This window comes from Staurois parvus, unplaced genomic scaffold (assembly GCF_062004578.1).
Source record: "Staurois parvus isolate SC_StPar_1 unplaced genomic scaffold, SC_StPar_1.0 ptg000089l, whole genome shotgun sequence".
Classification (NCBI taxonomy): domain Eukaryota; kingdom Metazoa; phylum Chordata; class Amphibia; order Anura; family Ranidae; genus Staurois; species Staurois parvus.
The window spans coordinates 4,476,257-4,764,614 of record NW_028317885.1 but is presented as its reverse complement, the minus strand read 5'-3'; the positions used below and the strand labels follow the sequence as shown (position 1 = coordinate 4,764,614).

At 42.6% G+C, this 288,358-nt stretch overlaps 1 protein-coding gene, 2 long non-coding RNA genes and 1 pseudogene across 7 annotated transcripts; 2 read left to right on the top strand and 2 right to left on the bottom strand.

Annotated features, from left to right (window-relative positions):
• Positions 1–122,924: 122,924 nt before the first annotated feature.
• On the bottom strand, positions 122,925–124,948 carry LOC149468356 (uncharacterized). The gene is made up of 2 exons (XR_016311755.1): positions 124,459–124,948; positions 122,925–123,715 (listed from the first exon to the last, which is right to left on the bottom strand). It is a non-coding gene; the product is annotated as an uncharacterized LOC149468356 (long non-coding RNA).
• Positions 124,949–136,013: 11,065 nt separating this feature from the next.
• Positions 136,014–239,780, top strand: SEMA6D (semaphorin 6D). Of its 5 annotated transcripts, none has more exons than XM_089670332.1 (19): positions 136,014–136,158; positions 210,789–210,946; positions 211,367–211,478; positions 216,190–216,250; positions 216,363–216,425; positions 216,526–216,627; positions 218,700–218,790; positions 219,707–219,826; positions 220,292–220,380; positions 224,332–224,549; positions 224,670–224,801; positions 224,947–225,102; positions 227,879–228,052; positions 228,525–228,665; positions 228,758–228,835; positions 229,316–229,374; positions 229,715–229,771; positions 230,781–230,948; positions 234,016–239,780. In XM_089670332.1, exons 2-19 carry the CDS (start codon positions 210,838–210,840, stop codon positions 235,338–235,340), a joined length of 3,255 nt encoding a protein of 1,084 aa, XP_089526458.1. In that variant the 5' UTR covers positions 136,014–136,158; positions 210,789–210,837; the 3' UTR covers positions 235,341–239,780. The 5 variants fall into 5 exon arrangements, with proteins under 5 accessions (XP_089526458.1, XP_089526457.1, XP_089526459.1 ...); XM_089670331.1 differs by lacking the exon at positions 136,014–136,158 and adding an exon at positions 137,278–137,567; XM_089670333.1 differs by lacking the exons at positions 136,014–136,158; positions 229,715–229,771 and adding an exon at positions 137,278–137,567.
• On the top strand, positions 156,767–156,879 carry LOC149468355 (U2 spliceosomal RNA; annotated as a pseudogene).
• LOC149468353 (uncharacterized) lies at positions 197,120–286,109 on the bottom strand. The gene is made up of 4 exons (XR_016311753.1): positions 285,973–286,109; positions 285,556–285,657; positions 264,329–264,433; positions 197,120–197,599 (listed from the first exon to the last, which is right to left on the bottom strand). It is a non-coding gene; the product is annotated as an uncharacterized LOC149468353 (long non-coding RNA).
• Between the last annotated feature and the right edge of the window lie 2,249 nt (positions 286,110–288,358).

The window sequence follows — 288,358 nt, the reverse complement described above, 5'->3', positions numbered from 1 at the left end:
TCAAAACTAACAACACTTTCAATCGTATCCAATTAGGCAGGCTCTTGCACTACATAGTTGAAGGTAAATCTAAAGGAAATTGGGCAGAACTTTGTATAGTGTATGGCCAGCCTAAGGATCCTGAGCCGTCCTCACCCAGGACGGTTGTTTGCTGGTCTTTGGATCCCCAGCGATCAAAACTAAGTACCTGCTACCCCCCTTCCCCCCATAGGGAGAAGTTTTGCTTTAACCACTTGTCACCCCACCACAGTACATTTACTGCAGCAGTGCAGCATGTGCAGGCTCAGTCACTTATGTATATGTGACTGAGCCTGCATCTGTTTAGGTGCATGCAGCACACCCCTCCTGTGGCCGCTGTATCCACCTGACACAGTTGATCACTGTTACCGGTACCCGGGTATCATGTGATTGCTATTACTGATCATAGAGATCACATGATAACAATGTAAACAACCTGTTATAAATGGTTTTCCATTAATGAACAGCTTGCTTGCTGTTTTGACCTGTGAATGGCCCACAGCAATTTCATGGTACCTGGCTACATGTACCATGGGATAAGCTTAGCCAATCACAGATCACAATCAAAAGCCAGCTGTTCATGAATTTGCTAGTTAAAGTAGCGCAGTGCAGAATAGCAAAAAATGTCTTGGTCATGAAGGGGGTAAAACCTTCCGGAGATCAAGTGGGTAAGCAAATTTCTGCTAGTGTATGACCAGCTTTATTAACTGAGGAGGCAACCAATAACTTATACAACTAAATATTTCAACACAGGCTCTTCACCCAGTGACAGTTCTCCAAGGTTATCTGTGGTGTAATTTCTCCAAGGGTATCTGTGGTATGTTATATACAGTCGGTTTCAAAATGTAGCAATGTCATATACATACACTATATTTACAAAAGTATTGGGACATCACTCCAAATCAATGAATTCAGATTCTCCAGTCACCTCCATGGCCACAGGTGTAGAAAATCAAATACCTAGGCATGCAGACTGCTTCTACAAACATTTGTGAAAGAATGGGTCATTCTCAGGAGCTCAGTGAATTCAAGAGTGGTACTATGATAGGTTGCCACCTGTGCAAAAAGTCCATCCATGAAATTTCCTTGCTACTAAATATTCCACGGTCAACTGTTAGTGATATTGTAACAAAGTGGAAGCAACTGGAAACAACAGCAACTAGTAAAATGACAGAGCGAGGTCAGTGCATGCTGAAGCGCACAGTGCGCAAAAGTCGCCAACTGTCTGCAGCGTCAATAGCTAAAGTCTTCCAAACTTTATGTGGCCTTCAGATTAGCAAAACAACAGTGTGTAAAGAGCTTCATGGAATGGGTTTCTATGGCCGGACAGTTGCATGCAAACCTTACATCATCAAGTGCAATGCAAAGCATTAGATGCAGTGGTGTAAAGCACACCGCCACTGGACTCTAAGCAGTGGAGACATGTTCCCTAGAGTGATGAATCACACTTCTCTGTCTGACAATCCAATGGATGTATGTGAGTTTGGCAGTGGCAAGGAGAACGGTACTTGCCTGACTGTATTGTGCCAAGTGTAAAGTTTGGTGGAGGGGGGATTATGGTGTGGGGTTGTTTTTCAGGGGTTGGGCTTTGCCCCTTAGTTCCAGTGAAGGAACTCTTAAGGCATCAACATATCAAGACATTTTGGACAATTTTCTTGCTCCCAACTTTGTGGGAACAGTTTGGGGATGGTCTCTTCCTATTCCAACATGACTGCACACCAGTGCACAAAGCAAGGTCCATAAAGACATGGATGAGCGAGTTTGGGGTGCAGGAACTTGACTGGCCTGCACAGAGTCCTGACCTCAACCTGATAGAACACCTTTGGGATGAATTAGAGTGGAGACTGTGAGCCAAGCCTTCTCGTCTGACATCAGTGCCTGACCTCACAAATGTACTTCTGGAAGAATGGTCAAACATCCCCATAGACACCCTCCTAAACCTTGTGGACAGCCTTCCCAGAGGAGTTGAAGCTGTTATAGCTGCAAAGGGTGGGCCAACTCAATATTGAACCCTACGGACTAAGAATGGGATGCCATTATGTGCATGTAAAGGCAGGAGTTCCAATACTTTTGGCAATATAGTGTATTTATTGGACATTGTCAGTTGAATGTTGAATGTGTAAGGTTATGAACAAACTGCTCTGGCTTCCTGACCATGCCATAACGCCATTACTTTTCAGGACTCATTCACATGGGCCATTGTGTTTATACAACATGAGCTGCCAGGCGCTGCATGCATACAGTCCATTCAAACCAACAGGGATGCAGCTCCTGCACAGATACAGCTGCTAGTCCTAATATGGCATGTGGGTGATTGTCTCTGAATGCAGACAGTGTGCATTTAGGGACACTCACCTGCATCCGCATGTCTGCCATATTAGGATAAGTAGCTGTGTCTGTGCAGCCGCTATGTCCCCATGGGCAAATATTGGCTTCCTGCAAGAAGCACTTGGTGGCTCAAGCTGCATAAAAATATGTCCCATTCATAAATTACGGGTCTCATCACCCTTGTGAATGAGGTCTTTTGCTGCTTCTACAGAAGTTTTCTTTCCCTTAACATGGAATTCATGTAGACTTTGGACGCCAGGCTTAAGCTGGCCATGCACTGTGCAAATTTCGTATGGTTCCTCAAGAAGCCGCCAAACAGAACCATGGGTTGTCCTGTCAGCATCCTCCTGTCCAAATTCTTTGATTTCAAAATCAAAGAAGCCAGGAAGAAAATAGGTGGCTGAACAATGGATGCATGCAATCATATGCTGTCACTGTTAGGCTGTACCCATGGCTGTCAGAATACCCTATCAGTATACAAAGCTGGCAGGAGAGATTTGTCCATTCACAATATTTAGCATGGATGGGGGAATCAAATGATTTTTCTTGTTCAACCTGATGAGTTAAGTAAAATAAATTTTACAATTTATGGCCAGCTTCATATTGTTAGGCAGCAAAAATTTCACAGAGCAGTGAGAGAAGCAATAAAGATTTTGTTAGAGAGGGCTTGCTTTCAAGGAGCTTGCACAAACATACTGGCTATCTTATCTCTTGGCCAGCTGTAGGCTGAAGATGTCACTGAGTAATACCTGCCAGGGGAATTAGAGGTTGGACACCACAATCAAATCCAGCTGTACAGGTCACTAAACTAAAAAAATATGTGTGGACAGATCAGGATGTGATACCTTATCCCACATGATGGAACATCTTGGCAGGCGAGCACTTCCAACCCTACAGTCTTTGTTGGCCTTAATAAAACCTAATAGCATTTGATACTTTTTAATGAAAAGGTCATTTCCAAAATTGGCTGTAGTAAATATCACCCCTTGAGTCTGTGAACATGAGGCATATACCTTAGAATTCAGTACAATTTAGACGTTCTAAGCCGGAATTCACCAGTAAACATAGTGCTTAGTGAATGTCAAATATAATAACAGTATATCAGAATGTTTAGCATACGATGTAAATATTAATAGTCGCCACAGATGGTCATATGTCTTTTGTTGTCAGAGTGCCAGGACCAGATATAATGCACTATAAACTTTGTCAGATAGGGGGTGATTTACTAAAACTGCAGAGTGCAAAATCTGGTGCAGCTGTGCATGGTAGCCAATCAGCTTCTAAGGGCCAGTTCACACTATAGTAATATAGTCCAGATGCGTTCTGGATGCGTTTCTGCATGTGCATTTTTGGTGCGTTTTTGGCGTGTTCCAGTGCAGTTTTGATGCGATTTTGACACATTCCAGTGAATTTTTATGCATTCCAGTTCATTTTTCCCCCCTCTTTTTCAGCAATTTACATAAGGACATGTGTGTTCCAGTGCGTTTTTGGTTCACTCCAGTGCGTTTTTGGTGCGTTTTACTGCGTTCCAGTACAGTTCTGTGCAGAAAAAAATGCAGCATGTTCTACTTTTTTTTTTTCTGCAGCTGGAATGCACTGGAACTGCAAGCACTGATGTGAACTATGACATTGACAACCATATAACCTACTTTCTATGCATTTTGGATGCAGAAAAAAAGCAACTGAAACGCACGTAGTATGAACTGGCTCTGGCTTCAGCTTGTTAAATTAAGCTTTGGCCTGGAAGCTGATTGGTTTCTATGCAGAGCTGCTCCAGATTTTGCACTCTCCAGTTTTAGTAAGTCGATTACATAGTGACAATAACACACACTATACTTTGATTCTCTACTTTTCCATTAGGAAAAGGGTGAAAGATTTGACTTATTTACAAGGCGAATTTCCATACTCTCAGACAGAGATCGAGAAGTTCCTGATTATCTCAAGCTATGTTCAGATTTTGGAGAATAGCTTACAATTATTGTCCTGTTTATACCTTCTGTGAGCTCTCATATTTGATACTCACAAACTTATCGAATTATAATTCCCAAAAACCTGAAATTTTACAACTTTTGAAATGCAATGTCTCTTCTGCAATAAAATAAACCTACCGGCCTGCTTGCCGTCTTCCTTGAAATGCACACTGAGCCATGCTAAGCAGCTCATTTAAAGTGTTACTAAACCCCGGACCCGGCATTCACTATATCTGTTCTCCCACAGTACACAGAACATGGAAATACATTATTTTAGTAAATATAAACTGCTAAATACCTTTTCTCATCTTGCAGTTTTAGTAAATCTCCCCTCTTGTGCTCAGAATGCAGTAGGGCATAAGTGCACAGGATCTAGAAGCTAGTGGAGATCACTGGAGGAGCGGTGTCTACTACAGTCATTTCCAGCTTCTAGAGCAGTGTTTCTAAACCTTTTTTCAGTCTAGGCACACTTTAATCTTCTGCATAATCTCCAGGCACCTCATTCTAAAATGTAAAAAAAACTATTCTAGTAGTTTTACAAAAAGAAGCAACATCCACACACACCCAACGTTAGAGGTGATTTATTCTCCCAAAGCAAATATACCTTTGCACACTGGTATTGACTACTATTCCATTGTTTCTCCCTCAGTTTCTGTTAAAATGTCAGGCTTCTGTGATGTAAAAAAATGAGACAAAGATAAATCATTTCACAACTTTTTCCACCTTTAATGTGACCTATAAACTGTATAACGCAATTGAAAAACAAACTGAAATCTTTATGGGGGGAAGTAAACATAAATAACTAAAATAATGCGGTTGCATAGGTGTGCACACCCTCTTATAACTGGGGATGTAGCTGTGTTAAAAATTAAGCAATGACATTCAAAATCATGTTAAATAGGAGTCAGTACACACCTGCCATCATTTAAAGTGCCTCTGAATATCCCCAAATAAAGTTCAGCTGTTCTAGTAGGTCTTTCCTTACATTTTCTTAGTCGTATCCTACAGCAAAAGCCATGGTCTGCAGAGAGCTTCCAAAGCATCAGAGGGATCTCATTGTTCAAAGGTATCTGTCAGAAGAAGGGTACAAAAGAATTTTGAAGGCATTAGATATACCATGGAACACAGTGAAGAGAGTCATCATCAAGTTGAGAAAATATGGTGCAACAGTGACATTACCAAGAACTGGACGTCCCTCCAAAATTGATGAAAAGACGAGAAGAAAACTGGTCTGGGAGGCTGCCAAGAGGCCTACAGCAACATTAAAGTAGCTGCAAAAATATCTGGCAAGTACTGGCTGTGTGGTACATGTGACAACAATCTCCCATATTCTTCATATGTATGGGCTATGGGGTATTCAATGAAAGACAGAAGCCTTTGCTTACAAAGAAAAATTTTCAAGCCTGGCTAAATTTTGCAAAAACATTTCTGAAGTCTCCCAAAAGTATGTGGAGAAATGTGTTATGGTCTGAGGAAACCAAGGTTGAACTTTTTGGCCATAATTCCAAAAGATATGTTTGGCGCAAAAACAACACTGCACATCACCAAAAGAACACCATACCCACAGTGAAGCATGGTGGTGGCAGCATCATGCTTTGGGGCTGTTTTTCTTCAGCTGCAACTGGGGTCTTAGTCAAGGTAGAGGGAATTATTAGCAGTTCCAAATACCAGTCAATACTGGCACACAACCTTCAGACTTCTGATAGAAAGCTGAACATGAAGAGGAACGTCATCTTTCAGCGTGACAACGACCCAAAGCACACATCCATATCAACAAAGGAATGGCTTCACCAGGAGAAGATGAAAGTTTTGGAATGGCCCAGCCAGAGCCCAGACCTGAATCCGATGGAAAATCTGTGGGGTGATCTGAAGAGGGCTGTGCACAGGAGATGCCCGCGCAATCTGACAGATTTGGAGTGTTTTTGCAAGAAAGAGCTGGCAAATATTGCCAAGTCAAGATGTTTCATACTGATAGACTCATACCCAAAAAGACTGAGTGCTGGAATCAAATCAAAAGGTGCTTCAACAAAGTATTAGTTTAAGGGTGTGCACACTTATGCAACCATTTTATTTTATTTTTTTATTTTTACTTCCCTCCACCTAAGAGATTTCAGTTTGTTGTTCAACTGAGTTGTACAGTTTATAGGTTATATTAAAGGTTGAAAAATTTCTAAAATTATTTATCTTTATCTCATTTTTTTACATCACAGAAGCCTGACATTTTAACAGGGGTGTGTAGACTTTTTATATCCACTGTATGTTCAGTTTGTTTTGCTCCAAATCAAAATTGGGACAAATTTTTTGTTATTCACAAATGAATAACAAAACACACACACGCACAGGTTGAACTGGATGGACTGGTATCTTTCAACCTTACCATCTATGTAACTATGTAAGAAAATCGGATGTCTCTGAATTACCAAATTACAATAGTAACGAATCTGAAATAAGGAAACGAAATTCGGAGTAAATTCAAATTGAATTTGACCAGAATAGAATAGAACATAAAGGAATAAAATACAATAGAATAGAAATTAATAGAATAGACAATAAAAGAATAGAATAGAAAAACAATATAATACAATACAATATAACACAATACAATACAATACAATATAAAAGAATAAAATAGTTTAGAATAGAATAAAATAGAAAAGAATTCTGTCGAATTGAATTTGATTCAAATTTGAATCGAATTTGGGCACAAAATGAATTCTAAAAATAAATTAATCAAATTTAACTAAACAAAATTATTAAAATAACAAATTGAAACAAATATGTTCATTCTGCACATGTCTACTCTCCCTCACTCTGCTAATATGACCACAGTGCTGACAGATGGGCAGGGGAAGGGAAAACAAGGATGCTGTGCAGGTACCTGACATCCTCCTTGTTTGCTGATGATGTCATCGGTTGTTAGGATGCTGGAGGCTAGAAGGTCATAAAAGTGCATAATGAAAACCTGTGGCTTTGTGCAACTAAAAGGCAGGATTGGTCCACCTGCTGGCTTGTATACAATTTTTGGGCAATTTTTAGGCATTTTGCCAAGGCACCCCTGAAGGAGCCTGAAGGCACTCTGGTTGAAAAAGACTGTTCTTACCTGATTCCCCAGGTATTATTATATTATTATTATTATACAGTATTTATATAGCTAAAAGGTTTGCTCAGCGCTGTACATTATAGTGGAGGACAGAACATGAGACAATGCAGTAACAAAACAATACACGAGGGGTTCGAGGGCCCTGCTTCTTGGAGCTTACAATCTAGGAGGGAGGGGATAGTGGTACAGGAGGAAGTGGCTTTGGGGGATGGAGTGGTAGGAGGAGCGGAGGAGATCGGCAGTTAGGTGAGGGCGGGGTAGGCTTCCCTGAAGAGATGGGTTTTCAGGGTGCGCCTAAAGGTGAGGAGGGTAGGTGACAGTCTGATGGATTGGGGTAGTGAGTTCCAGAGGATGGGGGAAGTCCTGGAGAAGTCCAGGTATGGCATATGCATATTTACATTGGTCCGTGCTGTACAAATGTCATTACCTGGAATTCTTTAAAAAAAATGCAAGGATTGAGAAATCTCTGACAGCCATTACAAGCTCATCCAATGACAAGTTAATCCCTACATGACCTGATTATCACAAGCAATGCAACCAATGTATGGGCTGTCTGTACCAGAATGTATTTACCTTTCATTTCTGAAGAAGCAGAAAATAACTGTCACCGACTCTCTAGGAGTAGCCTGTGTGTTTCTACCCCTCAGCTTCCTTTTTCCAACTCCATGAAATATTCTCAGCACCATCTGCTGAGTTCATCCGACAATTTTAGTGTTTACTTTCAGACAATATGCCGGATTCTTTCACCTTAGTCGGGCGATAGCGGTTTATGGTTCATTTTGAAAATCCATTTGATTATGCTCTGCTATTATCCTTCTAAGAAGTGTGCTGTCTCTGCATAATTTTTTTTTTTTAATTTTTATACACTCAGAAGATAAAAGAGTCATCCATCATGACTCATGTCCTTTGTGTCCCCCCAGCTTTTCTTCATTTGCCGCTGCCTGGGTTTTATTTCATCTCTTTTCTGCCTTCTGTGTTTTCATAGATCATTTTAAAGACTCCATCTACTTGAGAGCCTTTCGGATCTGAAAGTTTGCTCCGCTCGTGGTTTATAGATGCCTAGACGCCCCTTTATATACTTATCTCTTTCTCGTGTTGTCAATTTGTTTTATCTATACTGCTATATGATGGGTGCAAAATACATAAAAGATGAGGGTGAGGACGATAAGGAGCCAAAAAGAGGTGTCAATCAAATGTTGAACGTAAGCCTGCAAATGTTGGAGTGTGCCCATTCATGGAAGGACTGCCAAGGCATCATACATGGTGGGGATGCTTTGGAGGTCAAACCATCCAAGCTAAAGGTCGGGAGGGGGAAAATTTGTCTGCACCGCGGAGTTGCTGGACAAGGAGGAACATGTGGTTGCTTCTCCAAGACGTAAAATGAAATTGTTAACCAGCGACAGAAATAATATGACAGCTCGAGGAAACACGAGGCCTGATGGGAATGCACTGACCATTCACAGCTTATCTGATGAAACAATCTCTCCAGTTCCTAACACAGGCACGCTGGGAGATCTTCTTCTGAGACAAAGATTAAAGTCCATTTAAAGACATTCCTGTCTATCAAACCAGCACATTCACAAGTGATACAATTTAACGGGTTTATTGATCACGGCGCCATTTCTTTGCAAAGTGACACTAGGAATAAAACACTGATTGATCCAATATTAGACAGCCTCTGTAAAGGCTCTGATATAGAGGCAGAAGAAAATTCACAGAACCCTGCACTTGTACCAGCAAAATAATAATGGAGGTGTGTAAAGGAGCTGTTTGATTGTTTTAAACAATAGGAGACTTTATTAGCTAGTCGTACAAATTGGTAATTCCTAGCATTTATGGTGATTCTTTATGGCATAGCTCCAGTGACAAACCACACAAGAGACAATAGAAGGTATCCCTGTGCTAAAGTATATGTAAGTCAACAATGCATTCAGTTCATTTGTGTATACATATAAAAAAATATAATAAATACCTTTTTTCCCCATTTTTTGTAAGTGATCACATTCCCTCTGTTCTCAGCTGCATAAGAACTGGGGAGGAAAAACAGCAGTACACAGATTGTCCCAGTGAATGGCTGTGCAATGGGGGAGGGTGTCAGCACCAGTCTGATCACTGGAGGAGAGCAGGCAAGTTCCCAGTACAGCTAGAGAACTGACCACTATGTGTTTTCCTGCCTAGTGTGGTCAGTTTTTAAATGGGAAAGCAAAGGAACTGGCAGGAACACCAGAGATTTCACACAAAGGAAGCAATACAAAGAGAACAGGATACTTTTTCATACAAGTACATGGTAGAGCAGGCACATATCAGGAATATGAAATGTTGGGTTTACATATTCTTTAACCTCCCTGGCGGTATGATTATTTCAGATTTTTGGTGCTGAAAGCGGTACCATTTTTTTGCATGGAAATATGTATTTTTTTTATTGTAGGCTGTAATTTTTAGGAAAAACTCACTGAAATCTGTCCGAACAAGAGTCTAGTAAACATCCTGGGTATGATAAAATTTGAAACACAAAATCATAAATTATAATTTAATAAATAATCATAAAAATAATATAAAAATAATAAAAAATTTAATTCAATAATATAATCAAACCAAAAACACTGAAATGTGAAATAGAGCGCCAAGTTCGCACATTGCTGAGCTCAGTCGCAAAATCGTTTTCAGTTTCTGATGACGAATTTCCCCCACGAATCATTATCACTCAATTCTGTAAGTGGTTCTGATTTACTATCGCTGTTCTCTAGCTGATCTAAACCGCTTTTGACCTAAAGGGACACTTTTTGGACGCCATGGACATTTCTCAGTTTCCAGGCAGAAAGAACAGACAAAATGCAGGCAGGGCGCAGGACAAATCACTAGGGACAATATGTATGTAAAATAGGTTGAAACAGCAATGTTTTACTGTGTAAAATGAAAAAAAAAAAAATGACATTTTTTAAAATTTTTAAATTTCCCGCCGCCGCCGGCGGCGGCGCCCGTACGTCCCGACGTCACAGGGACAGGACACAGAAGCCGGATGCCGGCATCGGCCGGAGGAGATGGCTGGGGACGCTGCAGGGGACACATCGTGGGAGCGCAGGGTAAGGTAAGTGAAGAACACATGCCGGAGCAGCGCCGCATGGTATTCCCGAGTGTAGCTCGGGGTTACCGCTTTTGGTACTGAAATGTTACCCCGAGCTACACTCGGGAATACCGCCAAGGAGGTTAAGCTGGCAATACACACATCGATTTCTTTTATTCATCGTGTGGATTGAGCTAAAAAAATCTAACAGATTTCTCTCTTCCTAAATAGCGCAGATTGACAAATGTTCTCTGCCAGGTTGTAGGCAGATGCAATCCGCTTCTCCCACTTCAGGTGGTGCTGGACCAGAGTGGTACTGCAGTTAAAGAGGGAGTCAGGAGAAGCCCAGGAGGCAACATCTGGTTGGCTACACTGCATCCAGCTGCCACCTTGGGTTTGGCCCACACTCTGCGAAGTGGATAGGTGAGGAAAAGAGTACACATCTGATGAAGAGGGACAGGTTAGGGACATGCCATCCTTGTGCAGAAGCTGTCCCATTGGGCCTGGATAGGCCAGGCCACATTCCTCCCTCTGAGACAGACACTGTCAGTGCATCTGAATCCACTTCCCTCCAAGGCAAACACTGTCGGTGCATCTGAATCCACTGTGTCCTCAAGTTACATGGAACTGTGAGTGTTTTCCCTGGCGTGGTGTGCTCCTGCTGTGTTGTCTGTTCAGTTGGACCTTTCCTTCAATACACGCTCTTGCTCCTGCAACCAGACTCTGTGTCATTCCTTCCCGCACCACTCTGCACCTACCCACATTCTAATGTATTCTGACAGCCACTGCCGCCTGCAGCTGTCAGAATACTTGGATAGTGACTACATCTGTTTGGCTGCAGTCACCATTCAGCCAGGTAATGTCGGCAGGGTCAACCTTGGATCAAACTTGGGCCCATTCAGCAGGAGATAGCTGAAATGTGATCTGTGTATGGCTAGCTTCACTCTATGGCAGGGGTGTCCAACCTTTTGACTTCCCTGGGTCACAATGGAAGAAGAGGAATGGTTTCGGGCCGATCATAAGTTAACAACCACTGATATAGATAATATACCTATCTATGGAACTTCATTTTTTTTGTAATATTTTTATTTAACCAATTCTTAACTGACACCCTCCAAAACCCTCAGTTGAAACAATCATTGTCTGTTTATGGTACAAGGAACTTCATGGTGGATCGCAATGGATCTTGTGCAGGGGCAATCTCTGCAATCAACATCAAATCATTTGTTAAGAGGCCATCTACACTGTATGTGTGATGGAGGATAATACACTGATGCCATTGTCTTTGGATTAATTTTCATCACAGCACGTATGAACTTACAGTAATCATTTCATAATATGGACTTTTGTTTGTTTATCTATAGTATAAATGCAAAGTTTTTATGTTACAAGATAAAAACTTGTGTTCGCTACATGTAATTGCATTTTTACAAATATTTAAAAAAAAAATCAACATTTTTAAATGAGTTTACGATTTTGTGTTGGGCCACATTCATAGCCATCTTTGGCCACAGACAGCCTGTGGGCCACAGGTTGGACTTCCCTGCTGTGAGGCTAAGTTTATACTTGCGTCTAAACCGCAGTGGCTCTAAAAAGCAATATTCGTTTGAATCACTTTTATAAGGTGTTTGACAGGTGGTAGGGGGGTGATGTGATGCCTGTTTTTTAACCCTCTGACTGCTGCACCAACACGTTGCAACTGCTTGCATTGCATGCTGTTGTGCTTCATTTGCAGCACTTCCTAATTTGCTTGAGTGGATCGCATACGACGAGCTTACTGCCAGCAGAACAACAGGAGCAACAGATTTTAAGATGCTGTGCTTGTGAATGTAGCAATCGTGCACACAGAGATGGATGCGGTCATCCATTTTGCTCCAAACCCTCCATCTTGTATCTCTCTCTCTCCCTCATCCCCCCTCCCTCTCTGTTGAATGACATGTGGTCTGGATGAGGCAGAGGTCACAGGCAGTCAGGCTCAGTGGGAGAGCTCCAGGGCTATAAAATCCCAACGGAGCTGGTGCCTAGATGTCTGTTAACTTCTCAATCTGGGATATCGTAAAGCCATAAACCAAGTCCCTCACTGAGCTTCAAGACATTCAAGATAAGCCATAAAGCAGACAGCACATTCAAAAATTCATTTTCCCCTATGATTTCATATCTTGGACTATGAAAGATGTACCTAAAAACCAGGCATATACTTACACCGGACACTTTAATACAAGTCGTCTGATATATTACATCCCCTATCTGATATCTACAGAACAGCAGAAAATGATATTGTCTTAACCATCCCCACAGGTATGTCATATTTCATATCTTGACATTCAGCAGATGATTCTGCGTATTAATCTACCCGTGAATAGAATGTTACATGTACCTAGGAAAAGTTATTGGCCACAGTATAATTTGGGAGGGATTTGGTAATAGCTTGAGCTCCCCACCTACCACATCCCTCCCCAAATGAGGCGATTGGTTCTCTGCTTTAAGTAGACACCCTGCTGAGTTCCTAGAAAAAGGCTGTTATGCTTGGAGTTAAGCTAAGCTGAGTTGAGCTAAGTTGAAGAAATCTCCCTTTTAACATCAGGAACCAACTTTGGGAGATAAGGCGCCCTTCTGCTCTGAAATTTGATCTGCTTAAACCAGGACGTTTGGCAAGTACTTTACCTCCCTAAATTTCTTTCTGTTATCTCTTTGTTGTGTTATTGCTCTCTGTATATTTATATATATATATTGGCTACATCTTTTTCTGTAAATATTTTTATTGCACCCTTTTGACCTTTTAGTAATAAATCTTACTTTCTGAAAGTGTTGAACTGTTTATAAAGCTCTTTAATGCAAACTAAGAACCCCTGTCTCTGAAGAGCGCTACTGTGTGTGTTTGAACCTCTGTATACCCTGCCTGTGGTGACAGTGGTATACAGACGATTATTCAACATCATAGTGTTATTGCTGATATTGCCGAGTTTCCTCTTTCTCTGTACAAAAAGGAGGTGGTGGCAGTGTGAAGGGTTAATTTCGTAATTAACCTGACCCAGTAACAATCACTCCCAGGCTGCAAGTACACAGATTGTGGTCCATTTGCTGGAAAATTGTTGTGCAGGGTGCAGCTGGGTGTGGCATTGTTACGCACATGACAGCGCGGTTTTAGATTGGCTAGTCCTTCGGTCATGAGTTTGGTGAGAAGGGCTGGGGGTCTGGATTTTTAGCCAGTGTGCATGGAGCCTAACAGTCAGATTTTCCATCCCAGGCATTCCAAAATGAAAATTACAGGTAATTTGATGGTATCCTGACATTTAGGTCTTCTGCACATGGATGTTTCGTAGGGCGTAAGGCTGTATAGCATAAAATATGACTGTGCTTGTGACACCCTGCTGCACCCTATATCTAATGCGTAATTGAAATGTATTATAGAATATACTGTGTGCAGATATACTTGTGTAAATGCTGGTGCATGCATTTGGACATATTTTTCCGAGCGCTATGTCCATATGGGTGAGCATGTAACCAGTGAACACAAATATCATCATTTACAGTGGAGGAAATAAGTATTTGATCCCCTGCTGATTTTGAATGTTTGCCCACTCACAAAGAAATGATCAGTCTAAAAATCGAATGGTAGGTGTATTGTAACAGCGGGACCTTGCGGGGACTGCAGGATTTCAATCTTTGTCGGCATAGTGTGTTACCAATTGTTTTCTTGGTGACTGTGGTCCCAGCTGCCTGGAGATCATTGACAAGTTCCTCATGTGTAGTTCTGGGATGATTCCTCACTGTTCTCATAATCATTGACACTCCACGAGGTGAGATCTTGCTTGGTGCACCAGACCTAGGGAGACTGACAGTTGTTTTGTGTTTCTTCTATTTGGGAATGATTGCACCAACTGTTGTCACCTTCTAATCAAGCTGCTTGGTGATAGTTTTGTAGCCTAGTCCAGCCTTGTGTAGGTGTACAATCTTGTCCCTGACATCCTTGAACAGATCTTTGGTCTTTGCTTTGGTGAAGAGTTTGGATTCTGATTGTCTGATTGCTCCTGTGGACAGTTGTCTTTTATACAGGTAACAAAATTAGATTAGCAGCACTCCCTTTAAGAGACTATGTCTAATCTCAGTTTGTTAACTGTATGAAAGATACCTTGTAGCCATAAATCCTGCTGAATGATAGGAGATCAAATACTTATTTCCCTCATGAACATTGAAATCAGTGCATAATTTGTTAGACATGCATTTATTTTTTAATTTGTTGTTGCTATTCTCTCTCTCAGTGTTACAATACACCTACCATTCAATTTTTAGACTGAACATTTCTTTGTGAGTGGGCAAATATTCAAAATCAGCAGGGGATCAAATACTTACTTCCTTCACTGTACCTGCATTTACCCACATACAGCATATTCTGTAATCCACTGAATTACATGACAGATGTGGTTTCCAGGCACCACAAATGCAGGCATATTTTATATTGTGTGGTTATATGTCCTAAAATACGGCCGTGTGCATATTAACCCTTTGTTTTTTCTATCTGTAGTCAAAACAAAAAAGTGTCTGGGGTAGACCTGTCCTGGGCTTTTTTTAGGTATCAGTTTAAACAAGTTTACAACACGTGGAAAGCTTCTAATGTTTTAAAATAATAAACAATATATATGGCATGTTAAGGAATTAAGATAATACCAGGATTGCCTGGATAATCTTAGATTAGCCAGCAGATGTAGACAGTGTCAGATATTGTGATATCTGGATATTTGAAGGATTTTTTTAAATCCGTAACACCAACAGATGGTACAAGTCTAGGACTGCTGTTGGTTGCCGTATGGATATAGAACTTTATGCAAAGTGAAGAAGGCAATATATGTATGGATGGTGACACACATGACAAACAGTATCTTATCAGTGTATATATACCCAAAAACAAACATTTTAACCACTTCCCAACCAGCATACATACAATATATTATTATTATACATGATTTATATAGCGCCAACAGTTTGCTCAGCGCTTTACAAAATAAATGGAGACAATGCAGCAACAATACAGTTCAATACAAGAGGGATAGGAGGGCCCTGCTCCTCGGAGCTTACAATCTAAGAGGAAGGGGTTGGTGGTACAAAAAGGTAATAACTGTGGGTGATGAACTGGTAGAAGGAATAGAAGATTCCATTATTAGCTGAAGGCAGGAAAGGCTTCCCTGAAGAGATAGGTTTTCAGAGATCGCCTAAAAATGGGCAGAGTAGGTGATAATCTGATAGATTGGGGTAGAGAGTTCCAGAGGATGGGGGAGGCTCTGGAGAAGTCCTGGAGATGAGCATTGGAGGAGGATACAAAGGAGCTAGAAAGCAGGAGGTGGTGGGAGGAGCGGAGAGGACGGTTTGGGTGATATTTGAAGACAAGATTGGTGATGTGATTTGAAGCAGAGTTATAAATGGTTTTATATGTGATTGTTAATGTTTTGAATTCTATTGAACAATGGGAAGCCAGTGGAGGGATTGGCAGAGAGGTATGGCAGATATGGAACGGTTAGTAAGGTGGATGCGTCTGGCAGCAGAATTCATGATAGACTGAAGAGGGGATAGCCTGTGATTAGGTAGGCCAATGAGGAGGGAGTTACAATAGCTCTTGTCGGAAATTGGTTATTCCAGGATCATGGCTACAGCTGCATGATGCATGACACATGATGAGGCTGTACATGGGTACAAGATGGTACTTGAGTAAATGTGCACATGTGACCCTTGATGCAGAATATCTGTCCAAGCACATGTTTACACAGGTACCATAGTATACCCACATACATCCGCTTCATTTAGTTGCTTTCTATTGGCAGCTGTATGCAGCAGCTGTGGATCAGAGGAAAGATCTCCTGCAGGTTCTGTACATTCTTCCACGCTGTATGGCCAACTTGCAGCCATGCATAGGAGCAAACTAGAACTGGTCATACATGTATAGATTTTTGCCTTCAGGCTGAGCAAAAGAAATGTAAAAGATTCTTCCATCCACGCTAAACAGCATCGATGGACAATTCTCCAACTGCAACTATCGTATTCTGACAGCCAATGCTGCTGGTTGTCAGAATTCCTGCACAGTGCTTGCATCTGATTGGATATAGCCGTCATATGGCTGACAATTTTCCACCCAGCTTCTTCAACAAAAGTAAATGAAAAAGTAGATTTTTCCCAACAATACCAACCACAGAGCAAGATTCAATGCATGTACAGCATGGCCACTAAAAGGCAGGTCATAGATAATGCGATTTTCTTTCCTGCAACAATTTGCGCTGGAAGCAGTCCCTGCAGGGAGAATACAGTGATTATTGTTACCAGCTATAGCCGCTGGTGATAATTGCATGTAAAATTCCGACAATCTTCATCAATGGATCAACTTGGTACAATCAGCCTGGACATAAATGGTTTGAATCCTGGACAGTCCCTGCTGAGCCAGCTGAGATTTGAACCATCTATGGTTCAACACTTAAAAAAGAAGCACAAACAGAGGGGGGCGATCTTAATTGGTGATAACATGAAAACCTGAATGGAATCTTAATCTGTTGACAATTAGGAAATTTAAGGGGGCTAAATAATCTGATAAAGTAGAAAACACTTTTATAGGGGTATGTGATTATTATAAGGCTTCATGCACACTGGGATTTTTGTAAATGTTCTTCTCTTAGCAGGAGAAAAGCAGCTTCAATAAACATGCCTAAAATCTGCCATAGATGTTTCAAATCTCGACCAATTCAGCAAGGACCAGCAGAGATTCTAACCATCTATGGGCAGGCTGATTGTACCCAATTTGATTGTTGTATGACTTGAGTACAACTAGAATGTCGGATTTTTCATGTGATTATTGCCAGCTATAGCCACCAGCAATAATCACTGTGTCCTCCCAGCAGGGATGGCTCCCTGCTGACACAATAGCTCTATGGGAGGGATTCCCCCATCAACACTGATAGTGAAAATCACATCGTCTATGGCCTGCCTAAACTACATTTTTAAAAATGCATTTAGGCACATGTTTGTTTATTTAATTGGCCAGAGTATTAATTTATTCTGGCCATGGACATAAAAAAGCACTCGAGTGATAAATGTGCCTTGCACTTACGCACATTTAGATGACTTTACATGTGTTTAGGCATGTTTTGTCATTTTGTTCTGCCAAAACGCTGCTCTCGTAAATGTGCAACTGATTTTATTCTTCCTCTAAACTCCTGTAAACATTTATGTGTGCATGAACACAAAGGCTAACATACAGGAGCAGAAAAAAACACAAATGCCTGTAAAAGAGGCATTTTTCGCTCAAATTGTTATCTCCTGTATTGTATTGCTTATAACTGCTTATGTGTAACTGTTTATGATAGAGATGATCACATTTCCACTCCATCGGGATAAATCCAGTGTCTGGGTATTGTCTATAGATATCTCAGTCCACTACCATTAATGCCCTGCCTTGTCAATGAATGGCACGTTCATTCAGCTCCAGGAAATCGTTATGTTCCAACAAAGACTTCAATCCCTGTGTCAGTTCTCCTTGTTCCTTAATAAAGAGTCTTTCCATAGGTGTACACTCTTGCCTGTGATTGTGTTAGGTGATTTCATATAAATAATGGACAGAGAGCAGCACATTAATGATTAATTCTCTGTTATGTGTTGAGGGTATGGCGGAGTAAAATATTGATGGCACCGAGGAAATGAGCGTTTTCTTAATTTAGTTTGGTTCTGGTAATGTGTAACTAATGTTGTTTCCTTCCAATGCTGTGCATTTAGTGACCCATTCAAATTTTAATATCAGGGGATAGCAAACCTAATTGTCATACAATGGAATATTGGAGGGGAATATTAAAATAACCAAAATGTTCTTCCTGTGTTTAATACTTGTCTTTATCAGCAGATGTAAATATATTTATGTACAAATTCAGAGAGAATGGATATGTTTACTGAGGTTCTATTTGTAGAAAACAATCTATCTAACAATTCATCCATATTATGGATGAGCTTCAAGTTCGGGTCAATGGCGATTTCAACCTAAACTCTAGCTGTTCAAGCTTTTTTGGACTGGCAAACTAAATGACTAGATTTGGCCAATTCACCACCCAAACTTTCAGCTGCTTTTTTACTACTAGCCCCATGATGACTTGTTTTCACCAAGTAAACAAGCCAGCAGGGATCTCGGGAACATTGTTGACCATATATAACCATGGCTATATAGTCAATGATGTCGCTTTCTGGCTGGTTTTTTGACATTCATCAGCTGGCCAGAATCATTGGTGCAGGTAATCATGATCTGGTTTGATGGGTCATTGTGATTGAGGATGATTATGATTGATAACGGATATAAATCGCTGGATAACATGATTGATGACAAATTTACACCATGAGATTTATTTTTTAGTGTTTTGTCAACAGAATCTGTGCATTTATGTACACTGCATACTTTTTAGGGTTTGAGTAACAAGGAGTACTATATCCCTCTTACTCAGTCATGTAGGGTGCTTGATATCTGGAAGTTCCTTCATGTTCAAGGGGGCTTCCTCCCCCCAGATCTCCAAATCCACTGGGCCAGGGTTATCTTATCCCCATCAGCATGGATGCAAGGTACTTTGCCTGGAAGGAAAATCTCTATGTCGAAGGAATGTACCCTGGTATGGTTCATATACTGGGTGTCAAGAGAAAACATGAACTTTAATGGCATCCCAGTCTTAGTCCATAGGGTTCAATATTGAGTTGGCCCACACTCTGTAGCTATAACAGCTTCAACTCTTCTGTCTTCACAGTGTACTGTGGCTTGAATTCAGTGTTTGGGGGTCGTCTGACAAACTGTCTCCGGCCACTAGACCCAAAAAGAACAATCTTACTTTCATCAGTCCACAAAATGTTGCGCCATTTCTCTTTAGGCCAGTCAATGTGCTCTTTGGCAAATTGTAGCCTCTTCAGCACATATCTTTTTTTCAACAGTGGGACTTTGCGGGGGCTTCTTGCAGATAGCTTGGCTTCACATAGGCGTCTTCTAATTGTAACAGTACTCACAGGTAACTTTACACCTTCTTTGATCTTCCTGGAGCTGATTGTTGGCTGAGTCCTTGCCATTTTGGCTATTCTTCTATCCATTCGAATGGTAGTTTTTCGCTTTCTTCCACGTCTTTCAGGTTTTGGTTGCCATTTTAAAGCATTTGCGATCATTTTACCTGAGCAGCCTATCATTTTCTGCACTTCTTTATATGTTTTCCCCTCTCCAATACCCTTTTTAATCAAGGTACGCTGTTCTTCTGAACAATGTCTGGAACGACCCATTTTCCTCAGAATTTCAGAGAGAAATGCACTGTAACCAACATGTACAACATTTGCTGCCTTCCTTCCTTAAATAAGGGCAATAATTGGCACCTGTTTTTCAAAGAATGAATGACCTCACTAATAGAACTCCACACTGCTATTATTTTGAACATGCCCCTTTCAATTAGTGATTCAATAACACAGAATCAGCAGCATGCATGTCATGACTAGAGATGAGCGAATCGAAGTATCCGAAGTGGAATTCGAGTCGAATATCGGAAAAATTTCGATTCGTGCCGAATCCGAAAAACAGCCTAATTCGGACGCGCGAATCGAAATTTTTCCGAAAATGGCGGCTGACATGTGCGGCGACGGAGCGGGGATGTCGGGGAAGGCGCGCAGACAAGGCGCGCTGCCCCATAATGCATTCCTCAACGACATGTGATCGCATCAGCCAATCAGCAGCCAGCCAGCCAGCACTGTGTAATGGTCGAGGTATATATAGCGGCCATTTTGGAAATCTTCATTTGCCTGCAGTCATTGAACAGAGGCAGACCGCTCTGTACTAGGGACAGGGACAGAGTTAGGGCCACAGAAACGAGAATTGGGGACAGAGAGAAGTTACTTAGGGACAGAGAACCATTACTCAGGGACACAGACTTGTTAATGAGGGCCACAGAATCGTTATTTAGGGACAAAGAAACGCTAGTTAGGGCCACAGAATTCATACTCAGGGACAGACAGAATTGTTACTCAGTGCCAGAGAATTGTTACTTAGGGCCACAGAAACGTTATTAGGGCCACAGAATTTTTACTCAGGGACAGACAGAATTGTTACTGAGTGCCAGAGAATTGTTACTCAGGGACAGACAGAATTGTTACTGAGTGCCAGAGAATTCTTACTCAGGGCCACAGAATTCATTCTCAGGGACAGACAGAATTGTTACTCAGGGACAGACAGAATTGTTACTGAGTGCCAGAGAATTGTTACTCAGGGACAGACAGAATTGTTACTGAGTGCCAGAGAATTGTTACTCAGGGACAGACAGAATTGTTACTGAGTGCCAGAGAATTGTTACTCAGGGACAGACAGAATTGTTACTGAGTGCCAGAGAATTGTTACTCAGGGACAGACAGAATTGTTACTGAGTGCCAGAGAATTGTTACTCGCACAGACACAAAATTGTTACTTGCACAGACACAGAATTGTTACTCGCACAGACACAGAATTGTTACTCAGGGCCACAGAATTCATACTCAGGGACAGACAGAATTGTTACTGAGTGCCAGAGAATTGTTACTCAGGGACAGACAGAATTGTTACTGAGTGCCAGAGAATTGTTACTCAGGGACAGACAGAATTGTTACTGAGTGCCAGAGAATTGTTACTCGCACAGACACAAAATTGTTACTTGCACAGACACAGAATTGTTACTCGCACAGACACAGAATTGTTACTCAGGGCCACAGAATTCATACTCAGGGACAGACAGAATTGTTACTGAGTGCCAGAGAATTGTTACTCAGGGACAGACAGAATTGTTACTGAGTGCCAGAGAATTGTTACTCAGGGACAGACAGAATTGTTACTGAGTGCCAGAGAATTGTTACTCAGGGACAGACAGAATTGTTACTGAGTGCCAGAGAATTGTTACTCAGGGACAGACAGAATTGTTACTGAGTGCCAGAGAATTGTTACTCGCACAGACACAAAATTGTTACTTGCACAGACACAGAATTGTTACTCGCACAGACACAGAATTGTTACTCAGGGCCACAGAATTCATACTCAGGGATAGACAGAATTGTTACTGAGTGCCAGAGAATTGTTACTCAGGGACAGACAGAATTGTTACTGAGTGCCAGAGAATTGTTACTCAGGGACAGACAGAATTGTTACTGAGTGCCAGAGAATTGTTACTCGCACAGACACAAAATTGTTACTTGCACAGACACAGAATTGTTACTCGCACAGACACAGAATTGTTACTCAGGGCCACAGAATTCATACTCAGGGACAGACAGAATTGTTACTGAGTGCCAGAGAATTGTTACTTAGGGACAGACAGAATTGTTACTGAGTGCCAGAGAATTGTTACTCAGGGACAGACAGAATTGTTACTGAGTGCCAGAGAATTGTTACTCGCACAGACACAAAATTGTTACTTGCACAGACACAGAATTGTTACTCGCACAGACACAGAATTGTTACTCAGGGCCACAGAATTCATACTCAGGGACAGACAGAATTGTTACTGAGTGCCAGAGAATTGTTACTCAGGGACAGACAGAATTGTTACTGAGTGCCAGAGAATTGTTACTCAGGGACAGACAGAATTGTTACTGAGTGCCAGAGAATTGTTACTCAGGGACAGACAGAATTGTTACTGAGTGCCAGAGAATTGTTACTCGCACAGACACAAAATTGTTACTTGCACAGACACAGAATTGTTACTCGCACAGACACAGAATTGTTACTGAGTGCCAGAGAATTGTTACTCAGGGACAGACAGAATTGTTACTGAGTGCCAGAGAATTGTTACTCAGGGACAGACAGAATTGTTACTGAGTGCCAGAGAATTGTTACTCAGGGACAGACAGAATTGTTACTGAGTGCCAGAGAATTGTTACTCAGGGACAGACAGAATTGTTACTGAGTGCCAGAGAATTGTTACTCAGGGACAGACAGAATTGTTACTGAGTGCCAGAGAATTGTTACTCGCACAGACACAAAATTGTTACTTGCACAGACACAGAATTGTTACTCGCACAGACACAGAATTGTTACTCAGGGCCACAGAATTCATACTCAGGGACAGACAGAATTGTTACTGAGTGCCAGAGAATTGTTACTCAGGGACAGACAGAATTGTTACTGAGTGCCAGAGAATTGTTACTCGCACAGACACAAAATTGTTACTTGCACAGACACAGAATTGTTACTCGCACAGACACAGAATTGTTACTCAGGGCCACAGAATTCATACTCAGGGACAGACAGAATTGTTACTGAGTGCCAGAGAATTGTTACTCAGGGACAGACAGAATTGTTACTGAGTGCCAGAGAATTGTTACTCAGGGACAGACAGAATTGTTACTGAGTGCCAGAGAATTGTTACTCGCACAGACACAAAATTGTTACTTGCACAGACACAGAATTGTTACTCGCACAGACACAGAATTGTTACTCAGGGCCACAGAATTCATACTCAGGGACAGACAGAATTGTTACTGAGTGCCAGAGAATTGTTACTCAGGGACAGACAGAATTGTTACTGAGTGCCAGAGAATTGTTACTCAGGGACAGACAGAATTGTTACTGAGTGCCAGAGAATTGTTACTCAGGGACAGACAGAATTGTTACTGAGTGCCAGAGAATTGTTACTCGCACAGACACAAAATTGTTACTTGCACAGACACAGAATTGTTACTCGCACAGACACAGAATTGTTACTGAGTGCCAGAGAATTGTTACTCAGGGACAGACAGAATTGTTACTGAGTGCCAGAGAATTGTTACTCAGGGACAGACAGAATTGTTACTGAGTGCCAGAGAATTGTTACTCAGGGACAGACAGAATTGTTACTGAGTGCCAGAGAATTGTTACTCAGGGACAGACAGAATTGTTACTGAGTGCCAGAGAATTGTTACTCAGGGACAGACAGAATTGTTACTGAGTGCCAGAGAATTGTTACTCGCACAGACACAAAATTGTTACTTGCACAGACACAGAATTGTTACTCGCACAGACACAGAATTGTTACTCAGGGCCACAGAATTCATACTCAGGGACAGACAGAATTGTTACTGAGTGCCAGAGAATTGTTACTCAGGGACAGACAGAATTGTTACTGAGTGCCAGAGAATTGTTACTCGCACAGACACAAAATTGTTACTTGCACAGACACAGAATTGTTACTCGCACAGACACAGAATTGTTACTCAGGGCCACAGAATTCATACTCAGGGACAGACAGAATTGTTACTGAGTGCCAGAGAATTGTTACTCAGGGACAGACAGAATTGTTACTGAGTGCCAGAGAATTGTTACTCAGGGACACCTAATCGTTGAATTAAATAGTATGTCAGACAACATGCAGAGGAGTGGCAGAGGAGGCAATGTTTTAGGAGCGAGCAGACGTGGCAGCAGAGGAAGGGGTCGAGGCAGCAGTATTCGCAGCCAGAGGCCAGTGCTCCCGGTGTCATCCAGCGGTCGTGTCTCCACCGACAACCCTGCCGTCATTGATTGGTTGGCTCGGTCGTCTTCCTCTTCCCAGGTCACCTCTGACACCTACAGCCAACGGTCGGTGGGTACGTCAGACACAACCGTTAGTTGGCATGGCCCGGGACCAAGCCCACTGAAATCACGTGTCCTCTACCTGCCCCTGTCCTTTGCTGTTCCCTCACCAAGCGAAGTATCGCATGCTGTGGGCTCAGCCCCACTGTACAGTGAGGAAGAGCTAACAGAGGGCGGTCAGGAACGGGGGGAGACATCGGCCTTTTCAGCAGCCAAGCGAACAAGTACTGGCGAGGAGAGTGGCTCGGTAGCCGGTCTAGAGACAGGTCTGTCTCCTGACCCAGACGCAGCCGAGGGGGCTAGTAGTGAGGCGGAGACCCTACTTGATGATGAGGAGGTTGATCGCACTTGGCAGCCTCGTCGTCATCAGGCAATTTCTTCCGCATCATCAGGAGAAGAGGGTGGCAGCTTGGCAGCGAGCAAAACAGTCGGTGGGTTGCCCAGGAGACAGCAGCAGGGTCGCATCAGTGTCAGTGGAGCCAAACGTCCACGGAGTAGAGCACCAGCTCCACTGCAGCCTACCACCACGGCCAGTAGTGGTGCCGGTGCGCACGGAGGAAGTAGCAGTCAGCCAGTGAAGAGTAGCGGGGGCAAAGTTTCCTACTCGGTGGTGTGGCAATTTTTCCTCAAGCCGCCCGAGGAAGTAAACGTAGCCGTATGTCGACTATGTGGCCAGAAATGCAAGCGTGGCCAGGGGGCCCATGTTGGGACTACAGCGTTGCGTCAGCATATGCAGCGTCACCATTCGGTGGCCTGGGAAAACCGTGATAAACATACGGCGGTTCTGCCTGCCCCAGCCCCCGCTCCATCACCCGCTCCGTTACTTGCTCCGTCACCCGACGTCGTCAATCGCCCTCTATCAGCCAGTCAAGGCTCCAACACCTCTGCTGAGGGGAGTTGTCGCTCATTGGCATCTTCCGCTCGTTCAGATGCTCCTTCTCCTGCTACTCCTCTTCTCGGATTCCGTCAACAGTCTTTCTTGGAATCCGTATCCAAGAGACAACAGTTTGCGAGCACGCACCCGACGGTGCAAAAGCTGAACGTCCTCCTGTCCAAGTTGCTGGTGCTGCAGTCCCTCCCTTTCCAACTGGTGGACTCAGCACCTTTCCGAGAAATGATGGCTTGTGCCGCGCCGCGGTGGAGAGTGCCAAGCCGTCATTTCTTTGCCCAAAAGGCAGTGCCAGCCCTGCATTCACATGTAGAAGAGATGGTGGGCCAGTCTTTGAGCATGTCGGTCTCTGCCAAAGTGCACGGCAGCGCCGACGTGTGGAGCTGTAACTACGGTCAGGGACAGTACATGTCATTTACGGCCCACTGGGTGAACGTGGTGCCGGCACAGCCGCACCAGCAACTTGGACAGGTCACGACGCTTTTGCCTCCACGTTTGCACGTCCTTGGTCCAGCAAGCATGTCCGCCTCTACCACCTCTTTTTCCGCCGTGTCCTCAGCCGCCACCCCCGTGCCAAGTCCCATTACCCGACCGGCATATCACATGTGCAGGGCGCAACGGTGTCACGCTGTGCTGCACCTGGTATGCCTTGGCGAACGTAGTCACACAGGGGAGGAACTGCTGAGTGTAATGAACAGAGAAATCGACAGATGGCTGTCTCCGCGCAAACTAAAAATCGGAACCATGTTGACTGACAACGGAAAGAACATGGTGTCTGCTCTGCGTCAAGGAAGGTTGTGCCATGCGCCATGCATGGCTCACGTGTTCAATCTGGTTGTCAAGCGGTTCCTAAAATCCACCATCCCACTGCAAGACATCCTTAAAATGTCACGTAAACTGTGCATGCATTTCAGCCATTCCTACACCGCAAAGAACACCCTCATTGAGCTGCAGCGGCAGAACGGAATTCCACAGCATCGCCTGATCTGCGACGTTGCAACAAGGTGGAATTCAACCCTACACATGTTAGACCGCCTTTACGAGCAGCGAAAGGCCATCACCGATTTCCTGATGTTACAAGCGGATAAAGGTACTCCCCTGTGTAACTTCGATGTCAGCCATTGGCAGCTCATGCGTGACACCTGCCGCTTGCTCAGGCCCTTTGAGGAGGCCACGCTATTCGTGAGTCGGCAGGACTATGGGATGAACGACGTCATTCCTCTGTTGCACGTCCTGGAACAAATGCTGTTAACAATGGCTGGTCAGGGTGCGGTAGACGTGGCGCACAGATCTCAACGCCACATGACCCCTGTGGGGGCAGGACAGGAAGAAGAGGAGGAGGTAGAGGAGGACATTTGTGCTCAGGAATTATTGAGTGAAATGGGTGGTTTTTCCACTCAGCGGAGAGGAGTGGAGGAGCAGGAGCATCTGGTAGAGGAGGAGGAGGAGGAGACAGAGGACCCAGACGCACCGTGGCAGTATGCTGTGGAGATGGAGGCAGGGAGTCCCTCGCATTCCTTGGCACAAATGGCCCATAGCATGCTCGGTTGCTTGCGTAGCGACAGCCGAATAATAACCATCAGACAGAGGGATGACTTTTGGCTGTCCACCTTGTTGGACCCTCGCTACCGGTCCAAAATGGTGGCCTTTTTCACACCTGCTGAGAGGGAGGCCAAAATTACGTACTATAAAAACCACCTATGTAGTCAGTTGGTCTCTGCCTTTGTGCGCCAACGTCCATCCTCAGACACTGTGGGCCCTGTGCGCTCGCGTTCCGCTGGCATGGCAGCAGGGGAGGGGTGGGGTGGTAGGAGCAGTGGCAGCTCCACCAGCAGTGGCTGCCTCAGTCTGCAGTCGATGATGAGTAGCTTTCTTCACCAGCGCAGTGAGGAAACTACTAACCAGCCGCAGCAGCAGCAGCAGCATCAGGTGGACCTGGAGCAGGAGCTCAAACAACAGGCTTGGGCCTACTTGGACAGCACCCTGCCAACCGAGGTAGACAATCCCCTTGACTACTGGGCAACGAAACTTGACCTTTGGCCCCAACTAGCTGAATTTGCCCTTGAAAGGCTGTCATGCCCGGCCAGTAGCGTGGCATCGGAGCGCGTGTTTAGTGCGGCAGGAGGTATTGTAACTCCGCGGAGGACACGACTGTCCACCCAAAGTGTGGAGAGACTCACGTTTGTGAAAATGAATCAGGCGTGGATTAGTCTGGATTTCAAACCACCAGTTCCTGACACAACTGACTAAATCCGCCATGAATCATGCCTCAAACATGTGCCACTTTGAGGTCTCCTCACACACTGCTGGTGTGTTGAATTTTTTGACATAGGGTGCTGGCAGATTATGGGCCTCCTATAGCTGCTGCCAGGCCCCTAATCTGCCATAGGCCCCTATATACCGCTTCCTCATGCTGCTGCCAGGTCCAGAGTCTCTCATGGGTCCCTGTACGGCCTCCCATTGCTGCTGTCTCCATCGCCACACTCTGCTGCCATGTGCCACTTTCAGGTCTCTTCACACTGCTGGTGTGTTAAATTTTTTGACATAGGGTGCAGGCAGATTACGGGCCTCACATAGCTGCTGCCAGGCCCCTAATCTGCCATGGGCCCCTATATACCGCCTCCTCATGCTGCTGCCAAGTCTAGAGTCTGTCATGGGTCCCTGTACGGCCTCCCATTGCTGCTGTCTCCATCGCCACACTCTGCCATGTGCCACTTTCAGGTCTCTTCACACTGCTGGTGTGTTTAATTTTTTGACATAGGGTGCAGGCAGATTACGGGCCTCACATAGCTGCTGCCAGGCCCCTAATCTGCCATGGGCCCCTATATACCGCCTCCTCATGCTGCTGCCAAGTCTAGAGTCTCTCATGGGTCCCTGTACGGCCTCCCATTGCTGCTGTCTCCATCGCCACACTCTGCTGCCATGTGCCACTTTCAGGTCTCTTCACACTGCTGGTGTGTTTAATTTTTTGACATAGGGTGCAGGCAGATTACGGGCCTCACATAGCTGCTGCCAGGCCCCTAATCTGCCATGGGCCCCTATATACCGCCTCCTCATGCTGCTGCCAAGTCCAGAGTCTCTCATGGGTCCCTGTACGGCCTCCCATTGCTGCTGTCTCCATCGCCACACTCTGCTGCCATGTGCCACTTTCAGGTCTCTTCACACTGCTGGTGTGTTTAATTTTTTGACATAGGGTGCAGGCAGATTACGGGCCTCACATAGCTGCTGCCAGGCCCCTAATCTGCCATGGGCCCCTATATACCGCCTCCTCATGCTGCTGCCAAGTCTAGAGTCTGTCATGGGTCCCTGTACGGCCTCCCATTGCTGCTGTCTCCATCGCCACACTCTGCCATGTGCCACTTTCAGGTCTCTTCACACTGCTGGTGTGTTTAATTTTTTGACATAGGGTGCAGGCAGATTACGGGCCTCACATAGCTGCTGCCAGGCCCCTAATCTGCCATGGGCCCCTATATACCGCCTCCTCATGCTGCTGCCAAGTCTAGAGTCTGTCATGGGTCCCTGTACGGCCTCCCATTGCTGCTGTCTCCATCGCCACACTCTGCCATGTGCCACTTTCAGGTCTCTTCACACTGCTGGTGTGTTTAATTTTTTGACATAGGGTGCAGGCAGATTACGGGCCTCACATAGCTGCTGCCAGGCCCCTAATCTGCCATGGGCCCCTATATACCGCCTCCTCATGCTGCTGCCAAGTCCAGAGTCTCTCATGGGTCCCTGTACGGCCTCCCATTGCTGCTGTCTCCATCGCCACACTCTGCTGCCATGTGCCACTTTCAGGTCTCTTCACACTGCTGGTGTGTTAAATTTTTTGACATAGGGTGCAGGCAGATTACGGGCCTCACATAGCTGCTGCCAGGCCCCTAATCTGCCATGGGCCCCTATATACCGCCTCCTCATGCTGCTGCCAAGTCTAGAGTCTCTCATGGGTCCCTGTACGGCCTCCCATTGCTGCTGTCTCCATCGCCACACTCTGCTGCCATGTGCCACTTTCAGGTCTCTTCACACTGCTGGTGTGTTTAATTTTTTGACATAGGGTGCAGGCAGATTACGGGCCTCACATAGCTGCTGCCAGGCCCCTAATCTGCCATGGGCCCCTATATACCGCCTCCTCATGCTGCTGCCAAGTCTAGAGTCTCTCATGGGTCCCTGTACGGCCTCCCATTGCTGCTGTCTCCATCGCCACACTCTGCTGCCATGTGCCACTTTCAGGTCTCTTCACACTGCTGGTGTGTTTAATTTTTTGACATAGGGTGCAGGCAGATTACGGGCCTCACATAGCTGCTGCCAGGCCCCTAATCTGCCATGGGCCCCTATATACCGCCTCCTCATGCTGCTGCCAAGTCCAGAGTCTCTCATGGGTCCCTGTACGGCCTCCCATTGCTGCTGTCTCCATCGCCACACTCTGCTGCCATGTGCCACTTTCAGGTCTCTTCACACTGCTGGTGTGTTAAATTTTTTGACATAGGGTGCAGGCAGATTACGGGCCTCACATAGCTGCTGCCAGGCCCCTAATCTGCCATGGGCCCCTATATACCGCCTCCTCATGCTGCTGCCAAGTCTAGAGTCTCTCATGGGTCCCTGTACGGCCTCCCATTGCTGCTGTCTCCATCGCCACACTCTGCTGCCATGTGCCACTTTCAGGTCTCTTCACACTGCTGGTGTGTTTAATTTTTTGACATAGGGTGCAGGCAGATTACGGGCCTCACATAGCTGCTGCCAGGCCCCTAATCTGCCATGGGCCCCTATATACCGCCTCCTCATGCTGCTGCCAAGTCCAGAGTCTCTCATGGGTCCCTGTACGGCCTCCCATTGCTGCTGTCTCCATCGCCACACTCTGCTGCCATGTGCCACTTTCAGGTCTCTTCACACTGCTGGTGTGTTAAATTTTTTGACATAGGGTGCAGGCAGATTACGGGCCTCACATAGCTGCTGCCAGGCCCCTAATCTGCCATGGGCCCCTATATACCGCCTCCTCATGCTGCTGCCAAGTCTAGAGTCTCTCATGGGTCCCTGTACGGCCTCCCATTGCTGCTGTCTCCATCGCCACACTCTGCTGCCATGTGCCACTTTCAGGTCTCTTCACACTGCTGGTGTGTTTAATTTTTTGACATAGGGTGCAGGCAGATTACGGGCCTCACATAGCTGCTGCCAGGCCCCTAATCTGCCATGGGCCCCTATATACCGCCTCCTCATGCTGCTGCCAAGTCTAGAGTCTCTCATGGGTCCCTGTACGGCCTCCCATTGCTGCTGTCTCCATCGCCACACTCTGCTGCCATGTGCCACTTTCAGGTCTCTTCACACTGCTGGTGTGTTTAATTTTTTGACATAGGGTGCAGGCAGATTACGGGCCTCACATAGCTGCTGCCAGGCCCCTAATCTGCCATGGGCCCCTATATACCGCCTCCTCATGCTGCTGCCAAGTCCAGAGTCTCTCATGGGTCCCTGTACGGCCTCCCATTGCTGCTGTCTCCATCGCCACACTCTGCTGCCATGTGCCACTTTCAGGTCTCTTCACACTGCTGGTGTGTTTAATTTTTTGACATAGGGTGCAGGCAGATTACGGGCCTCACATAGCTGCTGCCAGGCCCCTAATCTGCCATGGGCCCCTATATACCGCCTCCTCATGCTGCTGCCAAGTCCAGAGTCTGTCATGGGTCCCTGTACGGCCTCCCATTGCTGCTGTCTCCATCGCCACACTCTGCTGCCATGTGCCACTTTCAGGTCTCTTCACACTGCTGGTGTGTTTAATTTTTTGACATAGGGTGCAGGCAGATTACGGGCCTCACATAGCTGCTGCCAGGCCCCTAATCTGCCATGGGCCCCTATATACCGCCTCCTCATGCTGCTGCCAAGTCTAGAGTCTCTCATGGGTCCCTGTACGGCCTCCCATTGCTGCTGTCTCCATCGCCACACTCTGCTGCCATGTGCCACTTTCAGGTCTCTTCACACTGCTGGTGTGTTTAATTTTTTGACATAGGGTGCAGGCAGATTACGGGCCTCACATAGCTGCTGCCAGGCCCCTAATCTGCCATGGGCCCCTATATACCGCCTCCTCATGCTGCTGCCAAGTCCAGAGTCTCTCATGGGTCCCTGTACGGCCTCCCATTGCTGCTGTCTCCATCGCCACACTCTGCTGCCATGTGCCACTTTCAGGTCTCTTCACACTGCTGGTGTGTTAAATTTTTTGACATAGGGTGCAGGCAGATTACGGGCCTCACATAGCTGCTGCCAGGCCCCTAATCTGCCATGGGCCCCTATATACCGCCTCCTCATGCTGCTGCCAAGTCTAGAGTCTCTCATGGGTCCCTGTACGGCCTCCCATTGCTGCTGTCTCCATCGCAACACTCTGCTGCCATGTGCCACTTTCAGGTCTCTTCACACTGCTGGTGTGTTTAATTTTTTGACATAGGGTGCAGGCAGATTACGGGCCTCACATAGCTGCTGCCAGGCCCCTAATCTGCCATGGGCCCCTATATACCGCCTCCTCATGCTGCTGCCAAGTCTAGAGTCTCTCATGGGTCCCTGTACGGCCTCCCATTGCTGCTGTCTCCATCGCCACACTCTGCTGCCATGTGCCACTTTCAGGTCTCTTCACACTGCTGGTGTGTTTAATTTTTTGACATAGGGTGCAGGCAGATTACGGGCCTCACATAGCTGCTGCCAGGCCCCTAATCTGCCATGGGCCCCTATATACCGCCTCCTCATGCTGCTGCCAAGTCCAGAGTCTCTCATGGGTCCCTGTACGGCCTCCCATTGCTGCTGTCTCCATCGCCACACTCTGCTGCCATGTGCCACTTTCAGGTCTCTTCACACTGCTGGTGTGTTAAATTTTTTGACATAGGGTGCAGGCAGATTACGGGCCTCACATAGCTGCTGCCAGGCCCCTAATCTGCCATGGGCCCCTATATACCGCCTCCTCATGCTGCTGCCAAGTCTAGAGTCTCTCATGGGTCCCTGTACGGCCTCCCATTGCTGCTGTCTCCATCGCCACACTCTGCTGCCATGTGCCACTTTCAGGTCTCTTCACACTGCTGGTGTGTTTAATTTTTTGACATAGGGTGCAGGCAGATTACGGGCCTCACATAGCTGCTGCCAGGCCCCTAATCTGCCATGGGCCCCTATATACCGCCTCCTCATGCTGCTGCCAAGTCCAGAGTCTCTCATGGGTCCCTGTACGGCCTCCCATTGCTGCTGTCTCCATCGCCACACTCTGCTGCCATGTGCCACTTTCAGGTCTCTTCACACTGCTGGTGTGTTAAATTTTTTGACATAGGGTGCAGGCAGATTACGGGCCTCACATAGCTGCTGCCAGGCCCCTAATCTGCCATGGGCCCCTATATACCGCCTCCTCATGCTGCTGCCAAGTCTAGAGTCTGTCATGGGTCCCTGTACGGCCTCCCATTGCTGCTGTCTCCATCGCCACACTCTGCCATGTGCCACTTTCAGGTCTCTTCACACTGCTGGTGTGTTAAATTTTTTGACATAGGGTGCAGGCAGATTACGGGCCTCACATAGCTGCTGCCAGGCCCCTAATCTGCCATGGGCCCCTATATACCGCCTCCTCATGCTGCTGCCAAGTCTAGAGTCTCTCATGGGTCCCTGTACGGCCTCCCATTGCTGCTGTCTCCATCGCCACACTCTGCTGCCATGTGCCACTTTCAGGTCTCTTCACACTGCTGGTGTGTTTAATTTTTTGACATAGGGTGCAGGCAGATTACGGGCCTCACATAGCTGCTGCCAGGCCCCTAATCTGCCATGGGCCCCTATATACCGCCTCCTCATGCTGCTGCCAAGTCCAGAGTCTCTCATGGGTCCCTGTACGGCCTCCCATTGCTGCTGTCTCCATCGCCACACTCTGCTGCCATGTGCCACTTTCAGGTCTCTTCACACTGCTGGTGTGTTTAATTTTTTGACATAGGGTGCAGGCAGATTACGGGCCTCACATAGCTGCTGCCAGGCCCCTAATCTGCCATGGGCCCCTATATACCGCCTCCTCATGCTGCTGCCAAGTCCAGAGTCTCTCATGGGTCCCTGTACGGCCTCCCATTGCTGCTGTCTCCATCGCCACACTCTGCTGCCATGTGCCACTTTCAGGTCTCTTCACACTGCTGGTGTGTTAAATTTTTTGACATAGGGTGCAGGCAGATTACGGGCCTCACATAGCTGCTGCCAGGCCCCTAATCTGCCATGGGCCCCTATATACCGCCTCCTCATGCTGCTGCCAAGTCCAGAGTCTCTCATGGGTCCCTGTACGGCCTCCCATTGCTGCTGTCTCCATCGCCACACTCTGCTGCCATGTGCCACTTTCAGGTCTCTTCACACTGCTGGTGTGTTAAATTTTTTGACATAGGGTGCAGGCAGATTACGGGCCTCACATAGCTGCTGCCAGGCCCCTAATCTGCCATGGGCCCCTATATACCGCCTCCTCATGCTGCTGCCAAGTCTAGAGTCTCTCATGGGTCCCTGTACGGCCTCCCATTGCTGCTGTCTCCATCGCCACACTCTGCTGCCATGTGCCACTTTCAGGTCTCTTCACACTGCTGGTGTGTTTAATTTTTTGACATAGGGTGCAGGCAGATTACGGGCCTCACATAGCTGCTGCCAGGCCCCTAATCTGCCATGGGCCCCTATATACCGCCTCCTCATGCTGCTGCCAAGTCCAGAGTCTCTCATGGGTCCCTGTACGGCCTCCCATTGCTGCTGTCTCCATCGCCACACTCTGCTGCCATGTGCCACTTTCAGGTCTCTTCACACTGCTGGTGTGTTAAATTTTTTGACATAGGGTGCAGGCAGATTACGGGCCTCACATAGCTGCTGCCAGGCCCCTAATCTGCCATGGGCCCCTATATACCGCCTCCTCATGCTGCTGCCAAGTCTAGAGTCTCTCATGGGTCCCTGTACGGCCTCCCATTGCTGCTGTCTCCATCGCCACACTCTGCTGCCATGTGCCACTTTCAGGTCTCTTCACACTGCTGGTGTGTTTAATTTTTTGACATAGGGTGCAGGCAGATTACGGGCCTCACATAGCTGCTGCCAGGCCCCTAATCTGCCATGGGCCCCTATATACCGCCTCCTCATGCTGCTGCCAAGTCCAGAGTCTCTCATGGGTCCCTGTACGGCCTCCCATTGCTGCTGTCTCCATCGCCACACTCTGCTGCCATGTGCCACTTTCAGGTCTCTTCACACTGCTGGTGTGTTAAATTTTTTGACATAGGGTGCAGGCAGATTACGGGCCTCACATAGCTGCTGCCAGGCCCCTAATCTGCCATGGGCCCCTATATACCGCCTCCTCATGCTGCTGCCAAGTCTAGAGTCTCTCATGGGTCCCTGTACGGCCTCCCATTGCTGCTGTCTCCATCGCCACACTCTGCTGCCATGTGCCACTTTCAGGTCTCTTCACACTGCTGGTGTGTTAAATTTTTTGACATAGGGTGCAGGCAAATTACGGGCCTCACATAGCTGCTGCCAGGCCCCTAATCTGCCATGAGCCCCTATATACCGCCTCCTCATGCTGCTGCCAAGTCTAGAGTCTCTCATGGGTCCCTGTACGGCCTCCCATTGCTGCTGTCTCCATCGCCACACTCTGCTGCCATGTGCCACTTTCAGGTCTCTTCACACTGCTGGTGTGTTTAATTTTTTGACATAGGGTGCAGGCAGATTACGGGCCTCACATAGCTGCTGCCAGGCCCCTAATCTGCCATGGGCCCCTATATACCGCCTCCTCATGCTGCTGCCAAGTCTAGAGTCTCTCATGGGTCCCTGTACGGCCTCCCATTGCTGCTGTCTCCATCGCCACACTCTGCTGCCATGTGCCACTTTCAGGTCTCTTCACACTGCTGGTGTGTTTAATTTTTTGACATAGGGTGCAGGCAGATTACGGGCCTCACATAGCTGCTGCCAGGCCCCTAATCTGCCATGGGCCCCTATATACCGCCTCCTCATGCTGCTGCCAAGTCCAGAGTCTCTCATGGGTCCCTGTACGGCCTCCCATTGCTGCTGTCTCCATCGCCACACTCTGCTGCCATGTGCCACTTTCAGGTCTCTTCACACTGCTGGTGTGTTAAATTTTTTGACATAGGGTGCAGGCAGATTACGGGCCTCACATAGCTGCTGCCAGGCCCCTAATCTGCCATGGGCCCCTATATACCGCCTCCTCATGCTGCTGCCAAGTCTAGAGTCTCTCATGGGTCCCTGTACGGCCTCCCATTGCTGCTGTCTCCATCGCCACACTCTGCTGCCATGTGCCACTTTCAGGTCTCTTCACACTGCTGGTGTGTTTAATTTTTTGACATAGGGTGCAGGCAGATTACGGGCCTCACATAGCTGCTGCCAGGCCCCTAATCTGCCATGGGCCCCTATATACCGCCTCCTCATGCTGCTGCCAAGTCCAGAGTCTCTCATGGGTCCCTGTACGGCCTCCCATTGCTGCTGTCTCCATCGCCACACTCTGCTGCCATGTGCCACTTTCAGGTCTCTTCACACTGCTGGTGTGTTAAATTTTTTGACATAGGGTGCTGGCAGATTACGGGCCTCCCATTGCTGCTGCCAGACATGTAATCTGCCATGGGCCCCCGTACCGACTCCTCATGCTGTGACGTTGCAACAAGGTGTAATTCAACCCTACATATGTTAGACCGCCTTTACGAACAGCTAAAGGCCATCACAGATTTCCTGATGTTAAAAGCGGATAAAGGTACTCCCTGTGTAACTTAGATGTCAGCCATTGTCAGCTCATGTGTGACACCTGCGCTTGCTCAGGCCCTTTGAGGAGGCCACGCTATTCGTGAGTCGGCAGGACTATGGGATGAATGAGGTCAAATCGGCCATGGGCCCCCGTACCGCCTGTTCACGCTGATGCTGGTCCCACAGTGTGACCTGGGTCCCTGTACGGCCTCCCATTGCTTCCACTCTGCCATGTGCCACTTTGAAATCTCCTCACACTCCTGCGGTTGTCCATTTTGTCATAGGTTGCTGGCAGATTACAGGCCTTCCATAGGTGCCACCAAGCCCCATATCGGCCATGGGCCCCCGTACCGCCTGGTCACGCTGCTGCTGGGCCCACAGTGTGACCTGGGTCCCTGTACCGCCTCCCATTGCTCCCACTCTGCCATGTGCCACTTTCAGGTCTCCTCACGCTCCTGCTGGTTTCCATTTTGTCATAGGTTGCTGTATGGCCTCCCATTGCTGCTGCCTCCACCGCCACACTGTGGCTCCAAACACTGGTTTTGGCCCCGTGACTGGCCAAAGGAGTGAAGTGTGCAGTGATTCTAAGATCGACGGCACTCATCTGCATGTCATACTGACAGACAGTATTATTTCTCTTCCCCAGCAGACTCCAAGGGCATTTAAATTAAAGGTACAGTGTTCTGCACTAATATTAAGTCTCTCTGAAGCCTAGAAACACCCTTTTTTAAGTTAAATTCACAGCGAATTTATTCGACTCGAATCGAATATTGTCCACGAATTCGCCGAATCAGTCGAATCGAATTTTTCATTTCTTCGCTCATCTCTAGTCATGACTGTTGGGTCTGTTGGATTTCTATTACTCTACTACACTTGCTAGTAAATTATTTGCCATGTAGAAATATAATTTCAACCAAAAACAGTGATTGATCAGGTTAGTGATGTCTGACTGCTATTATTTTGAACACAACTGTATGTGTTTCATCTGTGTATTAAGATATTTTATTCTCCATTGATGTCTTTTTCATGCATCCTTATTCATTGAAAACTGCAGTTAGTGTGAAGAGGACTATTTTCTGCACGCATTGTGCATATTGTCAGCTTAATTGCCCCTTTTTTTCCTTTGCTTTATCTTGTGTATTTCTTGTGTTTTCTCTGTAAATCTCTTTGGGAAGCTACCTTTAAAGGCACTATATAAAATAAAGGTTTTGATTACTATTATTATTTTTATTATTATTAATATTATCAAGCACATCTTGCCTTTGCAAAGGTTCGCTAGCTGCAGCAGGAATATTTACTATGTATGCATGCCTCTCAACGTTCATAGATGGGAATGAGTGACACCTATTAGCAAAAGTATGTAGGTATAGGACACGCACCCTGCAACGTCCCCCTTAAAGGAGAATTGTACAAAAAAATAATGATTGGTTAAACCCACAAGTGCTTTTTTGTACCAATACTATTCCTTTATATTTGCTTTTGGAATTTACAAATGCAGCAATTTAGAAATTGGATGAAAAGATTAGCACTGTAAAACACATTTTTAATGATAAGTAATGCATTTTGTATACAACTATACAGATCAGATCAAAATGAGGGACAAATGAGGAAGAATGAGGGACAGAGGCCTTTGATCCGAATGAGGGACAGTCCCTCGAAATCCGGATCAGTTGGGAACTATGTGTATGGTATACCAGCATTTCACAAAGTGTTAGTGGTGGATTATTTTAACACTTTGCAAGTTCTTGTTGAATACCCCTAATTACTAAAATGCCAAAAGGATTGAGCAATAGACAGACATTGCAAATTAATGGTCTCAGCAATCTGATTTTTTAACAGTTGCAGCAATCTGAATTTTTATTGAACAAATACAAATGTGTACAACACGTCAATGTAAAAACTCCTGTATGTATCTCACAGATCCTCTGTGGTTCCCATTGTTCTGCATTGTAGACCATACAGCTGTCACGGGTCTTCAGCAGCTGGCATTAAGGAATTTAGAAGAGGAAGGTCAGTGTACAAGAAAGGGACATGCACAGAACACGTGAAGGCAAGGAAGGCAGTCTGGGGCATGCTGGCAAAGCATTTACACAAGACCTGCTACTCAACACATGTACACATCATTGGCAAACAGTGTGCTCATCATCTACTACTGTTTATGCGGGTAGAACAATAAGTGAGAAACAGCAAAACCTTCATCAAACAAAAGGTGTTTGTTTGTCTCACTTCCATCACCAATTTACAGCTCCCTGCCTTTTGTCTCACTTTCAGTAAATATTCAGATGGAGCTGATCTGATAAGAGATAAGGGATAAATCACTGCAATGTGTCATTCAGTTCCCTGTGTGATTTTCAGCTTAAACCACAGAGCTCAGTGAACAGCAGAATTTTTTCCTCAAAGGAGCAAGGAGAACCAGTAAACATGTGAAAATGAGTCCAGTGCTCCACCTGCTGGATGAAAAAAATACTTAGGCCTCATGCACACTGGACATTTTGCTATCTCTCCTAGATGTCTTTCCTCCTGGCAACGATGCTTTGGCAAAAAAAAAAACAACTGACACCTGCAAATACCTGTAACTCATTTAGGTGCGCCAATTGCTTGAGTTTTAATTCATTTAATCTCCTAGATTGTAAGCTCCAAGGAGCAGGGCCCTCAAACCCCTCGTGTATCGCATTGTATTGTTATTGTACTGTCTCGTGGATTGTCTCCCATTGTAATGTACAGCGCTGAGCGAACTGTTGCCGCTATATAAATACTGTATAATAATGATAATAATAATTAATTGGCCAGAATAATAATTTATTCTGGACACTGAAATGAAGCAACGCTCAAGTACGAAATGTGCCTAGTGCTTAAGCATATTTAACCCCTTGGCGCCGGTGCCTCCCGGCCCTTTAAGGGTTTCAGAAGCCAGAAGGCGGGGCGGGGTTTTAGGGTCATGTGACCGCCGTGATTCACTGTCACGGTGGTCACATGATCGGGAAAGGTCCCAATCGCAAGAGGAGATCGGGACCTTTCCGTGAGCACCGGACATGTGTGCTGGGAGCGTGCAGGGTGCGCGCTCTCGGCACATATGTTTTTCTTAATTGCACGCAAATGTGCAGCCGCTCAGCGTCAAGGCCAGGAGGCCACTCATTTGCGTGCGTCCGGCATCAAGAGGTTAAACATGTATACATGTATTTACCGGTGTCAAGCATTTTGCTGCCAGAACGCTGCTACTGCTAGACGCCCTGGAAGTGGGTTTTTTTCTGCCTCTAAATGCCCCTGCCTTTAAACTCCTCTAAACCCCATGTGTGCATAGACATATAGGCTAAAATGCAGTGACGTTTAGAGACAGGAACAATAAAAATGCCAGATGGAGCAGCAAAAAAAATATCTAGTGTGTATGAGGCCCTAAAGTGTAAGTTCACCTTCAGCAACATTTTAAAAAAAAACCCTACGCAAATCTATATCTTCTGAATAGTGTGTGCCAGCTCTCCTCATGTTTCAAATGCTGCACCTTCTCCAATTATGCATAGAACTGTGGGGAGGCCTCTGCAAAAACAACTAGACTCTTATTTTTTCAATCAGGAGGTGGAGTATTGGGCTCACTTTCATATGTTTATTGGATCTCCTAGCCCCTTTGATTAAAAAATGTCTGCTGTTTACTGAGCTCTGTAGCTCAAGTTGAAAATTACACAAAGAAATGATTTGGGGAAAATATTGCAGAGGATGAGCATACACAACAAAAATAAAAATAAATAATATAGAAACCTAACGGTAAAAATGAAAAAAGATTTACAATGTTATCCCTAATGCCCCGTACACACGACAAGAATGTCAGACGAACAATCATCCGTTTTGTTTTTTTGCATGCTAGTCTCCATATTGAAAATGAAAAGGATACTCTCCTATGAAATAAAAAAAATTACGAAAGTAAAGTAATATATTGTATTGTATTTTCATTGTATTTTTGGATGACTACTGTACTGATTAACCACTTGCCCTCCAAAGGATTTACCCCCCTTCCTGACCAGGCCATTTTTTACATTACGGCGCTGCATTACTTTAACTGACAATTGCGCAGTCATGCGATGCTCCACCAAAATTAAATGTACATCCTTTTTTCCCACAAATTTAGCTTTCTTTCTGTGGTATTTGATCGCCTGTGCAGTTTTAATTATTTCCACTATAAAAAAAAAAGACCAACAATTTTGAGAAAAAAACTATATTTTTTAAATTTTTGCTATTAAACATGTCCAGTAAAAAATGTAAAAATCAAATTTCATCATAAATGTACACCAAAATGTATTCTGCTACATGTCTTTGCTAAAAAAAAATCCCAATATGTGTAAACTAATTGGTTTACATGAAAGTTATAGCATTTACAAATGGCGGTATATACACTGGGATTTTTTTTGTGTTTTACTAGTAATGGCGGGACTGCGGCGGGCATTCTGAAACTGCAGGGAACTGACTTGGTGTCACTAACATCCCCAGTGACACCAATACAGTGATCAGTGCTAGAAAAAAGCACTGACACTAATGACACTGGGCAGGAAGGGGTTAACATGAGGGGCGATCAAAGGGTTAACTGCGTGCTGGGAGTGTTTTACTGGGGGGCTGTTTGTTGGTGCTTCACTGTAAGCACACTGCTCTGGATGGCTGTGATGTGTACAGCCATCCAGAGCAGTGCACCCGAGCCGATAGGGAGGAGGACTGTTAGTAAACAAAGCAGCCCTCCTCCCCATCGAAGATCCTCGGCAATCACCGGGCGCTGTCGGGTAATCACCCAGTGATTGACAGCCACGGCCGTGGATATATATATATATATATATATATATATACGTGCTTTTGCGCACCCCTGCAGCTTTGTAGCAGTATTTCTGCTATAGGGCGGCGGGGAAGCAGTTAAACAGAAATCGTACGATCTGGTATCATATGAGAAACATTTTTGTGCTTGTCCCTTTGGATAATGTCGCCTGAATTGTCATGATCAGCTTTCAAATGCTGTGTATTAACGATCAGATTATCGGACGATCGGTCTTCATACTAAAATTTTACACGCCATTAGTCTTGGTCATAAAAAAAGAAATAAAATGGTCTACAAAACAATTATACGAAAAAAAATAAATAGTTTTACTGACGTGTTCAGTTAATTTGGTACCAGCCTGATTTGACGTTATTTTCACCACTCTGCCCTAGCTAAAAATGGCAAACTTGAATATATTTAAACTAATAAAAAGAAACTATTATTGATTCATAGAAAATGAATAAAACATTCAAAAGAGTCATAGCTTGTTCTGGCAATCATTGTAATTATAAGATTTTGCAGTCTGAAAATATCTCCAGCATCAAATTGTGCCAACTGGGTTTCGCTATGCTGTGGAAAAAACTGAAGGTAGTAATTATTGTCAGTTTTCTTCTTCCTTTACACTGAACTCTTAAACAGACTATTGTTTGCTATAGCAAGGCAGAATAATCTAGCTTGTCTTCTGCACATCTGAATACTGATCATATTTAATGAACAGCTATAGACGGCATAGTAATCAACAGAGTTCATCCATACTAATCTTCCTATAGTAGAGGTACTGTATGTACAATTCATTTCCAAACCTTTGTCTGCAGTTAGGGCTTATTTATTTTTCTGCAGTGCGTTAATGTGCATTATGTAATGCGTTAATGTGCATCGCATTAAGCCAGTCTATTGAGTGGGCTGCCAACTGATGCTGACATGGTGAAAATGGGACATGACTCTTGTTCTCATGCAACACACTCCTTTGTATTGTGCATGTCGCAACACAGGAATATTGAGGTGGCAATAAAAAATGAATGGAACCACAAAGCAGTAACACATCAGGTAGGCTAGGTTCACACCTATGCAGTTTGTGTTTGATCCGTTTCTGCAGTGCTTTTTGCAATGCATTTTGCGTTTTTGCACATGCGTTTTTGACGAGTTTTGTGGGGGTTTTTTCAACTTGTTGCCAGGTAGAATAAAATGCAAAATGCATCAAAAAGACTTCAAAAAAGCACTACATGCTATTCTGCAGCATCTCCATTGAAGTCTATAAAACCAAAAATGCAATGTTTTGCGTTTAAAAAAAGTCCCTGACCCTTTCCAAAAAACGCACTGGGTGAAAACGCGGAGATGTGAACCTGTAACATAAGAAATCATGTTAAATATTCCCGCTGTGCGTTTCTGCAAAACACAGCGGAAAACTCATAGGTGTGAACCTAGACTTACTACTACCTGTTCCAATATCGCATTTTCAAAGAGTGATTCGCACATGAGTTTGCACGTCGCATAGGGCCAGTCCATTCACTTGAATGAGTCGCCCTATGTGTGTTTGCCACCCGAAAAGAAGCTCCTGCTGCTTTTTGGGTGACAAGCTTCCCCCCCTTTTTTTGTGTTTTTCCACAATTGCCACGCAATCCTGTCGTGCGACAATCATGGCAGAATCACATTAGGTTTGGGGTGCCATTCAAGGATGATGACACCAAGAGCATTGAGCTGTGATTGCCATGCAAGTTTTTTACTTTTTTTTTAATTTACAGGACCACGCCCCAACCGTGAGCCAAGTGCCTGGCTCGCAATTTCACCTATCAACCTCTGCAGCCTGAGTTAAAATCCTGGTCAGGCTGTAATGATAGAATTCCAATGGGTGCCCAGGGGGCAGTAAAACTACAGCTCAGCCACCAGTTGTTACCTCCCCACTCCCCCCTTCCACTGCCGCCAGTGTAAAAGAGCCCTTAGCCTTAGTTACGTCAAAGCAGCATTCATTTCTTAGCCTTGGTTGTCATCTAGGCGTGCTGCATGTAGGGCAGCCCATTCATTTCAATAGATTGCCCTACCCTTGAGAAATGCAGGGAAAGAAGTCTCTGACCCTTTTGTAAAATGGTGCCGTACCTAACCTCATGGTGCTGCTAAGAATGAATGGCACCTCCATGTGTCTACTAAAGCGCATTTCTGTATCTGTCTGGAGAAAGCGCAATTTTGAGTCCATTCCTGACATGCATAGTCTAACTTGCTGGAGCACACAATGAAAATGAAGGAAAAACGCTGGGTATATACCAGTAGGGTTTAGAAAGAAAATTCACACACAAATTTCAATACAGTCAAATGTCACTCAAAAGTAGTTCAAGATTTAATTTGCTTTCAACATTCAATTTTGTGATGAATGGACTTTACTGAACATAAATCACAAACACTGTTAGGAATTTGTTCATTCAGGAAAATTTTTCCATCCTGCTCCTTTGAATTTTCTCGTCACTGGTTGAAAAGGAATGTCGATTTGACCCTAATATCGATCAGAAAAACAAATGAACGTTCTTACAAAGTGCTTACAATGAAAAATGTTGAAGGTAATTCTACTAGTGTATACCCAGCTTAAGAAAAGAAAGGTCACAATGCACTCACATTATATTGCGCACCAACTTCTGTGCAGATGGATAATAAATTTACACATACAGGTGTGTTGCCCCCTTAAGCTCATCTGAATATTGGCATCAAATGAAATCCTAAAGTTCGAGACCTTATTTTCTACCCGACGTGATGACGTCATATACTCCACCCTGATGCGTTTCGTCACAGGTCACGTGACATCCTCAAGGAGTAGCACCTCTATGTGTAACGTTATTATCCATGCTCACAGGAGTTGGTGTACAATATAATGTGAGTGCATAGTGACTTGCTTTAATAAAGTATTGGTTTTAGGTAGTTTAGCTGTTTTATCTTTGAATAGACCTCTGTGAGAAGAAAATTAAATAACCTGTAGCAAGGTTCCTAATGAGTGGAGGAGTACTGGGAACCCATAAAAGGTAACCAGCCATTGAATTCAAACGCCAAGGAAAAGGCGTATTTTGACCTGGTGGTGGGTCTAATATAGAGGTGAACGCACAAATTAGCCAGTAGCGGGACATATGGTGTTCAAAATTGAACACAGAAGACATACTAAGAGTGTTATCACAGATTTATCCCATGTGAACCTACACAACAGTTGTTATTAACAGCACATATAAACTATTTTGATTGCCAAGTACACTTTCTGGGGGGTTTCCACCATCAATGTCATATTCAGTTTTATTGTATTGCTACTATATGTAACTGGATACTAACATTTATAGGTAAAGTTGATCCAGGGAATATCTGATTGCCTCTCGGGGGATCAGGAAGGATTTTGTTTTCCCTGCAGGAGCAAATTGGATCATGATTTGCTGGGGTTTTTTTGCCTTCCCCTGGATCAACTCTGGGTATAGGATTATAACTTGTTTTTTTTTTTTGTTTTTTTAATGGTTGAACTGGATGGACTTTTGTCTTTTTTCAGCCAGACTAACTATGTAACTATATGTGGAGGGGGGATTGCCACTATTATCTTATAAGTGCATCTTGTTCTATTAGCAGCTCATATAGACTATTCTGATTAACAAAATCAAAACAGGGCGCACTCTCTTTGTGCATTACCGTCGTAAACCAAGAATTTATTATAAAGCATAACAATACATACTCACACACCAAAGGGGGATAAAAACAGACAAGAAGAGTCCATAATAACAGTCCAAAGTGACGATAGACCCTTAGTAGGTAACTAACACATTTCGGGAGACGAACTCCCTTCATCAGAGCTTCATCAGAGCAGAATTTGTCTCCCAAAACGCGTTAGCTTACCTACTAAGGGTCTATCGTCACTTTGGACTGTTATTATGGACTCTTCTTGTCTGTTTTTATCCCCCTTTGGTGTGTGAGTATGCATTTTTATGCTTTATAATAAATTCTTGGTTTACTACGTTAATGTATGAAGACAGTGCGCCCTCTTTTGCTTTTGTTCACCAGTATCAAGATTTCCCGATCTTTAAGGGCTGCACCTCTACGAATGACAGTTTCAGTTATCTTAGTCTGCATGAAGATTTGAGCGATGGTTTTGTTTGTTCATTTGGAAGACTATTCTGATTGCCCAGCACAGCTACTGGGGGTTTTCACCCTTACTGTGATACTCCATTTTATGGCATATTTCTTTATTTGATTGCAAATACATGTAGAAGAGAGGTTTTCACCAGTGTTGTTTAAGACCCCGGTCTCACTGGGTGCGACTTGGCATGCGATTTGCATGCCATACGACTTGGCAAATTGCAAGTCGCACCCTATTGCCTGCAATTACAGCAGTCATATCGGCGCCATTCTGACTTGGTCTGAGCTGCACGGATTTCTACAACAGTACATGCACTACTTTTGGTGCGATTTGCATAGACATCTATGTCAGTTGTCTTGCAAATCACACCTCAAATCGGCGTGTCATCTGACTTTGAAATTGTGCGACTTCACTGTAAGTCATATGGGTGAGAGTAACACTGTCATTTATCTGTATGTTACGATTTGTCATTGATTTATATTTCACCATTTACGCTTTTTGGTATTTAACCTCCTTGGTACTGACATTTTACCCCGAGTGTAGCTCGGGGTAAAATGTCAGTACCAAGAGCGGTAACCCCGAGCTATACTCCGGCTTACCATGCGGCGTTGCTCCGGGAGTCCCTGCAGCACTTACCTTGTCCTTCGCTCCCGCGATGTGTCCCCTGCAGCGTCCCCGGCCATCTCCTCCGGCTGATGCCGGCATCCGGCTTCCGTGTTCCGGTCCCTGTGGCGCCGGAACCGGCGGCAAATTTGAAATTTTTAAAAAATTTCATTTTTTTTTAAATGATTATTACATAGTAAAACATTGCTATTTCAATGCATTTCACATACATTTTGTCCCTACTGCTTTGCCCTGTGCCCTGCCTGCATTTTGACTGTTCTTTCTGCCTGGAAACTTAGAAAAGTCCATGGCGTCCAAAAAGCGTCCCTTTACGTCAAAAGTGGTTTTAGACCAGCTAGAGAACAGCGATAGTAAATCAGAACCATTTGCAGAATTGAGTGATAATGATTCGTGGGGAAATTCGTCATCAGACACTGAAAACGATTTTTCGACTTTGCTCAGCGATGTGCGAATTTGCCTCTGTATTTCAAATTTCAGTGTTTTTGGTTTGATTATATTATTGAATTAAATGTATTATTATTATATTATTATTTTTTATGATTATTTATTGAATTATAATTTATGATTTCATGTTTCAAATTTAATCATATCCGGAATGTTTACTAGACTCTTGTTCGTACAGATTTCAGTGAGTTATTCCTAAAAAATACAGCCTACAATAAAAAACTACATATTTCCATGCAAAAAAATGGTACCGCTTTCAGCACAAAAAAATCGGAAATAATCAGACCGCCGAGGAGGTTAAAGCTATTATCAGGTACTTTCACTGGGTTTATTTTTAGTGTGCGAATCATGCCAGTAATATCACGGAGGGTGGCACCACTATTGTTTAAGTTATAGTTAAAGCTATTATCAGGTACTTTCACTGGGTTTATTTTTAGTGTGCGAATCATGCCAGTAATATCACGGAGGGTGGCACCACTATTGTTTAAGTTATAGTTTTTATTTAAGTGTTTAGCAGCAAGTCTCTATTGAATATTATATAGTTTCACACATAGAAGGGCAGTGAATATACATACTGTATAGTACCAATTCTCCATGCGCACTTTTGATCACAACTGTACATGAGACATATTCTCCTTTAAATATCACAGAAAACTCAAGGCACGTATTTCCATTCTTCCAGGTCCAGCTCCTCCTCTGATCTATTTTGGGGGAAAGCAGCCTGCCATACTATGTGAAGATAAGACCAGTCAGCAGAAGACAGTCATTCAAAGACTATTTTTAAAACAACTGACTAGTGACAAGAGGAGCCGCTCTGGGATGAAAAAGATATTCTGAGTCTCAGCCTGGGCTTGTGACTGCTCAGAGATCTCTTCTCCTCTTCTCATCCCTCGCTCCTCTCTCTAGCTGTGACGCTGCTTCGACTTTCCAGACAGAGATAGGGCGATTCTCGTCTTCCCAGCACAATGGCGGTCATTCATTAATGTGTATGGCATAGAGCAGATGTTAAAATGATTCACTTGGCACTTTATAATCTTTGAAGGCATTGATATGTCATATTTACATCATGGTGAAAGAACTTACAGCATTTCCTCTCCATTCTCCCAGTAATCATCCCTGAAATTAGACAATTTTATCCATTTCCACCCTATTTACAGGCCGTTGTTTATGATCTGGATCACATTAGGTAACTAATTATCACAGCCTATCAGTTTACATTTAAAGGACCAATAGGAATAAATTATTTCTTTATTTTAAGTGGCGATAAAGGATATTTTATTTATTTATTTTCTAGAAATAACCCATACACAGTGGTGTGTTTAGGTTTCTTGCTGCCCTAGGCAACACAAAAATCAGCTCCCCACCCATGGAGAGACCCTAACACCAGCCAACACCCCCCTCCCCTACAAAGAGAGCCTGACATTGAACAACAACACCCCAGCCCCCTACCCCCACCCGAGAGAGCCTTCCACTACCATCATCCCCCATACACTGGCAACCAACCACCTCACCCCAACAAGAGAGAAAACACTCACCTTCACAACTCTGGACATTTCTGGGAACAAGAGTCAGGCTCTGCATACACCATCAAGCAGCCCGCAGCCTCTCTCAGATCCCACCTGGTCCCTATGCTGCATGTGTCCCCTCTTCCATCCCTTCTTTCGGGGAAAAATGCCACTGCCCCCCTGAAAAATTCCGCCCTAGGCAAATTCCTTGTTTGCTTTTTGGTAAATACACCCCTGCCCATACGCATCCACTTCTTAATGGCCCTGTAATCTGTTTTTCATTTAATGGTTTTTTGCTGTGTTTTTCTGTCTCCTTGTAACATCCTATATGAGCTCCCAAACCTCTCCTTTTCTAACTCACTTCCATTTGTTTGGAACAAGCAGTGCGCATTAGTTGCAGTCATGACAGTGCTCTGTACACAATACAAATCCCATAGTCCATAGCCCATCCCGGGGGCATGCAAGAGAGGATGATAATGTTCTTACATACAGTGATACCGTGGAGAACAAAAGTGGCCACCCTCTAACAGGAAGTTGGATCACAGCAGCAAACTTAAAGGAATTTGGAGATTTGGAGATGAGAACAATAGAATGGACTTTTTTGAGTTAATACATATTTTTATTTTCAATATATATTTGAGATTTTTTTTTTAGACCAGAGTTTAGTGTTATAGCTTTCCTGTATAGCCAAACCTGAGAATAGTGAAAATAAATGGTTCTGTCAGATATATATATATATATATATATATATATATATATATATATTATATCATACTTTCCAACATTCTGAGATGGGAACAAGGGACACTTATTAGCAAAAGTATGTAAGGATAGGTCACTCCCCCTGCCACGCCCCCACCGTAAGGAGGATTCAACAAAAAATGGTTGGTTAAACCCACAAGTAATTTTTTCTTTCTTTTTTTACCACTATTCCTTTATATTAGCTTTTGACCTTTAGAAATTGGATGAAGGGTTTAGCACTGTAAAACACTTTTTGATAGATAAATAGTGCATTTTATTTATAGCAGTCCAAAAGGGACAAATGAGGAGGAAGCAGGGACAGAGGGACTTTGTTCCCAATAAGAGACAGTCCCTCAGGAACAGCTGGGAGCTATGAGTATATATATATTTATATGTATAACGTGAGGATACCCCATCGTTTGGTGGAAATGAATGAAAATTATCAACCTACAGAGGACTGAATTCAAAGACACCCCGAAAATCAAAGTGAAAAAATAATGCAGCAGGCTAGTCCATTTTGCTGCAATTTCATTGCAGCAACTCAAAATGGTATTCATTAGTTTGTATGGCCCCCACGTGCTTGTATGCATGCCTGACAACGTTGGGGCAAGCTCCTAATGAGATGATGGATCGTGTTCTGAGGTATTTCCTCCCAGATCTGGACCAGGGCATCACTGCTCTAGGCTCTAGACTAGCTAGCGCCTTTAACCACACGAAACATCAGACCCCAACCGCTTCAGCCCTGGCAGACTGATCACACCAAAACTCTCAAACGACGCAGTTGTGCACTGGAGCGACTATGGCGCAAAACCAGATCCCAACTAGCGTTCACCCGTTATAAATCTGCCTTCCACACCTACACCTCCTCCCTCCACGCTGCCAAACAAGCCTACTTTCGGACCCTCATCAATACCCTCTCCTCCAATCTTCGCTGGCTCTTCTCTACTTTCAACTCTCTACTCTCTCCGGCCCCACCTCCACCCAGTACCTCACTTACTGCCCTCGAGATTGCCAATCACTTCAAAAACAAGATTGACACAATTCGCAGGGACATCGCCACTGCCGAGACTTCCAGCCCACCTATCTCCTCTCACACAGAAACCCCCTCAACACCCCTCTCCCTTGGCCTCACCACTGTTCAGACCTCCACCCCACCTAACATCCCTCACACTGAAGCTCCCTCAACACTCCACTCCTTCGACCTTACTACCACTAAGGAGGTCACTAAGGTCTTCTCTGAAGCCCGCCTCACCACTTGCCCTTTCGACCCTGTCCCCTCACAACTCCTACGATCTCCCTCCTCCTCCATCCATTCTCCCTCACCCACATCTTTAATCTCTCCCTCTCTTCTGGTGCATTCCCCTCCCCTCTGAAGCACGCGCACATCACTCCCATACTTAAAAAGCCCTCCCTGGACCCCACCAACCCGAACAACCTTAGACCCATCTCCCTGCTGACATTCACATCCAAACTCCTTGAGCGCTTAGTCTATAATTGCCTAAGCTCCCACCTCAATGACAACAACCTCCTCGACCCCCTACAGTCAGGCTTCCATCCCCTACACTCCACCGAAACTTACTCAAACTCACCAACGACCTGCTAACCGCCAAAGCTAATGGCTACTATTCAGTGCTCCTACTCCTCGACCTCTCCACGGCTTTCGACACAGTCGACCACCCCCTCCTCCTCAAAAAACTATACTCCCTTGGCCTCAGAGACTCTACTCTCTCCTGGCTCTCGCCCTACCTATCACAACGCTCCTTCAGCGTTACCTTTAAAGCTACCACCTCCCCCTCACTCCCCCTCTCTGTGGGGGTCCCTCAAGGCTCTGTCCTTGGGCCCCTGCTCTTCTCCATCTACTCCTCCTCCCTTGGCCAACTGATACACTCTCATGGCTTCAACTACCATCTCTATGCCGACGACACACAAATCTATCTCTCGACCCCTCGCCTCACCCCTTCAGTCTCCGCCCGAATCACTAACCTACTGAACGACATATCAGACTGGATGTCGCTCCACTTCCTTAAAATGAACCTCTCCAAAACTGAGCTCCTAGTTTTCCCCCCAGCCCGCGCACCCCCCCCCCACACTGACTTCTCCATCACGTCCCACAATGCCACCATCAGGCCCACCCCGCAAGCCAGAGTACTTGGTGTCATTCTAGACTCCAATCTATCCTTCCAGCCCCAAGTCCAATCGCTAACAAACTCATGCCGACTCCACCTCTGCAACATCGCCAAAATACGCCCATTCCTAACCCCAGAAACCATTAAGCAACTCATCCACTCTCTCATCATATCACGACTCAATTACTGCAACTCCCTCCTCAGCTATCCCCACTTCAGTAGATCCTGAATACGGTGGTCAGACTCTTCCACCTTACCAACCGCTCTGTTTCCGCCACCCCCCTCTGCCAATCCCTCCACTGGCTTCCGATTGCCCAACGGATCAAATTCAAAATGCTAACACTGACGTTCAAAGCTGTCCATAATTCTGCCCCAAACTACATCACCGACCTAATATCCAAATATCACCCAAAACGCACTCTACGCTCCTCCCAAGACCTCCTTCTCTCTAGTTCCCTGGTCTCCTCCTCCCATGCCCGCCTCCAGGACTTCTCCAGGGCATCACCCATCCTCTGGAACTCCCTACCCCAATCCATCAGACTATCACCTACTCTCCTCTCCTTTAGGCACACCCTGAAAACCCATCTCTTCAGGGAAGCCTACCCCGCCCTCTGCTAATTGCCGATCTCCTCAACTCTTCCTACCACTCCATCCCCACAGCTTTTCCTCCCGTACCACTATCCCCTCCCTCCTAGATTGTAAGCTCCAAGGAGCAGGGCCCTCGAACCCCTCGTGTATCGCACTGTATTGTTATTGTACTGTCTCATGTATTGTCTCCCATTGTAATGTACAGCGCTGAGCGAACTGTTGGCGCTATATAAATACTGTATAGTAATAATAATCACTGAGCTCCTGGACAGTCTGAGGTGCAACCTGACGGCGTCAGATGGACCAAAACATGATATCCCAGAGGCGATCTATTGGATTTAGGTCAGACGAGCGTGGGGGCCATTCAATGGTATCAATTCCTTCATCCTCCAGGAACTGCCTGCATACTCTTGCCACATGAGACCGGGCATTGTCGTGCACCAAGAGGAACCCAGGATCCACTGCACCAACGTAGGGTCTGACAATGGGTCCAAGGATTTCCCATACCTAATGGCTGTCAGGGTGCCATTGTCTAGCCTGTAGAGGTCTGTGCGTCCCTCCAGGAATATGCCTCCCCAGACCATCACTGACCCACCACCAAAACGGTCATGCTGAACGCTATTACAGGTAGCATAATATTCTCCATGGCTTCTCCAGACCCTTTCACATCTGTCACATGTGCTCAGGGTGAACCTGCTCTCATCTGTGGAAAGCACAGGGCACCAATGGCGGACCTGCCAATTCTGGTGTTCAATGGCAAATGCCAAACGAGCTCTATGGTGCTGGGCAGTGAGCACAGGGCCCACTAGAGGACGTCGGTTCCTCAGGCCACCCTTATGAAGTCTGTTTCTGATTGTTTGGTCAGAGACATTCACACCATTGGCCTGCTGGAGGTCATTTTGTAGGGCTCTGGCAGTGCTCATCTTATTCCTCTTTGCACAAAGGAACAGATACCAGCCCTGCTGATGGGTTAAGGACCCTCTATGGCCCTGTCTAGCTCTCCTAGAGTAACTGCCTGTCTCCTGGAATCTCCTCCATGCTTTTGGGACTGTGCTGGAAGACACAGCAAACCTTCTGGCAATGGCACGTATTGATGTGCCATCCTGGAGGAGTTGGACTGCCTGTGCAACCCTTGTAGAGTCCAGGTATCACTTCATGCTACCAGCAGGGGCGGACTGACCATTTGGAAACTCGGGCACTGCCCTAGGGCCCAGGGTCAGTAGGGGGCCCCATGAGATGCCCCTGGTACCTTTTTCATAGGCTTTTTTGAGTTTGGGCAAGGACACAGGGGCCCCATGATGCCCTATTGCCCGAGGGCCCCATGAGTTGTCAGTCAGCCCCTGGCTACCAGTAGTAACACTGACCCTAGCCAAATGCAAAACTAGTGAAAAACAGTCAGCAAAGATGAGTGGCCACCGCCTGTAAAACCATTCCTGTTTTGGGGGTTGTCTCATTGTTGTCCATCTAGTGCACCTGTTGTTAATTTCATTAACACCAAAGCAGTTGAAACTGATTAACAACCCCCGCTGCTACTTAACTGACCTGATCAATGTATATGTGTGTATATATATATATACATATACAGTTGTGACCAAAATTATTCAACCCCCACTGAAATTGAGTGTTTTGGCCAGTTTGACATTGCTTTTGATCATTCAGTCATCTTGCTTACATTTACATTAAAGAGGCACTTGTAGGTCAGACAAATATAACATAACAGTTATAATGAAATAACCACAAATGTCTTTTCTGTGCTCACAGCATTATCAGTTTTATTCAACCCCCAAGTGACATTCAATCTTAGTACTTAGTACAGCATCCTTTTACAGTTATAACAGCTTTTAAACGTGAAGCATAGCTTGACACAAGTGTCTTGCAGCGATCTACGGGTATCTTCGCCCATTCTTCATGGGCAAAGGCCTCCAGTTCAGTCACATTCTTAGGCTTGCGCACTGCAACTGCTTTCTTTAAGTCCCACCAGAGGTTCTCAATCGGATTTAAGTCTGGTGACTGCGATGGCCACTCCAAAATGTTCCAGCCTTTCCTCTGCAACCATGCTCTAGTGGACTTGGAGGTATGCTTGGGATCATTGTCCTGTTGAAAGGTCCAACGTCTCCCAAGCCTCAGGTGTGTGACGGACTGCATCACGTTTCCATCCAATATCTCCTGGTACTGAAGAGAATTCATGGTACCTTGCACACGCTGAAGCTTCCCTGTACCTGCAGAAGCAAAACAGCCCCAAAGCATGATTGACCCTCCACCATGCTTCACAGTAGGCAAGGTGTTCTTTTCATCATAGGCCTTGTTCTTCCTCCTCCAAACATAGCGTTGATCCATGGGCCCAAACAGTTCTAATTTTGTTTCATCAGTCCACAGAACACTATCCCACAACTTTTGTGGTTTGTCCACATGGCTTTTGGCATACTGCAGTCGACTCTTCTTATTCTTTGGAGACAGCAAGGGGGTACGCCTGGGAGTTCTGGCACGGAGGCCTTCATTACGCAGTGTGCGTCTTATTGTCTGGGCTGAAACTTCTGTACCCACATCTGACAAATCTTTTCTCAGTTCCTCAGCAGTCACACGGGGACTTCTCTCCACTCTACGCTTCAGGTAGCGCACAGCAGTCGAAGTCAGCATCTTCTTTCTGCCACGACCAGGTAGCGTTTCAACAGTGCCCTTTGCCTTGAATTTGCGAATGATGCTTCCTAAGGTGTCTCTTGGTATGTTTAACATCTTTGCAATCTTCTTATAGCCATTGCCCTTCCTGTGAAGAGAAATCACCTCTTCTCTTGTCTTCCTGGACCATTCTCTTGCCTTCACCATGTTTGTAACCACACCAGTAAATGTCTAGAAGGAGCTGAGTATCACAGTCATTTTAAAGCTGCCTAATTGGTGCTTATTATGCTTGATTGCTGCTCGGTGACATCCACAGGTGTTTTCAATACCTGATGGAAAGCACCTGTATGAACCTCTGTTCTTCAGAGTGGTAGTCTTTAAGGGGTTGAATAATTGTGGCAATGAAGAAACCACATAAGAACCATTTACTACTGTATTACATAAACAATTGATGTAATTTTAGTTGCATTTGGGTAGTTACAACGTCCTTGTAGGATTTGATTCTGAATACAATTCCAAATGTACACTATAGTCCCTAAACCCCTTTACAGCATTGGGGGTTGAATAATTTTGGTCACAACTGTATATATATATATATATATATATATATATATATATACAGTTGTGTTCAAAATAATAGCAGTGTGTTGAAAAAAGTGAATAAAGCTCAAAATCCTTCTAATAGCTTTTATTTCCATACACACAAATGGATTGGGAACACTACACATTCTGTTTCAAATCAAAACATGAAGAAAAATATATCAAATGTGTGTTGTTCCTCTAAACAAATTGAAGAAAAGTGAATATTCCCTCCTAGATTGTAAGCTCGAAAGAGCAGGGCCCTCAATCCCCTCATGTTTTGCGTTGTATTGTTATTGTTCTGTCACATGTTCTGTCCCCCTTTGTAATGTACAGCGCTGAGCGAACTATCGGCGCTATATAAATACTGTATAATAATAATATTAGACTGTTCAAAAAAATAGCAGTGTTTGTATTCTTCTTTACAAACTCAAACATTCACTATATAAACTGAAAAATGTTTGAAGATTTTGCTTTCCTTTGGATCACTTAATTAATATTTAGTTGTATAAGCACTGTTTCTGAGAACTGCTGTACATCTGTGTTGCATGGAGTCAACCAACTTCTGACACCTGTGAACAGGTATTCCAGCCCAGGATGATTGGACTACATTCCACAGTTCTTCTCTATTTCTTGGTTTTGCCTCAGAAACTGCATTTTTGATGTCACCCCACAAGTTTTCTATTGGATTAAGATCCGGGGATTGGGCTGGCCACTCCATAACGTCAATCTTGTTGGTCTGGAACCAAGATGTTGCACGTTTGCTGGTGTGTTTGGGGTCGTTGTCTTGTTGGAACACCCATTTCAAGGGCATTTCCTCTTCAGCATAAGGCAGCATGACCTCTTCAAGTATTCTGATGTATTCAAACTGATCCATGATCCCTGGTATGCGATAAATAGGCCCAACACCGTAGTATGAGAAACATCCCCATATCATGATGCTTGCACCACCATGCTTCACTGTCTTCACAGTGTACTGTGGCTTGAATTCAGTGTTTGGGGGTCGTCTGACAAACTGTCTCCGGCCACTAGACTCAAAAAGAACAATCTTACTTTCATCAGTCCACAAAATGTTGCACCATTTCTCTTTAGGCCAGTCAATGTGCTCTTTGGCAAATTGTAACCTCTTCAGCACGTCTTTTTTTCAACAGTGGGACTTTGCGGGGACTTCTTGCAGATAGCTTGGCTTCACATAGGCGTCTTCTAATTGTAACAGTACTCACAGGTAACTTTACACCTTCTTTGATCTTCCTGGAGCTGATTGTTGGCTGAGTCCTTGCCATTTTGGCTATTCTATCCATTTGAATGGTAGTTTTTTGCTTTCTTCCACGTCTTTCAGGTTTTGGTTGCCATATTAAAGCATTTGCGATCATTTTAGCTGAGCAGCCTATCATTTTCTGCACTTCTTTATATGTTTTCCCCTCTCCAATCCACTTTTCAATCAAGGTACGCTGTTCTTCTGAACAATGTCTGGAACTACCCATTTTCCTCAGAATTTCAGAGAGAAATACACTGTAAGCAGCATGTACAACATTTGCTGCCTTCCTTCCTTAAATAAGGGCAATAATTGCCACCTGTTTTTCAAAGAATGAATGACCTCACTAATAGAACTCCACACTGCTATTATTGTGAACATGCCCCTTTCAATTAGTGACTCAATTACACAGAATCAGCAGCATGCATGTCATGACTGTTGGGTCTGTTGGATTTCTATTACTCTACTACACCTGCTAGTAAATTATTTGCCATGTAGAAATATCATTTCTACCAAAAACAGTGATTGATCAGGTTAGTGATGTCTGACTGCTATTATTTTGAACACAACTGTATATATATGCCAATAGATTGTGAAATTTTCTGGCAGAATTAAATGAAAATTTTTTGATTGCCCCATCAGTCAGTGTTGATGGTGGAATCTCTCCCACAGCGATATTGTGTTCTGCCGGTGGGAAGAAGACTGGTTGTACTGAAGGTGATCGATGGATTGCCTTTAGTACAACCAGGTTGCCCATAGATGGATCAAATCTCAGCCTGTCCCTGCTAAATCAGCCATGATTAGATCCATCAGCACTACTGCCTTGCATTACTGGGTTCTTTGAATCAAACCAGGACACTACCTGCATGGAGTTTGCATTTCCTCCCACACTCCAAAGACATGTTGGTAAATTAATTAGCTCCTATCTAAAATTGACCCTAGTATGATATTCTATTAAGCATGCCCAAGATGAGTGCCTCACCGGCTGCCCCACCTGCATATAAAGTGCTTTGAGACCACAGGGAGAAAAGTACAATACAAGAAAATAATAAAGATAACAAAAAATGTTTAGTAGAATAAACCAATACTAAAAAAAATCATTCCCAAATGTGCCAAGGTGATCGAAATCTATAAAAAAAAGAATGGAAAATTGTATCAAATACCTGGTGCCAATTCATGGCAGTATACATGTGGTAGTATGCTGTCACGTAGGAGCCAGGAAAGCTAGATTATGCAAAAACATCAATTGCTTAGTGTAGTGCTGTTTCCAAAGTCTTTTTCTCTACCAGCACAAAAATCAGCAAGTGTCCGAAATCAGTCCTTAAATGGGAATCTTCCCACATGAATAGTGCTTTTTCTCATCTGCTTCCTCCCCTTACATAAATGGAAAAAAAAATATTAATTTACACATTGAAACCTTTTTCTTAATTTTGCAGAGTTCCACTTTCTGAAATCTCGCCTAGGTGATGATGACGTACGTCTAACCACCCTCTGCCTCCTGGGATGTCTATGTTACATTCCAGGAGACAGTATTTCAGTGCTCCAGCATGATATCCTGCCCATGTGCAGACACATTATAGGTCTCTGCCAAATCCTACAGACCTGACAGGAACCCACATGGACAAGATCCCCATGCATGCACAGACTGCCACAGGTCTTGAACAAGTCTATGGGCTGGCAGAGATGTGCAGTGTCTGTATGTGCATCTACAGGACCTGGCAGAGACCCACAGCGTGTCTGATCATGTGTGATATCTTGTTTCAAGATGGTGGCTCAAAAGCAGAGCAGCAAAGGAGAACTTGGACGGCAAGGTAGACAATGGTGGAATCAATGGACTAGTAAGTATGTTTTTTTTCACACAGGGGCATGAAATTTGAGAGGGTCTAAAGTTTAATGTTAGCTAGGTAGAGTGAAGTTCCTCTTTACGCTATGCATCCATGTGCTTTTTAAAGCGGAGCTCCACCCAAATGGGGCAGTTCCGCTTTAAGGACTGCTCCCCCTGCTCCCCATTAAGGACTGGCATCTTTGGGGAGTGGGTAACCGAATTTGACAGGTACCCGCTCCCACTTCTGCTCTGATCGCCTAGGCGATAGGAAGCGGAAGGTGTCCTCCCTCCCTGTAGTCTTTTGGGACACGTGACAGATCCCAGAAGACTACAGGACCATTCAAGAAGCGCAGCGCTACTCGTGTATATGCAGTGGGTACCCGGCTGTGAAGCCGCAAGCTATCACAGCCGAGTGCCCACACTGAAGATGCCGGCCTCCTGGAATACAGGACAGCCGGTGAAACGGGCTGCGGGACACACACCGCGGGACCGAGGGACAGGTAAGTGGCTGTTTTTAAAGGTCAGCAGCTGCAGTTTTTGTAGCTGCTGACTTTTATTTTTTCATAGGTTGAGTGAAACTCCGCTTTAAGGGTCAGTTCACATTACATGCAGTCCAGTGTGTTTTTTTCCGCATAAAAAATGCATGCAAAGTAGGTTATATGCTTACCAATGGCATAGTTCATGCAAGTGCCGTCATTTCCAGTGCATTCCAGTTCTAGAAAAAAAAGAACATGCTGTATTTTTTCTGTACTAAACTGTACTAGAACACAGTAAAATGCATGAAAAACACACTGGAATGCACCAGAATGCATCAAAAACGCACCGGACCACAGTATAGTGAAAAAAAGGAAAAATGAAGGACAAATAAGCATCTGGAATGAATCAGGAAACGCATAAAAACATTCCCTAATACGCAACAAAAATGCACCGGAACGCATCACACTTTACACGTTAAAAACAAGCATGCAGAAACACATACGGAATGGATCTGGAGTTCGTTTTTTTGCTGTGAACTAGCAATAAAACCACATTCTTCATTCTTATCTTCTCCAAATGATACAGAACTCTTCTATCATCACGAGGTGCAACTCAAATAGTAGATGACAATTTGATCAATAACCTAGTCTAGGGTCGGTTCACACCACATGCAGTTCAGTGTGTTTTTTTCTGCATCAGAAACACATGGATAGTAGGTATATGGCTATATGGCATAGTTCACACCAGTACAGTCAGTTCCAGTGCGTTCCAGTTCCAGATATACGTAGAACGTGCTGCATTTTTTCTGCACTGAATCGTACTGGAACATGGTAAACCACACCAAAAAGCACTGAAATGCACATGACCTTATTTAAGGTGAAGAAAAAAAAGGAGAAAAATGTACTGGAATGCATAAAAAACACATAAAAATCTCACTGGAACACATCAAAAACACGCATGCAGAAACGTTTCCAGACTGTGTTTCTTTGATGTGAACCGGCCCAGTCTGATGCATAAATGCTTTCCCAGCACTAAAGTCTAAACCCTCATATAACTATGGGTGGAGCACACCAAGTGTCCAGAGCTTCCTCTGGTCACATACCTCCACCGTCCCTGCATGTCACTGTATGGAGACTCCTCCCAACATGTTTTGCCATCTGGACATCGTCAGGAGTCAGTGACTGTGTACTGGATTTGCATTCTGGCTCCTCCCCTAATAAAGGTAGTTAAGGGTTAAGAAGGTTCTCTAGAACTTAGTTCACTGATATACAGCCATGGAGTCCAGGGCAGAAGCAGAGGACTGTATACAACCTGAGCCCATATCTGAAATCAGCTGTGAGAAGGACTTCTTGTTACAGGAGGTCATGAGGTGCACCTGCACAAACAACAACCTGTCACATAACAGCTCCTTACCTACATAGAGTCATGGCATTTAAAGTGTACGTACTGTAAGCCTAACAATGTACTTCTCTTCTTTGTTCCTTATTAAGCCTAGTGGACATGATCAGACAATTGTACTAAAAATACCGCTTTGAATCTGATCATTAGTACACAGTCCAAAATTATTTGAAGTGACAAGTACAAAAATTTTTCTTGGACGACACCAAATCATACAATTTTTGTTTAATCAGTTTTTGTCGGAAAATACAATAAAAAAGATTAAATCACTTTCGACTTTTTATTCTGTCATATGAGAATTTTAGTAACTTTAATAACCTCTTCATTTTTGATATGAGACTATCATGCAAACAAAAAACAAAACGACGATCCTTTGTCCGATATTCCCATTGTGTGTACGGGGCATTAGTCTGTATACATGAAAAGCATTTGTTATATCTATTTGATAAGTGCAAACAAATTTCTGTTGATCCTGCTAGAATTCTAGTGAGCTGATAACGCCCTGTGCTCTCTACCTCTATTGACTATTATCAACTAGCATTAGGGAAATGTGCTACTGGCAGGGTCAACTGAAACCTATTTTAAAACAACTTCACCAAGTTATAAAGGCTGGCCACTGCTTTTTCAACAGGAATGCAGAGGAAGATGATGAGGTAGATTTACTAAAGGCAAATAGACTGTGCACTTTGCAAGTGCAATTCCTTCAGAGCTTAGTAAATGAAGGGGAGATCTTCTGACTTCTATCACCCAATCATGTGCAAGCGGAAATTGTTTTATGCTTTTTTGTGTTTTTCCTTGCAGGTGATTGGGTATTCTTTGCAAAGTCAAGCTTTACATCATTTATTATGCTTTGGAGCAACTGCAAGTTCACAGTCTATTTGCCTTTAGTAAATCAACCCTGTTGTGTGTGATTCCTCGTGTTGGTATGCGCTTGAGACAAGTGCTGGGAGTCAGAGACAGGTATTACAAAGTAAAGCAGTCTTTGCTCTGTAATGTCTATGTAGCATTACCCCCTCAGGGGCCACTGAGTAATTTTTGGGTTCCCTGTCTTGCCTGACCCTGCTCTGAAAGCCCAACCCCTGCTAACACCACCTTAAACCTCTGACCAGAGGAATCCTCTGGCTGAAACTATAAAATAGACTCACACACAGTTTAAAGTGAACTGATATTTTGATTGTATTAAGGTCAAAAGTAAGCACAGTAAGGCAAGAAAGAAATATGTTCATGAAATAAGTTATCACTCTTAATAACTTCAAACAAGGGTTACAACACAGCACAAACTCAATCAGTTCTAGATGTCCTACAATTCAAAATGTAAACAGCAGTCCCAGTCCTGAGATATTTCTTCCCCAGTGAGAAAAGAAAAACTACAAAACAGAGAGGCTAGCTCACTTTGGGCTCTCAGGGGTTGGTGACTGGATTTAATTCTGAGAAAAGAAGATCTCTTCACTTGAATAGGCCAATTTCCCTGCAACTGCAGTATCTGATCTTCTAAGTGCTTGATGGGGCCTAGTTGGTGCATGTAAATATTCAAATCTTCCTTAACCTCCCTGGCGGTATGATTATTTCAGATTTTTGGTGCTGAAAGCGGTACCATTATTTTGCATGGAAATATGTAGTTTTTTTATTGTAGGCTGTAATATTTAGGAATAACTCACTGAAATCTGTCCGAACAAGAGTCTATTAAACATCCTGGGTAGGATAAAATTTGAAACACAAAATCATAAATTATAATTTAATAAATAATCATAAAAAATAATAATATAATAATAATACATTTAATTCAGTAATGTCATCAAACCAAAAACACTGAAATTTGAAATATAGCGCCATAATAAGTTCGCACATTGCTGAGCAAAGTCGCAAAATCGTTTTCAGTGTCTGATGACGAATTTCCCCACAAATCATTATCACTCAATTCTGCAAGTGGTTCTGATTTACTATCGCTGTTCTCTAGCTGATCTAAACCACTTTTGACCTAAAGGGACACTTTTTGGATGCCATGGACGTTTCTCAGTTTCCAGGCAGAAAGAACAGACAAAATGCAGGCAGGGCACAGGACAAAGCACTAGGGACAAAATGTATGTAAAATGGGTTGAGACAGCAATGTTTTACTATGGAAAATGTAAAAAAAAAAAACGAAATTTTTTAAAATTTCCCGCCGCCGCCGGCGCCCGTACGTCCCAACGTCACAGGGACAGGACACAGAAGCCGGATGCCGGCATCAGCCGAAGGAGATGGCCGGGGATGCTGCAGGGGACACATCGTGGGAGCGCAGGGTAAGGTAAGTGAAGCACAAATGCCGGAGCAGCGCCGCATGGTATTCCCGAGTGTAGCTCGGGGTTACCGCTCTTGGTACTGAAATGTTACCCCGAGCTACACTCGGGAATACCGCCAAGGAGGTTAAAGTGGTAGTAAAGCTGGTACTTTTAAAAAGAAAAATTTTTCCTCTGCAAAGCAATGTCATAATATGCTAGTATGCAATCACATACTAGCACATTGTGTGAAACTTACCTTAAAACGAAGCCCTCCAGCCCCACGCTTTCACCGCCGACAGGGCTTCCATATTCAACTAGTCCTTCTTTCGTGTTTACGGGCTCCAGAGGCTTGAATGGCCAACCCACGATGACGTCACTCCCATGCATGCGTGCAGGAGCCACTTTTTATGGCACACAGCTCTGAATGAATGGCAAAAGTATGCTGTTCCTTCAGAGCACATGCGCCGGTGCTGCTTTACAAGTAAATATCTCCTAAACGGTGCACATTTAGGAGATATTTACAGTACCTACAGGTAAGCCTTATTATAGGCTTACCTGTTGGTGCAAGTAAAAAAAAGCAGAATTTCCTACCACTTTAAGATAAAGGTAGAGGTTCCTTCTTAGAGGGTGAAAAGGAGCTGCCCTTTTAAGTGGTATTTAAATTAGATGGTACCCCTTTAACTCCCACGAGGTGTGATGTAGGATTAGGCAAAAATTAACGAATGGGAAAGTCACTCTTCTATTGGGATTAGGTCCTCTTTAGACCACAGTTGCAAACCGCAGCAATGAAGGAGCTCCTAGGCCTGCTGAGTTGAAACCAATAACAGCTTGACCTGCAGAAAGCAAACACTGCGGTGGACTCTTGTGATTCAGTATGCTGAGAGTTTAATAACTAGTAGGTCAGGAGAACTAGGCATCAACACATGTAACTTGGAAAACAATGTCAGTAAAACTGGGTTGGAAGTAGCTGAACTGAGTACTGTTTCTTGCAACTTAAATGGATTGAAAGTGTAACTTTCTCACCAGATCCGTGGCCTTGGCGAGGTAGCGGACAGTCTCTCTGTAGATGGGGCCCCTGGTTCCTTGTGGTTCCTCCTTCTAAGATCACTTCGGATAGCAGCACTCCAGTCCGCCTGGTCACAGAGCTGTCCACCAGACTTGTCAGCGGAGTTAGCGATTTCAGCGGTCTCCTCTCTTCTCCAATCTCTGCAGTCTGCCCCAGCTTGGACCTCTGGTGTCCTGCACAGTCTTCCCTTACATCTGCTCTCCAGCTCTCTCCATCCACTTCCTGTCCTCTGGTTCCTGGGCTTCTGTATTTATTTGCCTCCACCCATCCACCAACTCCTCTGGAAAATGTAGTTTGTTAGCATGTTCTCAAATAAAGAAGTTCTGCAATCAGTCTATGAATCCCACAAAGCATTTTAACTGAGTCTGGATAACTGGGCTGCAGGACACTGCCATTTTGTGTCCATTTAACATCCTGAAAGCAGTACTACGGCAGGGTGTTATATGATAAATGGGGTGTTGGTTTGCTATGCTCTAAGTGAGGGCACCCTTTACATTGCAGCTCATGTACAAAAGATGGGACAAAGTGCCACATGTACTCTTACACATAGGGAAGTTAATAATAATGTGTTTGCATTCCTCATGCTGGTGATCATCTCAAAGAAGTGCTGGGAGCTAGAGATAGGTACTGCAATGCAGGTCATGTGACCGCCGTGATTCGCTGTCACAGCGGTCACATGATCGGGAAAGGATCCGATCGAAAGAGGAGATCAGGATCTTTCCCTGAGTACCGAACATGTGTGCTGGGAGCACGCACGGCGCGCGCTCTCAGCACATATGCTTTTCTTAATTGCAATCAAATGTACAGCTGCTTGGCATCAAGGCCCAGACCCCGGGAGGCCACACATTTGCGTGCGGCCGGCACAAAGAGGTTAATATTAATGTTGCCAGCTATAGCTGGAGACACTAATTGTTTGGGAAAAACCTGACAGGTTGGGTGCACAGAAGTTGATCGACAGATGGACTTGTGTACAACTAGGGCACCCATACATGGATGGAATTTCAGCTAGTCCCTGCTGTCATTCCCTGTATGGGTGGCTTTACAGTGGGCTTCATAGACCCTGGAGGCACAAGGGGCACAGAACGAACAGAATACAGCAGCACAGCAAGGGGGCGATTCAAAAAGAAAGCTCCAAGTAGCAAATAAAAAAAAAATTCAATTGCATGTGCTTTATGTTATTTTTATCAGATTTACATAAAAAAAGTTACTTTAATACCACTTTAATGTGGCAGTGATGTTTCCTTCAGTCTTGTTTTCAAAAAATGTTAATCGAAACCAAATTTATTTTTACATAATTACCATATTATGACAAATAAAATAACTTTAACAATCTTTAAAGACTGTAATTGCCCACAGTTAATGACTATCTTCAAACATATTATTCTACACCGTTAGCGTCAACAGGTTAATAATGCACATACCGTTCTTTGGGACATTCTTTTCACAAAAAGGGAAAAATAGATTCCACTTGGAGGATTAAATGATGGAACTGAATGCCTCGATTTAATAGTTAGCTTTGCGAAATAATAAGTTTGGTGTAATCTGTAACATCTCAATACGCCACACACAAAAGTAATCATTTTTCTAATCTTCACAAGAAGCCCAAAGAGCTTTTCTACATAAAATGTTCACATTAGAGGAGGTGGGAAAAGATGTGCATTAATTGTTGTGTATAGGTTTGTCTAGACATTTTGGCAGTCGGAATCAAACTGCAAGTCACGTTTGGTGGAGTGGCTCACATAAGTGGTCGTAACTTAGAGAACACTTATCTACAGAAGAAAAAGCATTTCTACAGTTCAAATTTATTTAGACTCAATTCATTGAAGTGTGTAAATGTTCTGTTTTCAAGAGTGTGAATAGACTTCAAAGAATGGCTTTGCCATTTGCTGTCCTCTATAGCGACTCTGAGAAGTTCCTTACCGTCTACTGCACAACATAATATTTTCCAAGGATTCTGGTAAATTAGAAATTTTAAGAAAGTTTATGTAAAACTGTATTCATAATTTATGTGCAAATTCTTTAACTGCTGCTGAGCCTACATTTATTTTAGTGTAGCATACCCCCTAAAGAGTCGCTGATGAACTTAGTCCTATTCCCCCAATTAGAGCACCCACAGACAGGCACACAGCATTTTCTTCACTCTTCCACTAGCTGAAAGGAACAGTCTTGGGGTGACTTTTTTTTTGTTTTATTGGAACTTAGAACTGGGATGGTAATGAGGGGAGCATGGAATACCCCAATAATAGAAGAATTGGATAACATGAGGACTCCTTAGCTATCTTGCTGAACTGTATAAAAGGAATTTCCCATGGAATCTCTATGCTGAATGTAACTAATATTTCATCCAGAGACCAAAAGCTACACACAGTCACTGACTTTCCAGCATTAGGGACTGGTTCATTTACTCACACAGCCACAGGATCATCAGTTGCCTCCTTTTGATATCTACCAGGCTCTTCTCAGTGACGGAGATGTAGGCTCACACCACCATAGGACAGCTGGATACTTTTCCCCCCAACTTCCTCTTGGCTCTCTCCAGTGAGCATCTCCAGACACAACCTGATTCCCAGATTTAAGCTTGCAAATAGGCCCCCAAGCTAAGCCTAGCTGGGATCTTGGTGTCTTCCTATAGTATTCCTGCCCCAGGGGCAGAGGCCCTGCACAAAGGTCTCTTCTAGAAGGAACAGACCCAAGGACTCTGCTGCTGCTGCTGTTGCCTCAGGTCTCAGACTATTTAGGGGTTCCCCAACCACCTACTGGGCACACCTCCCCTGGGATTGGCTAGAGTCCCATAAATATTCGGGCTGTTCTTCCTCCCACTTTAATTATTTATTTATTTATTACAAGCACTTATATAGTGCCGTCAATGAAGGCAGCACTTTACTTATACATATTGTAAATTCACATCAGTCTCTAGCCCTCAAGAAGCGTTCAGTAATTCTAGAATCCTCTAGAAGACAAGGGAAACAGTCAGAGCAGCTGCCTGTGAGACACTGAGCAGCCCTAAATAATCACCCCCTGCTCCTCTGATTACAGAGGCACCAACTAAATTTACCTATCAGCCAACATTACACTAGGAGGATGCTATATTAGAGTCACTAAAGCAGAGAACAAGTATGCATCGCCTTTGGCACCACAAAAGCATTAAAACAACTTCAATCTTTCCCTCTCTAGAGGTGCCTTCCCCACCCCTCTAAAGCACGGCACATCACTCCCATACTTAAAAAACACTCCCTAGACCCCACCAACCTAAATAACCTAAGACCCATCTCCCTGCTGCCATTTACCTCTAAACTCCTAGAATGCTTAGTCTACAATCGTCTAAGCTCCCACCTCACTGACATCAACCTTCTCGACCCTTTACAGTCTGGCTTTCGCCCTCTACACTCCACTGAAACTGCCCTAATAAAACTCTCTAATGACCTACTAACTGCAAAAACCAATGGCCAGTATTCAATACTCCTACTACTCAACCTTTCTGCAGCTTTTGACATGGTTGACCATTCCCTCCTCCTCAAAAAACGACACTCTCTTGGCCTCAGAGACTCCGCTCTCTCCTGGTTCTCCTATCTATCGGAGCGCTCCTTCAGTGTTACCTATAACGCTGCCTCCTCCTCTTCACTCCCTCTCTCTGTAGGGGTCCCTCAAGGTTCTGTCCTTGGACCCCTTCTCTTTTCCATCTACACCCCCTCCCTTGGTCACTTGATAAACTCCCACAGCTTCAAGTACCATCTCTATGCTGATGACATGCATATCTATCTGTCTACCCCTAACCTCACCCCTTCAGTCTCCACTCGCATCACTAGACTACTAAGTGACATATTGGCTTGGATGTCACTCCACTTCCTCAAACTCAACCTCTCCAAAACTGAGCTCTTAGTATTCCCCCCAGCCCGTGCCACCTCCACTGACCTCACCATAAATATCGGTAACACATCGGTAACACAATCATCAGTCCATCCCCTCATGCCAGGGTACTAGGTGTAATCCTAGACTCCCATCTGTCACTCCAGCCCCAGATCCAATCGCTGACAAAATCATGTAGACTTCACCTCCTCAACATCTCCAAGATACAACCGTTCCTTACCCTGAAAACCACCAAGCTACTTATTCACTCCCTTGTCATATCACGCCTCGACTATTGTAACTTCCTCCTCATTGGCCTACCTCATCGCAGGCTATCCCCACTCCAGTCTATCATGAACGCTGCTGCCAGACTCATCCACTAACCATTCTGTATCTGCCACCCCTCTCTGCCAATCCCTCCACTGGCTCCCAGTTGCCCAACGGATAAAATTCAAAACACTAACAATGACATATAAAGCCATCCACAACACTGCCCCAATTTACATATCTGATCTTATCTCTAAATATCACCCAAACCGTACACTCCGCTCCTCGCAAGACCTTCTACTCTCTAGCTCCCTTATCTCCTCCTCCCATTCTCATCTCCAAGACTTCTCCAGGGCATCACCCATCCTCTGGAACTCCCTACCCCAATCTATCAGACTATCACCCACTCTACTTACCTTTAGGCGATCATTGAAAACCTATCTCTTCAGGGAAGCCTATCCTGCCCTCAGCTAATACTGGTATCCTCTACGCTTCCAACCACTCCATCCCCATCTCCTTGATTGTAAGCTCCAAGGAGCAGGGCCCTCAACTCCCTCTTGTATTGAACTGTATTGTTACTGTATTGTCTCCCACTACAATGTAAAGCGCTGAGCAAACCGTTGGCACTATATAAATCCTGTATAATAATAATAATAACAGGGATGTAATCATCCACCACATTCCCAGGGCTCTGAGGAAGAGGACGTGTCCTTCAAAACGCATCAGTTAACATGTATCCACTGTAATTTGCTGTTAGAGAACTAGAGATGTGAGGAGGTCTTGTCCATAGGATGTGATAGGCGATTACATGCCTGCTAGTTTATCAAATTTTTGTGAGCATTGTTTTATTTATTATACTGTAGGTATTTATAAAGCATCATCAATTTACACAGTAATTTACATATATTGTACATTCACATCAGTCCCTGCCCAAGGAGTTTAAAAGGTCTCTTGATTGACTTCTGTATAACCACACTGTCATTTTTTTTTTTTTGCTCAATCAGTGCTGCTGGCTATAGCTGGCAACACTGATCATTATATTTTGATGGCGGGGAAGTTTCCCCGCTGTCAGAATACAATAGCTCAGCGGGAAGGATTCCTCCATCCACAACAAATGTGTGGATGGGGGAATGGGCTCTTTTTATCGTTCAGCCCACTGTTTGAGCAAAAAAAATGGATTCTGTATGGCTGGGTTAAGCCACGTTTCTGCAATTTTATTGGATTTTATAAATAAAATGGTGCTGAATGTGATTCATGAGGGCAGTGTACTCTTATTTTTTTGTGATTCTAGTACAGTTTGAAGATATCCATGATCTAAAGGGAATTGCAAGGCCACTAATGATTTTATGGTTTATTGTGTGAGCAGAGTTTAATTTTCCTCTCTTAAGCAATATCCTTTAACTCTCAAGCACTGAAAGTGTGCTTGTTTCATATTTCATATCAGCTATGTTTATTTTACCCTTGGTATAATTTGAAGTACAGTACATATCTCAAAATATATTAACTTACTGGGCAGATACAAGCAAGAAAATCTTCATTCATGTGAAGCCACTAGTAAAAACAAATCCTACCTAGACATCTGGATTCAAGTCCTGAAATACATGGCCAAGGCTGATTTTAAGCCTTTTCCCACTAGACCACTTTTCTATGCTTTCACTAAATCCATACTTTTTATGTTCCTCTTACCGTAGCCATCAACACAGGTGTGATGATAGCTATGGTAAAAGGGTTTTATAGTATAGCCATCCTCCCCAGCATTCGCTTCAAGTGATACACTTACCTGGCCCGAACCCATGGAGATCTTCTCTGGTGGTCTGCTCAATGAAATCACATTGCTCAAGTCCAAAACTCTACGACTTTTACTGAACAAACACACTGCAATATCCATTCATTACTACTGAAAGACGATACTCTGTCCAGAAGAAGGAGGGTTCCAAAGAAAGAAGCAGAACCTATGCAGAGCACATTGATTAATTACTTAGGTAATTCATTAGGTTAAGTATTAGGGTTAGGGCAAGGGTTAACTGGTAGGGTCAGTGATATGGCAAAGGTTAATGGGTAAAGTGTATTTCAAGCTAAAACTTTTTATTTTATTTTTAGATGAAGTGGGGGTGGATTAGAATCACTGTCAGGTTTTACTGCAACAGTATGTGGTGCTCCATTAGAGAGATTGTCCCACATTTACTGTCCCAGTGTATTTATTTTTTTGTTTCTTACCTTGTTTTTTAGGATATCATAAAACAAGCATCAGTCTGCTTCATTTTTGGCTTTTGCCTTAGACAGGATCTTGGGGTGGGTAGGGGGAATATTTCCTTCATAACTTTATGAAGTCTGTGACTGCTATGGCATTGATGGACCTGGGGAACCAGTATAAGCAGTAGATCTGAAAGTAGACCTTAGATTCTGTCTAAAACATACTTTCCCAACTTTTGTACTGCAGAGAAACCTGTAAAACAATTTTCAGGTCTCTGGGAACTTGTGCTAAAACCAATTAGCTGGGTATCTGGAATTTGGAAAAATGCCCTTTACAGTGGTCATCAGTAATAAGAAAACCTCCTTACAATGGTGATTAGAATGCCACTCTTAAAGACAACTAAAAAGATCCTTGATATCACTGCTAGCTTTGCCAAGTGGTATTGGTCTCAGATCTTTGAAAGCACCATCAAATAGGAGGTCAATTAGCCACATCTCGAGCAACCCCTAGCAACTTCTGGTGGACGTCTAAGGTTCCACAGAACCCTGCTTGAGAATGGCTGGTCTAAAAGATGTATTTGCATTTATATGCTATACAACCCATGGCTCCACAGATTTGTGGTGCTATTGGCCCACATCTGATGTGAAAACACTAAAGGTGCTTATAGTTAGGAATGTCTCTAGTATTTTCATACATATATGAGTGCTTCAGCAGAGGAGTGGGGTTTGGAGTTCCTGTAACTGACAAGATTACAGATATTATTCTTAGGCCCTTTCACACCCAAATGATCTGAAGCTTCACCAGAAGCGCTACAACACTCAACACTAGGATTTCCATTATATTCAGTGATGCCCGTTCACACCTAAGTGTAGTGTTACTTGTAGCTTTATGCTTGTTGCTTGAAAAAGTACAGAGGACAGTTGCATGTTTGGGCCCCAATAGACTTCAATAGGAGGGCCTGGGAGAGCATATTCTTGCCTAGCAAATAGCTTTCCATTAGCTAAAAAGGCTCAAACCTAAAATATGGCCAAGAATGTCTGTATAAATGCTAAAAAAAAGTCAGAAACATTTCCAAAGATATTGAGCTCAATGTGAATGGGGCCTTAAAGTATAACTAAAGGCAAAACTTGTTTTTTTTAGCTTTAGACAGAGTGGAGAGGGATTAGAACTCCTCCCAGGTTTTTATTGCTATCTGTGACCCCATTAGGAAGATTCACCCTCTTTATTTGTCCTGTTCAACATGATTACCCACGAGAGTGAAAGTGAAAGAAAATTCCAAATTTTGGGTTGCCACCAGAACAGGAGTAAAGGGGAAATCTTCCAATGGGATCACTAGTTCTGCTGACAACCAGAGGTTCCCTCATTTTGGAGTGATTTCCTCTCACTTCCTGTTCTGGCTATGAGAACGGAAGTGAAGGAAAATCTCCCCAATGGAACTCAGACTGCGAAAAAAACACCTAATTGGGGTTATAACTCTCCTATACTCTATCCAGAATGAAAAAAAAATGTTTTTCCTATAGTTCTACTTTAAAGTTGTAATATTCTATGTAACTGGTTATTGTTTAGTACAAGGCCAGCTTTGATTGTGAAACATTTCAGTCAGTACAGAACTTTTTTCATTAATAATTGCAATCCATACCAGACATCTGAAGAGCTAAAAATGTACAGGAGCAGGAAGCTGACAATAATTGTTTGTTTGCATGAACGTGTAATTGATTAGAATAGCGCTGCTGCAAACCCACCATCTCGGAAATAGAAACAATCAAGGAAATTATTAAGACAATAACAAATGCATTACCTTTCACTATGTTTTGGACACCTTTTCTTTGTTTTTTTTGTTCAGCAGACGTTTTAGTTTTCATTGATTGCATTGACTTTTCAGTCAGTTATATTCAAATATTTGGACTTTATAAAATCTTTAAATGCTGTTCCCAAACTTGGATTGCAAAGATCGTACATAGATTTTCACATTTAAAAAGTAATTTACAAGTAAGTAAAAGTAAAAACGAAAAACCGAACTGAGCAATTTATAAAAATGATACACTTCCCCTATGTCTTTACAGAATTTTGAAATCAGCTGATACTTAGAATATGTGATGTTAAAGCTTGTAACAGACCCAACTGGAACAGGAGTTTTTGGAGGGGACTATGGGCTAGCCTTCTACTCACTGATTATGGCCCATGGAGGAGACTGGGGATTTTGTTTGCTTCGCTCGATAAGAGCTTAGTGGAGAGCTGAGTCCTAAAATCACTGACTGGCCAGGAGTATCTACCTGGATTATGTGGCCAGGAAGTCCCCGGAGCATTTGTGGGTCTGTGAGAACATTGTGTCGGATAGATCGTAAAAACGCACCTTCACCAGCCAGGTATATGGAACTCTTCTTGGGCATATTTCTTATCTTGCCCAGGCTGGTCCTTGAGAGCTGCATAATACATCATTTGCCCAGTTTGCCACAGCTACCACCAACTTTGTATTATTAACTTTTATAATATTTCCACTGAAGGTGTGCCACATAGTAACCTAGATCTGAGCTGGGTCTGGGGTGGGACCAGGGGCAGACTGACCATTTGGAAACTCGGGCACTGCCCAAGGGCCCAGGGTCAGTAGGGGGCCCCATGAGATGCCCCTGGGACCGTTTTCATAGACTTTTTTGAGTTTGGGCAAGGACACAGGGCCCCCATGATCTAAATGTCCGCCACTGGGTGGGACATTTAGAAACAAGTGGTATAATGTACTATATGTATCCTGGGCCGTGGAACTGTTTCTGAGCATCCTGTTGGGCATGCCCTGGCTAATCAAGACTTATTGTGGACATGTTTTCCAGCACATAGACAAGGGAGGTGATAATTTAATCTTCTTATATTTTGCCTTCCCTGGATTCGCTATCAACATGATACTGATATTTTAAAACATTTTATTTTCAATACATACCTTATTTTAGATGCAGTGATGTTATTAGGACTTTGTGTTTCTCTATGTAACACAGGCAGATTGTGCCTGGTGGCAGGAGCTGGCAGGGTACTGTACATAATGTATCTATAAATTAGTGAAGCGCTATAAATTAAATATATATACCATAGTGCCATTAATAACTCATAGTGCTCTGTGATAACAAACTAATATATTCCAAAAAATATATATAATGGGTGACAAACAAATAAATAAGTGATGTAATATATCTTGTGTATCCAAAATAATTCATAAATCCAGCTATTAAGCTGATAACTGTGAATCACACAAATAAATCATCCGTGTAAATATAAAAAAAACAAACAAGTCCATGCAGGTGTAACTTATGAAAAAAGAGGGTGATCTTCACTTCTAGTGCACAAAATCCTCAAATGGCAGCAGTGCCTGCTCACCTCCCCACACTGACCCACTGACCCACACAGGGCCAAAGGGCTATTAATCTCCTCAATGACCGATCCTTATTGCAGATTGCTCATCCAGGGATTGCAGGATTTCCACTCCACCTCCACTCAATGGTTACATAGGACACAAAAAAGAAACTCCCATAGTGCAATATTGTTTAATAAAATCAGTTAAAAACATAATGGTTACACTCACATATTACCCTTGTCAAAACCAGCATTTCACCTCATCCCATAGGTGTATAACATGAAACAAGGGAAACCAATATGGCCGCTGCGTCCGGACATGCGTCCCCACGTGACCGGAAATGACGTGGCCCAAAACCGGATATGGCGTACCGACGCGTTGCGTCACGTGCGTCGAGACTTCATCAGGGTTAACGCCCACTGGTGCCCATAATGTCCTTAAATAGGATCCAACCTGATCATTATACTTAATGAGAGGGCGCGCTCACGGCGGCCATTTTCCCGGAGCCTGCTCCTCTCCCTTGACTTAGAACTAAGGGATTTGGTTATAATACCCCAACCGATCGTTATATCAGGGTACTGTACATAGCTTCCAGAAAAAAATCACAGCTCACTCTCAAGAGCTCTCAGCTATGATGCAACCAGTAGGATAGCTCCTGGGAGGAGTTATGAAATCAAAATGTCTTGGTGGGTGGATGTCAGGCTGGCAGAGTGGGCATTCCTAGGCATTTGCATGCAGACTACCCTAAGTATTGCTCACACGTGATGTTGAATCTCCATGATTGCAACTGAAATCCAATGAAGAAAGGGAGTGGGCCAGGGACAATAAGGCTGGAGAGGAAAGGGCTAGATAATGCTGTCTGTCCTCCAGGCAGGAATTGAGGCTAGCTCTGTCTGATGATCTGTGAGAAGCTCATGATCTGCTTGGAGATCTGAGTAAGCATTTGCCTCAACACGTTGATCTAAAATACTTTTCAAAAGCCATAAGCCAGGGTGACCGACGGGAGTTGGAGGGTTTTAAAAAAAACTGTACTCCTTAGATTTTCAACTCAAAATGTATTTATTTTTACAAAAACAGAGGTCAAGACATGCCATTTTAGTTACTTATTCAGTTATGAAAAATATTGTTATTTAGATGATGTTTATTGTCTTGAATACAGCTGAGGACCATGTTGCGACTGGGAACGGCCCCATATCGACCAACATTGAATACTCGATGAAATAGCCACTGCATTGCTGTAATAGACTCACTACTTCGAACGAAGCTGTCATAAGCAAACAATGTTGTAACATCCACTGCTTCATTGTGACTGAATTGGCATTCCAGTGCGGAGGGGGAAGACTCCTAGCTTGTCCCCCTCCTATCATCACTTACCATGTACTACCTGTTGATTGCAAGTCATAGACATTATCTCATCAGTCAGCCGACTATCCAATCTCAATCCTTGACCATGCTGTATTGCTTTGATCACAGTGGCAAAAAATTTGGTCAGGATTTGGTCATGATGGCAAGCAAGTGTATCCCATTTGGAAAACTGGATGAAGAGGATCACACTTTTGTGGGGGAGTTTAGAAAGCTACCGTTACTAGGTATCCCTTATTGAATCAAGCAAGTTGCACTCTCCCTCCAAAGTCTGCTCTACTTTCTAGGGGCAATAGAGGTTTGAAAGAGTATGATGGTCATTGGCTTTGGACATTTGCTTTAAAAGGGGCCCCAGATTGTAGGCTCTTGACATTCTCACCCATTGTTGCAAGATACACAAGTTAAGCATGGATCTCATATTCACAGTCCACTGTTCTCCAACCAAGGGAAGTGAAGCTTCATGTACCAGGCTGGTATCTCCAGGAAAGGTTCATGTAAGATAAAAGCTACATTTCAGCACTGCTACTGTGAGCAGCAATGAATGCTGCAACTATGGAGTTAATGCTCCATCTCATATGGCACCACAGATTACCACTGTAACGTCACAGCACAATTACAGTTTTAAAAAAAAACTTTAAAAAATAAATAAAGATAAGAGCTTAGTATAATAGTTTCCCAGCTAAACTGTGATGTTATGCAATTTTTAACTATGAGTGATAACTGTATTTACCCGTGCTTAGCAAAAGAATACCAATATATTACAATATTAATAAAAGATGCTACAATGGTATATAATAACATGCCAATTCAGAGAAAAAAGTAGTAACTGCTTGTGTCTGCTGAATGGAACACTATTACAAAAATAAATGGTTTAAGCATGAAAGGAGCAAAGAAAATGATCTATAAAACACATCATGAAGCTAGTAACAGAGCTGCTTTAAAACTTCAGTGGGTCCAAGAAAAATATATCACTAGGGCTTCCCAGATTTTCCTTAAAAAAAAAAAAACGTTCATAGTTGGAGATTGGTGAATTCCTCATTGCATTTAAACTAAAGACAGAGGGGATGGTTTACTAAAGTGCAGTGAAGACAGGTCAAGTGAAGTGAACTTATATTTACTTTAAACGTCCAATCAGGTATGCTGGAAGCTTCTGTTATTTTTACATTTTAACTTGGTGCAAAAAACCTTTATTTAAATATATTCCTTGATAGGGCAGAGCACTTTGGCACATCTGAACACATGCAGGATCATCAAAAATGGTGGCTCCTGTAAGGGGGTAGTAAGGTCAGCAGTAAGGGGACTGAATTCCTCTTTAAATTTAGTTATTTAAAATAAAGTCTCCCGTGCATTACACTGAAGTTAATCAAGAACAGAGCATGCTTGATTAGCTTCTTCCCTGTCCACAGCAGCCATGCAATGACAGCTTTAGATGCAGCAACACTCTGTGCTATAACCACATAGAAATTACTGGATTAGCTGCAGCCAGTTTGTGTGAATGTAGCCTAGCACAAAAAGCAACAACCAGAGAATAGACTGGCCTTTATTTTCACAGGATCAACTTCAGGGGCCATTCAGAAAATGAGGTTATGGTCAACCAATTCTAATGCAAAAGATGAACTTCCTCTTAAAGTATATGTGAACCCTCACCTTGAAAAACAACCCATTCGGTTTAAAACAAAAAAAATGTATACATATTAAAAACAAATTATAAATACCCTTTTCCCCTTTTTTATAAGTGATCCCATACCCCATGTTCTCAGCTGCATAAGAACTGGGGGAGGAGAAACAGCAGAACACTGATCTTCCCAGCGAATGGCTGTGCAGGGAGGGGGTGTCAGGACAAATCTGATCAGTAGTGGAGCTAGAGCTCTAGCTACAGCTAGAGACCTGACCACGGTGTGCTCTTATACCTACTGTGGTCAGTGTTTAATAGGAAAGCAGAGGGACTGGCAGGGACACCAGACATTTCACACAAAGGAATCAATTAAAAGAGAACAGGATACCTTTTCATACAAGTACGTGGTACAACAGGCACATATCAGGAATATGAAACGTTGGGCTTATATATTCTTTAGGCTTCGTTCGCACAGGTATACTAGAGTGTACATCCATGTGAGGGTTGTATTTACCTGTATGGGATGCTCAGGTGTTCCATGCATTCCCATGCAGGCAGTCCCATTCATGTCAATTGGGACACAGCAGCTGTACAGACACAGCCTCTGCTTTCAATTTGACATCCATGTGGGTTTGCTGGATTGTGGGTGCATGTCCCTGAATATAGACAGTGTGGATTTGGGAACCTGCACCTGCATAGATGTCAGATTGGGAGTAGCTGCTGTGTCTGTGTAGCCGTTGCACCCCAGTTGATATGAATGGGACTTCCTGCATGCAGATGCATGGACCACCTGTGCATCCCATGTGGGCAAACATGCCTCTCACACGGATGTATACGTTAGTATGCCCTTCTGACAGAAGCCCAAAATACATGTTTCTCCAACAATTCATTACCACTTTTTAGATCATGTGTCCTTCCCTTTAGATTGTAAGCTCTCATGAACAGGGCCCCCCTAACCCTTTTGTATTTAATTGTATTGCAACTGTACTGTCTCTCTTTATTTTGAAAAACCACACGCAGCATTTAAATCCCATATAATAATAATAATAGTAATAAGGGTTATTTTGCTGTCTTGGGATCCCAACCAGTATTTGCTATTTCTGTACCTTGGCTTAAAAGGCCATGACCATTAAACCAGTGTATTTTCCCTTCCCCGGATTTCATCACACTGTTTGATTCCACGGAGGCAGGATTGCTTTGTGTTTAGTGTGATCAATCTTATTTCTACTGAAAAGCAATAAAATTGGTTTGTAGGAGTCATCCATTCTTTACAAAGATGGTGTTTCACAGCTGTCCGCCCTCAGTAAAGTACAGTTCAATGGCTGGGTACCGGATGACAGAAGGACAGTTGTACTTTCTCGAATTAGAAAAGAAATGTCCAGGCCATTGGGAATGATGGTGCATGTATGGTGTAGCACACTGACAGCTGAAGCTGTGGATTGAGCCATGTGAGTCAGTTTTCTTTATCTATAGAAAATTCTCAATGCGTCTCAGCAGGTGGGGATTTACAGAGGGGAAGAAATGACAATCCCTTTTATTTACTCTATCTCTGAGGTGCATAGCAAAACACATCAGATCACTCCAGAAGCCACAGAATATTATAATAATATTAAAGCTGCCTGTAAAAACAGCTTTGTGAGAAAAAGAATTAAAAAATGCTGTCAAAATAAATTGAGCACAATGCAGACAACACTTACATGAATGGGTAGACTATTAAATGAAAGAACATTTATTTTTTGGTCCATATTAGTAAAATGCTTGCTGCTCAAGGTGTGACCTGTGAAGTTAAAGTGATATTAAATCCACCAAGAAATAAAGTGTAGATGCATGCCTGATACATCATATGATGTAACACCATTGCTCCCTGTAAACTGTTTTTGCATCCTTTACAGCATTACCAGCCTATGAAAGTTAGTTCTCTTGAGTTTCTGCCTATAGGATGTATTTTTTGTCTTTAGTATCTCCCTGATGATGCTCCAACAAGGGTCTGTTGGCATTGTCTAGTTGGCACATGCACAGAAGGGGTTGTTATCTTTCTGAGATCTGTACCTGGCTGGTGCATATGCCAACTTCATACCATTCTTCAAGAATACCATTCTTCAAAATTTCAGCACAATAATGAGCATGCACTGGCCGGGCACAGCACAAGATCTCAGAAAGATAACAACCCCTACTGCAAATGCACCTGTTTGATGGGGCCACACATGATAGCCAGACACAGCACCAGATCTCAGAAAGATAGCAACCCCTACGGTGTATGTGCTGGCCAGATAGCACCAGTGGCCCCCTACTGCACATACTGCAGCCAGACCAATCACCAGCAGCTTTACTTTTGTGCACAGGACATGCTTCCAAGGGAGAAAAAAAGTCATCCAAATATAAGGATTGGGGGCACGAAAAATCTTTTTTACATCATCTGGGTGGTGCCTAATCTAAAGCAAAGTTTTACTTTTAGGGTTTAATACTTAACACATATGTGTGGCGACAAAGAGGTTGGGCTTTGACGCCCACACACTACATGCGTCCATGGGTGGCTAATGTTCCTGTGCTGAGAGCATTCACTTAAAGAGAAAACAGCCAAAAACAGCTCTCAGTCTCTACTAATGATTGGTAGCTAGGTGGACAGTTTAGAAGGCTGAATTTATCATTTTACATGCTGTTTTCATATAGGTTTTTTGGGAGATGTTAACTTTAAGCCCAGTTCTGACCATTCTTTATATTTTTTGGTTTGGATAGAGCAGCTCGAAATAGTTTTCAGGTCACAGGTAACCCCTAAAACGAATTCATTGGTGATCATCAGGAAGATTTACAGTAGAGGGTAGAATGCCACCGCTACAGACAGCTAAAAAGATTACTGGCTCTGCCAAGCGGCATTGATCCCAGAACTATGCAGGTACCATTAAACAGGAGGTCACTCAGCTACAACTCTCAGAACCCTTAGCAAACTGTGGATGAACCCTAGGGTTCCACAGCAACCAGGTTGAGAATGGCTGGGCCAGGTTTTTATTGTCCCATTGGGAAAATCTCTCCAATGAGGACAGAGAAAGAAACAAAAACACATGTTTAGGAGTGTAAAATAGTTAGACTTTGTGACAATGTTCTTTGACTCCATTACATTAGCATGTCTCCAGTGAGACTTTGGAACACCACTTTGATGTGACTTTTGGTGCAACCTTGATTTGACTTTACATTCTCTGGAAGTTGCATCAAAAGTTGTACCAAAGTAGTGCAACCAGCTTTTCAAACTTCTTCAATGATTTGAACAGGTGCCATTGAAAGGAATGAGCTGTGACTAAGTGGCATAAGTGTGACTGGAGCCTAAATGCTGTCTGTGCCTTTCTTTGCCAGTGTCTACAGGTATCTCTGGAACAGGAAGTCAAGGAAAGTCTCCCATGTGTGGTCACAGAAAAAAATAGCATGACACAAGTTTCCTATATTATACTTTCACTACATATCAGCTCCTTTAAACGAAGATGCACTCATTTGTATATTCATCAGACCCAGGCCCCACTACTTTTGGTCCAACACTGTCACACACACAAATGACACTTGCACCTGATTGGGTATTCCTTGCAAAGTGAAACTTCCCCTCATTCACTAAACTCTGGGGAAGAGTCCCTTGCAAAGTGAACAGACTGCTTGCCTTTGTAAATTAACCTGAGCATCAGACAGCATCCGTCACGAGGATTGGAGTGTGTCCTGGCTGGTCCAACCAAATGAGAAGTTAGACATATTACCTACTCTTCCCTACTCCACTGGAAGCCTTTCCTGCCCTGACAGAAGGATGACCCATCCCTACTTTAGCCACTTACATAAACCGTGCCAATACCTGGGGTCAGAGTCTTAAATAAACTCTGCCTTACCCAAGATGGACACCAAGGTCACATGGGGCAAGAGCATTCAACCAGATCACTGTCCTATGTGACCGAGGAAGTCCTCTCCCCACTTCATTGCCACTGTGCTACATGCCTCCTACAGCCCTGCAGGCTGAGCAAAAGAAATCTATACATGTATTGTCAGCTTTAGAAAAAGGCACCACGGGGGTTAATTTAGTAAAGGCAAGTAGTCTGTTCACTTTGCAAGGGAATCTTCGCCAGAGTTTAGTGAATGAGGGGAAGTTTCACTTTGCAAAGAGCCTACATCCTGCTACCTCTGCACTGCACTGTTGTGGGGTGAACCTCCCTGCTGGATCTGTTTGTACTGTTTTTACTAGTTCTGCAATACACCGTTTCTGGCAAATTGTGTACTTTTTGCCTGCAACACCACGCTGCACCTACCCAACATGCCAGGACATTCTGGCAGTGGGACCCACCGATATCAGAATGCACTGATTATCAAATGGTTTTCAGTAGAGGTGAGCGAAGTATTCAAAAATTCGATTCGACTGATTCGGCGAATTCGTGGAAAAATTTCGATTCGAGTCGAATATATTCGCTGTGAATTTAACTTAAAAAAGGGTGTTTCTAGGCTTCAGAGAGACTTAATATTAGTGCTGAACACTGTACCTTTAATTTAAATGCCCTTGGAGTCTGCTGGGGAAGAGAAATAATACTGTCAGTCAGTATGACATGCAGATGAGTGCCGTCGATCTTAGAATCACCGCACACTTCACTCATTTGGGCAGTCACGGGGCCAAAACCAGAGTGTGGAGCCACAGTGTGGCGGTGGAGGCAGCAGCAATGGGAGGCCATACAGCACCCTATGACAAAAATGGAAACCACCAGCAGTGTGAGGAGACCTGAAAGTGGCACATGGCAGAGTGTGGCGATAGAGACAGCAGCAATGGGAGGCCGTACAGGGACCCATTACACACTCTGGACCTGGCAGCAGCATGAGGAGGCGGTACAGGGGCCCATGGCAGATTACGGGCCTGGCAGCAGCATGAGGAGTCGGTACGGGGGCCCATGGCAGATTACGGGCCTGGCAGCAGCAATGGGAGGCCGTACAGGGACCCATGACACACTCTGGACCTGGCAGCAGCATGGGGAGGCGGTACAGGGGCCCATGACAGATTACGGGCCTGGCAGCAGCATGAGGAGTCGGTACGGGGGCCCATGACACACTCTGGACCTGGCAGCAGCATGAGGAGGCGGTACAGGGGCACATGACAGATTACGAGCCTGGCAGCAGCAACTTGGACAGGAGGACGTTCAGCTTCTGCACCGTCTGGTGCGTGCTCGCAAACTGTTGTCTCTTGGAAATGGATTCCAAGAAAGACTGCTGACGGAATCCGTGAAGAGGAGTAGCAGGAGAAGGAGCATCTGAACGAGCGGAATATGCCAACAAGCGACAACAGGGGCCCATGACAGATTACGGGCCTGGCAGCAGCATGAGGAGTCGGTACGGGGGCCCATGGCAGATTAGGGGCCTGGCAGCAGCTATGGGAGGCCCGTAATCTGCCAGCACCTTATGACAAAAAATGGAACCCACCAGCAGTGTGAGGAGACCTGAAAGTGGCACATGGCAGAGTGTGGCGATGGAGACAGCAGCAATGGGAGGCCGTACAGGGACCCATGAGAGACTCTGGACCTGGCAGCAGCATGAGGAGGCGGTATAGGGGCCCATGGCAGATTAGGGGCCTGGCAGCAGCTATGGGAGGCCCGTAATCTGCCAGCACCCTATGACAAAAAATGGAATACACCAGCTGTGTGAGGAGACCTGAAAGTGGCACATGGCAGAGTGTGGCGATGGAGACAGCAGCAATGGGAGGCCGTACAGGGACCCATGAGAGACTCTGGACTTGGCAGCAGCATGAGGAGGCGGTATAGGGGCCCATGGCAGATTAGGGGCCTGGCAGCAGCTATCGGAGGCCCGTAATCTGCCAGCACCCTATGACAAAAAATGTAACACACCAGCAGTGTGAGGAGACCTGAAAGTGGCACATGTTTGGGGCATGATTCATGGCGGATTTAGTCAGTTGTGTCAGGAACTGGTGGTTTGAAATCCAGACTAATCCACGCCTGATTCATTTTCACAAACGTCAGTCTCTCCACACTTTGGGTGGACAGTCGTGTCCTCCGCGGAGTTGCAATACCTCCTGCCGCACTAAACATGCGCTCCGATGCCACGCTACTGGCCGGGCATGACAGCCTTTCAAGGGCAAATTCAGCTAGTTGGGGCCAAAGGTCAAGTTTCGTTGCCCAGTAGTCAAGGGGATTGTCTACCTCGGTTGGCAGGGTGCTGTCCAAGTAGGCCTAAGCCTGTTGTTTGAGGTCCTGCTCCAGGTCCACCTGATGCTGCTGCTGCTGCGGCTGGTTAGTAGTTTCCTCACTGCGCTGGTGAAGAAAGCTACTCATCATCGACTGCAGACTGAGGCAGCCGCTGCTGGTGGAGCTGCCACTGCTCCTACCACCCCACCCCTCCCCTGCTGCCATGGCAGCGGAACGCGAGCGCACAGGGCCCACAGTGTCTGAGGATGGACGTTGGCGCAGACAGGCAGAGACCAGCTGACTACATAGGTGGTTTTTATAGTACGTTATTTTGGCCTCCCTCTCAGCAGGTGTGAAAAAGGCCACCATTTTTGAACGGTAGCGAGGGTCCAACAAGGTGGACAGCCAAAAGTCATCCCTCTGTCTGATGGTTATTATTCGGCTGTCGCTACGCAAGCAACCGAGCATGCTATGGGCCATTTGTGCCAAGGAATGCGAGGGACTCCCTGCCTCCATCTCCACAGCATACTGCCACGGTGCGTCTGGGTCCTCTGTCTCCTCCTCCTCCTCCTCCTCTACCAGATGCTCCTGCTCCTCCACTCCTGTCCGCTGAGTGGAAAAACCACCCATTTCACTCAATAATTCCTGAGCACCAATGTCCTCCTCTACCTCCTCCTCTTCTTCCTGTCCTGCCCCCACAGGGGTCATGTGGCGTTGAGATCTGTGCGCCACGTCTACCGCACCCTGACCAGCCATTGTTAACAGCATTTGTTCCAGGACGTGCAACAGAGGAATGACGTCGTTCATCCCATAGTCCTGCCGACTCACGAATAGCGTGGCCTCCTCAAAGGGCCTGAGCAAGCGCAGGTGTCACGCATGAGCTGCCAATGGCTGACATCTAAGTTACACAGGGAGTACCTTTATCCGCTTTTAACATCAGGAAATCTGTGATGGCCTTTCGCTGTTCGTAAAGGCGGTCTAACATATGTAGGGTTGAATTCCACCTTGTTGCAACGTCACAGCATGAGGAGTCGGTACGGGGGCCCATGGCAGATTACGTGCCTGGCAGCAGCAATGGGAGGCCCGTAATCTGCCAGCACCCTATGACAAAAAATGGAACCCACCAGCAGTGTGAGGAGACCTGAAAGTGGCACATGGCAGAGTGTGGCGATGGAGACAGCAGCAATGGGAGGCCGTACAGGGACCCATGAGAGACTCTAGACCTGGCAGCAGCATGAGGAGGCGGTATATAGGGGCCTATGGCAGATTAGGGGCCTGGCAGCAGCTATGGGAGGCCCGTAATCTGCCAGCACCCTATGTCAAAAAATTCTACACACCAGCAGTGTGTGAGGAGACCTGAAAGTGGCACATGGCAGAGTGTGGCGATAGAGACAGCAGCAATGGGAGGCCGTACAGGGACCCATGAGAGACCCTGGACTTGGCAGCAGCATGAGGAGGCGGTATAGGGGCCCATGGCAGATTAGGGGCCTGGCAGCAGCAATGGGAGGCCCGTAATCTGCCAGCACCCTATGTCAAAAAATTCTACACACCAGCAGTGTGTGAGGAGACCTGAAAGTGGCACATGGCAGAGTGTGGCGATGGAGACAGCAGCAATGGGAGGCCGTACAGGGACCCATGAGAGACTCTGGACCTGGCAGCAGCATGAGGAGGCGGTATATAGGGGCCTATGGCAGATTAGGGGCCTGGCAGCAGCTATGGGAGGCCCGTAATCTGCCAGCACCCTATGTCAAAAAATTCTACACACCAGCAGTGTGTGAGGAGACCTGAAAGTGGCACATGGCAGAGTGTGGCGATGGAGACAGCAGCAATGGGAGGCCGTACAGGGAACCATGAGAGACTCTGGACCTGGCAGCAGCATGAGGAGGCGGTATATAGGGGCCTATGGCAGATTAGGGGCCTGGCAGCAGCTATGGGAGCCCGTAATCTGCCAGCACCCTATGTCAAAAAATTCTACACACCAGCAGTGTGTGAGGAGACCTGAAAGTGGCACATGGCAGAGTGTGGCGATGGAGACAGCAGCAATGGGAGGCCGTACAGGGACCCATGAGAGACCCTGGACTTGGCAGCAGCATGAGGAGGCGGTATAGGGGCCCATGGCAGATTAGGGGCCTGGCAGCAGCAATGGGAGGCCCGTAATCTGCCAGCACCCTATGTCAAAAAATTCTACACACCAGCAGTGTGTGAGGAGACCTGAAAGTGGCACATGACAGAGTGTGGCGATGGAGACAGCAGCAATGGGAGGCCGTACAGGGACCCATGAGAGACTCTGGACCTGGCAGCAGCATGAGGAGGCGGTATATAGGGGCCTATGGCAGATTAGGGGCCTGGCAGCAGCTATAGGAGGCCCGTAATCTGCCAGCACCCTATGTCAAAAAATTCTACACACCAGCAGTGTGTGAGGAGACCTGAAAGTGGCACATGGCAGAGTGTGGCGATGGAGACAGCAGCAATGGGAGGGCGTACAGGGACCCATGAGAGACCCTGGACTTGGCAGCAGCATGAGGAGGCGGTATAGGGGCCCATGGCAGATTAGGGGCCTGGCAGCAGCAATGGGAGGCCCGTAATCTGCCAGCACCCTATGTCAAAAAATTCTACACACCAGCAGTGTGTGAGGAGACCTGAAAGTGGCACATGGCAGAGTGTGGCGATGGAGACAGCAGCAATGGGAGGCCGTACAGGGACCCATGAGAGACTCTGGACCTGGCAGCAGCATGAGGAGGCGGTATATAGGGGCCTATGGCAGATTAGGGGCCTGGCAGCAGCTATAGGAGGCCCGTAATCTGCCAGCACCCTATGTCAAAAAATTCTACACACCAGCAGTGTGAGGAGACCTGAAAGTGGCACATGGCAGAGTGTGGCGATGGAGACAGCAGCAATGGGAGGCCGTACAGGGACCCATGAGAGACTCTGGACCTGGCAGCAGCATGAGGAGGCGGTATATAGGGGCCTATGGCAGATTAGGGGCCTGGCAGCAGCTATAGGAGGCCCGTAATCTGCCAGCACCCTATGTCAAAAAATTCTACACACCAGCAGTGTGAGGAGACCTGAAAGTGGCACATGGCAGAGTGTGGCGATGGAGACAGCAGCAATGGGAGGCCGTACAGGGACCCATGAGAGACTCTGGACCTGGCAGCAGCATGAGGAGGCGGTATAAAGGGGCCTATGGCAGATTAGGGGCCTGGCAGCAGCTATGGGAGGCCCGTAATCTGCCAGCACCCTATGTCAAAAAATTCTACACACCAGCAGTGTGAGGAGACCTGAAAGTGGCACATGGCAGAGTGTGGCGATGGAGACAGCAGCAATGGGAGGCCGTACAGGGACCCATGAGAGACTCTGGACCTGGCAGCAGCATGAGGAGGCGGTATATAGGGGCCTATGGCAGACTAGGGGCCTGGCAGCAGCTATGGGAGGCCCGTAATCTGCCAGCACCCTATGTCAAAAAATTCTACACACCAGCAGTGTGTGAGGAGACCTGAAAGTGGCACATGGCAGAGTGTGGCGATGGAGACAGCAGCAATGGGAGGCCGTACAGGGACCCATGAGAGACTCTGGACCTGGCAGCAGCATGAGGAGGCGGTATATAGGGGCCTATGGCAGATTAGGGGCCTGGCAGCAGCTATAGGAGGCCCATAATCTGCCAGCACCCTATGTCAAAAAATTCAACACACCAGCAGTGTGAGGAGACCTGAAAGTGGCACATGGCATGAGACACTGTGGACCTGGCAGCAGCATGAGGAGGCGGTATATAGGGGCCCATGGCAGATTAGGGGCCTGGCAGCAGCTATGGGAGGCCCGTAATCTGCCAGCACCCTATGTCAAAAAATTCTACACACCAGCAGTGTGTGAGGAGACCTGAAAGTGGCACATGGCAGAGTGTGGCGATGGAGACAGCAGCAATGGGAGGCCGTACAGGGACCCATGAGAGACTCTAGACCTGGCAGCAGCATGAGGAGGTGGTATATAGGGGCCTATGGCAGATTAGGGGCCTGGCAGCAGCTATGGGAGGCCCGTAATCTGCCAGCACCCTATGTCAAAAAATTCTACACACCAGCAGTGTGTGAGGAGACCTGAAAGTGGCACATGGCAGAGTGTGGCGATAGAGACAGCAGCAATGGGAGGCCGTACAGGGACCCATGAGAGACCCTGGACTTGGCAGCAGCATGAGGAGGCGGTATAGGGGCCCATGGCAGATTAGGGGCCTGGCAGCAGCAATGGGAGGCCCGTAATCTGCCAGCACCCTATGTCAAAAAATTCTACACACCAGCAGTGTGTGAGGAGACCTGAAAGTGGCACATGGCAGAGTGTGGCGATGGAGACAGCAGCAATGGGAGGCCGTACAGGGACCCATGAGAGACTCTGGACCTGGCAGCAGCATGAGGAGGCGGTATATAGGGGCCTATGGCAGATTAGGGGCCTGGCAGCAGCTATGGGAGGCCCGTAATCTGCCAGCACCCTATGTCAAAAATTCTACACACCAGCAGTGTGTGAGGAGACCTGAAAGTGGCACATGGCAGAGTGTGGCGATGGAGACAGCAGCAATGGGAGGCCGTACAGGGACCCATGAGAGACTCTGGACCTGGCAGCAGCATGAGGAGGCGGTATATAGGGGCCTATGGCAGATTAGGGGCCTGGCAGCAGCTATAGGAGGCCCGTAATCTGCCAGCACCCTATGTCAAAAAATTCTACACACCAGCAGTGTGAGGAGACCTGAAAGTGGCACATGGCAGAGTGTGGCGATGGAGACAGCAGCAATGGGAGGCCGTACAGGGAACCATGAGAGAATCTGGACCTGGTAGCAGCATGAGGAGGCGGTATATAGGGGCCTATGGCAGATTAGGGGCCTGGCAGCAGCTATAGGAGGCCCATAATCTGCCAGCACCCTATGTCAAAAAATTCTACACACCAGCAGTGTGAGGAGACCTGAAAGTGGCACATGGCAGAGTGTGGCGATGGAGACAGCAGCAATGGGAGGCCGTACAGGGACCCATGAGAGACTCTGGACCTGGCAGCAGCATGAGGAGGTGGTATATAGGGCCTATGGCAGATTAGGGGCCTGGCAGCAGCTATGGGAGGCCCGTAATCTGCCAGCACCCTATGTCAAAAAATTGTACACACCAGCAGTGTGTGAGGAGACCTGAAAGTGGCACATGGCAGAGTGTGGCGATGGAGACAGCAGCAATGGGAGGCCGTACAGGGACCCATGAGAGACCCTGGACTTGGCAGCAGCATGAGGAGGCGGTATAGGGGCCCATGGCAGATTAGGGGCCTGGCAGCAGCAATGGGAGGCCCGTAATCTGCCAGCACCCTATGTCAAAAAATTCTACACACCAGCAGTGTGTGAGGAGACCTGAAAGTGGCACATGGCAGAGTGTGGCGATGGAGACAGCAGCAATGGGAGGCCGTACAGGGACCCATGAGAGACTCTGGACCTGGCAGCAGCATGAGGAGGCGGTATATAGGGGCCTATGGCAGATTAGGGGCCTGGCAGCAGCTATAGGAGGCCCGTAATCTGCCAGCACCCTATGTCAAAAAATTCTACACACCAGCAGTGTGAGGAGACCTGAAAGTGGCACATGGCAGAGTGTGGCGATGGAGACAGCAGCAATGGGAGGCCGTACAGGGAACCATGAGAGACTCTGGACCTGGCAGCAGCATGAGGAGGCGGTATATAGGGGCCTATGGCAGATTAGGGGCCTGGCAGCAGCTATAGGAGGCCCATAATCTGCCAGCACCCTATGTCAAAAAATTCTACACACCAGCAGTGTGAGGAGACCTGAAAGTGGCACATGGCAGAGTGTGGCGATGGAGACAGCAGCAATGGGAGGCCGTACAGGGACCCATGAGAGACTCTGGACCTGGCAGCAGCATGAGGAGGCGGTATATAGGGGCCTATGGCAGATTAGGGGCCTGGCAGCAGCTATGGGAGGCCCGTAATCTGCCAGCACCCTATGTCAAAAAATTCTACACACCAGCAGTGTGTGAGGAGACCTGAAAGTGGCACATGGCAGAGTGTGGCGATGGAGACAGCAGCAATGGGAGGCCGTACAGGGACCCATGAGAGACCCTGGACTTGGCAGCAGCATGAGGAGGCGGTATAGGGGCCCATGGCAGATTAGGGGCCTGGCAGCAGCAATGGGAGGCCCGTAATCTGCCAGCACCCTATGTCAAAAAATTCTACACACCAGCAGTGTGAGGAGACCTGAAAGTGGCACATGGCAGAGTGTGGCGATGGAGACAGCAGCAATGGGAGGCCGTACAGGGACCCATGAGAGACTCTGGACCTGGCAGCAGCATGAGGAGGCGGTATAAAGGGGCCTATGGCAGATTAGGGGCCTGGCAGCAGCTATGGGAGGCCCGTAATCTGCCAGCACCCTATGTCAAAAAATTCTACACACCAGCAGTGTGAGGAGACCTGAAAGTGGCACATGGCAGAGTGTGGCGATGGAGACAGCAGCAATGGGAGGCCGTACAGGGAACCATGAGAGAATCTGGACCTGGTAGCAGCATGAGGAGGCGGTATATAGGGGCCTATGGCAGATTAGGGGCCTGGCAGCAGCTATAGGAGGCCCATAATCTGCCAGCACCCTATGTCAAAAAATTCTACACACCAGCAGTGTGAGGAGACCTGAAAGTGGCACATGGCAGAGTGTGGCGATGGAGACAGCAGCAATGGGAGGCCGTACAGGGACCCATGAGAGACTCTGGACCTGGCAGCAGCATGAGGAGGTGGTATATAGGGCCTATGGCAGATTAGGGGCCTGGCAGCAGCTATGGGAGGCCCGTAATCTGCCAGCACCCTATGTCAAAAAATTGTACACACCAGCAGTGTGTGAGGAGACCTGAAAGTGGCACATGGCAGAGTGTGGCGATGGAGACAGCAGCAATGGGAGGCCGTACAGGGACCCATGAGAGACCCTGGACTTGGCAGCAGCATGAGGAGGCGGTATAGGGGCCCATGGCAGATTAGGGGCCTGGCAGCAGCAATGGGAGGCCCGTAATCTGCCAGCACCCTATGTCAAAAAATTCTACACACCAGCAGTGTGTGAGGAGACCTGAAAGTGGCACATGGCAGAGTGTGGCGATGGAGACAGCAGCAATGGGAGGCCGTACAGGGACCCATGAGAGACTCTGGACCTGGCAGCAGCATGAGGAGGCGGTATATAGGGGCCTATGGCAGATTAGGGGCCTGGCAGCAGCTATAGGAGGCCCGTAATCTGCCAGCACCCTATGTCAAAAAATTCTACACACCAGCAGTGTGAGGAGACCTGAAAGTGGCACATGGCAGAGTGTGGCGATGGAGACAGCAGCAATGGGAGGCCGTACAGGGAACCATGAGAGACTCTGGACCTGGCAGCAGCATGAGGAGGCGGTATATAGGGGCCTATGGCAGATTAGGGGCCTGGCAGCAGCTATAGGAGGCCCATAATCTGCCAGCACCCTATGTCAAAAAATTCTACACACCAGCAGTGTGAGGAGACCTGAAAGTGGCACATGGCAGAGTGTGGCGATGGAGACAGCAGCAATGGGAGGCCGTACAGGGACCCATGAGAGACTCTGGACCTGGCAGCAGCATGAGGAGGCGGTATATAGGGGCCTATGGCAGATTAGGGGCCTGGCAGCAGCTATGGGAGGCCCGTAATCTGCCAGCACCCTATGTCAAAAAATTCTACACACCAGCAGTGTGTGAGGAGACCTGAAAGTGGCACATGGCAGAGTGTGGCGATGGAGACAGCAGCAATGGGAGGCCGTACAGGGACCCATGAGAGACCCTGGACTTGGCAGCAGCATGAGGAGGCGGTATAGGGGCCCATGGCAGATTAGGGGCCTGGCAGCAGCAATGGGAGGCCCGTAATCTGCCAGCACCCTATGTCAAAAAATTCTACACACCAGCAGTGTGAGGAGACCTGAAAGTGGCACATGGCAGAGTGTGGCGATGGAGACAGCAGCAATGGGAGGCCGTACAGGGACCCATGAGAGACCCTGGACTTGGCAGCAGCATGAGGAGGCGGTATAGGGGCCCATGGCAGATTAGGGGCCTGGCAGCAGCAATGGGAGGCCCGTAATCTGCCAGCACCCTATGTCAAAAAATTCTACACACCAGCAGTGTGAGGAGACCTGAAAGTGGCACATGGCAGAGTGTGGCGATGGAGACAGCAGCAATGGGAGGCCGTACAGGGACCCATGAGAGACTCTGGACCTGGCAGCAGCATGAGGAGGCGGTATATAGGGGCCTATGGCAGATTAGGGGCCTGGCAGCAGCTATAGGAGGCCCGTAATCTGCCAGCACCCTATGTCAAAAAATTCTACACACCAGCAGTGTGAGGAGACCTGAAAGTGGCACATGGCAGAGTGTGGCGATGGAGACAGCAGCAATGGGAGGCCGTACAGGGACCCATGAGAGACTCTGGACCTGGCAGCAGCATGAGGAGGCGGTATATAGGGGCCTATGGCAGATTAGGGGCCTGGCAGCAGCTATGGGAGGCCCGTAATCTGCCAGCACCCTATGTCAAAAAATTCTACACACCAGCAGTGTGTGAGGAGACCTGAAAGTGGCACATGTTTGAGGCATGATTCATGGCGGATTTAGTCAGTTGTGTCAGGAACTGGTGGTTTGAAATCCAGACTAATCCACGCCTGATTCATTTTCACAAACGTGAGTCTCTCCACACTTTGGGTGGACAGTCGTGTCCTCCGCGGAGTTACAATACCTCCTGCCGCACTAAACACGCGCTCCGATGCCACGCTACTGGCCGGGCATGACAGCCTTTCAAGGGCAAATTCAGCTAGTTGGGGCCAAAGGTCAAGTTTCGTTGACCAGTAGTCAAGGGGATTGTCTACCTCGGTTGGCAGGGTGCTGTCCAAGTAGGCCCAAGCCTGTTGTTTGAGCTCCTGCTCCAGGTCCACCTGATGCTGCTGCTGCTGCTGCTGCGGCTGGTTAGTAGTTTCCTCACTGCGCTGGTGAAGAAAGCTACTCATCATCGACTGCAGACTGAGGCAGCCGCTGCTGGTGGAGCTGCCACTGCTCCTACCACCCCACCCCTCCCCTGCTGCCATGGCAGCGGAACGCGAGCGCACAGGGCCCACAGTGTCTGAGGATGGACGTTGGCGCACAAAGGCAGAGACCAACTGACTACATAGGTGGTTTTTATAGTACGTTATTTTGGCCTCCCTCTCAGCAGGTGTGAAAAAGGCCACCATTTTTGAACGGTAGCGAGGGTCCAACAAGGTGGACAGCCAAAAGTCATCCCTCTGTCTGATGGTTATTATTCGGCTGTCGCTACGCAAGCAACCGAGCATGCTATGGGCCATTTGTGCCAAGGAATGCGAGGGACTCCCTGCCTCCATCTCCACAGCATACTGCCACGGTGCGTCTGGGTCCTCTGTCTCCTCCTCCTCCTCCTCTACCAGATGCTCCTGCTCCTCCACTCCTGTCCGCTGAGTGGAAAAACCACCCATTTCACTCAATAATTCCTGAGCACAAATGTCCTCCTCTACCTCCTCCTCTTCTTCCTGTCCTGCCCCCACAGGGGTCATGTGGCGTTGAGATCTGTGCGCCACGTCTACCGCACCCTGACCAGCCATTGTTAACAGCATTTGTTCAAGGACGTGCAACAGAGGAATGACGTCGTTCATCCCATAGTCCTGCCGACTCACGAATAGCGTGGCCTCCTCAAAGGGCCTGAGCAAGCGGCAGGTGTCACGCATGAGCTGCCAATGGCTGACATCGAAGTTACACAGGGGAGTACCTTTATCCGCTTGTAACATCAGGAAATCGGTGATGGCCTTTCGCTGCTCGTAAAGGCGGTCTAACATGTGTAGGGTTGAATTCCACCTTGTTGCAACGTCGCAGATCAGGCGATGATGTGGAATTCCGTTCTGCCGCTGCAGCTCAAGGAGGGTGTGCTTTGCGGTGTAGGAATGGCTGAAATGCATGCAAAGTTTACGTGACATTTTAAGGATGTCTTGCAGTGGGATGGTGGATTTTAGGAACCGCTTGACAACCAGATTGAACACGTGAGCCATGCATGGCGCATGGCACAACCTTCCTTGACGCAGAGCAGACACCATGTTCTTTCCGTTGTCGGTCAACATGGTTCCGATTTTCAGTTTGCGCGGAGACAGCCATCTGTCGATTTCTCTGTTCATTACACTCAGAAGTTCCTCCCCTGTGTGACTACGTTCGCCAAGGCATACCAGGTGCAGAACAGTGTGACACCGTTGCGCCCTGCACATGTGATATGCCGGTCGGGTAATGGGACTTGGCACGGGGGTGGCGGCTGAGGACACGGCGGAAGAAGAGGTGGTAGAGGCTGATATCTTTGCCGGACCAAGGACGTGCAAACGTGGAGACAAAAGCGGCGTGACCTGTCCAAGTTGCTGGTGCGGCTGTGACGGCACCACGTTCACCCAGTGGGCCGTAAATGACATGTACTGTCCCTGACCGTAGTTACAGCTCCTCACGTCGGCGCTGCCGTGCACTTTGGCAGAGACCGACATGCTCAAAGACTGGCCCACCATGTCTTCTACATGTGAATGCAGGGCTGGCACTGCCTTTTTGGCGAAGAAATGACGGCTTGGCACTCTCCACCGCGGCGCGGCACAAGCCATCATTTCTCTGAAAGGTGCTGAGTCCACCACTTGGAAAGGGAGGGACTGCAGCACCAGCAACTTGGACAGGAGGACGTTCAGCTTTTGCACCGTCGGGTGCGTGCTCGCAAACTGTTGTCTCTTGGAAACGGATTCCAAGAAAGACTGCTGACGGAATCCGTGAAGAGGAGTAGCAGGAGAAGGAGCATCTGAACGAGCGGAAGATGCCAACGAGCGACAACTCCCCTCAGCAGAGGTGTTGGAGCCTTGACTGGCTGATGGAGGGCGATTGACGTCGGGTGACGGAGCAAGTAACGGAGCGGGTGATGGAGCGGGGGCTGGGGCGGGCAGAACCGCCGTATCTTTATCACGGTTTTCCCAGGCCACCAAATGGCGACGCTGCATATGCTTCCGCAACGCTGTAGTCCCAACATGGGCCCCCTGGCCACGCTTGACTTTCTGGCCACATAGTCGACATACGGCTACGTTTACTTCCTCGGGCGGCTTGACGAAAAATTGCCACACCGCCGAGTAGGAAACTTTGCCCCCGATACTCCTCACTGGCTGACTGCTGCTTCCTCCGTGCACACCGGCACCACTACTGGCCGTGGTGGTAGGCTGCAGTGGAGCTGGTGCTCTACTCCGTGGCCGTTTGGCTCCACTGACACTGCTTCCACTGACACTGCTGCGACCCTGCTGCTGTCTCCTGGGCAACCCACCGACTGTTTCGCTCACTGCCAAGCTGCCACCCTCTTCTCCTGATGATGCGGAAGAAATTGCCTGATGACGACGAGGCTGCCAAGTGCGATCAACCTCCTCATCATCAAGTAGGGTCTCCGCCTCACTACTAGCCCCCTCGGCTGCGTCTGGGTCAGGAGACAGACCTGTCTCTAGACCGGCTACCGGGCCACTCTCCTCGCCACTACTTCTTCGCCTGGCTGCTGAAAAGGCGGATGTCTCCCCCCGTTCCTGACCGCCCTCTGTTAGCTCTTCCTCACTGTACAGTGGGTCTGAGCCCACAGCATGCGATACTTCGCTTGGTGAGGGAACACCAAAGGACAGGGGCAGGTAGAGGACACGTGATTTCAGTGGGCTTGGTCCCGGGCCATGCCAACTAACGGTTGTGTCTGACGTACCCACCGACCGTTGGCTGTAGGTGTCAGAGGTGACCTGGGAAGAGGAAGACGACCGAGCCAACCAATCGATGACGGCAGGGTTGTCGGTGGAGACACGACCGCTGGATGACACCGGGAGCACTGGCCTCTGGCTGCGAATAGTGCTGCCTCGACCCCTTCCTCTGCTGCCACGTCTGCTCGCTCCTAAAACATTGCCTCCTCTGCCACTCCTCTGCATGTTGTCTGACATACTCTTTAATTAAACGATTATGTGTCCCTGAGTAACAATTCTGTGTCCCTGAGTAACAATTCTGTGTCTGTGCGAGTAACAATTCTGTGGCCCTAAGTAACAGTTCTGTGGCCCTCAGTAACAATTCTGTGTCCCTGATTAACGTTTCTGTGGCCCCAAGTAACAGTTCTGTGGCCCTCAGTAACAATTCTGTGTCTGTGCGAGTAACAATTCTGTGTCTGTGCGAGTAACAATTCTGTGGCCCTCAGTAACAATTCTGTGTCCCTGATTAATGTTTCTGTGGCCCCAAGTAACAGTTCTGTGGCCCTCAGTAACAATTCTGTGTCTGTGCGAGTAACAATTCTGTGTCTGTGCGAGTAACAATTCTGTGGCCCTAAGTAACAGTTCTGTGGCCCTCAGTAACAGTTCTGTGTCCCTGAGTAACAATTCTGTGTCTGTGCGAGTAACAATTCTGTGTCTGTGCGAGTAACAATTCTGTGGCCCTAAGTAACGGTTCTGTGGCCCTCAGTAACAGTTCTGTGTCCCTGTGTAACAATTCTGTGTCTGTGCGAGTAACAATTCTGTGGCCCTAAGTAACAGTTCTGTGGCCCTCAGTAACAATTCTGTGTTCCTGATTAACGTTTCTGTGGCCCCAAGTAACAGTTCTGTGGCCCTCAGTAACAATTCTGTGTCTGTGCGAGTAACAATTCTGTGTCTGTGCGAGTAACAATTCTGTGGCCGTAACAGTTCTGTGGCCCTCAGTAACAATTCTGTGTCCCTGATTAACGTTTCTGTGGCCCCAAGTAACAGTTCTGTGGCCCTCAGTAACAATTCTGTGTCTGTGCGAGTAACAATTCTGTGTCTGTGCGAGTAACAATTCTGTGGCCCTAAGTAACAGTTCTGTGGCCCTCAGTAACAATTCTGTGTCCCTGATTAACGTTTCTGTGGCCCCAAGTAACAGTTCTGTAGCCCTCAGTAACAATTCTGTGTCTGTGCGAGTAAGAATTCTGTGTCTGTGCGAGTAACAATTCTGTGGCCCTAAGTAACAGTTCTGTGGCCCTCAGTAACAGTTCTGTGTCCCTGAGTAACAATTCTGTGTCTGTGCGAGTAACAATTCTGTGGCCCTAAGTAACAGTTCTGTGGCCCTCAGTAACAATTCTGTGTCCCTGATTAACGTTTCTGTGGCCCCAAGTAACAGTTCTGTGGCCCTCAGTAACAATTCTGTGTCTGTGCGAGTAACAATTCTGTGTCTGTGCGAGTAACAATTCTGTGGCCCTAAGTAACGGTTCTGTGGCCCTCAGTAACAGTTCTGTGTCCCTGTGTAACAATTCTGTGTCTGTGCGAGTAACAATTCTGTGGCCCTAAGTAACAGTTCTGTGGCCCTCAGTAACAATTCTGTGTCCCTGATTAACGTTTCTGTGGCCCCAAGTAACAGTTCTGTGGCCCTCAGTAACAATTCTGTGTCTGTGCGAGTAACAATTCTGTGGCCCTAAGTAACAGTTCTGTGGCCCTCAGTAACAATTCTGTGTCCCTGATTAACGTTTCTGTGGCCCCAAGTAACAGTTCTGTGGCCCTCAGTAACAATTCTGTGTCTGTGCGAGTAACAATTCTGTGTCTGTGCGAGTAACAATTCTGTGGCCCTAACTAACAGTTCTGTGGCCCATAAGTAACAGTTCTGTGTCCCTGAGTAACAATTCTGTGTCTGTGCGAGTAAGAATTCTGTGTCTGTGCGAGCAACAATTCTGTGGCCCTAAGTAACAGTTCTGTGGCCCTCAGTAACAGTTCTGTGTCCCTGAGTAACAATTCTGTGTCTGTGCGAGTAACAATTCTGTCTGTGCGAGTAACAATTCTGTGTCTGTGCGAGTAACAATTCTGTGGCCCTAAGTAACGGTTCTGTGGCCCTCAGTAACAGTTCTGTGTCCCTGTGTAACAATTCTGTGTCTGTGCGAGTAACAATTCTGTGGCCCTAAGTAACAGTTCTGTGGCCCTCAGTAACAGTTCTGTGTCCCTGAGTAACAATTCTGTGTCTGTGCGAGTAACAATTCTGTGTCTGTGCGAGTAACAATTCTGTGTCTGTGCGAGTAACAATTCTGTGGCCCTAAGTAACGGTTCTGTGGCCCTCAGTAACAGTTCTGTGTCCCTGTGTAACAATTCTGTGTCTGTGCGAGTAACAATTCTGTGGCCCTAAGTAACAGTTCTGTGGCCCTCAGTAACAATTCTGTGTCTGTGCGAGTAACAATTCTGTGTCTGTGCGAGTAACAATTCTGTGGCCCTAAGTAACAGTTCTGTGGCCCTCAGTAACAATTCTGTGTCCCTGATTAACGTTTCTGTGGCCCCAAGTAACAGTTCTGTGGCCCTCAGTAACAATTCTGTGTCTGTGCGAGTAACAATTCTGTGTCTGTGCGAGTAACAATTCTGTGGCCCTAACAGTTCTGTGGCCCTCAGTAACAATTCTGTGTCCCTGATTAACGTTTCTGTGGCCCCAAGTAACAGTTCTGTGGCCCTCAGTAACAATTCTGTGTCTGTGCGAGTAACAATTCTGTGTCTGTGCGAGTAACAATTCTGTGGCCCTAACTAACAGTTCTGTGGCCCTAAGTAACAGTAGTTCTGTGTACCTGAGTAACAATTCTGTGTCTGTGCGAGTAAGAATTCTGTGTCTGTGCGAGCAACAATTCTGTGGCCCTAAGTAACAGTTCTGTGGCCCTCAGTAACAGTTCTGTGTCCCTGAGTAACAATTCTGTGTCTGTGCGAGTAACAATTCTGTGTCTGTGCGAGTAACAATTCTGTGTCTGTGCGAGTAACAATTCTGTGGCCCTCAGTAACAGTTCTGTGTCCCTGTGTAACAATTCTGTGTCTGTGCGAGTAACAATTCTGTGGCCCTAAGTAACAGTTCTGTTGCCCTCAGTAACAATTCTGTGTCCCTGATTAACGTTTCTGTGGCCCCAAGTAACAGTTCTGTGGCCCTCAGTAACAATTCTGTGTCTGTGCGAGTAACAATTCTGTGTCTGTGCGAGTAACAATTCTGTGGCCCTAACTAACAGTTCTGTGGCCCTCAGTAACAATTCTGTGTCTGTGCGAGTAACAATTCTGTGTCTGTGCGAGTAACAATTCTGTGTCTGTGCGAGTAACAATTCTGTGGCCCTAAGTAACAGTTCTGTGTCCCTCAGTAACAATTCTGTGTCTGTGCGAGTAACAATTCTGTGTCTGTGCGAGTAACAATTCTGTGGCCCTAAGTAACAGTTCTGTGGCCCTCAGTAACAATTCTGTGTCTGTCCCTGAGTAACAATTCTGTGGCCCTAACTAAAGTTTCTGTGGCCCTAAGTAACAATTCTCTGGCACTCAGTAACAATTCTGTCTGTCCCTGAGTAACAATTCTGTGGCCCTAATAACGTTTCTGTGGCCCTAAGTAACAATTCTCTGGCACTCAGTAACAATTCTGTCTGTCCCTGAGTAACAATTCTGTGGCCCTAATAACGTTTCTGTGGCCCTAAGTAACAATTCTCTGGCACTCAGTAACAATTCTGTCTGTCCCTGAGTATGAATTCTGTGTCCCTAATAACGTTTCTGTGGCCCTAAGTAACAATTCTCTGGCACTCAGTAACAATTCTGTCTGTCCCTGAGTATGAATTCTGTGGCCCTAACTAGCGTTTCTTTGTCCCTAAGTAACAATTCTGTGGCCCTAATTAACAATTCTGTGTCCCTGAGTAATAGTTCTCTGTCCCTAAGTATCGTTTCTCTGTCCCCAAGTATCGTTTCTGTGGCCCTAACTCTGTCCCTGTCCCTAATACAGAGCGGTCTGCCTCTGTTCAATGACTGCAGGCAAATGAAGAATTCCAAAATGGCCGCTATTTATAGCTCGACCATTACACAGTGCTAGCTGGCTGGCTGCTGATTGGCTGATGCGATCACATGTCGTTGAGGAATGCATTATGGGTCAGCGCGCCTTGTCTGCGCGCCTTCCCAGACATCCCCGCTCCGTCGCCGCACATGTCAGCCGCCATTTTCGGAAAAATTTCGTTTCGCGCGTCCGAATTAGGCTATTTTTCGGATTCGGCGCGAATCGAAATTTTTCCGATATTCTACTCGAATTCCACTTCGGCTACTTCGATTCGCTCATCTCTAGTTTTCAGCATGCTGATCGAAATATTAACTTCTGTTGAGCAGGGACAGCCATACACTGATTGAAACTCATTTGGTTCCTGCTGAACTGGCTGAAGTTTGATCAGTGTATGGCCAGGTTAACATTGAGAATTGCATAATTCCCACCTTCCAGGCTATAGTATTCTGACAGATGGTGAAACGAGCTGTCAAAATACCCAAAACGGTGGCTGCATCTGTTTAAATACCGGGGCAGTTGGGCCAACAATCTTCTAACAACCTCCTTCGACAAAAGTTGGTTGAATTATTGATTTCTGTTGAACAAATCCATGCTGGCAGGGCCAGCACTGCTCGAATTTTAGATGAGCCATCAGGAATTGGCCTAAATTTGAGCGCTTTATGGCCAACTTTAGCTATGTACAACTTGAGCTGATTAAGATAATCCTTCTTGACAAAGTAACCAGTGTTCACAAGACCAGCTACAAATTATAACTCAGGAGGGATGTAAACTGATCCAGGAGATGTAGACAGCCCTGAAAAATCACCAGGAATTGTTTTCTTTACCTGACATCAGACCCTATTTTAAAAGGATGACAATACAAGAAAAACATAGAAGACATCACTGAAACTGAGATATGGAGAGCTGGATAAATGGGGAAAGTTACCCACAGGCCAAATGACTGGGCAGCCAGAAAGGACCTCACCACCAAATGTCATCCTCCATAAAATCCTGTCTGCATCACTATGAAAGAATGATGCATACAATGAATGCAGCCAAAAGTTATCCCATGGAATAACATGGAACTAAATTACTAAAGATGGCTTTAATACAAATTTTAAAAAAATACTTTAATTTCTGTTAATATCTGGCTGGGTTGCTTCAGCTAAATTAAGTTCATTGATGTGGAATGTAATGTTCATCTTTTAGTAAATCACTTCTGTAAGTCTAAAGTTTTTTATGGCAGCTAGTTGAGCAGAGCACACACTGTCACAGCACAGGGATTATTGTTCCCTCCAGAGGAATATTTATTGTATGTTAGTTTCAGTGTCTGACAGTGGTGATATGGAAAGAGCTACCTTTTGGATAAATCTGTACCCAACATTCACTGAATATATCAACTAAAAATGAGCGACCATTGAAAAATCCACACTAACTGAAGCTTACATATTTTCTTCTACAATCTAACATAATTAACATTTTATTTTTTTTATATTAAAATATTAAAGTATCAGTAAGCCCAAAGTTCGTAAACCCATTATTTACTGTAGGTATCAATGGCTAACAGAAGCATTTAATCAACAGTCTTTGAATCACATTATTATTGTTCATATTATTATTCAAAATGTATATAGCACCAACAGTTTGCAAAGCCCTTTACAAAATTAAGGGTTGCAGTCCAGCTACAATACAATTCAATACAAGAGGGATCAGAGGGTCCTACTTGTTAGAGCTTGCTATCTGAAATGGAGGGTCAAGAGATACAAAATGTAATAATTGTGGGAGTTGAGCTGATGGAGAAAATAAAAGTATAATTTATTGGTTTGAAGCAGGATAGACCTCTGAAGAGATGGGTTTTTAGGGACTCTCAAAAAGTGGATAGAGTAGGACAGTGATCTCCAAACTGTGGCCCAAGGGCTGGATGCGGACCTTTGCTTGCTTTTAGCTTGCCTTTAGCTGGCCCACTGATACCAACAATGGGTCACTATTCCTTCCACTGACTCCCACAATAGAGCACTATTCCTCCAATTTCCACTATTTCTTCCGCTGACCCCAATAATTCCTGCCACTGACACTAACTATGGAGCACTATTCCTCCCCTTTGAAACCAACAATGGGACACTATTTCTTCCCCTGATACCAAAGATGGGACACTATCCCTCCCTCTGATGCCAGGACATTTTCTACTTTCACTGGTCATAGTTCGGCCCCCCAAAAGTCTGAAGGACAGTCAACTGGCTCTTTGTTTAGAAAGTTTGGGGACCCCTGGAGTAGGAGATAGTCAGAGAGATTGGGGTGGAGAGTTCCAGATGAAGGAGAAGTCCTGGAGGCAAGCATGTAAGAATGGGTTATTACCCCTACAAGGCATCACTGTGTAGGTTAAAGTTTGAGTGGAATATGCCCTTCAGGGTAGGCTCAGCATAGGCTCCCCTTCAGGACAACCTACAAAGAGAACCACGACTGAGAAGTATGGAAGTGCTGGTTGGCATTCTCGTGTTACACTTGAATTCAGACTGTTATAAGTTTATTGGATAGAAAAAGGAGCACACGTACTATTGTATGGGAAAGAACTGTGTATTCTTTTCTGGTTTTAGTAAAACATTGAAAAGGCTGATCATGGGGACATTCCTTAATTTCTGTCCTTTATGGGCCTCAGGCCAGAAGCATGTGATAAGCGAAGATGGCAGAATTCTTCTACAAAACAGGTGTATGATACCTTATCTCGTTCCTGTTGCAGGAGGACAGTGGGAAGTGCTCTTGGCCAGTATGACCACTGCTGGTAGCAGGGGCGGACTGACAACTCATGGGGCCCCCGAGCAATAGGGGATCATGGGGCCCCTGTGTCCTTGCCCAAACTCAAAAAAGCCTATGAAAAAGGTACCAGGGGCATCTCATGGGGCCCCCTACTGACCCTGGGCCCTCGGCAGTGCCCGAGTTTCCAAATGGTCAGTCCACCCCTGGCTGGTAGAAAATTAGGGTCCTGCTAACAGGCATGGGAGGAGGTTAAATATTTATTCACTTTTCCATACAGTAATGGAAAATGTTCAACTTGCTCTACACCATACTGTGCAATTGGTGGGCTGAGCAAGCAGGGAACCTTTGATGCAACCTGAAGACATCATTGTAGAAACTTTACTAGCTTTCCCATGGAGTCTGTTGGTTGAGATTGCATGTTTTCAAAGAACAAACAAACAAAAGAGCACATCACATGTGTTGAAAAGAGAAAAAAATGCACTCTTATTTTAAAGGCAAAGAACATATACACGTAATGTTTTTGCTTAGTAACTAACAACTCTTATAAAATATTTTTAAAAATACAGGAGGTGGCATTTCCATTGATTGACAGTCCCTATCACACACCAGAGCCTCCCTGCAATCTGATGCTGATTATTTTGTAGGGCAGATAGCTGGGAGAAGAAACTGATGGCATTCAACCTGCTGGAGCCACCAAACACAAGCCAATTACAAATTTCACAAGGAGTGGCTTTCAGAGGACAAAGGAAGAAGTAAATTGCTTCCAAATAGACAACAGGCAGATCATGCAAGAGTAGCCACGCAGCACACAGAGGATCGACTGCAATAACATTGTCACTTACAAGAGGGAAGTCCATTGAAAGAGCAGGACCAACCAGGAATTTACTAGAAATGAAAATATGCGTTGTGGAAATGCTATGCAGGTAGTGACCTACTTTTAAAAATAACGACAACAAAATAGGGCTTACTGACAATTTAACAACTGCTATACACATATACGCTATACTGTGTACTAATTGGACTGGGTTGGACTGAGTTGATGAATGAACAGTCAAGTCCAGGAGCAGGATGACAGTAGAGTGGCTAAACAAAAATGTTTGTGATTCTTTGTCTTGTATTATCCCAGGCAATCTATATCTCCATAACAAATTACCACTAATCTGGGTTGTTTGAAAACAAAATATCAATTAATCAACTCTATTTGCATGAAAGCAAATTAATAATTTAACTCTAAGTACACATAATCAGTAACTGACATACTCACCCAGTGCACATAATAAACCAGTGATATGAATACGGGCAGTACAGTGGCTAAGTGGCTAGCACTTCCACCTGGCAGCACTAGGATCAGTGGTTTGAAACCCAACCATGGCACCACCTGCCTGGAGTTTGTATGTTCTCTCTGAGTGCGGGTTTCCTCCCGCACTTCAAAGACATATTGGTAGATAACTTTTCCTAGTATTCGTATACATGTTAGGAGCCTTAGATTGTAAGCTCCTTGAGGGCAGGGACTGATATGAATGTACAATATATATGTGAAGTGTAAATTGATGGTGCTATGTAAGTACCCATAATAAATAAATACAAATATGAATAGGCAGTGGAAGGAACAATACAAATGCAACAGAGCTTGTTCTCAACTAAAATGGATAAGTCCCAAGAAAGTACACCCAGCTTTGTCCCTAAGCTCCACTAACTGCTTCTTTCCAATGAGAGTGCCCTTATCGGCCACTGAAGCATTTTCATTTGACAGTGGAATGGCAGATAGCAAGGTTTATCCATAAAGTCAGGAAAAGTCAGGCCCTAGTAGAAAGTGAATCTAAATCAGAGAGTGATATAAAGGAAGCTTAGCAAGCTAATAAGGGAAATAAGTGGCACCCTGTGGTGTCTTATTTGGAAAAGACTATCATTTTTTTAAGGTTTAAAATGCATAAAAAGTTTATTTAAAGGCAACTGTGGTTCCTTTCTTCAACCACAATATCGCTACAGGTCTCAGCATGGATGTAGGGGTTGGAGAGCGAAACCACTGGGCACGGAGAGAGATGAACACATTCAATAACGCTGAAGACTTTCAGAGGGGGAGGCTGCAGCACTGGCAGCCAGAACAGTTCAAACCCATGGACTCACGGTATTTCATTGCAGGGAACTCTTCTTTGAAATTTTCAGGGAAGGAACACAGTCACTTTCAAGTTGTTCTAAAGACTGAAGGTTTTTTTTACCTTAATGCATTCTCTGCATTAAGGTAAAAAACCTTCTGAGTGCAACTCTTCCCAAGCCCACCAGTACTTACCTATTTATTTATTACAGGTACTTATATAGCACCGTCAATTTACGCAGTGCTTTACATATATATTGTACATTCACATCAGTCCCTAACCCTCAAGGGGTGTACAATCTAAGGTCCCTAACTCACATTCATACATACGCATATTAGGGCCAATATAGACAGGAACCAATTAACCTACCAGCATGTCTTTGGCGTGTGGGAGGAAACTAGAGTATCCAGAGGAAACCCACATAGGCACAGGGAGAACATGCAAACTCCAGGCAGGTGGTGCCATGGTTGGGATTCAAACCAATGACCCTAGTACTGCCAGGCAGAAGTGCTAACCATTTAGCCACTGTGCTTACCGGAGCCTGATCTAGATCCAGCACTGTACACAATAGCAGCGACACTCCTCATAGTCTCAGAGACAATGGTGGGAGCCAATGGCTCCTGCTGCTGTCAATCACACCCAGTGAGTAAGTAAGTATGACATGCTTGTTATTTTTTTAAAAAATACGAGTTTGTAGTCAGTAGACTGTTGTACAGATGTGTACATTTATTGTATTTATTACAGGTAATTATATGGAGCTGACACTTTATGTAGCGCTTTGCAAATTGTACATTCACATCAATCCCTTCCTTTAAGGAGTATACAAGGTCCCTTTCTCACTTACATACTAGGGTTAATTTAGACAGCCAATTAACCTTCCAGCATGTCTTTGGACTGTGTAAGGAAACCGGAGTAACTAGAGGAAATCTACACAAATACAAAGAGAATATACAAACTCCATGCATTCAGAGTGAGGACCCCAGTGCTGCAAGACAAAAGTGCTAGCCACCAAGTCACTGTGCTGCATACACTGTAACCTAAGTTCTTTTTGATACAACATATAACAAAGCAAAGAGTCATTTGGTTCAAGACAAGTCTTATGTTTTGAAATTGAACTTCACTCTCTCAATCAACATTGACTATTTTTAATCCTTATGCTCCTAGCCTTAGTAAATAGGTAGAAAATTATATCATATTTACTTGTTTTAAACTTTTTTTTTACATTTCTTCTGTTATTTCCTGGTTTCCATACCTAGGCAAATGATGTCATACATCCCAAGAGTCTGCAGGAGAAGTGAGGAGTACAGGTTTTATCATCTAAGCACATCCTCCTGCCTGCATGCCTGAGCTAATGGCAGATGGATTCCAGGAGGTAAATGTGATATGAATGATCTGCCTCTGCCCTTACTTAAGATGGCCACAGCCAGACATGCTGGGGGGGTATCAAAGTGATTTCTCAGCAAAGTAAAGCATGGAGAAATGGATGGATAAGTTTGCTTTAAATATTTAAAATTAATGAAATAGCATTTTCATTTTGTGGTGCTCAGTTGCAATATAGTTCCACTTTAAGTACTAGGGAGGGCTTCACAGATGTCAGAAACATGCTCTGATTATTCTGTTATGGCAGATGTGCTTTCATATCTCCAATAAGGAATTCTGCCACAGTCATCTGCATGTGATCCAATCAATCATGACCTCTTAGATATATAATAATATAGCATGCAAAGGTTGTACCATTGAGATGTATATGATACACTGAGCTAAATAAACTAACTATTCCTCTTTTAATTTTACCAGCATCAAAATTCCACTGTAATCAAAGAATGATCACTTGTTTGAAAGTAGAAAACACATCCAGTGATTATTTCAAGGAAGGTTACAGAGAAGCTGAATAATCAGCATGAATTACTGGGATGATTGTTTGATAATCACTTCCTTGCACTACTGTTATCCAGACCTGGCCAGGGCACATCTAGCCCAGCACATAGTTGACTAACAATATGACGCTTGGTTATTTTTATGTGAAGTGTCTCATATTCCACACTTGGGGGTTGGTAGAAACCAAAGCATTAAGCATCTTGTAGATTCAAGACCAAGTCTTTGCATTCACAAGCTGTACACTATAGAAAACACTATATCTAGAGTTCCATGTAACAAGGTCTACCGGCAGACAATCACACATCGGGTTTTATTCATTCTTGCCTAATGTCACCCTAATGTCACTTATTATGCCATTTAATCAGCAACAGCCATCAAGACTCACAAATTTATGCCACATTTACAAAGAGACAACATGTTTGTAGCTCTGTGCTAGCTGCTAATTAGTTAGAGATTTTCATTTATATGTATGTCGAAAATCCTGTATGGAAGAAAAGTCAAGGATAAGGCAGCTCTAGAGAGAAAAAAGATTCAAACAATCTGTTCTAGGGCCCATCATTTTATAGTCTAATTCCCAACATGCCATAGGAACCACTAGGTCATTATGACATGCTGTGATCTGTAGACCCACATCTGTTCTAGAGCCACAGGTCGACTGCTCCTGTCATATGATCAGTGCATGAATGTTTTCCTGGATGACTATCAATGCACATGGGTTGTGACTTAGGTCTTGTCCAGGGTTAGAAATAATAAGGACTAGTAACAGATATATGTTTGGGCCCCAGACAATTAGACTGATTAAAAGAGCAACGAAAATTAGCACTTTTAACTAGACCCAGGTTTAAAGTACTGTAAATGTAAGCCAATCCAGCACGTAGGAATATGGAAAAAGTAGTACATGTACTTTGATCCCTATGGGACAGAACACTGAAAAGAATTTAAGTGAAAGTTCTTCTTAAATGCCATTGCTCAGAATATGTATTGGAAAATATATGAACCAACCATACAGGTTCTTAAGCAAACTTTGCTTAAAGTATGTAAGGCTGTATAGAAATTTGCACAGAGCTAAAGTGGGACAATAGCTTTCCAATGACACATTGCTGGCAAGTAGGCATTTATTTCAAAGAGTCTCTGTACCTCTTTTCTGCAGTGAAAGCTCGTCATCTGCCTGCCAGCAATATTTTTGGAAATGTACACCAAGCCACACATGTGCAGCTCAGTGTACATTCTCAGCATGCCATGGTGCTGGGATAAATTAGACACAGGAATTACAACACTCTGGTCTGACCACTTATGATGGCTCAATATGCCAAAGCCAGAAGAAGACCGGACACTGTAGATGTTTTGGGCGGTGAAGGAGTTTGCAGATGTTGAATCAATGAAGAGGACTACATTGGATTTGAGTTCCTCTTTCAATGAATTTTGTAAATTGATTCAGTCAGCAGAAGTAAACTGATCAAAATGTCCCTGTAAAATATAATAAATACTTACATTTCCTGCTGCTCAAACTACTGAATGACTGTTTTCCAATTCTCTGCTGACATCCATGCAGAAAATACTTCCGGTGTCCCCTGCTACAGTCAATGGTGCAACTCACTGGTCTTCTCTTCACTACAAGACATAACAGTGATGGGGAGATTGGCAGGGGGAACCATTGAACGCTGCACAGGAGAAGTATGTAAAGGTCTACAGTAGTATGCAGAGGGTTAACTGTGAATTTTAACATGCGGTCACACTCCTCCAGCATCTCAAATTATGTATATATGAATGCTGTTTGGATTTGAGCACAGACATTTCTTTCAGTCGTATTTATTTCTACCTCTTTCCTTAAAACATCAGCCGTTTCCCCAGAATAAGGTAATATAGAAGACTTTTGTACAAACAATAAAATACATAGAATTTTGTTCCACTTGGTTGCATGTTGTTACAATCTATTTTCCTAAGTTGTCTACATCAGTGGGTGGTCTGGGGAGGTGATACAGAAATTTGCTACCCATAGTGACCATCTTCCTTCACATGTGTTCGGATTTGTTCATGCTGACATTTATTATTGACCCTGGTTTCTCATTTACCATTATACAAACATGTTACCAAATTACTGAACTCTAGTTGAATTTCCAAACAGTATATAGGAAATGTGTTCGTACTTTAAGGTTCCAGCACAAAAAAAATGCTTCTGCCCAGAGTCACTTCTCATTTATTGTTACATTATGATTTTAAAAAAGGAAGAAAGGAAAGAAATTAAAAAAAAAGAAAAGAAAAAAAGAAAGAAAAGGAAGGAAGAAAGGAAAGAAAGGAAGAAAGGAAAGAAAGAAAGAAAGAAAGAAAGAAAGAAAGAAAGAAAGAAAGAGAATTTCTTTTTCAGTGACAACTATCATCTAGGCCAGGGGTCTCCAAACTGTGGCCCACGGGCCGGATGTGGCCCTTTGCTTACCTTTAGCTGGCCCTTGAGGCGCTATTCCTTCCACTGACACCAACAGTGGGGTACTACTCCCACTAACACCAGAGACCTGTATGTAAAACATTATTAACATGTTGTTGTCATAGCCAGATCATTATTCCTAATTTTTTAGGACAGTTTATGGACTGGAATGGTACCAGCAGACTGGTGAAAAGCAAACAAAGTATCAATATTCAAAAACAAAGGCTGCCGTTCAATTAAAGTTGTTAGATTATTTTGTGTGAGTCAAGCATACATTCTCTGTAGGAGATTTCTCTAGTGATTAAGCCCCTGCTCACACTGGATCCAACTTTGAAAGCTGGATGGTAGTGCGACTTCAGGTGCGACTTAATAGACATCTGTGCAATTTCATGCACAGATGTCTATGCAAGTCTTACACAAAATCAACAAAATTAGTGCAGGAACTCATTTTCAAATTAGATTAGAATGGTTCCATTGCCGATCATTGGATGTGATTTGTCATACGATTTGAATGGTCAAATCACATGACAATTCACACCAATGTGAACCAGGGCTAAAGGTACAATCATATTATTAATTTTAAAAAGACAGCATCCTTTCTGTGCGCTGAACTGAAAAATGTGTCCTCCGCGCTTCAATAGTTTCATTCTCTTCCAACCACAACACTATAAGGAAAGGAAGGAAGGAAAGGAAGGAAGCAAGAAAGAAAGAAAGAAGAAAGGGGCCGGATGTGGCCCTTTGCTTGCCTTTAGCTGGCCCTTGGGGAACTATTCCTTTCACTAGTACTAGGCACTATTCCATCCACTGACACCAACAATGGGGTACTATTCCTCCCACTGACACCAGAGATGGAGAACTAATTCTCCCACTCACACCAATAATGGGGCACTGTTTCTCCCATTGACGCTAATGATGTAATGTTTTTACTCTCACTGACCACCAAGCTTATGGCATTGTTTACTCCCACAAATGCAAGGGCATGTTCTACTCCCACTGGTCACAGTCTTGCCCCAGTAAAGTTTGAAGGGCAGTAAACTGGCCCTTTGTTTTGAACATTAGGAGACCCTTATCTAGGCAGTCAAAAACAGCAAAAAAGAAAACCAAGCCCATAACTCTTCCATACTGAAGTAAAATTCATTTGAGCACTTGAAGGTAAAATTCTGTCTGTATATAAATAAAATGTATTTTATGTCCATAAAAGAGATGCTGTTTATTAGGAAAGGAGTTTTAAGGGCTCGTTCACATAGCATTGCTCTCTGAAGAGTGATCTGCTGTGGATTGCTTTTCAGAGAGCACTTGACAAGCGATGAGATGTTATGTCACTTCCTCACTGACTGTTAAACCCCTAAAAGTCCACACCAATGTGACGCAGTGCGGCCTGATTCACTTAAGTGGGTCGTGTTCGGCCAGGCAGTATTATCTTTGCAGCATAAGGGGGTAGTGGTTGAGGAGAAGAAAAAATATGGCTCAACCGCCTATTTTATCGGCTCCTTAAAGGCAAGCTTAAACTAAACCTTCTTGATAGAGATCACATTTCAGATGTAGTCCATTAATAAGACAGTGATGCCAAGAACACTCTCCCATCCAGATGTAGGCACTATTTCCTGCTTCTCTTCAATTGTCACCACATACAAAGGAGAGGAGTAGTTGAGAGTTTCTGAGAAGAACCAATGGCTTTCCATCACCAACATATGATTTATTGCCACACAGAATCACAAATGCATGCAAATAAAAAGAACAGGTTACATTTAAAGTATTTCTAAAGCCAAAACAATAGCTACACGGAAAGGATTCCCCCATCAAAACTGACTGTGTTGATGGGGCAATCAAGCAATTTTCTTTCCTGCAACCCGTGTTACAGAAAAGAAAATCACATCACCTATGTCCTGCCCTATTTTCAAATTTGGATACAGCAGGGAATAGATAAAACCTCTGACAGATTTTTGTGCTGCTGGTGTCCCATTGGGGAGATTTCCCTTCACTTTCTGTCCCTGGGACATCACCAGAAGTGAGCTAACATCTCTCCTACAGAGGAAAGTCCCCACTTAGACAGTTGTCAACAGAATAGGTGATCCCATTGTAAGATTTTCCCTTTAAATTGGCCATTATTATTATTATTATACAGTATTTATAAAGCGCCAACAGTTCGCTCAGCGCTGTACATTATAATGGGAGACAATACATGTGACAGAACAATAACAATACAATGTGATACACGAGGGGTTCGAGGGCCCTGCTCTTTTGAGCTTACAATCTAGGAGGGAGGGGATAGTGGTACAGGAGGAGATAGCTGTGGGGGATGGAGTGGTAGGAAGAGTGGAGGAGGTCTGAAATTAGCAGGGGGTGGGATAGGCTTCCCTGAAGAGGTGGGTTTTCAGGGAGAGAAGAGTAGGTGATAGTCTGATGGGTTGGGGTAGAGAGTTCCAGAGGATGGGAGACACCCTGGAGTAATCCTGGAGGCGGGCATGGGAGGAGGAGACCAGGGAACTAGAGAGAAGGAGGTCTTGTGAGGAGCGGAGTGCGTGTGTTGGGCGGTACCTGGATACCTGGACGGTGATGTAACTTGTGGCAGAGGGGGGTGGCGGAAACGGAGCGGTTGGTAAGGTGAATGAGTCTGGCCGCCGTGTTCAGGATCGACTGAAGCGGGGATAGCCCGTGGCGAGGCAGGCCAGTGAGGAGGGAGTTGCAGTAGTCAAGTCGTGATATGATGAGGGAGTGGATGAGCTGTTTAGTGGTTTCTGGGGTTAGGAACGTGCGTATTTTGGCGATGTTGCGGAGGTGGAGTCTGCACGAGTTTGTTAAAGATTGGACTTGGGGCTGGAAGGATAGGTTGGAGTCCAGAATGACACCAAGTACTCTTGCCTGCGGGGTGGGCCTGATAGTGGCATTGTTGGACGTGATGGAGAAGTCAGTAGGGGGTGGTGTGCGGGCTGGGGGGAAGACTAGGAGCTTGGTTTTGGAGAGGTTCAGTTTAAGGAAGTGGAGCGACATCCAATCTGATATGTCGTTCAGTAGGTTTGTGATTCGGGCAGAGACTGAGGGGTGAGGCGGGGGGTAGAGAGATAGATTTGTGTGTCGTCGGCATAGAGGTGATAGTTGAAGCCGTGAGAGTGTATGAGTTGGCCAAGGGAGGAGGTGTAGATGGAGAAGAGAAGGGGCCCGAGTACAGAACCTTGCACTGATAGATTTTTTTTAAGCTCAGTGTTCAAGTAGAATGAAAAAAAATCTAACAGATTCCTCCATCAACACTCCTCCCACCCCCCTCCCCACAAGGTTATTATAGCCAGCACCAGCTGCCAGATTATAAACCTGCTGGGAAGCAGCCGCTATTCAGCCAACAATTTTTCACCAAGCTCCTTCAACTGACATTGGACAGAAGGTGGCCGACAGGGCCACCCACGGAGTGAATTTCATCCAGCTACTGGTGAATTTGTACAGTATATGGCCAGCTTTACTCCCTGCTCCATTAACAACTGGATTTCCATCACTTTTTGTATTACCAGGACAAATAGAGAGGTATATCTCCCTAGTGGGGACACAGGTAACAATAGAAATTGGTCATTTAGTGAGAGGCCTGCTAAAGGCACAAGAACCTTAGAGCCATAATTACATTTTGGATATTGCAAAGGAGAAATGTTTGTACAACTGACTGATGACGGTTGGTAGAAACCAGATTAGAGGAGTTCCACTGGATTCTATGGTAGCTATAAGAATATTGTATGAAGTGCATTGTGGGTATTTGTAGCTTGCTTCACAGTTATTTCTAGACTCTGGTAACCTATTCTTTACACATCTAGTATAACCTAACATATCCAACTAACTAGCCAGAGGATAAGCACAATGTAAATCAAACATCTTTCCCATCTCTATATTTAGCCCACAAAGTGGAGACTTGGATTGGCTTATTTTTAGCTCCGTTTCACGTAACACTGTCTTTATCACATCTTGTCCCTCTCATCCTGTTTACAGATTAAAGTTCCCAACCAAAAAAAAAAAAAAGTCTAAAGGGGAAACAGACAGTTCCAAGACACTATTTCTACACATCAGTTTGAGCCTATTAAAGGAAAGCTAGAAAACAACATCTACATTACCCAATTGCCAATGGCTGTGTCACTGCATGGACAGAGAAACATGTATAACCCCTTGTATTGATGTGAAACATACTGTAGCAGAAAATGAAATTACTTTTTTCCGCTTTCCTCCACAATATCTAATTTAAAGGGTTCTGCTTGTATTTCATGGACATGTTTATAGTCAATACGTGATTTAATCTGCAATAAGACAAACAGTTCCAAGGCACCGTTTATCATCGAAATCAAAGAAAGACCAATATTTTTAGGGAGAGAAAGAAAAAAATGAATTGGTTCCCTACATGAGCGGTAAGCAAAACAAAACATGTTCTGATTCCTGGCATTAGGCTGAAATAGAACACAGGCAGGTGTGTGGGCTTGCCAAACTGTACCATACTGAATATGGAATCATGTTATATTCCCAGTGCTCTATAGTATTTCATTACTGCAATATATCTTTCTAAAACTGTCACCATTCATTTTTTATTTATATCAGGGCTCTCCACACTTTTCAGTAAAAGGGCCACATTGTATATTGTACAGATATTCAGAGCCAAGTCAGTTTTATAAAGAGTCTACCATTACATCCAGGAGTGTCCTTCAGAGTCCCCCTGTACACCCAGCAATGCCCACCAGATTACCCCCTTACATCATAGAATGCCAATCGCAGTCCCCCTTGAATCCGCCAATGCCCAGCAAAGGCTCCCTTAGATCCATAAGTGCCAAGCAGAACCCCTCCTTTCATGTAGGGATGCCCATCACAGTTCCCCTTATATCCATCGGTAAACATCCCTCCTACAGCCAGGAGTGCCTACCAGAGTTTCCTTTACATTAATGTGTGCCCCGCAGTGTCCCCTCCAATCTCTGGGGTGGGGCTGAGCAGCACTCTATGTGTGAATGAATGGACAGAGCAGTGGATCAGGAGCGAACCTGTTCAGGTGCCCCCATAGCAAGCTGGACAGGAGCGCCGGAGGGGACCAAGGAGAGGAGGATTGGGCTGTTCTGTGCAAAATCACGTGAGGTGAGTTTATATCCTTCCTGGCAGGATCCTACATAAACTGTGGGTGCATTCCAGCCTGTGTTCAGTTTGCTGATGAGAAGATTGTCTGAGAGATGGCTTAGAGACTTTCCATTATTTTTTACAACCCCAGGATGGGCATCCCTAACATTGGGATATGGAAGGTACATGGTCATACAAAGAGGATTTGTTTTATTTCCGGATGGAACAGATTGCACTAATACAAACTGTTACTATTGACTATCTCACAATAATAAAATATAGTTGTACCAAGCCTATGGTTGCTTTGAAGTGAGTCAAGTGGATGTTGATAGTATTGAAGATTTAAGTTGGGGTAGCACTCCATTAGGCCACACTGCTAGACTGATACCTCATAGAAACACATACAGTGAGACACAGGATCTCGGAGAGACAAAACTGTTTGGGTTGTGGTAGGTGGTGGAGAGAGGAAGATGATTCTCAATTTTCTCCATGCAGCATGCAGCAAGTGACCTGGGTCATCATGTCGTATGGTCCTCAGGTGATCGGCGAACTGTCCAGGCCTTGTCCTACAACCACAAAGGGGACATCAGGCCCGACACAAGAAGCATCCCCAACTGATGGTGGGTTGTTGATATTGGTGACCAGGAGTGTTGTGAGTAGTTTGTCCAGGACCCACCATGTACGCACACATGTTCTGCATTGGCTAGGGACTGTGAGTGGTTGTATGTGTAGGCCTTAGTCAGTCCTCTTTTAGACGGGCCCTGGTGCAGAGCATGTGGGTGATACAGTCATGTTTGGCACCTACCTACATGGTCATCACATGACCCCCCCTCCTTTTCGTACCTTACCTATTGTGCTGAGTTCTCTTAAAAAAAACACACTCACTTGCCCAGCGGATCCAGCGTAGTCCTGCAGCAATCTGCTATTTGAGTGTTGAGCCTTCTTCCTGTGCTGCCATCTTGGTCTTATTCAGCCGACTGCCCCTTCTCAGTTCAAGCAGTGCGGACCCTGATGATGTGTGCAGCTCTGCCCCCCACCCCCACTTTTGTAAAAAAAATAAAAATAAAAAACACAAAAAAATTAAACCCCGCCAAAAAACACAGCTGTTATTATTACAAAGGTGGGGGGTGGAGTCAGAGACTGCACATAATTTTATGGATTAAAGTTCCACTTACAGTGAAAATGAACACAAAAGCAAACATTTATTATATTGCAGCTTACCATTTTATTTTTTTATTTTTTAACCTGGTTATCCTGCCAGTGAGACTGTTTGTTTTTCCAAAAGAACAAGCTGTCATGCAGATGAAGCAGTTAGAGGGTTGAGACAAACCTGACAGATGATCAGCTTTTATTCATTTATGTAAAACCTTTATTCCAAAATGGAAAACAAACTGTTGCTGTAACTGCTTAAATAGTGTTAGCTGAAGTGTGGCTTCAATTTGTTAGTGTATCTAAATCTAATAGTATATCCAACAATCCTCTCCCCACTAGAGTGGCAATGCTGCATTCCAAAGGTGCCAGCTATGCTCCTTCCTCCAGAATGGAAGCACTCTAATACAGGAGGTGTGTTACTGGCCAGATCACCAGGTGAAAGCAGAGGGTAAAAATCCTAAAAAAAGAAAACTAAAGCAGCCACCACATTGGTAATCTGTAGTATGGTTTTGGGTTTAATGCTGCTTTAAGGTGCTCTTCCAGCTCATTCATAAAGCATGCCTTAGGCTGCTTTCACACTAATCTGTTTTTCTTCCACTTTTGCATAAAAAAAGTGGAAAAAAAATGTGTGACTATGTATTCCTATGGAACACTTCAAACTGATCCATTGTGGATCCAGTGCGTTTTTTAAAATCCTGCTTGCTGCATTTTTAGGGCAGGTATGGTGCTGTAAAAAAACACATCAAAATGCACCTCCCCATTGAAATCAATGGAAAATATGTCAAAACGCATCAAAATGCGTTGCGTTTTTCGTGCATTTTTTGAGTCACATGTCCTGTAAATAATGCACTGCAAATGCGACAAAAACTCATATGCATTTTTTGCAGCATTTTTGCTATGGATCAAAGTGAAAGTAACCTTAAAGTGGTAGTAAACTACCACTTATAACTGACACCTACAGGTAAGCTTGCAGTAAGGCTTTGCCTGTAGGTACTGTGAACTGCGCAGTGATGTCATAGACTAGAGCCAAAGTGAATATCTCCTAAATGGTACATGTTTAGGAGATATTCACATCAGCTCTAGCCTATGACATCACTGCGCATGCGTAGTGCACTCTGCATTCAAGGCACACTGAGTATGCCATGAAACCAGAGAGCGCAGTGCCACAATTGTGACTCCTGTGCACATGCGTGGGAGCAGCGTCATTGCGGTCCAGCCATTCAAATGGCCAGAAAGTGCGAAACCGGGTGACAATAGAAGTGCCGGTCGCGGTGACAGCTTGGCGCTGGAGGGTTCTGTTTAAAAGGTAAGTTTGTCCAGTGGACAGCTGTCTTTAGTTGCGATAGTCAGAGTTTCACTGATGTTATTGTAACCTATGTGCCATTGATAGCCCCTGCGTGGGCATACGTTTTGCCTTATTGGAATTAGAGCGTTGTCTGCTCTATTATGCCTTTTTTATCGGTGCAATTGATAGCCCCTGCGTGGGCGTGTTTTGTTGCCTCTGTTTTATACTGTTTAAAATTAATAAAAACCATTGAAATACAAAAGGTAAGTTTGTCATAATGTGCTAGTATGCAGTGCAGTGCATACTAGCAAATTATAGTATAAAAAAAAAAAAACACACAGCGTGCACAAAAACATGCATGTTATTGTGCATTCAGTAATGAGCACAAAAGTGTGAACGGGTCCTTAGGATTAGCTTGTGGGGCACAAAAAGGTACAGACATAGGATTCAAATGACTTGTGCCATTAACCTCCCTGGCGGTATGATTATTTCAGATTTTTGGTGCTGAAAGCGGTACCATTTTTTTGCATGGAAATATGTATTTTTTTTATTGTAGGCTGTAATTTTTAGGAAAAACTCACTGAAATCTGTCCGAACAAGAGTCTAGTAAACATCCCGGGTATGATAAAATTTGAAACACAAAATCATAAATTATAATTTAATAAATAATCATAAAAATAATATAAAAATAATAAAAAATTTAATTCAATAATATAATCAAACCAAAAACACTGAAATGTGAAATAGAGCGCCAAGTTCGCACATTGCTGAGCTCAGTCGCAAAATCGTTTTCAGTTTCTGATGACGAATTTCCCCCACGAATCATTATCACTCAATTCTGAAAGTGGTTCTGATTTACTATCGCTGTTCTCTAGCTGATCTAAACCCGCTTTTGACCTAAAGGGACACTTTTTGGACGCCATGGACATTTCTCAGTTTCCAGGCAGAAAGAATAGACAAAATGCAGGCAGGGCGCAGGACAAAGCACTAGGGACAATATGTATGTGAAATAGGTTGAAACAGCAATGTTTTACTGTGTAAAATGTAAAAAAAAAAAAATGACATTTTTTAAAATTTTTAAATTTCCCGCCGGCGGCGGCGCCCGTACGTCCCGACGTCACAGGGACAGGACACAGAAGCCGGATGCCGGCATCGGCCGGAGGAGATGGCCGGGGACGCTGCAGGGGACACATCGTGGGAGCGCAGGGTAAGGTAAGTGAAGACAACTTGCCGGAGCAGTGCCACAGGGTATGCCCGAGTGTAGCTCGGGGTTACCGCTTTTGGTACTGAAATGTTACCCCGAGCTACACTCGGGAATACCGTCAGGGAGGTTAATGTCTATAAGATGCTCCTTTTCATTTTTTTTGTTTTTATCTACAGTACTTAATACACTCAATAAAAAAGGAACAAATAAAAACCAAAATCTACTAGAGACGCTCAGCAGGAAGCCTGTTTCCTGGAAGAGATTAAATACAAAATGTTCATGTATGACTGAAGTATACTTTTACACAAGAAAAAAAAAGTCATTGTCTGCTTTAAATATGTTTTCTCTGTTTTATTTAATTATGCATTGCCTGCTTTGTGTATGTGATTATATATGGAAAATCTAAATCTGGTTGCAGTAAGTGTACTATGCTGACGAAATGCGTGGAGTCTGCATACAATTACAGTGCTACAAACAGGATCCTGAAGATCTAATTAGGAGAATGAAAACTATAATTTGGGTATAGAAAAAAAAAAGACAGGTTAAACTTAGCAACAAGTTCTCTCGCTGACCTATAATATCGTGAGCATTGTATATTTGGACTTATATCCTGTTTATACTTTTGTATGTAGATGTATATTTTATGTATGCATCTCACAGTATTGTATGATCCATATCAAGCTCAAGCTAACAACATTTAGCTGTATGGAAAAATGACCGTCATGCAATGGTTCTGGGATTATTCCAGAAAGCTATGTGATATTTACATTGAGTATATACACGACTGCTAGTCTTTCATCTATGATGCATACAATGGTTGCGTGTCTTTGCTAAACCGGCATCAAGTATTTATATTTGTCGACATTAATTTATTTACATCATTGGTTTTGATCAATGCGTAAGATGGAACCTGTACAAAAATGAAGCATTTGTAGTGAGAAATAACATTTAGGGTCTCTTGCCCATGCATTGCAAATACTGGTGGATTTCCTCCTCTCCGGAAGTCCAAGTGCTGCATATGGCCACCTATAAACATGAATGGCTGCTTGTTAGAGAAGGAGTCAAGCTCATCAACCCCCTCATTTCCAGGGCTACTGTCCCCCATTGTCAGGGACTGCAGGTCTCGCAGCGGCGCACAGGTCTGCACATACGCAGATTGCCTAGGTGCACTAATGTGCAGGCACTAGGACCTGGGCGACGGCTGCGGCGGCAATTGCACCAATGACGGTGCAGGGTACACTATTTAAACTGGCCAGGCGGTGACTAGGTTGCCGCAAGGTCTAGGTCCTGTACCCGTGTTCTGAAGTGTGTTCCTGTTGCCGATCCTGCTTGTCCTGATTTGTGTTGACCTTCTCCTGCTCTGACCTCCGGCTTGTCCCTGACTGCTCTCCTGCCTGTTGTTATATTACTATTGGACCTCCCGTTGCTGAACCTTGGCTTGTGACTCGGCTGCTCTCTGTCTACTGTTTAGTACCTACCTGCCTCCACTGTTACCGACCCGGCTAGTCTGACTACGCTCATCCCTGACTGTCATCCATCCATTCCGTTCAGGACCTGGACTTGTCAGCCTCTTCACAGCAGGCTCACCCCCCGGCATTTACCCTCGGCGGGACCCCTCTACCACAGTTGGGTGCACTCAGGGATCGCGACCTGGTTTCAGTCTTGCACCAAGTCCATCCCCACCATCAGGGGCTCTGGTGAAAAGGCAGACTGGGACTTAGACTCTGCGTCCTGGGGAATCCCGTTCTGTGGATCACTAGAGATTCCACCGGGCGGTGCCTGACACCCATGTCCAGGCACAAAGTTGCCGCTGGCTGGCTGCTATAACATTCCACACCATTCCTCTGGTTACTCATGGCAATGGCAACCCAGCCACATCTCCTGCCCACTCCTCTGCACAATTAACCCTTTTGTGGCGGCCACCTCCCCTCTCTTCTTCATCTCTTTTTTTACAAGTCCTGTTGTTTTGATACACCATTACATACTTCCCCTTCTGTGATAACGTCAGACCAGGCACCTTGGAGTTAATTTTAAACTTTGACTGTGAAGCATTAAGTAGACACAGCATACAGTCTCTTTACAGACATCTCTTCCTCAGTTTTACTTCCTTTAATATTCAGATTGCCCAATCTCTCATACCTGAGGTCAAAGTAAAGTCCATTCAGCTCAAAAAGTCTTTAATTCTCTTCAGTACCCGACTGGACACCCTTTCAAGGGAGAGAGCCCCTAAGTTGGAATCACATCAAGCAGCAACTTTCCAGTTGGTTCCCATGTGGAGACAAAGACCCAAGACCCTGTAAGGTTACCTTCTATAGTATATATGGGCTACCAAAGGAGGCTGAGCCCTGGATACCTTAGAGATGGCAATCTTAACTACTTCCTAACATTTGGGCAGCCTGCTGATTCACTACACATTGCATAAAACAAAATGCACACAAAAATAACAGATTATCGAGACTATCCGAAAATAAAGGTAAACATTATTTTGTACTACACCCCTGTAAGCATCAGCTTACATACGCACATATGCTATTTATTTATTACAGGTACTTGTATAGCGCCATCAATTTATGCAGCGCTTTTCATATATATATATTTATATATATATGCACATATATAGTGCTGAGCATAAATGAGTACACCCCTTTTGAAAAGTAAGATTTTAATCAATATCGCAATGGACACACAAACAATTTCCAAAATTTTGACAAAACTGAGTTTTATAGAACATTTGTTTAGCTCATTACAAGAAAATAAGATTAAAAATATATCTTAGATTACAAAATCTTCAGTTTTACTCAAATTAGTTGATGTAAAAATGAATACACCCCCACAACAAAAACTATTACATCTAGTATTTTGTATGACATTCATGATTTGTAAGGACAGCACCAAGTCTTCTAGGCATGGAGTGAACAAGTTGGCAACATAGTGCAACTTCTATCTTTTTCCATTCTTCAAGAACAACCTCCTTTAGAGCCTGGATGCTGGATGGAGAGTGATACTCAACTTCAGAATTCCCCATACTTTATGTGTTTGATTGGGTTCAGATCAGGAGACATACTTGGCCACTGAATCACTTTCACACTGTTCTTCAGAAATGCAACAGTGGCCTTAGATGTGTGTTTTGGATCATCGTCATGTTGGAAAAGTGCATGACGACCAAGGGTACAGAGTGATGGTAGCATCTTCTCTTACAATATAGATCAGTACATCTGTGAGGTCATGATACCATCAATGAAAAGCAGCTCCCCAACACCAGCAGCACTCATGCAGCCCCACAGAAGGACACTGCCACCACCATGTTTTACTGTAGACACTATGCATTTTTCTTTGTATTCTTCACCTTTGCGACACCATACAGTTTTGAAGCCATCAGTTCCAAAAACATTTATCTTGGTCTCATCACTCCAGAGTACAGAGTCCCAGTAGTCTTCTTCTTTTTTAGCATGGGCCCTGGCTAATTCTTTTTTGTGCATGGGCTTTAGGAGAGGCTTCCTTCGTGGACGATACCATGCATGCCATTCCTCTGCAGTGTACGTCGTATTGTGTCAAAGGAAAAAGTCACCCCAGCTTGGCTTTCTACTTCTTTAGCTAACTGAAGTGAACTTGCATGGCAATTTTCTTTAACTCTTCTCAACAGTAGACGCTCCTGTCAGGGTGTTAACTTCCATGGACAGCCTGGATGTCTCTGTGAGATGGTTGCAGTTCCATATTTGTTCAATTTTTGTATCACTTTTGCTACAGTATTCTGACTGACAAGTAAAGCTTTGCTGATCATCTTTGAGCCTTCACCTTTCTTGTGTAAAAAAATTATTTTCATTCTCAGGCCCAGGTGACATTTCTCTTCCATGTGGTGCCATTGCTGACAGCATGAAATGGGAAGGAGTTTTCTTTAAGTAACACCCTTTTATAATCAGCTGCCTGCTGGACACCTGTTTAATGAATAATTAGACTCACCTATAGTTGAATTCTTGTTACTTAGGATTTTGTTCTCTAAAGTTTAGCTTTGCTCCAAAGACTTTCATTGGGGTCTTTGGGGGTTTTGCAGCATGGTCTTGAATAAATTTGTTAGGAAAAATATTTTTTTGTGTGTGCAAATGAACAAATCTTGTTTGCAATCAATGGCCTGCATTTGTGGGAGTATTTTGTAGTATAGTGTCCCATAGAAAATGTTGATTCTGAAAGAAAAGTAAAGGTTTTCTGACAAATCTCTTAGGGTGTACTCTATTTATGCTGAGCAGTGTACATATTGTACATTCACGTCAGTCCCAAACGTATAATCTAAGGTCCCTAACTCCCATTCATACAGTACCTACTAGGGCCAATTTAGACAGAATCCAGTTAACTTACCAGCATGTCTTTGGAGTGTAGGAAGAAACTGGATTACCCGGGAAAAAACTCACGTAGGCACAGGGAGAACATGCAAACTCCAGATAGGTGGTGCCATGGTTGGGATTTGAGCCAATGACCCGAGTGCTGCCAGGTGGAAGTGCTGACCATTTAGCCACTGTGCTGCCCAATACTGTACTCAGGTTTACACAGGCACTGTAGACTGCCGGCATTAGAAATCTTGGGGCCCCATACAGCCTACCTGAGAGGGCCCCCCTCCCCTTCTCTACTCTGTCTGTATTAGAGTGTGCAAGTGCAGAACAGAAAATGATGTGATGTGCTGCTGTTCAACTCTCAGGAAAATTACAGGAGATTCTCAGCTGCTGTCCCTGCAAGAATTTTAAAGTGATATAGTCAGAGGGAGCAATAAAAGAAAAAAGGTAAAAGAAATAATAATCCTGCTCTAGAGGGGAAGATAGAGGCTTGAAGGTAAATTTGGGTACTGGCCACAAATATCTTTTAAGTAAACTGGAATCTAATTAATTATTTCACTTTGCTACACTTCGCACAGATTTGTTGAATCATTACGTTAGTTCCTACGCCATTAAGGAGCCTTTAGCTATGTTGCTAATACAGTATTGTTATTATTATTCTTACTATTTGTTAAAACATTGTCAGCATTTCCCATTATGTGGTGATGATAGGAACATTATGTACACACAAAATAGATACGGAACCAGCAAGATGCTTGGATACATGACACAGTGTACACTGCAGAGTAATTAAATCATGTTTTTAGAGCTTGCTGTAGATTAGGAACAAAAATATATTCTATTAATAAAAAAGTAAAATACAATTTAAAGAAAAATTAAAGGATAAGTGCACTTATCGTTTTGCCTTTTTCCCCTGACCTTAGCCAACTCCCCCTCCACAGATGCATACTTACCTTGGTCTGATGGCTACAATACCTCTGTTTGTCTACATTCAGCATTGCACATTTTCACTGTCCTGGCCGAACTTGTGCATTACAGCCAGGGCCATGGATAAGGGCATACCACCAATTCTCTTGTAGGGGTCCCAGGCCAACAGGGGGGCCCAGTCAGCTGGGTGAATCGGATGTGGGCAGGGAGGGTGATCAGAACAGCAGAGAGGAGATTACTGGAACTGATCCCCTGTATGGCTCTTTCTGCAGCAGCTGAAAGCTGACTTCTCTCCCTCCCATTGGTTTTCAGCTCAAGCAGAAAGAGTCATACAGGGGATCAGTTCCAGTAGCTGCCCCTCATCACCCTCCTTGTGCACCATATGTTTCCCCCTCCTCCCCAGGCCCCCCACTCCCACAGTGCTGCTGGCTTCCCTCCTTTCCTTCCCCCCGGCAGCTGCAGGTACTAGGACAATAGGATCCTTCTGGATGGAGAGTGGAAGAAGGTTCCAGTAAATATGTCACATTTACCAGCCCCTTCCTTTCCTGAATGAACACAATGAGCGATCAGTACCGATCACTCGCTGTGTTCATTCATAACTGCCGTATAGTAAACTGTGGGTTTTTTTGGGGGAAGGGGGGCTGTCAGGTTGGCTGTATGGGGCCCCATGGTTTCTAACGGCAGCCCTGATTACAGCCCGATAGACTTCTTTTGGAGCATCTCCGAGCTTATAAAGTTTTGGGACACAACCCCAGCCAGGACAGTGAAGACTTGCAGATGTTGATGTAAACAAACAGAGAAACCACAACCATCGGACGGAGGTACATTTGCATCTGTGGAGAGGGTAGGTTGGCAAATGAAGTTGGGGAAGAGAGCGATAAGGGAAAGTGTGCTTTGTTTTGAAATTAACTTATCTGTTAAGTCAAAAGGTCAGTTCACTGAAAAAATGCATTTTGGTTGTTGGTGGAGTCTAGTTTGCTTAGACCCCCTTCAGGCCTTTGTGGTCCATTGCAGTGCCACCCCCTAGGTTCCTGTGCACCAGATTTGTAAAGTAACCCTAAATCTATTGGTCAATAGAGCAATAAGCACTATCGGCCAGTAAAGATGCCCATCACAATAATGGACCAATACAGAACTTAAAGTGGTTTAAATCTCAGGCATGAAATATGAACAAAGCATATCCCTCTATAGTGTGTACTTGTATCAATTAAGAGCACTAAGTGTCATTTCTGTCTGCTGGTTCATTCCCCTGCTATCTGCCCAAATCGCTTCTGACAAGTTTTCCAGACACCAAGAGAAAAATTGTGACTGAGAATTGAGAATTGAGAACCTCCAGCACACAGTTTATGATTGACAGCCTCAGCTCTGTTCTTGTGTGTTATGTGAAAGGGGGTGTCCCTTCCCTCCAACCATTTTTCAGAGTTCTCCACACTGAGCTCTGCAGAGTGTAACATCAGATCCCTGCCCCCTGGTTTTTGAAAGCTCAGTCAAGCTTTGTAAATTCTGCACTTTGAACAAATGTAGAGAAGAGAAGACTGCAGATAAACAGCTACAACGTATGTAAAAGAGCTTTTTTAATCTCCATGTATCATCTGAGGCTAGGTACTCTACTGGGTATATGTGAGGGTTTACAACCACTTTAAGGATGCAGGAAGGGGACCAGGAGAGCAGGTGGAAATTAATAACTGGGGTGCATCATCCAGCAGGATAATGAACAAACACCTGAGGCTACCAGCTATTCCATGACAGCAGCATTTTGCAAAATAAAAAGCATTTCAGGTCCTCATTAAGCATGCAGATCTCACCAGATCTTTCTGAGTCCTTGAGAGACATTACTAAATGTAATATGATTTTAATTTCGAAAATCTTTCAAAAACTGAGATATCACTGACAATATCACTTCATCTCAATGCAATATCAGAAAACATGCTTCCCATGACAGATATCTATTGTTATGGCTCCATTTGGCTATATTTAAAGAGTGGCTCCACTTCTGTTGGGAAAAAAATATTCCCCTCTGGGGAAATTTAATGAGGAATTTTAATGCAAGGATTTTAATGAACTTTGTTGCACATTCCTACCTTTTGTTATTCTGAAGAAATATTTTTTCTTTGTCTATGTAAAGAATGAATCTGTATGGGAGTGATTTCATAATTATCTATCAGTTGCTGCACCTGCTGGGCTCTGAGGAAAGCGGCAGGGTCTGCATCCTTTTAGACGTGATTTCCTTTGGAATTATCGAACCAAAAATGACATTTTTGTTGCAGTAGATGCCAAAAATGTGACTAGTATCTTAGTGCAGACTTCTGTGAAAATCAGTAAGCCCATCACACAAGCAAGAAATTACATATCTGGGGGGGGGGGGATATTGTATACCATTTGCGTACAGAACACCTCCAGATAGCCATATTGCAATGCATTTTGCAGAAAATTACAGTGCTGCAGGTTGAAAAGGAAAGGTATTTTTTTTATAACATTCAATTACAATATGACTTGTGTTATGCAATATATATATATATATATATACCGTATTTGCCGGAGTATAAGACGACTTTTTTTGCCCTGAAAAACATGCCTCCAAGTGGGGGGGTCGTCTTATACGCCGGGTGCACTTCAGTTGGGATAGACATAGCTGCCATAGTGGCCTTCCGATACTCGCCCGGTGCCCATAGTGGCCTCCCGATGCCCGCCTCATTCTACATACCAGCCGCGGCAGGTCATCAGCGTGGCTGCGGCGAGCATCAGCAGCGATACAGGGGTGCCAGCCTTTTCGGCGTGACCGGCCCGTTCTGCTCGGCGGGAAGCAGCGGCACTCCGGCCTGCCCCTTGTCTACTCAGAGCTCGCACATGCGGACCTGCGCACTAGTGCCAATTACAGGGAGATGCAGGGACATGGTAGTGACATGGAGACAGGGAGGGCAGACAGGGAGCAGGGACCAATCCAATCAGGCTTTATATACAGCCAACCACAGTACTGCACCATTGTACAGTACAATACAGCATAGAAAATGTCCAGCAGTCAAACCCCTATCAACCCTATCATGGCACCAGCAAAAAGAAAGAGGGGGTAGTCTTATACAGCGAGTATATAACAAACTCTATATTTTGAGTGGAAATGTTGGGGGTCGTCTTATATGCCCAGTCGTCTTTCGGTCACTTTCGCTAAAGTTCCAGGGGTGGAGGTGAGCCTGGCACTGCTATGGTTACCAGAGAAACAACATACTGTTTTGGATAGAGATAAAACAGGTGGCGCACACACCTAGTGCATTATCCAAGGTTTATTGTAAGGAGTGAAAGAATAATAAAAACATACTCAAAGACGAAGCATGTATCTAAAAAGCATAGAAAAATTACAATGGCCACAACGGCAGGCAAGGTGTTCTCACTGTCAGTGCGGTCAAATGGCTGACGCGTTTCGGGGACGAATCCCTTTCCTCAGAGCTGATGACCAGCCTCTGATGCAGATGTGTGATGAATGGAAAGTAGGAGCCTTGCTGTTGATGCCTCCATGTCATAGGCTGCATCCATGGGCTGCATTCATGTCATAGGCCTCCAAAACATCTCAGAAGATTTCTGAGTTAGAAAAAGTGAACAAGAGCTAGTTTACCTGATAGTGGCAAAGGAACTAACTTTGTGCAGGACAAAACATCTAGGAACCCCACGGCTGGGGCTTCAAATTCAGATTTAAAGTCCAATTAGGCTTTTAAAGTCTGTAAATATGTCAGTTTACCTACATCACCGGTCTTCTTGGATGAATGTGGGTAGGCAGACTGGTCAGTCCTTGCTGGTACCATGACAAGTTGTTGCTTTCCTGCCCCCAAGAAAAGGTAGAGTTTGCAGTTGACAAGACAATCATTACCACTTGCAGCTGTTTCTTGATGCCCACATTCAAGTGGATTATGGAATTCACTTTCCCTACATTCCAGAGGGTCTTTTCAACATCTTGGAGAAGGATGTTCAAAGCCTGAATAACCAATTTGCGGGCTTAACCAGAGAAAGCTATGCCATTATGGCTAGCTTTAGATGAGAATTTCCCTCTTTCAGAGATTTCCTGCAAAAATAAACTGACAGGTTTTAACTATTCCCTACCTCATTTAAAACTAAGAAAACAAAATGTTTAGCTACACCTTGAGTTTTGAAACACATAAAACACTTCAAAGTTGCAAAATATGTATTACCCACAACAATGTATGTTGCGGAGATCATCGATGTTCAAAGACTTTCTTAACTGAATTTGTAATTACTGTATGTGATGCTTTATGTTTGAAAACGACACATGAATTTATAGTGGCATTGCCTTTACTGCGGAGGTTGGCAAAACAGAGCATCAAAAAAATTATTTCACTATGGGGCCAATCATATCTGGTTAAATGACAAACAGTAAGCATTTCTTAGGCAGAAAGGACTGTGATTGTATCTACAATATCTCTTGTGACCAGTTTAGATTCCGATGGTGCTCAGCAAAACTCTTCATTGGGCTTGGGATACATGCAAAATACAACTGATGTTTTTTCATTCCTTTTTTCTTTTGCGAATTGTTTCGCAGCATCAAAAGACATTGGCGTGTCAGCTAAGTAAACAAAACTCTTTACTAGCAAGGAAAAATATGACTGCTGGCTATATCATCTGCAGCCAGTCTTCCTAAGCTCTACAAGTTTCTACATATACACATTCCCCTCCTCACTTTCAGTGCTCTTATGCCCTTTAGACAATTAGATTCTTAGATCCATCCTCCCCCACACTACTCTAGCCTTTTCTCTTTACTCTTCCCTCCATTTCAGCTTTGTTTTTTACCTGTTATCAGTTTACAGCCCAGCTGCCACGTCCAGAAGCCACATAGCCATGGACAAAGGAGTGATCCACATACAGGGACAATACAGAAGGATTTTTTTGATAAAGGAAACTGCAGATTAAGGACAAACACATGCACACAGAAAAGCTAGAATATTATGTGACCCTCTGAGGCTGCCAAACATTACTGCTTGCTGTAATGTTCCAATTGCAGTGAGAAAGAACCCAGAGAGACCGGCACTTAGAGTTCTCAGGCTTGTACATTATATTACTCTGATTACTGATGTTAGCTCTATGGGTTTCCTGGTGGTAAAGTACTTCTTGATGCAGGAGAATCCATCTGTTATTTACAATAGAAAAGAAAAAATCTGTAAAGAAAAGTTGCTTTGTGTTTTCATCATATAAAAAGTTAATTATTTTTATACATGTGAAATTAAATTCTTCAAAGTCGATGATCGACATAAAAACAATTGCAGGTTACCCCCGTTGTTTGCCAGTCTTCCTAATTATGGCCAGGCCAGGCAATGACAGTGTAATATCTATAGGTTCTATTGGCAATAAATGCATATTTTGAGCAACAATAGGTAAGATGAGGGAAACAGCTGGCAAGAAGAGATGTTATAGGACTCCAAGAAAAGCTGTCAGGATGGTGTGATATTTGCTGACACTTTTTTGTGATGTGAGATGAGCACAGTAAGGTGCCTGTTGTGTTGTGCAAATGATGGGTGTGGAAAGAGAAGAGAAGACATACAAAGGTACCTTGTCATGTTTTTGCACCAGGATTTTACTCAAGGTAGGCTTATTCCTGTCATTAAAATTGTGAGCATGTGAAGGCTATCTAAAGTTATCAATGTACATGAGAACAAACAAGCCATTTTTGACCACCTCGAATGGCGTTCTCATGTCCCAGCAAGGCCCCAACCATTTTATTGGATTAAGATGCTTAAAGCACCTACATTTCTGTACATGTCTGAGCTTTCTACTAAGTATCTCTCCTCCATTGATCGATATTAAATCCTCCTCCGCTTCTATTAAATAAAAAATGACCTTAAAGTAAGCTGCTAACACCCAAACCTATACCTAATAGGTATATGTGCAAAATATGAAATAATAAGTGTAGCGCTAATCTAAATATCACATAACAATAAATATGAAAATAAAATGCAAAAACATGCACATATGAAATATTGAATAACAAATCCAAAGTGATCTGATCCAATCAGGATCCAATGGTGACATACATATCAGTGAAAAGTGAAATAGCAAAATGGTCCCGTCAGGACCCCGTGTAGTCTCCTCCATTGATGTCTATTCCAGAGGTCATCAAACTTTCTAAAGAAAAAGAACATTTACGGACCTTCAGACTTTAAGGGGGCCGGACTGTGCCCAATGGGAGCAAATAATGCCTGATCTTTGGTATTAGGGGGAGAAATAGTTGGTGTCCATGAGGGGAATAGTGCCCCATTTTTGTTGTCAGTGGCAGGAATTATGCTTCATTGTTGGTGTCAGTAGCAGGAATAATTCCTCAAGGGCTGGATAAAGGCAAGCAAAGGGCTGCACTCCAGCCCCAGAGCCACGGTTTGGAGACCACTGGCCTAAGCCCATGCTAAACTCAAGTTATGCAAAAAGTAACTAATAATATAAATATAAAAATGAAATCTCTTATTGTTCTGTACAAAGCATATATCTCACACTGACAATAGTCTCATCGTGCAGGGGGTCACTTACCTAAATTGTAGTACTTTCAACTTAAAATCATCTCACATTCTCCTCTACATTATAGGAATATATATTGAATAAGCACAAATTTTAAGTCATAAGTGTAGTATTTAAGGGCCTATTCATACAAGAACATTGAGTGACTCAATACGTTCTCAAGTATTGAGGTGCTTTGCATTGCAGTTCATTAAGCACCACCTGAAATAAGAGCAGGCTGCATTTTTCTTTAATAGTGCAACACACAAAAAAATGTGCAGGACATAGGACACCATGCATTTTTTAGGTGAATAGCATCGCAGTGCAACAACACATATGTACCTCACTGTTGCTAAAGTGGTTGTAAATCTCAGACATGAAACAACGCATGTTCCTCTATAGTGTGTACTTATCTCTTTCCAGAGCACTAAGTGTAATTTCTGCTGCTTTGTTCCTTTGCTATCAGCATGAATCCCTCCTAACAGGTTTTCCTGACACCAAGAGAAAAAAGGTGACAGGGGAGGGACCTCCAGCAGAATGACACCCTCAGCTGTTCCTGTGAGCAGTGTGAAGGGAGGTGTTTCTCTTCCCTCCAATCAGCTCTCAGAGCTTTCCCCACTGAGTTCTGCAGTGTGTAATTTCAGCTCTTGGCCCCCTTTTTCTGAAGTATCAGGCAAGCATTATAAATTCAGCACTTTGAACAGATGTAGAGAAGAGAAGACTGCAAATAAACAGGTACAACCAATGTAGGAGGATTTGTTTCATCTCTGTGTATCACCTGAGGCCAGTCACTTCACTGGGTGACTAGCCTCAAGTATATTACAACAGGTAAGGACACGGCACACTGCCAGCTCAGTCTGTAATATTGATTGAAACTGTCTCAGCCTCATGCTCCCCCTGACATGTTTCACACCTCCCCCATGGCATAGACCTCTACTATTAATCCCCAGGGACAGGGCAAAATGCATCAGAACATGGCTCAGGAGGAGCCTGAGGCTGTTCCAATCAATATCACATGTTGAGCTGGCAGTGCGCAGTGTCCCATCCCATTGCATGTCTACACTGCTTTTTGGATTGAGCATATTGGATGCCTTCACCGTCACTGTGCAGTGAATCACCGTTTTGGTAATCACAGATTAGGCACCTTGAGCGCCACTGGAAGCAGGTGTACCAGCTTGCTCTTGAACACAAGCGTTCTGAGCCCATGTAACATAAATGCTGGCATATTTCACCCACCTTGTGTGTCCAGCTTCTGCGTACACCTACCTTGCATGCCCAGCTTCTGCGTACACCCACCTATAGATATGAATGACTATTTGTGGCTGTCCTTGGGTATGCTCCGACACAGATGTAAATATAGCATACGGGCGTATTTCAAGAATATTCTATTAGAGTGTTTACGTATGTATCAGCATATTCCCGTGTATAGCTCCACACAGTCATTAATGTCTGTGGGCAGCAGTACGCAGCAACTGGGCTTCCCTGGGTGGGGGAAATTAACTGAGCTCTACATTGCATGAGCTCGGAGCATCCATGCCCTACAAGACTTGCACATTCTATAATGCTTGCTCATCAGTATATAGTTAATGTATTGTAAAAGGAGATCTGAAGATTGATCATTAAAAGCAGCTCTTAAGCTCACAATGAGTGCTCGATTTCCCCATCAACACAGTCAATGTTGTTGGGAGAATCCCTTCCGCAGTGCTGGTGCATTCTGCCGGTGAGGAGCCTTCCTTGCAAGCACAAGACAGTGATCAGTGCTGGTGGCTAAAGCCACCAGCAGCAACTGCTTGAAAAAAATCTGCCAGGCTGGCTGTACTGAAATCAGTCCATGGATCAACTTCACTACAATCAGCGTGGCCATAGATGGATCAAATCTCGGTCGGTCCCTGCTGAACCGGTTAAGATTCGATCCATTTATGGCTGGCTTTAGTTGCCCAGTGCATTTACTCTGCAACTACCAAGAAAAGATATCTGCCATACAGCAATTGTCTTGTTAACAATTAATTGAATAATTTGTAGCATTGCAATCACTGACAGAGCAGTAAAGCACAACCACTGTGTAGGAAGGAATTCAAAGCAGGAGAGGAAGGATTGATTGATTACAGGCAAATAGGCTGTTCACTGAAAACAGAATTTTCTCTTAGTTTAGTGAATGAAGTGAAGCCCGTGTAAGCCAAAGTACTGTTTTGCTAATGTTCTTTGCATGTGATTGGGTATTCTTTGCAAAGTGAAATTTTACCACATTCGCTAAGCAAAGGTAAAATTCCCATTGCAAACTAAACAGTCTATTTGCCTTTAGTAAATCAACCCCATAGCCTGGTTAAGTAATATGATGCAGATATGGTTGACCATGCACATACTGTATATGTGATATATAAATGATATAGTACATACTGTATATTCAAAACTGATTGAAAAGACTATGGAGGAGATTCACTAAAACTGGAGCACGTAGAATCTGGTGTAGCTGTGCAGTGTAGCCAATCAGTTTCTAACTTCAGCTTGTTCAATTAGGCTTTGACAATAAAACCTGGAAGCTGATTGGTTTTTATGCAGAGCTGCACTAGATTTATGAATTTTTTAATAAATAACCCCTTATATATTACTTTTAAACGACTAAAACAGGTAATCGTGTACTAATGATATCCCATGTGGACCAGTGTGATGTATTGGCCAAAAGGTTTAGCAACAGCTGGATGGCACTCCTCCAGACAAGCCATGAATGCAGATGAGTGTATATTGCTTTTTAATTTTAACTTTAAGTCCTCACCAACAAGGACCTCAAAAATACTAGACCCCAAAACTCATCGCTCATTTGCAACTTGCCCGACAACCAAAAGCACAAGCAAATCCTCACCTCTTCTTATTCAAGAGAAGGATCGACCTGGTAGTGATTTTTTGCCCAGCCAGAAGCTGGATTGGGTATGTTAATAGAAACTTTTTAGGATACATAAGAAAGTATTAAATGATTTTCCTGTCTGTTATCCACCAAAATCTAAAATAACGTTTTTGGTGGACTGGCCCTTTAAGAGGCACAAAAATTTGCAACAATATACCTGAAAGGTATAATATTACAACTTTTCCCCCAGTGTTTACCTATTTGAATAAAGTAAAATATTGCTTTTTTAAGTGTTCTTTTACAGTTCATTCATTCAAGTTGCTGTGCTTCTGTGGCTCACTTAGCTGCTTGTAAAGATTTAGCACTGTCACATGGTTACGTTTATTGATCAATCAATTTGTTTTGACTAAAGTTCACTACAGTGCAGGTTCATACATTCAGAGTACATTCATTGTCTCTGCACTGCCTACAGTTTCATTCCAAGAAGAATATATAATAAAAGTGGTGAATGGCAGCTTTACACGTACCATGCTTTCTGAAGTTCATTTTAAATTTAAGTTTCATAGTAATACTGCATAAATAAGATATGTCAATTGCTTATAACAGATAGAACACATGTAAACTTTCCAACCACCCAATTTCTCTGCCAACCAATCAGACATTTTCGGAATGTTTTTTTTACTCTCAAATAGGCCAGCATCGGGTGCTTTCCACCAACTAATTTCTCTCCTGCTATCCATTCACCTACTCATACTGCTGAGCATACTTGTTTTTTTTAATGTCTTCTTTTTTAAGTTTAATTTATTTAATTTAATTATTTTATTTAATTAGGAAGTGATTTGCTAATAAATATGCATCTGAAAGTCATGTGTGCTCCCCTTCTATGTCTACAAAGGGTCAAGACAACAAGACTAAGTATACTGGGATTTATTTTAAGCTAATGATCTACTATATCTTCCTATGCAGAGAGATATATTTATACATTATATTCTGGACAATTGCATGTTTTTATATTGCTTTTAAATCTCAGCAGTCTTTTTGAAGATCCCTATTCAAAATGGTATACAAATAGTAAATAAATTCTTGACTAATGTTCCTCCTGGTTTGTCATTCAATTTCCAATGTTGATGGGTGTGGAATGTTTATCACATACAGGGAAAGGCTTATTGTGTTAGGAGTGTCAGGCTCTAGACATACCCTTAGGACACATCTAAATGCAGACCCTCCCCATCTCCATAGACACTGGCCCAGTGTGTCTTATGCTAATTCTTATCCTCTGTTTACAAAACACTGGAACTATGCAACCATCCCATTGGGTTGCTAAACAAATGCTAACTGTTTATTTTTGGAAAATGTTATGTTTTGTCTCTGATAGCCATTGACATGAGCTTAATTTGGCTTGATGCAACAATGATTCTTTTGTCTATATGTACCAACAGTTAATAGAAGATATCCACCATCCAGGGGCGGACTGACAACTCACGGGGCCCCCGGGCAATAGGGGATCATGGGGCCCCTGTGTCCTTGCCCAAACTCAAAAAAAGCCTATGAAAAAGGTACCAGGGTTATCTCATGGGGCCCCCTACTGACCCCGGGGCATTGGGCAGTGCCCGAGTTTCCAAATGGTCAGTCCGCCCCTGCCACCGTCAACCATTTTCAGGGGACATAGTGACTGGCAAACATGTTTTTTCTGCAGAAGACTGCTTTTTATGTTAGGATTAGGTCAGCACCATAGGTGTATACTCAGCCTCCTCAATCCCTCTTTTATAAGCAATACTATAATGATTAGGTGACCTGAACCTGCATGTATTCCACAGGATGTGTACAGAAAAGCACAGACAGCACAGTGGCTTAGTGGTTTGCTCTCCTGCTTGGCAACTCTAAGGAGTTTGGTGCAAATCCCAGCTAGGACACTACCTGCATTGAGTTTGTATTTTCCTCCCTAGTTCATGTTAGCTTTCTCTGGGCATTCCAGTTTCCTTCCACACTCCGAAGATATGATGATAGTTTCACTAGCTCCTGTCTAAATTACCCCTAGTATGTATGCATTTGAGATAGAGACCTTAGACTGTAAGCTCCTTGGGGGCAGGGACTAATGTGAAATACTTGTAATAAAAAAATAAACTGTAGATGATTAGACCATGGCCACACATCTGACCCAACATTTCACCGACAACTGATGTCTACAGCCAGCTTAAAGCCTGCCATATATTGAAATTTGGCCTGTTCAGCAGGAACCAACTGAATTTTGATCCATGTATGGGCACCCCGGTTATACAAAAATTGATCTATAGATCGATTTATGCACAACCAGCCTGTTGGGGTTTTCCAGAACAATTTTCTGGGCTTTCTAAGCTTTCTCTTGGGTTGACTGTTAAAGGAAACCTATGGTTTGCCTATACAGGGTAAAGCAACAAGTTTGCTTTATTGTCCAATTCCTCAGCATACAGTATACCTACGTTTCCTATATTCACTGTCACATGGGGTTAGGTGCTTTACCTCCCCAGTCTTGTCAGCCGAGTGGAGCAGTGCAAGGAAAGCCGAGTACATGTTTGGAAAGGTGGTCCCTGTCTGGGAAAAGGAAAAGAGAGATTCAAAGTAAGACTCCAACCACCCAGGTTAGAATCACCAACCATTAGGCAGATGCCTCATTCACTTTCAACTTTTACTGGAATAAAGTGAAACATTAACGTAAACACGGGGGAGATTTACTAAAACTGAAAGGCGCAAAATCTGGTGTAGCTGTGCATAGAAACCAACCAGCTTGCAGGTTTTATTGTCAAAGCTTAATTGAACAAGTTACAGTTAGAAGCTAATTGACTACCATGCTCAGCTGCCCAGATTCTGAGTGCTCCAGTTTTAGTAAATCTCCCCCGCAGACTGCTATAATAGATAGGGACTAAAAACTTTGTCCACTTTTTTCTTGTTTTTGCTGCCTTTGTCTCAATTGAGATTTCTTTACCTGATTGCTCATAATGGTGATTAATGAAAATTTCAACCATTCTGCAAAAAAATTAAATAAATAAAAAATAGGAGCACATCTTGAACATGTTATGGCTCAGGTGGTAACCCGTATACCAAATGTCAAAATAGATGCTGGGAGAGGTCTCATTACATAAGGATGTCAGACACTTATGTAGCAGTCAAATATGAGGAGATTGTTTTGGGTCATACTTGTCCATATTTACTTAGTGTGTCGTGACAAGTCTTTTTGATGCTGACTTTCATCTACTTGTAATTACTAGATATCAAAGGCATGGGACAATTGATGTGAGTGGACAGAGGTTGCACAACCTATGAGGTCAATGTATAACAGCTTCCCTTGAGGTCTGCACTATCTTTCATTTTTGATCATTACTGTCCATGGTCAAATCTGACAAGTACCTAGACCTACGGGTATATGGATACATTTATGCAAAGTTACACAGCATATTGGTTTATTCAGTAGGACAGTTCCAACAGCAACAGTGATCTGCAGGGTTTAGTATAGTAACCCATGTCTCCAATCAGTTTTTTATCTACTGTAGCGGTCTCAGTTGAGAGTTGACTTTAGACTGCTTGCTGTGGGTTACTTCTCTTTGCACATTGCCATTACTCTTTTCAGTGCTTTACATAAATTTGCTTGTTAATGTACTACATTAATAAAACTGGAAGAAAGGGATACCTTTCTGGGTAGAAACATGGAGATTGCCTTCAACTTTTCATTTTGTAAAGGGTGTCATGCTAATCCTTTTGCATCACCAGTTATGAGTCATTGAGGTTGATTTACTGAAGGTAAATAGACTGTGCACTTTGGAAAGTACAGTTGCACTCAGCATGAGCAGTGGCTCCAGAGCTTAAAACGGAGTTCCACTGACGCTGTCAAAAAATAAAAGTCAGCAGCTACAAAAACTGTAGCTGCTGACTTTTAAAAAACAGCCACTTACCTGTTCCCCGGTCCAGCGGTGTGTCCCCAGCAGCCCGTTTCACCGGCTGTCCTGTATTCCAGGAGGCCGCCATCTTCGGTGTGGGCACCCGGCTGTGATAGCTTGCGGCTTCACAGCCGGGAACCCACTGCGCATGCACGAGTAGCGCTGCGCTTCATGAATGGTCCTGTAGTCTTCTGGGACCTGTCATGTGTCCCAAAAGACTACAGGGAGGGAGGGAGGACACCTTTCACTTCCACCGGAAGTAGGAGCGGGTACCTGTCAAATTCGGGTACCACCCAAAGGTGCCAATCCTTAATGGGGAGCAGTCCTTAAAGAGGAACTTCCAATTTTGGGTGGAGCTCCGCTTTAATAAATGAATAAATAAATTGTTGCTTGGTCCTTGGTTTTGGCTGAATTGAATAATCAAAAAGTCTAGGTGCCCCCTCCAGACATATTTAACTACAGCAGCTTAGGAAACTGCAGTGGTCAGGGTAAATCAGGACAAAAGTGTATCAGAATATAGACAGACATAAATGGATCCAAATTCGGCCAGCTCAGCAGGGACCGGCCAAGATTCGATCCATGTATTGACAGGCTGGTTGTACCCAAAATGCATAAAAGGGGAGGTGCAGCGCTAACTTAATAAATACACATTCATATAAACCAATGTTGAGGTGCTGATAAAGTGCAATAAAAAGGTGACTATAGATGATGAGTATAGTCCATAACGTGATCAAAACCCAAGAGAGTCTTCAAAGAACTCCAATGACTGGATTCGTGGATGAGGTGATAAAGGTATAAAGATTGCGCACTCACCAGATACACAATCCAAATGCGCATTCAGAACAGATAATCCTAGGGTCCTCATATGGATCTGGTCAGATCTGGTCACAAAGCCCCTCGCCACTTGATAGTGTTGCCACACATAGATGAAAAAAAGGCCGCTCTGCAGACGTAAAAGGCTCCCACCGGAGCCCAAAGAACAAAAGGAGGCCAAATAGTGTGATACCTTAATGGCAAGGGGTATTTATTCCCAAAAAATCACGATACAAGCAGGGGCAGGAAAGATACTGACCATACATAGGTTTAGCAAATGGCCGCCGGGGCCCTCGTGGCGATCCATTGATCGATTTTGGTACAACTAACCTGTTGGATTTTTTGCATATGTTTATATTACTGCCAGCTGCTATAGCCGCTAGCAGTAATCATTGTGTTCTGTTTGCCAGGAAGGCTCAATGCGCCCCACATCCCCCAGTCGGCAGAATACAACAGCACTGGGGGAGGCATTCCCCCATCAACACTGACTATGGTGGGGGAAACTAGCAATTCTCTTTACCCATGGTGGAAGGGAAGGAAATACTGCTACAGGGCAGCACAGGTGCGCAAAATCACGTATATATATATATGTAATTTTGCAGTTTGCGGCCTTGGCTTTCAATCACCGTGTCCTGGCAGGTGATTCCTGGCAGAGCCATACAAAGCAGTGGGCTTACAGTGAAACACATACAGCCCACATTGTAAAACTGCACACAGTTAACCCTTTGATTGCCCCAGATGTTAACCTCTTCCTGCCCAGTGCCATTAGTACAGTGTCAATGCTTTTTATTAGTACTGAGTACTGTATTGGTGTCATTGGGGACACCAAGTCAGCTCCCAGAGTGTAAGATTGCCCGCCGCAGTCCCACAGTCTATACTATAAATATAAGTTGCTGATTGCTGCCATTGCTAGTTAAAAAAATGTTTTTAAATTCCAGTATATATACCGCCATTTATAAACACTATAACTTTCACGTAAACCAATTAATTTACATTTATTGGGATTTTTTGTTTAGCCAAAGCATGTAGCAGAATACATTTTGGCCTCAATTGAAGATGAAATCTGATTTTTTTTATTTTTTTACTGGACATGTTTAATAGCAAAAAGTCAAAAATATAGTTTTTTTTCCCAAAATTGTTGTTTTTTTGGTTTATAGCACAAAAAATAAAAAACGCACAGGAAATCAAACACCACCAAAAGAAAGCTCAATTTGTGGGGAAAAAAAAGGACGTAAAATTTAATTTGGGAGCAGCATTGGATGACTGCGCAATCGTCAGTTAAAGTAATGCAGTGCCATATCGCCAAAAATGACCTGGTCAGGAAGGGGAGTAAATGCTCTGGAGGGCAAGTGGTTAAATAAATTATTAATAATAATATGCATGAGCAGGGCCCTCCTAACCCTCTTGTATTGAACTGTATCATTGATGTATTGTCTCCCATTATATTGTAAAGCGCTGAGCAAACTGTTGTTTAATAATAATAATAACAATCTAATAATAATATTGTAATAATTAGTAGTACGCAGCACATAAGTTACAGTACTATCGCTATATGTTTACCTATGGCCCTTTTATCCCTGTATTGCATCCCTTGTCACCGTCGGCTGTTTTTCTGCAAAAACTATTTCCCAAGCCAATAACGTCGCCGTTTCTCGCTTTGAATTGTTTCCACAGATTGCGCGGCAGACAAACGGCCCCTTAGCATCTTATTTTGTTGCAAAACGCTTTGCATGCGCAGATGTCAGTAAATCAGCCCTCCTATTAGCGCAGCAAATTACATTGAGCCGGTCGAGCTCAGTTCAAAAAAATAAATGAGAATCTGTGCGTTCAATTTACGGTGGGGTGGTGGCGGTGGGGGGAGGGGGGTGGGGGAACGAAGCACCTCCGCTGATTGCTTTTTCTGCTGCTAAGTATAACGTGTTTCTTCTGCCAAAGAAAACTAGGAATGAACTTTGCTGAGATTGTGGTGCAGAGAGAGAGATGATCTGTCTTCAGGATGTCTGTAATAAGATGGGGATAATGAGCAGAAGAGGACTGACTGTCTTAATATTCAGCTGGGCACTGTTCTAGCTGGGAAGGGGGGGGGGGTGAGAGGCCACCTTGGGGTCACCAAGAGTTTCCAGCATTAGCAATAGACACACATCCAGAAAGAAAGAAGAAAAAAAAAAGACATAGGAGGAGGACAACCCCAATGTGCATGTGTGCTGCTGCAGGATCCCAGAGCTGGGGGTGGCTCCCTGGCTTGGTAAGCAGCAGCCTACTGATCTTTTGATGGATTGACTAGAGATGGATCGAATTACACCATTTGCCTTGTCTCAGTTTGTTTTTCTCCTGGCCTGCCCTGCTGCTGCTGCTGCTGCTGGAAGGCTTCTCATGACTTTACTATTCAATGAAGGAAGCAACAGCAGAAAGAAGAAGAAGCGGATCGCTTTGCCTTAAGAGGTAAGCAGGATCCAGCAAGCATGCAGTGCCACCCTGCAGCCTGAGCACCCCTGACAGCTGGGGGGAGCCTGCCAGACAGGAGTTCCAGCAAGAAATCTGTGTACCATGCAGTGCCACCCTGCAGCCTGAGCACCCCTGACAGCTGGGGGGAGCCTGCCAGACAGGGGATCCAGCAAGAAATCTGTGTACCATGCAGTGCCACCCTGCAGCCTGAGCACCCCTGACAGCTGGGGGGAGCCTGCCAGACAGGGGATCCAGCAAGAAATCTGTGTACCATGCAGTGCCACCCTGCAGCCTGAGCACCCCTGACAGCTGGGGGGAGCCTGCCAGACAGGGGATCCAGCAAACAATCTGTGTACCAAGCAGTGACACCCTGCAGCCTGAGCACCCCTGACAGCTGGTGGGAGCCTGCTAGACAGGGGATCCAGAAAGAAATGTGTGTACCATGCAATGCCACCCTGCATATTGAGCACCCCTGATAGCTGGGGAGAGCCTGATAGACAGGGGATCCAGCAAGAAATCTGTGTACCAAGCAGTGCCACCCTGCAGCCTGAGCACCCCTGACAGCTGGGGGGAGCCTGCCAGACAGGGGATCCAGCAAGAAATTTGTGTACCATGCAGTGCCACCCTGCAGTTTGATCACCCCTGATAGCTGGGGAGAGCCTGCTAGACAGGGGATCCAGCAAGAAATCTGTGTGCCATGCAGTGCCACCCTGCAGCCTGAGCACCCCTGACAGCTGGGGGGAGCCTGCCAACCAGGGAATCCAGCAAGCAATCTGTGTACCATGCATCGCCACCCTGCAGCCTGACAGCTAGGGAGAGCCTGCCAGATAGGGGATCCAGCAAGCAATCTGTGTAGCACGCAAGCAGAGCCCATGCCACCCTGCATCCTGGGTACCCCTGATAGCAGGGAGAGCCTGGGCAGCCAGGGGCAAACTTTCTGCAAGCCAGGATCGTCCATGCCCCTGGCTGTGTGTGCATGGAAGTGATTGCAAATAGTTGTAGAGGGAGCTGAGCTCCGTGTTGGGAAGGAGGAGGAGGAGGAGGGGGAGGGGGATGGGAGTGTGCAGGGGGAGGTGCTGGTGTAGGCAGGGGGGTTAGGGCAGTCCACTGTCTCTCTGCCATTTGATCAAGCTGGAGCTTTGAAGATCAGAAAGCTTAGAGCAGGGCCTCAAGACAGTGCTGGTCTATAGGACAACTGGGATGTGCAGAGCCTTGCGATAACCCTCCTCTGGATTGTCCCTGGGAACTCCTACCTCCCCCTGGATGGGAAGCCTGCCTTGGTGGACTATAAGCAAGGAAGCCTACCATGCAAACTTAGATGGATACCAGCAGGATTTGCACTGTGTGCTCAGCAATGGGAAAGTAGCTGCCAGCGATCCCCCTTCCCGACAATTAGTTTCCTAGAGGTAAGTTATCCTTTGTAGTAAGTGGCCATTTCCCCCTATGGCTCTGTGTGATCTGGGGACAGGGGGGCTACCTGTTCATTGGTGTTGACCCCATGCGAAGCTTCCCTTCCATTGCATTGGTAGTAAATTGGAATTACATGGGTTGTTTATTATGGATGAACGGAGACGGATCGTGCACTTGGATTTAGTCTATATTGCTGGAACTTTGTGCAGCACTGTGTACCCCCCCAGAAATGACCACCCCCCACACCCACCCATGCATGCATGCAGGAAAGCAGGCAGCTAGATTTCTTTGTGAATATCAATTATGCATGGAAACAAATAGGAGAGGCTGCGATCTCTATTCTCTCTGTGCAATGCTGGGATCGGATCGGAGAGCTCCAGCCTTCCCAGGCAAGATGACAAGCCAGACACAGGCAGAAACTTTTTCTTTTTTTATTTCTTGGATGTGTGATCGAGCAAGGTTTAGATGTGTTGTGTGCAAAGCCTGGTCGCAGCGGAAAGGTCGCAGGCTGTGCGAGGATTAAGGCTTTGCAAGAGAAATCCTGGACTGAAAATCTGGTGTAGTGCAGTGCACCACCTATTGAAACCACACCTCACCCAGCTCAAAGTAGAGGGCTGGACTGCTACAGGCACTTGATATGCTGGATCTGGCTCCTTTTTTGGGGAAGGGAGGGGAGGACTGTGCTGGAACTACAAAGCCCAGCATGGCCTGTGATCTGCTTCTGTCCTGCTGAGTAGGAATAGCTAGATGTGTGCATATGGTGACATGTATTTGTGCCTCGCATTCTAGGAGAGATCAGGATTCTATGTATAGAACACGAAGATGAATTTGTTACTATTTTTGTGGTGTTGAGACCACTGAAAATATTTGTGATCTCTGGATGTTGTATATACAAAGTAACATGTTTTGGTTTGGAAAAGATGCAACTCTGAGCTATAGAGGGACAGTTGTTGATGGCAGACAAGTCACCTTCCAGTCTTCTGTGACTATTTTATGTATTTCACTAAAAATATTTGTGATATCTGGATGTATTCACAAAGTAACATGTTTTGGTTTGGAAAAGATGCAGCTCTGTTGAGTTATAGGGGGAGGGGGGGGGGGGGGGCAGTGTGTTGATGGCAGACAAGTCATCCTTCCAGTCTTCTGTGACTATTTTATTTATATCACTAAAATATTTGTGATCTCTGGATGTTGTATTTACAAAGCAACATGTTTGGAAAAGATGCAACTCTGAGCTATAGAGGGACAGTTTTTGATGGCAGACAAGTCAGCCTTCCAGTCTTCTGTGACTATTTTATTTATATCACGAAAAATATTTGTGATCTTTGGACGTTGTATTTACAAAGTAACATGTTTGGTTTGGAAAAGATGCAACTCTGTTGAGCTATAGAGGGACAGTGTGTTGATGGCAGACAAGTCATCCTTCCAGTCTTATCTGACTATTGTATGTGTTCCTTATACATTGGAAAAGTATCCATGAAAAATGATCTGATACACTGAAAAGAAATTCGGGAATATTCTTTATACCTTGGAAACATATTTATAAAATAATAATGCTGCATTTAATTTGCTTAGGAGAAGACCCAACTCTTTTGAGCTATTGTACATTAGAGGGACAATGTGTTGGTGGCAGGCAAGACCAAGTCATCCTTCCAGACTTCTTTGACTATTTTATGTATTTCTTTATACAGTGGAAAAGTATCCATGAAATATTATCTTATACACTGAAAATAATTTCTGGAATATTCTTTATACACTGGAGAATTATTGATAAAATATTGCTGCTGAATTTAATTTGCTTAGGAGAAGACCCAACTCTGTTGAGCTATTGTAAATTAGAGGGACAATGTGTTGGTGGCAGGCAAGAACAAGTCATCCTTCCAATCTCCTGTGACTATTGTATGCATTCTTTATACACATTATTTATGAATAATTCTTTATACACTGGAAAAGGGTATTTAGAAAATACTGACTTTGTATTTACACAGTAATATGGTTGGTTTGGAGAAGACCCAACTCTGTTGAGCTATTGTAAATTAGAGGGACAATGTGTTGGTGGCTGGCAAGAACAAGTCATCTTTCCAATCTCCTGTGACTATTTTTTATTCATTTTTTATACAGTGAAAGTATTTATGTATTTTTTTTAGATACCAGAAAAGGGTACTTTATAAAATATCGATGTTGTATTTGCACAGTAATATGATTGGTTTGGAGCAGACCCAACTCTGTAGATGTAAATTAGAGGGACAGTGTGTTGATGGCTGGCAAGACCAAGTAATCTTTTCATTCTTTGACTATTTTATGCATTCTGTATACACTGAAAGTATTTATGAATTATTTTTCATATACTGGAAAAGGGTATTAATAAAATATTAATGTTGTATTTACATAGTAATATGGATGGTTTGGAGAGGTTCCAACTCTGTTGAGCTATTGTAAATTAGAGGGACAGTGTGTTGGTGGCAGGCAAGACCAAGTCATCCTTCCTGCCTTCTGTGACTATTTTATGCATTCTTTCTACACTAAAAGTATTTATAAAATAATAATGTTGTATTTAAAAAGTAACATGTTTGGGTAGGAAAAGACTCAAGTCTATAGAGATATTGTAATTTAGAGGAACAATGTGTTGATGGCAGGCAAGACCAAGTCATCCTTCTAATCATCTGTGACTCTTTTATGCATTATTTTCAAGCTGAACAGTATTTATGAAATATTTGTACACTGGAAGCAGTATTTATAAAGTATTGAGGTTGTATTTAAGAAGTAACATGCTTGGGTTGGAAAAGACCCAACTCGATTGAGCCATGATAAATTAGAGGGACAATGTGTTGATGGGAGGCAAAACCAAGTCATCCTTTCAGTCGTCTGTGGCTATTTTATGTATTCTTTATGTACTGAAATAGTATTTATGAAATGTTCTTTATACACTGAAATGATTTATAAAATGTTGATGTATTTAGGAAGCAACATGTTTGGTTTGGAAAAGACCCAACTTGGTTGAGCTGTTGTAAATTAAAGGGACAATTTGCTGATGGTAGGCAAGACCAAGTCTTCCCTTCAATCCTCTTAGACTATTTTATGCATTCTTTATACAATGAAATAGTATTTATGACATACTCCTTATACACTGAAAGCATTTTTAAAATATTGATGATGTACTTTGGGAAAAAAAAAAAAACACTCTGTTGAGCTGTTGGAAATTGGAATGACAATGTGATGATGGCAAGCAACACCAAGTCATACTTCTACTCATTTTATACACCAGAAAGTATGACATATTGATATTGCATTTACAAAGTAACATGTTTGTTTTGGAAAAGACCCAACTCTAATGAGCGATTGTAAAATTATAAGAACAATGTTTTGATGGCAGAAAGACCAAGTAATCCTGCTAATCTTCATATTTATTTTGCTTATTAATGCTTTTGCCTAAGGGCAGATCTTTGTTTATGCTGTGTGGGTTTATATCTGGTGGATGTTGTGTTTCCTGCTATGTTGCTGATAGTTGGTTCCAGATCTCCACTACTCTTCTGCTACAATAAGGGATGGTTTGCTATTGTTTCCCCTACATAGGGCCAGCTGTGTAATTAACAAGCACAAGCCTGCTTAGAATGTATCCTGTAGCTTTTAATGCTCTACTGAAGATGTTTAAAGCCCAGGACGAGGCGTTCCTTGTGTGAGGTTATAAACACAAGTTTTATTTTTACCATGCTCTTCTTGCCCCAGGCTAGGAATTCATGTGGTAAACCTAACTATCTACCTAATGAACCTCCTCCAAGCTGCACTGGCGGATGACGCGCTACCTGTAAACATTTACCTTGTGCCAAGGAAATTTACAGAAAGATGAATGTGTCCTGTCATTCATATCTAATTGCTAACTTCAGGTATCTAATTATACCAGCCTAAATAAATGAGAACACTTTTCAAGGCATTGTCACATTTGTCATATTTATGCAACAATATATATGGCATAACATTAATTATACAGAAGAAATTTAAGTTAAAAGCGGTTGAAAATCAGTTGCTACCTGGTTTAGCATTTAATTAATGTTTTCCCATCATTGGCTATATGTCAATGTATCTTACAAAAATGATATTAATAAGATGTTATCAACTACAACTCCTATTGAAGAGGCTGCTGGGAGTTAATAGTTGTGATGGAAGATCTGTACAAGGATAACAAAAGCCATTAGCTGCTACATTAATAAAGGAGTAATTGTCACCCTAGTTTGTAGTCACTTGAAATAATTAGTTAGGGTTAGGGGGAATATATAAAGGAGATATATGCCTTGCCTTGATAGGTAATGGAAGGAAGAAATTACTCCTGCAGTCATCCGCTATAACGTGTCCCCGCTGACATGTGTGAATCAGATGTGAATAACCAAGCTTTCTTCGGGCAATATTAAAAAAAGCACCTTATAAATGTAATAGAGTGATTCTACAATGACACATAATTGTGTGACCTCCCACAAATCTAATTAGCACTGTATATATTAGGGCTTATGAGGACATGTCTTGCTGCTTTGGAGAAAGTAGATTGCACTGATGCACAGCATGGTATGACTGTCATCCACAACAGGTGATGTAGTTATTTCAGTAGCAAATATGTCATTTCTCCCCCATACAGTAAAGAAGGCATCTTTTGCCAAACACAGGCAGCTAAAAAAAGATTAGATGCTCTTCTGCTTACTTAAGCAGACCATACTCTGTACAATCGGATTGCACAATATCTGTTTCTTTAATGGCGGACATATGCATAACAATCTGACCAAACGATTATTCACAGAATCTTTTACATTTTTTTAAAGACTCAATGGAGGGAATTTATCAAAACTGGAACAGCTGTGCATGGCAACCAATCAGCTGCTGTTTAGTTTGTTCAGTTAGGTTGGCCATACACTATACAATTTTCTGTTCAATTTCTGCCCAATTTCCTCTTAGATTTACCTTCAACTATGTAGTGCAAGGGCCTGCCTAATTGGATACAATTGAAAGCATTATTTAGATTTGGCCTCATATTATATGGTTTTTGGTAAATCTAAAGCAAAATTCTCAAGAAAATTGTATAATGTATGGCCAGCCTTAAGCATGGAAAGTGAAAGCTAGAAGCTGATTGGTTACCATGCACAGCTGATCCATATTTTGTATGCTCAACTTTTGATACATTTCTTACCCATAGGCCTTGTTTACATGGGTAGCTAGGGGAGCAGTGTAAATAGGTGGTGAAGCCATGGTTTGGCCATCAGTTGCAAGTTAACATGATTAGCAGCCTTGCTAGGTCACGGTGCAGCAAAATGTATACCACAGGATGCTTTTGGCCGTAGGGCTGCCATGGATTAAATTGGGCCACTCAGCTACTACTCCACAGCCATGCCAAGAGGCAGTAACGAGACAAAAGAAATTATGCAATCAGGTGACATAGCACCTCCCAAGATGCATTTCAAATGTTCCACGTGGCAGTACTAGGGTCGTTGGTTCCAATCCCAACCACCGCACCACCTGCCTGGAGTTTGCTTGTTCTCCCTGTGCCTGTGTGGGTTTCCTCTGGGTACTCCAGTTTCCTCCCACACTCCAAAGACATGCTGGTAGGTTAATTGGCTCCCGTCTAAATTGGCCCTAGTATGTATGAATGTAAGTTAGCGACCTTAGGTTGTACGCCCCTTGAAGGTTAGGGACTGACGTGAATGTACAATATATGTATGTAAAGCGCTGTGTAAATAAAAAACTATCTTGGATCAACTTTCAGAGAAATTAGACAAGTGACTTGGAGGCAATGGGGCTGATTTACTAAAAGAGTGCAAAATCTGATCCAGCTCTGCATATCAACCAATCGGCTTCCCAGTTTTACTGTCAAAGCTTAACTGAACAAGCTGAAGTTAGAAGCTGATTGGCTACCATGCTCAGCTGCAACACATTTTACACTCTCCGGTTGTAGTATATCAACCCCAAAATATCCCCTCCATTGTTGTCATCACCGTATTGCTGCCCCTCTAAAGAATAATCCACAGCGGATCGCTTTTCAGAGGGACAACAATGCTGGCACCAGGGGCGGGCTGACTGGGGAACTTGGGCACTGCCCGAGGGCCCGGGTTCAGTAGGGGGCCCCATGAGATGTCCCTGGTACCTTTCATTGGCTTTTCTGGTTGTGATTTGAGTGTGGGCAGGGACACAGGGGCCCCATGATCCCCTATTGCCCAGGGGCCCCATGAGTTGTCAGTCCGCCCCTGGCTGGCACCCGTCTGAATAAGCCCTTACCATTTCATTGATCAATTAGATTTGATTGATTGGAGCAAAACCATCAAAATTATTCTGGTCAATCTGGATGGGAAACTCTCCTGTAGGAAAGTAAATCAAAATCATTAAGGGTATGATGCATCGACCGATCTTTACGATCTTCTGATTATATTTTTCTCCCAGGCAGTAAAATTGATCAAGGATACAATGTTATATAAAATCATTCCATTTACGGCCACCATTATAATTACCAAAACTGCGTAATATAAGGGGAGACCTAAACAATCTCTTGTGGCCTCATTCACACATTTGCGTTTTAATCTGTGCATTGGATACGCCAAAACGCATTAAAGGCTCATATCTGTGCGCTGTAGCACATTTTTAGTTCAGGTCTGTTTGTTGTCCTCTTTTATGCATTGTGAGAGTCCAAGGAGTCAATAGTAAAGCATGAAAAAGCATCTATGATTTGGTTTCATGCATTTTCAGCCCCTGGTAATATGTCTAATATAGTTTTTTTTTTTTGACCAGTATATGAAAAATGCATAAAAATACACCAAAACCTGTTTCACATGGGCTTAGAGATGCGGCAAAAACAAGCATTTTAGCCGGGTTTTTAACACTCTTGTACCCCATGCCAATGCATGGCAGACAAAGTATACACCAGTGCGTTAGCATCATATCAAACATTTTACGGCATAATGCATTCTCTGTGCTTTGCCGCAATGTGCTGCCTTCATTTAATTCAATTTTAGCACACCAAAAACATACCTATAGTGCTTTTGGTACAATCGGCACACATTTTTTGAAGCCTTTTTTAGTGTTTACTCAAAAAAACAGCAGTGGGGGCATTAAAACAACATTTATTAATGGTAGAGTTAACCCACATTTGCCATTTTGGCACATTTTTATTTATTTACTTATTTATTTAAGGTATTTATATAGCGCCGTCAGTTTACACAGCGCTCTATATATATATATATATATATATATATATATATATATATTAGTACATTCACATCAGTCCCTAACCCTCAAGGGGCTTACAATCTAAGGTCCCTAACTCACATTCATACAACGCATACTAAGGATAAAATTAAGACAGGATCCAATTAACCTATCAGCATGTCTTTTGAAGTGTGGGAGGAAACCAGAGTACCCGGAGGAAACCCACACAGGCACAGGGAGAACATGCAAACTCCAGGCAGGTGGTCCCATGTGAAAGAGGACTAAACTTGTCAATGCATCAGCATGCTTAAAAAAAAATAACTGCATGACAATGGAAAGGTGTAAGAAAAAAAGCTCAGTTGTTTAAGGCTGGCAGTAGTTTGATGTGTGGTGTTTTTTTTTTTTTTTTTTTTTTGGTTTTTACTTTTCTTGCCATTAACACAATCCATCCAAATGTTGCGATATGAATAATATATGTATTAAATATGAATAGCCCCTCCCATGTCATTGGATGCTGATAGACTATGATTAGCTTTTAGCTGATTTAACAGTTATACGTGAATAAACTTTGTTTTGTTTTTTAAATAGTATTATATACGCTATGGTGCGTAAAAAGTGTATGTTTTAAAAAAAAACTTCTATTATGCATCAAAGCCACAAAAATGAGGTGGATAGAGGAATCTTCCCCTTTAGGGCACTATTCTGACAGCAGGGACTCTCCACTGCCAGAATACACTGATCAGCAGCTTCAGCCCATTGGTTGCAGCCAGTGATGTAGATAAACTTTCCAACAAGCCTATTCACTGATATATCAACTTCTATTGAGCGGGAGCAACCACATGTGGGTTAAAATTCGGTGAGTCCCTGCTGAACTGGCCAAATTTCGATCCATCTATGGCCAGCTTAAAACAGCAGTAAACCACATCAAAAAAATGAAATAAAAAAAAACCCCTGCAAGGTAAAGGCATAATGTGCTAGTATGCATTGCATACCATATATTATATTATATAGTAAAGCACTGAGCAAACTATGGCGCTATATAAATCCTGTCTAATAATTGTGAAGGACTTACCTTGAAATTAAGCCCTCCAGCAGAGCACTGTCACGGCTCTCCGGGGCTTCCATGTTCACCCGGTCTTCCTTCCAGGTTTGTGAGCTCTGGCCGGCTGACTTGCTGAGCCGCGATGACGTCACTCTCACGCATGCATGCTGGAGTCCCAGGCCATGGCACAGTGCTCTGAAGGAATGGCACAAGTATGCTGTTCCTTCAGCGCGCATGCACCGAATATCCATTTAGGGCTAATATCTCCTAAACGGTTCACATTTAGGAGATATTTAATTTGCCTACAGGTAAACTTGTAATTATTAAAGAATGGTTTACTGCCACATTAAGGGCCAAGTCACAGCAGAACAAAGTGTGTAGAAGGTGCATTCTGTGTGCATTTGTCACACTGCGCTCAAAATGCATTGCTACTGCAATCTGTTGCGGGTCTGGGTGTAATGCTAACAGCACCTCCAATGTGGGCACCAAATTGCAGGGTAGATTACTACCCTGCGATTTGGTGCAGCATGTTTTTTTACACGTAGTGCATGTACCACTCTCTCTCCGTGTTCGGGTGCGATTTTTACCCCATTCAAATGAATAGGCTACAGAATCGCTCTGCATGAGAACGTGCAGGAATAAGGCTAAATTAGACCTGTTTTTAATACCTAATGTAAAATCTCCCAATGCTTTCCTGCGCTGGGGGAGCAGCACATGTCATACAAGTGAATGGCTGAACTCTTGTAAAACACTTATTCTTCTTTACGTTTACTTATTTATTACAGGTACTTGTAAAACGCTGTAAATTTATGCAGCACTTTGCAGATATTGTACATTCACATCAGCCCCTGCCCTCAAGGGGTATACAATCTAAGGTTCCTAACTTACATTTATACATACACGTACTAGGGCCAATTTAAACAGGAGCCAATTCATCTACAAGCATGTCTTTGGAGTGTGGGAGGAAACCCACACAGGCACAGGGAGAACATTCAAACTCCAGGCAGGTGGTGCGGTGGTTGGGATTTGAACCAACAACCCTAGTACTGCTAGGTGGAAATGCTAACCATTTAGCCACTGTGCTGCCCGTCAGTGTTAACTTGCACATGTGCATTTGACATACTGTATTTCCTGAGCACGTTCAGAAAAAATTGCCAGACACACTTGCGAGCGTACGACCGCATATAGCCATTCACTTGTATAGCAGGCTGTATGCGGCTCTCGCAGGTACAGAAAAGCACCGGGGGATTTTTGCTAGGCATAAAAAAAATGCCTATTTTAGTCCATGTGTATGAACCCTAATTGTGACATTGGAGACGTATTTACTCAACGATATCTTAATATTTTCTCAAGTAAGTAGTAAAATGTGTGTAATTAAAGCAGTGAGTGCTTTGCATGAATCTGCTAGGACAGATGATCTGTTTTCATACATTAGGTAAGCCATTACGGTTACAGTCAGAAATCCGTGTAAGCCATTAAATTAAGTTCTTACTCGCTCGGAGAATAGCTGCCAATTTCAGCTTCAGAAGAGATTGTGTTCAGCCTTTTTTTTTTTTTTTTCCTTGTAGCTGAGAAATGTTGAAGGGAAAACCATATTTTTCCGGTCCGATGCCAATTCCAGAATCTGCAGGAGGCATGTCATGGTATATATTCGGTGTCACTCGCACAAGGCTCAGCGTAGCTAATAATAAGTTGATTTACTTCATTCAAACAGGATGACCAGTAAATGGTGTCACTGCTAACAGACTGATGGGGAAGTATGAAGAGCGTCAAGTGACCAGTGTACACACCTAACATGAGGGCTGTCAGTTCCTTCTAACTTTCCAGTTTCATCGTTCCTTTTGTTAACAAAGCCAGATTAGCATTTTAACAGCAGCGCAGTGAACTTCTGCCTTTCTTCTGTAACTTGGGCACAGTGTGTAGATCATCCATCATCCTGTCCTTGGCCACAACAGGCTACTGGCCCCACATCCATTCATAGCTATAGAGGAATTACCCGACTGTGAACAACACAGCTGGCTGGAGCATTTTTTTTCTTTCTTTTCACACCACCGCCAGCATTGTTGTGCCCTAGCAACAAAATTTAACACAGTCGTAAAGCGAATTTTATGTTCGGCCAGGTCTCCCCATGGATTTCTTACAAAATTTTGCATGTCAGCTCCCATGATCTTCATCATTTTCTGATCTGTGTTGGTTGTATTTCAACTGCTGGTGTCTTAATAGAACAGCCTTTTAAAGTTGTAATAAACCCTCACTGTTATTTTGGCTTAACAGATAAACATTTCACAAATAAACATAAACTGTACTCTCAATGCTGATGCTCTTGCTTTTTTAGCGCTGTTTTCCTTAACGTCTGGTCTTCACAGGAAAAAGTTAACTTTGCACAATGCAGACTCCAGCCAGTCTGTTAAGGTGGTTGTATAGCCTTACATAAAGCCAGTGAAGTGACTGGCCTCAAGCGATACACAGAGATTAAACACATTCTCCTACACAAGTTGTACCTGTTTATCTGACACACTCTCTCCTCTAAAGCTTCCTAAGCCCTCATGCACACTTGATGTTTTTACAGCTGCAGTTTTTGGCATTTGACGTTTTTTTCTACAGTCAATAAACTCCCCAGCATGTTATCCTATGTATCCATGCACACATAGGCTGTAAACAATGTTTTTTGGCTGGGACGTTTTTTGGCAGGAAAAAAATCCCAAAACTAGTCGGTTTGTAGAGGAGTTTTTTAGCTGTAAAAACGCTCTAACGCTGAAAAAAACGCAACATTTTTGGATCTTTTTTGGCCCAAAAAAAGCTAAAAAATGCAGGAAAACACCACTAATCATGGCAAAATGCCGCTAAACACTAATGCAAAAATGCTAAAAAAAAGCTGAAAACATGACGTTACACCGCTAATGTTACCAGCATTATCAAAACGTCCCGTGTGCATGGAGCCTAAAGCACACATTTTACAAAGCATTTCTGAGCTCCAGAAAGCAGGAGGTGGGGATCTGATGTTGCACACTGCACAGCATAGAGCTGGGGTGCTTAACCTTTTTGAAGAGCAAGGGCCACTTAAGTGATCTGGTAACTGGTCACAGGCCACAATAAAATGAAATGATTCAGAATTTCAGTTTTTGTTTATTTTGAATAGCACAATGAACATTTTCCTCCTGCAGCCGCTGAAAGCACATATTAGCACATTATAAAAAACTTCAACAAGTAACAATGCCCTCCAGTGGTGTGCTGCCACCGCTGCAGAGCCTTCCATCTTCATCCAGTCTTCTATGTTCCTGAGCTGCAGCCGTGATGACGTCACTCCCGGTGCATGTTTAGGAGATATTCATTTTACCTACAGGTAAACTTTATTATAAGCTTACCTGTAGATAAAAATATAAAAATGGAGTTTATTGCCACTTTAAACTGGAATACGGGCAAGGAATAAAAGCTAAAGAAGCTGCACACTCTCCTGCATATCTGGTGTGTACATGAACCTGGCCTAGTGCAGTAGTTGCTTTATTTTTTAAATTGAATATTGAAATGTGTATTGATATTTACCACCAATTTTTTGATATGTCACCTTTTAATAATACGTTACAGTATATGTCTGTTATGAGTATACAATATTATATATCTTGTCAATAAAATATTGACCATGAAAGAAGCTGCGTACTCGGTAAGTGACTAAATCAACTTCTGAAAGTGCTTAAAAACTGAGGGGTTAATATTGCTTTAAGGCTAAAGTTTCTAGGTATGATTTTTCTTGTCCAGTTTGGATCAATGTCACTTTGGATCAATGCAGGTATGCATATATCATACCTGACCTATCCTGTGAAAGCTGCAAATCATTGTTGTAGTCAACACCACTACAGTGATAGCAGCAGTCTTCTGAAATACTGTGCTGAGCAGCTGCCCTTCTGCATAGTAAGCAATAGGTGGGGGAGGGGAGGGAGGGTAGGACGCTTGTTTGGTGATGCCACTGGCCAGAGAAAGCTTTGGATTTTTTTTTCAATGATTTCTTGGCATCCTTTGATTGGACATGGTGGCCCAAAAAGTACATTTAATGCACATCAATGAACGCAAAACACTTGGTGTAAATCCAGCTTGATTTGTAGATGCTGATCTCTGTTTTATGTGCATTCCAGTCCCCATTCCTTTTTTAAAGCTGGTTATGCACCTTAAAATCTGACTGTATAATCTCCTTTTTGTTTTACCAACCACTAGGTAGTACAAGGGCCTAGCTGAACAATCCATTCAGTTTATTACACTTGCAGTTAATAATTGGTGAATCTAAAGGAGACTACACTTAGACAGTAAAGTGCATGGTTCGTACCAATCTTCAATGAACACCTACATACAGAAGATGTAAACATGAATACATTTAGACAGGCAGCAACATAGTGAAGAGTGGGTCTGATTGAGAAAACCTGGAGGGAAAGATTATGTTTTGTGCATGGCAAACAATCAGATCTTTTATTTCATTTTACAACCTACACTATCAATGGGGATCTGTTTGCATTGAGTACAATTCTCCACATATACCCATATACACCAATCAGTTAAAAAAGATTGAAAATCCCATTTTCCCATATAGAACACATTGAGTTAAAAAACATAGAGTACATATATTTCCCATACAGGGGCAGACTGACCCATTTGGGTGCTCGGGCACTGCCCAAGGGCCCAGGGTCAGTAGGGGGGCCCCATAAGCTGCCCCTAGTACCTTTCATAGGCTTTTTTGGGTGTGGTTTGAGTGTTGGTGAGGACACAGGGGCCCCATGATCCCCTATTGCCCGGGGGCCCCATGAGTTGTCAGCCCCTGTTCCTATATACACCAATAAGCTAAAAAGCATTGAATACCAAATTTCCCCATAGTACTCCATTTAGGTACAAAGCATTGAGTAGCCCATTTTCCATATACACCAATCAGATAAAAAGCACTGAGTACCCAATTTCCAGATATACACTATTTAGATACAAGGCATTGAGTAGCCTATTTTCCATATACACCAATCAGATAAAAAGCATTGAGTACCCAATTTCCCCATATACACTATTTAGATACAAAGCATTGAGTAGCCCATTTTCCATATACACCAATCAGATAAAATAGTGAAATCCTGTTTGAATGTGATATGTGGGGCAGTTGCTCATACCCCAGTATCTGATTTACCAACATGTTCATTGAGATAAAGAACAGTAAAATGAAACCCAGTCACTAAACTTTCCAAAACAATTTGTCATGTTATTGTAATTTCAAAGAGTTATTTTTAATCTTTTTAAATTTTCAGCTTTTATTGACATACCTGTTGACGTTTCCATGTAGGGCCCTGTTAAGGCTGTTCCTGGTAGTGGATGACAGCTGTCTCCCGACCAGGGGCTGACAACTCATGGGGCCCCCGGGCAATAGGGGATCATGGGGCCCCTGTGTCCTTACCCAAACTCAAAAAAGCCTATGATAAAGGTACCAGGGGCATCTCATGGGGCCCCCACTGACCCCGGGCCCTTGGGCAGTGCCCGAGTTTCCAAATGGTCAGTCCGCCCCTGCTCCCGACTGTGGTCTTGCATGGTCACCCTTGAATATGAAACCCCTGATGGAGATTACAAGCTTGATCAAAATAAATGCCATCCAGCTAATGTTTAAATCTCCTTTCAAACAGGGAGATATGCTCAGATTAATAAAATGACAATCAAATAGTGCTTCCCCCCCTTTTTTTTCCCCCCAATGATTGGATGTGTAACGTAAACTCAGATTCCCTTTTAATGCTGTTCCTCTCACTTTACATGCCCTATTATATGTAGGGTTCCACAGGTGGATTTATTGTGCTTGGCCTGTGTTGAGTTCACAAAATCTATTAACAATTCTCTAGTGAAGTCAAATGTTTCTTCTTGTAGAATTATTTTTATTTCTTCTACAGCTGATGTTTTACAAGGTGAAGGCCATACCAGGATATGCCTGGAAGAGTTTGGTGCGTTGTTACAAAACAAATACAAATGAGCAGTTGAAATTTGCCTAATGTACTCCGAACGTTCCCTGTAGCTTATCTATTAAATTGTACCTGGATGTCGACTCCAGCGCAGCATTTGTATGGGGCCTCTTCTCCGATTATAGATTGGAGCAGCTTGATAAATTTCGGCTGCAGTTCTCTCTTGCAGTAAATGTATTTTCCCAGCAGCTTAAGGAGCCATGTAAAATTGTTCAAATGTGTTAATTCCTCTATTATCTACAGAGGAATCGATGCTAACAAGTGTTACTATCTGTAACTACTCAGGATAGTCACAGGGATGCTGGATACATTATATTAAACCAATGTAGGCTTTTTGAGTACGGTGGAGAGACCACAGTGACCAATGACAATTCATCAGGCTTCTGTGTATTCAATTCTGATTGGCTGCAGTGTGTAAAGCAGGCCATACACTGTTTGAAGTTTGGCTGGTTCCTGATGAATCAGCTGAAATTTGCTCAGTGGGTGGCACTGTTGGCCTTGTCAAGCCCATCATCCCTCAATTGAAAAATGGAAGGAGTTGGATGAAAAATAGTCAGTCAAACAGCATCTTTATACAATCAAATGCAGCCACACTTCGGGTATTTTGACATTTTAATGGGTTGCTGTCAAAATACAGGTGAAATTCGAAAAAGTAGAATATCGTGCAAAAGTTCATTTATTTCAGTAATGCAACTTAAAAGGTGAAACTAATATATGAGATAGACTCATTACATGCAAAGCAAGATAGTTCAAGCCGTGGTTTGTCATAACTGTGATGATTATGGCTTACAGCTCATGAAAACCCCAAATCCACAATCTCAGAAAATTAGAATATTGTGAAAAGGTGCAATATTCTCGGCTCAAAGTGTCCCACTCTAATCAGCTAATTAAGCCATAACACCTGCAAAGGGTTCCTGAGCCTTTAAATGGTCTCTCAGTCTGGTTCAGTAGGAATCGCAATCATAGGAAAGACTGCTGACCTGACAGTTGTGCAGAAAACCATCACTGACACCCTCCATAAGGAGGGAAAGCCTCAAAAGAAGTTGGATGTTCCCAAAGTCCTGTATCAAAGCACATTAATAGAAAGTTATGTGGAAAAGTGTGGAAGAAAAAGGTGCACAAGCAGCAGGGATGACCGCAGCCTGGAGAGGATTGTCAGGAAAAGGCCATTCAAAAGTGTTGGGGACTTTCACAAGGAGTGGACTGAGGCTGGAGTCAGTGCATCAAGAGCCACCACACACAGACGGATCTTGGACACAGGCTTCAAATGTCATATTCCTCTTGTCAAGCCGCTCCTGAACAACAAACAACATCAGGAGCGTCTTACCTGGGCTAAAGAAAAACAGACCTGGTCTGTTGCTCGGTGGTCCAAAGTCCAAGTTTTCTGATGAGAGCAACTTTTGCATCTCATTTGGAAACCAAGGACCCAGAGTATGGAGGAAGAATAGAGAGGCACACACTGCAAGATTTATGTTCTAAATCCTTCTGCACTTCTATGGACCCACCTCCCTATTTTTTAGCTGCAAACACTCAAACTGATACCCAAAACAGTGCTCCAATAAATATTTAAACTAGTGTAGCGCTAAACATTCACTAAAAAAAATACTATATCATTTATGTGAATAATAGTGATAAAATCATACATAATACGTACACTCTGTGATTAGTGCTATAAACCTTTCAGTGCTCTTGTGTGCCACTTAATTCGTACAAGTATGTTATTATAGCCCATAAAACAACACTAATTTATATTTCACTAATTATACACAAATTTTGTGACAGTGCCACTTCAAAATAAACCAATAACATGTGATGGTGCCACATCAACTTAATCCATAGTCCAATGTTCAAAATCCAAATCAATATGCTCCAAGTGATATCACATATACATGCAGTGTGTCTTTATATATACAGTATATATAAATATATATATATATATATACGGCTGCAGCCGAAGTGGAAAGGAGGGTGTTCACATGAGTGGCACTGTATATATATTTATGTTTTTTTTTTTAAATGTATAAACGTTTACCTTTCATTTCTATTTTAAACTGAATGGGTTATTGTACAAGGTGAGGGTTTACATATACGTTAAAGAGACCCAATTGCTGCGTGCATGGTTTAGTGCTTAGCACTTCTGTCTTGCAGCACTGGGGTCTGTTATTCAAATCCCACTCAGGACGCTATCTGTATAGGGTTTGCATGGTCTCTTTGTGCTTGCATAGGTTTCCAGACATTCTAGTAGATTAATGGATTACTTTGTAAATTGACCCTAGTATGTGTGTGCGTATATGTATGCATGTGAAATAGTGACCTTTAGATTGTAAGCTCCTTGAGGGTAGGAACTGATATGAATGTACAATATGTAAAGAACGGCATAAATTATTGGTGCTCTAAAAATACCTGCAGGGCTTTTATTCAGCCAGAACACGGGGGAGCACGGTTTCGGCCCCTCCATCATTGAATTTATGTAATGGCAAGGGGTGGTGGGCTGTACTGGAAGGTCTACAGATGCTGGCTGCTGGGGTATCTATTGTTCCTGGAGGGTATCTAATTTTGCGTGGGGTCTATTGTTGCTGGTGGGGGATCTATTGATGCTAGGGATGGGTCTTGTTTTGCTTGGAGGGTCAAGTGTTGCTAGACGGAATCTACTGTTGAGGGACGGGTCTATTGTTGCTGACTGTTGGGGGTCTATTGATGCTAGCTGTGGGGAGATCTGTTGTTGCTGGTCTATTGTTGCTGGGGGTATTTTGTTGCAGGTGGTCCATTGTTGCTGGGGGGGGATCTATTCTTGCTGGCTGCAGGGGATCTATTTTACTGCTTTTCTTGCTATCAATAACAAATTCATGAAAAACTACTTGGCACCACAAAATAATATTTGGGGCAGTACTGGGAGGTGGGTAAGTGGTGGAACCAAGGAACAGAGCTCGGAGGTGGGTAAGGGTGGAGACAACGGGTGACTGGAGAAGGGAGAGTTGCTGAGTTTTTTCTGAGAAAAAAAAATCCCAGAATACCTGTAATAAATATTTTTACAGAGCTCCAACCAGACATATAACGAAGCCGAATAACCATGTTATTCTCTTGGATAGCATATGCATAAAAAAAAAAACAAACACAAAACGAAAATGACATAATCTGAGACCGCATTCAAAATATAAACACGCACAATCTCTAGTATTCTGTTCTTTAGCAGAATGTTCTCTTTAGCTACGGTTTGTTTAATCAGAAATGACTCTGTCCCCATGTACTTTGTTAGGGCCATGGAGCCTCTTTTATGATAAATTCTTGTAGCACACAGTTGGCGTGGTGGCACCAGACTAAAACCTGTTGTCTTCCTGGGAGGTAATAATTCCAAGACCATTCATGTACAGATTCTGTTGTCTTTGTTTTATGGGTTTCTTTTGGGTGCTTACATTTCTAACAGTCCAAAATGGTTCAGTGCTGTTCATTATTTTCTCACTGATTGGACCTAGATCAATCCCAGAGACAACCTAAGTAGCCAATGCAAATATTTAAATGAAAACCACAGCTGGACAAACACTAGTATAATTTTCTTTGAAAAAAACTTGTTTTAAGACCGTTCCCTTTTGATTTTCTAATTGTTAGTGGGGTTATATCAACATTCATTTTCACCTGCAGTGATGAGATATTTGCGAAGGAGAAGGATAGAATTTTTATTTTTTTTATCAATAGTCAGTGTGGTTTTCATTCTGGAAAATCCATTCACTCCAAAATCGAACGGTAAAGGCAAACTTTTTTTAACAACATTCGTCATGACCTAGATTGTAAGCTCCAAGGAGCAGGGCCCTCCTATCCCTCTTGTATTGAACGGTATTGTTGCTGTATTGTCTCCCGTTATATTGTAAAGCGCTGAGCAAACTGTTGGCGCTATATAAATCCTGTATAATAATAATAAAAGTGTTATGCACTGAAGAGAATTTTCATATAAATGTTTCTTTAAAAATCTACTAGTGTAAGGCCAGCTTAAATGGTAACTCCACTTTAAAAAAATAATGCCCTCTGGGCAATCCATGTACGATGTAATGATTTTTAACAAACTTTTGGGCAGATTCTTGCCTGTTTTGGCTCTGAATAAATAGATGTGTGCAGAGTGAATCAGAAAAGGAGTGAGTTTTTTAATTATGAATCAGCTGATGCATTTTCAGTGTTCTAATGAGGAAAGTTGCAGCGTCAGCACCCCTTTGAGGAATCTGACGTTTATACTGCAGACTTCTAGGAATATCAGTGAGCCAGTCATACATATAGAAAATGACGTTTCTGGGAAACATACTGTACCTGCCTGCAGGTTGCCATATTGCATTGAATTTTACAGAAAATGACTGCACTGCAGTTTGAAAAGGAAAGTTAATTTTTAAGAACATTCATAGTTACATAGTTGGTAAGGTTGTATAAAGACATCAGTCTATCCAGTTTAACCTGTGGGTGTGGGTCTTTGAATGCATATGAATTTATGTCTCTACCATTTCCAATGTCTATTGTGTTTCCATCTAGTAGTCTTTTGAAATGATCAAGTTCCCGTTGACACCACTGACTATGTTTAACCACTTACCATTCTGTTTAATCACAATATGACTTGTGTAGCCACTGCATATACTATATTTTTTTTTTAATTATTATTATTATTTGCTATTTTTTCCAATGAAAATTGAGTTACCTTTTAACTTTTTGGAGCTCTGTTTGTGTTGTTTGTTGTGAGTGGAAATGGGTGTTTCCTAAGTTATTCGGAAGTTGTTAGCTCCTAGATAAAAGCGATTTCTAATTGTTTTATTTATTTGGTCTTTCCAAGCCTTGGTCCATACTGTGTTCCTGAATTTCCCATTGTTGTCTTAGACTGTGTGTCTGGTACGAGGGATATTACATTGTAAACTCGTAAGGGCAGGGACTGATAGGAAATCTCTAAAATGCCGCCTACTATGTCAGCACTATGTAAATCGTGGGCAGTAAGAATAGCTGTATATAATCTAATATACTGTAGCTCAATATCGCTTCTCGGCCTTTTGGCTAAGATCAAGTGTAGTATCTGTTCTTATCAGTGTCCAGTGGGGGTGCTACCGACCATTCTGGTAGGAGGATGGTTGGTGTATAGTACCCTCACTGGTATGATGGGGGTCCGGAAGGCTAGTACCGGAGGGACAGAAACCAGGGAGCGCCATGATTCGTTCTGGGGCCTTGGGAGTAATTCCTCTGGGGAGACCGGAAAGACCCAGTACCTCCTGATTTGAACGTGCTACCTTGGTCTGGCCTGGGGCTGGGGACGCAAAAAGTCCGCAAACTCAGTGCCCCCTGGGGAAGACGCTCTCAGGGGTGTCACTAGTAACACTTGGGTGTGGGACCCCACGGTGTGAAGATGACACATGGCCACTGTTTTTCACATCTTTTTGCACAGCGCCCTAAGGACCAGGTCTTTTGGCTAAGTCCAGGGCAATTTTTGCTACAGGCCTCAGGGCCTGGTCTGTGCACTATTAGGCACGGTACCACTTTTTTATTTTATTTTATTTATTTAAACCACTCCCACGTTTTGTCACTTTTTGCTTTCTTATGTGTGTGTTTTTCACGGATGGAGGGTGTGGGTCCTCGGGCCTTACCTGAAGTCTAGGGGGAGGATGTGTGGCCATACGGTTCCTTCCTCCCCTGATCCCTAGGGGGTTTTCTCTTCGGGAGAACCCCCTTGCCTAGTACTGGATGTCCGGCTTCGGCTGGGCATAAGGAACGGTGGTCCACCAGGCCTTTTGGCCAGGAGGACCAAATGGGAACCTTGTCCCTGTCAGGAGCTTCGTGCCCCGGGGGATCGGGTGAACGGTCCAACCCTTTCGGGGGTAGGACAAACACACCCCTAAGTGCACGTTTTTCGTGTGTGTGTTTCTGCACTTGCACTTTTTCGCGGACACTTACGGGTTTTTTCGTTACAGTTCCACGTTTGCGGACTTAAAAAAAAAAAAAAAAAAAAAAAATCTGTTCTTATCAGTGTCCAGTGGGGGTGCTCCCGACCATTCTAGTTTACGGGGATGGTTGTTGTATAGTACCCTCACTGGTATGATGGGGGTCCGGAAGGCTTCGGAGCTTCGTGCCCCGGGGGATCAGGCGAACGGTCCAACCCTTTCGGGGGTAGGACAAACACACCCCTAAGTGCACTTTTTCGTGTGGTGTTCGCACTTGCACTTTTTTTGTGATCACTTACGGGTTTTTCGTTGTAGTTTGCACGTTTGCGGACTTAAAAAAAAAAAAACACAATTTAAATAATTCAGGATTTTTTTTTCATGCCTTTTGGCCAGCGGAGTCAGTTTTCATTTCTAAAACCAAATATAGACTGGGATTAAAAGAAGCTCCATGAGTTTGAAGGCTATTGTTGTGTGTCTAGACCACTCCCGTCATCACCCAAGATCAGACAGCTCAGTTCTTTTATCTCTGAAGGATATTTGAGTACTTTTGTGTAGTTTTAAAAGCATCTGCTATTTATAGGGTGGATCCATCCGTTTTGTTTTCCTGTGGTTTAGCCTTTTTACGTAGTTTCACAGTATTGTGTACCAAAACATAAGTAAGCCACGGATATGTTTATTGTTCGCCCTCAGGATATGTAGAAAAGCAATGATAAACCCATTAATTTTGTAGGTGCGGGTAACTTCCCTGAAAACTTTGTCTACTCTAGACATAAACATAATACACTAAATAGGTCTGTGTGATGCCAGCCACATGTCCAAGATTGTTATTGTCACTTTTTAGTATCCTGCAAGAAATTATCTTGCCATCAAAGTGAATGAATAGAGGAACCTTGTCTGTGCCCTTATTGATGAGATTGATTGTAAGGAGCTCGGAAACTGGCATATTTCCATAGTGGTGACCTTCATCATGGTACTGAGTTCCTAAAAAAGGAAACCAGATATAAAAATACATTCTCGTCAAGCTATCCTGAGAGCTTCAGCAGGTTCTTGAGCCAGCATAAAGATACATTCTGGTGCCTGCAGTGGCATTCATTTAATTTCTTGAGCACCAGGGGACCCTAAAACGTACTTCTTGGTCCCTTCTCTACTGACTCACTTCTTCTTAATCCCTTCTCTACTGACTCACTTCTTCTTAATCCCTTCTCTACTGACTCATGAGGCCACCCATCGGACCGTAAAGAGGGAGAGAGCAGCAAGGGGGAGGCCATAGTAGAACCAGAGCTAGTTGGCTTTAAAGAAAAAGTGTAGTGAAGTTTCAGTGATTACATATACTGAGTTATCAGTGCATTGTTTAAATGTACAGCCCAACACTATGATAAGTAAAAATGTCTTCTAGCATCAGGACTGTGTCCACACTGTGAGGGTTAAATGCTCATCTCTGTCTAGGGGCCGCCAGAAGAGGGTGCTCTGGCAGTGGACTGTTCCTTGGCATCCTTGTGTCCAAAGCAGGACTTTGGGCCCCACATTGGTCTTGATGACATCAAAAAACTTTGGTCTGACTAGAGTGCATTAAAAAATAGTCCAACATCAAGGGGGAGACAGCTGGAGTGGAGGAATGGGTATATAAAACTACTTTTCCAAATCCTCTAAACATAAACTAGCATTTATCCCTTGCAGTGCAGGCGCAGCATACTGCAAGGGAGCATTTTTACTTTTCCTGAAGTTCACCTTTTAAAGTGGTTGTAAACACTGAAGGGTTTTTTTTTACCTTCATACATTTTGAGCATGAAGGTAAAAAAAAAACTTTCAGTGTACTGTAAAATAAACCCCCACCCACTCCCCCTAATACCTGAACCTTGATCTAGTGCTGTGTATGGGAGCAGTGGCTCTTTCCCTCCTCATTGGCACAGACATGGGAGCTGGAGCCATTGGCTCCCACTGCTGTCAGTCACATCCAGTGAGTAGGGAAAGGGTGGGGCAGGACTGAGCCCTACTTAATGTGTCAATGGACGCACAGAGCAGGGCTCGGGAGCGAGTACGCCATAGCAAGAGGTTACTTTGGGGGTACTCAGCAGGAGAGAGGAGCCTGGAGTGCCGACGCGGATCTGAGAATAGGAGGATCAGGGCTGCTCTGAGCAAAACTATTGCACTGAGCAGATAAGTATAGCATGTTTGCTGTTTACAAAAAAATTAAAAAATGAGCCTTTAATATCACCTTAACCTGCCTTTTTGTATATTTACACATATGCATCACTGGGCAGCAGATGTTCCTGTGCTGAGAGCACATTCACACATTGATATATCTTTTTTTATACAGGTTAGTCAGCATAGGTGTTAGGAGGGTGAGGGGACATTTTTAGGACTAGTTAGCTTTAGATCGGAAAATCTATTTTTAAAATATAACTAAAGGCAAAACTTTTTTTTTTTTTTTTTTAGTTTTGGATAGAGTGGAGAGGGATTAGAACACCTGTCTTTTCCTATTCCTGTCTGTGCTCCTGTTTAGAGTGATTCACCCTCTCTATTTGCCCTGGTTACCATTATCATTGATAATGAAAGTAAAAGAAAATCCCAATTTTTGGGTTGTCCCCAGAAAAGTGACAGAGGGGGCATCTTCCAATGGTTCTGGTGACCTGGGGGGCCAAGAGATTCCCTTAATTTGTAGGGATTTCTTCTTACTTCCTATTATGACTAGGGACAGGTAGTGAAGAGAAATATCCAAAATGGGACAAAGATGGTAAAAATAAACCTTACACTGGTCACTTTTCTATTCAAAATGAATAAAAAGTTTTCCCTATAGTTCTACTGTAAGTTTTTAAGGTGTCTACAGACACCAGTGAATGCTTGTCCAATCTTTTTTGCTTAGAATCAAATAATGTGGGTGATTCTGTAGGTGCAACCCCCAACCATAACAGCCAATCTCCTTCCTACTCAAGCTTTTTCAAATGTTGATCATTTTGGATTATTTAGTGCATTGCCAAGGCAGTTTTTTGATGGTCAGAAATGTCTGCTAAGTGATCCCTTGCTCCTCTTCCAAGGCACAAATTCCCCCTTTCGATGGATAAATCTTGCATGTTCTTTCATCAGTAGGCACCTTTTAAAGTAGAACTAAAGGCAAATCACTTTTTTATTTTGGGTAGAGTTAAGGTCAGGGTATAACGGCCATCTGCGGGTTTTTTGGGTACCTTTGTCTGATTGCGCAGATTTCCCTTCACTCCCTGTTCCATGGCCTAAACGGGACAACTGTTGACAACCCAGAATTTGGGAATTTTTTTCACTCTCTGTCATAAGGGTGAATAGGTCAAATAGGGTGAATCTCCATAATGGGGACACAGACAGAAATAAACACCTGACAAGTGTTCTAATCCCTCTCCACCCCATCCAAAGCTAACAAAAAAGTGTTGTCTTTAGTTATACTTTAAATTTTACTTTTAACTTTAGATCTGTTTCCTGTATGTTACAGCTAATGATAATATAGTGGAAAATTGGCAGTGATCATCAGAAGAAGCAGGATATGGTTTTTTTCTCTCTATAGTCATAATAGACCTTGAATAAAGCAATGACAGATGGTTTACATGGGTTAAAGCTTTGCGTCCCCAGTGACCAGCACAGTGCTAATCAACCACACAAGCCATTTTATGCTGGTGTTTCAGTGTATATGTCCTGCAAATAACTTTTTATTTTGAAATACATGTTCTTCCTAATGAGCACATGAGAAATGGTAGCTGGATCCCAATTAGTATAAGGAAAGCTGAAATAATGGAGCTGAAAGAAGTAATCTGCATGGCAGCAATATCCTGGAAACTAGACATGGGAAATTCTAAATATAGCATTGTTGCAATCCCTTTCTATCACCTCTCACACCAACATACACACGTCTATGGCACATGGAGGAATTCTGCATGCATGTGCTTATGTAATCAAATGGAGTAAATAGGTTGAGTATGTTAATAGACATCTCTCTTGGTTATATTCTCTTCCTAATAATGGCATCATCATATAATACATTATAATAAAATACCACCATATAATTTCAATAATTAAAATTTTCTTGGAAATTGTTAAAAAAATGGCTGCATTTGTTTTAAAGAGATGCATATTAAAAAGTAAAAAATTCACCTCCTAATTTTTCCTTAAACCGCTTTTTGCATTTGCACAAGGCAGTGACACTAAGGTAATCGTGCACCGAAGATGATCATTGGCTAAACCAGGTGATTTTTGGTTCAGTTGATCCCCAACTTTCTTTTGTGTGGACATCAACCAATCTCCTGACATCCCTGGCCAATTCTACGGAAATAGTAATTCAGCATTAGGATTAATGCAGATCACATTTATTTTATTTTTACTGAGATATGCATATTTCGGGGATGTGCCCAATATGCCATGTATGTACCTTTGTAAAATCTAGCAATGGCCCAGTATTAATTGGCCTATGAAGTCTGGATAGCTTTGTAGTTTATATTTTTTTATCAGGTTATAAAAATGATCTGTGCAAACCGTAGCATTAGTAAATTGTAAGAGCCCTGAAAGTCCCTATATCTTTGTGCATTTTATTTGTCTACAACTGTTATCGTATAATATTTTCTATTTGTTAAAGTGCATTTATCATACCCCAGTGTTCTGCCCAGTGTACTAATATATGGATAAAGAGTTGCTTAAACTTTTATCTACCCTGAAGAAACTACTGCTCTGGGATCCCTCCAGTGTTGGTGATACAGTCAAATACCAAGGCCTCTGTCACATAATCTCACCTAAAGAGGTTTAGGCAGTTGACATGTGGGTGGAACTGGGTGTTTATTGGCCCTTCTGAAACATTTACTCTGCCTATTGCATGAGATTACATGACAACAAGAGACCTTGGAGTATTGATTTCCTTACAACGCTAAGCATTTAAAGCAAAACTTTACCCATAACAGTTTGATAATTACACCCTGTTCCAAATTATTATGCAAATGATATTTTTCACATTTACCTAAATAATTGATGTAAATAACAGTCAGCATAATTCTCATGTTATCAACTATTAAGAGTATAATTCACATTTTATTGAACAAACCTCCTGATAACAGTATTTTTTTAAACATAAAAAACTTACAATGCACTGTTCCAAATTATTACGCACAGTAAGTTTCAAAACACTTTATAGGTTGTAAAGAACTGAAAATTGTCATTTGTTGTGTTTGCAGCATATTTACTGAAATCAAAAGCTATTTCAATCAAACTTTTAACAACATTTTAACGTTTTAAACATTTGAACAGGTCACGTTACATTGTAACATAGGACCCCTTATTTGATAGCAGCTTCACAAGTCTTGCATCCATTGAACTTGTGAGTTTTTGGACAGTTTCTGCTTGAATTTGTTTGCAAGATGTCAGAATAGCCTCCCAGAGCTGCTGTTTGGATGTAAACTGCCTGCCACCCTCATAGATCTTTTGCTGGAGGATGCTCCAAAGGTTCTCAATAGGATTGAGGATAGAGGAGGATGGAGGCCACACCATGACTTTCTCTCCTTTTATCCCCATAGCAGCCATTGATGCAGAGGTATTCTTTGCAGCATGAGATGGTGCATTGTCATGCATGAAGATGATTTTATTATAAACTCCACATACTTTGCAGAGGTCATCTTTACACCTTCAGGAACCCTAAAGGGGCCGACCAGCTCTGTTCCCATGATTCCGGCCCAAAACATGACTCCACCACTGCCTTGCTGACGTCCCAGCCTTGTTCGAACAGGGCGGCCGTCCACCAACCATTCACTACTCCATCCATCTGGACCATCCAGGGTTGCACGGCACTCATCTGTGAACAGGACTGTTTGAAAATTAGTCTTCTTGTATTTTTCTGCCCAATGCAGCCATTTCTGCTTGAGAGCATTGGTTGGTGGCCGAAGGTGTATGCACAGTTGCAAGACTCTGGAGGACTCTACACCTTGATGTCCATGGGACTCCAGAGGCACCAACAGCTTCAAATATCTGTTTGCTGCTATGTAATGGTATTTTAGCAGCTGCTCTCTTGATCCGATTCATGGATCTGGCAAAAATCTTCCTCAATGTGCATTTATCTGCACGAACCCGTCTGTGCTCTGAATCAGCCACAAATCTCTTAATAGTGCGATGATCACGCTTAAGTTTTTGTGAAATATCTAATGTATTCATACCTCATCCAAGGCATTGAACTATTTCACTCTTTTCAGCAGCAGAGAGATCCTTTTTTCTTCCCCATATTGCTTGAAAATGGTGCTCTGCTTAATAATGTGGAACACCCTCCTTTAGTAGTTTTTCCTTAAATTGGGCTCACCGGCCAATCTAATTATAACAGGTGTCCGAGATTATTTTCAGTGATCAAAAGAGCCCTGACACACAATGCCATCCATGAGTTAAACTGAAAAACAAAATATTTAATCTTTGTGACACATAAATAGAATTTGCATAATAATTTGGAACAGGGTGTAATGTTCTTTAACCACTTCCCATCCACCCTATAGCAGTAATACTGCTACAGGGCGGCACAGGTGCGCAAAATCACACACACACATATATATATGTGTGTGTGATTTTTGCATTTCCAGATAGGGGGCGTGCGCGACGGAGGTAGAGAACTGTAAGTAAACAATACAGATCTCTCCCCTGTCAGCTGAGCCATGCAAAGCAGTGTTATTACAGTGAAGCACAGACACACAGCACACAGTTAACCCTTTTATCGCCCCACATGTTAACCCCTTCCTGCCCAGTGCCATTAGTACAGTGTCAGTGTGTTTTTTATTAGCACTGATCACTGTATTGGTGTCACTGAGGGGTGTCAGTGACACTAAGTCATTTCCCCCATTGTCAGAATGCAGTCCTGCTATAAGTCGCTGATCGCCACCATTACTAGTAAAAAGTTTAATAAAAAAAAAAAAATCCTAGTATCTATACCACCATTTATAAACGCTATAACTTTCACATAAACCAATTAATTTACACATTGGAATTTTTTTTAGGAAAGACATGTAGCAGAATACATTTTGGCCTAATTTTATGACAAAATTTGATTTTTAATTTTTTTTTTTTAAATTGTCAGTCTTTTTTTGTTAATAGCACAAAAAATAAACAACACACAGGCGATCAAATACCACCAAAAGAAAGCTCAATTTGTCGTAAAAAAATGGCGTAAATTTATTTGGGTGCAGTGTTGCACGACCACCCAAGTGTCAGTTAACGTAATGCACCGCCGTATGGCAAAAAAATGGCCTGGTCCGGAAGGGGGGTAAATCCTCTGGAGGGCAAGTGGTTAACAAAAGAACATACATTCCACATTAATTATTATGCTACCAAAGTGCAGCAGAGTTTGCCCTGTCACCTCTTGCTTTTTCTTTTCTCCCTCCCTAATCTGTGTTCCTTCCACACAATCTGTTATTCCTGTTGCTTTCTTTCCCCTTCAGCAACCGTAAATCTTAAAGCTGACAGCTGATTAGCCTCTGGTGGCTCGGAGTTTAGGCACAGTGCCAACATCAGAGAGAAACTGAGCATGTAAGAAGTAGGGAAAGACAGTGCATTACTGGATTTAAACCATATAGGCACTATTTTTTTATGTTTTACATAGCTATACCTGCCAAAGGGGCCAGCCTGAAGTGATCTATCAGGTCCTAATGTGCTGACTAAAGATCAACTTTAAGGTGAACTGGCACTTTAACCCCTTGTGACGGCGCCTCCCAGCCCTTTAAGGGTTTCAGAAGCCTGGAGGCGGGGCGGGGTTTTAAGGTCATGTGACCACCGTGATTCGCCCTCACGGTGGTCACATGATCGGGAAAGGCCCCGATCAAAACAGGAGATTGGGACCTGTCCGTGAGTACCGGACATGTGTGCTGGGAGCGTGCAGGGCACGCGCTCTCAGAACATATGTTTTTCTTAATTGCATGCAAATGTGCAGCCACTTGGCGTCAAGGCCCAGACATCGGGAGGCCGCACATTTGAGTGCGGCTGGCGCGATGAGGTTAAACTTTTTAAACTAAACGTCTCGTCAAAAGGTAGATGCTGCAGGATGGCTGCTACTAGCTATAAATGCCTAATATGCTATATATGCTTCTCTATGGTTTAATTTCAGTTTGTTCTTGGGGCCTGGATTTTCTTGACTCAACAGCTAAACCCTACTTAGCTTCCATGCCATGGTCCAATGAGACCAGTAAAGGCACTCTCATTGGACAAGGGGATGACATGGCAGTTGATGGAATGTTGCAATGAAGTCTTGAAAAGTTAAGCCTTAGTAACAAAGAGAAACCAAGTCAACGGGGAAAAGAGGCTTTTCTGGATATTAAAGATAATAGCAGGCATCCTGTGGTGTCTGCTGTCAAACAGGACATTTATTTTAAAATCTTTAAAATTGAGTATTTGGTTTATTTTAAGCTGCTCTTTTATTATTATAATAAAATGGGAAAGTCAGGTTTGAGTTATTAGAGTATAGCCATCAAGGGTGAACAGATATACTGTAAAAATAACAATAGATTATATTTTAACTTATTCCGCTGGGGTCTAAATTACACAGACATCCTAAAATATGAAATAAAAATATATATTGTAGATGGATTAAAACCCACCAAAAATACATTAAACACATTTACCATTTGAAAATGTATTAACTTCATATTTTCTGTAAATGTGTTTTTGGGAAAAATGTCTAAACTGTAGATGGGATTATATATTTTTTTTGCTGAGTTTTCATGAGGTCATTCTGACATCTAAGTGTGAATTTTACTGTTTGCTGTAGAAAAGGTCATCCTAATACTAACACATTTATTCACACTGATCATCCTGGTTGCTAACACTTGAAGTTGTTATCCAACTGGTCTTGTATCAGGGGGATTACAATGGGGAAATAGCCATTCAGCATCATGGACTTTGTTTACTTTGGAGAATATGTTCAAGCCAAACTCTGGGAATTACTACTGGGAAAAAAACTTGCACTGTACGGGTTGAATGCTTGTTAATACTTTACTCCTCGCTCCATCTGTGTGATCGGTCCCGTGAAGCCTGTGGGCCACGTTTGTACAATGATATCATCAAATACAATGCTGGGTGAGAATGGCGATGGACTGCCAACAGCCCAGAACAGAGGCGAGTGCCTGAGCTTGTTGAGTTGTGGAACAAGGTAAGTATTGCACTTTATTCCTCATCCCCTGGAGTTAAGCCGGCCACAGATGAATCGAATCTCAGCTGGTTCAGTAAGGACTGGCTGAAATTTGATCCTTGTATGAGTAGGCTGGTTGTACTGAAGTCAATCCATCCATTGACTTCAGTACAACTAGCCTATCTGACTTTTTTTTTTTTGCGTGCTATTACTGCTGGCAGCTATAGCAACAAAGAAGGCTTCCCACTGGTAGAACACAATAGCTCAGCAGCAGGTATTACCCCATAACAGTGACTGTGTTGATGGGAGAATCGAGTGATTTCTTTCCTTCCACCGGCAGTGGAAGGAAAAAAAATCGTATCATCTATGACCAGCTTTAAAGCAAAACTCCACCCAAATGGGGAATTTCCGCTGTAAGGACTGCTCTCCTGCTCCCCATTATGGATTTGCACCTTTTGGGGGGTGGTGAGGGGGGAGCGGGTACCCGAATTTGACAGGTACCCGCTCCCACTACCGGTCCAATCGCCTAGGCGAGCGGAAGGTGTCCTCACTGTAGTCTTTTGGGACACGTGACAGGTCCCAGAAGACTACAGGACCATTCACGAAGCGCAGCGCTACTCGCGCATAAACAGTGGGTACCTGGCTGTGAAGCCGCAAGCTATCACAGCCGGGTGCCCACACTGAAGATGCCGGCCTCCTGAAATACAGGACGGCCGGTGAAATGAGCTGCGGGGGACACACCATGGGACCAGGGGACAGGTAAGTGGATGTTTTTTAAAAGTCTGCAGCTACAGTTTTTGTAGCTGCTGACTTTTATTTTTTGACAGCATGAGTGGAACTGCGCTTTAACTGCATACAAACCAAGCTACGTGTGAGGGACCCATTGAAAGAGTAGTTCTTTTTGTTTTTTATTCGGGGGGGGGTTAATCGTTGGAGTTGGGATTTAAGTAGGAGGACATCACGCTGTTTGGTCACTCAGTTGATAGATTTAACAAGATGGGGGCCATAGATAGCTTAATGTAGTTTGTTATGAAGCAGTGACTGCAGTTTTCACCAAACATTGACTGGTGGTGAGTCAATCAGTTTTTTAAAACCCATATTCATCTGCATTGAATGTTTCGTGAATGTCAGATTCACTGCTTTATAAATCTACAACACAGACTTTGCAAATTCAGAAAGCAGACTTTTAAAATACAATTTGTATATGAAATTTATTGATTAGGTAAAGTAGTGACAGAGATGTACTGCAGCGCCATGCCTGTACAGATGGGATATATAATATTTTATGGTACAGCTGCATTGCAAAAGTCTTTCATGAAAGCTTCAATATGCTGTGCCACAAATGTTGATGGTTATGCTGTCCTGTTTGGCGGCAGGATAAAGGAGCCATGACGATGTGCAAATGTTGTATAACTAGACCTGGAAGGACAAATTCTGATTGCTTTGCACGCTTTTTTTGCATTTATCTGGACCTTATTAAATAGACCTGATGATAATATTTTATTTTACTTCACTTTCTAAAAATAAAAATATGAGGTAAGCCTGTCTATACCAGTCTTTACAGATACAATCTGTTCTGCATAATCTGTGAATTGTTAGCAGTCTGGAATGGTTGCAGATATAGATGAGCAATCTCCACTCTGAAGAAAAAAGAAATTTGCCCAATTCGTTTTTGAGATTCAATTCACAATCTAAATATTTGTGCAAGTCAGAATTTTTCATGGTTTGGACTGTTATTTTTTTCTTTGTCCTAGAAAGCAGAGGAAAAAAAACTTCCAGCACAGTTTGCAGTATCATTGCTTTTTTGGCCTGACAGCAGTTAAATGCTATTCAGAATTAAAGTGTTACTAAACCCAGGACCCTGCATTCACTAAATCTGATCTTCCACAGTACACAGAACATGGAAATGCAATTATTTTAGTAAATATAAACTGCTAAATACCTTTTCTCATCAGCAGTTAGAGCAGTTCAGCAGAGCACTGGTTAAAGATTGGAGGAGTTTTCATTTTGCTCTAGGAGGATGCAGAAACCCTGACCTCTGTCAGGACAGTACTGATTGGCCCTGTACTGATCACATGCACTCTCCCAAGGAAAAAAAAAACCTCTCTAGCATAACACACCAAACTGAGCATCTGCAGAGTGACTCCACATGATATGTCTTATCAGGAGATAAGAGGAGGGCACTGGAAGAAGGGGAGGATCAGAGAAGTCAGGATCAAACTGTGTTTTTACACAGTGCAGAGGATTAACCCCTTAAGTTCCACAGTGAGTACAACAAGCATGCTTTTCTGCAAATACAGACTGATTTTACTGTTGTGGGTTTAGTAACACTTTAAATATAGGAGGGAAAGTTCTCTTATATGCTTTGGACATGGCTAAACTACTTTTCCTTGCAAATGTGGACTGCTGTACTGGAAATATTGGGCCAACCTTTTTAGTTCACTCTCGACCTGCACGTGTCTGGTCATTCTTACAGGCATTTTCAGTTTTTTTACAGGCACTTTTATGTGAGCATTTGTTATTTTTTAGTCAATAGAAAGCTATTTACAAGGTGAAAAAAATGTGCAATTTGCACCTTTTTGCGTTTTCTTTTTTCGGGGTGGGGGGGGGGGGGGTTCCATTGAAGTCTATTGGGGCTAAAAGTTCTTGAAGCTTGTAGGTCAAAAGGATCTTGTGTCAATTTTTGAGCTGCAAACTTCAGATGATTCTACAGGAGAACTAAATATTATCTAAATACAAGAGTTATGTGTGTTTGTCCTTAAATCTTGCTGTGCTTTGTGTATTTTTTCCAAATCTGTGCAGGAATCCAGTGTGAAACTTGGAGCTTCTTGTTAATAGAGACCAGTCACTGCTGATCTCTTTCCTTGTACAGGGTGACTGGTCTGATCTCCGCCCCTTCCTGTGGTTTTCTAAAGGCGACCTGTATTGAGGCGACCTACTGGGTCCCTCCGATAGCTCTGCTTTCTGCACAGACTATGCAAAGCACACTGATGATGTTGCTGCTACTTTTACCAGGTAATACATGTACATGCAAGGGCAAAGTGGATTCATGTCCTTTTTGTGGTTGAGATATATATTTAAATGAGGGTCTTTGTCCCTGAGTTCAACTTTGAGAGAAGGCAGGGAAGGAGCAGCAGCACAATTTAACAGGCAAGGACAGCAAAACTTTTGTTGGGTCAGCACCAGCTACAATATACAGTGATCTATTGCAGTAGTGGTTCCAGCTGCTTTCACTGCATTGCTGCTTTGGCCAGTTTTGCAGCGATAGAGCAGTGAGGCTTATCCTCCTGTAGTTCTTGGAACTTTCTGTCCTTCTCATTTATATGCACCCCTGCCAGGAGAACACAATGATTATTGCTAGCGGCTATAGCCGCTGGAAATAACCGCATCAATAATCCGACAGGCTGGTTGTGCCCAAAGTCATACAACAATCGAATTGGGTACAATCAGCTTGCCCATAGTTTAAATCTTGACTAGTCCTTGCTGAACCTGCCAAGATTCAAATAATCTATGCCTGGCTTTAGTCTAATTATTTATTTCTAAAAATGTTCTTCCCTCCATCTCCTCCTACCTATCCTGCATACCCTGTATAAAAAAAGATCTCCGTACTTACCATTTTTAGCCCACTTCAGTCTGGTCATGTGATCCTGCAGCTCTGGCTCAAGAAGTGCTCAACAATGGCTGGTAATTCCAGGAGCCATGACATCAGCCACAGGCCCCCATAGTCCAGCCGTTGTTGGCAGTCTCCTCTTCTCACCTGCAACAGCTGCTCTCTGACACAGGGAAGCCGGTGCTGCAGCATCACATGACAAGACTGGAGAGGGTTAATAATAGGTAAGTACACAGATCTATTTATACAGGATGGGCAGGAGGAGAGGGAGGGAACATTTTAGTTACAAATAGTTCCACTTTCCTTCCACTTTAAGAAGCAAGTATTTGTATTGATGAATTTATGAAGGAAAGCATGTCAAGAGATAACATTTTAGTGTTTAAGGAAAGCTGTAGTTAGTTCCAGGAGTTACATTCTTTACATACATATTGTTTTACCTTTCCATGATTGTGTTACTGCAATCTGAATGAAAAAATAAATATATATATATATATATATTTAATTTTGTATATGTGTGTATATAAGTAATCTCCACAGAGGGAGATTGGTCTATCTATTCTGTAGAGTGTGGATGGAGAAGTCCGATAGAGATGTGTGTGTGTGTGTGTATATGTACAGTGTGTGTGTATATATATATATATATATATACACACATCTCTATCGGACTTCTCCATCCACGCTATACAGAATACATAGACCAATCTCCCTCTGTGGCTATTGTATTCTGACAACTGGCACCAGCGGCTGCCAAAATTCCCTAACATCGGCTGCAGCTGATTGGGTGCTGCTGCTGTTCGGGCCAGTCATTATCCATGTGGGTGTTCAGCAGTAGGGTGGCAACAGGGACCACCAACATTGCTAATTTGGGCCAGCTCATCACGAATTCAGATAGTGTATGGCCAGCTTTATCAAATTGATAGATTTGAAGGCAGTAAATCAATCACCGCACAGCACTACTAAACAGTAAGTCTGGATATGCAGCGAGAAAATAATGGTTCCCACATGTACATACCGTTATATTTACAAATTATACAGAAGTATTTAAAATATTTAGGTGGGTTAAAAACATTTACATTAAGGTAATTACTTTCTCATGTATGCCGTAAAAACATTTTACTGTCCCATTCTGCAGCATGCTGTGGGATGGACGACCCATAATCCTTGGTACAGAATCATAGGAGTTAAGGTGTAATTAAACTTTAAAGATTAAGTTTAATAAAAAGAAAAGAAAAACAAATCAGCACAAGGCACAGTACTTACATTTTAGTGAGGTGTCCCTTGTGATGGTGGCTAGTGTTTTTGTTGAAATCTGAAGTCCCCTCCGAAGCTTTGATTTTATGGTGCTGCAGGGGGTAAAAGAGCCAAATGACCTGTCGTAGGCATTTATCAAGAGTGCTGACTATGCATAACCTTTCTGCCCCACTCCTTCATTCATAGAAGCCATACTATAGAAGCCATCCATGAAATGTGCTCTATGAATGGAGGAGGTGGACCTTTCATTCATCCACCCATCCTCCATTCATAGTGTTTTTTTATTTATGGAATCTATAGTACAGCTTCTATTGGGAGGGGGGCAGATGATTTTGGCAATAAATCTTGTGAGCTGATAATATCCTGTGATCTCTGCACATGCACAAGGAGGATTATGCAGATAAAGGGGAGGGGAGAATGCCCCTGAACTTTTTATTGCATCAGAAATGAAGTAGACAGGTCTGACGCCTCATGCTTTGGAATTCAGAGCCTAAAATACAATGTGTCTTCATGTCAAACAGGTTAAGGAGGTCATGTTAAAAAGTTAGGAGCACATGATATTGCTGGTCTATCAACAATTATTTACCTGTACTTGCAGTGTGCTTAAAGGGATAAAACATGGGGAAATGTGTATGTATTGGAGAGGTGTGTTTTTTTTATTTATTTATTTTTTTATTTATTTACTTTGACATACAATTTTAAGTTTTAATGTGGTAGCAGTTGCTAAGCCACAAACTTCTTTATCTTCCCGGCAGGAGAATCTCGGAAACAGAGAGTGCTGTTAGAATCTGCCTAGTCACTTAGTAGCAACAGAGCTAAAAGTAACTGTTTTCAATTCCCAATATAAAAAAAAGAATAATATACAGACAGAACATTCGTGTAATGGGCACTAGAAGTTCTGGTATTGTAAAGGATAAGTTTTCCCATTTCTAAAATAATATTTGCACCTTTTTTTTGCAAGTAAAAAAAAAATGTGCATTTATTATTTTTGAGGAGCCTGGAAAGCATTGTACCTGCAATCAGCAGATCATGGGTGCAATGCAGGGTTCCTGTAGACCAGCGGTTCTCAACCTGGGGGTCGAACGACCATTTCCCAGGAGTCGCCTAAGACCATCGGAAAACACATATTTCCGATGGTCTTAGGAACCGAGACACCGCTGCTGTCTCCGGCGATGTGTGGGCGGGATGATACGCTGCTCCTGTCACCTGGCCACACCTCCGGGATCGCTCAGCAGCTCCGCCTCCTCGCCGCTGATTGGCCACCGGAACTGTAGCTCAGGAGAGGCACACAGGCGGCCAATCACCGGCGAGGAGGTGGAGCTTGGAGAGGAGGAGCCGAGCGGCAGCGCGCGTACATCAAAGAAGACCGAGGGAGCTGCCGGAGCGAGTGAAGAGGAGAGCGGCCAGAGAAGGAAGACAGCTGACAGGTAAGTTAGAGAGCGAGCCCAGGCTGGAGCAGGGGTCAGCAAAGTAAGTATCATTGGTGTCAGTGGGAGGAATAGTGCCCCATCATTTGTGTCACTAATACCAACGATGGGGCACTATTCCTCCCCCCACTGACACCAACGATGGGGCACTATTCCTCCCCCCACTGACACCAACGATGGGGCACTATTTCCCCCCCCCGACCCCAATGATGGGGCACTATTCTCCCCTCCACCACACTGACATCAATGATGGGGCACTATTCCTCCCACTGACACCAATGATGGGGCACTATTCCTCCCCCCACTGACACCAACGATGGGACACTATTTCCCCCCCCCCCCTGACCCCAATGATGGGGCACTATTCTCCCCTCCACCACACTGACATCACTGATGGGGCACTATTCCTCCCACTGACACCAATGATGGGGCACTATTCCTCCCACTGACACCAATGATGGGGCATTATTCCTCCAACTGACACCAGTGATGTGGCACTATTCCTCCCACTGACACCAGTGATGGGGCACTACTCCCACTGACACCAGTGATGGGGCACTACTCCCCCCACTGACACCAGTGATGGGGCACTACTCCCCCCACTGACACCAATGATGGGGCACTACTCCCCCCACTGACACCAATGATGGGGCACTACTCCCCCCACTGACACCAATGATGGGGAACTACTCCCCCCACTGACACCAATGATGGGGCACTACTCCCCCCACTGACACCAATGATGTGGCACTACTCCCCCCACTGACACCAGTGATGGGGCACTACTCCTCCCACTGACACCAGTGATGGGGCACTACTCCCCCCACTGACACCAGTGATGGGGCACTACTCCCCCCACTGACACCAATGATGGGGCACTACTCCCCCCACTGACACCAATGATGGGGCACTACTCCCCCCACTGACACCAATGATGGGGCACTACTCCCCCCACTGACACCAGTGATGGGGCACTACTCCTCCCACTGACACCAGTGATGGGGCACTATTCCTCCCACTGACACCAGTGATGTGGCACTATTCCTCCCACTGACACCAGTGATGGGGCACTACTCCTCCCACTGACACCAGTGATGGGGCACTACTCCCCACACTGACACCAGTGATGGGGCACTACTCCCCCCACTGACACCAGTGATGGGGCACTACTCCCCCCACTGACACCAATCATGGGGCACTACTCCTCCCACTGACACCAATGATGGGGCACTACTCCTCCCATTGACACCAACGATGGGGCACTATTCCTCCCACTGACACCAACGATGGGGCACTATTCCTCCCACTGACTCCAACGATGGGGCACTATTCCTCCCACTGACACCAACGATGGGGCACTATTCCTCCCACTGACACCAACGATGGGGCACTATTCCTCCCACTGACACCAACGATGGGGCACTATTCCTCCCACTGACACCAACGATGGGGCACTATTCCTCCCACTGACACCAACGATGGGGCACTATTCCTCCCACTGACACCAACGATGGGGCACTATTCCTCCCACTGACACCAGTGATGGGGCACTATCCATCCCACTGACATCAGTGATGGGGCACTATTCCTCCCACTGATACCAACGATGGGGCACTATGCATCCCACTAACATCAGTGATGGGGCACTATTCCTCCCACTGACACCAGTGATGGGGCACTATTCATCCCACTGACATCAGTGATGGGGCACTATTCCTCCCACTGATACCAACGATGGGGCACTATTCCTCCCACTGATACCAACGATGGGGCACTATTCATCCCACTGATACCAACGATGGGGCATTATTCCTCCCACTGATACCAACGATGGGGCACTATTCCTCCCACTGATACCAACGATGGGGCACTATTCCTCCCACTGATACCAATGATGGGGCACTATTCCTCCCACTGATACCAATGATGGGGCACTATTCCTCCCACTGATACCAACGATGGGGCACTATTCCTCCCACTGATACCAACGATGGGGCACTATTCCTCCCACTGATACCAACAATGGGGCACTATTCATCCCACTGACATCAGTGATGGGGCACTACTCCTTCCACTGACACCAATGACATGGCACTACTCCGTGCATGCTGATGTCTGTTCAACTGATGCTGTCTGATGGCTGGCTATTATCAAACAATCCTGCTGGAAAACCAGCATATGATCAGTGCTGATCAGTGTATTCAGGTGGGTGGAGAACTAAATATTACAAAGCAGGGAGAGCATGTAAGGATTTTGACAGCATATGTGAAATCTCACCTTGTAAAATAAACCATCCATTTCATTCACATATCCTCTGTTCTCAGCTGCATAAGGATCTTAGAGAGCTGAGGGAGGAGAAAGAGTGAACTAAGCACAGCTATAAAACTGACAACACTGTGCTCATGCCTAGTGTGGTCGGTTTCTAATAGGAAAGCAGAGGGACTGGCAGGAACACCAGGGATTTCACATAATGGAAGCAATACAAAGAGAAAAGGATACTTTTTCATATAAGTACATGGTACAGCTGGCACATATCAGGAACAGGAAATGTTAGGTTTACATATTCTCAAGCAAGTAAAAAGCACTTAACGTCCCTAGCAGTATTCCCAAGTGTAGCTCGGGGTAAAGTTTCAGTACCAAAAGCGGTAACCCCGAGCTACACTCAGGCTTACAATGCGGCGTTGCTCAGGGATTCCCTGCAGCGCTTACCTTGTCCTTCTCTCCCGCGATGCGTCCCCTGCAGCGTCCCCGGCCATCTTCTCCGGCCGATGCCGGCATCCAGCTTCCGTGTTCCGGTCCCTGCGAGCATCGGGACGTATGGGGGCCGGAACCGGCGGCAAATTTAACATTTTTTAGAAACTGTCATTTTCTAATAAATGAATTTGACATAGTATAACATTACTGTATCAAACCATTTCACATACATTTTGTCCCTACTGCTTTGTCCTGTGCCCTGCCTGCATTTTTACTGTTCTTTCTACCTGGAAACTGAGAAACGTCCATGGCGTCCAAAAAGCGTCCCTTTAGGTCAAAATCGGTTTTAGACCAGCTAGAGAACAGCGATAGTAAATCAGAACCACTTGCAGAATTGAGTGATAATGATTCATGGGGAAATTCGTCATCAGACACTGAAAACGATTTTGTGACTTTGCTCAGCGATGTGCGAACTTGGTACTATATTTCAAATTTCAGTGTTTTTGGTTTGATTATATCATTGAATTAAATTTATTATTATATTATTTTTATGATTATTTATTAAATTATAATTCATGATTTTGTGTTTCAAGTTTTATCATATCCGGAATGTTTACTAGACTCTTGTTTGGACAGATTTCAGTGAGTTATTCCTAAAATTTACAGGTCTACAATAAAAAAAAATACATATTTCCATGGAAAAAATGTACCGCTTTCAGCACAGAAATATGGACATAATCATACCGCTAGGGAGGTTAAAAGTAATCTGATATTTATTTAGGTTTTGTGTTTTCAAAGTTACGTTACATACAGTCGTTACCTATATAGTTACATAGTTGGTAAAGTTCAGATGTTTATGTTCCTTGTTAATGTGAACTTGTAACAAACGTAAAGTAGGCGTTAACCCAATTTGGTTGCAAAAGTGGAAATATACTTTACAGTGCATTGTGGGTTCAGGGTATTACAACCCTGCATGCTGCAGCTTTGCTATAAATTCCATCAAAACACAGAGCTTATTTGTAACGCATGTAACACCAGCCTAAAGCTCCTCAAGAATGCACTGTACATCTCATGCAGAGGAATGAGTTTAGTTTTTAATCTCAGCTGGGTCAGAAGTCATGGCTCCTTGTACAGTCTAGGGCTGGGGCCAAGGACAGGGACTTGGGAATCACTTTGAAGGGTGGTATTGGTACTTGGCAGACACCACAAAGTACTATACTTCAGCTCCATTTCTGCCTTGTTGGCCATACATTGCTAGATTTTAGAATGAACATTCATAAAAAAAATGTCATTGATAAATTCTATGTCAACAGAGCCTTGAATGAATGTCACTCAAAAGTACTTCAACATTTTGTTTACTTTTAACATTCAGATGTTCTCATCACTATAGTTAAACGTGAACATGGAATGACCCCACTAACCACTGGAAAATTGTACAAATCTTATAAAAAATTTCAAATTAAATTCTGATGTATGGTTAACTTTTAACTTTTCAATGTGGACAGAAGACGTAGCTCCATGTATAGGCTGGGTTTGGGGTCCAAGGACCTGAACGCGGGGATCGCTTGGAAGGCTAACACAGGTACTTTTCAGGCACCACAAAGTAATGCACTTCAGCACTGTTTCTACCTTAATAATGCTTTAGGCCAAGTCAGGATCCTGCTAATAAATGGACTGTCAGTGTGTCTAGATTAATGCCTTAGTTTAGTGTCCAGGCACAGAGCAATGTGAATGTCACACTTTCTGCTTTCCTCTGTAGAATTGAAGATTTAAACCGAAGACATGAAATCCACTGTATTCCCATTAGTACAGCAGTGTGAATACAAAACAGGAAAAGTGATATCAGAGCTGTTTGTCTGCTTTACACTACTAACATCTTGTGTCCCATATGATAAATTCATTTTAAACTGTGCTAATTCAGAATGTTACTGGTTGTGTGTAACATCTAGCCTAAAACCCCATAGGATGTCCACTTTTATTGTTATTAGACAGAAAAGACTTTGTGCCCTTCTCTGATTTGGATGCATTTTGTTATTGGGGCTTGACTTAGTGGATAAGTCCATCCAACTGCTATTTTGCTGTACAATGAGACTGCTACCATCCAATCAATGAACATATTTGCCAGCACACCATGGATCATCAAATGTTGCCCAAAGCTTTTATTGCAGAAAGTTCACAAAGGACCAAGAGCAACGTTTCTGCTCTGCTCAGGACCCCATCATCAGGCATGTATATACATGCATCTAGTGCCAGATGAGGGGGTCCTTTTCAGCTCTGAAACATTGCACATGGTCCTTTTGTGATGTGATCTTTCTGCAATAAAAGCTTTGGGCAACATTTGATGATCTATGGTGTGCTGGCGAATACATGCATTGATTTGTGATGAGTCCAGTTTCCAGCTGATAGTTGCTGCAGAACTTGCTTCTGACGAGCCAGTTTCCAGGAACATGCACAATGGGAATATTGGCAATACCTTTCTACCATCCAATGAGACATCTGCTGTCCAGTAAGACCGCTACTGTCCAATGAGACTATTACTGTCCAATGAACACTTCTACTTTCCAATGATACTTCTAACATTCAATGAGACTGCCGGTGTTTGATGAGACTGCTACTGACCGAAGAAACTGTTACTTATCAGTAAGAATGCTATTGTCCATTGAGACTACTGTCACTATCCAAAGAGACTACTACTGTCCAATACAATAAGACTGCTACTGTCCAATGAGACTGCTACTGTCCAATGAGACTGCTACTATCCACTAAAAACTGCTACTTTCCAATGAGACCGCTACTATCCGATTAAAACTATTACTATCCAGTGAGACTGCTACTGTCCAATTAGACCACTGCCATCAGTTGAGACTGCCAATGACCAAATAGACAGCTACTGTCCAATGAGACTGCCACTGTCCATGAAACTGCTTCTGTCCAATGAAACTGCCACTTTCCCATGAGGCTGCTACTGTCCAATGTAACTGCTACTGTCTGATGAGACTGCTGCTGTAAGTGCTCATTTCTGATGAAACTGCCATCTTCCATTGAGACTGCTGCCATCCAGTGAGACCACTGCTATCTAATGAAATTGCTACCATTCATTGGCAGGACCCAGTAACAAAGTGGAATTATTAACCACTTCCTGTCCAGACACTTTCACCCCCTTCCTGACCAGGGCAATTTTCAGCTTTCAGCACTATCACACTTTGAATGACAATTGTGCGGTCATGCAACACTGTACCCATATGAATTTTTTACCATTTTTTTTGAGACAGATAAAGCTTTATTTTGGTGCTATTTATTCACTGCTGGGGTTTTTATTTTTTTTACTATGTAAATGAAAAAGTCCAAACATTTTGAAAAAAGTGTTTTTCTTATAACATTTTGCAAATAAATAATATTTCATCTTAAATGTTGGCCAAAATTTATTCCGTTATCTTTTTAGTAAAAAAAATAAGCCAAATTAGTTTCTAACCAAAAATTATAATTTTTAAAAAAATTTTTTTACATTTTTATGTTTTTATATTATTATTTATGTTTTTTTTTTACATACTGTCACCCTAGCAGTACAGTGTCACCATGGTGACACTGTACTACTTGTGGGGGGTGATGAAGATTTTTTTTTTTTACACTGATTGAATTTACACCCATATAGGATTCATTTCTCTTTCTCTCTGTCTGCATTCTTGCAGCCATTGAGAACTACTGAGTGAGCTGTGATTGGTAACAGCTTGTCACATGGTACAAGGCTGTTGTGAATAGCCTTGTACCATGTGACCTCTGTGATAATTCACAGATTTCACATGTAGTAAGCAATGATGTCACAAGTGACATCTTGCTTACTACTTTGCATGTGATCACTGATTGGCCAATCAGTGATCACATGATCGGGACCTCGTACAGAGGTCCCATCCGACGATCGGTGTTTCCCTGTGTCCTGAGAATACAGCGGGCACGGGATCGCGGTGCTGCGCGCTCCCAGGGAGCGCACACAAGTAGGGTGCGGGGAGGCCGTTTATAAACAACGGCCAGACGGGAGGTGGTTAAAGTACATGTAAACCCTTACAATGAGCTTCTTTTCGGCCTCTTGGATCAATTTTCTCTTAACAATATGTAATTCTAGTTTTGCTATATCTGTTTAAAAAGTGCCAATAAATACCTGTTGATTGTGGCAGAAATGTAGAGCTGTTTTGTGCGCGTTTCTGTTATCTTAAAGGACCCGAAATATACTATATCTGGCCTCCCACAGTACACAGAACATGGAAATGCAATTATTTTAGTAAATATAAACTGCTAAATACCTTTTCTCATCAGCAGTTAGAGCAGTCTTGTGACTTCAGTGTTCAGGCCAGCACTAGCTAAAGCTTGTAGGAGGTTTTCTTTCTGCTCTAGGAAGATGCAAAACCCCTGACCTCTGTCTGACCAGTGCTGATTGGCCCTGTACTGATCACATGCACTCTCCCAAGGAAAAAAAAAATCTATCTAGCCCAGGGGTGGGCAAACTTTTTGACTTGAGGGCCGCAATGGGTTCATATATTGGACCCGGGGGCCGGACCAAGAGTAGATGAATGATGTGTATGTGTCATCCATAGTAAGTATAGTAATATTCCCCCATAGTAAGCATAGTAATTAATCCCCCATATAGTAATTCATCCCCCATAGTAATTCATCCCCCATAGTAATTCATCCCCCATATAGTAATTCATCCCCCATAGTAATTCATCCCCCATATAGTAATTCGTCCCCCATATAGTAATTCATCCCCCATAGTAATTCATCCCCCATATAGCAATTCATCCCCCATATAGTAATTCATCCCCCATAGTAATTCATCCCCCCATATAGTAATTCATCCCCCATATAGTAATTCATCCCCATATAGTAATTCATCCCCCATAGTAATTCATCCCCCACATAGTAATTAATCCCCCACATAGTAATTCATCCCCCATAGTAATTCATCCCCCATATAGTAATTCATCCCCCATATTAATTCATCCCCCATATAGTAATTCATCCCCCATAGTAATTCATCCCCCATATAGTAATTAATCCCCCATAGTAATTCATCCCCCATATAGTAATTCATCCCCCATAGTAATTCATCCCCCATAGTAATTCATCCCCCATATAGTAATTCATCCCCCATAGTAATTCATCCCCCATAGTAATTCATCCCCCATATAGTAATTAATCCCCCATAGTAATTCATCCCCCATATAGTAATTCATCCCCCATAGTAATTCCCCATATAGTAATTCATCCCCCATATAGTAATTAATCCCCCATATAGTAATTCATCCCCCATAGTAATTCATCCCCCATATAGTAATTCATCCCCCATAGTAATTAATCCCCCATATAGTAATTCATCCCCCATATAGTAATTAATCCCCCATATAGTAATTCATCCCCCATAGTAATTCATCCCCCATATAGTAATTCATCCCCCCTATAGTAATTCATTCCCCATATTAATTCATCCCCCATATTAAGTCCCCAAGTCCCCCCTGTGTCAATTCACTTACCTTTGCTCCGCGCGTTCCTCTTGTTCCTCTTGTTCCCGCGCCGTTCGGTGTAGCATGAAAATCTGTCTCCTATGAGGATCTGTCCCCCTCGACGTATCTGCGCATGTGCCATTTTCAGGCATTAGCAGCCGATCGGCGATCTCCGGCACATGCGCAGATACGCCGAGGGGGGACAGATCCTCATAGGAAACAGGGCGGACTGTGAGAGGAGCCTAGCGGGAGCCTAGCTCCGCGGGCCGGATTAAAAGGTCCGCCGGGCCGTATACGGCCCGCGGGCCGTAGTTTGCCCATTGCTGATCTAGCCTATGGTTCAATCTGTCTTCTCAGAAGATAAGAGGTGGTTGCTTGAAAAAAAGAGGAGGGACAGAGAAGAAAGGATCAAACAGCCTTTTTACACAATGCAGAGGATTAACCCCTTAGGCTCCACAGTGAGTATAACAAGCATGCTTTACTGCATATACAGAATGATTTTACTGTTGTGGGTTTAGTAACACTTTAAGGACAGAACAGTTATTGGGTGTGTTATAGGGATCTGAGAGTGTAAGAGTCTGACTTGTTAAGCAAAAGACAACTGGGCAGGGCTGACACCACATCACCTAGTCCAGAGATATGCTTTGTGTTGTCAACCCACAGCAGGACTTAATAATTCAGTGCATTTGTGGCAGATCAACAGGTGTTTTCTTGTAGATATAGGGTCCTTTTGCAAGGGAAAGTACATTTTCCTGACCTATACTGAAGTCCATGATGAACACTGAATAGGTTTGTCCAGCTAACCACAGTAATAGCAGGCATCCTATGATCTCTCCTTTAGTATTTTAGATTTGAATCTTGAATCCTGCATACATTGTTGATGAGGCACTTGTCCTAACTTCCAGCAGATTACAAAACGTTAATGCAATTATGTGTTTATTAAAGAGATGAATGTAACTAGTTTAGGTATGTGGATCTTCCTTGAAATAAGCTTCATGAAATCTGCACAGCTCTAGGAGACGGTCAGACTCGTGCTGATATTGATCATGCTGAGTGGAGGGGAGAGTAGAGTGAGCAAGAGGATGACTTCAACAGTGTTCTGCTTCTCCTTCATTATTCAGACACAGACTTGGGCCAGGCCTTGTGCTGGCCAAGCTGTGCTACTTCTGTATTGAAAGTTAAGGATCTGGCTGTGCATTGTGACAGGGTTGCCTGCAGCACACAAAGTCATACCCATTGGCAGGCAAAACAATTTCCATGTATGAATTTCACAGGTGTAGTTCATTTCTTGCCTGAGTTCAGCTTTAATTAACCTATTGTGTTGGAGGTGTTTTGCATGAAATTCAATTATTACCACTTGACTGCTTATAGACCTGTGCTAACGCTGTGAAGTTTATGCTATAACTTGTGAATTTGATTTGTATAATGTAGATATTACAAGCTGATGGCACATTTGTCAGGGTGTGAAGCGTGCTCTAGTTTAGGACTTGAAGGAATCTTCTTAAAGGTGTCATATGATGTAAACAGCTTGTTGTAAATAGCTTATGAACACATGTATTTGCATTAGAAATATATTTGTTCATAGTTTTAACTGATGATTTATACCTTGAACTTGCCTTTCTCAACCTATTTAACATGGAAGAACCCTTGAAATAACTATTTGATCTCAGGGAACACTGGCTAATAATTACTAGATCTGTAGCTTGTGGTATATTAACATGATAGTCATTTAGAAGAATGCTCCTTACATTGGTGGTCAGTGGGAAGAATGCTCCTTACAGTGAGGAACAGAAGTATTTGAACAGCCTGCGATTTTGCAAGTTCTCCCACTTAGAAATCACAGAGGGGTCTGAAATTCACATTGTAGGTGCATTCCCGCTCTGAGAGACAGAATTAAAAAAAAAATTCAGGAAATCACATTGTATGATTTTTAAAGAATTTATTTGTCTTGCACTGCTGAACATAAGTATTTGAACACCTAAGAAACAGCAAGAATTCTGGCTCTCAAAGACCTGTTACTGTGCCTTTAAAAAGTCCACCTCTACTCCACTCATTAATCTAACTTAGTAGCACCTGTCTGAGCTCTTTAAAGACACCTGTCCACCCCACAGTCAGTCAGACGCCAACTACTACCATGGGCAACACCAAAGAGCTGTCAAAAGACACCAGAGACAAAATTGTGGACCACCACAAGGCTGGAAAGGGCTACGGGGCAATTGCCAAGCAGCTTGGTGAAAATAGATCAACTGTTGGAGCAATTGTTATAAAATGGAAGAGGCTAAAGACGACTGTCAGTCTCCCTCGGACTGGGACTCCATACAAGATCTCACCTCGTGGGGTATCACTGATGATAAGAAAGGTGAGGAATCAGCCCAGAACTACAAAGGAGGAGCTGGTCAATGACATGAAGAGAGCTGGAACCACAGTTTCAAAGGTCACTGTCGGTAGAATACTACACCATCATGGTTTCAAATCATGCATTGCACGGAAGGTTCCCCTGCTCAAGTCATCACATGTCCAGGCCCGTCTGAAGTTTGCCAATGACCATCTGGATGATCCAGAGGAGGCATGGGAGAAAGTCATGTGGTCAGATGAGACCAAAGTAGCACTTTTTGGTCTAAACTTCACTCGTGTTTGGAGGAAAAAGAAGGATGAGTTGCATTCCAAGAACACCATCCCTACCGTGAAGCATGGGGGTGGTAACATCATGCTTTGGCTGTGCTTTTCTGCGAAGGGGACAGGACGACTGCACTGTATTAAGAAGAGGGTGAATGGGGCCATTTATTGTGAGATTTTGAGCAACAACCTCCTTCCCTCAGTCAGAGCATTGAAGATGGGTCATGGCTGGGTCTTCCAACATGACAACGACCCGAAGCACACAGCCAGGATAACCAAGGAGTGGCTCCGTAAGAAGCATATCAAGGTTCTGGAGTGGTCTAGCCAGTCTCCAGACCTAAATCCAATAGAACATCTTTGAAGGGAGCTGAAACTCCGTGTTGCTCAGCGACAGCCTCGAAACCTGACAGATCTAGAGGAGATCTGTGTGGAGGAGTGGGCCAAAATCCCTGTTGCAGTGTGTGCAAGCCTGGTCAAGAACTACAGGAAACACTTGACCTCTGTAATTGCAAACAAATGCTTCTGTACTAAATATTAACACTGATTTTCTGAGGTGTTCAAATACTTGTGTTCAGCAGTGCAAAAAAATTTTTTTTTTTAAATTCTGTCTCTCACAGTGGGAATGCACATACAATGTGAATTTCAGACCCCTCTGTGATTTCTAAGTGGGAGAACTTGCAAAATCGCAGGGTGTTCAAATACTTCTGTTCCTCACTGTATATTGGTGGTTAGTGGGAAGAATGTCCCTTACATTAGTGGTCAGTGGGAAGAATGCTCCTCACATTGGTGGTCAGAATATCCCTTACATTGGTTGTCAATGAGAAGAATGTCCCTTACTTTGGTGATCAGTGAGAAGAATGTCCCTTACATTGGTGCTCAGTGAGAAGAATGATCCTTAAATTGATGGTCAGAATATCCCTTACATTGGTAGTCAGTATTTTCCTTACATTGGTGGTCAGTGGGAAGAATGCTCCTTACATTGGTGGTCAGTGGAAAGAATCCCCCATTACAAATAGATAAAAAGATTATTGGTGTCAGTGATTACTTATTTAAGAGTGAGGAATTGATCAAGGAACCCCTAGTAACTTCTGGAAGAACCCAGGTTAACCACTTGCCATCCAGAGGATTTACCCCCCTTCCTGACCAGGTCATTTTTTGCATAACGGGACTGCGTTAATTTAACTGATAATTGCGTGATCATGCAACGCTGCAATGAAATTTATGTCCTTTTTTTCCACAGAAATAGAGCTTTCTTTCGGTGGTATATTGCCTGTGCATTTTTTTATTTTTTGTGCTATAAACAAAAAAAGACCGTCAATTTTGAGAAAACCATATTTTTGAGTTTTTGCTATTAAACATGTCCAATAAAAAAAAAAGTAAAAAACTAAAATGTTGTCATAAATTTGGGGCAAAATGTATTATGCTACATGTCTTTGCTAAAAAAAAAAATCCCAATACGTGTAAATTAATTGATTTACGTGAAAGTTACAGCGTTTACAAATGTCGGTGTATATATACTGGAATTTTTTCTTATTTTTGAAATGTATTTACTAGTAATGACGATGATCAGCGACTTATAGCGGGACTGTGGCGGGCATTCTGACGCTGGGGGGGAACTGACTTGGTGTCTCTGACATCCCAAGTGACTCCAATACAGTGATCAGTGCTAATAAAAAGTACTGGCACTGTAATACTGGGCTGGAAGGGGTTAACATCTGGGGAGATCAAAGGGTTAACTGTGTGCTGTGTGTTTTTACTATGGGGCTGTGTCTGTGCTTTCCACTGTAAGCACACTGCTTTGTATTGTTTACATACAGTTCTCCCCCCCCATCAGTATTACTCAGTGATCACCGGGTGACTGCGAGTAATGACCGGCTGGGACCCAATCCTCTGAATACCCGGAAATGCAAAATCGTGTGTGTGTGTGTGTATATGTATGTATGTATGTGTGTGTGTATATATACAGTTGTGACCAAAATTATTCAACCCCCAATGCTGTAAAGGGGTTTAGGGACTATAGTGTACATTTGGAATTGTATTCAGAATCAAATCCTACAAGGACGTTGTAACTACCCAAATGCAACTAAAATGACATCAATTGTTTATGTAATACAGTAGTAAATGGTTCTTATGTGGTTTCTTCATTGCCACAATTATTCAACCCCTTAAAGACTACCACTCTGAAGAACAGAGGTTCATACAGGTGCTTTCCATCAGGTATTGAAAACACCTGTGGATGTCACCGAGCAGCAATCAAGCATAATAAGCACCAATTAGGCAGCTTTAAAATGACTGTGATACTCAGCTCCTTCTAGACATTTACTGGTGTGGTTACAAACATGGTGAAGGCAAGAGAATGGTCCAGGAAGACAAGAGAAGAGGTGATTTCTCTTCACAGGAAGGGCAATGGCTATAAGAAGATTGCAAAGATGTTAAACATACCAAGAGACACCTTAGGAAGCATCATTCGCAAATTCAAGGCAAAGGGCACTGTTGAAACGCTACCTGGTCGTGGCAGAAAGAAGATGCTGACTTCGACTGCTGTGCGCTACCTGAAGCGTAGAGTGGAGAGAAGTCCCCGTGTGACTGCTGAGGAACTGAGAAAAGATTTGTCAGATGTGGGTACAGAAGTTTCAGCCCAGACAATAAGACGCACACTGCGTAATGAAGGCCTCCGTGCCAGAACTCCCAGGCGTACCCCCTTGCTGTCTCCAAAGAATAAGAAGAGTCGACTGCAGTATGCCAAAAGCCATGTGGACAAACCACAAAAGTTGTGGGATAGTGTTCTGTGGACTGATGAAACAAAATTAGAACTGTTTGGGCCCATGGATCAACGCTATGTTTGGAGGAGGAAGAACAAGGCCTATGATGAAAAGAACACCTTGCCTACTGTGAAGCATGGTGGAGGGTCAATCATGCTTTGGGGCTGTTTTGCTTCTGCAGGTACAGGGAAGCTTCAGCGTGTGCAAGGTACCATGAATTCTCTTCAGTACCAGGAGATATTGGATGGAAACGTGATGCAGTCCGTCACACACCTGAGGCTTGGGAGACGTTGGACCTTTCAACAGGACAATGATCCCAAGCATACCTCCAAGTCCACTAGAGCATGGTTGCAGAGGAAAGGCTGGAACATTTTGGAGTGGCCATCGCAGTCACCAGACTTAAATCCGATTGAGAACCTCTGGTGGGACTTAAAGAAAGCAGTTGCAGTGCGCAAGCCTAAGAATGTGACTGAACTGGAGGCCTTTGCCCATGAAGAATGGGCGAAGATACCCGTAGATCGCTGCAAGACACTTGTGTCAAGCTATGCTTCACGTTTAAAAGCTGTTATAACTGTAAAAGGATGCTGTACTAAGTACTAAGATTGAATGTCACTTGGGGGTTGAATAAAACTGATAATGCTGTGAGCACAGAAAAGACATTTGTGGTTATTTCATTATAACTGTTATGTTATATTTGTCTGACCTACAAGTGCCTCTTTAATGTAAATGTAAGCAAGATGACTGAATGATCAAAAGCAATGTCAAACTGGCCAAAACACTCAATTTCAGTGGGGGTTGAATAATTTTGGTCACAACTGTATATATATATATATATATATATAATAAGAACACACACACGTGATTTTACGCACCCCTGCTTCCCTGTAGCAGTATTTCTGCTATAGGGTGGTGGTAAAGCGGTTAAGAAAGGCTGCCTTGACAGTCATATCCATTTTTGTACATTTTTTGTGTTCTGATCCTGAAATGGCCAGTACTCTAAACACGTAAAACATGAGTTTCATACATTTTATATATTTTATACATACATTGTGGTGTCTGTAGGCAGAACGTAGCTTACATTTCCTGGGCATGGATTGGTCCCAAGTACCAAGTTTAAAGAAAATATGTAGTTCTTTTTTTCCAAATACAAATATAGAATACAAGCAAGGAAAATTAAAAGAAAAAAACAGTATGTTTTTCTAGCACATGACTGGATGATGCAAGTCAGTAGGGCTTCACCTCACTCACTAACTTGTGGGAAAACTTCCCTTGAAAAGTGCAACTTCCCTTGTAAAGGGAACTTCCAATTTGTAGTAAATCAACCCCATAACCACGGGTCTGCCCCAGTAAATCTTATGTTGTCCTACTTTGTCTTCATTTGGAGATGTTGCTGCTCTCATACTCACCACATGGTGTCTGGTTTTATTGTGCCTTATGTTTGATACTGTATTAGTTTACGCAACTCACATCTATGAGTACTTAAAGAGACCATTATTCTTAAAGAAAGAAAAAAAAAAGAATATCTGACCGGTATTTATGACAGGCTTTGTTCCCATTTAGCAGGAATCCTCAGAAAGTGAGGAGAAATTCCATTACTGTCACCAGGACATGAATAGGGGAGAAACATTCCAAAAGAGACTGCTATAACCGCTTCCATACCGGGCACTTTTACCCCCTTCCTGCCAAGGTCATTTTTCAGGTTTCAGCACTCTCACACTTTGAATGACAATTGCGCGGTCATACACCATTGTACCCAAATTAAAATTTTATCATTTTCTTCACACAACTAGAGATTTCTTTTGGTGGTATTTAATCAACACTGGGGTTTTTATTTTTTGTTAAACTAACAAAAAAAGACCGAAAATTCTGAAAAAAAACCCCACATTTTTCTTTGTTTCTGTTATAAACGTTTGCAAATAAATAATTGTTCTTCATAAATTTAGGCCGAGATGTATTCTGCTACATGTCTTTGGGGAAAATAACCCAAATTAGGATGTATTATTTAGTGTGTAGGAAAGTTGTAGAGTTCACAAACTATGGTATAGATCTGAAAATTGATCAATCCTGAAGTACTGACAGCCAATCTCATTTCTTGAGGTCCAAGAATGTCAGAACAGTACAGATATCCCCCAAATGACCCCTTTTTGCAAAGTAGACAGTCCGACGTACTTCATAAGAGGCATGGAGAGTTTTTTTGAAGTTGTAATTTTTTTGTCATAATTTTTCTGAAAATGAAAAATTAAAAAAAATTATTTTCACTATTTTTTTTTACATACTGTCAGCAGTGCAGTACAGAGTCATCATATAACTGGCAGGGCAGTGATCAGGGACACTGACTGGTAACAGTATGAAAAAAAAATTATAATTTTTTTAAAACATTTTATTAGTTTTAATTTTTTATCACATTTGTTTTTCTTTTTTAAGATTTTTTTTTTCATATTTCACTATGACCAAAGTAGTACAATGTAACATTGTACTACTTTGGGGAACTGATCAGTATTTTTTTTTTTTTACACAATTTGCTTATAGCAAAGAATTACTTTGCTATAAGCAAGAATGACATTGATTAATTCAGAGGTTTTTTTTTTTGTGCTTAGCTGTGATTTGGACACGGCTAATCACATGACACAGCTGGGCTGTGATTGGCCCAGCTTGTGCATGCGATCGCTGTGACCATTCACAGCTAGACACACTAGTATACAATGGATGGCATGAAAGGAAGCCATCCATTGTATACAACTGTCATGTGACTCACAGCAGGTCACATGGTACCCACAACGGGGCCGGTACACAGATCAGTCATCAGTCGTGTCCGATGTACATGGCCGGTGACAGATCGCGCCGCTGCGTGGCTCTGCGGGCATGCAAATTGCGCATGCCTAAAAGGACGCCATATGGTGTCCACCCTGAGGGACGCAGTGTTTTGCAGGCCGCCATCTGGCTATAGGCCGGGTGGTAACCTGTTAAAGTGGAATATCCCCATTACTAACTTACAATTCCTTGATTTACACAAGGTGGAAGCAGCCATCTTCATAGAAGAAAAGAGATGTTCCCCTGATAACTAGTGGGGGAAATACTTGAGACATAGCAGGTGAGGTTCACAAATCCCAGATCCATACAATAAATGAACTAGGGAGATGTGTTCACTACATGTTTTCGGATACCACTTCCTTTCCTGCAAGGAGAACAACAAGCATCACAGTAGGAAAATCACCAAATCTGTATCCAAGTCACATGGTAATTAGCAGTCAGAGGCAGCAGTGTCTTAGATCTCACACTGCAGATACATAGCTATGAAGCTTTAGGCATAGGAAATGCACTACTTTTTTCAGAAGGAATACAAATTTCTAGATGTTCCTTTATGACCTAGCAGATCTTCACATTTTCAGTTCAGGTTCACTTTACTCAGAAGCATCATAAGAGAAACAGTAATGCTAAAGCTGTGGTTCTGTGAAGAGATCAAGTTTCGGAAATGTCACCATTTTTATTGCAGTGCCCCCACTAGAACAGTTACCTGAGATTTAGTATCATATATATCAAGAATGATGGCTGCAGAGCTTTAATGCAAAAGGTAATGCACATTGATTTGGGGCTAGAATGGAAAACATACTTTGCCTTTACTTCGGCTTTGAGCAAGGCAGTAAAATTGTAGTACCTACAACATATTTTATTTATACTAAACTCTATAATTTGTGAAGCAATCTGCAACCGCCCTGTATTTGCAATCAAATTTTATTCCTATACCTTTTTTGTGTCTGCCTTTCAAATGCAACTGCATTTATTCATGTATTGATTTTTTTGTTAGGAAACTGTTATTGTGCTAGCCAGCACAGAACCAGCAATTCAGAATTTATAAATCGCTAGGCTAGTACCAAAAGTTGGAGAAGAAAAGGTTGAAATCGTAACCTAATTGATTTCATATGCCCTATCAAATGTGCATTGTCTTCTATTCCAGCATATTCATGAGCTCCGTTCTGTATGTTCATCTTGGTTGGATACTAAACAAAATTAAAATTCCTCTTAGATTTTATATAGGTTGTGAAAAATTTCACTTCCAAAGTGTACATTTTAGTTGCTGGCTGTGTAAGTATTCTGAACTGCACTGCGAACTTTCTACTGGCAGTTTGCAATGGAGAGAGAAATAACTTCATTATTATTATAATAGTTGAAAAGTTTCACTTTAACTATATTCATGGGAGATACAAAAGTGTATTTCATATGTAAATAAGGGCCCAGTGATCACAGTGTTGACTCATCACTGCTGGATTTCTATTTGTTTCACTCAGAAATTTTGTTGAATTTGAAGAACGATAAAGAAAAGGAGATGTAAGCCTTTTCTCTCTGAAGCAACCCAGCAAAATAATATTTTTAAGTTATAGAATTCTTTATATAGCTAAACTATTTCTTAGCTGATAAGATGATCTTTATCTTAATTAAGATGGAATCCTTTGGATGGGAACCAGGATATCATTAAGAGTGAGTATGTATAGGGAGCCACATTTAATGGTTTCTCACTCACTTAATGCATTGTCAGATTCTTCTGTTTAACTGTGTGTCAATCAGTAATTCGTTCATCAAACAGATCAAGGAGTAATGAGCATTGCAGTGATGTTTGTGAGACCCTCTCTGTATAACTTTCCCACAAAATAGTCTCTGGCTGCACCTAATGATCACGTTGTATAAATTTCTGATTATAAACTCTTACTGCGTCTTTTAAGAGTACTTTAAAACTACTTGGGTATTTCCTTCAGAAAAGAATTAGACATTCATATATTTGAAGGAGTAATCCTTTGTTTCCATTGAATTACTGCGGTGTGCTGTTATGTGTCTACTATCTACTCTAGTTGCTTTATACTTGTGAGACTTTACTCCGGAGTCAAAATATTTTTCATGTTCACGCTAAACTTGAAGCGATTATTCAGGATACTGTACGCTTTTTTGAGCGCCTTTGGAAACCTTGGGTGGATCATTGTTTGCCCCGTGATTCTGATGATTCCTTGCTTTATCCATAAACTCACCCATAGTCTTTCCTTCATAGGATCTAACTTTCCCTTGGGGCTACTATCCCTATTATCCCTCGTGCTCCCCCAATTCTTCTGATTCTCCCTATCTCCGTTTATCTCTGCTCTTTCTACTGCCCTTACCCACCCCTGTTGATTTTTTACCCCCATCTTCCCCCCCCCCCCTTTTTTTTGTTCTTTTTTTTCTTTAATGTTACTTATCTGTAGCACATGGATAACCCGCTCATGCTTGGAACTAATTCTTGCCCTCCTGCATACTGCCAATTACGGCAGCCGCCTACTCTCCATAGGTGATTGAGATATACCACATTCATATTGTAACCCCTACTTTAGTGCAGATTGACTCGTATTTCTCTATGTTTGATGCTTTTCGTTTGTATCTCCTGATGCCACCATTTTATTGTCTCCTATGTCTCTAGAAATGCCTGCTTTTTTGTTTTCTCATTTATCTGTGGAGCATCAGGCCTACGCCTATGTATCGTTCTCTGCCGGATGCAGGAGTTCCTACATCCTCCTGAATCATACTTATATGTGATATAAATGTTCTATTGCAGTCTCAGCCTGTTGATCTCACATCCAGTCCCTATATTTGTTACCCTTGTTGCATCTTTTTTGTGATATTACTCTGGCACTGTAACTTTGGTTTGTCACCTTCCAATAAAACATTTGAACAAGAAAATATTTTTTCATATTCAGATCTAAAGTTTGAAAATGTTTGATATTCAGAATATTGAGGATTCTCTGCACATATATGTTGCCTCAGTGCAATGCATTAGTAGGAATATTCAAGCATTGCTCGGGTTGAATAGTAGAAGACATGTTTAATATGTCTTAATGTGTAGTATAGACATCAATACAGAGTTATGGATAGCTAGGATATGGATTTAGTTCTGTTCATTTCCAAGTACCCTAGCCAAGTTCTTTGATCCTTGAAAACAGGAGTCTGCTGATTTTATGAATATATACTGTAGGTCTATATTGATTGTTGGAATAGAGACTGAGTGAGGTGTGGCATTTTTTTTGCCTGGGGCATCATAAAATCACATAAATCTTTTGATGCATCACAAATTCGATGCATTTTATATTACACAGAAGTCATATCTTGTTAACTCTCACACAGCCCAATAATTTAGAATTTCCAAGTGATTCATAAGGGAATTTTTATTTTTGTAAGTCTTTTTTTTTTTTTAAATAAGGCAAAGCAGAGAGCAATAGTTATATGCCAAGTATCGTAGTCAGTAGCATGTAGTCATTTATCCCCTTCCATTGGTTTTGGCAAGTCAGAATAATGAGAGGTGACTGTTCATTGGCTGATGCCACCTGCCTTTTCTTTGTGCCCAGTACAGAAAAGTGTATACCAGTTATGGACTGATTCTGAATCTTGATTCTAACTAAAACTTTCTTTTTAAGGTAGGATGTGGAAGAGTAAGACCCTGAACAGGTTTTTATTGCTTTCTGCCCAGTCATTGGGAAGACTCTCCTCAACTTCTGGCTGGAAGTGAAAGGAAATCTCCCCAAAGCATCAGGCCACAAAAACATTGTAGATGTGCTAACCTCTCCCACTACAAAAAAAACAATAATGGAAAACTAATGTTCGCTAGAGTTCTGCATTAACTCTGGTTGGCCTCTGAATTTTGAATCTTTTTGGCATTGTGTATATAGCTAGAATCATTTTAAATATGGACATATTGACCATTTCCCTACCTCCAGCTAGTCATTATAACACCAGAGTTACATGGGTGACTTTTAATTTAAGAGATTGGAAAAACCTAGTGCTAATGCAGAGGTTTATTTCCATTGTTAAGAGATTAATTTCCCAAGGGTATAATTAAATTGGTAAAAAAAAAAGTCAAAGATGAGCAAAACATTGCCTCCACACAAGCTTGAAATTGTACTCCAATTCATGCTTTGGTTTTGATACCACAAATTAACAATTTTAGTACAACTTTCAATTATTCTTGCTGCTCTATCTATTGATTGTTTGTGATATATGTAGGGTTTCCCTTTAGGAACTTTGTACATTATTCAAATCCCATGTATATATAAAAGAAAACAATCGAGTCCCTTAGATTCACTGCAAAGCAAATACTGCTCTCACTGCCCTTATGAAGTATAGGCATGTAGTTAATATACACGTATATCACACATTTCCTAATATGATCTTTGTACAACTACATTTTCAGCTATGGCATTTCCACTTGTGTACTTCAAGTGAATTTTTCATTTAGTTTATCCAAAACCGTTATGATCATATCAGGCTAACATCAGATCTATCTGCAGTGCAAACAAAACCAACTTCAGGCTTTAATAAGAAAACAGATTTTTTTATTACTTACTCAGTTTTGTGTACTTCTACTCTATTTTAACCGTATAGAAAAACAAACTATTAAAACAATATTTTCTGTTTGTTTCAGACATCTGATTTTTATGCATGTTATCTCTTAGTTTATCTAAAGCCTAGAGCTGTAACGCTGTGGTCTTCCTCATGACGGCAAGACCTACCTTCACTTTCTGTCCTGATGGCACCAATCACTAGAACAGCAAGTAAAAGGAAATTCCTCCCACCCCATCCGATTCCCCATCAATCAGGGACACAGACTGCAGTAAAAACTCAACCAAATCTCTGAACCTCCTTACCCATTCTACAACAAATGCTTCTTTTGCACTCATTATCCCAGTTGGAGAGATTTGAATTCTCTTTCTATTCTAATGGCACTGGCCACCACCAGGGCATGAAGTGAAAGAAATTGCCCCAACATGGAACAAAAGCAGCAATGCAAGTTTGGTAGAGGTGATAATCCTTTTCACTTTATCCAACACAAAACAAAAGATCCTTTTGACCGATGTTCCACTTTAATCTCCCACAGATATGGACAATATAATAATTGTAATAGGGGAACAAAATAAGACCCCTCAATCAGTTCTTTGTTCGTATTCACTTGCTATTGCTCATTGAGTAGTTTTGCCCATAACTGGCACTGTGACAATGTTAGCTGATTTTATATGCTCAGTGCTATGATTATTTGTCTTTAGCCTTTGGTGAGGGATGGAGAGACACGCTACATATACTTGCTGTGGTGTCTTGCTTATCAAGGGGAAAACAAAAGCATTCAGACAAGACTTCCAATGTGTCCAATTATTTTTTCTGCTGACATTTTTTGGGCAACAGTGTTTGCTGGTACCTTTTGGTCGTTAGACCATCTCTTGTTTGGAAGAAGATGGATTAGGAGACTTGTCTAATGTGTATGGTCATCTTCATGATGGCTGTACATTTCTGGATCACATGACAGTCTCAAGACTTTGGGTTCAGGAAATGTCCAGCAGTGTGCACTATGGTTAGAAGTTCCGTTCACTGTTGTTCTCCACGTAGAAAAGAGAGGTGCAGGTATCTGGTTGCTTCTCACCTCGACATTGGCTTCAACATGCACACACTGCCAAGCTGTTTTGCACGAGGGTGGTTTGATCATGTTTGTACATGCTGACCTTTTTTAAATCTCTGGCCACCACTAGAGAAACCCTGTATCTTATATGCAAGTAAAATTACCAGTTCAAGTATTGCTTAAGATGACTGGACCATGCAGTGATTAATTATTGAGTAATAACAAGCAAAAAAGTGCTAATTATCAGAGACAGAAATTTTCTGCTCTTGCAAACTCTCTAGGCGATCACCAATCTTCCCAGTATCTCATCAGAAATCTATTGCGCTTCATGTGTTCCACAGTACAGCATTGGCTTTGTTAGATTAAGACGATCTTCCTGACCTTTGTATATTGCATTTTTTAATGTGTTTTCTATGCAGCTATTATAATAAAAAAGTGCACACAACACTTCGTGAAACAGTACAGTTTGCACACATTATTATGTAATGTCCCACTCAATCCAGATTGCTAAAAGTTAGATTGAAATACTCCTTATTTTAAAAGACGGTGTTTAGTAGACATTCTTCATTTGCTCTTCCTGGTCAACGTTGTCATCAATCTTACAGTGTTGTGTGCAGCAACTATATATGGTAGAGGCACAACCCATCAGATGGCAACTCCTTGCCTTGACCTGACCTCCCAAGACACCATCAATGTAAGTTGGAGGCAGGAGGTAAGAGGGTCAATGACAGTAACCCATGAGGCTGAGGAAAAAAGATGCCTAATTATGGTCGTATGTATGTGCTCTGCTGATTCCTATCAGGAGTTATGTATATGCTAAAGGTACATTAGTCCCCTACTGTCAGGGCTCCAGGTATGACCAGAGGTGTGTGGACTGACGCAGGGAAACGCAGGCTTCAGATATAGTATAAACAATATAATTTATTTAAGACTAAACAATACATAAACGCAGTGCAAGACTAAACATAAACACATTGCAAACAAACCAAACCAAAACCCCCAACAGATAACAAAAGAACAATACTAAGCGTAGTCGGGCAGGCCGGGTCGGTAGCAAACGGGCAGGCAAGGTACAAAGGAGCAGGCAGAGCGTAGTCAGACGGGCCGGGTCAATAACAATCAGGCAGACAAGGTACCAAAGGAGCAGACTGGAGAGTGGTCAGGAATAGCAGAGGTCAGGACAGGCGGAGTTCAATCAGAGTCAGGGATCAAGCAGGATCAGACAGGAAGCAGACAGGATGCAGGTACAGGGGCTCTTGGGAAACATACACCAAGGCCCTGATTGAAAGTCTGGCCATTCCTTATATGCACCTCCTGCAATCAGCCTCAGGTGTTTTGGCTGACTGCAGGAGTGAGCCTCTGGTTGCTGAGAGCACCCGCTGGCCAGTCCTGGTACTGCAACCCACAAGGCAGGTGAGTCCCACCACTATTGGCGAGTCCATTCCTGACACCTATCTCCACTTGTTGCTTCCTGCTAAAATATTCAGGTAGGATCCCTGAACTGCTTTCCTGATATCTTGAATGGAGGTCAGGACTCTGCCATTTTGTTGGTCACATCTAAAGGGTGAAGGACTTGAAGCCAATTTTTTACTTCACTTTTAAAGTCTTCTTTAAAAGAAAAATAAAAAGACCAGCACCTTTTAAGTAATTACAAGATCACTCATGCAACTTAGAGAACATTTTAAATCTGAAGTGAATGCAACTTTGGTTTAAGTGTAAAAGAGAATGATTGATGTGCTGTGTCTGCTTTTAGGTGTAGAATATTTTCTGTCTAGGAAATAGACCACTAGCTTTTAGCTGGCAAAACTTGGTGCCGATCCCAGTGTCAACTTGTTTTGTGATCTCAGGCCTCCGGCAAAAATAATATTATAAGCTCAGTGGAGCAGGGAATCGTTTTCGCCTGCAAAATTTCCAAATGCACTAGCGGCACTTTTATGAGAGAATTTTTTTTTTTATATTATTAAAACTCGTTCTTTCTAATAGGAGAATTTTGTAGACTGAGCACATATAATAATCTTCGGTTTATACATTATTCAATACTAAATTTAAAAATAAGAGTGCAGTTATCTTGGGTTTTAGAGGGTTTTTCACATGAAAAAGATGGTACAAAGTACTTTTATTAATCAAAGCAGCATTTAGTTCTCAGAGTAAGTTAAATGAAGCACTAAGCACCAACATCATTAAAAAGCACTGAATCTATTTTCAAGAATTTCTGCCAGCTTGTTCCCGTTCAAGGGGGAAGGATGGGTTTTCTGTAATATTAAAAGCTGGCAAACAGCTGAAATATAACTAGCAGTACCAGAAGCCAATTAAGATCAAAGCAGAGATTTTCAGTAGTGCGGCTTCATCGTTTCAATATTAAACAATTTTTTTCTCTTTGACATAGATCAAGAGGTGTTAATGCAGATTCTTTGAAACAAGTCAAGTAGTGTTTTTAAGTGACAGAATGGGCATTTGTTCTATCGCACTCAATTAGTATCATGCCCCGGAATTCTCTGTATTTCTCCAATGCTGTATCTGATGTATCTGTTGCTGACAAACAAGAAAAGCACTGTAGGCTTTCATTGAAGAAGACGTGTCTGGAACAGAGAGAGAGAGAAGAAGAGACTAAGTACACAGTTATGTAGAACAAAGCACACACATTTGTATTCCTCCCTCCTACATAATCTGAAGAAAACATACACACGTATTTGATCCGAAAGGCGGCAGATGTTCCTTCTCTATAAATGGTAATAAAATGGTCATGCTCGCGATCGAGAGACTTTGATGAACAAACTGGAATATTAGGATGCGTTTCTGTATTTACAGTGCAGGCTGATAATGAGCAGTTGCAGGAGACAAGTGAAATCGATCAATGAAGTGCTAATGCTATGCTGCAAACTGTGCGGTTGTGCTAAAAATGAAGACTTCAATCAGTTTGCCTTAAACCCTCAACACTAGAATCAGTCTGTATATGCCGTAAAGCATGCTTAATTTACTCACTGTGGAACCTAAGGGGTTAATCCTTTGCATTGTGTAAAAATGCAGTTTGATCCTGATTTATCTGATCCTTCCCTTCTTCCAGTGCCCCCCTCTTATCTCCTGATAAGATATATCGTGTTGATACACAATGCACATGCTCAGTTTGGGGTGTTTTGCTAGAGAGGGTTTTTTTTTTTTTTTGGGGGGGGGGGAGAGTGCATGTGATCAGCATAAGGCCAATCAGCACTGTCTAGAGCAGAAAGGAAAACGCCTACAAGCTTTAACCAGTGCTCTGCTGAACACTGATAGAAGTCACAAGACTGCTCTAACTGCTGATGAGAAAAAGTATTTAGCAGTCTATATTTACTAAAATAATTGCATTTCCATGTTCTGTGTACTGTGGGAGACCAGATATAGTGAATGCAGAGTCCTGGGTTTAGCAACACTTTAAAGCAGCGGTTCTCAACCTGGGGGTCGCGACCCTTTGGGGGTCGAACGACGCTTCCACAGGGGTCGCCTAAGACCATCGGAAAACACATATTTCCGATGGTCTTAGGAACCGAGACACCGCTCCTCGCCGCCGCCGCCACCGCCGTCTCCAGGTGTGGGCCGGATGACATGCCGCCCCTGTCATCTGGACACACCTCGAGATCAATCCTCGCCTGTGATTGGCCGCCGGCACTGTAGCTCAGGAGAGGCACACAGGCGGCCAATCACCGGCAAGGAGGTGGAGCTTGGAGAGGAGGAGCCGAGCGGCACCGCGAAGATCGAGTGAGTGAAGAGGAGGAGAGCGGCCGGAGAAGGAAGACATCTGACAGGTAAGTGTTGGTACCATGGGAGAGGGAGGGAGCGAGCGAGCCCAGGCTGGAGCAGGGGTCTGCAAGGTAAGTATCATTGGTGTCAGTGGGAATAGTGCCCCATCATTGGTGTCACTAATACCAATGATGGGGCACTATTCCTCCCACTGACACCAATGATGGGACACTATTCCTCCCACTGACACCAATGATGGGGCACTATTCCTCCCACTGACACCAACGATGGGGAACTATTCCTCCCCCAAATGACACCAACGATGGGGCACTATTCCTCCCCCACTGACACCAAGGATGGGGCACGATTCCTCCCCCCACTGACACCAACGATGGGGCACAATTCCTCCCCCCACTGACACCAAGGATGGGGCACTATTCCTCCCCCCACTGACACCAAGGATGGGGCACTATTCCTCCCCCCACTGACACCAAGGATGGGGCACTATTCCTCCCCCCACTGACACCAAGGATGGGGCACTATTCCTCCCCCCACTGACACCAAGGATGGGGCACTATTCCTCCCCCCACTGACACCAAGGATGGGGCACTATTCCTCCCCCCACTGACACCAAGGATGGGGCACTATTCCTCCCCCCACTGACACCTATGATGGGGCACTATTCCCCCCACTGACACCTATGATGGGGCACTATTCCCCCCACTGACACCAATGATGGGGCACTATTCCCCCCACTGACACCTATGATGGGGCACTATTCCTCCCCCCACTGACACCAATGATGGGGCACTATTCCTCCTCCCACTGACACCAATGATGGGGCACTATTCCTCCCACTGACAGCAATGATGGGGCACTATTCCTCCCACTGATACCAATGATGAGGCACTATTCCTCCCACTGACAGCAATGATGGGGCACTATTCCTCCCACTGATACCAATGATGAGGCACTATTCCTCCCACTGATACCAATGATGGGGCACTATTCCTCCCACTGATACCAATGATGAGGCACTATTCCTCCCACTGACACCGGTGATGGGGCACTATTCCTCCCACTGACACCGATGATGGGGCACTATTCCTCCCACTGATACCGATGATGGGGCACTATTCCTCCCACTGATACCGATGATGGGGCACTATTCCTCCCACTGACACCGATGATGGGCACTATTCCTCCCACTGACACCGATGATGGGGCACTATTCCTCCCACTGATACCGATGACGGGGCACTATTCCTCACACTGATACCGATGACGAGGCACTATTCCTCCCACTGACACCGATGACGAGGCACTATTCCTCCCACTGACACCAATGACGGGGCACTATTCCTCCCACTGATACCAATGACGGGGCACTATTCCTCCCACTGATACCAATGACGGGGCACTATTCCTCCTCCCACTGATACCAATGACGGGGCACTATTCCTCCCACTGACACCAATGATGGGGCACTATTCCTCCCACTGATACCAATGATGGGGCACTATTCCTCCCACTGATACCAATGATGGGGCACTATTCCTCCCACTGATACCAATGATGAGGCACTATTCCTCCCACTGACACCTATGATGGGGCACTATTCCCCCCACTGACACCAATGATGGGGCACTATTCCTCCCCCCACTGACACCAATGATGGGGCACTATTCCTCCTCCCACTGACACCTATGATGGGGCACTATTCCTCCCACTGATACCGATGATGGGACACTATTCCTCCCACTGACACCGATGATGGGGCACTATTCCTCCCACTGACACCGATGATGGGGCACTATTCCTCCCACTGACACCGATGATGGAGCACTATTCCTCCCACTGATACCGATGACGGGGCACTATTCCTCACACTGACACCGATGACGGGGCACTATTCCTCACACTGATACCAATGACGAGGCACTATTCCTCCCACTGACACCAATGATGGGACACTATTCTCCCCCACTGATACCAATGATGGGGCACTATTCCTCCCACTGACACCAATGATCGGGCACTATTCCTCCCACTGATACCAATGATGAGGCACTATTCCTCCCACTGATACCAATGATGGGGCACTATTCCTCCCACTGACACCAATGATGGGACACTATTCCTCACACTGACACCAATGATGGGGCACTATTCCTCCCACTGATACCAATGACGGGGCACTATTCCTCCCACTGACACCAATGACGGGGCACTATTCCTACCACTGATACCAATGACGGGGCACTATTCCTCCCACTGACACCAATGACGGGGCACTATTCCTCCCACTGACACCAATGACGGGGCACTATTCCTCCCACTGACACCAATGACGGGGCACTATTCCTCCCACTGACACCAATGAAGGGGGCACTATTCCTCCCACTGACACCAATGACGGGGCACTATTCCTCCCACTGATACCAATGATGGGGCACTATTCCTCCCAATGACACCAATGACGTGGCACTATTCCTCCTACTGCAAAATTACAGTTATGAAGTAGCAACGAAAATAATTTTATGGTTGGGGGTCACCACAACATGAGGAACTGTATTAAGGGGTCGCGGCGCTAGAAAGGTTGAGAACCACTGCTTTAAAGCAAAACTTAACTGTATCTTAGCACCACAAAATTAAACCACCATTTAATTAATTTTTAACATTTCAAAGCAAACTCATCCATCCATGTCTCCATGCTTTATTTTGCTGAGAAATCACTAAAAAAAAACCCTCCCCCCCGGCATTTCTACTCACGACCATCTTGAGTAAGAGCATTCATGTAGCATTTTCTTTGTGGAATCCATCTGTCCTTAGCTTTGGCATACAGGCAGGAGGGTGTGCCTACTGTAACTAAGAAAGCCCCTCCTGAAGACTCCTTAGAGCAGTGGTTAACAACCTGTGGGTCGCGACCCCTTTGTGGGTCGAACAACCCTTTCACAGGGGTCGCCTAAGACCATCGGAAAACACATATTTCCGATGTGTAAAGAGCAGCTACTGTGTAGAAAGCAGCTGCTGTGTTGAAAGCAGCTACTCTGTTAAAAGCAGCTACTGTGTTGAAAGCAGCAGTATTGGAGGTAAAACGACACTTCATGAATTATAATTACTGGGTAAATAATTTTATGGTTGGGGGTCACCACAACATGAGGAACTGTATTAAAGGGTCACGGCATTAGGAAGGTTGAGTACCACTGCCTTAGAGGAATTTGGCCTAGGCCAAAAACCAGGAACATTAAGATGTGAAAAAAAGTTTAAAACAAGTAACTATAATATACCTTCCCATCTATTTATTAATGCTAGCTGCAAAAGAATTAAATAGTTAATGTTGATTTAAGAGAGTTTTTAGTTTTAGCCTTAAAGCCCAGTTGAAGTCATATTTCTTATTTTTAGGCAGTCAGCCTGCATAACAAGTAAAGAATATGGACGTATTTTTTTTATTCTGTATAAAGCTGGCTACAGACAGGTTATTTTTTTTCCATTCGGCTAGTTGATTGAATGAAAAAAAATTGATTCCTCCAGCCACACAAATCCCTTAGTGCTTAGAGCTGTATGAAGCTGGTGCCATGCTGACAGCACGCTGGAGATCTGCATCACTACTATCGGAGAGTGCAGTGTTGTTGGTCTCCTGCGGTTTAACACAACATAATTGGAGTACTGTGCAGGAGACCCCAAAAATGTAGTAGTTCTTTTGTTGTCCATATTAAAAATGCTTTCATTTTATTGTAACAACATGGTAGTACAAAACAGTCATGTTCCCATTTAGTATAGCAATGTTCCAGGCTATGTCTAGCCCTCTATCAATCTAGAAGGAAACTGTTACTGTGGCTAAACATGGTCCAAAACTGTTGCTATGCTTTTGAAATAATGTGTAAGAGCTTTTAATATGGGCAAAGACCTGTGTGTGGTTGTACTATGTTTTTGAAGGATTTATTTTTGCTTTCTCTCTTAGGTTTACTTGCTGTTTATGCACTTGGAAAGTCAAGGGTTAGAGGTCACCTGACTTCTGGAAGCAACTTTTAGAGCTTGAATGAGCCTTCATCCCTGGTCACATTGCATACCTTGCAGTTTAGAGGCTCGGGTCAGGATCTCCTAAGCAGCCTACATTGTTATAATTTTAGAGTATTTTGATTCAGGCCTAAAGCCAATTGTGACTTTCTCTGTAGCCTATGTGATATGCTGCAGCCCTATTCACAGAGCTCCAGAGAGTGCTCTGCAATACACAGGAAGGGTGAGGAGTTTGATTCCCCCCCACGTGTGATGTTGCATACCAGTGATGCTCAGTGATCATATTGTGAGACCTATAAAGTTTAGTGCAATTTATGCACTTTTAACATATGGGCATGTTACTTATTTTAATATTCTATTGGCGGTTATAATGAAGGATTTTACTCTATATGAAGCCCTTTTTCTTGTTTGTTTTTTTTTGCCATTCTTTGGTTGACTATAAGCTATTGTGAACCAGATTATATTTTTCATGATATGGATATATGTCTGATGCCTGTCTGACCTTCCTATAATTTGGGGGTCACAGCTGCTGGTGAGCATAGTTGTGATGGATAGAGGAGCACGTGGTTTACATCATTTGGTGTTTTAAAAGAATTCATGTTTCTCAAACAGGCAGCACAGTGGCTAAGTGGTTAGCATTTCCGCCTAGCACCACTGGGAGCGTTGGTTCAAATCCTAATCACGACACCGCCTGCCTGGAGTTTGCCTGCTTTCCCTGTGCCTGTGTGAGTTTCCTTTGGGTACTCCAGTCTCCTTCCACATTCCAAAGAAATGCTGGTAGGCTAATTAGCTCCTGTCTAAATTGGCCTTAGTATGTGAATGTGAGTTGGGAACCTTAGAGTGTAAGCTCCTTGAGGGCAGGGACTTATGTGAAAGTACAATTTATATGTAAAGTGCTGTGTAAATTGATAAGACTCCATAACTACCTGTAATAAAATAAATACAAAATATTTATGGACAAGAGAAGACGTTTATAGGACGTTTTCCCATATCCACAATTACCTTGAGGTAGCCAAACTCCTCTGCCCTGCCTAAAGAGCAGGATGGGCTACAATATAGAAGTATGCCCTCAGCAGGCCCTCTGGCTTGCTCAGACTGTGCCCATGTGCATTTCACTCTCTCTCCCTCTAGTCACAGTGGCTGAGCTCAGCATTGTGTGACAGCTGCTATTTAGAGGGAAAAAGAGTGAACTGCACATGTGCACAGTTTCAACAAGCGAGAGCGTTCACTGGGGGCCCACTTCTAACCTTCCACCCATCCTGCCATTTAGCCAGGATGGATGGGTTTGCTACCTGGGAGAAACGCCATGCATGGCCTAGTGAAATGAAATGGAAAATGAGCTGGGGATGCTAGTATGCTTGGGGGGTTTTGTTGGAAATGTGAAAGAAAGGTGAACTAACCCTTTAAAATTCCACAAAGCATGAAATTGAAGTAGGTTTGTATAAAGAGGCAGCATGGGTTCTTTTCTTGATCTTGTCTCCAAGTATCACCCAAACCGTACTCTCTGCTCCTCGCACGACCTCCTGCTCTCTAGCTCCCTTGTCTCCTCCTCCTATGCTTGTCTCCAGGACTTTTGCAGTGCTTCCCCCATCCTCTGGAATTCTCTACCCCAATTTATCAGACTATTGCCTACTCTGCTCACTTTTAGGCGATCTACTCTTCCTACCAGTCCATCCCCCACAGTTACTACCTTTTGTACCACTAGCCCCTCCCTCCTGGATTGTAAGCTCCGAGGAGCAGGGCCCTCCTATCCCTCTTGTATTGAACTGTATTGTTGCTGTATTGTCTCCCATTATATTGTAAAGTGCTGAGCAAACTGTTGGTGTTATATAAATCCTGTATAATATAATAATATTAATAGTAATGGGTTATCGGCACACATGGGGTACTCCGTGCAGAAGACATGTATTGACTAGTTGATTCAGTACGGTTGGGTGAAGGTGAAGCTTTTGCTTTGTATCATACTGCATACCATTTGAAATACACAAAGGATACGATGTCTGTATCCGCTGATGCTGTAGTCTCTGTTCACTTGAATTTCTCTTCCCACAGAACCCCTTAGCTGGGCAGAGCTTTGGATTGCCAGGTGACATTGTTTAGGCGCTGGCTGTGTGTTTACATCAAGTCAATATGTCTTGCCAATATTAAAGCAGAGTTCCACCTAAAAAAAATAAAATAAAAGTCAGCCGCTACAAAAACCTGTAGCTGCTGACTTTTAAAATACAAACACTTACCTGTCCCTCGGTCCAGCGGTGTCTTCACCACCTCTGGTTTCACTGGCCGTCTTCTCTCCCTGGCGCCAGCATCTTTAGTGTGGGCACCTGCCTGTGACAGCTTGCGGCTTCACAGACGGGTACCCACTGAGCATGTGCGAGAAGCGCTGCGTTTTGTGAATGGCCCCGTAGTCTTCTAGGACCTGTCATGTGTCCCAGAAAGACTACGGGGAGGAAGAGGGGGGGGGAGGACAACTTCCGCTTCCAATTGCCTAGGCGATCGTAGTGGGAGTAAGTACCCGTCAGATTTGGGTACCTGCTCCCCAAAAGTGTCGATCCTTAATGGGGAGCGGGGGACAAAGGCTTAAAGTAGAACTTCCCCTTTTGGGTGGAGCTCCTCTTTAAGCTATTTTTCTTTTCAGACTCAACCCCATCCATGAGTTTTATCTCATTCTTCAAGTTGTAATAATACAACCTGCGTACTTTTCCACCATGAAATTTTAATATTGAGTGAAAAGAATTTGTACTTAATAACTAAGTTATACTCTTTCTGTGAACTACTGTAGTAGTATGCTGCCTTACTTTTTTTTTTCTTTTTTTTAGTTCTCTTTCTTACATACAGCAAGCATAGTGACTTCCATTTAGGTAGAGGTGGAACTTGGTATAGGCAATATGAACTACAAGTAGTACTTGGAATATCTGTTACCTTTGTCATTTCATGATGTCACTTAACATTCATGTTCTGCTGTGCCCGTGCAGCAAGATTTCTGCTGCGTCTGCTGTTTGCCGTGTGTGAGTGCCAAAGAAAAATCATGGTATTTGCTTTGTAGTTTGTTTTACTGTCAACAAAACATGGTTGAAGGCACGTTCGGTAAAATAAACACGCTGCCATCATGACTGTCTAGCGGTACATTTTATTATTTTGTTTTCTGTAGCAGTTCATGTTTTTATAGGTGTTTTGATTTAGGTTCAGCACGTCTATGTAGTAAATTAGAATAGTCTGGTGTGCTCTGTGTAGAGTTATGACTCTATAGTGATCATAGTTGAGAGAAAAAATTGCTGTCCATTTGTGAACTAACCAGCCGCAATTTACGGTTCACCCAGCACGTAGTACTGCTAGTCAGGACGTGTTATACGAGTACAGTAGAGGCTGAGAGCAAATACACTACACGCATGTGTGAATGAACAGTGGGATTATTATTATTATTCTACAGGATTTATATAGCGCCAACAGTTTGCGCAGCACTTTACAAAATGAACATAGACATAAAACGATTACAATACAATTTGGTACAAGAGAAAACAGAGGGCCCTGCTCGATAGAGCTTACAATCTAGGAGAGAACATTAAAGGGAAAATATAATAGTTCATGTCAAGTTTTTTTTTCCTTTTTTTTTTTTTAAAAACAAATACACATTTAAAGCAGAAGTATGAGAAAAACAATGTATATTTGCACAGTACAAATAAGAAGTGTTTTCCTTTTCTGGCTGCTGCAGGATTTGTTAAAACTTTTTTATACGGTTTGCTGAATGTTCGGCACTGAAACGTAGAAGTTCCAGACAGTGGTGTGCCTAACCTATCTAGCACCCAGGGCCAATCACTTTACAACCCCCACACCCCAGTGATTTTGGTGTTTAAAGCCCACTTTTCTCGCCGGTACATATATGCATTAAGTGGTCAGCAGGAGGTTAAATGCATATCAACTCACATGCATTTTCAGTGCTTTGTGATGAATGTTTATGTGCTTTGAGAATCTTTACACAATAAATAGTGTAAATATTTAAATGTCCGTGCAAAAATATATATATAATATTTCAAACACAAGTCCTTATTTTCCCAAAAGGATTTTCAAAACAATGTTCCAAAATGTGCTTCCACCTAATCACCACGTGTAAAATAATATTGACCGCACTCACCAGATGGAGGTGAGTAATAAGCCTCATAGGATATAAGGGATCCTATAGCCCCTCAGGAGGAACTCAAATCGCCTTCTTCACCCTGCTTAGATACAGCAATCGACTCCACTCTCCTTCTCCATGGAATCCTCAATAATGTGCAAGGAAAGAAAGGCTACATAGTGCGTCAATGCGTTTCTCCCCACCCACAGGGCGTTTTCACAGGGCGCCCCGCCCTGGGGATGGGACGAAACGCGTTGACGCACTTCCGGTCTGCCGTCTTCTTGGCCTACGTCACTTCCGGTATTTGGAAGGCATGCCGACTTTTGCGGTTCAAGCAGCCATTTTTGAGGTGGAAAGCTGGTCATCCTCTACAGTGATCCTTTAAGCGTGAGATCCCTATATTTACAATTTGGAAACTTGTTCCTTTGAAGCCTTTGAGGCTATTAAACAAGGCCTGTTATTTTATTGAAACATGTGAGTGTCCTTATTCTATGGATTTATATGGTATTGAGTGGCAGTATTACACTATGTAGCCTTTCTTTCCTTGCACACTATTGAGGATTCCATGGAGAAGGAGAGTGGAGTCGATTGCTGTATCTAAGCAGGGTGAAGAAGGCGATTTGAGTTCCTCCTGAGGGGCTATAGGATCCCTTATATCCTATGAGGCTTATTACTCACCTCCATCTGGTGAGTGCGGTCAATATTATTTTACACGTGGTGATTAGGTGGAAGCACATTTTGGAACATTGTTTTGAAAATCCTTTTGGGAAAATAAGGACTTATGTTTGAAATATTATATATATATTTTTGCATGGACATTTATTTATTTGTGATTATTTTTATTTATTTAATTTTTGCGCTGTTTTTTGTGTTATTTATTATTGGTGGTTTTCACTGGTGCACAGCTGCATAATTGTATACTTTCTTTGATTGGCGCTGGGATTTTTTTAGTTTGTTAGTGTAAATATTTACTTTAATGATCCAATCATGAGTGGATAATTGAAAATACTATTTACAAAATGTATTGTGTGAAGATTCTCAGCTCCTTGCTGTCATGTACTTTATTCCATCATTGGAAGGAAAAAATTGCATCAGCAGGAGGTTTGCCTATTGATCCAATGATGGAATAAAGTACATGGTGGTCAGTAGTTAGGGCTACAGCTTTCTTTCTTTCTTTCTTTCTTTCTTTCTTTCTTTCTTTCTTTCTTTCTTCTATACGAGGCTGGAGTGAGCTATGGTGATAACTAAAGCTGAGTGACCAAATGATATATTTTTGGAGCAGTGGGATATTTACAGCTTACAGTTCAAATATATGTGTATTTCAACATTATGTTGTTTTGCCTGAGGTTCAGCTTTAATGATTATTTAGGTGCTGCATTATTCATTAAGCAATCGTGGCTATGCCTTGATCTTATAAGAATATTGCTAGTATTGATCACTGACGCTCGGGTTGATTTATTTATGGTAAACAGGCTGTTAACTTTGCAGGGGAATTTTCACTTCACTAGGTAATTTTCCCTTAGCTTTGTGAATGTGGTGAAAATTAACTTTGGAAACAATACCCGATCATATGCAAGGAAAATGTAAAAAAAAACAAAACAAAAAAAAAAACTTCTTTGGCTTGCCCATGATTGGTTGGTAGAAGTCAGTAGAACTTCACCTCATTTATTAAGCTAATGGAAAATTCCTTTGCAAAGTAAAGTCTTAGATTGTAAGCTCCAAGGAGCAGGGCCCTCCTATCCCTCTTGTATTGAACTGTATAGTTGCTGTATTGTCTCCAGTTATATTGTAAAGTGCTGAGCAAACTGTTGGTGCTATATAAATCCTGTATAATAATAAGCAAAGGCCTATTTTCCTCTAGTAAGTCAATCCTACAGTCTTGCATAAATGGATGTGTTCACCATGATCTCTGTTTGTGTTCACCGTCCCCTGAACACCTCTGGCAAGTGTCGAACCCATGGAGAGGCTGTGCACATTTCTTTTAACTAAACAAGAATTTCATTTTCAAGTTGAAAAATTCATTTTTATGCCACTTTAATAAGATAAGCCCATATTTCAATAAAGTAATGGAAATGACAGAATCGTACATGAATTTGTAACAAATAACATTTAACCCAGCCGCCCGTGTAACATGAATTGTTATTGTAGATAAATCCACAGGGAGAGTACTGATAAATTAGCGGTTAAAATTGACAAGTGACAAAACATCATTTGTCTTCTTTCAACAGTGAAGGTGATATCTGTGCATTTCAAATAATGCCTTTCCCAGCGAGCCGAACTGCGAAAATAACAGGCAACGCTTGTGCAAACGTGCTATTCCTCCTAAATCCCTTTTTATAACAGCCTTGCAGCGCACCAGGCAATTTTTTTTTCCCCATTGCTTTCAAACTGAAGGTTTTATTTATTTATTTATTTATTTATTTTACTGTATATTACAATTATTGGCTCTGTGGATTTGTTGTAGAATAATCCCCAGCATGTAGAGAGGTTCCAATGTGTACCTTTCGTGCAGTCCCACATGCGTGTGTATTAAATGTCTTTCTGAATAAAACAAACAATTTGTAAAGTCTTTACTGTGAGCATTCCAGATCTGATGACATTTCAGCACGAAATCTCACTAGAATACAATTTGATCCATGCAAGAGAATATTTGGTATTATAAGCATACATCGAGGTAAAAGGTTCCATACTTTCCAGTCCCACTGGGAGATCTAGGTTTGCCACTGGAATGTTCAAGATCATGTATGGTGTATTCTATGCAGGCAGCAATAAGTGCCTGCAGCTTGTCTGCATATGTCGTGTCATGCAGGGAACAAATTAAAATCATATGTTGAGGCTAAATCAGACAACCCATATGCTATACATGTACAGGTCCCTGTGTTTTAATCCCTTTAATGACCCTTTACGTGCAGAAGAGTAATTGATGGTCTGCTTGATATGCACTTGACTCTTAATTTTCTATTGTGGGCTGACAACAAACAGCAGTTTAGTGGATTGAGTGATGCCCTGCTCATTGTATGAGCCACCTGTACAGACAGTCTAGAGAAGTTTATGCTGAAAGGCCGTGTTTGCACTTAGTGCTTACAAGAGTTCTTGCTTAAACGAACTTATCACTTTGTATATTTAGATCACAGAAACAGGTTCTCTTTATAGCCCACCACCTCAGCTACCAATACGTATTTTCCAATGCCGCCCCGCTGTCTGACAACTCTCCCCCTCCGACCAAAGCCCCAAGTAGAAAGCCCTGTGTAAGCTTCTCATGGACTGTATCAGAGCTTAGAACCTCATGAGAGTTCCCAAGTCTGGAGATCATGTACCCAAGCACAAAGGAGGAAGGGGAGAAGGTCATGAGTTCCTCCTAGTACTAGGTTTTTTCAAAGGCTCCATCATGAATACATTTTAGATGTGAAAGTAATGCCCAAAATATTTTCTTTGGTAATGTGATTTTTCTTACTTGCTTTGGGGCCATTTTAACAAAAGAACATTTGACCATTGCTCAGCAGGACAAAGGGGACGACCAAGACCCTTTCATGTAGTAGATCTCTTGAAAGCCAAGATGCCCTTGTTTTAAAGAGTGAAGGCTTTACATTCCTTTTAGGAGATGAACCCTGAGTATGGAGCAAATTTAAAAAATATGTATAACCTGTATGGTTTACCTGTTATCTGACCTAATATGGAACCTAACCCTCATTGATTGGAGAAAAAGAGAAAGAAAATGAATGAGAAAATTTATGTTCTATATTGTTGTTTTGATTTGCAGTAGAATGAACTTGCTGAAGACCCCCTATGTTTCTTATCCAATTGCACTTAAACCTACAAATAAATGTAGCATATTGGTATTATGAGAGAATACATGTTTGGGGTATTAAACATTGCAAGTTAAAAGCAGAGATCATTTATGAATATTGTCTTCCTTTTTGTAGGTGATATCACTTCTTGAAAAAACTTGAGGAGCCATCCATTTAATGAACCATGAGGCTCTATGGGCTTCTTGCCGGCAAAGTGCTGGTAATGGTGTCTTTGGTCTATGCAGTTAGTTTTCCTGAAGACGATGAACCTATCAACTTTATAGATTACCACTGTAAGTAAATGCCTAAATGTTAAAATGTGTTAGTTGTCTGCACAAGTAAACAATATTAGAATACAAGTTGTTTTCTGATTGGTTGCTGTGGGTTCTTGCATGTCATGCCATTGCCGATTGCCATGGGAAACCTAATATTAAGTGTAATGCCCTTAAGCCTATAAAAGGGATCATTTAGTTTCATATATGTTAGCCCTAGAGTTACTTAAGGTTGATGTCTTAGTAGAGCATATGTCATTTCAGAGGGAAGTAAGTCACATTTGCTGACATTGGTCATATTTTATTCATTTATATTCAAGACTCTGCGACAGGGATTAGTTCAAACCCTTCTACACCTGGTATATACAGCTAATCAATCCTGTACATTGATTCTTGAGCTGTGTAATCCAAAGTGATGGTGTATCCCATTTTAACTTGCAGATTCAAGGCAATATCCAGTATTTAGAGGACGCCCTTCAGGCAATGAATCACAGCACAGCTTGGACTTTCAACTGATGTTAAAAATTCGAGACACACTTTATGTTGCTGGAAGGTAATTTCCTTTAATCTCTTTATTTAAATTGGACTTGTATTTTTATTCTAGCAATTCGTTTTTGGCACACATGAAAAATCTTCTGTTTAAATGAAAACAGTGATCTCTATCAGCATTTTGTGTTTCATGCTTAGAAAGTAATGGAATGGTAATAAAGATCTACCAAGTCACACTGAGCTGCCATGTGATACAGTGTGTTCCAGCCTGCCTCGCTGGCTTCTACGAAACAAAGCTTATCACACGAATGACAAGAAAGGGAAAATATTTCTATGGATCGTAACTCTTTTAGTTACTGCGTAAGAAGCTCTAATAAAACATGCAACAACGGCATGAATAAACAGGAATTACTACAGTCAGGTCTATATCATATTGAAAATTTGCCATATGCCTAGGGAGTTGTTGTGCTCTGGGGCAGCATAAAACGTTTTCATTTTTAGCATTTAATGAATGTTCTTTCTTGTTTCCAAGGGCTATGCCACAGAAGTGATTGTATAGCAGCTACAGAATTGATATTTTATTTATTTTTTACTAGAAAAAAAAATTCAGTTACAGTTAATGAAAGGTCTATGTTCTAGCAATTTCAGCATTTTATAACTCTGTTACTGACAATTGACTTTTTGCAGTGTGTGCACTTTCATTTGCTACCTGTGCAGCTGCTAGTGATCATAACACACTAGCAATTTGTAGCTGCATAGACGTGTAATGTATTTGCTACAGAAGAAAATCTATAGTAGCCCAGAGAACATAATCCGAGAGATTTCCAGCTGATGGAAATTGCTAGTTGGGCATTTTGAGCCAGTACATACTGGTGCTTTTGTAGTAATCAGTATTAAAATGTGCAAGCTGCCATGCTTTATGGTGAGCACATGGCAATGTATGTACCACAGTACAGTACATGACAATTATTTTCTTATTTTGAATACCATCCAACATAATTTAGTGCACTTGCATTGTGTATAATGCACAATTTTCAGCACATCCAGCCCCCCCTCTTATATTTTTTGGTCTGTGGGTTGAACTGGATGGATGTGTGTCCTTGTCCAGATTACCCGTGACTAACTATGATTAAAGGTAATGCATTGACATGTACCATACTCTAGACGGAGGTGAGAACCTGTACATCCCAGCCAGATGACTGCTAAATCCCATCTGGCCTTGCTGACCCACTATCCCGGAGCATCAGAGTGCAATGCAGAGGGACTGCTTGTAAAGTTGGAGCTGTAGTAAGAGCCGCATAAGCCGATGCCTCCTCCGTAGTGCTGGCTCCTGTCCCATGCGGAGTGATGCCAACTGCACTCCACCTCTGATCCCAGCTAGAGGTCTCCAGAGTGGTGCCAGCAGCAGGAAAGGAGAGGTCTTCAGGTCAGTGTGGCATGATAGTATAGGGCTGCTTTCACACTGGTGTGCTGCGGTTAACCCACACTGTGCAATTTTGTTTTTGCAACTGTGCTTAGCCATAGACTTCTATTATATCCGGTGGGATAGGTGCACTTGCTGAAAGTGTACCAAAACGCCTCAATGCAGGAGTCTTAGTGCACTTTATGAACGTGTACTACATCTGCTTCAAACAGAATTCTATGGAAAAGCGCAGCTAACCCAGGAAAGTCGCAGATGCTGATAAATCGCAGCACAGCCGTGTCAGAGCAGACTTATAGGGGGTTTAGAACATTAAGAGTTCATTTACATTTGCAGTTTGGGGGGTGGTGAAACCCCATACTTAAGACGAGTTTTTACCAACCCCACCTCAATCGCATCCCCTTTAGCTGCAGTGGCTAGGGGTGCACACATGTCGCAGCAGGAGTTATACGCCCTGTCATGGTTGGTGGGTGTAGCACCTGCCAAGTATAACCTATTCAAGTAAATGAGGCCTCTTTGCAACCTTGTGCAGTACAGCAAGCAATGAGTTAAAGCAGGCAGCGTTGTGTTGCTTTCTCACCACCTGTTTTAACTCCTTGGACCCCGCAGATGCATGCAGTTGTGGGGCTCTTGCAGAGTGGCCCCATATACTTGAATGGGTCGCGATTGGCAGGTGCCCTTGCCGAATACAACTAAGGGCTTGTTCACAAGTGCAGCAGGCACAGCTGCTCCTCTGAAAAGGGATCTGAGTGTGTTTGACAGGTCGTGACAAGGCGATATGTTGCCTCCTCCCCACCTGATTTAAACCCATGATTGCTGTGCAATGCACGCAGTTGCAACACATAGTATGGCAAGTAGAGCTTTAAATCGGGTGTGAAGAGGTGACACTGTGCCCGGTGATCTCTGACTTGTCCCATGTTGTTAAGGTAGATCTCCACCTCTTTAACCACTTCAAGTCCGGAAACTTTCACCCCTTTCCCGTCCAGGCCAATTTTCGACTTTCAGTGCTGTCACACTTTGAATGACAATTGCGTGGTCATGCAACACTGTACCCATATGAATTCTTTAGCATTTTTTTGAGACAGATGAAACTTTATTTTGGTGGTATTTATTCACCACTGGGATTTTTATTTTTTTGCTATATAAATAAAAAAGTCCAAACATTTTGAAAAAAAAAGTGTTTTTCTTATAAAATTTTGCAAATAAATATTCTTTCTTTATAAATCTTGACCAAAATGTATTCATCTATCTTTTTAGTAAAAAAATAAGCAAAATTAGTTTATAACCAAAAATTATCATTTTTTCACAAATTTTTTTAATAATTTTTTTTTTTTTTATATTATTATTATTTTTTTGTTTGTTTGTTTGTTTCTTTTACATACGGTCACCCTAGCAGTACAGTATCACCATAGTGACACTGTACTACTTGTGGGGCGTAATAAAGATTTTTTTTTTCTTTTTTTACACTGATTGCTTTTACATCCATAAAGGCTGTAAAAGCAATAATTTCTCTCTCTCTCCGGCTGCGTTCTTGCAGCCACTGAGAAATACTGTGTGAGCTGTGATTGGTCACAGTTTGTTAAATGATACAAGGCTGTTGTGAATAGCCTTGTACCATGTGACCTCTGTGATCATTCACAGATTTCACACATAGTAAGCAATGATGTCAGGAAGTGACATCTTGCTTACTACTGTTCCTGTGATCACTGATTGGCCAATCAGTGATCACATGAATAGGGACCTCACACAGAGGTCCCATACAGCGATCGGTGTTCCCAGGGAGCGTGCACAGGCAGTGAATGCAGAGGCCATTTATAAATGGCCACCTGCTCTTGCACTGCTCCCGTCTGGCCATTTATGTACATGGGCCAGATGGGAAGTGGTTAAGGTTTCCTACCCCACTCTGAAGTGCTTGTATACTTGATAAGCTGGCTTCATGGTTCAGATTCAAACATATGGATGTTTGGCATCCAGTCAAAGCTTCAATTTCAGAGTTGTCACATAAGGTTCTTCATCATCACTTTATGTTAGACGTGGTCATCACAGGGTAGCATCTATGTTGCTGGTTGTAGAGTGTCCCCTTGTTGTTTGTCAGATGTTGATTGGCAATATTCATTTCTGTCTTACACATGATTCTCCTGCTATCACTGAGTATGTATTAAAGTGATTCTGAAGGTTGATTTTTTTTTTTTTTTAAATAACAAACATGTTATACTTACCTGCTTTGTGCAATGGTTTTGCGCAGAGCAGCCCCAATCCTCTTCTTTTTGGGTCCCGCGCTGGTGGTCCTGGCTCCTCCTCTTTGCCGAGTGCCCCCAATAGTAAGTCTCTTGCTATGAGGGCACTCGTGCAAGCTCGCTCCCATGCCACGCTTCTGTGAATGGACATTGTCCATTCACAAACATAGCATAGATCAGCCCAGCTTTCCGATCTCTTCTCATTGAGTTACTGGCTGTGATTGGCAGCAGCAGCCAATTGGGAGGGAGAGCTGTAGCTCTTGTGCACATCTCTGGTTCCAGATGGAGCTCAGATAAGTATGAGGGGTGAGCTGTACCCAGAAGGTTTTTTACTTTAATGCATTTTATTAAGGTGAAAAAACTTCTGCCTTTAGTACCACTTTAACACTTCTTTGTTCTTGCTTCTTCAGGTGACACCCCCTTAATATATATTCTGCCCTTGTTTCCTAAATCGAACAGTATTTTTGAACTGTTAAAAATGCAAGACCTTATTCGCTTCTATACCATACCACTAAATAAATGACAGTAGTAGACTATAAAAACAGCAGTTTAGGCGTGATTGGTTGTAATTGCTTTCCTTTTCTACAGTTTCCATAAATGAGGCTCATTGTGAATATTTAGTGCTAATTGTATTCCTTTTATTAAACTGTGAAATGTTTCTGTAAAGTTAGCACATTAGGCAGCATGTTTCTGTTTTCTTATGAATGTTATGGTGAAATATTATAGCCAAGCCCATTTGTCTCTTGGGTAAAACCTGATGATCCCTTTTGTTGGAAAGACCTGCATAAGAACTATGATTAAAGAGTCTCTGCAGATGGATGTTTGTTCAACAAGTACTCACTAAGACAGCGATTGGCCCGCATTTAAAAGCATATGGAAAGAAACCTAGATTGCTCTGTCACAAGCAAAAGACAATGAAAGCGATACTCTTCTTAAACCTGGAAAATATAACCTAGCAGTAACCTCCTTCACTCAAGACAAAGAAATACATCTGGACTGTAGAACATATGCATTGTCTGTCAAGGGCCTTAAAAACACACTTGCCATGCTATGCATGGATAAATCTCAGGCCTGTTCTCCATTTCCTAAAGTGTGTTTTTTTTTTTCGTCTTCCACAGAGATCAAGTTTATGCCGTAAATTTAAATGAAGTGCACAGGACCGAAATTACACCAAGCAGAGTAAGTGAGCCTGTTATAGGAGTGCCGTCAAAAATGGGATTTTGACTTTTTAAAAGCCAAGGAGAGGAGACAATTCCATTTACATTTCTCTTTGCTTGTTTTGCTTCTTCAGAAGTTGACGTGGAGATCAGGTCAAGCAGACCGTAAGAATTGTGCAATGAAAGGCAAACACAAGGTATTTCCAGACTAACCTATTGAAGGCTAGACATCAAAAGATGACGTTGATAGAGAGGGGAAGCTTAAAACTTCTAACGTTTCATTTATTTGTGATTCAGGATGAATGCCATAACTACATCAAGGTTTTTGTTCCAAGAAATGATGAGATGGTCTTTGTCTGTGGTACAAATGCCTTCAATCCCATGTGCAGATATTACAGGGTAAGGGATTATTCTTCATCTTTCATGTTCCCCAATACACATTACACTTTATGTGCTTAACAGAGTGCAGATCTATTATTTTAGGGCAATAGAGGTGAAGCTATTTACAGTGAATTCTTCTGACGGACCTGTGTGTTTACAAAGCAACAGAAGCCCTAAAGCCAGCCATAGACAGATCAACTTTTGGCCCATTCAGCAGGGACTGGCTGAGATTCGATCCATATATGGGCAGGTTTGTTGTACTGAAGTCGATCTATCGTCAGACTTCAGCACAACCAGCCTGCTGGATTTTTTTGTATGCGATTACTGCTGGATGCTATAGCCACTTGCAGTGATCATTGTGTTCTGTCAGCAGGGAAGGCTCCCCACTGGCAGAACACAACAGCATAGTGGAAGGAACACTGACTGTGTTGGTGGGGAAATATAGCAATTTTTCTCTCCTTCCACCCATATCATCTATGGTCTCCTTAACTATCTTCTTAGTACTTCAGCCTCCTGCAATATAGGTGTGAACTGCATGGTTATTTTTGGGTTTACTAGGATTTTGTTATCAGTGTAGGATAGGCCTTATGGTACAATGATGTAGGCGAGTTGTGCTGAGTACTAGGGATAGTCTGTGCATTACTGTGTTCAGTAGATATTCTTATCTACTTTGTAGACTTGTAATAATTGACTATAAAATTACCACATTAAAGATATGTATATGAAAAAAAAATATATGCTGTGTATACAAAATAGATAATGCATTTTCATATATTACAATAATAGGCTGTATATAGTATGTATCAGTTAGTCCCTGTTAAGGGAAGTGCGGGTTTTCAAAATAACAAACATACATACCCATTTAGGTGGTTGCAGCATTGGTCTGGCACTGCATCTGTACCTTGCTGCCTCTAAGACTGAGAACTTGGTGATCAAAGACAACTGATCACTCAGTTCTCAGTCTTCAGTGAGCAGAGAGCCGGTGAGTGACAGCTCTGCCCCTCTAGTGCTCACTGGAGTGCTGGGCTGTAGAGGGGGTGGGAGTGGCTGGCTCAGGCTCTCAGCAGTGCACTGAGAGGCTGAGCTAGCTGCCACTCAGGAATCTGTGTGGATTCCGACATTAAAGTAGGGATCCCTCTAGAGTCTGGAATGGCTCAGTGATATCAGCCGATAGCGGACTGTATCCCACTGTTGGCAAACTATGGGTCACAGGAGTACAGAACTGGGTGCATTCCTGATACCCACTGGAGAAGTAGGGCCCAAAGAGCTTTGGTCCTTCTTTTCCTTTAACATGGGTGCCTGGGAAAGATAGTTTGCCTTATTCAGAGGCAGGTATACACATACAACTAGCCGATTAGCAGTTGACTGACCAGAAACGTTGTACTCTGTCATCATAAAGGGTTGGTCAGAATCTCTGTTTGAATGAACAGCAGCCATGCCAGCCACTGATTTGTATGGAGTACAAATCTGACAGTTGCCACTGCTGTTCACACATGCTGTGTGCATGCAGCGTGTAGCTTTGCCGGCAAGAATCTCTGATTCATTTCGGCAGCCGCCTATGGGAATGTAGCCTTAATATGACACACATTTTATATTTTAAGATGGAGAGAGGAGGGGACACAATCTAAATATAATATAAAACGTGTTTATCGGCGTGAAAGACAATTGGCAACTTACACAAACAGTTTTGTCTTTCACTCCAATAAATATGTTTTATATTACACTTAGATTGTGCCCCCCCCCCCCTTGATCTTAAAATTTAAAATACATGTTATATTAAGGCTACATTCCCATAGATAGCTGCCGAAGAGAATTATTTGTTCACCCAGAGCTACTTCAGTCTCTAGGGAGGTGCTGCATCAAGTGTCTGAGGCCAGCAAGAAGTCGCCCCAGATGTTCCAATAGGTTTTATGGACTTTTTGCTGAACTCATTATATCATCAGTATACACACAACACTCATAGCGCCATATACCCCCCTTTTCTATCTATTTTATATTTTAACACTAATGTAAATATTGTCGTGCCAAATTCTATTTCTTCTTGGACTCACTTCTGTTGTTGCTAAATTTTACATGGTTAACTTTTGCAGTTAAGTTCTTTAGAATATGATGGGGAAGAAATTAGTGGCTTGGCAAGGTGCCCATTTGACGCCAGACAAACCAATGTGGCTCTTTTTGCTGGTAAGAACCTTTTGGCTTACTTATTTATATGACAAATGTGCTTGTGTAAGCTGTCACAGTTTAGCAAATTCCTATCATAATTTTCAAGTGGTTTTATTGTAAATTATACTTTACTGAATTAAATGTAGCCCTGTGAAAGTAATGATCACAACATATAATTGTGCATTCAGTAGGCAGAATATTCATCCGGTTTGAATAATCTGACAGCTGGCAAACTTTCCAATAAGGTCCAGCCTTGCATCTTTGCATCTGCTTGGAAATGGGCTGAACTCATCAAAGTGGGCATGACTTTTAATTCACTGATATGGCCTAATGTTACTTTAGAAATATTTGGTTGTCTGCCTATCGCTGTCATTCCCTGTCCATCAAAGTCTTTTTCTGCTCCAAAGTACATGGACATACATATACAGTATGCACAATTTGTTAGATGTTTTATCAAAAAGGTGCAATTATGCTTTAATGAACATGTCTTTGTTCATTCAAGTCATTTACAGTATATTTATAGAACAGAGAAGGGATCTGGATTTCATGGGAATTGAAGAGGTTATCTTGAGAGAGTCAGTAGGGAGGATTTTTTTAGCCTGTTATGGGTAGCCAATGCTGTACCATGTTGTTAAGTAAATGTAAACAGTAAATTACTTAAGCCTTACTTTGCCGAGCTTTTTTTGTCAAAAGCCCCACTTTTTTGTATTCATGACTTATATAATAATGCTACCATTATGTTTTTGTAGTTCTATTTCTACTGAACAATGTACTTTTTTCTTTGTATACAATCCAGGTTCAAGTATTAATTGTAGATGGGTCAGGAACATGCTTTATGTATTTCATTCATTGAAGATAATTAATTGTTCACTACAGTGCTCTATTTTCAACCCGCTCATTTCACCAGGAGTTTTGCTCTCTCTCTTTCTCTTAGATGGGAAGTTATACTCGGCTACCATGGCAGACTTCCAAGCCAGTGACGCCGTGATCTATCGGAGCATGGGGGATGGATTTGCTCTGAGGACAATTAAATATGACTCCAAGTGGCTAAAAGGTACTCAAGACCTGGCAGTTATTAATGACATAGAGATCAGACACCTACTTGATATGGGAATGAAGCGTGACTCAGTTTAATAGTATTTCTGAGAAATACGATGCATATTAACTACCCTGGATCCTTTTAGGCATGACACAGCTGTATGATGAAACTAAATGTTGCATGCTGATACATCAAGGCCTTTACTCTAAATGCATATTTTTCCTCGTTGGCAAAATGGTTCATGATTGATTCCATCGTTAACAAAAAAAAAAGTGCTGTAATGTAAATCCTTTGAGGCCCTTTACACTCCATTAGACAGCATTAAAGGCTGCAAAATCAGTTAGGCTGGAACCCACCTATGTTTCTACCTTGGGTCAGCAATATATAATCTTATGTTAACTTTTTTTAATTCAAGATGCATTTTTGGTTTTCTTAAGTGATTTAGATAATATACATATTTCTGTCTCCCTGCCTCTCCAGAGCCACATTTTCTGCATGCGATAGAGTACGGCAGTTACATTTACTTCTTCTTTCGGGAGATTGCTGTGGAGCATAATAATTTGGGCAAGGTAAGCATTGAGTTGTGGGTGTTCCAGTGATTTAAAATTGTAGCATTCAAGGGAATCTCATACTGTATATTTTTTATGTTATTATATTCTCGTACATTTTAAAGACAAACTTCAGGCAGACATCTAAACACACAGTTTATACACACGTAGCTGAACTGTTTTTTCCTGCAGAGTAATTGAAATTCTCTTACACCAGTCTTGTCGTCTAAGGTATATATTGCCAGCACACCAAAGATAATTTAAATAATGTCCAAAAGTTTATTTAGTGGTCATATCACAGTGGTAAAGTGCACCACTACGGGGCAACGCAGGACCCCTTCATCAGGATGTGATCATCGAATAAACACCTGGACATTATTTCAGTGATTCTTGGTGGAAAGAAAACGAACTCTCTTGTGCTCTATGACCCAACACGGGGTAGGTAGATGGAGTCAGGACTTGGAAGTTTTCTACCACCAGTGCAAATGGGGTTGTGCAGCTCCAAAAAAGGCTGGGGAAGTCTGACCAATACTGTGAAGGGAAAACAAACAAAGAGCGCACCAACCTTGCGCATTACCTCAGTAAGCCAAAATTTATTAATTACAGAATAACTCATCACAGCTCTGATGAAGAAGGTTTGTCCTTCGAAACGCGTCAGCTGTTCCCTGAGTGTCCACTTCTCTGATGGGACTTGCGCAGGCTGCTTTTATCCTTAGTCCCTTTGAGGACTTACATGCATGATATACTTCAGCATTTGTGAGTATTATTCTGTAATTAATACATTTTGGCTTACTGAGGTAATGCGCAAGGTTGGTGCGCTCTTTGTTTGTTTTCGCTTCACAGTAATTGTTGGTGTTCTGGTGATACATACAGTACTTTAATTTATGCTATTGGCTGGAAGTTGCTGAAGCACCCATTTACTTCATGCCATTTCCAGAAATGTGTGCAATGGGAATAATACACATAGTCTTATAATCTAGGCAGAACAATGTAGGTTCTGAACCCCTCTGCAGGAAACCTTGCAATTAATCAACAAAGCTTGCTCTGAGCATACCCCAACCCAGCTTTTTTCAACCAAAGTACCTTCAGTGTTCTTTAGGGGTGCCTTAGCAAAATTCCTAAAAACTGCAACAAACTGCCCTAAAATTGTGAACAAGCCCAGCTTTTTTTAATGACACAAATCCACAGGTTTTTATTGTACAGCATTACAACCTTGGGCACTGTGCTGGCCAACCACTGGCATTCTACCAACCAATGACATCATAGATTGATATGGAGGACACTGAGTGCCTGCACAGCATCTTTGTTTATATCTCCCCTGCCCCTTTCTGTCAGCACTGGGTCACAATACCAGAAAGAAGGAAATAAACTGTTGGAGAAGAGAAATGTCAGAATGGAAATCAGTACTGGTTTGCAAAGGTGAAGGAATAAATCGTGTCTAATGTTGGGTGGCCCACATGTGTGGATGCTCCTGCAATATGTACATTTATTAGTTTAGCTTTTTACATTTTAAAATGGGGTGCCTCAAGATTGTGCATAATTTTAAAGGGTGCCTTGACTGAAAAAAGGTTGGGAAACACTGCCCTCGTCTATGACTTGACAATAAAGAGAGCAGTACACTAATGGGATTATTACTAGTTACATCGGCAATATTGGCTCACTATTTTGTTGCTGCCCTTTTCAGTCTTGCCGTGCACGGGGATTATAAAAGATTGATATACAGTAAATAGAGATTCATGTAGTTATACATTTATTGGTATTTGTTTTCTATCCTTGTATCAGATCCCCAGCTGATCCTCGCATTACAGTAGTTTAGGGTATGGGTTGTGATATTGTTATGGCTATATTAGGAATGGCTATGGTCCAATATGATGACAGAATTACCCACAGAGCATCAATGAGTGCAAACTCTGTATGAAGAAGCAATATAGTATGGTATCTAGCCTATGACACACATTTGGGCATTCACTTCTACAAGACACAGTTGAGCAAAAAAATAATTTCTGTGTTTCAAGGTTAAGCTGCCTTTCCGTTTACAAATACTAAAAATCTGGCCTGCTTCTTACAACAAGCCAGCACTTGATACATCTCCCGCTATTATGAAAATATCCATTAGCCCCGGGGCTGTTCATTTTGATCTGCTTCTTAACCACAGTTTCTGTTAAAGTGATATTTGCTTCAATCTCTTCTCTAATTAATCTTCAAAGCTGGACTTTACATGACCTAAAAAGACTGATGTACATTGTATGGCCCAGGTGCATTAGAGTTTGCAAAGTCAGAACAGAGTAAAGTAAATAATATTCAGAATAATACATGCATTTTTCCAAGAGCAAAATGTCTGTAAGGATACTGTGTAACCCTGATTAGGACACCGCTTTTTTTTTTTGGCATGGATTAAATGTATAAATATGTTTATATTTCAACAGAGGTTCCATTGTGCCTCCCAAATGTTAAATATTTAAATGACACAAATGCAGTTTATGATACTTTGGCTGCATTATAGACATTCCACTGTAAATTATTTAACCATTTACGCATGGTTAATTAAAGACTTCACAAAAGGTGGGGGATCTGCGTGAATGTTACGGGCTGTGCTCAGTGGCGCATTAAAATGGACATCAAGCTGCAGTTAAATACTGTCTGTTTTCTTTCAGTAACTAATTCAGATAAACTAGAGCTCTTGCCTTAACCCAACAAGTGCAAATGTTTATAAACAGGGAAGAGAAGGGCTTTCATATGTCTTTATTATCTGTTGTTTTGGCAGTAAAAGCCTTATTTAAATAGTATTCACTTCACGGGGTTCATAAAAAAAGACTTGCTACACAAGACCAAAAAGGGATTTTCGTTCTTCTAGTAGTGGTCTTGTAAACATTTTCTTGCACCTAAAGCACAAGTAGAGTTCTGTATCACTGTTTTCAAAACCAATGTGTTTTTGCACTGTGCATTTTTTTAAAAAAAGTCACGTTGGTTGTCATTTAGCCACTTTCAACAAAGCTCATCTACCATAAAAATGCAATGAAAAGGAGTAGTTGGTTTTCAAAGAAATTTTAAAGGAAACCTGTGGTCACAGAATACTCTTGTTTTAGAACATTGTAATAACAGTAAAAACAGTAGTTATTTCTTGCAATTCAAAATAATTTTACTTGAAAAATGTTTCATGTTGTGAGTGCTGCCTGTCTCTGGGCCATCTCTTTCCACAACTCCAGGCGTTCCCTGCATGCTTTGCAACTTCTGCTGTTTGCTTTCTATTTCTAAGGATTACATATCCTACGGTACCTTGCTGTCTTCAAGCAGTGATTATTGTACTGACTCCACCTTCTGAAACTCCTCCCTCAACACCATTGTGCTTCAGAAGGCAGGCTCTGAGAATTCTGTGACCCAGCAGTGCTACTCACAGGGCATAGTGAATATGAGTCACAAAATTCAAGGAAGTAAATGGTGTGGGGAACTTCACAAAATTAGTTTACACATTTTTTTTATTTATTTATTTAATGGTTGAATTGGATGGACTTTTGTCTTTTTTCAGCCAGACTAACTATGTAACTAAGATTATTTAGATTAATAGGAATAAGTTAGAAATAATTGAACAACAATGTGGAAATGAATATATGATTTAACATTTTGAACACAGATATGGATGTAAACTCGCACATCTTCAGTGTGCATTCTCCACAGAAATGGGGAACTTGCTCATAGTGACCAATTAGATTAGCTCTTTAATTTTCACAGAATAAGACCGTAATGTTTGAATACTCCCAATAGTGGCGGTTATCTACTTTTTTAGACAATCCAGTTTTATAAGCAGGTCCAGTGGTTTCAGTATAGTAAGAGGTTGCTGTTACTAGAGCTACAATCTTTACTATTTTTATGTTTTAAAGTCTTATTCAGGATCCTTTTAGCAGCTTTTTCTTAGTGATGGCCACCTCTATTTTCTAATAGTTGATGTTTTTTTCATTTTGTTTTTATTTACAGGCTGTACATTCTCGTGTAGCCAGGATATGTAAAAATGACCTAGGAGGATCACAGAGGGTACTGGAGAAACACTGGACATCATTCGTAAAGGCAAGACTCAACTGCTCTGTTCCAGGGGATTCTTTCTTCTACTTTGATGTTCTGCAGTCTATAACTGACATAATAGAAATCAATGGAATTCCCACTGTTGTCGGAGTGTTTACTACACAGCTTAATAGGTAAAGAGAGGAATAATCTGACATCAAATGGAGACCTTCACTTTCGTCTTGGCTTTACAATTGCTTCTATTGTATTGCGAACACCAGAAAGATTATTTTCTCTCTTTTTTTTCTGTTTAGTATACCAGGTTCAGCAGTTTGCGCTTTTACGATGGATGACATCGAGAAGGCATTCAGAGGAAGATTTAAAGAACAAAAGACTCCAGACTCTGTTTGGACAGCTGTACCTGAAGACAAAGTACCAAAACCAAGGTATCAGGGTTGCTTGAAGTAAAAAAAAAAAACATTACTTAAATACAGGCGTGTTCATTTAGTGAATTAATGAAGCATTAGCTTTTAAAGTCATGAAGAATTGTGTTGAATGTTTTATTGAGGCTGTATTTTCTCCTTGTTTTAGGCCTGGTTGCTGTGCAAGACATGGCCTTGCTGAAGGTTATAGGTCTTCCACTGAATTTCCAGATGAAACTCTGGCTTTTATCAAGTCCCATCCCTTGATGGACTCTGCAGTCCCTTCTTTAAGTGAAGAGCCTTGGTTCACAAAAACCCGTGTCAGGTATGATATCCAATATCAACTTCATTCTAGATGGAGAGCATTTTTTTTAAAGCATGAAGATGACCAGAATCTGAAAGTGGGTTGAGCTTATTTATCAAAAAGCCCCACATTTGATTTACTACTTTTCCCCTGAAGACACTATCCATTATTTTCATACATCAATATTTAGATGGTGCATTTAACTAATATAGAGGGACACATTACATTGCAGTGTATTGCTAAGCTCAGTACTCGGTCCACAGATTAAAGTTAAAAAGGCATGCCATCATGATGGTCTAGACTTGCCAGAATTATTAGATGTAATGTAGAATATAAAAAAACGCACACAATTAAGACTCACAGGGGTTGATTTACGAAAGTCAAGTAGGCTAAATATGCAGTTTGAAAATGTTTTGTTATATCTGTTTATTATGTGTAAAAAAATACTGGATGAGTTTGCTAGAAATCTTGATGATATGGCGGTAGCTTCCTGTGCTAAGAGGAAAGGTCTGTGTTCTTTGTAATCTGTCAGAAATACGTAGGACTGCCTAACATCACTGTAGTATTAAGAATGATGCTAGCAGGTAACAGGCAATACTGGCTAATATCTGGGGTTCTTTTTTAAGCGAAGATCATAGTGGCAGCCTGGCTCTATATTGCAGTGGGTGTGCTACTACTAATACTCTAATTTGTGGTTATACAGGTGGCATCATCCAGGTATTATAACATTGTGAAAGACTTTGGACTTCCCAATATTTTAAACCTTTTTGAGAACCTGTTGGTGGTTTATTTTTATGGGGGGAGGGTGTTTGTAGATTGTTAAACAGACTTTGAATTAATTTTGCTGTGTATGATTGGTCTGAATCAAGGCTGATGTTTGTTGCCATTTTTAATTGTGTAGGGTGAAGGGTCCTTTTTGTTTTTGCTTTTTATACTGTGATTTTTTTAATTAACTTTAGTTAGTAATAAAATTGTACACTTTTCTATTGCATGATGTCCCAACATCTTTTCATGACCATGGCTAGGTGGTAACAATAGTTTTTTTGAAGTGACATTAAGGTTTAGGAAGCATGTTCTAATGGACAAGATATTGCATAGGACTCCATTGGTGTTTCCTTTGTTCCTAAAATAGTATTTGCTTAGGGTTGACCCCACGTGCTTAGGAGTTCAGAGCTTTAGAAGCACACTTTATTTCTGACACATCAACAGTTATTTTTCTGTACTTCCAGCAAGTTTAAAGAGAAAACGTAGGGGAAATTTTCATGTATTCCAGAAATGTACACAATATTTATTTATTGTTTTTAATTTTGCCTTGACATACTGTATACTTTTAGGAGTTTTCAGCAGAAATTATTTCTTAAGGTATATCTAAATGGCAAGACTTTTTTGTAGGCGATAAGGTTGGGGAGGGTTAAAACCATTGTCCGTTTATTTCATATATGTCTCTTAGGGAAATTTCTCTTCACTTACTGTCTGTAGACTGACCAGGAATAGAAAAAAATCCTTCCAATGTGAGGTATATTCCCTCTTAGACAGTTGTCTAAGAATCTACTTTGGAAAAATTTCCCTTAATCTGTTGTGGTGGCAAAATTTTAGATCTAACATTGCTTTTACTCCCAGTGATATTGGTGATCAGGATGGCTGGAGAGTTAATTTCCCTAGCAAAGACAGAGACCACAATAGAAACCCGACAGTGGTCCTATCCCCTCAACACTCTACCCAAATTAAAAAAAAAAAGGTTTGCTAGTTATAATTAAATAAAATTCACAAAAAATTGGGCTTTTGGCAAAAACCCTAATTTTTGATTCGCCTATGAAAAGGCCTTTGCTCACACTTTAGCAATTTCACAACTTTAAAGCCCAGTGTCTCTAATCAACAAGTTTGTGAACCATTAACATTTTATAGGCCCCCGGCTTTCAGTCTGAGCATATCTGGCTAAGCTGGGTCAAAAATAATTATATTTCCGTCCATTTAAAAAAAAATCCTTTCAAAGAACTTATTGTATTATTTTAACAAAATATAGCTCAGAAAAAATCTGAAATCCATATTACTTCTGAAAAGGTTGGCTTCAGCCCCTGGCTAAAGATAATTATACAAGAGTGGTTTTCTGACTATATGTGTATGCACAAAGGCCAAATCGCTGCATGGTTATCATATAACTGGGCTGGTTGGGAATTTATGTTCAGTTTTAGACCAGGATTGTGTATGTATATATCTAACAACATTATGTCATTTTGAAATATGCTTACTCTGGAAGATTGAAAACAAAGATGGGTAGAGAGCATTTTCTTGCTCTTTCTGCTCTCCTTTTATAGTGCTTAAAGAAAAGTCAAATTACATTTTTCTGTAGCACTTAAAAAGAACCTGTACTTTTCATTATTAGGGCAAAAGCAAAGGATTCTTTCACAGCCAAGCTCTTCCAGGGTTCATTACTTGCTTTCTTCACCACCCAATTATCCTGGCTATACCTGTTGGGTGTTTCGTAGAGCTCTAGGGGCAAACAGGGTTGTAGTAGCTAGGTAGCAGCAATTTTGTGGCTCAGCTACTAAACTAACCTGTGATTTTGGCATGAATGGGAAAAGCACTGACTCCCTTTAAACTATGAGATCCCCTGTGTATAGATACAGATAGCCCACTAGCAATGTGTATAAGCACAGTCCACACCCAAACTGCCAGAACTCCCTATGCATGTTAAAACATACATATTATGATAAGTCATGAAAATCCACTGCATTGCCATAATTTGTCACAAGAGTATGAATAAATTGATTTCATCATTCCCTTCTATTTATTTCAGGTACAGATTGACAGCTGTTGCAGTTGACCACCTCGCTGGCCCCTATCTTAACTACACAGTTATATTTGTGGGCTCAGAAGCTGGGATTGTACTAAAGATCTTGGCCAAGACTAATCCATTTTCTCTGAATGACAGTGTATTACTGGAAGAAATTGATGCTTACAACCGTGCAAAGTAAGCATTACCTTGTACAAAACAAATGTATTGATTTCGCTTGCAAGTTGCTCTTCTATACAAATGCACATTTTCAATCTGCTCACTTCTTTTGGCAATAAGAAAATTGTGCTTTTAACGTAAAAATGCTTATTAAACATAAACCTGGAATAGTAAAGATAGTAAGCTGAAATTGTAAGTACTCATTAGATCATAAAAAAAGCTGATTTATCATTTGTTGCTATGACATACAGAACCTAGCATACTAGGTCACAGCAACCAGTTTCTATTTAATGTTCTCAGAGCAGTGTGGGTGAATAGGAGACACGTTTAAGGCATTATAACTGCTTTTATGAATAAAAGCTCAATTTATTTCTATTTAGTTGTTTTTTTTTTTTTTTTAATACATGCACATTTGAACCTAAGGTTGTAGCCTTGTGTATGTAGATTAATGGCTTCAATAACTGCATTTTTATCCATTTTACTCCTACAGATGTTATGGAGACAATGACGAGGACCGAAAGGTCTTGTCCCTGCAAATGGATAAAGACCACCACGCCTTATTTGTAGCCTTTTCAGGATGCATTGTCCGTCTGCCTCTTAGCCGCTGTGAGCGGTATGGCTCATGCAAAAAGTATGTATGGTTATTGTATTTGAGCAATTGCAAGTTGCTGTTCATTACAGAGCATAAATGTGCCTGACAAATGCTTTCTCACTAATCTACAGGTCTTGCATCAGTTCAAGAGATCCTTATTGTGGGTGGCTAAATCATGAAACCTGTGGCAGAGTCAAGCCTGGCATGTTGTAAGTGTAATCACGCTCTAACTGCTAAACGTGCTGATAGACTTCAGTTTACTAGAGGTTCTAAACTGTTTTATTAAGGTTATGCATTTCTTCTTTCTACCAGTATGACTTCAGTGAGAATAAAATAATTTTTGTTTAGTGACAGAAATTACTGTGTATTTTATTTGGTATTTCCAACGTAATACTTAGGAGACAGAAAACATTAATCCTTGCGAGGATTGTAATATCTGCTTTGAATCCAGTTGGGAGGTGAAGTATTGCTCCTCTGGAGAATCCTATTAATTATCACGGAACAATTCTCCTGTACAAACAAGCATAAATTGGCTTTCTATGTATACACAATACATTTTCTCTTGTTGGAACTTGCTGTTCAGATGTATTTTTTTCTTTATATGTGTAAAACAGAGCGCTGCTTATTATTCTGCAGTAGTATTCGCAGTTAATCTAATGTTTTTTGGGTTTTTTTTTTTCATTACGCAGTTTTGGTTATGAACAGGATGTGGAGCATGGTAACACGGCACAGCTCGGAGACTGCCATGGTAAGGACCAGGCCTTTACTAATCTCATTAGAGCCTTTTAATTTGTGCTTTGTATAGTAGAATACAGAGTGCACTCATAATGCGCATACCACCTTTCAATCTTAACTTATTTTTTTCATGGGCTTAGCTGTCTTGCAGTTGATGAAAACAACATGTGAAATGTGTTTTTTTTTTTCTTTTTTTTTTTCTTTGTATATTATTTTTGGGCTATGTACAACTGCTTAAGGACATACCAAAAAAGAAATTGAATTTTATTTTTTTGCTTTTTTGTTGAAAACTTATATAACTTTTTTGTTTCCTTTAATTTCTTTTTACTGATGACCTGTTCCTTTAATTTTAGAAAAATTGCCTACTACAACTACACCAGATTACAAAATATTTGGCGATCCAACATCTGGTTAGTTTTATTAATTTTATCTAAAATTAACTGCCTTTTCTTTTGGTTCAGCATTTTCTGCTCTTATGCCCCACCCTACCCTACCTTTCCTCCCTTCCTTTTGCAGTTGGCCTCATTTTTGTGCTTCAACTTCATGCACTCACTAATTGCAAGGATGGATATCTGTCCTTTTTGTTTGTATTTTTTTTTAAGATAATTAATTCACCTATGTGTGGCCGCATGTTACCCAATTGCCCATTTATTGATGGATGCGTCAAATCTTTTATTAAAAGTCTAATTAGTATGTGACATTTTCACAGCATGAAAGCCAGCCAGCTTTCATTATAGATCTTCATACATTTGTCAGAATGGGTTTTTCATCTATTGGTATAGATGATGGTCACATTATTCATACTACATCTTTATATTTGACTGTAGTTTTACTAAAACGTGTATTACTTGGTGTAATGTCCTGTTTTAGTTATGTAAAAGTGTAACCAGTTAAAGTCTAAGAGTATATGTCGAAGTCTCATGGTTTATGTTAAAAAATACTCTAATATTATGTTTAGTTTACACTTTTAGAATGAAGGGAAAATATCTAATGGCTAGTGGTGGAAGTTACCAACCTAAGACCTCAATTGGTCAGTATTACTTTGGGGGCCGCTAGAGCATTCATAGCTGCTGAGTTCTTTTTGGCTCAAGGAACGATTGTTAATTCCTGCCTCAGTATTCTGCAGTGGATGTTTCTTCTTTCCTCTAAGCCAAAGACGCTGGATACCTAGATATGTTACAGTTTACCTGCAACAGTGTCCAATCAGATGATAGATGGGAGGCAGGCTAACCCTACCCTAAAACACTATACTGCAGTTGTTGTAGGATTTTTTTATCTTAACAGATCTTCTACATTGTCTTCTTTTTTGCTGAAGGTGGATAACACCTTTAAACCTTATGTAACATAACATTAGAATAGATAGATATATAGAGATGTTTTTCAGAATACAACTTAATAAACATTTGTTTGCTACCACAGACATTGAAGTTCCTACCACTTCTGTAACCACAGTGACAAGTAGTCCAGTCATTCTCCCTAAAGTGATTGGTTCCTGGAAACCCAGAATGACTGGCGCTCGGAAATTTGTCCAAGAAGATGACCCAAACTCCTCTGATTATACTGATACATTAACAGGTGTCCCAAATGGTAAGGCCTTCAAGGGGAATGTTGTAGACTGAGTGGAGACTTGCCCGCCTACAGATTACATTTATGTATCACTACTGTACATGACCATATTCTATTTTCTTTGCTGGCTTTTAAACAAAAAAATATCACTTTAGATGGGCTAATCATGATGTCAGCTTACTATATGTCTAAAACATGGACAATGTACTGTAGAGTGATGAATGTAATTGCTGTAAGGATTGTATGATAGGTCTCCACTCAGACATGGCAGTGTATCTTTATTTTTCTTTTAGCTTCTTTTATGTTGAATGCATTCATTTGTCAATGCATTTAAGTTTTTTTGCGTTTCTTATTACTACATGTCATCATTTTTTTTTCTATTTTGTTTTATTATGTATCATTATTTGCTATTTTGTTTTACCGAGTAACATCACATAGCTATTGAGTTTATGACATGGTGTAATATATGCACCATATCAAAATGATTCTTTTTAAAATGGATGATGATTTTCTAAAATTTCAGAATTAGCTCACAATATTTTTAGTTTCCTGTTTTCCATCCATGCAGTATCTTATTTTTTAAATGGAATCAAAGGAAGCTACAGATGGTTGTATCATAGAATCAAAAAACGGTCCAAATATGTGAAGTTCGTTGATTTAGAATTTGCATCAGCAGTTTAATAAGTAGTCTAGTAAGTTGAAGAGACTCAATTTAAAATCGTTTCTTAACTCTAATGAGAAGCAGGAGTTCATTGCGCAGACCCACAACTATTCATGTTTCAAAAGGCAGCAAGGATGCCTTTTTTTCAAATGAATACAGCACTGATTATGGGAGCCTATGGCTTTTAATGGTTGACATCCCTTTAGTAAACCAATTATTGAGCCACAGGCTGATATGACCCAATATTCTAGCCATTTCAAAATATAGCGTTTCTTGCAATTATTGGGGCATTACATTTGACTAGCCACTGTAATTTGTTATATGAGGTAGACATGAGGTTAAGTCAAAGGAAATAATACATTCTGAAAAATTTTAAATGATAAAAAAAAAACATTGAGTGTGCCTCTTATTCATACTCAGTGCAAATAGGTCTAGTATAGGTTTGCATTACTTCATTAATTCTTTTTAGTGCCTTGTTTAAGTTTTTTTTTTATCTTTTAAATTCTGAACTATTTGCATTGCTTTTTCTGTTTACTTTTTAATTAATTCTTCAGTTCTAATTTATGTGTGCATGTTTTGTTTTTTCTTTCTACACTGCCAACAAATCTTGATAACCCGGAGCATTTCTTGCTAAATGTTCAAAGGCCTTCCCACTAACAGAATCCAGCTTTCTCTGTGGTTCTAGTACTAATTCTTCATCTAAACACTATTATAGCAGAATTAAGTATTGTACTCAGGTAGGAGCTGTTCTAACCAGCTGGGTTTAAAGGATTTATCTTCAATTTATCGTCGTATGAGCAGTTTAACTTCTTGTATGTCTGTGGTTGCTGGACTTACCTTTGTGATAGTGACAAGCAATTAACATTGTTCCTTCTAAGCCAGCTGTATAAAGCATATTGTATTTATTTAGGGTCATATAGCTGCCTATAAATCACTCTTGGTCATTTTTAACATGTTTAGAAGATTAACCAATGTATAAATCTGAAATTCCAGATGTGTTTCTCAAATATTTCTCAGGTTCTTTTCTTCTGGCCTGCTAATGCAGTGTTCTTTATTCATACAAGTTAGTGATTCTTCGAGATAATGTTAGTGATCTTGTCAAATCCTTATTGATGTTATCTATGTAGTCTGGCAGACAGTCCAGTTGCATATTACACATGGAAATTAATGATATCATTTTGTGACAATTTTTTCCACTTGATGATCCAGTGCATTGACAACAAGTTCAAGTGTTTAGATCTGTCATGTTTTCAATAAGCAGAATATACATTACTTTTAAATGTTATTTGGCTGCTCACTCTTGAGCTAATTAATGGAATGGCAGCCCTTCACTAACGTCACATAAAGGATATCAGTCAAAAGAACAGGCACAAGCACACATATATACACACACCACATAACTAGCAGTTCTGGGAAACAGACGCAGTCTAAACATAAAACAGTAGTCTTTGCATAGACAGGTTACCACTGAATACCTTTTCCTGGCAGCTGCTACATATTCCCTAACCTCTTCCAGTCACCTAAGTAGAAGGTCTTCTTTGGTAACATGAGGTGCACAAGTTCATATGCCTAAATGGGCTTCTTGGACTTTCTCTGAATTCCCAGAAATACACCGGAGCCATGGCCTCAGGTGAGTTCTGTGAAGAAAAGACTTGACCAATATTTTCTGTAATAAATATCTAGTATGAGAGGTGTGATACCACATAAAACATTACTGTGGGTACATTTCTAATACATTCATAATTGTGCATGTTGTACCATTTTTTGCTAAACGCCTCAAAGAAAAAAACTTTTTCTTTTTACCTTCTGATTTCCGTCAAAATTATGTGATTGTGCAGTGCTTTTTCTGACCTTGACTCTGTGTAATTGTATCACAGCTGTAAAGATCTTATTAGCATAAATAAACATTGCTCAGAGCACAGGTTTCCTAACACAGGAAAGCAGAGCAAATTGCAATCCAAATCGCCCAGAAATTTGCCATGAAAAGGTTCTGTACAAGCACAATTTGTAAAGGACAAAACTCAAAATGATAGCGTTTCCTAAAATACCTTTGCATATTTTGCCTTATTTTGTGTTCTGCAATGGAAAACAAACTCAAAGGAATTTCAACCAAGCAAATGTTAAACTCCCTCTTATACGATATTGCAGTAAACACCCCATACTTATCACAAGCAGTAATTGCCCATATGTATGTTGTAGCTGTCACTTCATTTTATTTTTAAGTTGATCATTTATCCTTTCCAAGTTGTTTTCCATCCTGACTGATACAAGGATTTAATAGAAGGGAGACTGAGAACAGAATGGAAATGATCTTATTTAGATAAACACATTTAATGAGCTGTCACTATTTTGAAGGCCCATCACTTTTTCTGAGTTGCAAAGATATGTCTTGAAAATTGGCATCTGTTTTTTTTTTTTTTTGTACAGGTGTAAGGTGGGAAGTACACTCGGGAGAATCAAATCAAATGGTGCATATGAATGTTCTGATCACTTGCGTCTTGGCCGCATTTGTTCTTGGAGCTTTCATTGCTGGAGTTGTTGTCTACTGCTACCGGGAAATGTTTGCACGAAAAACCAGAAAAATACATAAGGATGCTGAGTCTGCCCAATCCTGTACTGATTCCAGTGGAAGCTTTGCCAAACTTAATGGTTTGTTTGACAGCCCTGTGAAGGAATACCAACAAAGCATCGATTCACCTAAACATTATACTAATATACTTACTAGTAGAAAGGAACTGCCACCTAATGGTGAAACCAAGGTCATCATGATGGATGTTCAAGGACAGCCACCTGAACTAGCTGCACTCCCAACACCTGAATCTACACCAGTGCTTCAACAAAAGAGCTTACAGCCAATCAAAAACCAGTGGGAAAAAGCTCAAAATAATTTAAATATTTCACGTAAAGAAACCCCTCTTAAAAGTCCACAGTTTTTCCCTTCAAGCCCTCCTCCTCACTCTCCTCTTGCTCATGGACAAATCCCAAGTGCAGTTGTTCTTCCAAATGCCACCCATGATTACAATACTTCTTTTTCTAATTCCAATGCACACAAATCAGACAAAAAGCTTCATAACATTGAACATTCTTTAGTTAAACAGCCAAGTAAAAGAGAGCGGCGTTCTGTGGATTCCAGAAATACGCTGAATGACTTTCTAAAGCATCTGAATGAATCTGCAGGGAATCCCAAAGCTATAATGGCAGATATACAAGTAGCTCATCAGAATACCCACCAGACTCCACATCAGACACTAATGCTTGACACTATGGGAAATATGTCTGAAATTCCACCTAAAGTTCCAAATAGGGAGGCATCCTTGTACTCCCCCTCTTCAACTCTTCCACGAAATAGCCCAACAAAACGGGTGGATGTGCCTTCTACCCCAAATGGACAAATCTCATCTTTAGAATCACAAAGAAGTTACCATAAAAACTCTTCCCAGAGGCATTCCATATCTGCTATGCCCAAAATTATGAACTCACCAAATGGTGTCTTGATTTCCAGACAACCTAGTGTTAATAGAGGTGGATATATGCCTCCAAGTCCTAACCCAAGGATGGACTACATGCAAGGAACACCTGTTATAGTTCATCAACAGACTTCCTTATCACGGCAAAGCAGCTATACAGGTCATGGAACTCTCCCTCGTATGGGAATAAAGAGGACAACTTCCATAAAGCCTGATGTGCCACCAAAACCCTCATTTGCCCCACAAACTACAACAGTTAGACACTTAAATAAATATAGCTACTGATGCCTATCATCCTGTTTAAAATGTGTATGGTTATAACACATTGTGTTGTAAAAAGAACCTTTAAGGCAGAGAGAAGCTTGCTTGCTGAACCAGTCCCCACATGAGAGACCAAAGAAATGGTCTTTAGTTTGGTAACAATGGGTTTTGCCAAGACATGGGAACTGCAAACTATGCTTATAATGAACAAAACAAAGGAAAGTGCTGGTCATTTTGATTCTTTTGTTTGGAGATACAGTAAGTGGACTTGTAGCACTGTTGGGGCTACCTTGCAATTACAAAAACCTGACACCGTACTAAGAATTTAAATATACTTGAAACAAAAAACGGGCTTTCATTTCAAACTGCCGCTGTGTGTAGTCATCCCATTAAATGTGAACATATCAATATGTATGCATTCACCTTGCCTCTTGCACAAGAGTCAAAAGAAAAGTGTCTCGGTTAACGTTTGCATTTTCAGTTGATGTACCTTTTATTATATAAAGTCCAATACATATCATTGGTCATGTGTAGCATTTCTGTATGCCGTAAATACTCTTGACGTGTACTTGTTTAGTATGTGTGTGTGTTTGTCTCTCATACACACATACATGTGCACGTAAGGATTCTCATTGCAATTTCTATGCTGTGCAACTGTTTACAATGAGCATGACTGGACAAAAAGTTCATTTCTTTCCACTAGTATTTTACTGGGAGAACAGCTGAGGGTTAACATCTGTATCCCCCCTACCTTCCAGATAATTGACTTGGCTGAGCAAGGTACCTCGTGCAAGAATGTAAAGATTTCTTAGAACTGTTATGCTGCTATTAAAAATATTGTGTAATTCACTGGACATGCTGGGGAGAATCTACATTTATGTATATTCATGCTTGTTTCCTCTTGGCATCAGTTAGCAGGTTGGTATACCTAGCCATGGTGAACTGAATCCCATTGATTAAAGCTGGTTTTGAAGGAAACTCACAATGGCTAGGTTACTTGTGAATCTTTTTTGTACTTGGCTTCCATCAATGAAAATGCAAGCCTCCTTAAATGGAACTACTAGTTATATAGCAGGACATAAAATGTTGAGTCTGAAGGGATTGCAAGGGACCTTGTAAAAAAAATGTGCACTTACTTTTGTTTTGTTTTTTTTTTCAAAACAAAAAAAGGACATTTTGTTACAAGAAACATAAAATAGCATTGAAAGACATAAAAATTGTTAACTGATCACTATGAGGATTACATAAGACTTGACCTGTTTTTGAAGTGGCTTTAAACTCTGAAGACCTTTTGATAGAGCTTGTATATTCAATACATAAAAGCAGTGACTTCTATATTGTCACAATGCTCCCATAATTATTTGCCCTCCTAAATCCATGCGTGGTGTGGTCAAAATTTCAATGGGCAAGCTAACTATATTCATTCCATTTGCTACAAAACTTCTTTTAGTTATAACATACAAAGTTTTATTTTATTCTGACATAATAAGGAACATTTTGTTTTTAGCAAGTTTGTCATAATTTTGCTCACAGAGGGGTGAGACTTCTAAGGAAAAGAAAAGGGGGGCTTACACTTTTACAGATATGTCCAGGCAGTGTATGGCAGTTGGGGGGGGGGGGGTTGGTTTCTTTGTTTTACAATAGAGGAGGCAAAACCTAATTTTAGTTATAAATCCTAATGTAGTTCCGCTACTGTTTTAAAAACTTACCTGCACTAATAGTTCTATTGAAGCAGTACTTGCATTTCTTTGATAGAGAAAAAAAATGTAATTTGTATGTATGTCACAAGTTGTTTTAAAAGAGCAGAAGTGGTAAAAATATTAACTTAATAAATTGTCTGTATTTTTTAAATGATGTTTTTAGCCATAGATCAGGTCAGATTTCCCCCTAGTAAAATTGGTATGGCTCATGTAATCAGCCTTTTAAGATGCCATCTGAGTCCTACCTAGCTTGGGCTGTGCTCAGCACAATGTAAAGCATCTGAATAGGACATGCCCTTGTACAGATGGTTGGCAGTGTGCTCAGCAAAACAATTTTGTTCAATAAACCCTATAAGAATTGGATGGTGGGGCACTCAGCCGTCCCATGTAGATAGACCTCGGACTTTTTCTTAAGTGGCTGCCAACATGCCCTAAAACACATAAGTTCATGAGGCATCACCTGGTAAGAGTCACAAATATATATGCAAGAGCTGGTATTTTTATGTGTGCTGTCTATTCATGTGTCTATTAGAAACATTAACATAAATGGGTTTATTTAATAAGGCAAAGAGCAAAACACAGTAACCTGAAGCAACCAAAATGATTTTTTTTTATGCAGGCTGACTACAGTAAAGTGAAGTCGAATTGGTTGCTCTAGTTTGCTGCACTTTGCACATTATCAGTGCTCTTTGCACTGCTTTAGTGAATAAGCCTGAAAATGTGCCTGAAGTATATACTCCATACCTAATCTGTTTGCATTTCTAATACACCTATGTATGTCTTAGAATGCTACTTAAAGCCATTTCTTGTACATCAGCTTTCATTTTCAAAGGCAATTTCTGGGACCTTGAAAGCAGACCCATAAAATTTAAGGTTTAAAAAAAAAAAAAGAACAACTAAAAAACGTATGACAGAGTGCCTGTAAGATTTTAAAAAGTTGCTTACATGGGTAGATTTTAAAGTAAAACCGTCTGACCCACAATGTTCACATGACCTTTGTCAATGCAAAGGTTATTTGTGCATTTCATATCTGAAGCATTGTGGTAATGACACCATCTGCCTTGCTTATTAACATCTGCATTTCTGTGGCATCACAATGCTTGGAAAAGTTCCATGCACCTGTTTACATCAAAAGCATAGGTGCATATGTAGCCTTGGAGTATAATCAGACAACCGTCATCAAACAGCAGGAAGAAAATGCAGGCCTCGTGACAATTAACAAATATAGTGCCATGGTTTCCCAAGAGAGATCCTCAAAGAAGGCCAGTGAAGGACAGCCACTAACCTCCTAAGAGATTAGTTGTTTGGTAATCTCTAGCTATAGATTTATTGCAATCATCCAGTTCACTTTATTTAATACAGGGCCAGGCAATTGGCCTGCTTAAATGCTTCTTCATGTTGGGTTGGCTCTGTACACTTAATGGATGTATTAGGGCCACCAAAGCATTTAAAGCCTTTAAACAGCAGTGCAGCCTTTAAGATGCAATGTAAGTTGTGATAGGGAGAAGCCAATAACTGGGTTACATAAAAAACTCAAACGTGTAAATCAGTCACACTGCCCAGAATGACATCGGAAGCTTAAAAGTAGTGCAATTAAAACACATATATAACATGTATGAGTGATTTATTTGGTCATGCCGGTAATGACTATATTTTGTAAATAGGAGTGTGAGGGTACCTGAATCTGTGCATTTTGTGCCTTATTCATAAAAATACATTAATATAGTATGTCAAGTGTGTTCAGTATAGCACACCTTATCTTGAGAGTCAGAAATATCTAGATATAGCCCTACTGGCAACTACATAGGAGGAAAGACCCGGCCTTAGAACACAGGTTGTGGTTGGAACACTACTTATGACAAAATTCCTGCTCCAGGATAGTAAGTAACAAGGTTTGAAATTTCTGAAGATTTCTAAGCTAATGCAGCACCTGCTAGAACTGTGCAATGTGTTTACAAGTACCTCTCTGTCACTGATGTTTAACATGTCTTTTTTTTTAACTCAAAAGATGTTCTTAAACCATGTTTATCGAGCATAACGTAGACTGTTTTCAAAGCAGAGGTTGCATTTGTTTTAGTGTTACTCAAAAGGAACCTTCAGCTAAATTTATGTCTAACTAGATTATATTTTATACAGAGAAGGGAAATAAAATTCATTACTTCACTATTATGTTTTTTAAAACCATCTATATTAAAAAAAAAAAATAAAAATATGTTGAACTGTATTTCTTGTGGCCAAAGCTGAGAACTCTAATTTTTAGATTTGGGGCAATATTTTAATTTAATGACTACCAGTTATGCAATCTATGTCAACGTTGTCATTCGGGATTTTTTTTAAGTGAAAATGCTGATGTGTTTTCATGTGTAAGATTGTGGTGTGAGCACTAGAGCCTGAAGAAGCCAAACCACAAACTCTGTTAACTTGGATAACATTGTACTGCCTTGTAGATCGTAATGTGAGTTCTATCAGTATTTATGTTGATGTTTCTAACATTCAATTTAGGCGAAAAAAAAAATAATTTAATAAAAGTGCTTTATCCATTTGTGCAAAGGTTAAATCAGATTGTATCTTTTTTATATTCGTCCAGCATAAAAAGTAACCATTGAAATAAGTTGCTCTATCCTGTTCTTTAGAGTACTTTAACGTGTAGATATCTTGTAAAGTTGTATTGTGAATGTGTAAATAATTCTGTACTTTTGGGTTTTTAACACCGCATGAAAAGTTAAAATAAAATACCGAAATAAAGGAATAATTTTGAATCTCACTTTATCCTTGCTTATGGTTGGAACAGTGAAAAAAATGAACCTCAGCTTTGCTAATGCAGGACACAGCAACAGGATCACGTCAATTTCCCCATCCTCAGAATCATATGGATACTCTCCTTTGACAAGCAATAGAAGGAGAAGCCTCCCCTGTGTAATATTGTACCTATCCACAAGAAGGGCAATGAGTTTAATATCTGCAGCAGTAAAATTCTCTCCTAAAATGTAGGATCAATGGTCATTTAAAAAACAAATTTACTGAACCCAAGGCACAATCTGAATAGATCACAAATGTTCTGGGCTAGGGTGGTGCTTTTCATATGGTTCCACATAATGATCTGATAAATAAATTGTAAAAGCTAAGACTTTAAATTGTATGGTTTAGTGGATATTCAGTTGGCTAAAGGATAGATATCGGAGTGTAGCTATAAATGTAGTTTATTCAGAATAGAGCATCCACTATTGGTGTACCACAAGGCTCTGTACTACATCCTGTTATAGTTACTTTGTAATTCATTTTTATTCTGTAAATCATATAACAAAGTCTTTGTAGGTAAGGTATGTATTTTTGATGAAAACACAAAGGGGTGCAATACGGTTGATATTCCTGGAGCTATTTGTACATTGAATAATGGTGTGGCAATGCTGGGAGATTGTAAAAAGCAATGGAAACTGGAGTTCATCTAAATGTAAAATAATGCACTTGGAGAAAATGAATCCTTTATTTAGAGTGGACTAGGGGGGGATATCCTCCTGCGCTTGATATGGGTAAGTCCCTATCTACTAGCTGCAATCACTCAACCAATAAGTCATAAATACCATGCATTAAATAGTGAAGCGCTCCCAAATTATCTAAACAAATTCCCTCTGTGCATACCATAAATACCCACTGAACTTAAAAATAATTGATACTATAAGGTGATAAAAACCATATAAACTAAATCAATTAGTGAAAAAATAAAATGCATAAACACCTCTCATATATACCAATTATTATTGCCTCTTAATAGATCTGTGATGGAAAATAACGAATATAAAATCCATGATGAATACTCAAATAACAGTGATAGAATCAATGATCATAATAATACTAATTCATAATAAAAAATGTGACAAATCGTGATAATTGTGACAAACCTATAGATCAAAAATAGTGATTCTGCAATAAATTATGTAATACATATATCTTGTGATAAACCCTATAACAGAATAAAATAAAAATAAATTGCTACTTAATTCAGTGATAAAAAAAAAAAAAAAAAAATGAGTGAACTCAGTGTTCAAAATAAACCCTGATGAAGTCACGACGCACGTGACGCAACGCGTCGGAACGCCATTCTCAGTTCGAGATTTCGTCACTTCCGGTCACGTGGGGACGTCTGTCCGGACGCAGCGGCCATATTTGTTTCCCTCCCTGTATGAGAATACACCCATGATGTGAGGTGGAAAAGCGCTGTATTCAAGGATTACATGAGGTGGAGTGGAAGTCCTGAGGTCCCTTGCTGAGTTGCCTGGAGGAAAGGATTGCCTTTGAGGAGAGTTTTTTTTGCCTTGTGGCCCTGTGTGGGTCGAGGAGGGGAGGTGAGCAGGCATTGCTGCCATTGGAGGATTCCTTTTTGAGCACTAGAAGTGAAGATCACAGAGTGTTTTCACATTTTGCATGGACTATTTGAGTTTATTTTGAACACTGAGTTCACTCATTTTTTTTTTTTTTTTATCACTGAATTAAGTAGCAATTTATTTTTATTTTATTCTGTTATAGGGTTTATCACAAGATATATGTATTACATAATTTATTTCAGAATCACTATTTTTGATCTATAGGTTTGTCACAATTATCACGATTTGTCACATTTTTTATTATGAATTAGTATTATTATGATAATTGATTCTATCACTGTTATTTGAGTATTCATCATGGATTTTATATTCGTTATTTTCCATCACAGATCTATTAAGAAGCAATAATAATTGGTATATATGAGAGGTGTTTATGCATTTTATTTTTTCACTAATTGATTTAGTTTATATGGTTTTTATCACCTTATAGTATCAATTATTTTTAAGTTCAGTGGGTATTTATTTAGAGTGCATTATTGGGGGTAGAGTGTTGGCCAGAACAAGATTTGGGGTGCTCATTGCGAAGGACTGCAAATAAGCAAACAGTGTGCCCATGCAGTGGGGAAACTTCAAATCTTTCCTTCTTTCTGGGATGCATCACTAAAGGGATCTCCTAAAGGAGAAAGGAGGTCCTAATTCTCCTATATAAATGTTTAGGTAGACCTCATTTAGAATATTGTGTCCACTTCTGGAGACCTTACTTTACAAAAAGATATTGATAAGATAGATTGAGTCCAGAGACAGGCAACAAAAATGATGAATGGTCTAGGGGATAAAACATATCAGGAGAGATTATAGCAACTTAATATGTACGTGTTTTGAGGAAAGGATGGGGCACATTTAAAACCAGAACCATGTTTACATTTTTTGCATGCTAGTTAAAATGCACATTTTAGCCCTGAAGATTACTTAAACCCCCACAACATTATACATTTGTAAAAGTAGAGACCATATAGAACAACAGGGTAGCAGTTGCACTTTTATATATCACACAATATTAGCACAACTATGTATAAAACCAATACTTTCAGCAAAAAAAACATTCAAATTAATTTTAGTGCACACAAAGGCAATACTAGTTTGGTATGGTGCAACCATCCTTGGCTGTTTCTTAATTTTATTAAACTTTAATTGAAAAAAAGTTTTTTTATTAACCAACTTTATTGCTATTAGTCACAAGGGGCTAACACACATAGAAGTAATAGGTAATTTTACATAGGTGGGAAGGAGCAGAGACAAGAAAACAGTCATTTTCTGCTGTTGCTTTCCTATCTTTGCATCTATGATTTGCTCAGATTATAGCTTACACGGGACTTTGGACTCCATGTTACAAAGATGGTGATGGGCCGAGGTCTTTCTGATGCAGTTGCAAGGTCTTCTTTGCTGCTAACAGCTACTGTAAACCGGGCTACAAAAAGGAAAAGGAATGTTGAGCTGGAAAAAGGGGGGGGGGGTGAAAGAAAACTTGCTACTTTGCATAAGCAAAGCACAAGTTTGCTTTAATGGTATTATAAACCTTTCTAGTAGTAGTTTCATGGTGTCATTTGTTGGCCTGTGTACACATCCTATAGTAAATCTCCAAATTCCTATGTGGGAGGTTTCTGTTTGTGCTCAATGTGGCATGGCACTGCACAGGTAATGCATGACTTTTCTCTGTAAAGTGAGAACTGATGCATCATGTGAGGAAGCTACACATCTCACAATCTCTGGGTTTCCTTAGGCTAGTGTTCTTTAGGTGAGAACTGATTAATAATTAGATTTGACGCAGACACAAACAGGCAGAGCAATTAACAGACAGATCACCATACAGTCTTTCATCATATTAGCACTCCCACATTTGTGATGAAACACAGAGGAAATGACAAGTCATGCATTGGTTGCTGTGTGACCTGGAACAAGACGTTGCCCATCACTTTAACCAATAGGGACAAGTAAGCTGTAAAAATGTGTGGACATAGGGGAATCGATGAGAAGTACCATTATAACGGGCGGACTGACCATTTGGAAACTCGGGCACTGCCCGAGGGCCCAGGGTCAGTAGGGGGCCCCATGAGATGCCCCTGGTACTTTTTTAATAGGCTTTTTTGAGTTTGGGCAAGGACACAGGGGCCCCATGATCCCCTATTGCTCGGGGGCACCATGAGTTGTCAGTCCACCCCTGCATTATAAACCGCCACAACATGTGAGCCCACCGTTAAAAGGTAAGCCAAGCAAATGACAGAGAATATAACTACACTAATACCTAATTAAAACAGCAAAAATTTGAAGACAGGTTCACACCAGAATGCGGTGCAGGAAAGGCACATTTGGGCATGGTTCTCACACCATATTAAAAACGTCCTGCCTTTGCGATCTGCTGCGGATCACACAGTGCGATCACTAGAATGTGGCACCAGACTTCATTGTACCACAGTATTATGTGATTTGGTGTGTCTCATTTTTCAAAAATAGTGCATTTTCATATCTGTATGGACTCCTCCCTTTAGCAACCTAGAATCACCAACTCCCACAATCTCAAATAACCCTCTATAATAGGAAGAAAAACCAATTTATGTGGCATTCCTGTCAATGACTACCCACTGAATTTTTTTGTTGTCTGGCTGTTGTGTATAGTATTCAGGAAACTATAATCTGATGGTGAATATCTAATGGTTAGGTTATCAAAGAATTGAACTGTAAAATTAGGCTTCATCAGAAGATGTGATTGCACGTGACAATTAAAAATAAACATCCAAAAAAGTTGAGTAAAGATAGTTCTTTGTGTTAAAGCATACCCACTCGAAAAGAAAAAAATAAAACCGCTTTGTAATTAGCAGTCAACATAACGACTTCTTTTACCAGTCTGTGTTAGAACTGGCAACAGTGAATATTGGCCAGCATTGAACAGGTCCTTCCCAACTCCATCTTGTGAATGCTGCCTACCATTTTATGATACTATATTCTCTATGGGAGATGGGCCAAGTACTTGGAAATTTTCTAAAAGCGCTAGGAAGCTGCAGGCCCTACAGTGCTTTGGCCTGTGCTCTTTATCAATCCAGTTGCTGGCAAGTTTCCAACACCAACCAGCTTGCTTATGGGCTGTGAGGGTGAACAAACACAGAAAAAAAATACTTAAAAAAGGAGTTTATGCTTCAAAAAAAAAGTACACATTTATTGTTAACCCCTGGTAGCCTATTGGCTGAAATTGTACAATCATCTTATAATATGCCCTCCTAACCCTCTTGTATTGTTGCTGTATTGTCTCCCGTTATATTGTAAAGCGCTGAGCAAACCGTTGGCACTATATAAATCCTGTATAATAATAATAATATCCATGGGTATTAAACTGGATACATTTTTTTTTTCCTGTGAATCATCTTTAGGTTAAGTTCACAGGCATAGCTGGTATTAATGCTCCAAAAACGAAATGAACATTTCGGATGCACAGCAAAATGCTTTTGAAAAGCATCAACTTCTGTCAAACTCTGCAGGCATCAATATTTTTGCCTCATCACAATGTGAAGCACTGCAAACATTGTAAATACACCTCCATTTGCTTCCTTTTTTAACGGTTGTGGTGTTGACAGGCAGTCGGGAATTGGTAAAAATATGGTCCAACTGCCTGTTTTCAAAACCTTTGTGAACAAGGCCTTCATTGGTCATACACCTAGGGTACCGATACTATTACAAAAATGTTTTTTTAAAAGGCACCATGTTCTGCTTTTGTATTTGCGGTGTATATGGATTAATAGTTTTCTAACTAGGGACAAAAGCAGACTCTCAGAATTTGAAAACCCCAGAAAGGAGAAAGCATCAAGTTGCACAGAAAAACCCACAGTTTACACCCTCCCCAACCTGCTTGCCAAAGATATACGGTTTATAACTCAAATACAGATATTATATGCTCACTGTCGCAGAAAAGTCAGGATGGGGCAATACAGAATTATGACCATTTCCAAATGGTATATATTCTCTGTGGCTGGGCCAGGCACATGTACAAATTTCCAGAATGTGCTAGGAAGCTTGCTACTGTGATATGACCCTATAGGTCAGGGGTGTCAAACTTGCGGCACTCCAGCTGTTGTGAAACTACAAGTCCCATCATGCCTCTACCTTTGGGAATAATGCTTGTAACTGTCAATCTTGCAATACCTCATGGGAATTGTAGCTTGACAACAGCTGGAGGGCCGCCAGTTTGACACCTGTACTATAGGTAAACAAGGGTTGTAACACCAGTACTGTGAGTCTAACTGCCGTTGAGGGGGTGTCTATGAAGATTCCCTAGAAATTCTGAAGGACCCTCTGCACACTGGTATATACCCTTTCAAGCAAACTATGCAACAAATAGGGATATTTGTTTCACACATATTGCAATACATGTTTAAGCTGGCCAACTGCGTCAAAGTAATCCCTCTATGGCCAGTCCTACTCTGCTCTGCCTACACAAGTGCTACTGTGGACACAATGCTAACATAGGGGAAAAGACACAATGGGGAGAGCTACAAGGTTCAGGTCTGGCTACTGACCCAACAATACAACAATTCCCTTTCACACCCTCCATTAGCGACTTCTGGTTTACAGATAATTACTGTTTTTGCGCTAGGTTGTTAAAGACGGATAAGCATTAGTAAGAAATATAATGCAGAGAACTACCTCCTAAATTACTGGTTACAAATCTAACTCCTCCTCTCCTCTTTCCAGTGGGCTCTCTCAGGCTTTGTCCTTGGGCCCTTTCTATTCTCTCTCAAGATCTCCTCCTGGGGCCAGCTTAAAACCTCCCATGGCTTCCAATGCCACCTTTATGCCGATGACACATCTCGACATATTGCCCAAATTGTCCTCTCCTCCCAAGACCTCCTGTTCTCTTGCTCCCTCTTCACCTACTTGCTTCCAAGATTTCTGTGGAACTTCTCCCATCCTCTAAAAGTCCCTATCCCCATCTGTTTGATTATCTCTTTCCCTGTCTTCTTTAGGTGATCCTTGAAAACTCACCTATTCAGGGAAGTCAATGCCACCCTCACCTAATATGCATACTTTGGCCATATCCATCCGCCCATCCCCCATGACTTATCTTTTGAACCACTTCCCCTTCCCATTTAGATTGTAAGCTCCACAAGCAGGGCCCTCCAAATACTTCTGTATTGAAATGTATTTGATCTGTACTGTTTCCCATTCCCATGGTAAAGCACTGTGCAAACTGGTGGAGCTATATAAATCTTTTATTATAATAATAACAATAATAATAATAATGCCAGGGCAAGGAATAAGTATATTGTGTTCATCAACTATTTCAAAATGGAAACAAAACAGTAGCTTCTTACAACATCAAAACTGTATGACAGATATGAGAACTGTAGAATGGGCAAAGGAAATTTTGAAAGAGATGCTTTTATCAGGGCTATCACCTGTACCAGCTTCGATATCACTGCAGCCATGTCTCCCACTGCAACCTCTATCAATCCAGCTTACCAGCTTTGAACAGAGGTACCAAAGCGATAATTGCTTTGCTTTTAGCAGAATATGATTTGTTGTGTTGACAATTTGGCCTAAGGGAAATATAAAGAAAGACATGGAGAGCAGAGATAAGCAATAGACGCATTAGCAAGAGGTTGGAGGCCATATATATTGAGGTCTGCAACCACATAGAACCTGCCTAGTTACATAAACGCAGAATGACTGAGCATAATTATTCTATGCTTGGGGTGGTTGCATAATATTGCCATAGCAACTACTGCCAATGCCAAATAATACCTATTTCAGCTCTAGGAACCAATAATGCTTATTTCAGTGCTTCTTATAAATCCAGGGACTTTCCAGGCCTTTCTTACTGGTCAGAATGGTGTCTACTACTAAAGGTGCATCTTCCATTGTGTGATGGAAATACTGACTGAATGAAGCCTGTACAAAACAAATGTGGCGGGTGTCATTGCTGATCTCCTAAAATGTTTGCTGCCTGCCTGGCTTTGGAGTCAATACTTTGAGTTACTAGCCCATAATAAGCATGAAGATTAAAAAATCTGAATGAAGTCAAAACTTTTGAAGCTTTTAAATTCACCAGCCAGGCGTCTAGCAATTTCTTGAAGTCAACAAAGACATGTTCCTTTTGTACATGTTTTATTCAAGAAGGTTATTCCTAAAAGTGTTAGGAAGCAAAGAAACCTTGATTCAGGCAGAACCGATCCGAACCTCAATTTTTCTCTAAGGAGTGGTGGGTGTAAATGGACCTGCCAACATCCTACACGATTTGCCAGAAAGATACAAACTGTTCACCTTCCGTTCATCAGATCAGATGGAAACACACAGGCGGTTTGTTTCCATCCGACCACCTAGAGAGGACAGCGGGCTGTGTCCATGTCCACTTGCTCAGCAGGGATCAGCAGACAGGTCCCCCGCTGAGCAATCAAATCCACTGACAGGTCCGCCCTGTGTGAAAATGGCCTAATGAAGGTTCTCTTAGGTCCAGGTGGTGGCTGTGTAAGATAATAATCCTAATTTCTAGAGTATCTTAAAAGCCCAAGTTTAGGTAAAACTTTTTAAAAATCAGCACAAGGCACCGCAGCTGAACACTACAAACCAAAAATGCTATTTAATTAATTTTTATTATTCAAAGCAAACTCATCCGTTCATGTCTCCATGCTTTATTTTGCTGAGAAATCATTTTGAAAAGCACCCCATGGCATTTCTGGCATTGGCCATCTTGAGTAAGGGCAGATGCTTCATGTAGCAGTTACTTCCTGGAATCCATATGCCCTTAGCTCAGGCATAGACTGAGGTGAGAACCCCCCTTCCTCTCCTAAAGACTCCTGGGATGTATGAAACTGAAGAAATGTAAAAAAAAAAAAGTTTAAAAACATGAAATATGATATACTTTCCTATCTATTTACTAATGCTAGCAGCATAAGGATAAAAAATAGTCCATGTTTAAATTGAATCTAAAGTGTCCTTTGTGTTGGTGCTTGCTGTCATAGTTGAAATTCTCTGTCCTTTCCCCCCCTTCCATACCCTGCAGCTGTAATCGTCCAGGGTTAATAGAACAGAAGGACCTGTCACAGCCACTGATCAAGAGTCCCGACTATGCCTGCCCCTCTCCTCTTCCCTCCCCCATTCAAAGAAGCTGTATTATAGTTTCCATGAATTAAAAAAAAAAAACACACTTTTTGAATGGAGAAGGAAGATCTTTCATTCATCCACTTATCCTCCACTCATAAATAGCTGTTCATTTATGGAAGCCATAGTACAGTTTCTATGATTGGAGGATGGGGGCGTAAATGGTGGATATGGTTGGCAATCTTGATGAGTGCCTGTGATATGTGTGAATGGGGCCTAACTCTCAGTGCAGGATTTCAAATACCTCTAAAACCAAACTGCATACAGCTGTTTTGGGATCCTGTCATTTACCTGCCAAAAGTGGTAAAGAAGTTCATGTGCCAAGTTTTGGCACTGAGCCAGGTGCGTTTGGTGATGCATGTTTTGTCACACGGCAAAATCGCAACATGTTTGGGATGCCATTAAGAAATAATGGCACCACAAGCACGTTGTGAGTTTCTGCCTGCATTTTTATAATTGCATAGCGTGACCGCAGCCTAAAAGCAAAACATTCCAAAAAGCACTATATAATAGCTAGCAGAAATACCTCTAGATAGAGTTCAATTACCAGAGTTTCCTCACTAACTGCTACGCTGAGATACTCATATATTTAGTGTCATAAAGGAGAGGGTAAAACAAGCTATTCAATATATAGTATTATTGAATTACATAAAACTGAGGAAACTAGAGTCTGATACATCACACATTTAAATCGAATAATGTATATCATGATAAATATTATTATTATACAGGATTTATATGGCGCCAACAGTTTGCTCAGCGCTTTACAATATAAAGGGAGACAATACAGTTCAATACAAGAGGGTTATGAGGGCCCTGCTCCTTGGAGCTTACAATCGAATAGATTTAAAATAGGTATAAATAGTAACATAATAAAATGTATATACCATCCACTATTCAGATTAAAAAGATAACCAGGAACCTGCCATTGTCCTACTAATGATTATAACCCGTCAGAGCATGTGCCCCTGGTCAATAATGACTATGCACGTGTGATATTTAGCTCCATTGCCTTAGTGGGAAAACCATGTGCCCCGTAATAGGGACTGCAGTTCCTCCTCAAGTCAATTCACAATAGGAAAAAAAATGGCATTGCCCAATATGGCATAATGCAAAGAAAACAAATACAGAATTGTGCAGATGTACTGGTAATGAAACCAAATGTTGGTGGCACATAAGTAAGGGAAACAACTGAAATAACAATGATGCATACTGTATGTCATGCTGATAACAAGCTAAATAAGCCGAATCCCTACAATAGTGTAAAAACATTGTAGGACATGGCCAGTCGTTGATGCTAAAGATTTGCCTTTTTCAAAATCTCGAGCTGAAGAGTGACATCAGATATTTATAGATGTTTGTGCAAATTTACTTATTTCAGGAACTTGTATAGCGCCATGAATTTATGCAGCTCTTTACATTATATTGTACATTCACATCAGTCCCTAACCCTCAAGGGGCGTACAATCTAAAGTCTCTAACTTACATTCATACATACACATACTAGGGACAATTTAGAAAGGATCCAATTAACCTACCAGCATGTCTTTGGAGTGTAGGAGGAAACTGGAGTATTCGGAGGAAACCCACACAGGCACAGGGAGAAATTGCAAACGCCAGGGAGGTGGTGCTGTGGTTGGGATTCCAAACAACGGCCCTAGTACAGCCAGGCAGAAGTGCTAAACATTTAGCCACTGTGCTCATTTATAATTGTACCTACATAAAGCTTAGGGCACAAACACACTATCGCATATATAACTCATTTGCGTTTTAACTTGATAAATAAAGAGATCTCATATCTCTTTGTTCCATTATCTCCTTTGTGGATGTAATGTATGGCTATATGTAGTTACTTCCTGTTTTTCAATGAGCATTACCTAATGAAGATTCTGTATGACATGGGCTAAGAATATGCATGCATCATACATACTAGGGGGGGGGGAGGGGTACAACTGGGGGAATCAATGGTGTAGAAGGATCTGGGAGTTCTGCTAGATCACAAGCTTAATAATGGCATGCAATGCCAAGCTGCGGTTTCTAAAGCGAGCAAAATCCTCTCTTGTATTAAAAGAGGTATAGACTCCAGAGAGAGAGATTTCATATTACCCCGGTACAAATCATTAGTAATACCTCATCTATAATATCACTCCCATACTCAAAAAACTCTTCCTGGACCCCACCGACCTGAACAACCTTAGACCCATCTCCCTGCTGCCATTTACATCCAAACTCCTCGAGCGCTTAGTCTATAATCGCCTAAGCTCCCACCTCAACGACAACAATCTCCTTGATCCCCTACAGTCTGGCTTCCATCCCCTACACTCCACCGAAACCGCCCTACTCAAAATCACCAACAATCTGCTAATGGCCACTACTCAGTCCTCCTACACCTCGACCTCTCCGCTGCATTCGACACAGTTGACCATCCCCTTCTCCTTAAAAAACTATACTCCCGTGGCATCAGAGACTCCTCTCTCTCCTGGCTCTCCTATCCCAGCGCTCCTTCAGTGTTACCTATAACGCTGCCACCTTCCCCTCTCTAGCCCTCTCTGTTGGGGTCCCCCAAGGCTCTGTCTTCGGGCCCCTTCTCTTCTCCATCTACACCTCCTCTCTTGGCTAACTGATACACTCCCACGGCTTCAACTACCACCTCTACGCCGATGACACGCAAATCTACCTCTCTACCCCTCACCTCACCCCTTCAGTCTCCGCCCGAATCACCTGCCTACTGAACGACATATCAGACTGGATGTCACTCCACTTCTTCAAATTAAACCTTTCCAAAACCAAGCTCCTAGTTTTCCCCCCAGCCCGCGCCCCCCCTCACCCTCTCCATCACGACCAATAACGCCACTATCAGTCCCACCCCGCAAGCAAAAGTCCTAGGTGTTTCTTTAGACTCCATCTGTCCTTCCAACCCCATGTGCAATCGCTGGCAAATTCATGCAGGCTCCACCTCCGCAACACCTCCAAAATACGTTCGTTCCTAACCCCAGACACTACTAAGCAACTCATTCACTCCCTTATTATTTCATGACTCGACTACTGCAACTCCCTCATCACCGGCCTACCTCATCACAGACTATCCCCACTTCAGTCTATCCTGAACTAAGCGGCCAGACTCATCCACCTTACCAACCGCTCCGTATCTGCCACACCCCTCTGTCATTCCCTCCACTGGCTTCCCATTGCCCAACGCATAGAATTCAAACTACTAACATTGATGTACAAAGCTATTCATAATACTGCCCCAAACTACCTCACCGACCTGATATCCAAATACCACCCAACACGTACTCTTCGCTCCTCACAAGACCTCCTACTCTCTAGCTCCCTAGTCTCCTCCTCCCATGCCTGACTCCAGGACTTCTCCAGGACTTCCCCATCCTCTGGAACTCACTACCCCAATCCATCAGACTGTTACCTACCCTCCTCACCTTTAGGCGCACCCTGAAAACCCATCTCTTCAGGGAAGCCTACCCCACCCTCACCTAACAGCCGATCTCCTCCACTCCTCCTACTACTCCATCCCCCACAGCCACTTCCTCCTGTACCACTATCCCCTCCTTCCTAGATTGTAAGCTCTAAAGAGCAGGGCCCTCGAACCCCTCGTGTATTGTATTGTCACTGTATTGTCTCATGTACTGTCCCCCACTATAATGTACAGTGCTGAGCAAACTTTTTGGCCCTTTATAAATACTGTATAATTATAATAATCTGGAATATGCAGTTCGGTTTTGGGCACCAATTCACAAAAAGAACATTGGGGAACTGGAGAAAGTACAGAGAAGGGCAACTAAACTGATAAGAGGCATGGAGGATCTCAGCTATGAGGAATGATTATAAGAACTGAATTTATTCTCTCTTGAGAAGAGGAGATTAAGGGGGTATATGATCAACATGTATAAATACATCAGTAGTTCATATAGTGAACTCGGTGTAGAGCTATTCACCCTGAGGTCATCACAGAGGATAAGGGGGCACTCTTTACATCAAGAGGAAAAGAAATGTAATCTCCAACCACGGTAAGGTTTCTTCACAGTAAGTGCTGTGAAAATGTGGAATAGACTCCCTCAAGAGTTGGTTCTGGCCAGCTCAGTGGATTGCTTTAAAAAAGGCCACAAAATCCACAGAATATAACTGGATACTAACATATATTATTATTATTATACAGGATTTATATAGCGCCAACAGTTTGCGCAGAGCTTTACAAAATGAAAGTAGACATTACAGTTACAATACAATTTGGTACAAGAGGAAACAGAGGGCCCTGCTCATTAGCGCTTACAATTTAGGAGGAAAGGTTGAGTGATACAAAAGGTAATAGCTGTGGGGGGATGAGTTGATGGAGGAAATAAATGGCGGTTCTCTTTAAAGAAGCAGGATAGGCTTCTCTAAAGAGAAAGATTTTCTGGGATCATGTAAAGGTGGCTAGATTATGAGACAGACGGACAGATTGGGGTAGAGAGTTCCATAGGATGGGAGAAGCTCGGGAGAAGTCCTGGAGGTGAGCATGGGAGGAGGTGACACGGAAACTAGAGAGCAGAAGGTCTTGGGAGGATTGAAAAGAGCGGTTTGGTTAATATTTTGAGACCAGGTTGGTGATGTAGCTGGGGGCAGAGTTGTGGATGGCTTTGTAAGTTGTTGTTAGTATTTTGAATTCTATTAGTTGGGCAAGGAAGCCAGTGGAGGGACTGATAGAGAGAGGTAGCATTTATAAGCAAAGTTGATCCAGGGAATATCCAATTCTCTCTCGGGGGATCAGGAAGGAATTTTTTTCCCTGCAGGAGCGAATTGGATCATGCTTTGCTGGGTTTTTTTGCCTTCCTCTGGATCAACTGTGGGTATAGGATTACAACTTTTTTTTTTTTCTTTAATGGTTGAACTGGATGGACTTTTGTCTTTTTTCAGCCAGACTAACTATGTAACTATGACATGTGGATGTGCCAGTCCCAGGTGACCATCCATGCACCACACACATATGACAAACACAAAAGGTCACACACCAAACACATCACTGGCAAGTCAGTTTATTCTGACATAGCTGGCAAGCAACATGACCCAAACTAAAGGCTGTTCCTCTGGCATTTTTTACCTGGAAGGACTTTTCATGTCACAAAATATTAGCACAACAGTTTGTCAAGTGCAAATTTTCAGTAAAAAAACCACCAAGGCCTCTTTCACACATGCGTTTCGTATGTCCATTTTTCATCTGTCCATTTACAGAAGAAAAACAGACACCCATCTGTTTACATCCGTTTTTTTGAATGGAAGAAAACCCTTTTTTTCTTCCATTACAAAAAACCGGATTGGATGAAAAACGGATTTAAATGGACAAAAACGGATGTCAACAGATCTAAACGACAAAAACTGATGAAAAACTGATCCGTTTTTTTGTGGAAAAAACGTGACAAATTTTTTGTTTGCCATCTGTGTCCCATTTCCCTTCACTTCCTGTCCCATAGCAAAACAGGAAGTGAAAGGAAATCCCTGCAAATTAGAGAAATTCCTTGTGGCCCCCCTGGTCACTGGAACTACAGGTGTCCATAAAGACACATAGGCAAAATACATATTTTCAATACATTTTATTTAATTGGATTATTAATCAAAAACATTAGGCTGGCTCAGCCTTCCAGAGGGGTGCTTAGAGCTTGAGCCAAATGCTTCCACCCTCTCCACACTCTGGCACTTCGGTGAGCACTGGAGGGGCAGAGCAGAAAGACATTGACTGACAGCCACCGCTGTGTGTTCAGAGAACTGAGTGATCAGTAGTTTCTGATCGCTCAGCTCTCGGTGTTGAGCTGGCAGCATACAGCAGCAGTATCGGATTGATGCTTCATTCATTTAGGTGAGTATAAATATTTGTTATTTTCAATTCCCGCACTTCTCTTATAAAATAATATCTGGTGATCTTGCTGTGAAAGTCCTTGCTCTGGCACCTCAGTTTACAGGGTGACAGTGCTCTTTCCTTGTCATTTAATTATACTTCCGTTAGATAACACGAGCTTCCAATGGAAACAACAAGTGTCCTTGTAGATGTTCCCCTGTTGCCACCATGAAGAAACTCACCCTGAGAAATGCCAAGCAACATTCGCTGCAGCACATTCATGTAGACATGTCGTGGTTGCAAAGCCTGCAGTTCTGAAATGCAATAAAAGGTAAAAACAAATATTTTATTTTACAAAATAGCAACTGTTTGTGGTGGACCGTGATTTATAAAACTAAGGGCCGGTTCACACCTGAATTCTTTGAAGCGCAGTGCAGTGCAATTTTCACCCCATTCATTTGAATAGACAGAAATTGCACTGAATCGCACAAAAGGTGGTGCATGCACAACTTTTCAAAAACACACTACACCAAATTGCATGGTACTACAGTACCACTCGATCCGGTGTAGGCAAATGCACTGTGTTTGTGATCTGAATTTGGGGTGTTGTTGATACCAGGGGCGGACTGACCATTTGGAAACTCGGGCACTGCCCGAGGGCCCGGGGTCAGTAGGGGGCCCCATGAGATGCCCCTGGTACCTTTTTCATAGGCTTTTTTGAGTTCGGGCAAGGATACATGGGCTCCATGATCCCCTATTGCCGGGGGGCCCCATGAGTTGTCAGTCCGCCCCTGGTTGATACCCGCAACAGATTACACACCCAGTGAATGCAGTGTGGAAAACTCACAAGTGACGCAGATTTCCAGCACCATGCTCTGGTTAGAAAGATTAGAGGAACTGAATTTATTCTCTCTTGAGAAGAGGAGATTAAGGGGGATATGATGAACATGTATAAATACATCAGTGGTTCATATAGTGAACTCGGTGTAGAGTTATTCACCCTGAGGTCATCACAGAGGACAAGGGGGCACTCTATGTCTGGAGGAAAAGAAATGTAATCTCCAAACACGGAAAGGTTTCTGGATGGACTTGTAACTATTGTAACTATGTAGCTTTGGTGTGAATAGGCACTAAATATTAGCGTGAATCTTCACCCATCCTTTCCGTCATCTAATCATCAAAGATTCCATGCACACTAGCATTTTTTTTAAGCTCAAAAAATGCTGGATAAAAACCACTGGTAATAGCGTTGTTTAGGAGCGTTAGCGTTCTATTAGCATTTTTACAGTACGTGTAGAGGAGAAAAAAACTAGAAAAAGCTGTTAGGAACGTTTTAGTAGCATTTAGCATTTTTTTTTCTGCTGGAAGAATGCTCCAAAAAACTCTACAAAAACAATTTTTTTTTCTGCTTCTAGATCAGTGGTTCTCAACCTGTGGGTCACGATCCCTTTGGGGGTCGAACAACCCTTTCACAGGGGTCGCCTAAGACCATCGGAAAACACATATTTCTGATGGTCTTAGGAACCAAGACACCGCTCCTCTATTCGTCTCCAGGCGGGTCCGCCCACATGCAGGTATGCCCACATTTCCCTGGACCACGATGTGTGGGCGGGATGAATTGCCGCCCCTGTCATCTGGCCACACCTCCGGGATCAATCAACAGCTCAGCCTCCTCGCCGGTGATTGGCCTCTGGAACTGTAGCCCAGGAGAGGCACACAGGCAGCCAATCACCGGCAAGGAGGTGGAGCTCAGAGAGGAGGAGCTGAGCGGCAGCGCGATGATCAAAGAAGATCGAGTGAGGGAGCGGTCGGAGAAGGAAGACATCTGACCGGTAAGTGTCTGTACCGTGCAGATGGTACTGCTGCAGCCAGGTATGCTGGCTGTAGATGGGAGAGGGAGGGAGCGAGCCCAGGCTGGAGCAGGGGGTCAGTAAGGTAAGTATCATTGGTGTCAGTGGGAGGAATAGTGCCCCATCATTGGTGTCACTAATACCAACGATGGGGCACTATTTCTCCCACTGACACCAACGATGGGGCACTATACCCACCCCCACTGACACCAACGATGAAGCACTATTCCCCCCCCCCCACTGATACCAGTGATGGGGCACTATTCCCCCCCCACACTGACATCAATGATGGGGCACTATTCCTCCCCCCACTGACACCAACAATGGGGCACTATTCCCCCCCACTGACACCAACGATGGGGCACTATTCCCCCCCCACTGACACCAATGATGGGGCACTATTCCTCCCACACTGACACCAACGATGGGGCACTATTCCTCCCCCCACTGACACCAACGATGGGGCACTATTCTCCCCCCCACTGACACCAACGATGGGGCACTATTCTCCCCCCCACTGACACCAATGATGGGGCACTATTCCCCCCCCCACTGAAACCAATGATGGGGCACTATTCCCCCCCCACTGACACCAATGATGGGGTACTATTCCTCCCACACTGACACCAACGATGGGGCACTATTCCTCCCCCCACTGACACCAACGATGGGGCACTATTCTCCCCCCCACTGACACCAATGATGGGGCACTATTCCCCCCCCCACTGACACCAATGATGGGACACTATTCCCCCCCCCCCCCACTATCAATGATAGGGCACTATTCCCCCCCGATACTGACATCAATGATGGGGCACTATTTCCCCCCCCCCACTGACACCAATGATGGGGCACTATTCCTCCCACACTGACACCAATGATGGGGCACTATTTCCCCCCCCACTGACACCAATGATGGGGCACTATTCCTCCCACACTGACAGCAATGATGGGGCACTATTCCCCCCCCCCACTGACACCAATGATGGGGCACTATTCCCCCCCCCCCACACTGACATCAATGATAGGGCACTATTCCCCCCGACACTGACATCAATGATGGGGCACTATTCCTCCCACACTGACAGCAATGATGGGGCACTATTCCCCCCCCCCCACTAAAACCAATGATGGGGCACTATCCCCCCCCCCCACTGACACCAATGGTGGGGCACTATTCCCCCCCACACTGACATCAATGATGGGGCACTATTCCCCCCCCCACACTGACACCAGTGATGGGGCACTATTCCCCCCCCCCCCACTGACACCAATGATGGGGCACTATTCCTCCCACTGATACCAATGGTGGGGCACTATTCCTCCCACTGATACCAATGATGGGGCACTATTCCTCCCACTGATACCAATGATGGGGCACTATTCCTCCCACTGATACCAATGATGGGGCACTCTTCCTCCCACTGATACCAATGATGGGGCACTATTCCTCCCACTGATACCAATGGTGGGGCACTATTCCTTCCACTGATACCAATGATGGGGCACTATTCCTCCCACTGACACCAACGATGTGGCACTCTTCCTCCCACTGATACCAATGATGGGGCACTATTCCTCCCACTGATACCTATGATGGGGCACTATTCCTCCCACTGATACCAATGATGGGGCACTCTTCCTCCCACTGATACCAATGATGGGGCACTATTCCTCCCACTGATACCAATGGTGGGGCACTATTCCTCCCACTGATACCAATGATGGGGCACTATTCCTCCCACTGACACCAACGATGTGGCACTCTTCCTCCCACTGATACCAATGATGGGGCACTATTCCTCCCACTGATACCTATGATGGGGCACTATTCCTCCCACTGATACCAATGATGGGACACTACTCCTCCCACTGACACCAATGATGTGGCACTACTCCTCCCACTTTAAAATTATAGTTATGAAGTAGCAACAAAAATAATTTTATGGTTGGGGGTCACCACAACATGAGGAACTGTATTAATGGGTTGCGGCTTAGGAAGGTTGAGAACCACTGTTCTAGATGCCGAAGCTCAAAAAATGCTAATAGCCTAAAATAGTGTGCATGGACACATAGGGCAACACTATTTAGCTGCTAGGAGCAGAAACAAAATGCTGATAATAGCATCTAGGATCTTATAAGAATGCTAGTGTGCATGGAGCCTTACTATGCTATGTAACCGCTTTGCAGCTAAACTTGAAGTATAGAACAAGAAATCTAAGGACCACAACCTGCAGTACTACTGTAGAGTCCTGACTGCATTCTCCTTTAAAGTCTTTCATATCTACAGTTCATTTCCATATTAACATAATTCCTTCATATAAATGTACTTGCTATTTACGATTCTCCACTGCTAGCTGTATTTCCCTGCCATTTACCATAAAGCCAGGCAAAACATTGGAATACAATGATGGCCATAAATAAGCAAGCACCAACACTGCCATGATTTTAGTACAAATCTCTAGCTATTTTGTTTTTATTTTTTAAACTGCTTTCCTAATGTGATGTTAAGATACATTAGTGCTCATTTAATTCCATTTGCATGCCCCATATAAACGTCAATATGTGGATTTTCAGTGGTTTTTATTAAAGTCATAAATATCTAATTTGCAGCTTGGTTTCATACATCACTAGGCGCAGGAAACTAGAACATAATTAGCTGCAGGCTCTCAGTTAAGCACACTGCTGTGTTTGACTGTGTTTGAGGAACCCTGCATCTTACCCTGATGTGTGTCATCATTCTTTGCCACTTTTTTCCTTCTCTTCCTCCAGCAAAGAAAGGACTAAAAGCCATTGAAGTCAAAAGGAAGAACACAGTTCGGTCTTTGTATGGTGCCCAACAATTGATGAGCCCCTACTGGGGCTGGATTATCAGACATTAGATAACTGAACATATGTTTTATTCACATGGTTTGGGTATAAACAAATCATCTCCACTGAAAACCTACCCTCCATAATCTATATACCTCCAAACTTTGGAGCTTGAGAATGATGGACACCATGGGGCGGGGGAGACATGCACCATGGCAAAAATGACCATAGCTAAATTGTGCTGAGTATTGGGAATGACTTAAAGCGGAGTTCCAGCTAAAAAAAATAAAATAAAAGTCGGCAGCTACAAAAACTGTAGCTGCTGACTTTTAAAATACAGCCACTTACCTGTCTCTCAGTCCAGCAGTGTCTTCACCACCGCTGGTTTCACCGGCCATCCTCTCTTCCTGGCGCCAACATCTTTAGTGTGGGCACCCAGCTGTGACAGCTTGTGGCCTCACAGTCGGGTGCCCACTGCGCATGTGCGAGAAGTGAATGGCCCCGTAATCTTCTGGGATCTGTCACGTGTCCCACAAGACTACGGGGAGGGAGGGGGGAAGACAACTTCCGCTTCCAATCGATTAGGCCGCTCCCCAAAGGTGCCAATCTTTATTGGGGAGCGGGAGACAAAGCATTAAAGTGGAACTTCCCCTTTTGGGTGGAGCTCTGCTTTACCCTCCCTGGCGGTATGATTCTTTCCAATTTTTTGTGCTGAAAGCGGTACCATTTTTTTGCATGGAAATATGTAGTTTTTTATTGTAGGCTGTAATTTTTAGGAATAACTCACTGAAATCTGAACGAACAAGAGTCTAGTAAACATCCCGGATATGATAAAACTTGAAACACGAAATCATAAATTATAATTTAATAAATAAACATAAAAAATAATAATTTGATTCAATAATATAATCAAACCAAAAACACTGAAATTTGAAATACAGAGGCAAATTCGCACATCGCTGAGCAAAGTCGCAAAATCGTTTTCAGTGTCTGATGACGAATTTCACCACAAATCATTATCACTCAATTCTGCAAGTGGTTCTGATTTACTATCGCTGTTCTAAAACCGCTTTTGACATAAAGGGACGCTTTTTGGACGCCATGGACTTTTCTAAGTTTCCAGACAGAAAGAACAGTCAAAATGCAGGCAGGGCACAGGACAAAGCAGTAGGGACAAAATATATGTGAAATGCATTGAAACAGCAATGACAGCAAAAATGACATTTTTAAAAAATTTTAAATTTCCCGCCGGTTCGGGCGCCCGTACGTCCCGACGTCACAGGGACCAGAACACAGAAGCCTGTTGCCGGCATCGGCCGGAGGAGATGGCCGGGGACGCTGTAGGGGACACATCGCGGGAGCGAAGGACAAGGTAAGTGCTCCAGGGACCCCCTGAGCAATGCCGCAGGGTAAGCCCGAGTGTAGCTCGGGGTTACCGCTCTTGGTATTGAAATTTTATCCCGAGCTACACTCGGGAATACCGCTAAGGAGGTTAAAGAATATGTCAACCTAACATTTCCTCTTCCTGATATGTGCCTGCTGTACCACGTACTTTGCATAAAAAAGTATCCTGTTCTCTTTGTATTGCTTCCTTTGAGTGAAATCTCTGGTGTTCCTGCCAGTCCCTCTGCTTTCCTATTAAAAACTGACCATACTAAGCAGAAAATCACAGTGTTAGCTAATTTGATGATCAAGCTTGTGCTGACACCCCTGCACAGCCATTCACTGGGAAGATCTGTGTAATGCTGTTTCTCATTCCTGAGCTCCTCATGCAGCTGAGAACAAAGGGAATGTGATCACTTATTAAAAACGAGGGAAAAAGAGGTATTTATAATGTTTTTTTATGTGATACATAAATGTTTTAGCTTTAATTTCTATTATAAAGGGAATGGCTTGTTTTACAAGGTGAGGGTTCACATATTCTTTAAGAGCATGGTTAAATGGAGTGTAAAGCTACATACGGGACACACTGTACACAGCCTGCGGTACTTGTACTCACGACATACTCTGTAATTATTATGCTATGAGAGTCTTACAGAAATTTAAAGGATCAAAAAAAGAAAATCATAGCACACGTGTACACACTAGTAAAGTCTGGGGCTGAGGAATAAAATCTTGGTGTGAAAAGTGTAAAGTCTGTGCTCTCTTGCCCTATTGCTGCCCCTACTTTCTCTTTAGTTGTGTTTTCTGCCCCCCAAACCAACTTTGCAGTGGTCCTTGTATTTACACTGAGATGCATAACAGCTTAAATGAGTTAAACATCAGCCAGTCTGTAGGCAGGACCTACTCGCTCTGCATGCAGGGGTACCTTTATATGGTGTGCGCACTCATCAATGCTCGGGACTAGGTGGGGCCTTGTTCATGTGAAAGTCAGCATTATGGAGCTACCCTGGCTGAGAGATGAGCTGTAAATTCTGTTCAGCTGTATGACCTACAGAGTTCCTCTGTGAAGCATTCTGTCCCGTGTCACTACAATCTTCCTCATTGAATGCTGTATTTAGGAGGGACACTGCTGAGCCTATGTCCTCTCCACCAGTCCAGTACAACTCTGCCACCTCACTCTCAGTGGCACAATGGGGTCCTGCTGTGCACCTAGCACAGAACCCATGCATGTACAAATTCAACTCCTACTGCTGTCCTGTAACATTAAGGCACATGGGCTCCCTGTACCACAGGTTCAGTCCCAGATACTTTGGGGGGACCAACCACTAGGGAGGGAGCCAGAACACAAACCCCCTCACTACCAGAGGATCTTTCGTCTACGTCAGGTTCCACACTTTATTGACTGGCTGCTATACACTTCACACCAATACAATAGTTGGGAGCCTGTGGCAGCTACTCTTCCTCCACTTCTTCTTCTGAGTTAACTCTTTTGTTGTGGCCCTGCTTTCATACCCCATGTGTGCTTTACAGGACCTGTTCTTTTCATATGCCATTTACCACCATGTGCCCCTTTGAATGACTTCAGACTAGGCTTAAAAGCATTTTAGCAACATTGCGGCAACAGTACACAACATGCAACACAATCCGACTCCTAGCTAAGTATTCTGCGGCTACCCAGGGTGAGGTGGGAGTCCATAACTGGTGAGTTCCTTAGGGTGGAAGACATCCTTCTCAGCATAAAATTGCTCTAAGTGTATTATTTATGAAGAGCCATGGTTCAAATGATGAATAAAAATGCATTCATATATTAAGGTGCCTGTATCCCAGCACCAGCCTGCGCAGCCAATATATATGCATCAATCTCGCTGTAGAAAGCCAGCGTGCACTCCAAGCCTTGCTTTAGCAGGCCGAATGTAACATCATGTGGGACCCGGAAGTGACGGGATCACGCTTCTACGTATGTTTCACCTGGTGGCAGCCACCTTAATATGTGAGTGCATTTTTATTCATAATTTGAACTATGGTTCTTAATAAATATTACACTTAGAGCTATTTTATTAAAATGTGTTTTATTTGAGCTTTTCTGGAGAGCCATTACTAGAAGGGGAGCTTGGAGATTCATTGTATGAGAGCCTGCAGTTGGGAATTGACACAGAATTTGATTACCCAGTATTATTTGACCACCTTAGCAGGGGGTCAACACCTTCTGGTGAGTGAGAAATTCATCTATTACCCACGAGTAGTGGAGAAGAATTCACTGGATTTATGTGACACCCTCTTATGGAACTCTTATGGGACTCTCATTCATTCATACGTTTTTTTGGACTTTATTTTACTCTGTATTAGATAATTATCCACATGGTGTTGGGAGAGCACTTCATATGTATATGTTATTATTATTATTATTACAGTAATTATATAGTGCCAAAAGGTTTGCTCAGCGCTGTACAATATAGTGGGGGACAGTACATGAGACAATACAGTAACAAAACAATACACGAGGGGTTCGAGGGCCCTGCTCTTTCGAGCTTACAATCTAGTTATCTACATATATGTATATGTTAGTATACTTATTTTATTGAGCAAAAGCCTGTCTATTTATGGTTTGTTATAAGTATTTTCTATATATAGGTTGATGGATGTGTCTTTTTTCAATCTATGTAAGTCTAATTGCTGCTGTCATTCCAGATAACAGTGCTCATAATTCAGTCATGTTGTGAACTGCTCTACAGCTGTTCATCTCTATTGCAAAACTTTTGTGACGCCTGCAAACATGATTTTCAAAGAAAATCTGGACTTTTTGTATACAGGCTGTGTTGTGACTACTCAGTTTCTGTAGCCTGGAGGTAGAAACTAACAAAGAATAGAGAGCAGATGCTCAGGAGTGGGCAGTGATCCATCAAGGCACATTGCTTGCTAGCTTGAAACGTCCAGCTTATAGGTATTCACTCGTCAGTGGATGAAAGTCGCTGTTAACATGCACAGCATGCACCACAACATTCATCACTATACGTCAACTCCACACTGATCTATAGGTTTATACAATAAACAGTGCAAGCTGCAAACACTATCCTAACCTATGGCAGCCAACAGAATTCATTTCCTGTAAAAAAATGTATAATGTATACATGTAACAGAGATCAGCTTGATGTATATATTTTTATCAATGTGTGAATCTTCTGAAACCTTTTGTATGGTATGTAATTATAATAAATTTCTACTTTTACAAAGCGCTTCAGGTGTTCCTTCAAAACCAAAAAGTAATTAAAATGCTATTTTCAAATTATTACAAATATATGAAGTTAGAAGCTGGTTACCATACAGATCTGCACCAGATTTTGCACTCATCACTTTTAGTAAATCTCCCCCCATATGTCCTTATAGTGTGCTACATCACATAAGGAATATTAGTAAAGTCCACTGATTCTTCTGTAATCTGTGATACAATGTGCAATACCAATATATGCAAAACAATATGGTTGATTTGCTAAAACTGGAGAGTGCAAAATATGGTTCAGCTGTGAATGGTAGCCAATCAGCTTCTAACTTCAGCTTGTTCTATTAAGCTTTGACAAAAGAAACTGGAAGCTGATTGGTTTCCATGAACAGCTGCACCAGAATTTGCACTCTCCAGTTTGAGTAAATCAACCCAATTACGTGCAGAGTTTAAATCACATTCATATGTTAAAGTACATAAACATTCCATGTGTGCTTATAAAATATTCATCCGGTGATCCCATGTGTGTTTCCATCACCTGTCACACAGTGTGCTCACCTGAAGAAATTGACCTACAATATAAATAAGTCACCTTGCACTTTCCCCTATTAAGGGGCTTTCAAATATCTCCTGTGATATTCACCAATAGACCACCTTCTCTCTCCCGATCTTTAGTAATAGGCACAGCAAAAGGTACCACTCCACTTCAATCAACTCCTTTGCTCAAAAATAATAAAAGGCCATTGTGTTTCTTACCCCCGCAGGAGCCGGTGGTGATGACAGGTTCCCTGTTCTGCTACGACTGTCCCATTTGCTGTATTCCCTTCGACACCCTTGGTCGAGAACTGAAAACTGTTAACCCTGTTTGAATTAAGAGGAGTTAGATATCTACCACTCTTTAATAACGAACAGGAAATAGGCCACAACAACTTAATTAAATGTATTAAGGCAATAGCAATTAAACAAGTCATGCATAAATGAACAAATAATTACCCAGACTAAAGAGCACTATAAACGATAAACAGCCATTGTCCCACTAATTGGCACTCAAAAGACTAGCAATGTTGAATGGCACTATAAGAGGTGCAACTAGAGTCTCTAGAACTATATCAACTAACTCTGAAAGATAAAAGGAACCTTGTGTACACACTACTCATACAACCCAAGCAAGAGAAGGCTGAGTATGGGGTCACTCTTTGAGAGGGTGGAAAGTTACTTGGTGCCTAATGGTTAACATTGGCTGGCTTTCGGTGGGACTCCTCTTTAGGTGGTGCACTGTCCCTTCAAGAGTTTTGTTGGTGAATGTGAATGAGCAACTAAATAAGAACGTTCTCTATGGTGTTTAAAGCTTATGGCAAGAGATTAAGATGTGTAGCTCAGCTCACCACTCCAGGCAGGACACTTGTTTGGTCCTAATGGCTTAGTGGTCAACAGGTTCCAGAAATCAGGTCCCAGATCTCTTGGGATCCTGGAGGCACAGTGACTCTTTCCCTCAAGCTCAGTCTCTGAAGGCAGCACTGGAAAACTGACATGCAGGTTCATCCTCTCTTCTCAGTAGAGGTAAGCAAGCATTGCAACAGGTCTTTCTAGCTCCTCTTGCCCAGGAAAATGGCCATTACCATCCAATCACAAGCATGGTGCATTATTACTATTAAGAACTACAGCTCCCATGATCCATGGCACTTGCATAGTGCATACAGATCCTGGGAGGTGAGCGAGGAATTGAACCTGTACACAGACACAGAGCCCCAGATCATCACAGCCACTCTGCACAGTGCATCGCGTGTGTGTACACACATCCGGCCAGTAACACAGAGGCAGCAGGGTATGAGTGACCTGGCATACATAGCATGTAGCTGCTCAGCCCTGCATACAGTTCTACATATCCAGCAAGGAAAGAAAGTTGGCAGTCTCATACTTGGCAGCACCTGGCTACATCATCATCATACTTTACCATTAAAAAACATTTTTTATTAAAAACAAATTAGAAAAGCACTCAAAAGTATAGCACAATTAAATCCATTGTGCAATAGTATGTTTACATTAAATGTAAAGCATTGCCCCTGTAAGTAATGGGAATTGGTATCACCTAAGCAGCGTTTGCCCAATGACATAACAAGCTCTGCCCCGAAGCGTTTCGTCACAGACATACGTGACTGGGAATCGTTTCCTCTTGAGGAAGTCACATTCCCTGCAGGGCTCAGAAGAAGGACAGCGCTCCCTCCTGTACTGCTAGGGGGTGCTTGTCCTAACAACTGGTCCATCCTAGAGAAGAGGCCAGGACAGAGCTGTGAAAAATATCAGAACCATTTGGGGCAGGCTTCACTGCTTGCACAAATGGCCTATGGGTATGTGAGGAGTATAAATGCATATTTTTTTTTAATCAATTTAGTTAAGAATTATGATATAGTGTTCATGGACTGCATAGAGTGTTTTTTAAGGTGAACTAAGCTTTTAAATAAAGTAATAACTGAAATCCATATTTATTATCAGCATACAATCTAGTAATGTAACCCTGGCAAAGCTATTTTTTCCATTTCTGTTTTCTGTTTATTCAGCTACATGTCCTGTGTACTTCAGCCTGAAGTGATGTAATCCTGTCTCTCAATTAGAGGTGAAGTATGCAAAGTCAACAGTTACCTGAACTGTACAGTAAAGTCTCCGACCTGACCCAAATCTCTGTGTGAACAATGGCTAAATGCTGTAGTTTTAATGAATGTTAAAGAAATGTATTTGCAGTCCTGAAGTGGTACATAAAGGGTAACTCCACTTTAGTAAGGAAAAGAAAAAGTAGCTAAGAAAAAATAAAGTGTATACAATTGTGACACAAGTGATATTGTAATTGAATGTTATTAAAATTACCTTTCCTTTTCAATCTTCAGCACTGTAATTTCCTGTAAAATGCAATGCTATATGGCAACCTGGAGGTGTTCTGTACACACATATGGTATACAAAACGCCCCCAGAAATATAATTTCTTGTTTGCGCGACTGGACCACTGATTTTCCCAGAAGTCTGCACTAAGATACAAGTCAGATTTTGGGCATCCCCTGCAACAAAAATGTCATTTTTGCAAGATACTCCCAAAGGGAAAACAGGTCTGAAGAGATGAAGAGATATTGACACTGCAACTTTCTTCAGTAGAACTCTGCAAGTGCATCAGCTGAGTGATAAATGATTAAATAACACCTTTTTACATTCAATTTGCACATGGACAAAATCAAATAAACAACTATTTCTTCAGAATAACGAAAAGTAGAAATTTTCTAATAAGTTTGTTAAAATCTTGCAATGTAGATAGATCACCCAGAGGGGAATTTTTTTTTTCTCAACAAAAGTGGAGTCACTCTTTACCTTTACCTGAGCACCTGAAAGAACTATTTGGTTCAATTTTATTATTCAAAGTAAATTTACCTATCCATCCATAGCTCCATGCTTTATTTTGTGGAGATATTACTTTGAAAAACACCCCCTATCATTTCTAGCTATGGCCAATTTGAGCAAGGGCAGATGATTAATGTAGCCTTTACTTCCTGGAATCCATCTACCCTTAGCTCAGGCATACATACTGGAGGATGTGCTTAGCTGAGAAAGCCCCTCCTCCAGGTGAAAGAAAAAAAAATGCCTATAATGACTCCTGGGATGTTTGACATAATTTTGGCCTACCAGGAAGCAGCTGAAGAATGTGAAAAAAAAGAATGCTTAAAACAAGTGAATCCTTTATACCCTTCAACAGGGTCGGACTGACCATTCGAGCACTCAGGCACTGCCAGAGGGCCCGGGGTCAGTACGGGGCCCTATGAAATGCCCCTGGTACCTTTTTTATAGGCTTTTTTGAGTGTGGGCAAGGACACAGAGGCCCCATGATCCCCTATTGCCCGGGGGCCCCATGAGTTGTCAGTCCGCCCCTGCCCTTCAATATATTTTTCCAATGCTAGCAGTATATGGATTAGAAATCGTTAATGTTGATTGAGGGAGTTTAATTCCGCTTTAATAATGGTAAACCTCTCACTTTGATCTTTTTATGTGCCAACCCTTTTGTGGACCCTTCTCCCTAGTCTAGTCTCCAAAGCATTTCGCTTTTGTCAAACCGATTTTAACAAGGTGCTTTCTGTAGTATACCAGTCTCTCTCTCAGTCCCATATATAGCTCTGCCCAGCTGGGCATGCTCCCATATGTTACTCTCTCACTCTCAGGTGTACTAGTACTTGTAATGGTAATGCCTACTGGGCATACGAATAGCTGTGTGTGTAGCAGCAATGTTGTTACAGAATTCAGCCATTACATTTTATTTGTCATTTTCTTTTCTGTTTTAAAACCAGAGATCTAGCAGTTATGATCTCCCCCCCTTCTCCTTTCCAGAACTTAGCTAAAGTTTCAGGGGCACCTTGAGTCAACAAACATCTGGGTCTTCAATGGACCAGTTATCCCCACTTAGGCCAGAGATCTGGCATGGCCTGCTAGCAATCAACTCCTACAGTTTATCACTTTCCAGAGGGGATTGGAAGTGACCTATCATAAATCCATGAAAACCTTTCAGGCAGTTAATGAGCAGTCCAATGAGCAACAATACATAACTGATAAGGGTCTGTCTTTCAGAATTACCAGGAAGTACAGTGAACATATGGTACTGTCCTCCACCAGGGAGACATATAATGCCATCCGGCTTCTTGACCCAGGTCAGCATTCCAGTTGACATCTGGCCCCTTCCTTCTTGCTGGAAGCCATGAAATCAGTCATTTTAATCTCAGCATCACCAGGAAATCTGAGCTGAGGCTTTCTTACCTTCATGCCCCACCACTAGGGGGCATGCATGAACTCCCTTCCAGGATCAGGATTCTGGTATGCAATCTTTTGTTACACACACCTTGTTGTATAATCTTGTTTTGCTGACATTCCAAGATGACTTCCAACAGGCCAAATGGCTCTTTGTTAACCAGGCAGTAAAAATCCATACATGTCTGATATAAAAACTTGTTACCTTCCAAGCATACAACAGAATAACTGCATTAGATGCAGCTCTAGCTCCAGCTGACACAGCACAGATCCCATTGACAAAGCGTAGCTGAGTTGAGATTTTACATATACATAATCAGGACACTCTTTCATATATATATATACGGTCTATCACTTCTCTTTCCACTCAATATGGCTCCCAGCTCCACCCCACCCATGTCGTAATGGGTCACGTGACTTCTCAGGGGATCATATTTATAGTATATCGGCACTAGCTCCATTCATTACATCATTACAGGAAGGCTTTATCTAAAAGGGGACCTAGCTCCCACTTACACAGTTCCCTATTACCACACATTTTGGGACAGGGCCATCTAATGGCTGACTAGCTGGACCTGCTTACACTCCCCAGCCTGCCCTCTTGTACCTGTGGCACATCCCTGTGCCATGAGGGGAGCCCACTCTTGGGAAGATGGCTAATATAAACCTTTTAAAAGCGATACAGTAGTGAAACATAAACAACAAACATAACTCTAGGTATAATTATCGGTATACCAGACACAGTACTTGAATGTTAACACAATTTCTGGTACTGTAATTTAGGTTAATTAAAACTAATAAAACAAGTAAAGCACATGACAGAGCAACAGGCTCAACAATTATCTATTTAGAGTGGATATTGACCACATAGTCATTGGATGCAGAAATAAATATATACGTTCCAGGGACTTAGCGGTGAGATGAAGAGTAGTAGTGTGAACAAGCATGTGGATTACATATAATATTTCAGTTCAGGATACTCTCTCCACTCTTTCTACCCTAGGACCTGCCTATAATAGTGACTGTTCTCACTATCAGAGCAGGACAGTTCCATGAGTACCTGACAATGATTGTGTTCCCAAACAGCAGTCTTCTTCCACTGTTGCTGCTGGGTTTTCAACAAATAAAAGAGGCCCTTGGGGATTGGGAACTTTACAATAATGCCTCCTCTCTGATGAAACTGCTAGCACAGGGGCAGGTGCTGACATGCTCGATGTGGCAGCAAGGGTTACCTTCCACACTGATTGGGGTGGACAGATGTTCCCTCAATGGCACTGGGGAACAACTCTCTGTCACAGACTATGTGTCATACTCACTAGCTATTGGCTGTGCTGTAGGGGGTGTAGACTCATCCTTGGGTTGGTCCTCCAGTGCAGGCCCTTGACAGAGCTTGACCCCACTAACAATGAGGGGGCACTCAACCCCACTGTTCTAGGGAGAGCCCTGGCTGGTAACATCCTGCTCCTACACCACCAGGACTGGAGAGCCCGGATTATGTTCTATGGTTGACTCACTAGTAGTGGTTGCTTTTTTGACGATTTTCCATGGGGCACCTTCCTGCCAGGACACACACCACTCACATTTTGCCTCCTCAACTGGAAGTACCTCAAAGAGGAAGGCCCAGCTGGCTAAATGAAAAAAAAAAAACTACCTAAAACTAACTCTATGGCAAGCTTTATTCCTGCTGGGTGCCATAATACTACAAGTCTGATGTATGGTCACCAACAAGAAGTTGCTGGGGTAGGCTAAAGGTGGTAAAGATGATATTTACTTTTGCAATCTAGTTCCAAGTGTATTTCTAGTATAACGTATCTAATACTAAAGACAGCAAGAACAACAGTAAAAAACACAAAAGCATTGCACAGAATATTTTGAAATTCATAATCTTTAATGAATATGGTTGAAGGCAGTGTCCTTAATGAATCCCGTAGGCTTGAACAGAGCCATTATGCATTTTATTATGTGTTTTATTTTTATACCATTAATGTTGTAGATTAAGTTATGTTAAGCCTTATAGCATCTTATTTAAAATGAAAAAAATAAGATCTTTTTTAGAAATAGATACTTTCCAGTGGGAAAATGACAAACCAGAGGTAAAAAAGAAAACAGAAGAAATAGCAGCTGGAATATCTTACACTTCAAACAGGCACAGCCATTAATGCATATTACATTGAAATAACCTGTTACCGTATTCTTTTTTGAAAATCACTGGCATAAAACAATCTATTGTGATTTTACAGCATTTGTTAAAAAAAGAGCTTTTCAGCTGCTGGAAAGGGAAATGCCCCAGCTGGAAGACAGGGTGAAAAGAGAAAAGGAAAGCACTCGCTATAATTGACAGGGAATGTGACTTGCCAGTCACATAGGAACTCTGGAGTGCCATCAGCCCAGGGGGATCGTGTATAGCAGAAGGTAGGCAGCACTTGATTAAGAACATTTTTTCCTCCTAAATAAGAATCCCTAGGGAGTTAATTGTCAATCTTTAAGAAGCAGGTAAAAAAAGAATGAAGTGCTTTCAATATCTCCACAACGGGGATAAGCAGAGTTTTCTACCACCAAAGTTGTTAAATCATTATAGTTTTAACCTTGTTCCAGTCTTATTAGCTTTTCTTATTTAATTTTGGTTTTGGAAATCTAAAATTACATAATGATTTGATAGATCTATTGAATATTTTGGTTAAGTCAACTTATTTTAACAAAACACTTAATCCGCTTTTTGCAGATAACAGTCAATTTTAAAACAGTTTTTGTCCATAATTGTAATATCCTTTATATAACTGGATCATGTGGCTCAGTATGAATAATTTGGAGAATTATTTTGCTAATACATCTTTTTCAATCAAGGTGTGATCTTTCGTTACAGGAAGGGCTGTGGATAACTTTACAGCAAACTGACAGAATACATTAGAAATTCCTTTCCTCTCAATATCCAACATATAGGACTTAGGTAAGGGAACACCCAGTGTGTTAAAAATTGGAGTTTTACAATGGAGAAGTTACATTTTGTGGACTAAAAAGGGAGAAAAGGTCAAAACATGACCTTTTCTTTCTTATCTCTAAATCATAGATTTTTCTACTGTTCCAAAAAGTTGTTCAGCTTACAGAAAATAGTGTTACAATGTCTGCTGATTTCCTAACTTGTTTTTAGGCTGACAGATAAAGCAGTATTAAACCCAAAGCAAACATTTATTATGTTGTAGCTTACCAATTCTTAGATGTGGTAGCTGCGTTAGTTTTGATTTTTTTGCTTTCTTCCCCTCACTTTCACCTGATGATCTAGCCAGTAAGTCTGTTGTTTTTCAACAGAACAAGCTCTCTTGCCGATGTAAGAGTTGCAGGCATGAGACAAAGCATTTACCTCTGACAGAGGTGCTTACAATGAGCAGTTTTTTATTTTTATAGAACCTTTATTCCAAAGGAAATAAAATGTTGCTGAAACCGCTTTTAAAGTGTGAGCTGGAGTTTGGCTTCAATTTGTTAGCATATCTAAATCTGCTAGTCCACCTAACACCTCTCCCCCCCAGACTGACAATGCTGTTGTCCAGAGGTGCCCCTGTGCTCCTTCATCCAGAGTGGGGGAACTCTAATACAGCAGGTGTGTTACTACTGACTAATTCACCAGGTGAAACCAGAGGGATAAAAGTAGAAAAAAAAAAAAGAAAACCAAACTGCAGCCACCATGTCTAATGATTAGTAAGCTGCGGTATATTATTATTTTTTTAATTAGAATTAGTTGGGAAGATCATTAGGGTGGTGTAAATCGTTGTTAGTGCTGCTTTATTAAGCAAGCCAATTCAAGACTAGGAGGCACACTGTTGCTCTTATCTGTGACCATTTAATGTTGCTTTCATATGGTTGGGGGATATACAGTGATTTTTAAAGAATTTATTTGTCTTGCACTGCTGAACATAAGTATTTGAACACCTGAGAAAATCAGTGTTAATATTTGGTACAGAAGCCTTTGTTTGCAATTACAGAGGTCAAACGTTTCCTGTAGTTCTTGACCAGGTTTGCACACACTGCAACAGGGATTTTGGCCCACTCCTCCACACAGATCTCCTCTAGATATGTCAGGTTTCGGGGCTGTCGCTGAACAACACGGAGTTTCAGCTCCCTCCAAAGATGTTCTATTGGAATTAGTTCTGGAGACTAACTAGGCCACTCCAGAACCTTGATATGCTTCTTACGGAGCCACTCCTTGGTTATCCTGGCTGTGTGCTTCGGGTCGTTGTCATGTTGGAAGACCCAGCCATGACCCATCTTCAATGCTCTGACTGAGGGAAGGAGGTTGTTGCTCAAAATCTCCTTCACAGAAAAGCACCCCCAAAGCATGATGTTACCACCCCCATGCTTCACAGTAGGGATGGTGTTCTTGGGATGCAACTCATCCTTCTTTTTTCTCCAAACACGACGAGTGAAGTTTAGACCAAAAAGTTCTACTTTGGTCTCATCTGACCACATGACTTTCTCCCATGCCTCCTCTGGATCATCCAGATGCTCATTGGCAAAATTCAGATGGGCCTGGACATGTGATGCCTTGAGCAGGGGAACGTTCCGTGCAATGCATGATTTGAAACTATGACGGCGTAGTGTTCTACTGACAGTGACCTTTGAAACTGTGGTCCCAGCTCTCTTCATGTCATTGACCAGCTCCTCCCTTGTAGTTCTGGGCTGATTCCTCACCTTTCTTATCATCAGTGATACCCCACGGGGTGAGATCTTGCATGGAGCCCTAGTCCGAGGGAGACTGACAGTCGTCTTTAGCCTTTTCCAGTTTCTAACAATTGCTCCAACAGTTTATCTATTTTCACCAAGCTGCTTGGCAATTGCCCCATAGCCCTTTTCCGCCTTGTGGAGGTCCACAATTTTGTCCCTGGTGTCTTTTGACAGCTCTTTGGTCTTGCCCATGGTAGTAGTTGGCGTCTGACTGTGAGGTGGACAGGTGTCTTTAAAGAGCCCAGACAGGTGCTACTAAGTTAGATTAATGAGTGGAGTAGAGGTGGACGTTTTAAAGGCACAGTAACAGGTCTTTGAGAGCCAGAATTCTTGCTGTTTCCTAGGTGTTCAAATACAGTTGCAAGAAAAAGTATGTGAACCCCTTGGGATTACGTGGAGTTTTGCATGAATTGGGCATAAAATGTGCTCTGAACGTCATCTAAGTCACAACAATAGAAGAACACAGTCTGCTGAACATAATACTACACAAACATTAGATGTGTTGCCATGGTTTAATTGCACATAACATGTAAACATTCACAGTGCAGGGAGGAAAAAGTATGTGAACTTTTGGACTTAATAACTGGTTGACCCTCCTTTGGCAGCAATAACCTCAACCAAATGTTTCCTGTAGTTGCAGATCAGACCTGCATAACGATCTGGAGTAATTTTGGACCACTCCTCTTCACAAAACTGTTTCAGTGTAGCAATATTCTTGGGATGTCTGGTGTGAATCGCTCTCTTAAGGTCATGCCACAGCATTTCAATCGGGTTGAGGTCAGGACTCTGGCTGGGCCACTCCAGAAGGCATATTCTGTGCTGTTGCAGCCATTGTTTTGTTGAATTACTTGTATGCTTGGGTCATTGTCCTGTTGCATCACCCATCCTCTGCGGAGCTTCAGTTGGCGGACAGATGGTCGTACGTTTTCCTGCAAAATGTCTTGATAAACTCTGGAATTCATTTTCCCATCAATGACAACAATCTGTCCAGGCCTTGAGGCAGCAAAGCAGCACCAAACCATGATGCTCTCTTTGCCATGTTTTACAGTGGGGATGAGGTTTTGATGTTGGAGTGCTGTGCCTTTTTTTCTCCACACATAGTGTTGTGTGTTCTTCCCAAACAACTCAATCTTCGTTTCATCTGTCCACAGTATATTTTGCCAGTAGTGCTGTGGAACATCCAGGTGCTCTTTTGCAAACTTCAAACCTACTGCAATATTCTTTTTGGACAGCAATGGCTTCCTCCGTGGTGTCCTCCCATGTACTCCATTCTTGTTTAATGTTTTCCTTATTGTAGATGTGTCAACAAAAATGTTAGCATGTGCCAGAGATTTCTGTAGGTCTTTAGCTGACACTCTGGGATTCTTCTTTACCTCATGCAGCATTCTGTGTGTGTTTTTTAAGGGCAGGGCAGATGTCAGCAACACATCCAATATCATCACACTGATTGGAGTCAAGGTTGGCTCACTCCTGGCTCCAATTAGCTCTGGGAGAAGTCATTAAGCTAGGGCCTCACATACTTTTTCCTCCCTGCACTGTGAATGTTTACATGTTATGTGCAATTAAACCATGGCAACATCTAATGTTTGTGTAGTATTATGTTCAGCAGACTGTTCTTCTATTGTTGTGACTTAGATGACGTTCAGAGCACATTTTATGCCCAATTCATGGAAAACTCCACAAAATCCCAAGGAGTTCACATACTTTTTCTTGCAACTGTACTTATGTTCAGCAGTGCAAGACAAATAAATTCTTTAAAAATCATACAATGTGATTTCTTGAATTTGTTTTTAATTCTGTCTTTCAGAGTGGGAATGCACCTACAATGTGAATTTCAGACCCCTCCATGATTTCTAAGTGGGAGAACTTGCAAAATTGCAGGGTGTTCAAATACTTCTGTTCCTCACTGTAACTGATGAGGGTTGGGAGAGTTCTACTATGGTGTATTAATGATATAACCATTGTATTTTCCACTGGTACACACTACTTTATGCTGGGTGGGTATGATATTGCACAGAGACGGGTGGGTGGGGGATTGTTTATGACAGTTGGGCAGCACAATGGCTAAAGCCAGCCATAGATGGTTCAGCAGGGGCCGTCCGAGATTCAAACCATGTATGGGCAAGCTGAATGTACCCAAAAAGAAAGATCGATCACCCTGGGTACAACCAGCCTGTCGGATTTTACATGTGATTATTGCTAGCGGCTATTATAACCATTATTCACTGCGGGCTCCCCCACCAGGAGGACACAATGGCTCCATCGGAGGGATTCCCTCGTCCATATTGACTGTGTTAATGGGGGAATCTAGTGACCCGTGGTTGCAGGAAAGAAAAACATTCTATCTATGCCTGACTTAAAGTATAACTAAAGGCAAAACTTTCTTTTTTAGATTTGGACAGAGTGGAAATGGATTAGAACACCTGTTTACCCTCTCTGATTTTCCTGTTTACCTTTATCATCAAAAGTGAAAGTAAAAGAAACCCCAAATTTTGGGTTGTCTCCAGAAAACAAATAGAGGGGAAATTGTCAAATGGAGACACTAGTTCTGGTGACCTGGGGGTCCCCAATGAATTCCCTTATTTTGCAGGGATTTTCTCTCAGTTCCTGTTTTGGTTATGGGACAGGAAGTGAAGGTAAATCTCTCCAATGGGACACAGATGGCAAAAAATAAACTGACAGGGATTATAAACCCCTCTTACTCTATCCAAAATGAAAAAAAAAAATTTTGCTTATAGTTCTACTTTAAGTGGTTAGCATTTCCAACTATCAGCACTAAGGTCACAGGTTTTAATCCCAACCACAGCACTACCTTCCTGGAGTATGCATTTACTCCCTGTGCCTGCGTGGGTTTCCCCAAGGAACTCCAGTTTCCTCCCACACTTCAAAGACATGCTGGTAGGTTAATTGGCTCCTGACTAAATTATTAGTATAGTATGTGTGTATGACTGTCAGTTAGGGACCTTAGATTGTAAGACCTTTGAGGGCAGGTACTGATGTGAATATGCAATATTTATGTAGAGCGCTGTGCAAAATTGTCAGCACTATATAAGTATCTGTAATAAATAAAACTTAGTCTTTCGAGATTGGTTTTGCTGTCAATCGATTCTATTTTTGTATTTTATCTTCTTGCTATTTAATATTTCATAAATCAACAAAAAAAAAAGAATTTTCAAAAAACAAGCCAATTCGAGTTTTAATCTATGCCACTATATGTAAGTTTTTTTATAATATGAGGAGATTATTTAAATGGCTGTATAGTTTTCAGTTTTTCTTATGTGTCTATCCCTATTACAATACTAATATTCTAATAAAATATGCTGGTGCCAGTAAAGGAGTATTATACCGCCACCACAGGAATATGAAGCCTTGGTAATATTAACATCACTATTACCATTAGGGAAACATTATTCCTAATATGCTATAGCAAAACTGTTTTTTGACTGTTCAAAGCAAAGCAATAGATTTACCTTTTTTTTTTACTCCAGCTGCTCAGTTCTATGGCAGGTGCCAAAGTTAAAAAAAAAAAAAGGGATTGGAGAAACACGTGACTCGCTATGCTTGTGACAGTGCTGGGCCAATAAGTGTTTCTTCATAGGGATTTCAAAGCCTTGTGTGAGCTACAAATTCAGTGACTCATAGCTTACATAGAACTTTCCTTTGTCTCCTGGCAGCTGAGGAATGAAAGAGGGAAAGTTTAAACTGCAGTTTTGAACGAATGGACAGAACCACCAAATGTGAAAGAAGGTTCCAAGTTCTGGGCAACCATGAAAGAAATATGCAGATGAAAAAGCCAAGACATGTGCCAGTCTACTAGGAAAAATGTACCATCAAAGTAGTATTTTAGAATTAGTTTCCACTGCCGCTGCATTCTGGAATTATGGTTTTGTAGTTGTCCAGATCTGGTCCCATTGAAATTTACCTGCAGGTCCCGTTCCCATTTCAAGACATAATTTAAAGGATGGGGCATTCTTTTGGCCATTAACGGATTGTAAAGGGGAGACATAAGACCACTGGGGCCGTTTTTGCATTTAGATTCAAACAGTGTTAAGTTCAATTTCCACCATTTAAGCGTACCATAGAAAAGAAATAGTGTTTTACATGTAAATATCTGAATAGCTGAGATTGTGGAAGGTCTTGTAAGGATTGCAGGTCTGTGAAAGTCTTGAAGCCTCTCAAGGTCAATAGAGAGTGGAAATAGGTCATCTTTAAGGTGATGCAGTTACAAAAAGTTCCGGGAGAATCAAAGCCAGGGAGAAAGGAGGGATTGCAGGTGAGAGGAGTGGGGGATGAGGGGACAGAAGGCTGCCAGAGTATTGAGTATCTAACTATCCCAAAGATATAGGGAATGCCATGTAATTGTTGTGACGGGAGCGGCGTCAGACCCCAGCCCTTCTCACCAAACTCGTGACCGAAGGACTAGCCAATCTAAAACCACGGTGTCACTTGCGTAACAATGCCACACCCAGCTGCACCCTGCACACCGATTTTCCAGCTAATTGGACCACAATCGACGTACCGGCAGCCTGAATGCAATTTTTACTGGGTCAGGTTAATTACGCAATTAACCCTTCACGGTGCCACCACCTCCTTTTTATACAGAGAAAGAGGAAACTCAGCAATACACTAGGATGATTGGTTAACTGTCAGTATCCCGCTATCTCTACAGACCGGTTATCCAGAGGGTTAAACACTCATAGTAGCGCTCTTGAGTGGCAGGGATTCGTAAGTTACATTCAAGAGCTATAGAAACAGTTCAACACTTTCAGAAAGTAAGATTTATTACCAAAAGGTTAAAAGGGTGCAGTAAAAATATTTACAGAAAGAAGATGTAACCAATATATATATATATATAAACACACAGAGCATAAAAGCACAGCAAACAGATAACAGAAAAGAGTTTAAAGGGATAAAGTACTTGCCAGTCAACCTTGGTTTTAAGCAGCTTCAAGTTTCATGAGCTTAAAAGGGATTTCTGGTCTCGACTGCTAGTTCCGCTGGTTCATCGCAAGAGACTTAGCTTTCTCTCGGTCTGCTAAATGTTAAAACGCAGACGGTCCTCACTTCTCTGACTACACACAAAGCATAACAGCTTCTTTTCTACAAAAGTCAATTGGTATCTTCTTACAACAGACAAGCCTATTGCCTTATTTGGGAAAAGGATGGCATAGACAGCTACACTGAACGCATTCCTGAGGGAGGGGGAATGAGGAGATACATGAAGACTTCTTAATACAGTGAGAGCCGTGCCTGGTTCTTGTATGCACGATTACTACACCTTCCCCCCTCAGGTGATAGCGTATGAGTTTAAGAGCGATACTAAAATGTAGATGTTTGGAGCAAAATGGAAAACCGCACCTCTCCCTGTGGGCATGATTGTGACAATTGGGTTTGTCAAATCCTACTTGTCATGAGGAAGGAGCCATAGGAGATTATGAATGGATAGCAGTGCACAATCATAGACCTCAAAGTCTACCCACAGTAGGATTTCCTACCTGGCAAATTGGCCCAATTGGACCGCATGATAGTATCTTGCAAAGCAAGGAAACTCCCACCCATCATTAAGTCTGGTTTGATATAGGACCTGTTTAGTAATGCAGGGCTTTTTGCCGCTCCAGATAAAGCTCATCATGTGCACTTGGATTTGGTACATTACTGAGTAAGGGATTGAGACTGGTAATACCCTAAAGAGACAGTTTGTGGGTTTCCATTGGTAATGGAAGTTGTGTTGGAGATTCTGGAGCAGAGGGAGGGGTGAGGAAAAATTTAGGACCTTAGATCTTATGAGGCTGACCTGTAGGTCAGAAATTATGCCAAACTACATTAACAGGACATGCAAATTGGGTAACGAGATAAGTGGGTTGGTTATATTCAGGATGACATTGTCAGCAAATAAGCTTAATTTATACTGGCATTTTGCAATTCGTAAACCAGAAATATCTGTCGATGCTCAATGAACATGTACAAGGGGTTCTATGACCAGGGAAAACAGGAGTGGAGACAGGCACCCTTGTCTTGTGTCTGGACATATAGGAAAGGTGGAGGATTTAAAACCCGCATATTTCACATAAGCCTTAGGGGAGTCATACAGTCTGTTCACCCATTTAAGGAAATGGGGACCAAAGCTTAATTTTTCCAGGGTGTAAAATAGAAAGGGCCAGGATACAGTATCAAAGGCTTTTTAAGTGTCTAGAGATAGGAGCATGAAAGAAGTCTGTTGGCATTTAGAGGCCTCAATCAAAAGAGAAAGCTTTCATGTGTTATTTCTTGCCTGTCTAACAGTCATGAATCCCACTTGGTCTCGATCAATAAGGCCTCCAATGCCTCAATTCAGTCTGGTAGCTAGGATTCTGACTAAAAACTGGTCCACGTTCAACAAGGAAATTGGTCAAATGTTGGAACAGTGGATCATGAAGATGGAAGCTTGAAGAGATTCTATTTGGATGGATCCTTGATCACGGAGATCGTTGAAATGGATGCATAGTAGGAGTGTAAGAAGGTCTAGGAAGTTTTTGTAATAGGTGGCTTAAAAGCCACTTGGTCCAGGTCTTTTATGTGATTTCAGGGTTTTGATAGCTGCAAGAACTGATTCCACAGAGAAGGGGCCTCAAGGATTTGGCATCAGATTTCAGGTGTGCATGGTATCGAGATTTTAGAGAAAAAGGTGTTGGCCACCATCTCAGAGAAAGCATCCTTGGAGGTATAAAGCTCAGCCAAGTGTTGTTGAAAAATCTGAATTATTTTGGGGGGACAGCTGGAGGGTGTGTTTGTTCGTGTGGAGACATTATGTTCAGTTTTTTTTTCAGAGGTTTTCAACCACTTTAATCATGACCCTGTTTTGTATTTCTACATATGCAAAATAAAAAAGGTAGGCCCACTTTTGCTGCAGGGGAAAAGTTTCTGTTCTCTGGATACGGAGTGAGTGTAGGTGTTGGTGTGTATATTCATATATCAGAACCATATTCACACTTTTTTTTTTGCTTACAGTTATTCTCTATGACAGATTTGCATTGCCAACATGCTTTGACATGCATTGATCTGAAAATAGAGAAATTAAAAAAATCTAAGTAAAATCTAAAGAAATTTCCACATTCACGGGAGATTTAGTCATTTATATCCCACCACACAAAAGGCAGACCTGACACACCTGTAACTAAATCTGGTTAACATATGCAATCATTTTTTCCCTTAAACACGAACACAAAGTCTAGAAAAGGATTTTGTGCACCCAACAAAGTGAGGCAGCTGGCTAAAACCTATTATAAAGCAATTTTGTTAGTTTAGAAAGGCACAGGAAACTGCATATGGCAGGGAGCGGAATGGGGAATTCAAACAGGTTGTACATTGTAAGTGATTTTGTTTTCAGCAGCAGTGAACCTGCTAATGGAATACACAAAATGGGAACATGGAGCTTGAAAACTGGCAGATTAAACCAGCCCCGAGGAAAGTCTCCCTGGATAGGGTTCTGTAATGATAATGACACCAGCTGTAATGATGCTAAGAGCTGTAAACTAAATTAGAGAATATACAGAGGATTTAATATAGTTTTACAGCAGTAAATTAGATCAGTATTTTAAGTTAAACAACTACTAGATAATAAAGTTTAAAAGTGGATTCTGTCTCTTATTCATGACTAGCATAGCAAAATCCAGCATTTCTAGGAAAAATATGAGAAAGCATGGATGAAAGAGTTAGAGCCATCTAGAACCAAAAAAAGGGAATGGGCAAATACAGACTGGGGAAATTATTCAAAGCTGAATTCCTGGCAGGCAGCTAAATACACAAGTGAAATGCTTATATTGGAGCCCTTATATGTGCCGAAGGATTTGTAATTTTGCCAGTCCAGCCCTGGGATTTTCACAGTTCTGTCACACAGCACAACCCTATATAACAAGACAGCAGACTTGATTTTTATATGCTTCAGTTAAAGTGGTTGTAAGCCCAGACATTAAATATGAACAGAGCATATCTCATCTCACTCCAGAGCTATAAGTGTCATTTATATCTGCTGCTTTGTTCCTCTGCTATCTGTATAACTCACTTCTGACAAGTTTTCCTGACACCAAGAGCAAAAAGTAATGGGGAGGGAGCTCCAGCACACAGCCTGTGATTGACAGTCTCAGCTCTGTTCCTGTATGCTGTGTGAAAGGGGGGGGGAGGTGCCTCTTCCCTCCAATCAGTTCTCACTGAATTCTACAGACTGTAACTTCAGCTCCATGCCCCTTGCCTTCTGAAGTCCCAGACAAGCTGTATAAATTCTGAACTTTAAACGGCTGTAGAAAAGAGATAGCTGCAGATACCCAGGTACAACTTATGTGGGAGGATTTGTTTAAACTCCGTGTATCACCTAAGGCCAGGCACTTCACTGGATATATAAAAGGGTTTACAACCACTTTAAGTGACACTGGTAGGTTTCATCCCACTTTCAGATTCAGACCAGACAATGTTTTTCTGATCTTCTATTGTCCAATTTTGGTGAGCCTGTGCAAATTGTAGCCTCTGTTTCCTGTTCTTAGCTGACAAGAGCCATCTGTTTCAAGGTTCAACGTGTTGTATATTTAGAGATGGTATTCTGCATACCTTGTTTGTAACGAGTAGTTATTTGAGTTACTGTTGCCTTCCTATCATCTTGAACAAGCCTGCCCATTCTCCTCTGACCCCTGACATCAACAAGGCATTTTCATCCACACAACTGACCCTCACTAAATATTTTCTCTTTTTTGAACCATTCTCTGTAAACCCTAGAGATGGCTGTGCGTGAAAATCCTAGTAGATCGGCAGTTTTGGTAATATTCAGACCGGCCCCTCTGGCACAAACAACCATGCCACGTCCAAAGTCACTTAAATGCCCTTTCATCCCCATGCTGATGCTCAGTTTGAACTTCAGAAAGTCATTTTCATCACGTCTAGATTCCTAAATGCATTGAGTTGCTGCCGTGTGGCTGACTAGCAATTTGTGTTACCAAGCAATTGAACAGGTGTACCTAATAAAGTGGTCAGTGAGGGTATATAGAACAGGAAATTTAACCAATAGGGGACTACATCCCTGAGTCTGCGCCTCACATGAGTGCACAATAGACAACCACTGAATAAGATTAGAAAGGGAAAGAAGGAAAGCAAGAGAAAAAGAGGTGAAACAACAGTAGTTGTATTACTTGTAGAAATAGGATGGGTATGCCTCAGCCGGTAGTCTTTCCAGAACCGGGTACCTGTACCCTCCTGGCTTCTCTTTATCAATCCGTACATTTACCAAAAATAAGGAAGCAGAGATTAATGTGATTATGGCTGTTGCAGTGTTCAAAATGTATCTAGCTTCCACATTTGTGAACCCTATAAATGTGTATATAAACTGAGCGGCCAAAAATGTAATTCAAGGTTACTAAACAGTTTATCACACGTAAAAGTGCAAAAAATAGAATAAATAAACAACACCAGAAAACCCAAGTAATATCCAATGTATCAGTAAGTCCCATTCAAAAAACAGTTGATTGAAAACCAAACGATAGGTGAACAGATGCTGGTGCCATCAGTAACAGATAAACAGGTGACCACTTCCAGGTGCTCCAGGTGACCCCACATGGAGTTGCACTCACCATAGTGGATGGATCTTCTAATACTAGATAGGTCTCACTGCACTTTTTTGGTTGGACCCACTGAGTGTCTTGCCACCAACTTCACCATTAATATGTATCAGGATACGATTTATTCCAATGCAATACACTACCACTCAAAAAACAGTTTGGCAATCAGCTGCCAAACAAGCTGCTGATTAGGCCTTTGCTTTTAATTCACACTGGAATAAATACCATTGTAGGTCCTGGTCTGGCACTTTATTGCCAGTCAAGCCCTGATGAAGGGGGCTCTTGGATCCCCAAAATGCGTCGGTTACTTCTCAAATTATATCCCTGACCTTTAATAGAATAAAGTTGTATTTGGACCTCTTAACAGTGGTGTGGTGCTTCAATTTCAACTTTTTTTACAATACACTACAAGCCAGGGAGACTGTGGAGATCCTCTGGGGTGTAGAAGCCGCCTGCCCAGGAACCAGATCATTTATACCAACATAATATCTTAAGATAACAATACCAGTACCTGCAGGTCCAGAGCTGTCTTTCCACTTTCCTCAACTACTCAAAAAACAGTATCAGGGAAAAGGTTGATTGCGCAAAGCAGACGACTTTATTACACCATGTAAAACCTTACAACTATACCATACTCACTTGTATATGTGCCTAAGAAGCAGCACCAGGTACATACAGCACTTATGGTTAAGATGGCTGCCACCGCCATGAGACCAGAAGCTGGCTTGCGCTTCAGAGATGTGAGGTGACATATCAGCTGGTGAACACTGCTCCCCATCCGATACGTCACATCCCATCTCTGGAGCTCAAGCCAGCTTCTGGTCTCGGGGCAGTGGCAGCCATCTTAACCATAAACGCTGTATGTACCTTGGCCCATTCTTAGGCACATATACATGTGAATCTGTACATTGCAGACACATTTGTCAAATTTGAGTAAATCCCACTATATGTTTGAAATGTGTTTATATTTACATAGCATACCTATTTTTTTATTATTGCTTAACTTTTCAATGTTTTCAAGGAAATCCAATTGGTGGTCTGGGGACTGGATGAGTCCTGCTCTCATTAACATACAATGGAGAAGCCCAGCTCCAAAACATTGAACCTTTTGTTAAGACAGACGGGCTGATTTACTAAAGCTGGAGAGTGCAAAATCTAGTGCAGCTGTGCATGGTAGCCAATCAGCTTCTAACTTTATCTTCTTCAATTAACCTCCCTGGCGGTATTCCCGAGTGTAGGTTTGGGGTAAAGTTTCAGTACCACAAGCAGTAACCCCGAGCTACACTCGGGCTTACCATGTGGCGCTGCTCCGCGATCCCTCGATCACTTACCTTGTCCTGCACTCCCGCGGTGTCCCTCCTGCAGTGTCCCCGGCAATGTAATCCGGCGGATGCCGGCATCTGTCATCTGGGTTCCGTCCCCTGCAAGCATTTGGACGTACGGGGGACGGAACGGCAGGAAATTTGAAAATAACAAAAAGTGACATTCACTAAAATCACATAGTAAAACATTACTGTATCAAACCATTTCACATACATTTTGTCCCGAGTGCTTTGTCCTGTGCCCTGCCTGCATTTTTACTGTTCTTATTGCCTGAAAACTGAGAAATGTCCATGGCGTCCAAAAAGCGTCCCTTTAGGTCAAAAGCGGTTTTAGACCAGCTAGAGAACAGCGATAGTAAATCAGAACCACTTGCAGAATTGAGTGATAACGATTTGTGGGGAAATTCGTCATCAGACACTGAAAACAATTTTACGACTTGGCGTTATATTTCAAATTTCAGTGTTTTTGGTTTGATTATATTATTGAATTAAATTTATTATATTATTATTATTTTTTATGTTTATTTATTAAATTATAATTTATGATTTTGTGTTTCAAATTTTATCGGGATGTTTACTAGACTCTTGTTCGGACAGATTTCATTGAGTTATTCCTAAAAATTACAGGCCTATAAAAAAAAAGATACACATTTCCATGCAAAAAAATGTACCGCTTTGAACACAGAAATATGGACATAATCAGACCGCTAGGGAGGTTAAGCTTTCCCAAAAAAAACTGGGTGCTGAGCTATGCAGAGCTGCACCAGATTTTGCACTCTCCAGTTTTAGTAAATCAACCCCAGAGTGTTCAAATGTAGTACAATTGATGGAACAATGTCTGCCTGCACAGTACAGACAGGGTTACATTATTGGCAAACACGACTTCCCAGTCCCCTCATAAGAAAGTGAGACATGTAGAATTTTTCCTTGCTGGAAGTTTTTTTCCTTGCTAGAAAGGAGCATCAAAAAAGGTAACCTGCAATTTTTTAAATATTTTAGGTCATGCTATGCAAAGAGGATGTGTAACAAATTCAAAGTAAGTATAATCCCAATTTGGCTGCAAAAGTAATACAATGCCCTTTAAAGTGAAATCTACAATGGCATATACATTGCAAGTTATGTGCAGATTTCAAGTGATGTGTGAATAAAAAGACTATAGAAATGCCCCCCCCCCCCCCCCCCAAGTGGTAAGCACAGCCATTTAGGTGCATGTTGTTGATTGTGCTGCAGCCATGTGCTTGGCTTCCATTGCCAACAAGAGGTGACAAATCATAAACACTTTCCTAAGCTTGAAAACAGATGGGAAAGCCCTTGGGTCTAAATGTACAGAATTTGGTAAAAAAAAATGCAAATGTGAGAACTGATGAAATTGCCACCTGAGACAGTTCACACTTTGTCTCATAAAATGAATGCCTTGAGGAGTTGTATTTATGGATGAACACAAAACATACATTTCAAGATTGCTTTGATTTATGAAAATAGCTGAAATTAACCTATAGCAACTGATATATGGATGACATAGCTTCAAGCTAAATTTTATAAAAAAAAAAAAAATAATGTTCCCTACAGCTTTAGTCACATCACTTACCTATAATGAGGTACTGTATTTCCCACATTGTGCAGACAGCTGGATCCTACAGAAATCTTCACAGCAAGGATGCCTGTCCTCTTCCTGTCTGAGCTTCCAGTGCTGCAGTGATTAACAGCTTCAGGTCAACAGGCCAACAGCAGTACAGATGGTCAAATGAGACAGTTCTACAAACAACAAGCTATAAACAGATGGAGCCACAGATATCAAAATGAGCTAATAGTTCTTCTACTTACTGTCTAAATAAATACAAAATATTAATAAATATTCACTATTTATTTGACTAATAAAATCATTATTTTAATGATGTACATAAATTATGAACAAATCTTTCTTTATACATTTCCTTTAAAGAACAACTTTCACAGAATTGTTTATGAGGACCTTTTATATGCATACACATTGATAATTTCCTACCTGAAATGATAATTTAACCAAGATGTTCATCTCTTGCAAATTTCATAGATCTTTGATTCCAGATGAGTTCCATTTTGATGTTCATTGTGAAATACACTTCACAAAATTATTGAACATGACAAAGGATGTTTATACCTGTCAATAAAGAAAAACTCTGTTAACCTGATGTGAGATTTTGAACTGATTTTTTACTTGATTTTTCAATTTACTTTTTTAAAATAAAAAGATGAAAATTGTTTTAAAAACTTTTTAAAGTTGGTTTATACATTGAGGGATATACCTGTGTATCAAGCAAAATGGGAACAAATCTAAATGCAAATCAGACTGCCTGTTAGCAAAGTCTATGCAACAGTTTTTATGTGTATTTGTGACCATGTATACCTATTATTCAACAGTCAAATGCAACAGATTATCATTCAAAATAGTTGTACAATTAAGAAGCGGTCAGGGGCAAGTTATATTCTGTCATAGCGTTACAGAGGAAGGGATTTCTGAATTAAAATGATTAAATATATTAAATTATCCCAAATTTGCCTGCCCTATCTCACTTAGTACTGCCAGGTTATACAGTGAGGAACATAAGTAATTGAACACCCTGCAATTTTGCAAGTTCTCCCACTTAGAAATCATAGAGGGGTCTGAAATTCACATTGTAGGTGCATTCCCACTGTAAGAGACAGAATTGAAAAAAAAAAATCAGGAAATCACATTGTATGATTTTTAAAGAATTTATTTGTCTTGCACTGCTGAACATAAGTATTTGAACACCTAAGAAACAGCAAGAATTCTGGCTCTCAAAGACCTGTTACTGTACCTTTAAAAAGTCCACCTCTACTCCACTCATTAATCTAACTTAGTAGCACCTGTCTGAGCTCTTTAAAGACACCTGTCCACCCCACAGTCAGTCAGACGCCAACTATTACCATGGGCAAGACCAAAGAGCTGTCAGAAGACACCAGAGACAAAATTGTGGACCTCCACAAGGCTGGAAAGGGCTACGGGGCAATTGCCAAGCAGCTTGGTGAAAATAGATCAACTGTTGGAGCAATGGTTAGAAAATGGAAGAGGCTAAAGATGACTGTCAATCTCCCTCGGACTGGGGCTCCATGCAAGATCTCACCTCGTGGGGTATCACTGATGATAAGAAAGGTGAGGAATCAGCCCAGAACTACAAGGGAGGAGCTGGTCAATGACATGAAGAGAGCTGGGACCACAGTTTCAAAGGTCACTGTCGGTAGAACACTACGCCGTCATGGTTTAAAATCATGCATTGCACAGAAGGTTCCTCTGCTCAAGTCATCACATGTCCAGGCCCGTCTGAAGTTTGCCAATGAGCATCTGGATGATCCAGAGGAGGCATGGGAGAAAGTCACGTGGTCAGATGAGACCCAATTAGAACTTTTTGGTCTAAACATCACTCGTCGTGTTTGGAGGAAAATGAAGGTTGAGTTGCATCCCAAGAACACCATCCCTACTGTGAAGCATGGGGGTAATAACATCATGCTTTGGGGGTGCTTTTCCTGCGAAGGGGACAGGACGACTGCACTGTATTAAGGAGAGGATGAATGGGGCAATTTATTGTGAGATTTTGAGCAACAACCTCCTTCCCTCAGTCAGAGCATTGAAGATGGGTCGTGGCTGGGTCTTCCAACATGACAACGACCCGAAGCACACAGCCAGGATAACCAAGGAGTGGCTCCGTAAGAAGCATATCAAGGTTCTGGAGTGGCCTAGCCAGTCTCCAGACCTAAATCCAATAGAACATCTTTGGAGGGAGCTGAAACTCCGTGTTGATCAGCGACAGCCCCGAAACCTGACAGATCTAGAGGAGATCTGTGTGGAGGAGTGGGCCAAAATCCCTGTTGCAGTGTGTGGAAACCTGGTCAAGAACTACAGGAAACGTGTGACCTCTGTAATTGCAAACAAAGGCTTCTGTACCAAATATTAACACTGATTTTCTCAGGTGTTCAAATACTTATGTTCAGCAGTGCAAGACAAATAAATTCTTTAAAAAGCATACAATGTGATTTCCTGAGTTTTTTTTTTAATTCTATCTCTCAGAGTGGGAATGCACCTACAATGTGAATTTCAGACCCCTCCATGATTTCTAAGTGGGAGAACTTGCAAAATTGCAGGGTGTTCAAATACTTCTGTTCCTCACTGTATGAAAGAATTAATAAATACCCACATTCCAGGGAATTGTAATGGCGCAAGAAACTGTCAGGAGTGGCATGCGCCACATTAACTAAGCAAATAGACCTGTTTCAAGTCTGTCTGCACTACCTGCACCAGTTTTTATTTCAAAGTGAAAAAAAAAACTAGCTCAGGTCTGTCCCTATTTAACAGAGGGAATGGGATAGTTTTCCATATAGATAGCCATCAGATG

Excerpts from the sequence above, each read along its gene's own strand:
- SEMA6D (XM_089670332.1), top strand. The coding sequence starts at position 210,838 with ATGAGGCTCTATGGGCTTCTTGCCGGCAAAGTGCTGGTAATGGTGTCT. Across the intron at positions 210,947-211,366 it reads CAACTTTATAGATTACCACT|ATTCAAGGCAATATCCAGTA; the intron begins GTAAGTAAATGC and ends TTTAACTTGCAG. Across the intron at positions 228,836-229,315 it reads AGAGTCAAGCCTGGCATGTT|TTTTGGTTATGAACAGGATG; the intron begins GTAAGTGTAATC and ends TTCATTACGCAG.